Genomic DNA, 207,245 nt, shown 5'->3' on the forward strand with positions numbered 1-207,245 from the left:
CATTGTAAGATGTAACGAGGTTCGTTTCAAAGATCCTTTGGTTCTGGGCTCCCATCTCTAGCCTGGGCTCTGCTCAGGCCTCCTTTCTTCGACTGCCGAGGCCCTTCCTCGTTCTCTGTACCCCATCCTTCCCGCTTAGCCCTTCAGGGCGTGGAGTTCTGGTCCAATCTCAAGTGCAGCTACATTTTTGAAGGATTCCCCTGACTCTCCATACATCAGGACCCTCTCATTACACGCCCATTATTGCCTCTTTCTCTTTTACCAACTGTTCTTGGGTGTCTACTCGGAGGCCTATAGCCTCATTTTCGTTCTTGTGCAGCATGGCTAAGAGTCGTTAAATGTTTCCTTCTCACCTGTTAGCTCTAAATGAGGAGGATGTCAATACTTTGCAATATGTGCATCCTGTCCAAGACATATCAGAGAAGTGACACGTATTGCCATGATAAGTAGAGTGAGCAGAGAGACTCTTTCATATCCTAAGGATTCATGGAGAGGAAGTGATCTCATTTCTGGGCTATTAAGTAACATGCTCTCCTGGGCTAAGGGGTCCCTTTCCACTTCCTCAAATATTATCTGCAGAGGATGAGGACCTTCGGGGTACGGAGTTAGGTGGACGGATGGTGATTTTAACATCTGATGTTCTGGGTCAAAGAGAATAAATTAGAGTAAGAGCTGGAGGGTGGGATGTGCAGTTACCCACACGCTCCTGCGGAGGGCACTGGGGTCGGGGAAGTGGGGGCACCCCCCCCCCCCCCCCCCAGAGTTCCACATGCCCGAACTGGAAGTTGATTCCTTCAAAGTTTGGTTTCCATTCTGGGTAGAGCAACTGTAATTGAGGAGGGGGAAGAGGAAGCCTCCTTCTGTCTCTCAGCCCGACCTCCCCACAAATGTCTCATTTATACACAGGCCTCAAGTCAAGGTTGAGAGTGGAAATCCACAGCTGTCAAATACTAATTTTGCCTAAAACTATAATGGCCCCGTGGGGACCATCGGAAGAGCTGCCTGCTCCCTCATGCCCTCCTCCTGCGGGCGGTTCTCTATTCAATCCAGGAGCATGAAGGCATATGGAAGAGGGAATGGGCTTCGAGCTCACACAAGCCTGGTTCAACCCTGGCTCTGCCTTTTGTTCTTTCTTCGATACTGCAATTGGTTGACTCAGGATTTTGAGGCTGTTTCCCTATAAAATGGAGACCCAGAGGGTTTTTTGTGGCGACTAGATGAGGTGGTTTAGGTGCCAGTGCCTGGTGTGGGCCCTCCATCCCCTTCCAATGAGTTCCTCCTCAGTTGGATTGTCTTCTAGTGATTCCGTCCCCATCTCTCGTTACCTTTTATTTCTGTGGGCAGGAAGTGCTTGAACCCCGCGCACCCCGAACCCCTCTATCCCACCCAAAGGAAGAGAGAGCTCCAAAGCTGAGCTGAGGGGAGGGTTTTGCCCAGCTCCCAGGGGGCACGTTTGGACGGTGGGAGAGCTGCTGGAAACATGCAAGCTGGATCTCCTTGTAGTAGACCTTTTAGCAAGCAGTTTTGTTACTTGAATTTGTACTATTTTAAGTCCCTAGAACACCAGATGCTCCCATGTTCAAAGGCTTCCAGAAGTACGCAGGCTTTTGCCAACAGAAATTGGCCTTGAAGGAGTAGAGCGGGTGGGGCCACCCATGAATAATAGAGAAGCTAGCAGCCTCAGAGCTTGGCTACCAGAACTGAAAACACTTCAGCCTGTCCACTGGGAACCTGGAGACGTACCTCCCGGAAAGGGCTGCAGCTTCCGCCAGCCCTTTAGTCTTCGTTCCCCTTGCCACCCACTTTTTCTCCTTTTGGCCAGTCAATATGGTTACATGTCTACACTGGCAGTTTGTTTGATAAAATACTAGCGCTGTGCGTGTGCGTGTGCGTGTGCGTGTGTGTGTGTGTGTGTGTGTGTGTTTGGGAGGGGTCTTGCTGCCCCTGACTTAGTTACTCAGAGCCAAAGAACCTTAGGTTGCAAGTTTTGTCCCCACACAGACCAGTTATCCTCTTACTAAGCATAAACACAGTTTCTAAGGACTACTGACCTTTTGTCTTAGCCAGCTGGTTTGCAAATGTGGTCTGTCTTCCTCAAGGGAGATGAGGCGGTCCATCACCACTTCTGTAAAACTCAACTCCCAAACGTACCTTCTTTCTCAAAAAATAAGGGAACTCAGAGTTTTCTCAGAGAGCAGAGACCTTTCCTATTTTGTAGATGGTGCAAACAACAGAGATTTGCCTCTCCCAGGACTTTCAGATCATGTGTTCATGGCCTCCTGAGTTTGGGTGCCATCTTGTCCACCCATCCATGCCTCTCATTTTCTTTTCATGATGGAGCCCTCTGCTCCATATACCTTTGTCTTTCTTGCTTCTGAGCCTTTGCTCTGGGTGTTTCCCTGCCTGGAACTCCCTTTCCCTTTCTGCCTGCCCAAATCAACGTTCTTTCAAGGCCCTGCTTCAGTCCTGCCAGAGTGGATTATTTCTCCCATCTTCCCAGATGTCTCTACACTTACCAGATTTTATCTCCTCATGTTCTCTGTTTGTTTTATGAGTGTGAGGCTTTATTTTCTCCAAGAGATCTTAAGCTTTTAGAGATCCTGCTTTGTGTGTCTTTTCTTTACATCTCTTCTGCGACCACGTGGGTCCATCCCTTGTTAAATAGGATTCCCGGAAATGGCGTGGAACAGCATGTACCGGGAGGCCTCCAGTTCGGGTCCTACCATGCCTTGGCCGCATAAGTTCTGGCTGACGGAGTTTCTGCCCTTTCCCCAGATGTAGACATTTATTCTCATGTGCTCAGGGACCAGTAGAGGCTTAGCTCAAACTCTAAATAAGACCCAGTCCCTGTCCTTAAAGAGCTGTAGTTTAGTTGGGGGGGTAAGATGTGTAAACAAAAGGTGACAATATTTTCTGACACCCAGGCAATACCAGGCGTGCCTTTGTTCCTGTGCCCCCTGGAGAGGGGCGCTTATACCTTTGTCTCCCTATCTAGAACGTGAGCTCTCCGAGGGTGAGCTGTATCTCATTCATGTCGGAGTCTCTAGCTTCTAGTCCTAGTACATGGGGGACACTGAATAGATATTTGAGTTTGCTGAGCGAGAGAGTTGACAAACAAACGAGTGAATGTACCCCGCGTCACAGGCGTCCACGTCTCTACGTCTCTACGTCTCTGCGTAGAGAGAAGAGGTACGAAGAAGACAAAGAGCGGGTGAGTTGGTAGCCGCTTTTTGAAGAAAGACTAGGAGGTGGCTGAACAGACCAGAGAGGAAGGGCATTCTGGGAAGAGGAGACAGCGAAGGCAAGGACACCAAGGTGTGAAGTCCTGGGTCAGAGAAACCACCTGGTGTGCAATGGCTGCAGAAGGGCACGGGGCGGAGAAGAGAGGTGAGTAACGATGAGTCCCTTCCTTGGTGGTTTCTCATCGGGCAGCTGGGTGCTCTGCAGATCCTGAGACCAGCATTTCCTCCTAAGCTTGTCCCTGCTTACCAATCCCTTCTCCCCAACCCCCGAACCTGGCTTCTCACCGCCCATGGCTCACGGGATGCCAGCCTTTTAATACGAGTTGAAGTCAGGACTTCAATGTGCTCAAGAATCACCCGGAGATCTTATTAAAAATGCAGATTGTGGTTTCTTGGGTGTGAGGTGCGGCCTGGGAGTCTGCATTTCTAAGGAGCTCCCATGTGATGCTGAGGGTGCCGGTTCAAGGACCAACCACACTTCGAGAAGTCAGGCTTTCAGGCGAACTACCTAGGGAGGCTCTCTGTAGCCTCAGTGAGGCATTCCAAGGGCGAAAGGAAACCACCTTCCTTTGGGTTATTTAGAACACTGCTTCTCCCAGCAGGGTAGGTGATTGGGTGTTGTCCAGCAAAAAGTTAGGGGTAAATGGCACCGGGTAGAAATGCCAAAAGCAGGGCTTCACTCCTCAAATAGCCCATCTTTGATACTGGTGTCTATACTCTGCAAAATACCTCTTTTGAGTTTCAGCTTCCCAGCCTTTTATTGGCTCCTGGGGAAGCTTTACGCTTTTGGAGCAAATGGGCATTGGGAGGCCCGAGTGAGCCACGAACGGTTGCCAGGTCTGTCTCCTCCCGCGGGACCCTGCCACAGGCCACTGCCCCCCTGATTGTTTGACCCTGAGTCCTGGAGGACTGAGTCGCTCAAAGGCCGTCCTGTTATAAATCACGCACCTGGTTTCTCTTAGCCACATTTTGGAGAGAAGCAGAGAGTCGTGTCTTATCTTATGTCCCCAGCCGGGATAGAAGTTTCTGGTCCCTGTGTGAGACCCAATGAGCCGAGTAAGCTGCTTCCCTGAGCCTCTGGGCTCCCTCGACTGCATTAAGGAAAAGGAGGAGGCCGGCTACGTCAAACCAAAACTCTCTGGCTGACATGTGCCTGCGGCAGCACGGGTGGCTGAGTGGCTGTTCCGCAGACACAGACCTGGACCGGCAGAGCGGAGGGCCCGGGCCGGTGGCAGGGCCCGGGCTGGTGGTGGCGAGGTCTCTCCCTCCTCTCCCTCCCGGCACACCTGGGAGCCTGGCCGCTGCGGCAAGGAGGCCCGGGGCCAGAGGGCAGCAGGGATGGGGACCGGCCGTGGCCACTGGAGGACAGTTTTCCCTAGGCCGCCCCTCCTCTCTCTCTACCCCTCTGCCTCCAGTGACTGGCACCCAACCCCGGCCACCTGGCCTCTCCCAGCCTAGCGGCTGCGGCTAGATTTTCCTGCCTTCACGATGATGTCTGCTTTTCCCCATTTCCTCTTCCAATCCATTCACTCGGTCGTTCGCTCTCTTGTTCCTTCATTCATTCGGTCGCTCGTTCATTCGTTCGGGCGGGCTTCTGGGCAGCTTTGCGTCACCCGTGTGTGGAGTGTCCGCTCATGAGCCAAGCGCTGCTCCGAGCTCCCATTCGGTTCCTCCACACCCTGCTTGGGGCACCTTCCTCTTGCATCCTATGCAAAGGTGCCTTGCTACGTCCCTTCCGGTCTTCGCTCTTCTCTTCCCTGCGCCTCTGAACAACCCGAGAGAAGGACTTGCGTCTCCGCCGTGGGCCGTGTAGAGTACCGGGAGAACCCAGTGTTTCACACAGGCCTCAGCTTGCGTCCTGCCTCTGCCTCTGCCCTTGACGGCCATACGTAAACTGGGGTGGGTTCGGTTCTGTCCGCCGCAGCGACGGGGCCTGGGACAGGTGGCAGTCCAGAGCTGATGGCCAAGAAAGAATTCTCGAGACGTCTTCGGTGCCAGAAAATGTGACTCCGTTAAAGCACGGGGACGGGACCCTGGGCAGAAAGAGCTGCCCCGGGACCGTGAGGAGAGACTGATTATAGACTTGGGAGCCAGGGGAGGCAAAGGCAAGGGGGAGTTTCCAAAGTTTATATACTAAAGAAGACTCACAGGAGAGGGGAGGCCTAGCTATTGTTAAGCTCAGGCCGTTTTTCCCTCTAGCAAAGCATGAACCTTAAGACAGAAGGGAGTTCCTGGAGGCATGTTCTACTCCGCCTGCCTCAAGTATTTATCAATGGGCTGCAGGTTATAAGGGAATTTAATTTTTTTAATGTATTTATTCTGAGAGACAGAGCGCTAGCAGGGGAGGGGCAGAGAGAGAGGGAGAGAGAGAATCCCGAGCAGGCTCCGTGCTGTCAGTGTGCAGCCCTGTGTGGGGCTGGATCCCGTGAACTGTGACATCATGACCTAAATCAAGAGTCGGATGCTCAACCGACTGAGCCACCCCGGCACCCCCAGGACATTTCATTTTATCTGCCATTTCCTTCTGCCTCTGTTTCCCACATCATCAGTTTCCTAATTTACGGTGAAAAAAAGAGAAGAAGAAATCACCTGGCCCAGAGTTACAGTTCAGTTGAGACGTCACATGTAAAGTTCTTGGCACAGAATTAGTGCATAAGGATTTAAATTGCTTCCTCTTGCCCATGGCCCAATGGCCCATCACAAGTGTGAGGGACTGCCACACAGGAGTCTTTGTTCTACTTAAATGTCTCCCAGAAGAGCTGGGGCCACCTGCTGTGTTCAGGGCCATCTTGGGACTTCACCCCAAGTTCTCCTCCTTGTTGATTTTTGCCTTCCTTTTCCAAAAGTTTTCAAACAGACACATCAGAAGAGAGACCTGTACAATGAGCCCTTTGCAACGGTCACCGGTTTCAATAATCAACAGCGATGTCCTGTCTTGTGTCACCTCCCCCACGTTTTTTCCCCTGGTGTATCTTAAAGCAAATTCCAGTCACCGTATCATTTCACCTATAAACACTCCAGTATGTATAACAGATAAAGATGTGCAAGAACAAAACCACAATATTGTTAACATGTTCAACAAAATTAAGAATTATTATTATTTAAAAAAAATTTTTTAATGTTTATTTATTCTTAAGACAGAGACAGAGCGTGAACAGGGGAGGGGCAGAGAGAGAGGGAGACACAGAACCCGAAACAGGCTCCAGGCTCTGAGCTGTCAGCACAGAGCCCGACGCGGGGCTCGAACCCACGAACTGTGAGATCATGACCTGAGCCGAAGTCGGACGCCCAACCGACTGAGCCACGCAGGAGCTCCAAGAATTATTATTAATATAATTTAATACCCAGTCCCTATTTATTTTTTCCCAGTTGTGTCAAAAAATGTCTTTTCACTGTTGATTTGATTGGATATCAGGATTCCCAAAGGTTTGTATTACATTGGATTTTAAAGTCTCAGGTGGTTTTGCATCAGCCTGTTTTGACATGTTCTGTTTTCAGTGGAAATGATAGAAAAATGAGGAAGCCCTTACTTCCTGAAAGTCTCTCCAACTCACTTCCCTGAACCCTTTCCAAATAACACAAAACAAACATGTCCTTTTTTGGGTGTCTTTAAATGACAAAAAGAGTTCCCCCCTTTACAGCAGTTTTGAAATGAATGAGCTCCTCTAACAGCTTTCAAAACCCAACAATCATTCAGGAGGAGAAGAAGAAGAAGAAGAAAAGCAGGATTTGCTTTAGTTCTTGTTTTTGAGGGGAAAAATTCCTGGGAACTTTGTCCTTTTCAGAAAGACTTTTTTTTATGCCCTCCCACCTGCTTTTCAAAATCCACCAACCACAAAATTTACTCCATCCCCCTTTTTTCTCTCTCCCTTACACACTCCCTCTCTCTTTTTAGCAGCAACATATAAGCCGGCCATATTAGAGAGATGGAAATAAAGCTTCCTTAATGTTGTATGTGTCTTTGAAGTACATCTGTGCATTTTTTTTTTAGCATCTAACCATTCCTCCCTTGTAGCCCTCGGCCCCTCAAACCACCCTCTCCCATATCCCACCTGACTAACATCTCAGTCTCTGAAAATGCACAGAGATGCCTGGCTACCTCGCCCTGCCTTCAGTCTCACGGGGCTCAGTCTCTTTTTCTCTTTGGGTAAGTTAGACGACACATTTGCATGCTCCTGAGGGTCCAGAAGTGTAGCCGCAGCTGGAAGAGGGTGGGGGGGTTGGGGGGCAGAAAAGAAGACATTGCTTGAGTTTCCCTTCTTGTCCTTGGGAAGGGAGGTACCGGGGGACCGGGGGAGACATTGCTGAGGACTGCATAACACGGGTGTGACTTGGCCACAGAAATGTTGGGTCGGGGGATCTGAGTGTTCCTTGGGGGTGACAGTTATCACAGGGGGTGGTTTTTCTTTGGATTTCCCTAAAACGGACTTATGTGGGGGTGGGGGCAAAAGATAGGTTGATCTGCCAAGTCTCCTCGTGGATTTTTTTTCAGCTGCTGCAAATGTGGGGTCCTGGGCCTTAATGCTCCCTTAAGGGGCTTCTTTTGTGGACCTTGATCTTTGGAAGCTGGTGGATTTAGGATATTAGGAAAGAATGCTTGGGGGAGCCGGGGGTAGAAAGTTGAGTCTGGGTCTTGTTTCCTGGAAATCTGTACCATTGATTTGTTGAAATGTGTGGGGGTGCAGGTGGCAAGTTGGCTCGGGGTATGGTCTCTGTATTGGGAAGACACTTTCTGAAGCTGATGGTGGCTTCTGACTTGGGCCAGATGGAGTGGGGGAGGGGTCAGGTGAAGGAATCAGGAAAAAAAGAAAAAGAAGAAGAAGAAGAAAAAAAAAAAGGAACTCATGGGCTGAGTGTGGCTTCAAGACCAGCCCAGCCTTGGAGACTGCCCTGTCAAGTGATCCAAATGTTAATTTCTTACTTGACCCCTCATGACTTCCTGGTGAGGAGGTGGGCTCCAAAGTTATTTGCAAGCCTGCTTTGTGGGTAGTTTCATTCTTGGTCCTAAACTTACTCATTGCTGGTGTAGCAGTTGGTCAAGTCCAAGGATTGTCAGTGGGGATATTCCCAATCGCAAAATCCCTCTTCTTCCCTCCCTCCCTCCCTCCCTCCCTCCCTCCCTCCCTCCCTCCCTTCTTCCTTCCCTCCCTCCTTCCCTCCCTCTCTGTTTCTCTGTTTCTTGGTTTGCTGTGTTGGATATTGGGCAAGAGTGCTAGACAGAGACAACACAGAGCCCCTGGCAGCTTGTATGATATGGCCTATTGGCTTTGCTGAGTTACTGGACATATTAACAACAGAGCAGGAATGTTATGGAAGCTCGGGCAGTACAAAGAGGGCGAGCCTGGCAATCAGATCTGGATTTAAAGCCATCTTGGCCATTTACTTCATGAGCATAGGCAAGTGACTAGACCCTCCTGAGCTTCAGTTCTTTCATGGGTAAACTGGAGAGTGCCTGGGTGTGTTTTGTGAGTCTGGCACAAAGCAGGTGCTCAATAATAGCTGAACTTTGTGAATGTTTTCAAGCACCCGCGCGCTGTGTATCTTATTTAGTCTTCGCGATAATCGGTAATCGTGCGAGGTAGACACTGTTATGATCCTCCTGTGACAGATGACGAAACAGGCACAGAGAAATTAACCAAATGACTGAAATTAAATAACTTGAAGTCACACGACTAGAATAAGACGAGCTGAGATTTGAACCTTTTGTCTGACTGCGGGTACTTAGTTGTTGAATTCTACTGCCCCCAACGTTCAAGAAGCGGTACTGCTATATTAACAATAATTGATCAAAGAATCTCAATCAAGTGCAGGCAAAAAGATGAGGAATTGGGTGGATGGCCTGTGTGTAAGGAGCCAGGGATGGTGGACAGGTGACTCCTTTTGGAGTTAAGGAGAGCTTCCTGCAGGCGGGGGCAGTCTTGTGAGAGTGAAGAAAGGAAGGCGGCTCTGGGACCAGGACCAGGGTGTGTCTCAGGGGAGGATGGGGTCTGGAGGGAAGAGGTCAGGGAGTGGGGGTTGTGAGGTGGTGGTGGGAGGAAGCTAGAGCCTTGGCGAACCTGGGTGGTAGAGAATGCAAGAATGGGGATCTTGAACTCGAACTTGACTGATGCCAAGATGGGGTATGCTCTGGCATTCCAAGGCTAAGGGGTTCAGGTGGAAGATGGAACTTTGGCGGTTGTAATGGCATCGGTCTCCAAGATGGAGGAACAAATGACAAGGGAGGGGCCGCATCAGGGGCAGGGTTTGTGAGAATGACTATACAGCTGGTCACGGGGAAGGGGACCAGCTGGGCAACCTGCTGCACACACAACAGAAACAGGTGGGACTAGTTTTTAGCTAGAAGCAATCCACATGACTGGACTTCCCAGAGTTTTTCTTAAGACCATTGGCTCTGCAGCCCTGCTGCACTTTGCTGCTGGGGGCAGGGATCCAGACACAGAGGGGAGAGTGCCTTTCCTTCCTTCTGCAGACTTTTATGGAGTGCCCATCTGTGTGTCACACACTGTTCTGGGTCCAGGGACACCAAGATGACTAAAAATCAGCCCTGGAGCCTCCTGAGAGACACAGGCACATAAACAATAACAACGCCACATCATAGGTGCTGTCATAATAATAACAATCATAACAACGATAACAATAACAGCAGCTAAACTTTGTCAAGCGCTGACTACGTCCCAGGCAGCTGTGAGCTTTACATGTTAGTAAGCCACTTACTCCTCACAGCAGCCCGAGGAGTTAGGTTCTATTATTGCCCGCCCCCCCCCCTTTTAACAGATGAGAAAACTGAGGTCTGGAAGGTTAACCACCTTGCCTGAGATCAGACCACTTGGCCACTATGCCGTTCTGCCTCCCGGTCATGTACATGCAGAAGCGGTAGGGACGGGCCGCTGCCGCGGAGGTATGCCTTATAAGCCGGGAAGTGTAGGCTATACAAGGGGTGTAGAAGGGTGAACGAGTTTCCCGAACGGAATTAAAAACGAATGTAAGAGGCCTGGAGGGGTGAGAGAAGGTGGAGTTGCTGGGAAAAGTAAGAAGTCAGGGATCACTGAAGTGGAGGAAGCATGGAATCAGGAGCTGGTGGGAGAGGAGGCCAGGACCTAGGTTGGCCCCAGATGGCAAAGGGCTTGGAAGCTGTGCCCAGGAGCCTGCGCGTGATCCCGAAAGCAACAGGGAGCCAGCGGAGGGGTGATGAGGACAGCTTGCTCATGCTGCGTGGGGTGGGGGTGGGGGGGGGTGGCTAGACTGGGCTTGGAGGAGGAGATCCTGGCACGGGGGGAGGGTCTGAATGGAGGAGGCAGGATCTGGGTGCCACACTCTCCTGGGATGCAGGGGTTGCCCCAGGAGTCAGTGTGCTCAGAAGGTTGGGGGGACACATTCTCTACTTAGACACATTCTCTTTCCTTTAAGCAAGAAGAAAATAAACCTACCTCATAGGGGGCTGTAGGGTTGGAAAGAGGAGTGGGAGAATTCACTTCTGTCCTTGCAGGAGACAGGGCTCAGCCGGAGGTGAGCAAATTTTTGTGATCTCTGAGAGATGGGTCAGTTAGAACAGTCGATAACAGGGGGCCTGGGGTGCCCAGATGCGCCCTGGAGAAAATGGGGAGGGCTGGGCACCGGTGATGTTTTGGAAGTAAGACCAGAAGCCACATCCTTACCGCACCTCTGTTGATCCCCATTTCCTTTCTGTGAGTTGGTAATCACGAGACCCAGACCTGGTCCCAAGTGGGGCAACCAGGAGCACTGGGCTTCCTTGTATGGAGGTTCCTTTAAATAGGCCCATTCTCCTCTGGCCAGCCTGCCCCGAGCTGGGGGCTGGCAGTTTGGGGCGGGGTCTGCCATGGAGGCGGCAGGAGGCCTGGTCCCTGGCTTTGTCACACCCTCACCCAGCCCCAACCCCTCACCCCTGTCTGGAACCTTGGGTTCAAATTGAGCTTTGCCACTTACTAGCTATATACTTGGGCTATTCACGTAACTTCTCTCTGCTCAATTGCATATTCTGGAAAGTGGGGTGGTATTAGGGTTATTGTACGTATCTAATGAGGCCTGCGTGCATCTAATGAGGAATGCATAAAACAGCATCTGGCCTGCGGTAAATAAGCACTTTGTTATTGTGAAATCCTTTCTGTGGCCCTCGTTGTGGACTCGGCTACTTTCCGGAAGCAGCAGAATTTATCAGGATTTTGCTCACAGCTCTGACCTTGTTGCACGACGGCTCCCTCGTCTTTAATGGGAGCCTGGATCCGTGAAAGGCCTAAAGCCCCGGTGGGGACTCAGGCTGAGGTGGGCGCCTTGGAGTCAGGAACCACCTTCTGGCCTGGGCTTGTCCCTGGCTTTCACTGATTTGGGGATCCCATCCCTCGCTCTGCCGTTGGGACTTGCTAGATTTCTCTGACCACTAGAGGGCACGCGTGTTCCTCCCGGCGCCTGCTGCAGGGGTGCGGGAGAGGGACCCTGCATTGCACCTCTGCTCCCCTCCTGCCAGCCAGAAAAGGCCTCCCCACAGCTCTGTCCTTCCATGCGGCAGGGTGCTGGCTCCTTCCCCATGGAGGGAGCTTCCCTGTGGCGTTCAAGTTCTAATCTGAGTGATGTGGGCTGGGGTTGGGAAAGGGGCCAGGGATAGGTCAGCCCGATTCATAGCACCTGGTTTCCGGGGTCACCTGGAGGCTTTTTGGGGGTAGGGGGCCCTGGGAAGGTAGCAGAACTTGGAAGGGGCTAGAGAAGCAGGGCCGTCCTCGGATAAGAGGTAAGCTCAGGACAAGGCCCTGCCAGGTTCCTTCCCTGCAGATCTCTCTGCCTCTGCAGAGTGGGGGCGGCAATGGCATTTTCTGCACACCTCCTCCTTGCCCGGTGCTGTGCTAGGTGCTTTCATAATGGTGATGAAAGCGGGGATGGGGGAACTGGGCTTTGTTCTTCTCAGCCGGCCCACCCGGCGTCCCCAGCTCGTATTCCCCTGGTGAGTATTCAGCCCACACCCCGAAGCCTTGGCCTTGCAGGGGGGTCCGCACGCCTAACCCCTCCACCGAAGGCTCAGTCGTGACCTCTACGACCAGCATTTTATTGCATTTCCTGCTCGTCAGTGTCCTGCCCACGAGCCTCGGCCACTGCATCCTAAGGGATGGGCTGAACAGGAGGCTTCCAGGCTGCGGTGCGGCTGCTTGTGTGGTGGGGCCTGGCAGGTCTGTGCTATACAGCAGCGTGAAAAACAAGGGCCCTGCAGGGCCTCCGCTGCCGGGCCTGGGCTGTGTGCCAGACCTGGGGGAACTCCAAGGGGCTGCCCTCTGCCGGGAGGAGACTGTCCTGGAAGGCCTTCCTGTTTAGGGGGCAGAATTTGAGAATGTAGGATGACAGACTGTCCATCAATGCATTTACATGCAATTTACATTGCATAATTTGAAAAATTATTGTGGCAACCCCAGGAGGTGGGTGTGGTCAGCCGTGTTTTGCAGAGCCGGGGACCGAGGCTTGGAAGGTGAAGGGGCTTGTCCACATTCTGCGAGCCGACTGCAGGCAGCATGGGACCCCGTGTCTCACGGGGTCTCCTGGTCTATGCTACTCCTGTATCAGTAGCCGCCTAGCCACCCCTCTGCCCACGACTCCCTGCCCCCAGGCCCCTGGTGGCTTTGTATGTCACCCAAAGAAAATCCTAACTCTGAGTTCTGGCCCCCAAGGTTAAAGTCACATTATTATTTTTTTTTCTTTGTTAATGTCTGTTGCCTTCCCTAGGACACAAGCTTCATGTCGCAGCAGTGACGCTGCCTGTCACAGCAATGTCCCCAGGGCCTAGGCTAAGTGCAGGGGCGGGCGTGGTGGGTGGCTTATAAATATCGGGTAAATGAGTGAATGAATGGCTGATGCTGAACGTCACTGTTTATCCCCTATGAAGAAGAGGAATCTTGGGGGTGACATTTTGACGATATTGGTAGAAAATCCAAGCCTTAAGGTCAGGACTAGGGTGAGGCCAGAGAGGTGCCCACGATGTACGGTTTAAGGAGGTCTTTGCCTGATCCCGAGGGGGGGTGCCCCCTTATATTTTGTGTCCCAGGCTTTCTGCCCTCTGAGGGTCCCTGCAGCTTCGGCTGGAAGGGCCTGGGTTCGCTCACCTCCCCCTAGACTCTGCTCTGCTTAGGAGGTCTCAGTGGGACAGAGATTTCTCAGCCCCAGCACCCAGCTCCTCTGGACCAGGTCTGGTGCTGCTTATCGGATGTGACAGAAACCTGCTGTTCCCACCCGGCCACCCCCTCAGCCTGTATCAGCTCCCTGCTGTGGCGTTTCCAGGCCTGACATCTCCCACAGGGACTCCTGTCCTTGGAGACCCATCAGTTGGTCCCTTGGAATCGTACCTACTTTTCTGGGATGGCTCTAGCCTTCCGCTGCTTGTCTGCCTTCTTTCCTGTTTGCTAGGGGCCGGTGGGGGCCGGGGAGGATAAGCGGGGGTGGGGGGGAGGCTGGGCTGGGCACACTGCTTACCTTTGACCTTGGGGTATAGAGAGCAAGGCCTTCTGAGTCTCCATCCATCCTCAAGGCTTTCCACCCCGTGGGGGACACTGGAGGGGCTTCGGCTCAGCAGAGACATCTGGAAGCGGTGGGAAAGGAGGTGAAAGCCGGGGTGGGCACAACGGAGCCCCTCGCCCGAGGTCTTCAGCCAGCAGGTGGCAGTGGTAGGACCGCAGGACAGCCGGATGGAACGGCTGCAAGACAGGGTCCTGGGAAAGTCTTAGGGCCACTTGTCTGCCCCAGCCTCAACAGACGGGTTGGTTTCTCTCCACCCCAGCCTTGCTCTGCCCAAGGGCCACATCCGGTGCCCCTTATGAGCTTGGCGCACCTGACCCCACTCCCTAGTTTCAGCCAGAAGGGCCCCCATCCACTGCCAGAGCTCTCTCCACGCCCACCTGGTGCAGAAGGCTTGCGCCCTGTCCCCAGCCCTGCCGGCCAGACTCCTCACCAGCTTGCGGCTTCATCCGCAGTGCCACCAGCGCGGAGCATGGAGATCACAGTACCTACCACCCTCAATGTCCTCAATGGCTCTGACGCCCGCCTGCCCTGCACCTTCAACTCCTGCTACACGGTGAACCACAAACAGTTTTCCCTGAACTGGACCTACCAGGAGTGCAGCAACTGCTCTGAGGAGATGGTGAGTCCTGGGAAGGAGGTGGCTGGGGGTGAAAGAGGAGGCGGAGCCCTTGCGAGTGAAGCCCCCGTGTCCCACCACCTGTCCCTGCACTGGATGAGGACCCTGGTGGTCCCGGGGACGGGGTGGGGGGGCTCTGTCTGCTCCAGAGGGCTTTGGCAGAAGGCGTGTCGTGCCGCCCGGGGGTGGGGGGCCCGGGAGGGTGACAGAGACCTGGAGGTAACCGCCTCTCTTCCGGAAAGACAGGCGCATGGGGGTGGACCCCCCCCCCCCACTCTTCTCACACCTCCTCATGCATCCAGCTCCCCTCCTGCCCCTTGTCCTAGTTCCTCCAGTTCCGCATGAAGATCATCAACCTGAAGCTGGAGCGTTTCCGAGACCGCGTGGAGTTCTCGGGGAACCCCAGCAAGTACGATGTGTCGGTGACGCTGAGGAGCGTGCAGCTCGAGGACGAGGGCATCTACAACTGCTATATCATGAACCCGCCCGACCGCCACCGGGGCCACGGCAGGATCTACCTGCAGGTCCTCATGGAAGGTGAGGGGCGAGTGGGCAGAGCGGGGAGCCCGACCCAGCCGGCCGCCCTCGGGGCGCCCTTGGAGAGCCCGTGCCCTCCTGGGGCTTGTGCCGGCTGGGAGGCCTCCGCTTTTCTTCCGCTGCTCCCTGGGGACTGGGGCCGCGTCTCGGAGTGTCCTTACCACGACCTCGGTCGCGATCGTCATCCGAAAATAGCGGCTTTTTGTGCGTGGGGCCCTCGCTATGTCTCCGTGGGAGGGCTGACCTCGACGTGGGCGCTATCCCAGGTCATCCTCAAAAATGCCTCAGTGGGGGAGGCATCGTTACTGTCCCCATTTTATAGACGAGGAGACAGGCTGAGAGAAGATCGGTCAGTTACCTAAGGTCACACCATAAACGAAGGGTGCAGTTAGGACTCAGGTTTGGGTCTATTCGATCTCAAAATCCATGGTCTTAAATCCTGCGTTTCACTGTCATCCCCTGGGGCTTTTAGGTGCCCCGGGGATTTGGGGGCGGGCCCGTGGAGGTCAAGGGCCTGGGTCGATTTTGGTTTTGACCAACGTCCTTTCCATGGGGAGCCATGGGGCTCTTTCCATGGGGACCAGCCCGCACATACTGTGGGGAGCAGGGGGCGGCGGGGGAGGCCCCCTTTTCCAGCCCCGGGGCTCAGTGGGTCCGTTTCTTGTCCTCCAGAGCCCCCTGAGCGGGACTCCACGGTGGCCGTGATCGTGGGCGCCTCCGTGGGCGGCTTCCTGGCGGTGGTCATCTTGGTGCTGATGGTGGTAAAGTGCGTGAGGAGGAAAAAAGAGCAGAAACTGAGCACGGATGACCTGAAGACAGAGGAGGAGGGCAAGACAGACGGAGAGGGCAATGCGGACGACGGCACCAAGTAACGCGGCGGTCCGGCCGCCCCTCCCTCGCGTCCTGTCTTCTTCCCCCTGCCCCGCACCGTGTGCCCTGCCTGCCCTCTCTTGGTGTGCTTCTCTTGAACCAGGCTCCCAGTGCCGACCCGGGGCCCCCCGAGCCCCTCACTTCGCGTCCCCCACCCCGCACCAAGAGTGACCCACCTCTCTTTCATTCGGGGGAAACCTGCCATGGGGTGTGGGACACGTGGGCCCTGGGGGAGGGGGAAGTGGGCTCCGGACTGCCGGTCCCGGAGGGGAGGCAGGAGGCCTGTGTGAGGGTCCTGGAAAGAGAGGCGGGGAGGGTGGGCAGTGGCGGAGGGGGAGGTCAGCTGTCCAGCCTGCCCGGTTTGTGGACTGGTCCGGTGGGGCCTCGGGGAGGATCGGCGGGTGGCAGAGGGGCTTTCCTGTGCTGCCTCGAGAAAGCCTGGGCGGTGGCATCGCCGTGCTCCCCGGCTGCTCCAGGCCGGGCGGCCCGGTCAGGCTGGGGTGCCGACGGGTCCTGTCACTTGGGCGGAGGCCACGTTGAAGGGAGGACCGTGCGTTTCCCGGGCACTGAAGGCAAGCAGGGGCTGGGGGCAGGTGGAGACGAGCCCCGGCCCAGGAAACTCTGCTCTTACCCCCTCTCCGTCCAGAGCTGCTACCAGGGAAGCCTCGGGGGTTTTCTGGCAGCTGCCAATCCCTTGGGAGTTTTGGTGGGCATTGTACGGAGAGTCACTGAGCTGGGCCATGGGCGGGTTGTAGCGTCCCAGGTGGCGGTCATTTCCCACCATAGTTACCCACTAACAGGAGACAAATTTCGAAGCCGGCTAAGGTCTGAAGGGGCAGGGGCTCCATTGTGAAGTGGAGTTGGCCGCAGGCTGCCTTCTCCCACAGGCTGACCACCCTCACTCCTCCCAGGCCGGGAGCGGCCAAGGTGTGGGGCTAAGGAGGGGTGGGAGCCATGATGGGGGAGCCGATGTGCAGAGCGGGGGCTTCATTCAGGCCTTCCATTCAAACTTTCCCAGTTAGCAGGGTTTGGGCTGGCTTTTGGTAGAAAACAGGGAAGGAAATGCCCTGAGGGAAGTGTGAGGGGGCTCCTGGAGCCTCTGAGATCCTGTGGTCGCTCCCTCCCTTCCCAGCCCCAGGGACTCCCTCTGTGGGGAAGCAAGTAGCGTTTATGGAGAGCCAACTTTCACTGCCATTATACTCACATCAGGAAGGGACTGATTATTTAAGCCTCAGGAGAGGGAGCGAGACAGAGAGAAGCTGCCGACGTGGACACTACCTTGGAAGACCCTCAGAGACCAACCAGGCAAGCCACTCACAACAAATGGGGAAACTGAGGTTCAAACTGGCAGAGACCGAGGGTCCCGCCGTCTCCTCCTCTGGCTCCTCAGTCTCCAGTCTGACCCAATAGAGCCATAGTTTTCTGAGTGGGAAGAGCCTCTGTGGGCTGGTCCACGAGGGAGGTGAGGTGAGGGAGACGGGCTGTCCAGGCCTGCTGCTGTCCCAGGGCGGCAGCTTCAGGCTGTGATTGAGGCCGGCTGGAGGGGTGGCGGGATGGAGGGGTGGAGTGGGAGGGCAGAGCTGCTGGCAAGGCCCCACTCCTGCCCCCCTCCCCCCGACCCCAGGCTGACCTTCTTCAGCACTTCCCAGCCTTTCCAGGAGCTCAGAGGCCACCGAGGCGCAGGAAGTCAGTGCCCAGGGCAGGAATGAGTCTGAGGAAAGGAGGCGAGGACAGGACTGGGACAGTGTCGGGGACCATCCTCTGCCTCTCCCCATCAGATAGCCGATTTGGGGCGAGAACGATACGGGAGGTTCCGTTTAATTCATTCCAATTCAGCATCCGTTCATTGAGCATCTCCCGTGGGCCTGGCACTGTGCCGGGCCCCAGGGAGGCACACGAAGCCATAGACGAGTTGGGAACTGCAGGTCAGCCCCGTGGGGACCAAGACTAGTTTTTTGTTTTGTCTTGTTTTGTTTTTGGGGTTTCTTTGGTGCATCTAATTCCACCTGTGCAGCCACTGCTCCCAGGGCTGAAGTTGGAGAAGAAGCAAGAAAGTCCTGAATCCGGGCCCTGGGAAGGAAAGGAAGGATGGAAAGGGGGGAAAAGATACCGCAGGGAACAGGGTGGTAGACCGGGAAGAGTGGGCACAGCGTGGGGGACAGACAGCCTGAGTCAGGTGAGTCCAGCTCAGTACCTAACTGCCAATCAACACACTGCCAATGGGGGTGGGCTAAGCCACCAGGATGCCTGGGGCAGGCGGACACAGCCCATCCTTGGAGCCAACCAGCGAAGAGGGGAGCGACGGGTGGTGGGCACCCCATGCCAGCTGAGACCAAGGTGGCAACGCACTTCTGCAGCTTGCAGATTTCACTTTTCGGCAACCCCTCAAGGGCTCTCCTCTCCCAGGACCAGTGAAAGTCTGTGCCGAGGATCGGAAAAGTGGGGCAGCTTTCTTTTTCCAGGACTCCTAACATTTAGGGGAGTTTTTGCACGATTCCCTAGGTTTCCTCTAAGAAGTCCTAACTCTCCGTAAAGAAGCCCCAGACTTCCGGGTTCCTTCCTTGCAGTGCCCTGACCTAGTGGGGCCTCCGAGGCCCGAGCGGATGGAGGTGGGCCAGGAGCCACCTCTGCCCCAGGTGCCCACCCCCATGCGCCCTTTCTCCTGCAGCCGCTTAGAATCTCTTCCAGGGGCCTCCTCGAGCTGCCTCCCCCAGGGCGATGAGGTTGGGAACCAAATGGGGCTTCTGCGCGAGTAGAGGTGGGAAACCGGTGACATGTTTCCACGGCTGCTATTTCTCTCTCCTGCTTTCTAGTTTCTACCAGCAAGCTGGTCCTCTCCCTGCAAAGCCCACTTCTGGCTGCGTGTTTCCGTCACTGCGCTCTCGGCTGGGTCCAGTCTCCTGTTTTTCTCAACCGCCCCTGCCTCTCCTGTTGTCTTGGAACTCCTTGTCTGTCTCTTCCTCCTAATTAAGGGCCCCTGTAAAGAGCTGGGCTGGCCGACCCATGGGATTTAGCTTATAAGAACAAAGTACAATTTTTTCAGGACTGAAATGCCTTGAGGTGCCTTGAAACTGGCTTTGAAAATAGCTATCCGCCCCTTCGCTGGGGACTAATCACAGTGATTCCCAATTTATAAAAAGGAAAAGCTGATTAATTGGATTCGTAAGTCCCCTTGGGGAAGCCGGGCTGGGAAGTATTTACAAGGTCAGGTTAAGCAGATGGACAATTGAGAATACTGGCCAGGTCACCAAAGACAGTCCCAGGCCATGGGAATGGCGTGGTGCAGTTAGACGGAGGGATGAATCCAGAAATTTCCCTTGCTACTTGTCTTAAGGATCGACAGCCTGTGTCTCCTGCTGTGCCTCATGCTGATGTCTTCCTTTATTGAAGCTTGCTGATGCATTTGTACATAGTCTATATATAGGTATAGATATATTATATATACACAAATATACAACATCTCACTGCATCCACCCCACAAGTTATACTGGGTGTGGGGGGAGGGGAACAATCATTTCTCAATGTTTTGCGTTGATTCACCAAAGGCAAACTACAGAATGTTCTTCTTGCTCTTTGTGCACTTGGAGGAGAAAACCCAACTACTTAGGCACCTTCTAGGTTTTACGTGCCACCGGGTGGTGGGGAGGAAAACTTCAACGGTCCTCGGGGGCCCAGCTGCCGCATTTCTTTTGCAGTTTGTCTCATTGCTTGGATCTATTGGCTACAATAAACAGATCGTCTCCCTGAACATCCCTTGAGTGTGGCTTTTTTGGGGGGGTGCAGAGCAGGAGAGGCTTTGCCAGGATCCTGACGGGGCCCCCTGATGCTCCTTCCCTGGTAACCCCACTGACATCGCCGGGTCCCCAGCAAGGATGAGGTCCTTCTGCTCTGCCCATGTTGACAAATGCCTTATCTCTTTCCCCGTTTGCCTTGTCTCGGAAACCTGGGGGACTCCATCCACCCTGAAAGCACCCTGAGGACAGGGTGGCTGAACACCCACTTCTTGGGGGTGGCGCCTGGTTATTTCTGGGATGCTGACAACCATTTAAGTCCCCACCACTGTTAACACTGATGTTATTTTTTCCGTGGGTGGAGGGGCCATCCTTCCTGCCCCCTTTCTCTAACCTGTGTCTGATTAGGCAGACATTTCTTTTGCCTGCTCTGGGTTCAGGGAAAATAGATGACAGCTGGTCAGAGACTCCCCTGATGCACCTTCACGGGTGAGGATCGCTGTGGGGAAGGGTCAGGCTGTCCATGTCCCGTCTGAGTGCCGCCCTATCCTATTTACATGCAGTCGAATCTCCCTAAGTTCAGGACCAAAGACGACCCCCTGGCCCAGGAGCTCTACTGTTCCAGACACACTCAGTCTTTTTCTCTCTTGCTTCCTGTTTTTATGCCTCTGCATCTCTCTCTCTCTCTCTCTCTCTTTCACACACACACACACACACACACACACACACACACACACACATGCCCAGGGGCTTACCAGATAAGAAAAGCCTAAACTTTCTGAATGGCAAAGAAATGCTGACGTGGCTGGTTCCTACTTTTCTTCTGGTTTCTTTGTCATTTCTGTCTACTCCCTGCTGACCCGGAGGCCTTTGCCAGCGGTTAGTGGTCAGCTGCATTTTAGAATATTCCAGAAGGATCCTGATATTGGTAGTTGTAACTTTGGCAAGGATTACAGCTGCTACCTGAGAGAGAAGCCAGAAGGGAGGTGCCCGGTGTTTAACAGAACCAAAGACACCTTGCTTTAAAAGGATGTCTGTCTTCCAGAGCGCCTGGGTCCTTCCAAGGATGGGATGTCAGAGAGGGTGCTTCTCTAGTTAACAAATAGGGAAACTGAGGCAGGGGATGTGGCCCGAGGAGCAGCAGAAGGCACTGGGGATTCTGGCAGGTTCTTTCTGAGGTGGAGTCAGCATCTTCCTCATTTGGGGGCTTTTCTCCCAGAGCACTTTGGAGCTGGGCCTGCTTCCTGGGAGGGTTGGATTTGGCTCAGGCATCTCCCTTAAATTGATGTTCTTTAGCCCAGGGTGCTTGGGGCCTGGGGGCAGGTAGCTGTGATGTTGCAGAATGAGCTGCCTCGTGGGGGAAGGGCTGGCTCCCATTCTGGTGCTCAGAATTGGCCACCAGCTTCCTGGTTCCTCCCTGCACCACCCCCCCCCCCCCCCCCACTGAGATAGAGGTGCCCGTGCAAGAGTCTCTCAATTCCCAAGGCTCCTTCACTTCCTGCTGGCGCCCCCTGCAGGGCTTAGGCACCCCATCCTCCTGCCCACGGCCTGCTGCCATGGAATAGGAGACTACGTGGTGGCGGGAGGGCTTTCAGAGTCTCTAGGGCAAGTCCTGAAGGCCAAAAGGACCGGGAAGGGAGAGTAGATCTTTACAACATCAGAGACAGGCGGGGTCTTGGGAACCGTCTGGCCAAGCCTCCTGACTGTCCTGAAGCGGAAGCTGAGGACCACAAGGCGGTGATTGGCGTAAGGCCACAGGGTGGGTCAAGGACAAGACAGGATCTCTTCTCAGGCTCTAGGTCTAGGCCTGCCATTCTTCCCACAGTCTGGGCACAGCTGGGCACATCGGCCCAGGAGCCTGCTGCCCCTCCCCCGCTGGGCCTGGTTGAGCTAGAAGAGGCCCCCACGCTTTCTGTAAGGGCTGTTTACAAAACTGAGATTCAGAGAGGAAAAGTGTTCCTCCCAGAGTCACACAGTTGGCTAGCGACAGAGCCTGGGCGGGAAACCAAGTCTCTCCTCCCCAGGTAAGGCCTTCCCCCAGGATGACCCATCATCAGATGCGAAGATTCACGTCCCCTGGCTCCAGTTCCCAGGGTCGCGTTCCTCACCCCCATAGCGTGACTGGCCTCATGTCGGTTTGTATGTGGGCCCCTCTTAGGTGACTTGTCTCCCTCTCATATTGCGGGGGTGGGGGTGGTATCTAAAAGCCATCCGTGAGAGGGGGCTGGGCAATGCCCGGGGGCCTGGGGCCGGGGCGGCTTGAAACACAGGCGCACCAACCCCCACTAGGTCCCTGGCCCTCCTCTGTGGCATCTGGAGGGCTCAGAGGGTCCGTGCTGGCAGGGCGCTGCGGGAGCTCTTCTCAGATGGCCCAGGTGGCCTTGCCTACGAGCCCCCTCCCCTGTAGGGCTGAGGAGGCCTCTGGCTAGAAAAGGGAGAAAGACTGGGAAAGTAACTTCTTCCTTTTCTCTGGCAGTAATGACCTTTGAGCGTCCAGGAAGTGCTAGGGAAGGGGGCACGTGGGCACTGGGTGCTCAGCTGGGCTACTTGGGATTCCACGGGAGGGGCTTTCCCTCGCAGCCCTGACAGAGTCACCTTTATCCCAACCACAGCTGCTTCTGCTTCTCAACCGGGACAACTGGCCCATAAAACAGGTGGCACGGGACCAGGAGCTGTTTGCCTCAACAGACTGTGAGCCCCTCCTGTGGGCACGTGGGCAGCCGAAGAGGGTTCATCCCACCAGGAGGGGAAGCGTGTGTCACAGCTCTTGGCCGATACAGTGGCCGGGTCTGTGGCCACGGGGTGAGGGATTAGACTTGTGCCGTGGTGCCCCAAGGCGACACATTAGGGCTGGTGGGCAGAGACAGACAGAGATCCAATGGAAGTCAGAGCTGTGCAGAGGGTTGAGTTTCTCGGAGGTAATGAGATCCCCATCCCGGAAGGTATTCAAGCATAGCTTGAGGGTGTTGTCGAAAGATTCATACATCAGGGCATACTTCTGGATGCCTCCTAAGTACAATGGCCCTCTTCAGGCCTCATTTTCAGATTCAAGTGCTAGAAGGAGGATTAACTCTTGCTTGCCTGAAGATTAACATGACATGCACGGGCCAGCTCCCGTCCCTCTGCCTCTTACTCAGTCCCAGCCTTCCCCAGCTTGCCTCTGTACCCTGTGCCCCTTCACCCTATTCATCTTTATTTGATTCATCCATGGTGGGGAGAGGGGAGGTGGCGAGCGCCTATTGGCGGTGAGAAACAGTCTGGGAGAAGGTGGAGATTTGGGGTCAAGCATCCTCGGGGACTTCTTTCCAAAGACCAGGCCAAGCGCAAATTGTGTCCTTGGCCCTCCGGCCAGGGCAAAGCTTCCCCTGTCCTTCCAGCCAAGACTGTTAGATAGAAGGTGCCAGTCTTCACCGCCTTCTCCTCCGTGGGCCCTCCCAGCTTCACCAAAGGCTTCAGCCTCCCCATCCCTGCCCTGTGGCCCACTCACACCGTGTGGACACCCCGCTGCAGTGGAAGGGTTGTGGGGCTGGGTTTGAGTCCAGCCTGAGAGAGCTGGGGAGGTGGGGTGGCGGGGAACCGATGAGAGAGCCGGCTAGACTAGTAAGAATAACCACCATTTACTGAATACCTACCCTGTGTCTGGCCCCGAGCTAAGCATTCCAGGGGTGTCAGCTGACTGAATCTTCAGGACAACTCCCCAAATATGCATCCTTTTCTCACTTTTACAGATGGGGAGGCCAAGGTTCTGCTATACTTAGTACGTCTACACGCAAGGTGACATGGCTAGAACATAGCAGAGGACTCAAACCCAGGGCAGAGCGACGCCAAAGGCATCACATCGCACTGCGAGGAAGGACAGAAAGGGGCAGAGGACCGGCCTCTCGCAGCCCAGAGATCGAGGAGCGAGTGGGGGAAGGGTGCCTCAGAGCCAACCTCGAAATGACCATGGACGAGGTGAGGGCAAAAGTGTTTGGAAGCAGAGGCAAAGCCTTCTCGGTGGACTCCTAACATCCCCCCCTCCGCCCTCCGTGGCCTGGCCCTTGACCGCACAGCTCTGTGCCAACAGCCCTGGTCTCTGGTCTCTGGTCTCTGGCCACCTTCTCCTCTCTAGGCTTCTGGAAACACGTAAAACCCCTTCTTCGCTCTCAGGGCAGCTGTCTCCTGGTTCCTACCCCTCCTCCTGGGCCTGGGTCACACTCCAACTTCTCCAAGTTACCCTTCACTCCAAGGAGCCGACTCTCCATCTCCCCCACCTTCTTCCCCTGCCATTTCTCCCCTCCTACCCACATCCTCCCGGCCCTCCCCTTGCGAAATCCCGAAAGCTGCTGCTCCTGCACTACCGTGTTCAAACGGGACCGCATCAGAACACTCAGGGAGTCCCGTCTGGGGCTCCACACCTCTTTACATTTCTGTTTCGGTCTGTCTGTCTCAGCGCCCCGTTCAGGGCAGAACCGGGTCTCGGGTCCGGGAGGACACCTGGCCGTCCAGCTGACAAGGTAGTCCCAGGGGCAACCAGGCTGCAGTGAATAAGAAGCCTTCCCAATGCCCCCAGCCCCCAGCCCTCCTGAGTCCCCAGGCTCCCTGGACGGGAGGGCAGGGGTCATGGCAAGCCTCGAAGCAGTGAGTAAACAACCTCTGGGGTGCTGGGCGGGGTAGCTGAGACCCTGCCCTGGGGCTTCGCACCCCACCCCCACGTGGCCCGGAATAAAGAGATGCCGGGGACTCACCCCATCTCTGAGCTGCTGCAGGGAAGCGGATGCCTGCTCCTGGAAGTGGACACACACGCCCCTCTCCAGCTTGGGACTGCCCGGTGAGCACCTCCCTGGTCAGGACGGTTCAGCTCCCTCCTCCCTCTGCCCTCCTCCTCCCAATGAGCTCATCTGTCTGGGGCTCCCCACCCCCTTTGCCCGAAAGGATGTTTGGATAGAACCTGGAAGAAAACAGAAAAAGAGGATGATGGGTGGCATGGAGGCGGTGGCTGCCTTGCCTGCCTGTGCCCAGAGCCCTTAGAAAGTGGAGGTGGGTGAGGAGGGTTCAGGAAGAGCTGATCTTTACTCCAACTCCACAAGGCGAGGTGGGCTTGGGGAGCAGGGGCAAGGTGGCCAGGACCGGCTCCTGGCCGGCCCGCTAAACCACGTGCCTGCGGGCTGGTGTGGTGCGTGCTGTCCTGTTAACCCCCTCGGCACCTGCCAAACTTCAGTGGGTGCCGAGCCAGCGGCTGGGGGCGGCTGAGCGGGCACTGGGAGCTGCAGGGAACGAGCGAGTGGCGGGGAGGGACGGGCAGGGAACAGACCCAGGTGCACTAGGAAGGAGGCTCCCAAAAGTTTGTGCGGATGGCGTGCACCCAGCCCCAACCCGAGAGGCGGAAAGGTTTGAGGGCATTTAACTTTAAATTAATGCAGGCAGAGGATCTCGGCGCCTGCAGTTCCGCCGTCCTGAGGTTGGGGCTCCGTTTATAAGCGAGGGGTCGGGGGCGGCTCAGGGAAGCTGGTGGGAGAAGCAGCCTCTGGGGGTAGATCCCAGGCTTGTGGGAGAGGAGCTGAGAGGTGGGAGCGCGGGGGCTCCCCGCAGAGCCCCGTGGTCTCTGAGTCTCCGAGTCTACACCACTGCCAGTGAGCTCAGTTATCTGCAAGGCCAGGCCAGGGCCAGGGCTAGGAGCCGCTTGCGGGGGCTGTGGGGGAGGAGAGGGAGAGGGGCCTTGGGGCAAGGGCATGGGGGAGCCAGCGCAGGGGCTGGGGGGTGGGGGGAGGAGTGGGGGGGAGTGGGGGGAGGCTCCCTGCCAGGCTCCAGTTACTTAGGAGGAACTCCTCTTAAAATAGCTCCCGAGACCTCATAGGAGTGTCCCTTTCCACCTCCTCCCCTGCCGGGGTCTTGGCCACCTTTCCGAGAACTAGCAGGGGCCTGAGCCTCCCATCTGCCTGCCCTGCTAGAAGCTGGGACCGCCCCTGGAGTGAGCTCCTTCCCTTGGGAGAGCATTTCCCGGTCACTGGGGGGGCTGGGGTTCTGCTGGGGGCTCCCCCTTTCCCCGGCCACACACCGACCCTCCCTCCCTCCTATGCTCTCCCTCCTGGCTCCGCTCCAGCTCCCGGAGGGCAGCAACCGATAGGGCACCTGAACTAACTGTTTCAAAGAACCTACGTGACCCCTTCCCAGGAGACAACCTCCTTCCCCCTGAATCGAGGCCCCATCTCCCCCACTCCCTCTCTGCAACCCCTGAAAACTTGCTCTTCAGGGTATTTCTGAGCAGGCTGCCCAGGACCTGAGTGTGCATTAGCTACCAGCAAGGATCAAGCAAGGATCAGGGTGCCGCTGGGGGCTTATGTCCAAGACACCATCCTGGCCCTCCAGGGATTTCCAGCAGAAGGAGGGAAAAGAGCCAAGTGCCGAAATCGCGCCCCCCACCCAGGGACTGGGGGCTCTTGAGCGGGGCGAAGGGGGCTAAATCAGGGAGGGTTCCTCAAGGAGACGTTTTTCAAAGGGTCATTCTCTCCCCAGCACACTCAGGAGGACCCTCCAAGCTGGATCAATGGTCTAGGGTTTTGAGAATTGTTCGGGAAAGTGCTCTATAAATGTAGAAATCTCCTAGCCACTAATGCATTTCTCAAGCACTTCTTCTGCCCAAGTGTGGAACCCTCCTGATGTTCTTTAAAGGAAAGCTGCGGGGGGGGGGGGGGGGGGGGCGTGGACAGAGGGAATCACATAGTGGGGGAGGTTCTAATCCTGGCTCTAAGACTCGCTTTGTCTGTGACCTTGGGCTCCACACCCTACCTCTCTGGGCCCGTTTCTTCATCTGTGAAATGTGTGTGTCTCCTTAGAATTCTCTGGGCTGTGAAGAATGATGAGCAGCGAGCCAGCAGGGACGCGGAGGGCACTGGGGACACTGGCCCCTTTTCTGGTCGCCAGGATCTAAAGATATCCAGAGAGCTCTGTCCCCTCTCCTCCCCCTTCTCTGGGCAGGGGTCACTTTCCTTCCCTTTGGCTCACCTCCTCCCTCACCTCAGCCTCCTGTTCTGAGAAACATGACCCCTGCTGTAAAAATAAAGTGGGCAGCTTTGATGCCCGCCCTGCTGGTCTAGTGTCCAGGATCTCCGGTGGGGAGGAGAGGGTGAGGTGAGCCTGGAGATGGGAAGAGACAGCATTTTTGGGTCACAGACCCCTTTGAGAATAATATGAGCGCAAAGGTACTGTGTGCTCACCCTCTGTCGAGCGCTGCGCTAAGCACTTTTTGCATAAAAGAATATCTCATTCGGTCTTCATCGTCAGGTCCACTTCTGACGTTTGTAAGGCCCGGAGCAAGTGGACGAATGGAAATTACGTCTATGCCTAACTAGAAGTTAGAAGTCAAGATGCCAAAGTGTTAAAGTTTATCTGTTATCCTCCGAATGGATTAATTTTCCTTGGCCTTAATTCGAGGACCAGGTCCAGAAAGGATTCCCTGGGCTGCTTCTCGGCTCCTGCAGGGGTGGGGGCTCTCGCGTCTGTCTGGCAACGTTCCACCCTGCATGTCAGGTTCTGCCCACTCCCCAGCCCCTGCAAACAGCTGACCCTTGCCCACTCTCCGGGCCTACGGGTGCATCTGGCACGGTCAGCTCCTGAGGGGATGCGCCTGGGGACGAGGCTGGCTCCGGGTTGAGTCATCTGAGCAGGGAATTCTAGGATCCCGGATACCCGGAGCACGGTCTAGAAGAGGAGGTGCGTGGACCACCCTCCTTTCTGACATGCGAACTCCTTTTCCAGTGAGGAGATTGGGGCCACAGGAGGGCCAGAGCGAGGCCCTGAGGCCCCTCCCGGTGGCTCCGTCTCAGTAGCACTGCTCTTAACCATCCCACGAGGTAACTATCACAAAGTACAGATGAGGCTTCTGCAGGAGATTGCATAACTTGCTCAAGGTCGCGCAGCAGTGCGTGCTGGAGCTGGGATTGGACTCCCCAGCGCCTAACCCCAGGGCCACCACAACACTGTCACAGCGACACGGAGGAAAGGCAGTGGGCCTCTCTCCTGGAAACACAGAGCATCTTCCCGACAACCTCAAGGAGCCCAGGATCTCTTTAAAGCCCGGCCGGGGACCCCCAGGTTAAGAAAGTGGGGGCACTGATGGGGCTGTTGCAGGGCTCAGGCCGTGACATGGGAGCAGGCTTCCAAATCTGAACCGGTGTCCAGACCTGCAAGGACTGGAGGGTCAGGGAGGCCGACAGGATCTGTGGAGGGAGGGGGTCTGGGTGGCCGGCAAATAGCCCTACTCGCTTGTCCCTCCAGGTTGGATAAGGCTCCCTCCTCTGCCCTGGCACCTCAGCCCTCTGACCTGGCTGTAACCCCAAGCAGGGAGGCCTGCCCTGGGCTCCTTTACTCCCCACCCCCAAAAGGGAGACTCAGGGAATCCCTTGGAGGAGGGTGACAGCAGGTTCCGGGGGGACAGCCTGGGTGGGCAAAATGAGAAGTAGGGTGCAGCGGGCGCACATAGGGAGTGTCTGGCCTGATTCCCCAGCCAGGAGCATCACGATTTCGGGAGAGGTCTGGGGGCGGGGGGGGGGGGGGGGGGGGGCGTTTGCAACTGGAGGCTCTGTTCTCCGGGCCCTGAGCCGCGGGGGCGCGGGCGGCGGGCGGCGGGCCGCAGGTGCAGGGGGTCCGCAGTGGGCCAGCCCGCGCGCGCACTCACCCGCTGCGGCAGTGCCGGCCGCGGACGTTCGAGTGGTCCTTTTGCGGCCCCGGGAGAGGGAGCCGCCGCCCGACTCGCGTTCCCCAAAGCAGAGCAACACAGCCTTCCAACACCCGAAAGGCTCCACATCTACCCCCACCCCCGACTATCCTCCTAATTGGCAGCTCGGCGCACGGGATGATGCGGGCGGCTGCGGGTGGCCCTGCAGTGCTGAGCCGCAGCCGCCCAGCCCGCGCTGGGGAGGAAGCGGGGTGCCCGGCCCGCTCCCGGGGCTCCCGGCCCGCGAGGCGGGGCAGGGTGCGCAGCGGGCGGGGGCGCCCGGGGTTCCGCGGCGGCCGCCGCCCCTCCTGCGGCTGGAGCGCGTCCAGAGCCGAGGCGCAGCGCCGCTCCCCTCTGCGCCCGGTCGGCGATCCTCCTGCCCGTCCTCCTCCTCCTCCTCCTCCTCCTCTTGCTCCTCCTTCTCCTCCCGGTGCCCTCAGCAGCGGCTCCAGCAGCCGGCCCCTCCTCTCCCTCCCTCCCCCTGCTCTTGCGCTCTCCCCGCTAACTTTCCCGAGCCCCGACCGGCGGCGCAGAGCTCGCGGCGGCTCGGCGGCCCACTGCAGACCGCGGGGCCGCGAGCGGCTGTGCCCTGTAGCCCGTCCCCGCGCCCCTGGCGCGCTCCGGAGACCACAGAACGATGCCCGGGGCCAGGGACCGAGGCGCGGCCCCGGCGACATGGCTGGGCACTGGGCTTTTGGGTAAGGCAGCCCCAGCTTGATCTCTTCTCCTCTTTCTCCACCCTGTTCCCCCAGGGGAGGGGACACTTAGAAGAGAAGTGCGGTGGACCGGGTGGGCTTTGGAGTGCGGCACGGAAGGAGCAGCGCCGCCACCAGTTTCGTGCCGGCCGCCCGGCTCGCGCGGCTGGGCTCTCTGGGGACGGTGCGTGTCCCCCGCCCCAACGGCCGCCAGCCCCGTGATTAGTTCTTTGCTGTCCCTGGCGCCTTCAGCTCCGGGCTTCTGGAGCTGCATCTTGGCGCTGCAGCACGGGTCTCTCGAGTCCTGAGGTTTAGGCTTGCTGGGGGAGGGTGTCTGTGCCCCGGGCGTAGGGGGGATGCCAGGCGGGCTGCACCTGTGACTGTCGGGATGGTGGTTTCTCCCCCTACCCAGAGCTGTTTGCAACTTGGAGGCTTGATGCCCAGGCATCGGGATGCACCAGTTGGAGGGGGTGGAGGGGGCCTCCCCTTCCTCCTGGCCCTTTTCCCGCTTGTCTCTGCCCTCTCTCTCCTCAGTGCCCACTGTCTTTCCCGCAGCCCCACACTAGGGACTGGGGAGGGTTGGGAGGACTTGGAGAACCGTTCAAGCCCCCTTTTAGGAAAGATCTTTTCCTTCTCTTTACAAAGAGATACCACAGGGAGGACCTGTTTAACCTGCTCCCGGGCTCTTCGTTTTGGGATGAGTATGAAGACGGAGGAGACAGATCCAGAGGACCCCGAAGGAAGACAGTATTAATAGCTATTAATATACACGTGACAGTTTTGAGTGGCGAACTCCAAGAGATTAGAGAATGGTATCAGTCCAGAATCAAATCCCCTCGTAAATCATAGCTGGATTTCAATGTAAGCTGACCCCATCTCTGGCACCTGCCCTTCTTCCTGTTTATATTTGTCAGATTTGGCTTTTGGCGGCTCCCCTCGTCAGGCTAGGTACATGATGTAGGCGTTTGTGCCGGCAACAGGGAGACCGAAGCTTTTAAGGGCGGCCGCTGCTGTGCGTGCAAATGTAAATAAACTGTATGCGGACCTGTGTGGCCACGTGTATGCACGTGGTGCGGCGGAGGGTAGAGTATTTCTTTCACTCAGGAGCCACTGATTTACTTACATCCCTACAGCTGGCGAGAAGACACGGGTGTTGTCTCTCGTCCCTTGGGTGCAGGTGTGTGCTGCTTTCGCAGTGACCCTGATGAGGTTGGCGTCTGCGAGGCCTGAGGCTCCGTCTTCATCGGGTGGGCGCAGGGCCGCTGTGTGCCAGCTCTCCCCACCCCCATCTTGCCTCTGATCAGCCCAGGTGCCCACGGTGGCCACGGCAGGGGTAAGGGGTCCCTGGGGAAGTCAAACTCCTACAGTCATTAAACCAGCCCACTTATCAACACCTCTGCCCTGCCTTCTGCCTGCGGTGGGCAGAGTCTTGGTACTTTGCTCCAGGTGGAAAACGTCCCCTCCCCCCTTCCCCCAAGGACTGTTCAGCTGGGTAGACTTAGGACCACCAGGGTCCCTCCTTGGACCCGGCCCAGGCGGCCGCTACTGAGCCCTCACAGAGGGCATTGCTTTGAGCTTGGGACACAGCCGCTATCTTTGCTCCCAGTCCAGCGGGGGAGATACAGGGGCAATTGGACAGCCAACTTGAGAAGCTCCCTGGCAGCATCTGAGCTGGCAGGAAGTTTGAAAACCGTATCACAGAGCTCCCTTAAGGATGAGGAAGCCAGGGTCCAGAGAGGGAAGGTGACTCACCCAGCGTGGCCAATTGATGGTCAAGTGGGACAGAATCCAGTTCTCTTGGGCTCTGTCAGCCCAACTTGCCTCCCAGTTGACTAAAGTCTGGTGAGAGGGAAGGTCAGCAGGATTGTGCTCTTGAGCTGAAGAAGGGGTGAGGCCTGTAGGGATAGAGGCTTGGGGGCCCAGACACCTGCAGAGACTGGGCACAAAGCAGTAAGCTCCCCGGGGTCCCTCCCCCCCCCACCCCATGTCAAACTCAGTTTCACTTATTGAGACTACAGATTTCTCCTAACCCCACAACATATCCCTCTCTTAAACAGAGAAGCAGTTTCCAAGGTCGTACTGTTGCGGCTGGGGTTTACGTGGGTGCCAGTCCCTTCCTGAGCTTGTAACTGGTAATATGTCTGTCCTGCCCGCCCCTTCCTTGTTCCCCGATTGGCTTAATTGCTGTGATCTGTGTTTAATTATCACTTGTGAGGGTGCTATGTTGCACAACCCTCTTTCCCTTGGTATGTATTTATTAAGGGCTTGTTTAACGAGAAGACAATTAAGGAGAAGGTGCTCAGACCGGCTCAGAGAAAAGGAAAGGAAAGGGCGAGGTAAGGAGTTCACGGAGAAGAGGGCGGGAACGAGGAGGAGTGGAGAGATGCCCTTGGTTTTGAGCTGGACTGGGTGACGGGCTGGTTTTCTGGAGATGCGGGCCGTGGGGGTATCCCAAAGCCCTCCCTCCCCTCCCCCCCTAGTGCTAGGATCAGTGCGAAAGGTAGGCCCTGGGCACAGGTGCTGCCACGTCTTGCTGAGAGTGCAGGGATCTCTGCATAAGCCGCCGGCTGGTTGTGCCCACACACCCATTCCGTGGCTGCAAGGGGGGGGGGGGGCGGGCTCGCTGTTTGGACTTGTTGGCAAAGCTGGTTTTGCTGAGCATCCAGTACTCTCTCGGGGGCACACTTCTGTCTCAGCAAAGCTCCTGGGGGTGGGCAGGAAGTAGGCAGGTTGCCTAGGGAGAGGGAGCTGAAATCTTTCCTTTGTCTCTGGGCCCAGGGGCCTTGGTTGGCCCAGCCCTGCCTCCCACGGCCCCCAGGGCCCTGCTCCCCAGGAGGGGTCTTGTCCTGCTGCCTCGGCCCACTTTCTGCTACTCAGCTCTAACTTTGAGCCTGTCTCTGTCTGACTCCCCCCGGGGCCAGGGACCAGAGCGTATCAGCTTCCCTGTTACAGTCAGCCCGCTTCGGCCTCCCATGCTGCCAGGCCAGCCCTTGGAGCTAAACTTAGAGCCCATGCCACCTTGCCCCTCTTTGCTCCCTCCCCTCTGGCGGTGTGTGTGTGTGTGTGTGTGTGCGTGATTGATCCTTGGATTTGGGGAGAGGTGGCAGACCATTTCCTGCCTTGGCATTTGCCTTGGAATGTTTGATGGTGACCGTAAGATTCCCGCTGGTGTGAATATTTAATGATTACATCTGCATGCGCCAAGGACTTAAAAATTTTTTTTTAATGTTTATTTATTTTTGAGAGAGAGAGAGAGAGACAGACAGACAGACAGAGCATCAACAGGGGAGGAGCAGAGAGAGAGGGAGACACAGAATCGGAAGCAGGCTCCAGGCTCTGAGCCATCAGCCCAGAGCCCGACGCGGGGCTCGAACTCACGGACCGCGAGATCGTGACCTGAGCCGAAGTCGGACGCTCAACCGACTGAGCCACCCAGGCGCCCCTAGGGCTTTTTTTACTTTACTAAAACTTGGGCAGCTCGAGTGACTCCTCAGACAATACCCGCAGCACCCAGATGAGAGTGGAGGGGCCGAAGGCTTCCCAGAAGGGCAAAGAAAGTGGAGGCTCCGAGAGTCGCTGGGTAGTCAGGGCCTTTCAGGGAGCAAAGGCAAAGATTTGGGGCTCAGGGTGGTATTCCACAGGGTGAGACCTTGTTCATCGACCCCTGAGGCTAGAAAGAGGCCCCCAGTCCCAAATACAGGCACACACTGAAATTCTAAACAGTTGAAATTCTAAGCAACGTCTTCACTCCGAGGAAATGGCCGCACAGACACAATCACCTCCACGTGGTGATATAGGGCACGAGTGTAAACTAGTGTGCGAACGGCCTGGGGGCATTTTCGGCTGACACTGGCCATTGACCTAGAGGTCCCCTGGTCATGTCCAGACCTGTGATGGGGGTGAGCCCTGTCCCCCTCCCTCCTTTCAAATATCATCCTCCTCTCCCTGCGAGGTGCCTAGGTCAGAGGGGTGGCCTCACTGAGGCCCTTCACGGGCTTTGTGAGCTCATGTTTTGTCTTTATACCAAGCTCAGGAGGTAGGAAAGACAGGCGTCCCTGGTCTGGGGTGTGCATGCGGGCTGTGGCGTCTCTGACTTTATCAAGGTCAGCAGGCAGTGTGGGGCCTGCTTGGCACCTGCTGACCAGTCCGCTCCTGGCTTGGTCATCCTACTGAAGCACTCTTCCGGGGGCCTCTGGTGGACCAACATCTGCCCTTGTTCCCTCCTGTCCCCCCAGTAGAGCATTGCCAATGCGAGAACACGGGAGACAGGCCCCTGGCTTTTCTGTGCACGAGCCTCCCAGGCATAGCGGCCAGGACTTCCAGACCGCTGGGAGGCTGTGCGGTGCAGAGCCCAGGCTTGCCCGCCGTCTCTGATGCCTGAACTTGGGCAGGGCTTTGGACTTTTCCGTGGAAGCCTCTCTGCCTTTCCTTTGTCCCCTCCAGGCTATGCTGGGAATGGCAATGTTTCACTGTGGGAATCCTGAGTGTATTAGAGTTAAGTCATCCACATAGGCACACACTAATCAGGCAGAAATATGCATTGTCATGAGCTAGACCTTAAAGAAATAGCCTGTCCTCCGTTTTGGACTCTTTTGCCCTTTTTGGCCTCTCCCTATTTAAAGCAGTCAGAAAGATTTTGCTTTCGATGTGTATTTTTGGTGTTCTTGGATATCCCATTCTGGCGAGGGTTGGGGAGGGGATGTGACCCTTGACTTGAGATCCCCCCCATCTGCCTCAGGATCCGGGTTCCTGGCCAGAGGTGCCAGCGAGCACTGGAGGCTGGAGCTATGGCTGTCCTTGGAGCTTGGGCACCGAGGGAGGCCTGTGGTTATTAGGAAGCTTCTCCTGAAGGCTTCCCCGTCATAGCTCCACACTCTGTTCCTTGGTTTGGGGGAGCGATGGGGGTCAGAAGGAGAGCTCGGGTTGCCTACGAAGGGCCATCTTCAAAAAAAAATTTTTTTTAAATGTTTATTTACATCTGAGAGAGAAAGAGAGAGAAAGAGTAGGAGAAGGGCAGAGAGAGAGACAGAATCGGAAGCAGGCTCCAGGCTCCGAGCTGTCAGCACAGAGCCCGGTGCGGGGCTCGAACTCACAAACCGTGAGATCGTCACCTGAGCCGAAGTCGGACGCTTGCTCCTGTCTGGCTGCTGTCCCCAGACCTCTAGGGGAGGTGTGTTGCAGGGCAGGGGCAGAGGGAAAAAGGAAACCAGGAGCAGTGAGCCGAGCTAGCCTTGAGAGTGTGAATGCTGGTTATTCCACTCACCGGGTGTGTGGCCTTGAGCAAGTGATTTTCTCTGAGCCTGTTCCTTTCATTTTGTATATTAAGGATAAAAATAACTACCTCGTAGGATTATTATGAGGATTAAATGAGACAGGGCATATAACATGCCCTGGGCTCAGTCCCAGATTCACCAGTTACTATGTGGCCCTGGGCAAGTTATGTAAGCTCTCTGAGCCTCAGTTTCACCATCTGTAAAATGAGAAAAATTATACCTACCTTTTGGTGTTCTAATAAACACTGGTGTTAATGTGGATAAATCCTCTAGGACAGTGGTTTTCAAAGTGTTGTTGCTGACCAGAGTATTCCCTGAGAACATGAAGAAATGCAAATTTCTTTTTTTTTAAGTGTTTATTTATTTTGAGAGAGAGAGACAGAGAGAGAGAGAGAGAGAGACTCCCCAGCAGGCTCTGCACTGTCAGCACCGAGTCCAATGCGGGGCTCGAACCCAGGAACCATGAGATCGTGACCTGAGCCGAAATCAAGCATCAGAAGCTTAACCCACCGAGCCCCCCAGGCGCCCCTAGAAATGCAAATTTCTAATTTCCAGTAGGCTCTCTGGACTGAATCAGAAACTCCAGAGGTGGGGCCAAGCCATCTGTAAGTGTCCTCCAGGTGATCCCGATGCTGTCTCAAGTTGGAAAGCCACATTCTAGAACAATTCCTGGCACGTAAGAGCCGATCGAAGAATGAGGGCTAACTTCTCAACACTCAAGGGAACCTTGGCGGGCAAACCCTTCTCTACTAGGATGTGAGAAAGGAGTTTCTTGCTCTGGGGCTTTGGAATGCTGGAAATGTTTCTTGTTGACCGAAAGGCGAGCCACTTAACCTCTCTGTGCTAGTTGTCTCATCTATAATATGGACTTATCATAGCACGTCGCTCACAGGATGGGTATAGATCCGATGTGCCTGGCACATAGTACATGCTCAGTAAGTATCGGCTGTGATCGACACTGGCAGGGGCCACGATGGGTTCCTGGACCATTGCGTGTTCCTTCTGACCTTCGAGGTGAGAGCCCTCCACGTTGCCTTCTGCAGCTGAGGGGACGTGAAGAAGCTGAGTGGAGCCCTGAGTGCAGGAAGCGGGGCCCTTGGCTCTCCTTGGAGCCCTTGGCTGTCATTTAAAAAGCACTGCTTAGGTGCATCATTACCTCCGGTGAGCAAAGCAAGGGGAAACTGATTAGGGACCATGAAGGAATCACGGTAGACAAAAGAGGTCCTTGCGAGTCAGGATGGGACAAAGAGAGAGGTTGGTGACCCCTAAGACAAGGACTGACCCTGGCTGTCTTGGGAACAACACCCATCTACGGACTGTCTGCAGAGCGGATCTGGGCTGAGGGGGCGGGGGGTCTCAGGCGGCCCAGCCATCACGCCCGGTCAGTGCAGCCAAGTCACTTCCCATGTGGGGCCTTGCTGTCCCGTCTCTAAGATGGGCAGTGAGAGTAACGGATCAGCCTGGGGCCTCTAGCTTGGGCACTCTGGGAACGTCAGGCCGGAGGTCCAAGCAGCTGGGAGGAGCTGCAGTCTGGGAAGAAAAATCAGGGAAACTTCGGGACGGGAGTCAGTGCAGCCACAAGGCTGCTCCCTCCTGCCCGCTAGCTCTTGTGTCAGACCTGGGTTCACGTTTCCAGAACCCCACGAGTTGTACAACTTTGGGCAACACGCTTTGCTTTTCGGAGTCTCACTTTTCCCGTCTGTAAAGTGTAGGATTGCGAATACCCACCTTTTTATTTGTAATGCTTATTTTTATTTTTGAGAGGGTGAGACAGAGCGAGAGCGGGGGAGGGGCAGAGCGAGAGGGAGACCCAGAACCGGAAGCAGGCTCCAGGTTCCGAGCCCTCAGCCCGGCCTGGAGGCAGGGGTGGAACCCACAGTGAGATCCTGACCTGAGCCGGAAGTCCGGGCGCCTGAGTGGCTCGGTCTTACAGAAATACCCATCTTCCAGGTGTGAGTTGGGAATGAAATGGGATCACCCACGTGCGGCCTGTAGCAGAGCTCTGGGCCCGGGAAAGGGTCGTTATTCCGGGGATGGCTGGCAACCTGAGTAGGACCCTCTCTGAGACCTCGCTCAGGGCGACCCCAGGTGCCCCTTTCACTTAGGGGCAAGGACAGCTAGGCATACTTATTCTGACGCCCCTCCTCCCCACGCCCCCTATCGCGGGGGTCTCCTCAAAGGGCTCTGTAGGACAGGAGGAGGGCCAGGGCCATGAGGTGGGTCCCAGAGGCGAGCGGAGACTGGTGGTTCTCAGGCCCAATGATGTCCTGAGTAGTGGGTGCGAGGTTGGGAGAAAGAGACCGGCGGCGGGGGTGGGGGGGGGGGGGGGTGGGGGGGGGGGGTGTGTGCTCGAGGAACGTTCCCGGAAGGAGGGCCGAGAGGGGCCCCGGGGTGTGGGGAACAGTCCGGGCTACTCCGGGCCGGGAGGGGACAGCGGTCCGGCACCCTCCACACCGCCCGTATCCCGTGCATCCCTGTCGTCTGGAGTCTGCCTCCAGCGGGGTCTGCCCGCTCCCTTTCTCTCCTACATTCGCCTGACCCGAGCCTCCGAGCCACCCCACCCCCTCTCCCGGTCCCCCGGTCACCCCCGTCGGTCCTGGCCCGGGGGGGGGGGGGGGGGTCGCCTTCCTCCTGTTCTCAGGATCCGGCAGGTGTCCAGGGGCCGTGGGACCCGGCCCGGCAGGCACGGTCCGGCGGGAGGTGGCCCTCAGCCTCTCAGCCCCTGGGGGCCGGTGCGAGTGTCCAGGGCTCAGGACGAAGAGGCCGCTGCGCGGTGTCGGGGACTGGGTTTGCCCATTTTCCCATCTTCCCCGCGTGGGACCTCGCCTCGTCCCCACCCCCCAATCCGGGAAATGTAACGAGGGGGCCATTCCCACCGCCAATAGGCCGAGCCCGTCCGGCACCTGCGGGGTGCCGGAATGGCACTTTCAGGGACTGCCCCGCGGGTTAGGGGGCGCCGACTCGCGGCGAGGGCCCCTTTTTCTTGGGTTGGGGTGACCCCTGGTGGTCATTCCGTGCGCCGCAAGGGCGGCTCACCGGCCCGGGCCAGGCGGGAGAAATGAATGAGGGCGGGTGGCTCAGGCAGTGTGAGCTGCAGTGAAGAGGACCGTCCTCCCCAAGTTGATACCGAGGGTGACAGAGACCTCCCTGCCCGGCCAAGCCACTCCTCCCTGCCCGAGTGTCCTCTTCCAGAGCTCCAGGCTGGGGATTCCCGTGGGGTTTTATTAAGGGGGGTGGTGTCTCTCACACAGGTCTCTTCCTGCTCCCCATGTCCCTGTCGCTGGAGGTGTCCGTGGGAAAAGCCACCACCATCTACGCCGTCAACGGCACGGAGATCTTGCTGCCCTGCACGTTCTCCAGCTGCTTTGGCTTCCAGGACCTCTACTTCTGGTGGTCGTACAACAGCAGTGACACATTCAGGATTGTAAGTCGTGGGGGGGAGGGGAGGGGACAGCTCAGCTCCCTGTGCCTTACCCCTGCCTCCCGTTCCCCTGGTCTGGTCCCTTCTGGACTGACATCGCTGCAATGGTCCCCAGAATCCACCTTCTGTCACCCTTGCTCCTAGCATTCTTCCCAGAGCTGTCCAGAAAGATCCAAGTGGGAGGAATGCTTAGACTGTGTTTCCAGAATTGGGGGATTTGTTGGAATTCTTGGCTAGAGTCCTTGTCTGGTCTGAAGGAATACCTGAAACTTGGATTGCTTGTGTGAAAATAAGTTAAAAAACGGGAGAGAGAAAAGACCTCTGGAAGGGCTGGGGAGCTGTACCTGAAGGGAGGGAAGAGGAAGCTCTCCAGGAGTATCTGGCAGGGCTGTGGGCTGGGGGCGGGGTGGATCAGTCAACAGGGGCTTAGGGAGGAGTCACCGCACGGTCCGGTAGGGGTCCCAAGGTGTAAGTAAGGAAGCCACAAGAGACCAACTCTGGATGTAATTAAACGCCGAACTCAGAGGCTGTTGATGAACGGTGCCGTAGGATTGGGACTGATCCAGGTCTTGACGGAGGGCCAGAATTCAGATGGACAGGGGACAAGGTGTCAGCAAAGGCCGGGGTGGGGGGTGTTGACAGAGGGAAATGAGTGTGGGATTCGCCGGAGTCATTATGTGAAAGGCTTTTAAGAAGAAAGCAGTAAAAGCTGTGCTGCGTTCCAGGGAGACCTTAATGACAGAAAATGGGTTTAGTGTGAAGCAAGCAAAATTCAGGTTAGACAGGCAGAGTCATCGATATTGGGAGGAAACCAAGTGGGGGGGAGCGTCTCTGGCGGCAGGCTCTTTCTGGACCTGGGCAGGGAGGCACCTAAGGGATGGGCTTGAAGTGATGCCATGACTTCTGAGGACTCTGATTCTTTCTCGGCCATCTCTTCCCCACCTCCTTCCCCCTATAGATCATAGATGGGACAGTGAAGAATGAGAAGTCTGACCCCAAGGTGAAGTCAAAAGACGATGACCGCATCACTCTGGAGGGCTCCACTAAGGAGAAGATGAACAACATTTCCATTCTGCTGAGGAACCTAGAATTCAGCGACACGGGCAAATACACCTGTCATGTGAGGAACCCCAAGGAGAAAAATATTCATCACCAGGCCACCATCACCCTCCAAGTCGTTGATAAACGTAAGCAGTGGGGGCTGGGACAAGGGATAGCCCACTCAGTGTTACGGTGAAATGGCAAAATGGACCCCACTGGTGTTTTCTTTTGTTTTATGCTCTCGAGAGTTACTGGAGTCACATCTGGAAGCTCAAATAACTGAGCAGGAAGACTGAATTCTGCTGCTGAATAGCCCGTGATATACATTTCGCTCCTCTGAGCCGCTTTCCCTCATCTGTAGAATCTGCATTCTCCTAGGGTACCCGTGAGAAGTAGAGACGCGAGCTAGGAGTGTTTTGTGGCGGGGAAGTTCTTGGGGTGTGCCGATTATTACTGCTCTTGTGGATTCCCTTAGCAACTGTTGGTCGCATGCCAGGTATCCAACCAAAAGGGCTACGACTGATCCACAGTGTTCTTCCTTGAGGAATTTGGAGTTCAGGGTAGGACAGAAGACAGGTGAGCAGAGAACTGAAGTAGGGGTGGAGCGTGGAGAGGCACAGGCAACTGAGATTGATAAGAACGGTTGCTCCCCTCTGGAGCTTAAACCCCAGTTGGGGGTTGCCGTCTGGCACGGATGGAAGGATTGGGGGTGAAGAAGCCGGTGATGAGGAGCCAGGTGGTCACATGACTCCAGGCGCTAGAAGTGGTTAGAGAAGGGGCTGGAGGTGTTAGGCTGGGCTTCGTGGATGGGGCGTCTGCCAGGCTAAGGAGGCACAGAAGCAGAGAAAAAAAGGGAGGGAAGCTGATCAAGGATCCTGCTTGTGCTGCATTTCTTGTGTTCCTGGGGGTTCACTGCCCTCCTGGATGATGTGGGGCCTGGAGAGAGAGAGGCCCATGGGTTCACTGTTGGCCGTGTCAGGGGCAGAGCCAGCGGCCATCCAGGCAGCTCGCCATGAGCCTGGAGCCATCTGGGTCAACGCTGTGTAGAGCATCACCTCTTCTACTATGTTTGGATGTTATCCCACTTTGTGCGCAGCCTTTCCATGAGGGAAGAGGAGAGGCAGGGAAGCCACATTTATGGAGCATTTCTGGGTGCCAGACCCTGAGTTAGGCGCTGTGTCTTACCTTCGCGCCTTTGATCCTCACACGTCCCTTTGAAGGGATTTTTTCTCCATTTTTATAGACTCCTTCATTCATCTATTCAGCGATAGTTATCGAGTACCTAGCGTGTGGTAGACGTTGTTCTGGGTGCCGAAGATACAGCATGAACAAGGTAGACAAAGTTCCGCCCTTCTGGAGATGTCCTTCCAGTCGGGGGAGACATATAGTAAACAAAACAAAGAAGAAAATGATGTCGTCGAAGAGAACATAGCTGGTGTTGTGAAGAAAAAGCAAAATGGGGAAGGAAAGAGGGGAAGGCCGCACCAAAAAGGCAACAGAGAAGAAGGACATTTGAGGAAGCAATGGGGATATCTTTGGGAAGATAGTCTAGGCGGAGGGAACAGCAAGGGCAAAGGCCCTGAGGCAGATACCTGAACATCAAAGAGAGCACTGTGGCTGGGAAGAAAAACAAAAAAAAGAGAGAGAGGCCACTGTGGCTGGAGCGGAGCAAATAGAAATGAGTCGGATTAAGCCATATTGTGTGGGGCCTTGCACGCCTGAGGGAGACGGAGCCACTAAAGAGCTCTGAGCAGAAGAGTTAACCTGGAACAAGCTCTCTGCAGGGCCAAGAATAGACGATGAAGTAAGGAGTCTGGTTAAGAGGCTCCTGCAAACATCCAGGCCAGGATGTCTTGGGCCAGTGTGGCACTGAGAGGTCAGATTCTGGGATTTTTAAGTTAGGGCCATCAGGATTCTCAGGTGAATGGGATGGGGGGTTTGGAGAAGGGAGGGGTCAAGGATGACTGCGAGCATTTTGGCCAAAACGACCGGAAGGGTGGAATTTTCTCGACGGAGGTCGGGGTGCAGGGAGTGGAGGGGGTTCCGGACGTCAGGAGTTCAGATGAGGCAACCGAGGTAGAAGGGTTAGTGACCAGCTCCAGTTACCAGCTCGTTAGTGACTGTTGAAATCCTGTAGTTCAAATCCGGACGACCTGACCCTGAAGACTTCCTGCCACATAGAAGTCGTTAGAGGGAGATGCTTCATTTTTCCTGCACGGACAAAAGAGGCCCAGAGAGAAGCAATGACATTCGATGTGGCAATTTGGGGGTCAAAAGCCGCTGTGGCCCCGCGTCTGGATTATTCCAGAACGGTGTGTGTGTCTGTGAGAGGGTGTGTGCACGGAGGGGGCCGGGGGAGGGCCCCCTTCATGTTGTGCCTTAGCCCGGTGGACGCCATGTTCCAGCTTCTACTTCCCGCCGCAAGGCCTGGGGAGGGCCGCGGACCCGAGGTTGGAGGGCTGTAGCCGCCGGGCTGCCGTAATGCCAGGCTCCAGGTGACTCCCGCTCCCCTCACCCACCCCCTCCTCTCCCTGCTCTGGCCGTGCAGTGGAAGAAGTGGACAACACAGTGACCCTCATCATCTTGAGCGTCGTGGGCGGGGTCATCGGACTCCTCATCTGCATTTTGTTGCTCAAGAAATTCATCGCCTTCGTCATCAAGAAGACTCAGGAGAAAAAGTGAGTTGGCTCCTGTCCCCGCCACGGGCCCGCCACCCCGTCCCGTCTCCTCCCGTGGGGGTGTGCCCGGCGTTGTCTCATCCCACTGCCATCTGCCCCCGTCCGCCTGCATCCTTCCACGTGTCCCCTCACCCCGTCCTCGCTTCCCACTCCTACCCCTCCTTCCCATCCCTGCGCCTCTCCTCCCGCCTCGCAGCCCCTCTTCCTCTCCCTCCTGGAGGAGTTTATTGAGTTCCCGGAGTACACGGATGCAACCTGCCTGCTCTTTCTCCTCTAGCTGTCTTCCTGTCCGTCCTGTTAGCTCCTCTCCTTCCATGTGCACCTCCCCAGCCTAAGTCTTACCAGAGGACTGACGACGCCTGCTTTGTCGAATCACAGAAAATGAGAGATTCCGTGTACAGAAACTCTAAAATGGGAAGACCCTTATTCTGAAAGTTCACACGGGGGAGACTAAAATCTAAGAAGGCCGATAGGGCCTTGCCGGAAACCCCAGGGCGAGCTCAGGTTTAAGACGGATGGGGAGGGAGAGAGAGCAGGGGCCCAGCCCCGGGGCCCGGAATTGCCAGAACTGTGTCGGGCTCCTGAACAGGAGAATGTGAAAAGGCATTTGGAATGTGGGGCTCGAACCCATGAACCGAGAGGTCATGACCTGAGCTCAAGTTGGATGCTTAACGGTCTGAGCCACCCAGGCGCCCCAGAGCTGCTCTGCTTCTCTTCCCGACATTCCGCTTTTTTTTTTTTTTTTAATTTTTTTTTCAACGTTTTATTTATTTTTGGGACAGAGAGAGACAGAGCATGAACGGGGGAGGGGCAGAGAGAGAGAGGGAGACACAGAATCGGAAACAGGCTCCAGGCTCCGAGCCATCAGCCCAGAGCCCGACGCGGGGCTCGAACTCACGGACCGCGAGATCGTGACCTGGCTGAAGTCGGACGCTTAACCGACTGCGCCACCCAGGCGCCCCTCGACATTCCGCTTTGTTGAGAAGAGGGAGTTAGGTTGGAAAGGGCAGAAACTGTACTGGTAAGAAGGGAGGGGTAGAGAGCGGGAGGCTCGGGGTATCACCTCCCGCACTGGCGGGGATGAAGAAATCTTGGATTGTCTCCCTGCATCATGACCAGGGTTTTGGAGCGTTTGGAGAGGGACCAGGAGCATGGAGTTGGACCACAGTTTGTTTTTAATAACCAGTTTTGCTGTTGACGGTTAGCAAAATTGGAGAACGGACTGTTCAGCATATGGTTTCAGAGCACTTAGAAAAGAAAACAGTGGTTCTCGGGGACCACCATGGGTTCCTCAAGGACAAGGCAGACCAAATGTTTTCTTGCTAGGGTGCTGATAAATCAAGAGGTTGCTGCAGATGATAACACTGCACCCAGAGGTGCAGTAGAATGCTCCAGGGGTTCAGGAGAGGGTGGAACACCAGGGAAGGATTTCTGGCCAAAGGGACATTTGTGATAGGCCTTGCAAGATGGATATAATTTAAGCCCTGGGGAGGGTCCGGAGAAGGGTGTTCCAGAACTGCTGAGAGCAGAAGAGGACAGTCTGGGAGGAGGGATGTGTCTGAAGAACAAGGCATTTTGTTTGTTGGGAGAGCGGGGCGTGTGGTCGGGGCGGGGGGGGGGGGGGGGAAGGAGAGAAAAAGCCTGCAGAGGGGGCTGCGGGTAGACCCCTGGGGACCTGGGAGTCCGGGTTGAGATCGGTTTTCCTTCTGGCTGCATTGGAGCCTGTGAGAGCTCTCAGGGCCTGGCATGATCAGAGGGCTTTGGAAGAATGGGTCTGGCCTCGGTGAGCACAGGGACTGGGTGGGAGGGGAGGCTGGAGGTGGGATTCAGACCCCGGGGAAGCCTGCAAAGGGTACTGTGAGTGCAGGAAAGCCTGCATTAACAGCAGAGATGGGGTGGCTTCCGGAGGAGAAGGGAGACGCGGGACAGCATCTTGGGATCAATTCTGGGCTTCTCCTCAAAGGCGCTGTTCCTTTTGCCTGGAATGTCTCCTCCCTTTTTCCTGCTCATCTTTGTTGGACTCAACTTCTGCGACATGTCCAAAGAGCCCTCCCCGATCCCTAGGAGGAGGCTTCCCTGAGGAGAAGGCTTCCCTCCTTGGCACACCCTTCACCCTATCATTGTGTTGGGGTCATGTGTTTAATGTCACATTCTCTGGAAGACTGCAAATTTCCTGAGAGCAAGCGCTCAGCGCCTGCTAGTCTGACACAGCGCTGGGTACCGAGTAGATTTTCAGTAAAGAAATCTGGAGTGCTTGGGAGTACAATTAGATAGATTGTGGTTGTCTGGGTTGGCCATAGGTATAGGGATAGGTAGGCAGGCAGGTAGACAGACAGACAGATAGACAGACAGGTAGACAGCTAGATTCATCTGCACAGGGGTCTTTAGTGGTATGCCACCGGGCCCTGCTTATTCATTGTTACTAGGATTTGAGTGACACCAAGAATATCAAATTTCCGGGAACCGAGTGACTATTAGAGAACAGAATTGGGATCTAGGAGGAGCTCGAGAGGCTGCAGCTCTGGAGTAAATTTTGCAAGACGAAACCGATGAGGACAAAATAGCAAGTCCTTCCCGAAGGCCTCGAAGCTGGCCGCACAAGTCCGGGGTGAGGCGAAGATAGTCTGTGGCCACAGCAGCCATGAAAAAGCCTCGGAAGCTTTCACAAGCAGAGAGCTCGGAGTGATGTAGCGGTCAGGGCTTCTCTGGAGAGCCGTAGGCAGCCTGGGTACGGGCATTGAGGTGGGGCATTCTTTTTTTTTTTTTTTTTAATGTTTGTTTCTTTTTGAGAAAGAGAGAGAGACAGAGCACGAGCAGGGGAGGGGCAGAGAGAGAGAGGGAGACACGGAATCCGAAGCAGGCTCCGGGCGCTGAGCTGTCAGCACGGAGCCCGACACGGGGCTCGAACTCACGAACCGTGCGATCGTGACCTGAGCCGAAGTCGGACGCTTAACTGACTGAGCCATCCAGGCCCCCCCCCCCCCATCCCTTTTATTTTTTAATTGTTTTGAGGTGGGACATTCTTACCCTGGAACATGGCCAGTTCTGGGCAGGCAGGGTGGTGGCACTCCTGGGGGATGTCTTCCCCTGTAACCATCTCTCCTTCCTCCTGCCGTCTCCCCATCCCGCCATACTCTGTCCACACCTGCCGCCCTCGATGCCCTGCTCTGTCTCTCCCCCTCTTCCGTGAGTGTTCCTCCACCTCTGCTCACAGCCGGCTCAGGGAGCCTTGAAGGGCCTGCCGGGGGCCTGGGGAGGAGCTCTTTGTCCTTGACGTACTGCCCGCTGGCCTGGACCCTTCCCCTGGGCTGGCCCAGCCTGGGAATTAACCTGGCTTGGCTTCCCCGGAGCCCTGGCCCCTGGGAACAGCGCCTGGTACTCTTTCTTGCCTTTTGCCACGTTGGGGGCGACTAGGTGACGGTGAGCCTTACCGGGTCCTGTCCACGTGGCAGGCACTGTTCCAGGTGCTCGCTGATGCCTTGTGGCACCCCCACGAAGAAGGTGTCATCGTTACGTCCATTTTATAGATGAGGAAACTGAGGCCCAGAGAGGTTAGATGACTTGACCTCTCGCCACCTTTGCCCTCCAGAAGGCCAGAGAGAGGGCCTGGGGCGGGTTGTGGGGCCCACCGCTTCTCTCCGGAGCTGACCCCTTACTCTTGCTCCTGTCCTCACCACCTCACCAGTGCCCTCTCCTGCTCTCTCCCTCTCCAGGAAAGAGTGCCTCATGAGTTCCTCAGGGAATGATAACACAGAGAATGGGTTACCTGGCTCTAAGGCAGAAGAGAAAGCACCAACCAAAGTGTGAGCCCTTGCTGGGGGCCGAGCAGCCGCCGGGGGCCTCACTTTCTGATGATGGAACTGATGCTTGAGCCGTATCCGTGAACCCACGTGCCTGAGACACCTGCTGCTTGGCTCCAGCTGTAGTCTTTCTGGGGAGAAACCGGGGTCCTGGCCAGCCTGCCTGCCCCCTCCCAGCCGGGGCTCCCCAGGGATGAGGGCCGGCCAGGGGAGGGGGCCTGTGGAAAGTTCAGGAAAGGAAAGGAGGGCTCGGCGGTGTGGAAGGTGGGTCCCCCGACACCTGGATACATGCGGTCTTCTTCAGTCTCCCCACCCTGTATGAGCAACACCTTGGTTTTCCTCCAGATTTCTCTTTAAGAGAGGCTTGGGGGGGTGATCAGTGAGGGCTGCCCCGGTAGCTGGACCCAAGTGAACAATAACGTGGAGATCTAGCCCTTTCTGCGGTGGCTGTGGCCTACAGGCCTCTGTTCAGGGTCGGGGGTGGGAGCCTGCTGGCGGGGGGGGGGGGGGTGGCTACCGTGAGTGGCTTTGATGGACACCTGACCCGCCAGGTCCCTCTGGGGAGGCGCTGCCTCCCCTCCACAGGGTGTCCCACAGCCCCTGCCCCATCTCCACCCCCCCAGACCCCCCGTCCCCCACTGCTGCTTGGAGTCTGTGAACCTTCCCAACTGGGGCTGACCATCTTGGTCTTGGAGGGGGGGGGTCCCGGCCTTCCTGGAGCACTGGGGGTGCTACTGAAGCCTTTCCTAGCACTTCTTCTCGGGGAACCAGCACTGCGGACGTGGGCGAGCCGGTGTCCAGGGCCCCTCGGCCACACTGGGATGCCCACCCCGGCCCCACCAGTGCTGGCTGCCCCTTCTCCTCGGCATGGCGGGACCATGGCCGCCCCTGGGAACTCCCGAGCTTGGCTCCCCTCTGCTCCTCTTTCCCTGATGCGGCAGGTGGCGTCATCTTGCTTGAGGTGTTGCACTCTCAGACCCTCCCTTCCCGTGGGCTCGCTCCCCCACCCGTGCCCCCGTGCCGTCCATCACACCTTCTCCCCTGGCCCCGGGTTGTTCACCTCCAACCTGGGGTCAAGGCTTGCTTTCACCTCAGGGATCCTCTCGCTTTGGAAGAGAGGGCCCTTGGGTTTCCCGGCTGCTTCCCGTTCAGCTGTGCCACCCTCCCCCCTCGCCCCCCCCCCGAGGGTGGGGGAGGGGCAGGGAGAGAGTTCTCGCAGTCTTCCCTGCTTCTCTAAGAACTGGTTTGCACGTCCCTGTGTGTGGGGCTGGACTGTGCCTTAGCTCCTCATGTCCTGGCTCATCCCCTCTGTCCCCTCTCCGGCCTGGACGTGATGGTCACCTCTGGTGTAGTGCTGCTTCCTCCCAAGACCGTGCTGGGGACCAGGGAGCTGAGGGGGCCCACCAGTGGCCCCTTGGACAGTGATGGGATCATGGAACTGTCGGGGTCCCTGACAGGGAATTCAGCGGTGGTGTCCCCATGCGGCGGGAGGAGGGGTGAAGAGAGCCGTGTGCGGTTAGGGGAGGCCTCCACAATCTGTTCCCGCTCGCCCCCTCTCTGGCGCTCTGTCCTCTGGGCCTGGGAGGGATAGGATGAGAGTAGCCCCCTTCCCCAGGGGTTAGGGGGCTGCCACCGGATTCTCCCTATCCAAAAGCGGCCGCGGGCTGCCCCCAGGGTGGAGGTGGGGGCGCTGAATAACAGGTGCCTGGCTGTGACCCGTGGGCCTCACCCCACCTGACGGGTTTACAGGGTCCCACTCTGATCTGCCTCTAGGGCTCCCATCCTTGGCCCCCCAGAACTCTAGGCTTGGGCTCAGATTTTTGCGGCTTTGCGAACACACAGACTGCCAGCCTTTTGGAAAACTTCTTGTGGCCACCTTCGTGAAAGCTGCTTGCTTCTCCTTCCCGGTTTCAACATTTGAACGAGCTGAATCCGAATCGGTTGGGATTCCTCTTACTCTCTTCAGAGGAGGCCAGGGTTTCCAGAGCAGGGGGGTGGTGGGGGGAGAGCATCATCCTGTCCGCTCCGGGGTCTACTGCTGACTGATAGGTGGTCACGCATCTGCTCTGGGCTCCGCTTTTCCCGTCTATAAAGTGGGTGTAATAATACTTACCTACCTCCCAGGACTGTTGTGAGGCTTGACGGGTTTTTGTTTAAAAAAATCTCTTTGGCTTGGAAAGGGATCTAGGAGGCCAGGCCTTATCATTGGAGGAGTCGTTCCAAGCCTGTCGTGTCCTCACCTCTGTGTCCCTTCCCCACGAGACAGACACAGACCCACATCGATGCACACGCACGCATGCACTTTCTCTTTCTCACCCACTCTCGCTCTCTTCCCACTCCTCCCCCTTGGAATTATTTTAGTCTCTGCAATATTAGAAACCTTGGCTCTGATGCTTGAAGCTTCTTATCCACGGCTTCTGTTTGGGAGTTTTCAATAGAGGGGGTAGAATGGGGACCCGAGGGGGACACTCTGGGTTGCCCCGGTGCCTGGGGGCACTACGGGCATTGAGCGAATGGGGACTAAGAGTGCTCAACTTTGTCCCCGCAACAGAGAATGTTCTGCCCCAGCGCTGGGAGGGCACCCGGGAGGCACACTGGCATGGGTTTGCCATAGAATGTAGACGGGCAAAGCCATGTTCCCAGGCCGTCCGTCAGTGCGCGCAGATCTCAGAGGGTGATGCGCAGGGGCTGGTGAGGGTGTCTCCAGGGCTCTTGGGCTAGAGAGAGCCATTCACAGAGTTAGGGTTGGGAGCCCTGGAGGCACGCAGCTGTGCCCACAGTAAAGTCCGCGAGACCCAACACGAGAGTCTCTTCCAATTCCCCATCCTTGGCCTCAAACGAGGACCTCAGCATTCTAGGCCTTGCGTCTCTCCCTGGGCCGGAATTGAGCAAAAGGCCGCCAGAATGAACCTGTAAGGCTAGAGTGGTCTGGGAGAGGGGCCGACGGAGCGCAGGCTTTTCCCTCCTGGCTGGCTGACCAGAGCTGGGGTGTGAAGGGAGGGGTGTGAAAGCGTGCTCCTGAGATGGTGGCAGGTGAGGATGTGCCCGTCGAGTTGGGGGGGGGGAGGGGCTGTGCACGGAAGCGCGGTTGTGTAGGAGGCCTGTGTGAAGGCTGAGTGTGCCTGAGATGGGGGGAGACTCGGCACATTTGGGGAGTCATCTTTCCTGGCCTGGGCTATAGCTGTCGGGCCACCTGGAGGCTGAGAGGATAAGAGACAGAGGGGAAGAGCAGCCATGCTTCTGGGCCCCATTACCCCCTGACTCCCTCCCACGGTCGCAGGCAGCTGCCATGAGTGTTGGGAGTGGGGGGATGGGGTGGGTGGGGAGGGCAAGGAGGGGAACTTCTCGAGAAAATCCTACAGCTTGCTTCACCTTACTCTGTCCCGGGTTGGAGTCCCTCCCCTCCCACCTGATATTCAGAGCTTTTGACACTCTTATGCATCGTTTATTCCTCTGGCTTGGATGACAATACCCATAGTCAACTCTTTAAATATAACTATAGATCAAAACAGTGCCGCGATGGGTCCGGGAGGCCTCTGGTCCGTGGGTGCCTCTGGGAGGCACGGATATGCACACCCCCAGCCATGACTTGTGTTCAAGCACAGAATGATGGATGCAATCAACTCTCTTGCCTTTATACCACGTTTGGCATTGTAGAACTTTATTTAGCTTTGCCTTGGATGAAATAAAAATTATGTTTAATAGAAACGGCTTGGGGCTTCCATTCTTGGCTTTTGGGGAGTTGGGTTCCGGTTTTATTACCTGCCAGCTGTAATGGGGACAGGTTCCTTTACCTCCCGAGCCCCGGTCTCCTGGTCTGAAATGTTACCTGCCCTGGTATGATCATACGTGGAAAATGTCTAAGAACGTGGGGCACGTTCATTCATAGGGAAGTTGGAAAGCTGGCCCTTTAACACTGGAATCACTGCCAGGGCCCTCCCTGGACTGATGACCTTGGTGATGATTCTGGTCGGGCTTTGCTTGGCTGGTCCCTCCAGCTGGCTGTTCCAGGGGACAGGCTCTCTAGCGGTGGAGAGGAAGGGAGCTGTGGCTTGTACCTCTGCCCATGCACATTCCATATTGTTGATCTTGAACTATCCTGAACATGGATGGATTACCCAGGCGTTCCTGACTTCAGAAGTTTCTGCTGGGCATAAGGCCAGGCTGGGAAGGAATTGGGGGTCGTGTGTGTGTGTTTGGACCCAACAGAGTCGAGTCTACTATGACTCCGTACTTTTTTTTTCTCACACCTGAAACCCTTTTATCAGCAGATCGCATCAGCTCTATGTTCAGAACACATCCTGAACTCAATTGCCTGTCACCACAGCCATCCGTGCAATCCGGGACCAGGCCACCGTTGCCTCTCACCTGCATCACTACAGTACCTTTCTCACCGCTCTTCCTCCTTCCGTCCTTGTTTGTCCTTGATCTGCCCTCTCGAGTGGTCCTTTCGGCACAAATTGAGATAATGTCATCTGTGCTTCCAGACAAGATAGAGACTTGGGGACCCTGTACCTTTGGACCTCAAACGGCTGCAACACTGGAAAGAGTTTATGATATGGTGGTTTTCAGAGGTAGGACAACAGGGATTGGAAGACGGTGACTCCCGAGAGGGACAAACAGGCGAGGTGGCCCTACTATTTATTGGCCAAGCTTACAGCCTGGAGAGGATTTCCAGGCTGCAGTGCAGGGAGGGGAATTTCGGCCAAGCCCGGTGTTTCTCTGAGTTGATGAGAGGCGCTGAGAAACTGGAAGGTGAAGGCAATTAGGATTCACAGGGCCGGGTACCCGCCCTCGGTCCTCTTGAGTCCTCAGCTGATACTCATGGTGGGGTGTGGGAGCAGACCACGTGAAGCCAGGGCAAGAACCACCAGAAAGGCAGGGGGGTGAGGACCCTGGGGCTGACGGGGCAGCCTTTCATCTCGGGGTGATCTCGCCCCACTACTGAGGCAGTACCCTTTCAATACCCTTCCCATCTCCCATGAATTACAAAGTTTTCCCATGCCAGTTGGTGGCCATGTTTCTATTCTGGGCCGGTGTGAGCTCCAGATCATTCTCGCCACCCCTCTCCGGTGGGTCTTTCTCAGTCCCAGGTGATATCCTCACACACGCGGCCCCCATTAGAAGCCAAAGACCCCCAGGGGACCCTCTGTGGGTCTCCAGAGTTCTCGCCGTGAAGCTCTCTCTGCTCCAGGACTTTCCGAGGTGAGCCCTACCTGCTTCCTACCCCCATCTCCTTGACTCCTGGAGGTTGCCAGGCTGTGCCCGGGCCCCCCTCCTGTACCGTAGGGTGCACCTCTCTCAGGGCTCACTGTCCTGTGTTGCCTCGTGTCCCACGTCTGAAAGCCGTTCTGTGTATCACTTCCCCAGCTTTTGAGTCGTTTCAGAGGGGAGAGTGAATTTACTCCCTGTCTTTGTCAGAAGAAATTTGTGAAAGGCTATGGGCGTGTAAACACCTGTACGCAAATGTTTGTAGAAGCTTTATTTGTGATCGCCCAAAATGGGAACAACGTCAATGTTCCTCAGCTGGTGAACGGGTGGACAAACCATCGTACGTCCGTACGTGGCGTGCTCGTCAGCAATAAAGAGTTCCGTGTGCCAGTGTGGATGAATCTCTAATGAGTTATGCTAAGTGAAAGACTTCAGCCTCAAGAAAGCGCCTACTATATTGTTCCATTTCTACGCCTTCCTGGGAGAAGCAAAACTGTGGGGACAGAAACAGATTAGGTGGGTGTGGGGAAGGCTGTTAATAGCAAGAGAGTCTTTTGGGGGGTGATGGGGCTATGATCGCTTGTTGGTACACAGTTGTCAAAATTGGCAGGCCTCTAGACTAACAAGGATGAATTCTATCGTACGTAAAGGACGTCTTAAAAAAAAACACACAAAAAATTAGATCTTCTTTTGCTCAGAACTTTCTGGTATATTTTACCCCTCACAACTGCCTAGAAGGCTTTATTCTGCCCCTGTTGCCTCTTTGATATCTTTTTCCAATACTCGCCTTCTGCTGACTCATAGCCTCATCGTTCTCGTTGCTGTGCCTCAAACATCAGGTCCTCTTGTCTCGGGGCCTTTGCACATGCTGTTCCTCTGCTGGAATGCTCTTCCCCCACAGGAGTCATTCTCTTGTTTCAATCAGGTCTCTGCTCAAATGTCCTGTCCTTAGAGATTTCTCTGGCCATCGTATCTACAATCATACCTCCCACCAGCTCAGACACTTGCTCCTTAACCCGTTTGATTTTATTTCAAAGCATTTATCTCTAGGAGGCCTATGTTTGTTTACTTGTTTATTATGTATCTTCTCTAACTAGGATGTGAATTCCATGGGAGCAAGAGCTATGTCTATTCTCTAGATAGATCTAGATTCCTCCCCCTGCCCTTCCCTTGAAGGGATGGGATCTGCAGAGAGGCTTGCGGTCTCTAATGACGTGTCTTATCTGCTCAGAGGAAAGGCAGCCCTTTGAGGCCAGAATGGACTGTGAGGTCCGTTGTTCGAGCCCTTGACATTGCAAGGCAGAGCATCTGGACATGGCTTTCAGGTGGGCCATGGGAGGGGCAGGGGTCCTGGGCCCTGGCTTCTTAAAGTACGGTCTGGGGACCCGCAGCATGAGCATCACCAGTCCGCTTGTTAGAAAGGATTTCAGGCCCCACCTCAAATCCACTGAAGCAGAATTTGCTTCGTAACAAGTTTCCCAGGTGACTTGTGTGCACATTTGAGAAGTACTAGTTGAAACTACAGGTGTGGGTCCCTGGCCCAAACCTGTCTCTCACCCTGGGCACTGCCTTTCCAGAGGCTTAGAAAAGTGGGGGAGGGGGGGGAGCGCCTGGGTGGCTCAGTCGGTTAAGCATCCGACTTCGGCTCAGGTCATGATCTCGCGGTTGGTGAGTTCGAGCCCCGCGTCGGGCTCTGTGCTGACAGCTCAGAGCCTGGAGCCTGTTTCCGATTCTGTGTCTCTCTCTCTCTCTACCCCTCCCCTGTTCATGCTCTGTCTCAAAAATAAATAAACGTTAAAAAAAAAAAGAAAAGAAAAGCGGGGGGTTTGTCCTGCCCAGTGTTCTCTTCTCCTTTGGCCCTAAACGGTAAGCGCAGAGGCCTCTGGGAGCAAGCTGGAGAGACTCGACCCTGTGTGGTAATGACGAAGGCAAATATGGATCGAATCCCTAGGGTCCCAAGTGCCCTTCCTACAGCATATTGAAGTGTCCTTGTATTCCTGGAAGGCAAGTATAATTATCCCCATTTTACCCGTGATAGAAGCCAAGCACTGAGACGTTAAAAAGAAAAACAAAAACAAAAAAACAGACACCCTTCCCGAAGATGTAACTCTTGTGTAGCAGAACTGGAATTTAAAGCCAGTGCATTTTGTAGAACAAGCAGACAGCCATTTACAGAAATCTGTAAATAATAACGACATGATCGTCACTGACCTACACTGAGCCCCTGCTGGACCAGGGGCTTCTCTGAGTACCTTACACGGATCTGGTTATTCAACTCTGATGGCAAAACCCTACGAGGGGAGCACCAGTGTTATTGGCCCCATTTTACAGATGAGGAAATGGAAACCCAGAGAGGCTCAGTGTTTGTAAAGAGTCCGGAAAGATACGCATCCAACTGAGGTCAGAGGCTGCCTCTGAGGAGGGAGGTCGGGGATTGAAGGGGGGAACTTTTTCTCTTTACTTGAACCCTTCAGCTTTATTTAGAACTGGGTAATCCATTCACAACACGCACACACTCACGGAGTTTTGAGTGGCGGTGTGCCTGCCTCTAAAGCCCAGATTCTTTTCGCTGCGAAGCCATCTTAGGGCTCTTTTCACCTTCCCGTTCTGTCCTCTCTCACCCTGTCCTCGGAGCACAGGGCTTCTCCCTTCCCTGCTTTTGTTCCTGCTGTTCCCTGTAACTGGAATCGCCTTATTCGGCCATTAGCTCTACTTCAGATGCTGCCTTCTGTGGCATTTACACACACCTGGATTACAGAGCTCGCCACATCAGGTCTCCCCTTAGCTCCCCCACCGCACTGATGGGCTGCACCCCCCTCTCCCTGTCAGGGTCACACTCGGGCCTCTATCCTGCTGTCTCTGATAGCTGGCTTTCAGGTGAATTACTGGTTTTAGCCTAGGTTTCTTAGAAAACTTGTCTAAATTTACAACTTAACGCTTTATTGTGGGGTTCCGTCCCGGGGAGGCAGGAGTTAGAGGGAAAGGGCTGGGAGGCAGGGAGGGAGAGAGAGCAAACACAAGGTGAGGTGTTCCGGAGCTGACCACAGCTCCATAAGCTGACTCACAGGACCATCCCTGGGGAGCTAGGCTTCTCTGAATAGTTCCATCCTGGGAAGAAGGAGGAGTAATTTATCTGCTGGCTCCATCCTGTCTCATCTTCCATTATTCAACGTTTGTCCTGTAGATGATAATTTCCGTGTTTCGTTACTCAGCCTTTCCGGGCAGGCCTGGGGAAGCCAGTGCTCTGTGTGGACACAGTCTGCTGGCTCTGGGTGCTAAAGCTGCCCGTGGCTCCCACCATGGTGGGCGCCATGAAGACCGACCAAGCCAAAGCCCGGCCCTGGCCCCAGCGAGGGGGTGGGGAGACTGGTGCGGTGTTAGAAATGAGGGCAGCGCCCAGGTATCCAGAGCCATGGACACGAAAGAGCCGGGTCCACGCGAGGCAGGAAGGTGGGGCCTAGAGGTGGGAGGGTGGGGGACGCAGGCAAGGCTGGGTGGGGATTGATGGCACAAAACGGGGTGTGGGGGTGCCCATACTACTTCTGAAATGCGTCGAGACTTTGTGGCCTAGGACATAGTTCACTTTGTGCAAATGCGCTTGAGAAGGATGTTTATTCTCTAAGGGTTGAGTGGTAAGTGGTAGGTTCTACACTTGTCTGTGAAGCCTGCTAATCGGATTATTTCATCATCTATGCTAATACTGTGCCCGCCTGACCCATCAGTAATTGAGAGAAGTATACTGCAGGCTTCCTCTGCGATGGTGCATTTATCGACCTCTCTTTGGAGTTGTATCGCTTGTGGGGCTATTTTTATTCTGTTTATATAACTAAAAAAAAAATCTATTTGCTGAGAAACATTTCAAACGTACAGAAAAGTAGAATAGTAAGTATCCCTTCGATTTCACTCGATGACGTTTTGTCATAACTGTGTCAACTGTTACTTTTCCCCCAAAGTAAATGACAACTTCATGTTATTTTATCTTCTGCATGCGTGTCTACACATGAAGAATGTTTTTATAAAGTATAATGTCATTGTCACACACAACGAACAATCCCTTCCTGTCCTCTAATCCCCGGATCCTATTCACGTTGCCCCAGTTACCCCTTTGCACAAATGTCCTTTGCTGCTGGTTGTTAGGCCTCTTAAGAGCCTTTCGTGACATTGTCTTATTGAAGAGATTGGGCCACCTATGTGGTAGAATGTCCCTCCTGCTGGGTTTGTCTGCGAGCTTGCAAGTGGTATCATTTGTTCTTCCAACTTTTATATTTCCTAGAAGCTGGAAATTAGATGTGAAGGTGTAGCTTAAGCATTTTTGATAAGGTGCCTTTAGGTGATGTCACCTGCATAATTCATGCTCCTATTGGGAGGTGCATAATATCTGGTTATTCCGCTGGGTGGTGTGATGGCAGCCTGATTCCTTGATTTAAAAAAATTTTTTGTTCATTTATTTTTGAGAGAGAGAGAATGTGAGCGGGGGGAGGGACAGAGAGTGAGGGAGATACAGAATCTAAAACACACTCTAGGCTGTGAGCTGTCAGCACAGAGCCTGACGTGGGGCTTGAACTCCTGGACCGCGAGATCATGACCTGACCCCAAGTTGGATGTTTAACCGACTGAGCCACCCAGGAGCCCCTCCTTAATTTTTAAAGTTAGGTTTTCCTCTTGAGATCAGCAAGGCATCTGTCGGGTGACACTTGGGCGTTAAGCAAATATCCAGGTCTCCATAAACCTTTCATTTAATGGGTTTCGTGTCTACTGAGGATTTTTGCCTGAGTCCATTATTTCATTAGAAGTTGCAAATTTTTGGGGCGCCTGGGTGGCGCAGTCGGTTAAGCGTCTGACTTCAGCCAGGTCACGATCTCGCGGTCCGTGAGTTCGAGCCCCGCGTCGGGCTCTGGGCTGATGGCTCAGAGCCTGGAGCCTGTTTCCGATTCTGTGTCTCCCTCTCTCTCTGCCCCTCCCCTGTTCATGCTCTGTCTCTCTCTGTCCCAAAAAAAAATGTTGAAAAAAAAATTAAAAAAAAAAAGTTGCAAATTTTCTATCATTCACTTATATTGATAAGCTACATTTTTCTGTAAAGAGCTTCCCCTCGCCACCTTGAGCCACCATGTTACCTGAAGGTAGATTTCTTCTTGCTAAAGTACATACTTGAATTTACCCAAAGGATGCAAAAACACGAATTCAAAGGGATACATGCATCCCAATGTTTATAGCAATGTTGTTTACAATAGCCAAATTATGGCGACAGCCCATGGCTCCATCTACTGATGAATGGGTAAAGAAGGAGTGTGTGTGTGTGTGTGTGTGTGTGTGTGTGTGTGTGTGTATACACAATAGGATATTATTCAGCCATCAAAACGAGTGGAACCTTGTTATTTGCAATGATGTGGAGCTAGAGAGTATTATGCTAAGGGAAATAAATGACAGAAAGACAAATATGATTTCACTTCTAATGTGGGAAACAAAATTTTTTTAAGAGCGTGAGCACGAGCAGGAGGGGGCGGTGGGAGAGAGAGGGGATCTTAAGCAGGCTCCACACTATGGGCACAGAGGCTGATATGGGGCTGACCGTGGGATCCTGACCTGAGCCGAAATGAAAAGTTGAATGCTCAACCACCCAGGCGCCCCTCGTATGTACTAAGAAACAAAACAAATGAGCGGGGCGGGGGGAGAGGGAGAGACAAACCAAGAAACAGTCTCTTAACCATATAGAACAAAACCGATGGTTACGGGGCGGGGGGGGGGGGGGGTGCTGGGTGCAGCAGGTGGTGGGGGTTAAGGAGGGCACTTGCGATGAGCGCCAGGTGTTGTATGGAAGTGTTGAATCGCTACATTGCACACCTGAAACTAATACACAAGGGATGTTAACTAACTCGAATTTAAATCAAAACTTAAAGTACATACTTGAGATTTTCCTTCAGAGAAGGCCTGTCGGGGGCAAACTCGCGGTTGTCATTTTCCTGAACATGTCTTTATCCTTTTTTTATTTTTATTTAAAAAAATTTTTTTCCAACGTTTTTTATTTATTTTTGGGACAGAGAGAGACAGAGCATGAACGGGGGAGGGGCAGAGAGAGAGGGAGACACAGAATCGGAAACAGGCTCCAGGCTCCGAGCCATCAGCCCAGAGCCTGACGCGGGGCTCGAACTCACGGACCGTGAGATCGTGACCTGGCTGAAGTCGGACGCTTAACCGACTGTGCCACCCAGGCGCCCCGAGATATTATTTCTCTTTAATACTTACATTCTCTGCCTCTGAGGGTTTAGCTGGATACGTTAGACCTTATTATTCTAGCCTCCACTGTCCCTAGCCTTGTTTTTGTATACATGTATATTTTATCTCATCTCTTTCTGCAACAACCTTAGTGACTTCAATCTACCTTCCAGTCTCTTTGTCTCCATCTTAAACGCTATTTACCCCCAACATTCTGTTTTTCATTTTAATAATCATAGTTCTTCTTTCTAAGGGCTCCATTTGGTTCTTCTTCAAATCTGCTTGTCACATTTGCTTGATTATTAAAATACCTACTTTCTTTTTTTTTTAACAGGAAGTAAGTGTTGGTGAGGATGTGGAGAAATTGGAACCTTGTGCACGGTGGGTGGGAACGTAAAATGGTGTGATCCTTAGGGAAAGCAATGAATAATTAAAAACCGATACCATATGATCCAGCAATTCTGCTTCTGGGTATACACCCAAAGAATCGAAAGCAGGGTCTTGAGACATGTATACACCCATGTTTAGCCCAGCTTATTCACAATAGCCAAGAGGTAGATGCAACCCAGATGTTCGTCAATAAATGGATGGAGAAACAAAATGTGGTATAAATAATGGCATATTATTGACCCTTAAAAAGGAAGGAAAATCTGGGGCGTCTGGGTGGCTCAGTCGGTTGAGCGTCTGACTTCGGCTCAGGTCATGATCTTGCGGCTCATGGGTTGGAGCCCTGCATCTGGCTCTGCGCTGACAGCTCAAGAGCCTGGAGCCTGCTTCAGATGATTTGTCTCCTCTTCTCTCTGCCCCTCCCCTGCTCATGCTCTCTCTCTCTCTGTCTCTCAATAAACAAACATTAAAATTTTTTTTAAATAAAAAAAATTTTTTAAAAAAGAAGGAAAATCTGATACATGGCTATAACCATGGGTAAACCTCAAAGACCGTGTGCTAGCTGAAATGAGCCAGGTTCAAAAAGGCAAATACTATGTAATTCCACTTACATGAGGGACCTAGAGTCGCCAAATTTATAGAGACAGAAGGTAGGAGGTGGCTTCCGGTATCTGGCGGGAGGAAAAGACTGGGAGTTATGGTTGAAGGGGATATGGAGTTCTGGAAGGGAAAAACAGTTCTGGAGATGGACGGGATTGATGGCCACACAACAGTGCGAATGGACTTAAAATCATTGAACCATATCCTTAAAACGTGGTTAAGATGGTAAATTTTATGTATGTTTTAAAAGTGTTTAAAAAATATTTTAAAATGTGGAAAAGTGCCCTTTTTTTAAAAAATTTTTTTCAACGTTTATTCATTTATTTATTTATTTTCAATTTTTTTTTTCAACGTTTATTTATTTTGGGGACAGAGACAGAGCATGAACGGGGGAGGGGCAGAGAGAGAGGGAGACACAGAATCGGAAACAGGCTCCAGGCTCTGAGCCATCCGCCCAGAGCCCGACGCGGGGCTCGAACTCACGGACCGTGAGATTGTGACCTGGCTGAAGTCGGACGCTTAACCGACTGTGCCACCCAGGCGCCCCGAAAAGTGCCCATTTTTAATGAAAGATTTATAAGCTCTTGTATTAGAAGCCCTACAGTGTGACGGTTCATAGCACCCAGGAGTCTGAATGCTCTTATTCAACTTATCCGTGAGATCGTGACCTGAGCTGAAGTCGGATGCTCCACTGCCTGAGCCACCCAGGTACCCTATGGGTTTTTTATTATAATCTGATAGTGACCTGAGCTGAAGTCGGATGCTCCACTGCCTGAGCCACCCAGGTACCCTATGGGTTTTTTATTATAATCTGATAATGCGAACATGTAAAGTGCTTGGTTTTCTGATGATTTGCTGTTTTTGATGATTCCCACCGCGGGGTTAAAAATTTTTTTTTTTTTAATGTGTATTTTTGAGAGAGAGAGACAGAGCACGAGTCGGGGAGGTGCTCTGAGCTGTCAGCACACAGCCCGACGCAGGGCTCGACCTTGAGGAATGGTGAGATCTTGACCTAGGCTGCAGACCGATTGAGCCACTCGGGCGTCCCTCATGGGGTTTTCTTTTTGATAAATCTTGGCTGATCTTTGATTGTGAGCACTGGCTCTGGGTTTTGAGTTCTCGTCTCAACTTTCATATAGGTCTTGGTCTCCAGGACAACCCAAGATTTTAGTTGGCTCTTGCTCCCAATCTCTACCTTCGTTTCAGCTCGTGATTCTGATACTTTGGTTTATTTATGTATTTATTTGCCTTTGAAGATTTTTATTATTCCTGAGAGCCTAGTAAAGGATCAGCAAGTGTATTTCTCTACGATCCGACCGAGAGGGTCCTCAGAACGCCTGGGCCTCCACACAGTGGCCCGAGAAGTCCATGGGGCTTAGTTCTGTGACCATTTGAGTGCTTATGGTCATGCTTATGTCCCCAGAAACCCACTCGGGCACCATCTCAGACTTTGCAGGTGATAAATGTCTTTTCTTTAAAGGAAGCAAGCAACCACGCCCTGGGCTCTCCAGGCAGGACTCAGAGGTGCAGTACCTCTTTGCAGCCACTGGGGGAGCCATGATTGACTTCAGCCTTGAATGCCTAAATTACCTCCCTCCCAAATCCTAGGTGTTATCTCTGGCCCATGGCTGGTAGGGCAGGCAGGAGAAACGGGAGGAGGGCAGTGGGAGACGGCCTTGTGTGGGAAGGAGCCGTGCTCACCCTGGCTTCCCCAGTCCGCAAGTTCACTGTTGCCCTCACTCAGCAGCTCCAGCCTTGTGTCTCCTTTCTCCTTCTTCGAGAATCATTGGGCTCTCCAGGACCTTTCCCTGCCCAGGCCCAAGGATGATGCAGTAGGGGTGCAGTAGTCCTCGCTCAGTTCTTACCACGCAGCCCAGTCAGCCTGTGTCAAAGGCTTCGCAGGCCTTTTGAATAGCAGCAGCCACGGGGCTAACAATGACAACAGTAACATTAGTTGTGTCAACAGCAGGACAGTGCATCCTATGTTACGTTTGGTTTCTTGCTCTGAGTGTGCTTGGGGATGGGTGGAGGAGGGGAGGGCTGGCTCAGACCTCTCCTCCTTCCGCTGCAGCCCTTGGTGATCTGGGTTCTCACCAGCGAGCCTACTTCCGTTCAGTAGAGGAGGAAAATTTCTTGGCCTAGCAATGCCTTCTGAGACCTTGGTGGGAAGGCTGGCCTGTTCAGTCTTTCTCCTTGGGATGCCTGGAGCCCCAGGGGTGGCCGGGCTGGGGCTGCTGACTTTCTTCTGGGGGCCTGTGGCCTGTGAGGTCTTTGACAGGAATGGAGGCCCTTTGCTGCACCAAGAAATGCTGAGGCTGTGGGCAGAGAGGTGCGCCCGAGGGGGCTCTTGCTCCGTCTGACTTCTGGGGGATCCCCAGGGAGGCAGGACAGGGGGGAAGGAGCTCCCAGCAGTACGGAGGGGCGGAAGCATCATAGTGTAGACTACAACAAAAGACCAACAGAGAGGCAGGTGATTTGAAACTGGACAAGGTGGTGACGTGTGCAAAAATAGCCTGCCTTTTCTGAAACGCTTTGCTCCTCTATTTTCGAGGAAAGTTTCTTAAGCCTTTGCACCCTCCTTCTCAACAGAATCTGTTCTCTGGAAACTCACTGATAGTCGCATTCTGCCAGGGAATAGAGAGTGAAAAAGCTGGGTGTGTTCCGTACCCTAAGCCATTTGCATTTAAGGGGAATCTCTGATCCTAGAGACTTTCAGTTCTTCATGGTGGAATCTCAGGCTGTCACTGGTAGGGAAAATTACTTAGGATGCAAGGCGTTATCTCGGAGCCATTTGAATCAAACCTGAGGATGGTTTGATACCTTGAGGGTAGAGGAAGGGAAGGAGGACACGACAGGGAGGCTCACCTTCCGGACACTGTAGATCCAGTTGAGATAGCTTGTGACCTTGGTGTATACTCCCGGGGTACTTGGACCCCCACAGCCATGGCCCCAGCTCACGATGCCCACCACTTGCCACAGGTCAGAGTGATACATCAGGGGCCCACCGCTGTCACCCTGTGAGACACCAGAACAGGGGCTGCTGGAGAGGGCAGGCAGGGGTGGGGTGGAAGGGTGGGCTTCTCTTTCCGGCTCCCCACCTCCACCCCCCGGCCTTGACCCATCTATTCTCTGCTTCCCAGTGCTCTGTGCTGTTCTGCCCTCACTGACTTTGCTCATGCTGTTCCTGCAGCCTGGAATGGCCTTCCAGTTGGGGCAAAAGGGTCTGTTTGTGGTCCAGTAAGTTGTCGGCTGCTGTTAGCCTTCTCGCAGGCATTCACAACACACACTAGCAAACTGAAGGCTCTAAGGGGTTCTGCGGTGAGAAGCCTGATTATCTTTGCTTAACCTAGCGTTTCCCAAATTTATTTAGCTACTCTTGGAGTGCCTGCTGTGTGGCACCTACTGTTCTAGACAACTGGGATTCGATCAATGAAAAGAACAAAGATCCCTGTCCTTGGGGAGCTTAGAGTCAAGCGGAGAAGAGAGAGAGAGAGAAAACACAACAAAACAGATTATGAACATGGCAGTGAAAAGTGTGCTTATTTGGGTGTCTGTCCCAGCTCCTAGAGCCCCCGAGACTTCCTCCCCCCCAATAACACCATAGCCTGACTGCTCCTAACCCCACCACTGTGAGCTCCCTGAGGAAAGAAGACACTGTCCCCCAAACCTATTTACCTGGCATTCAAGAGATGACCAAGAGATCCCTCTTGAGTGGAGGAATTGAATGACCGAGAATGGGGGCGGGAATAGGGCGAGGGGCTTTAATGCAAATGGATCGGGAGATCCTCTGGGAACATGTATTCAGGGACCCATTGGTGGGGTCGGTGGGGGGAGTTGCGCCAGGGCTTATCCAGCATCAGATGGTTTTCTCTAGGGTAGTTCGGCATCTTGACGGTTCTAGAGAACATAGACCCGGTGTTCCTGCCCTCGAGTGACAGGAAGTAAGATGAAGGGAAGGAAGAGCAGATGAGGCGGGTAACGCCATCTTTGTATGCGAAATACACATTGGAAATCTTTCTGCTTGTTTCCATTCTCCCATCCTTGCCTTCTCTCTGTCCCCCTTCCTCGCACGTTGAGTGCCCACCGCACGCAAGGCCTCAGGCGGGGCAGTCCGCCTCTGGACTTTGTCTCTCCAAGACTAACATCCCATCCGAGGAACTCCCTCGGGATCCCACCTGGCAGGTGTCCACGCCGCCCTCCAGGATGCCCGCGCACAGCATCTTCTCGGTCACCTCCCCCTGGTAGGCGTCCTCTGCGTTGCACCGAGCGTGGTCAATTACCTGCACTGACGCCTGCAGCAACGTGTCAGACATCTTTCCTAGGAAGTTGAAAACACACTCACGTTCCCATTTTTGCCTTCTACCCCCAGCCCGGGACAATTCTCTGGGTTGCCTGGCACCTTGGTGCCTGGGCTTCCAGGATGATTTTTCTGAAGCACGGAGCTCCTTCCCATCACTTCCAAGAGCTGCTCCCTCAGCCCTGTGGTCCCGAGCCCAGGACTCACCTCCATCCTGCTCCGTAAAGCCCCATCCAATGACCCAGAGTGGGGTGGCTGGAGGGAGCTCCTCATCAAAGAAGGGCAGGCAGATGGGCCTGACTGTGCCTGCCAGGAGCAGAGAAAGAGGGGGAGAGCCTGGTGGCTAAGCCCTCTGAAAAGGTTGACAGCAGGGTTTCTAGGACATATGTTCCAGAGGACGTTAACAAAAATGGCACGAGAAAAAAAGTTCTGTGGTCAAATAAGTTGAGGAGATAGGGGTTAGACATAATAAAGCAAATTAAATATTAAAAAAAAAAAACAGATCTTTAATACACTAGTATGGCCCAAGACGAGAGCTCTACTGTAAAAATGTTTCCCAAACTTACTTGGGGCATAGAGCCCTCTTTTCTCCCAAGGGACGAGTGTCCTGTGGGAATGACATTTAGAAGTGCTGATATAAATACTATGAAGCATGAGTCATCTACCAAGCTGTTCAAAGATTCCACGGGCTGCCCTAAAGGTAATGAGCTCCCCATCCCTGGGGGAGACCAGATGGGCACAACCCCTTGGCAGAGATATCGTGCGGGCTCTTGGCATTGGTTGGGGTGGCGGATGGACTAGATGATCTGTTAGGTCCCTCACGACTCCAAGGTCGGATGAATCTACGGCTCCCACTTGAGGCGCTGCACATGGAGAAAACAGACCCCAAAAGAACCCAGCAGGAGCTGACGGCTTGAGGGGGCCTCAGGGCATCACTGACATTAGGCTGGTATATTCACGGGAAACAAATGCGCAGCTGAGGGCTTGAGAGGACAAGTGAGGTGCCGAGGCCACTTGGTGAACGAGTGATGGGAGAATAACCTGCCCTACGGGGGTCTGTCTGTTCCCAGATGCCGCCTCTCACCGGAGAACGTGAGCGGGAATTGCAGCTTCACGAGGGCAACGTCCTTCTCTTTGGGGTACGTGGTGTTGAGCTCAATGACGAAGATGTCGGCCACAGGCAGGGATGGGAAGTTGCCCAGTTTGTCCGAGCCAGCCCTCACCTTCCAGTTGGGTACATCGAGATGCTTCCTAGGGGCAGAGACGGCAGGGTTCAGGCCTGTGCTGCACAGCCTCTGGCAAAAGCTGGGCCCTCAGGGCCCTGGAGACTGGGGTGCTGCGTGTCCCTGCTTTAAGAGACAATGATGGTGTCGGCAGGGGTGGCAGAGAAGGAGCGGGTCTGAGGAATCGCCTACCGCAGGCTCAATTCTAAAAGGGGATTTGATCCTTTCCCCTCGTGAAATCTCTCCAAGGAAGCTTCTCACTGGAGGCCTGGGGAAGAACTGCTCCCTGTGCCTGAGCTCTGGCGTCCTGGCGCTCTCTCCCACGATGCTCTCTACGGTCTGTGTTACTCATGCGGTACTTGTCAGTTGCGTTTCGTACTTGGCTTTCTTCTTCCTGACTCCGGACACTCCTGCCCGCTGAGTGTGTAGGGGCGGGTTGCGGGGGGGGGGGGGGGGATGGTTTGCAAGCAAGAACTTGGAGTTCATCAGATCCCAGAAAAGGTTAAGAATCACCGGCCTACCCTGTGAGTTCCTCTAAGGCACTGATGGGATGTAACACACATGGGCACATAATATAGTACTCATCATTTGATGTTGAGTGGAAGGAAGGAAGGAAAGGAAATAAGTGAAGAGGGCCTGGGAGTAGTCCTTCCCCAGGACTCTATGGGGTCCTGTATGGGCAGGGCTCTGCTAACCTATAAGGGAAGGTGAGGGCATTGAAACACAGGCTGGGAGACGGGGGACCCAAGCACTCCGGCCCCTCCAAGCCTTTGATCCCCCAAGGCCTCCTTGCAGTGTGGGCCTCACCTGAAGCAGTGGGCTGCGGTGAGGATCCAGTGGGGGTCCAGGATGCTCCCTCCACAGATGTGTTGTTTGTTGTACTGGATGCTGACCTGCCAAGGCCAAGAATCCACAGAGGCCGCCTCCCCGCCCACCACCCGAGGGGACTTCAGGCTCTCCCCGCAGGCTGGAGGCAGGAGGAAGGAGGGAGAGATCAGAAGTCAGGCTCTGGAGGGGATGGCCTCCCCCTTGGAGCCCAGAGTCTGTCCCCTTAGAACAGGGCCCTGATGACGGGGGCCTGGAGGGGTGGGGAGGACCAGGCCAGTTTTGAGCTATTCGTAGGAAGGCTGTGAGAATCTCCAGACTATAGGCTCCCCCCACCATCCCCCCCCCCTTTGTTCAGCTTTGGGTGTGTTGAAGAGTTTCTATCGTGGGTGTGTCCATTGTGCTGGGAATTCACGACCTTCAAACCAAACAGGGATGCAGAATTAGGAAAGTCCTGCCCAGGTGGAGTGTCCCCAGCCGTTGCTGCTGAGTGTAGGCAAACAGATGCCCACAAACCGTCCTGGGAGAGTGGGAAGGAAGTTCCACACACTGGATCTTCCTATCTTAAACTCCCCGCTCCCGAAGTCCCTTCCCCCCCCCCCCCCACGCTGTGTGAGTCTCCCAGTTTGACACCTTTCTTTCCCATGCTACCCTCCTTGGCTTTTCCATCGTGCCCCTCAAGCTCTTGTAAAAGCCTCCGTTCCCGCCTCCCTGACCTGCTCTCCGCCTCTCCAGTCCTGGAGGTCACTGCCACAGCCGTGCTTCTCAGAGGAAAAGAAAAAGCCTGCTATACTTTCGGGGCCTGGGCTAGCCAGGGGCTTTACGGACACCTCTTATTCCAAACTCTGCTTTCTCTCTGAGTCACCTCACCTCCTCAGAGCCCCGAGGTATCTCTCTTTTGAGGGTAGAGTTTAAAGTCCCTCCTCCGGCAGCTGCCTGCTGTCCTTCTATCAGGTTTCTGTCTAGCCGAATTGATCTGCTTATAGCTCCCTAGAGAGTCATTCTGTTTTTGCTCAAGGAAGCCCCTGTCCCTGAGAAGCTGTCCTCTTTGCTGTTTATCTAAACCATTGATTCATTCGGCAAATTTGTATTGAGTGCCTACTGTGTTCAAGGATGCAGGGAAGAGAGCAGAGGACCAGACAGACCAACAGATGTGGTCTCTCCCTTCTGGGAGCCCACAGCTCAAGGTTCGGCCTGGGCACCACCTCCAGGCCACCCAACCCCTGGGGATTTTTCTTGGCTTGGAATTTCCACAGCCTGTCTTGGGTGTCGGCCAGACGTTCATTTTGGCTGTGCTTCAGTCTTCCCAGTGAGACTCAAGGGAGGGTCTGTGACTTAAACCTCTTTGTGACTTCAGTGCCATTCAGCGCAGACATCAGATGACGTGACGGTTCGGTCATTGGCTAGCCACCACGCGTCAGCCCACCCGCGCCAGGCATCGTGGGTGTCACATAACAACAAAAAGTCTTAACACCCAATGGGAAAGCATGTATACTGCCCGACTGCAAAAGCAGTGGTGATGACCTCGTTCTACTCAGCCCGTCCAGTTTCTGGCCATCCTTCCAGGCTCTGCTTGGGTCTACCATGAGGCTGATAGGGTGAGCTGGACCACAGGGCTTGTTTTCTCTTCTGATCTCTTAAGAGCAGGGAGTCTCCCAGGATCCCCTTGGGCCGTTGGACGAAAGGCCTTCTTGGGAGGTGGGACCTCACAGAGGTCAAGTGCATTACTCAAGGTCACGCTGGAAGCCAGTGGGTCTCCTGGCCTCCGCGAAGCGCTCTCTGTGGCATGTCGGCTGTGGCCACTACTCAGCTGGGGGCCACACGTGTAGCCTTGCCTCTCGCTCTCTGCTCAGACATAAGCTCCTGAGGAGAGTGGCCATTTCTTTTACTTGTGGGGTATTTTCTATTGCTCAGCAGCATCTGACCGTGCTAGACATAGTCTAACTGTTCGGTGTATTTTTGCTAGACTGGATGCGGATAATTTGATCTTGGATAACGGGGCAGACTGTGACCCAGTGACTGGGGAGGGAGCCTGGGGCGGCCCCGTTCCGTCCTTTCCAGTTTTCTGTTCCCTGCTGGCTCTCTGCTTAGGTTGTGGGGATGTGTGTGGATGGTGTGGAAGAGTTCTTAATGTCACCCACTTGAAGGAGCGTTGACCTACAAGCCCAAGGCCCAAAGAAGGAAGTTTGGGACGAAACGGAGAGAAACTTAGTCTGGGAGATCTAAGAGTGAGGCTGAATGTCTCCCTGCTCATTGCTGGCCCAGGGCCCAAACCCTCAAAGATGGGGCGTACTCACCAAGACAGTGCAAGGAGACCAGGGAGCCTGAGAGACAGGGCCTGGAAGGGACAGACAGGGCCTTGTGGTTTCTGTTGCTCCCTTGGATGGGAGGCGAGGACTCGGGTCCCCTGACACTGTTGACCCCAGCCCCCTCCCGACACTGGGGAAATCTGGAACCCACATACTGGGGGACTGCATGGAGGTGGCTTGACCACTTAGTACAGTTCTGCCTGTGTCCGAGCCCATCCTGAGCTCTCGGCAGCCTGGAGTGGAAGAGGAGAGCCTGGGACAGTGTCTGTTGTACTGTGGGCTTTCCCAATGGACCAAAAAAAAAAGGGGGGGGGGAGGGGATTTCAATGGAATTAGAGGCAAAGGATCATTCTGCCACCATCTTGGTCCTTTTTAAGATTCACTCTTTGATGAATAAGCAGCCCTCAGCAGCATCCTTGAACGCTAAGAAGCTAGCGTCCTCTCTGAGGCTCTCTGCTGCATTGTGACAATTTTTATCTAGCTGCTGGGCTCTAATGCAGGGCAGTGAAGCATGGGAACAGGCCACTGCCGAAGGCCATGCAGTCTTTTCTCTGGAGAGCTGGGAGTATGGAGAGGTCTTCCCCTGGCCTGGGTGAGTGGCTGGGAAGGACAAAGTGGCCTTTGGAGTCTTGCCTATTGGGTTTAATTGGGAATATAAAGCAGTAGGAAAAATTTTGGTTTTAGCCACCGACATGTGGACTGCACTCTTTGTCCTGCTCTCTATTATATATATAAAATAGGGAGTCAACCCAGAAAACCTCTCAGAAATCTGGTAATCTGATTCCCTAGCCCTTTCTGTCTAACCATCTGCACGGCCTGGAGTTCGTCCCGTTGTCTGGCTTACATCCCCCTTTGCTGCACCTGCTCAGGGGAGTCTGGCTGCCTCCCTGATGGCAGCCTCCATTACCAGAGCCTCTTGTGGGCCAGAAGGCGTTTTCTCACTTACCCACTTAGGTTTCGCACCTGAAGCTCCTGGCTGTTCTCTGTGATTCCAACAACATCCAGATCTTGGTCTGGGCCAATCCCCACAGCTTTGAAGGAGGGTTTGCTGTTCGTGTCGGGAGGGAGGGAGAGAGATGTGAGGTGGGGTGGGAGATTAGAAGGTGCTGGGAGCGGCCCCCACTCCCAGGAGACGGGGGTGGTAAAGAACACGTCCCAGGACACTGCTCTGGGCACAGCGTGGATGTGGTCTTGCTTCTCCAGTAGCAAGGCAAGTGGGGGAGGGGCAGAGGGAGAGGGAGAGAGAGAGACAATATGAATATCCCAAGCAGGTTCTGCACTGTCAGGGCAGAGCCTGATGCGGGGCTTAAAACTCATGAACCGTGAGATCATGACCTAAGCCGAAATCAAGAGTTGGACGTGTTTAACTGACTGAGCCACCCAGGCGCCCTGGTGCTGGGTTTAAGAGCCCTGGAGATGGAGGTTCTTGTCCTGGCTCTGAGACTGGCTTGATGGGTCACCTGGACAGGTCACACACACCCTTCTCCGGGTTTCCTTAAGCCTCAGTTTCTCCCTCTGTAAAATGATAGGTGGACCTGATGATCTCCAGAGCCCCTCCCACTTTGAACCATCTAGGGTCTTATGGTCCTGAGATGAGAAGGGCTTCCTGTCTAGGCGGAGGAAGGAAAGTAGAGAGATCTAGACCCAGAAGGAGGGACGGGGGTGGAAATGGACAGTCCCAGGACAGTTGACCTCTGTTCACCACTTACATCCTAACGAATAACCGACCAGCTTTGATTTTGTAGAACTCAAGAGCCGGCTGGTTTGGTGCATTCGTGAACTCTGGAAGGACAGAAACTCCAGGAACCTATTACCTTAAGGAGCCCCGGAGACACCTTGGTTGCATAACCCAGCCGCAGCAGCCTGCAGGGCTGGGCGCTCCTGCTGCTGACGCCGCAGTGGGCTGGGCTGCAGGGGGGAGGAGGGGCTGGCTGCCGGGGAGGCTGGGCTGGGTGGCTGCTGGAGGAGCCCAGGGAAGAGCAGGGGCAGGGCGTGCCTTCCCAGCTCGCCTCAGAACTGAAGGAGGCAGAGGTGTCCCGTCCGTCCGGGGTTGTGCACTGTGGCCAGCGGGGAGCAGCAAAAACCTGGTAACTAGGAAGCAGAGGGGGCGAAACGATCTGATGGATCAGTGACGCTGCCTGGAGCATTTATTGTAAGAAGGACCTTGAGGCTGCTTTAAGGGTCGACAGGAGAGGGTTCTGTGATTGATTGATGATGTCTGCCTGGCATTTCTCATTTTTGCTTCCACTCTGGGTCCAGTTTCTTAGAATCCTTGGGGCTTGCCAGGGAGCAGGTGCCCCACTCTGCAGCCGAGTAAACGGGTTCTTTTCCCTCCTCTCTGTTAGGCTCTCTGATCAGTGGCCTCCCCTCTCCTCCCTTTACAGGTAAAACCTTGGGAGAGGAGAGAATGACCCAAGCTAGAAACAGAGATGCTGCTAGAACTCGGGATGCCCAGGAGTTCAGGGGTCTTGGGCACAAATTCCAGGCCTCTCCTACCCAAGCAAGTTACTGATTTTCGCCAAACCTATTTCTAAAATAGATACAATAAAAACGACCTTTTTGCTTTTGCCAGGATCAAACGAATATAAACTCATCATGCAGATACCCTTGTTATGATTACGTAACTCTTCATCCACCGAAGGTTTGAAATTGCTTTTGAGATTTGCTGAGAGAGCTGGGGTTGCTGATGGGGCTCAATGAAATCAGGATCATTTAAACGAGATTTTAATTGATGGGACATTGAATAAGTAAATTATATTCTGGGACAGGGTGGCCTCCTGCAGAGCCAAGAAGGAGCGAAGCTGGCAAGGAGCCAGAACTGTGCGTTGGGGGTCATGGTGAGGCTTACTTTCTCTCGCTGCACCTCACAGGCATCCTATGAAGTTGCTGGTACTTTCTCCAATTGACTCTTGGGGAAACTGAGGCTTATGAGATTGAACTTCGTGTTGTTGTATGTGAAAGTGCTCAGGTTCAAGACTGGCTCTGTTTGACTCCAGTATCTATATTTTTGGCAAAGGAGGAGGCAGGGAGGAGGTCCTAAGGGTGAGGGGACAGCCTCTGGAGGCTTGGGTTGGGTACCTGTCATAGCCCATCTGCCCACAGGCTATCTTGGCCAGAGCTTCTGTGAAGTTGTCGAAACAGGCAGAGACCCAGCTTCTTGTGGCCGGGTCTAGCACCTGCAGAGTGGATCGGTCCCTGGAGAGGCGGACTGGGAAGGCAAGAAATTGGGTCAGCTGCATGTGGCAGGGGCCCGTCTGGCCCATCTCCCTCAGAAGTCATCATGAGACCAGCACACCCTCCCTACACCCAGACCCTGGAGCATCATAGAACACCGACCCTTTCAGCCCCAAGGGAACTTCTTCCATTTGGCTTTGCCCAATTGAGCCTCGTTTTGATGGTAGCTAGGGTGACCCGATGTCCTGGGAACAACCTCCATGGTGACCTATTGTCCTGGGACAATTGCTAATAACTTTTCCTTTTGCTCTTATAGGTATCAGTTTTGGTGATAGGTTGTGGCTCTCCTCGTGGTTACACACCGCTTGCCCAGCCTAGGGAACTTCTCAGTGAGGAACCTAGCTCCTTTTTCCACGTGAGGTCAGAGGGAGGGGTTGAGAGGGAAGTACTATTGGCAGTAGAATGGCAGGTGCCCATATGCATTTGACCTTCTGGTTAAAAAATAAAAATAAAAAAGGATATATGCAAGAAGTCCCTTTGTCCTGCCCCTCAAAAGCCCCAACACCCATCTCCTGGGCTATCCTTTCTCTCCAGAGCCCAAGTACTAGATGGATGATGCCGGGCTGGCCCCATCCAAGAAAGAATAGGCGTTTTTGTTTGAAACCTCCCCTATTCCTTTGAAGGACCTCTGTCCTTGTTGCATAGCATCCTTGTTGCTCAGTCTCGTTGCGTAGCATGTTACAGCGAGCACTTACCTAACGGATAGAGGAATCAATAGCTAGTCAATGGCTATGGCTATTGACCTTACTTTCCTAGTCCCCTTTCTGGTCTCCTGTAGAGAGGAGGAAACTCCCCAGGGTCATCCAATCCAGCCCCCTGCCTCAGTTCCACCCCGGTGCAGCAGAATGGGACAGACTGTGTTGCCATTTCCTGTCCCCTCTGGTCCCCCACTTGTTATCAGGTATTCACTGAGTATTTGCTGCATGATAAGTACTAGGATCTAGTTGGCGAGACCTGGTCCTGTTCTTGAGAACCTTACAATAAGGATGGGAACTGACCAGTTGGCAGATGCTATGCTGTGGACCAAGGGGACCTGAGCTGCTTTCCTGCTGTGCCCGCGCCCCTGGACTCACCTGTCACCGGGGACCCATCGGGGAAGTTCTTGACACAGAGCTGCTCATCCTCCCCTGAGGCACAGTCCTGCTGGCCGTCACACACCTGCTTCCTCGGGATGAAGTGGAGAGGCTGCCCGCACAGGAAGTAGTATTTGTCCAGAATCACTTTGACTGGAAGGCAGGGGCAGAGAGGGGGCTGTGAGGGCTGACAGTCAAGCAGGCAGCCGGGGGGGAGGGGGGGCGGGCAGGAGAGGCTGTGTGTCCCCTAAAAATATGGTGGGCTCTAAGGCAGATGAGGGTTCCAGACCCAGTTATTCCACTAGGTAGTCCGTGTACTTGGTCCTGAGCCTCAGTTTCCTTAGATGTCAAGTAACATCTGTCCTGTACCTGTGAGATGGGTGAGGAGTTCAGCGAGAGAATGTGTGGGAGAAATTTAGAAACAGCCCCCACTGGCCTCCTGCTCCCCGGTGCTGGTAATGAAAAGACAGCACTGGGCCTGCCCCCTCCTGTGTGACCTTAGACCCATCAATTCCCCTCCTGGGGCCTCGTAGCCTCATCTGAGCTGAGGTTGTTGACGACATTTGGCAAGCTGGTGGTTGTGAGTGTCTTGTAACTGTTAAGTGCAGTTCTAGAACTGGGTGTTTTTATCTGGGACTGAAGGACCCAGGAAGAGGCTGGTGTTTTGTTGGGTCTTCTGCCCGCTGCTTTCGAATTCGGTGGCTCCTTTGCTGTCTCGGGCTGATGGGAATGAGTCTCGCGTTTGTAACTCTTCAGGGAACAGATACCTCAACACATTTCTAAGGTCTCCTGGTAGGAAGAGAGCCTGTCGCCTAGCTGAACCCTCCCCTGGCCCGAAGCTCCCCCCTGCAGTCCACCATCACTCCTGGCGGGCCCCACAAGTGGTGGTCATCGGTCTGACCGTGGCCTTGCTTGTCACTGCTGAGAGCTTTCCCTGCACTGCCTCATGTAATCCTGACAAGTTCGGAGGCAGGTGCCGTGAGGAACTCACGTTGTAAGGGAAGACCCTGATCCATCAGCTGATGAATAGATAAAGGAGATGAGGTTTATATATACAATGGAATACTACTCGGCGATGAGAAAGAATGAAATCCTGCCATTTGCAACCACGTGGATGGAACTGGAGGGTATTATGCTAAGTGGAAAGAGTCAGTCAGAGAAAGACAGGTATCTTATGATTTCACTCATATGTGGAACTTGAGAAACTTAACAGAAGATCATGGGGGAAGGGAAGGGGGAAAAAATAGAGGGAGGGAGGCAACCCTTAAGAGACTCCTGAATGCAGAGAACAAACTGAGGGCGGAGGCGGGGTAATGGGTGATGGGCATTGAGGAGGGCACTTGTTGGGATGAGCACTGGGTGTTGTATGTAAGCGATGAATCACGGGAATCTACCCCCCTCCCCCCAAACCAAGAGCTCACTGTATACACTATGTTAGCTAACTTGACGATAAACTTAACAAAATAAGTGAGGACGCTGAGGTGTGGAGTGTTAGGGTTGATTTCCCAAGGCCACACAGCACTTAGGTGAGAGCTGGGATCCCAGCCAGGGTCTAACTCCAAAGCTCGCTCTCTCTCTGCCTCTCCACACCTTTCCTGAGGGGTTTCACGATGAGATCCACTGGCCTTGATGGCTCTGGTGCGAGTGAGCAAGGGAGGAGCAGGCTGAGTATTTCCTAGACCTTCAGACCTTCGGACTTGGGTTTATGGTCCGGAGCCAGGGTAAGGCAGGATCACTCCAGCCTCCTGGGACAAAGCCAGGACACCATGTCGCCAGTCGAGACCCCAGAAACCAAGACGTTGAGGGAGCCTAGCCTGGGACGGAGGCTCAGGTTACCTCCTCTGGTTGCAGAACCTGGGGGCCCAGGGCATGGAAGCCCCACAGGGCTTTGTGGGATGGGGAGATCCCCGTTCTTACTCTGGCACCACTGCCTGCCTGGCGTCCCCTGGAGGAGTTTGGCTCCTTTGTCCCTCTCCAGTGTGGCAGGACGTGTGTGCAGAGAAAGCAAGCTTTCCTTCTTACTAGTCTCCGTAGAACAGACCTAGGACCACAGCAAGTCTGCTGCTGCTGCTGCTGCTGAAAACCCATTGCAAAGGCTCCCCGTGCCCTGCTCCCCACCCTGAGTGTGAGTATGGGGAGGTGAAGGCAAAGGCAGTCACAGGAGTGGGAGCTGCGAGGAGGGACTGCGGGCATCACAGGTCATTCGGGTCACTCTGTCACAGAGTGCCTGGGGGAGATCACACGGGGTCTAGACACTGGCCAAGAGGAAGATAGCGCTAAAGGCAGGGATGGTGTGCTGTCTGCCCCGGGGGGCGGGCTGGGGGGGTGGCTTCCCCAGGGTCTTTTTGGGGCTCTCTGCTGCTCTAGCCAGTAGGGCTGCTCAGGGGTCTGCAGACCGCCCCCTCCCCCACCGGCCGGGCCAGTGGCCTGCGTGGGTTTGTAACATGTGCTGCTGTGTTTTCCCCGTGGCAGAGATCATCTGGGGGTAGGTGGGGGCTGAGCTCACCTCCCTCTCTCACTCCCTTCAGCGCAGGGGTGGATGCAAAGCACACAAGCTTTATGCAGATCACCTGCCTGTGACTGCTGGCTGGAAGGGTGGAGGGTAGGACTGTGCTCAGAGAGGCGGGTGGGGGCGGCCACTTACTGAGGACAGCCGTGATGATGATGGTCGCCAGGCTCAGCAGTGCTGCGATGATGGGGACTCCCACCTTTTTGAAGGTCTCCAGGGGAGTGCGGGGTTTGCGCAGAGGGGTGACATCTGTGAGACGGAAAGAGCCTACAGTCAGCACTTGAAGACTGCCCCTGCCAAGGCCCACAGCCTCCCTGCCCTGTGGCCCTGGTGCTGAGCCCCAGGATGCTTTGGGGACGGTTTTGCTTCGCACTGGGGGTTTCTTCCTGCAGACTGGGCTTAGCTTCAGTGGCACAGGGTCACTCCACCTCCTTCACTTACCCAGGCTTAGCCATCTTTCACCTGCGCCCTTCAAATGAGCCTCCAGACCATGAGGTCCTTCCCTTGTCTTTTTTTTTTTCAACGTTTATTTATTTTTGGGACAGAGAGAGACAGAGCATGAACGGGGGAGGGGCAGAGAGAGAGGGAGACACAGAATCGGAAACAGGCTCCGGGCTCTGAGCCATCAGCCCAGAGCCCGACGCGGGGCTCGAACTCACGGACCGCGAGATCGTGGCCTGGCTGAAGTCGGACGCTTAACCGACTGCGCCACCCAGGCGCCCCTCCCTTGTCTTGACTTAGTCTCTTCTGGGGTGTTTTACCCTGTCCCGTCTGCCCCGTGCCTGCCCCAGGAGAGGCAAGTACTCACTTTCCTATCCTTGATCCTCTTTTCTGACTTCTCTTTTGATGAAACTAGAAGCTTGCGGAGGGCAGGGACCTGAAGCTCTTAATAAATACTTGTGAATGAATGTGTCCTCGTGGCCTCCATCTCCAGCTCAACAAACCAGTGAGTCCCTAGAACGGTCCTTGTCTTTAAGGCGATGGAGGTTTGGGAGAAGAAGCAAACAAGGACGTAGTTGCCGCTAACCCCAGCTATCATCAGAGCTCTTAAATGGGTCTCTGTAGGTGGAGATGGGTGGGTGGGGGGCTAGACCAGCTGGGCAAAGGCCCGGGGGTGGGCCTCCGTGAGCTCCCCATGTGCCTGGGATGTGACGGGGGCAAACGCATGTTGTGGAGGCAGGACTGGCCTCGTCACTTTGTAGAGCGTCTTGAATACCATGCCAGGAGTTTGGATTTTATCCTGAAGGGAGGGTGGAGCTAGGGGAAGCTTTTGAGCAGCAGAGAAACACGATCCCATTAACGCTTAGAAAGATGAACAAGAGTTTGGAGTTAGGAGTTACAGGTAGGAGCCTGGAGATGCCTAAAACGGAAGTCATGATGACTGTCCATTTCATATCATTATCCAAGGAGGTGGTGCGGGGGCAAAGATTTGAAAAAGTTAAATTCTCAGGAAGTTTCCCAGAGTGATTGGTTCTCTGACACCCCCTCATCTTGCAGGCAATAAGCTGGAGGAGGTGCCTCGGGACTTCTCCTCCGGGGTGAGCTAGGGCAGGAAGTGTGGCAACCCTGAGAATCCCTGGAAAACAATAGGTCAGCTCTCTGCCCCTCACCTCCCATGGCTTGTTCTCTCATCTTCTTCCAGTTATCCTTCAAGTGTCACCTTCCACGTGAGACCTTCTTGACCTCCCATTTTCAAAGGTAATTCTCCAATTGCCTGTCCTCCTCCCCTATTTTTTTTAAACGCCTATCAGCTCTAACACACTCTATAACTCTACAACTCTAACACACTCTGAAGTGAAGGCTCCACGAAGAGAGGGGTCTTTGTCTTTTTTGTTCACTGCTGAGTCCCTGGTGCCTCAACAGATATCTGGCTTGATCAATATCTTGGCTTGATCAATATCTGGCTAGCCAATATCTTGGCTATCTTGATTAAGCCAAGAATTGTTCTTGGCTTGATCTTGTAAGTATATCCTTTCTGTCTTTCTTAACGGGTCTTGTTTTCTGGCTTAAACGATGGCTAGTTCTAGGTCTGTCTTGCTCTCTTTCCTCAGCTTTTCATAAGCAGAGAATGGCGCCCAGCCAGAGACTGGGAGCCCAGTAAGTGCTGATATCATTGAATCTGTTGAAAGGGAAAGCACAGAAAACTTTGTGTTTCCTCCAAAGGGAGAGTTTAAACCTTAGACACAGGGCTCAGGCCCTGGGGGGTGTGGGCTGGTATTGCCTGTTATCCCCAGGAGCTCGCATGAAGGAGGCTATCAATCTCTCTCTCTCTTTTTTTTTTTTAATGTTTATTTATTTGAGAGAGACAGATGAGTGGGGAAGGGGCAGAAAGAGAGGGAGACACAGGATCCGAAGCCGGCTCCAGGTTCCGAGCTGTCAGCATAGAGCCCGACGCGGGGCTCGAACTCACTGACTGTGAGATCATGACCTGAGCCAAAGTCAGTTGCTCAACTGACTGAGCCACCCGGGCGCCCCAAGGGGAGGAGGCTATCAATCTTAGCAGATATTGTTTTAGAGTCCCAGTGGTCAGTGTGCAGAACTGTCCTCTTTCCTGTGGCTGTGGATATGGTGACATTTTGCTCATCCATTCATGCATGATTTCTTTACTGAGCACCTACCACTGGGGACATGAGGTGGGCTTGTTTTCTCAGAGGTGAATCATCTATGGGGAGCCCTTCAATGAGTTCCCGTGTCCAGGTCCTGCTGTCTCTGCCTCCCTGAGGTTCTCGGAGAGCATCACCAGGACGGGTAGAGTTTTCCTGGTTTGTGTTTCATACTTAAGGTTAACAAAGCCACCGTGAGCTATGAAGAGTCTCCCCACCTGCCACTGTTCCTTCCTCCAGCCTGCACACTGCTGCCAGATAGAGCCCCCCCAAATATCGTTGCCCTGTCATTTCCCTGCTTGAGAACCCTCCATGGCTTCTGTCTCTAGACCACACTCTTTGCCGGACTTTGAAAGCCAGTGTGATTTGGCCTCCCTCTCTTCATCACGTGGACTCCGCACTGCCCATCCTCGCCAGCCCCCGGCGCCACACAGGCGACTCATGCCCTGGTCATTCTTCCCTCTGAACTTTTGCACCTGTTCTTTCCTCCGCCCCTGAAACCCCCATCATTTCCTGCTGATCCTTTACTCCCGTGGGGACTTCGTCAAAGCTCGCCCGACCCACGACGCTATGGTCTCTGATCACTTGGCGCTAATCTCTCGCTCTCGAGCTCCCTTCACACGGACGTTGGTGGCAAATTTAACTTGTTTTCTGGTTTGGCAGTTCTCGGGCTTTCTCAGCTGGCGGAGCGCTTGGATGTCTGGTGTTCTCTGGGGACACTGTGGTCTTTTGCTATATCTGGTTCCAAAGTAGGTACCATCTTACTTGTGGGAGATTGTGTGGTTTCCGATCATTATTAACTTGGGACCCCGAAATTGTTGAAGGAAGTGGGATCGGTTAATTCCTTGTTGATCTGCTGTATTAATTTGTTCTTTGCTCCCCTGTTTCGCTGATACAGCGGGCTATCAGGAGTAGCTATCAATGGTTTAAGAAAATGGAATGGGAGGGGAAAAAAAACCCTTAAATTTGGGAACACTTCATCTCTTAAATTATTCAGGCAAACACTATACTTTTCTAGTCTAGCAGGGAAAATAGCTTTGTCCAGCTTGTTCCGTGGCAGCATGGTCAGACTGTAAACTTCACGAGGGCAGGGACTTGGCTGTCTTATCTCCTGCTTTAGTCTAGCACCTAGCCCAGAGCCTGGCACATGGCAGGCACCCACGGTGTCATTGAATGAATAAGAAAAGCAGAAACTGAACCAATGAGTTGGAGAAGAACTGCTTTTGGGGGTTTAGGTTTGTCGGTCCTATTTCTCCTATTTGCTTCCTACTTCTAGAATTATCCTGGACCTTAGAGTTGCTTCATACTTTTTGGTTGAATGATGAATGGGTGGGTGGATGGATATCTTCCATGCCATTTAGCCGCTGGTGGTGGCAGTGAGGGCCATGCAAGAGGGGTTTAGTACCTATCTGGTAACTGATTGAAACTTGGAGGCTGAGGTGGTCAAGGGAAAGCCGGACCTGAGCTTACCAAAGCTGTTCAGGGGTTGATCGCTGCCAGGATCCTGTAATTGAAGGAAAAACAGTCAGTGAGTTGAGTGAGGGAACCTGTCAAGCTGGGGCTAAGAGCCCAGGGGAGGCTCTTGGTTCTTATCTCCATCCCCTTTTTCCTGCTGAATCTAAGTGGGGAGGGCTCTGTGGGCTCTGTGATACCTAATTGGTTCAAAAAATAAAATTCAGTTAGGCATCTATATTACCTGGTACAACTCGCTTACTAATTGTAGCAACTAGTCGGCAACTGTAGAAATGACTGGCCGTTGGGTTGTGGTATTGCTGAGTCTCTGAGGACGATTCTCTGCTCTGCTGTTTTGGTCAACCATTTGTCTACTTCAGTCGATGTTGTAGTTCTGTAAATACTTGGACACGTCACAAAAGGGGATACTTCAATGGCCAGTCGGTGCCAAAAGGCGCTCAGTATCCTTACTCGCCCAGGCAAATGCAAATTCACACTGCAATGAGATAGCTCTCCACGGACACCAGAATGGCTAACATTAAAAAGACTGACAGGGCTAAGTGTTGACGAAGATGTGGAACAGTTGGAGCTCTTACACTTTGTCGTTGGGAGTATCAGCACGGATACTTTGGGAAATGGTTTGGCTGAATCTGCTAATGCTGTATGACTGTTCTATGGTTCTGTGACCCAGGAATTAGCCAAGAGAAATGAGTGGGTGTGTGTCTAGCAAAATATCTGTACGTGAATGGGTGTAGTGACTGCACTCGTAATGGCTAAAAACTGGCAAAACCCAGCGTCCATCATTGGTGGAATAGATACATAAATTGTGGTATCTTCATATCATGGAATGTGTTTCAACAATAGACAAGCATAACCTAGTGCTAAGTGTAATGAATCTCATAGACCTAATGATGAAGGAAAGAAATGCGACACAGGAGAATATATTCACTATTTCATATATATGAATTTCACAAGGTAAAGTTAATCTATGGTGACACAAGTCAGAATAGGGATTACCACTGGGGGGTGGGGCAGTTATTGGAAGCAGCATGATGGAACCTTCCGGAATATTAGAAAACACATAGATCTTGATTGAAGTGTTGGTTACACGGGGGTACATATGTTGAACATTCACGGAGGGGGGATACTTTAGATCTGAGTACTTGACTGAATGCGTGTCATGACATCATGACATCAGTTATTTACAAGCACACAAAAAGCCATACGAGAGCACTACGGCATTTCTGCAAGTGTCGCCTTAGGTCACCATTGACACACATCCCCAAATACACACAAGCCTCTGTTCTTCCACTTATACCACTTCACGTGTGCACTCGGCACACACACAGCCACACAGGGTCACACACAGGAGCCGCGCACGCAGGGCTCACATACGAAGTCCATACACCCCCTTTCCTGCAAAGCGAAGGTTTAGGGGAAGCAGTGGGTGCGGGGGGACTGCCAAGGCTCATGCCTCACTCTTGTTCCTCCCAGAAATCTCTCCTCTCTGCTCCGTCTCCAGCTGGTACAGGATCTGGAGTCCTTGGGCTGGGGGAGCGGCGGGCCTGCGTGAGGTCTGGGTCTCCATCCTGGGACCGGTCTGCCCATTGTGCTGAGGTCATGACGGTTCCACTGGCCGGTGGAAGAGTTGCAGGACCCCGAACACTTCTGCCTGGGAGTTTTTCTAGTCCTGTTTGGGAGTGACCGGGCTGCTTCTAACCCCTGTGTGGGGGTCCCAGATTAGGTCTGGTGGGGGTGTGTGCGTGTCCCTGGTGTTTGCCGTGGCTGAGCGTGGCAGACATGGTCTTTGGGAGAGGGAGCCCCTTCCTTATCTCCCGGACTCTCTAACCTGCTGGAGGGACGTGCCTGGCTTGGCCCTTCGGTGACGTGGGGCCTTGGGCTGCTGGGGGACATAGCAGAGACAGCAGGCTGTGGAGTTCGCAGGGGCTGAGTTGGAATATAGGTCCTGCATCTTATTACGTGTGAGCCTTGGGTGTAGGATGGTTAACCTCTCCGAGCTTCACGTTCACCCTCCTCAAAGTGGGGGAAATGACACCTACTCGGAAATGCTACCATGAGACGTGAAAGTGAGACGTGGAGCGGAAAGGGGCTGGCTCACGCGTGGGAGCTCCCTTCCCTCCTGGGCCCCCTGGCATTTGCTGCAGCACTTTCCCACTGGGCACCCACTTATTGCCTTTGTGCCCTCAGAATTTTGCACCGGGCTCGTCCCCAGCAAAAGACCGGATAAATGGTTGTTCGAGGGAACTGGACTCTGGGCTCTGTCCTGTGGATGACTCCCAGCCACCTCCCCTCCACTGTCTCCAGGGCCTGGGTGGGGACTATTTCCAGGATACAGATGAGCACAAATCCTGCACCACTGCATTGCTGTGGCTGCAGAGTTGGGTAACAACAACATCAACGGTACTTAATCTACATCTTGGCGTGTAACGCTTCACCAGATTCTTTTGTCTGACTCAGTTCAAGTTCAGGGGTGCAAAGGATACCAGCTGTCTGATAACCAGTATGGGTAGTTAAGTGTTCAATTAAATATTTGACCAGGCCCTGCTCTAGGGGCTGTGGATTCAAAGACAAATAAATAAGTACAATAGGACAGGAGAGGTGCCCAGACAGGCCGGGCCGGGCCTGTCCTGCCCTCACCTCTGGGGAATGGGGAGTAGAGGGTGTTGGGAGGCAGGGGGAGGGCAGGTGTGAACAGATGAAGCCCGAGTGGCAGGTGCCATGCAGAGTGAAGTGGGCCATGGGAGAGCACGCCTGGTGGGTGCTTAGGGCCGGAGGCCTAGGGAAGGGGCCAGGGTGGTTAGGGACAGCCTCCGGGCTGAGATCTGAATGACAGGGAGGAGCAAGGTTGACACGGGAGGGACAGAAGATCAGCAAGGGCAAGAGGAGGGAGAACCAGGGTGGTGGTGGGGAAAGTCACCGTGTGTTTGGAAGAGAAAAAGCGGCAGCCGTGGCCAGTGGGTTGGACGCTCTTCGGTCTTGAGTGAGCAGGTAGGAAGGTATTTGCTGAGATACAAGGGCTGCGGGGGGGGGGGGGGCAGGTTAGAGGGGTCAAGAACACCCATTTAGTGGCCCTTCCCTGTCCGCTCATTCTTTTTCACTCAGTCTTCCTGTGCTTACATGCCTGCGTTAGTTGAGGTAGGTAGGGCGAGTCTCTTTTGTTTATTATTAATTCAGCAAATATTGACTGTTTGCCTTTGACGGGCCCTGAACTGTGCTGGGGGCTGAGACACAGAGGGAACAAAAGAGGCTTACAGTCTGCGCTCTCTTGGTTCCTCGTCTGTGAGTGGAAGTGACCTCAGTGCCCCTTTAGCTGATACGTGTTCGACGGTGGCCCACGGAACAGTGTGTTTGCACAGAAAACATCCCACACCTTTTTGAAAACAGAAAATAAACTAAATCAAAACCACAAGCTTGAATTACAGACTGTGACTAATCGGTAATTATGGCATCCCAGGTGTCTCCTACGATGCCCAGCATAGAGTGGGTGTTTAATCAATATTTGTTGAGCGAAAGACTTAAGGAAAGTATCCTGGTTTCAGGGCTCAGTCCCAGGCCAGCCTTGAAGAAGCTGACGGTGGCATATGCATACAATGGAATATTATACTGCCGTCAAAATGAACCATGGGGCCACAGAATAGTATGGACGGCATTAGTAATTTAACGTTAGAGGAAAAAGCAAATCCCAAAAGATGACATGTAACACAGAATCTTTTTCATAAGGGAGCAAGGAAATGATCAACATGGGGTTGGGGATGGTGCTTACTTTCAAGGGGGCTCCTAGCACATTTCCTGGCCTCACAAAGGTACATAATCAGTATTTGCTGAATTATTAAACATCAGACTTGCCCACCCACCTGAGCAGGGGAGGGAATGTGTGTGTTGGGGTGGGGGGGGGCGCAGGGGAATCTCATGGTTAGATGCAGCTTTTGTCTGGGGAGGTGGATTTATGGAGGCTTACATTGTTAGAGCCATCTAATGAGCTGGAGAGTTACAAGGGGGCCCTGCAGGGACCGACAGTGGAAAAAGAAAATGGCATGAATCCAGGAGTAGGATTTGTCCTGTGGTGTGCACCTGAGGTTCAAAGAGAAAATAAAAAAGCAGTTGCCTGGCTGTGCTGAGGGGTTAAGGAGACAAACTCCTATCTTCCCATCCTCCTGAGCTCTACTCTGACTCTCATGCTGCCCAAGTTCTTCTGTCAAGTGGCCTGCTCTTTGGCTTTCTGGAAGCTTCTCTGGCACACATCTCGGACACAGTGAGATCAGAGATGCTGGGTTGCTAAACTTCTGGGAAGGGGAGCTGCTGAAGGTCACAAGCATCCGGGGTCATGGGCAGGGAGGTGGGCACACTTAGGTCTAAGAGTGGCAACTGGGGAATGTCCATGTCAATGACCTTCCTGAGGAGGGTGGAGATGGGAGGGGACGCATGGTAGCTGTGTTGCCTTTCAGTCCAGAATCCATCCCGAGCTGGGGCTGAGAGACGAGGGCACCAGGTAAGATTCAGGAGCCTGGCCATCCCCCATCACTGGGTGAGTCTATGCCGTGATCAGAGGGCACAGAGCTGAAAGGGGTTCTGAGGACCATCCCAGGCAACTCCCTCATTTCCAATAACAGGCCAGATGGGGGAGATGCCTAGCCCTGGAGTTGACAGAGGGAAGGAGATTGAGAGGCCACCCAAGACCAACTGTGCTGCCTTCTGCCTTGTGCGAGGTGTCTCAGTTTATCTCCAACTTGAACTCAGCCTCAGACCACAACTGCCACAGTCCAAGCCCAGCCCAACCCTAGGAAAGGCACCGGCCTTTCCCGTGTTGTTGGGGCTGCTGGAGGGGCAGGCCTGTCTGCTGTGTTGATTCAGTCTGCTACAGAGCCCTGACTCATGGGTCCAGCCCAACCGGTGTCCGACTTAGGGGTTCATCTGGGAAGGAAGCTCCTGCTGTCTGGATTACAATGGAAGGGCAGGAATGCCTGGGCCCCCAGAGCCCAGGAGTGCTGGACTGGACAAGGTGGGGGTGGGGAGGGGGGAAGGAGAAGTTAGCAGGTGGTTGTTAGAAGGCAGAAAATCACCTACTGATTGCCTCATTGCTCAGAGAATCACCTTTCCCTGTTTTTCAGTTGGTCACTGGTCACAAAAAGACGTTAATCCAAAACCCAAAGGTTGAGGCAGAACAATTAACTACTGCATTTGGGGATTATTACAGAGCTTACGGTATCTTTCGTAAATGCTGTCCCTTTTTAAAAAAATATTAAAAAAAAATTTTTTTTAAGTTTATTTACTCTTGAGAGGGAGAGAGAGACAGAGACAGAGCATGAGCAGGGGAGGGGCAGAGAGAGAGGAGGAGACACAGAATCTGAGGCAGGCTCCAGGCTCTGAGCTGTCAGCACAGAGCCCGACGCGGGGCTCAAACTCACGAACCGCGAGATCATGACACGAGCCGAAGCCGGAGGCTTAACCGACTGAGCCACCCAGGCGCCCCTAAAAAATACTTATTTTGAGAGAGAGCACCCCAAGCAGGCTCTGTGCTGTCAGTGCAGAGCCCAATGCAGGGCTCAGTCCCACATACCGGGAGATCGTGACCTGAGCTGAAATGAAAAGTCGGATACGTAACCAACTGAGTCACCCAGGTACCCCAGTGCTGTCCCTTTTAATCTTCAAAACAACTCTGAGAAACTGTCCCCATTTTCCAGAAGAGAAAACCAAGCCCCATGTAGATTAAGTGGCTGCTATAGCCTCAGAGCAAGTAAGTAACTGATCCAGCTCTTGGGGCCAGGGTTTTGGACTCGGTGGACTATTGTTTTCACCCCCACCTCCCCTATCCAGTTGCAGAAACCTATTTCGGGAAGTGACATTAGCTGGCACTGGGTCCTTTCGGTTCTCTACTCCCTGGCACCAAGTCCGGTTGCATATAGTTAGCGTACGGTTGCCGTGCAGAGGTCACCCCGGCATCTCCTCCGCCCTTCATCGGTTTGAAGGCAAACCCCTGTCTGCTTGGTTCCTGGCTCTGCCGAGTCTTCCAAGAACGAGGGTCAGAAGTCCCCTTATCTGGGGTAGGCGCTGCCTTGCTTGGTGCCAATAGCAGGGACTTCACTGTCCTCAGCGTCCCTTCCTCCCTCTCTTCCGTTAGGTTTGCACATTTCTCCGCTCCTCCTCCTCCCCTCGCTTCCCCTCAGCCCCTGGTGTTGCAGATCTTGGAGAATCCTGATCGGGTTTAGCTCGGCTTTAACCTTCCAGCTCAGAGGTGATGAACCCGGACACCAGGCAGCTCTTGTTTTTAAGTGTGCTGCAGAGACGACCCAGAAGACCGGCCCGGGGAGTAGAAGTTCTCTTCCTGCCTTGTCTTGTGACTCCCTGTGTGGCCTTGGGAACACCCCTCAACCTCTCTGGACCGCAGGGTGATTGGAAACTCTCTTTGAGGGATGGTAAAGTGGGTAAGAGGGTTAATAATCACACACCGAAACAGGCAGGCGCTCCACCAGCCTAATAATGAGGGGAAGCGGAGGTGACCGCTTGTAGAGGCCGAGGGAACAGAAGGCCTGGCCAGCTCTTTTGTCTGCTCTCCTTGCCAGGCAGCCTGCCCCCTGGGCCTTATTTCTCTGTTCCTCTCTGCAGTGCTGACTCTGAGCTTCTTTGTTCTGGAAAGAAGTCCACAGGGACAGAGCTTGGATGACCGGGGGTGTAGAGGAAGGGAGAGAAGCAGAGGCCCGCGGTGAGGGGCTTTCTGGCCCACCTCTGGTGTGTGACAATCTCAGGCTCCCATGGGGGCTCCAGCCCCAGCTTCCCACGGTCTCCTGGGGAACACCTAGAGGCTAGAGGCAGGGATGCTGCTGTTGCTAGGTGATGAGATAAACAGGCCTTCTGGTGGCTCTAGCAGGTGGCGGCTGTGTTGCTGAGGTCAGGGACACGGCAGCAGGGGCGACCCAGGGGACCAGGTGGGGAGAGTTCTCGGGTGTGCCAGGAGATCCAGAGGTTGCTCTTTGTCGCAGAGAAGGGCTCGGCCACTGGCTGGCTCAGGGGCTGCTCCGAGGGTGCCTTGCACGGTTCCCTGACCCCGAAAACACATCCCGCTCCCGACCTGGCAGCAGGTGGCTGTGAGCTCTCCACCTACAGCAGAGATAGGGCTGTTTGATGCCTTGACCGGGGCTGAGCAAGTACCCTCTGTCTTGGGTGCTTCAGCCATGACAGGTAAGGCGGGGAGCGGGGCCATGAGGGCTGGGCGGTTGTGAGTCACAAGAGGGGGGTATGAGTTTCTGGAGATGGGCCTGGCTGTGACACGGCAGCCCTGAGTGTACGGAAAGTTCTCAGAGATGGAAAATCAGGCCGGCTCTCCAGGACCTTCGGAACTATCCAGACAGGTCCCCCACCCCCCCCCCCCCATCCGGGGCCACACACAGGTGGGTAACCAAGCTCTCCCTTGCAGGGGTCTCTGCGAACGTTCTCACTCGCTCTGCCTTGTGCCAGGTGCCCACGGCGGCGCGTTTTCCTTCAGGGCTAACCTCCGCCTCGGCTGCTACATGAGAAACCGCTGGGCCTTGTTCTAAGCCACATAGGTGCTGACCTGTTGGCAATCGGAGCCGAGCACCTCGACCCCCACGGCGGCACATAATGGCTCCAGGGCGGGGCCTGGGGCAGCCGGGAGGTGTCGGGTGACCTGCCATTATTCTGCTGCCAGCCTGCTGCTCAGCTGCCCTCCTCTGCGGATCAGACCTTGTGTTTAGGCGTAGCTCTTGATTCCAGCTGGGGTTACGGGCGAGGTTGAAGGTATAGCAGCTATTCTTGTTTCACAAATGGGGAAACCGAGGCACGGACTCGTCCTGTTGTCTCTCCCCGGGTCACGTGGCAAGACAATGTGACGTGCCAGAGTGAGGTATTAGCACATGCCCGTTGGGTTGAGTTGACCTTGCCTCCAGGTGATGCTATTGTTACCTCTAACAGGTACCAATCCCTCCAAGGTCCTTCTCGTGGTGCAGGGGTGGGGAAGTAGCCCCGTTCTCTGCAGCCTGAGTTCTCCACCATTCTATTTCATTCTACTTACTTTCTGCCCTAGGGTGGCGGGCCAATCCTGCCCCGCCTTCCCTCCCAGGAAGGTCTGTTGGAAAGGAGGACCTTTGCACACCCGAGGGCGCTGCCTGGGCAGTGGCTGAGGGGCCATGAGGGAGCCGTCAGGAGTCAGGCCGCTCAGATCGAAGACGACCCCAGGGGTTTGCCTGATGGGGACTCTTGGAGGTTTGCCTTTAGGTGGTGCTGATGGAGCCTAAAGTTTGGGGGAGGGTTGTTTCCAAACACTGCAATTTACCTGAACTAAAGAGCTGCCATCCCAGGTAGAGTCTGGCGTTTATAAAAGAATCCCGTGAATTTTATACTGCATTTGAAAAATCATGCTCTCTTCTGCTTATTCCAAATTGCCCTTTAAGTAGTGGGGTGAGAAGAGGGGCTCTGGGGTCACAAAGTCGAACTCTACAATTTACCCGCTCAGCAACCTTGGGCAAATCACTTAACATCTCCCGGACCCCGTTTCTGCTTTTGGAAGTGGGTGTGATAAACCTGTGATGATAAGACCAGAGAGAGCGAGAGAGAGAGAGGTTGTGGGAAGGGTTCTACCTGCCAGTGATGACGCGCGTTTTCAAGGTCATAGGAACCCTGTCTGGTCCTCTCGTGATTTCACAGACTTCCTCATGGTCACCCTCGGTTGGTCTTTGCAGTTCGAGGGGTCTCAGCTGCTCTGGGCAGATGGAGGGTTGACCCTGTGTCTGCTCTTCCGAGCTCTGTGTCGGGGGCTCTGGCCTGAGTCCAGCTCTGGCCCTGACCACTCATGTGCTTCTGACACGTTCGTTTCCTCATCTGTAAAGTGGGTAGAGTGTGATCTGCCTCCTGATGTTGTGGGTGAGGATCAACAAGGTAGTGACCCTGGTGAGATGCTCAGCATAGAGACAAATTTAAATTTAGTGCTTGGGCATTGCCCTCAGCTCCAATTACCTTGGAGGCTTGGGGAGCAGACCTCCACATGGCGTTCAAGGAGGGTGTGCATGGCGATGCTGTTCAAGGGCAGGACTGAGTGTTCTCACTTGTTCTGGATGCTCCCGGGGAAGCAGCCCCAGGGGGCTGGCTTGGCTGCTGCAGCAAAGAGCCGCCGTCTCCTGGCCAACGTCTGCAGTGACTCCTGGGCCTCTCCTGTGAACTCCGAACTCGTGATCCCATAAAGAGTGCTGCCGTGGTGTTCCAGTGACTTCTCTGCAGCTAGTGCTTGGTGATTACATAACCGAAGCTCCCTTTTACCACTTTGACCACCTTTCCTGCCCACTCGGTAACTCAGTGAGGCTTCGTAAGATTTTCCTCTCCCGTCTGCCGTTGGCTACGCAAGTTATTTAGGCACTGGGAGCCACATGTGTGCGTGCGTGCGACAGAGAGATTGATTCTAAGTCGTCTTAATGAGACCCAAATATGCGTAGCCTATAGCGCATTGCCTGGTATACAGTAAGAATGCGATAAATGTCAGTAACAATAAAAATAACAACAGGGGCGCCTGGGTGGCTCGGTCAGTTGGGCATCTGACTTCAGCCCAGGTCATGATCTCGCGGTCCGTGGGTTCAAGCCCCGCGTCAGGCTCTGTGCTGACTGCTCAGAGCCTGGAGCCTGTTTCAGATTCTGTGTCTCCCTCTCTCTCTGTCCCTCCCCTGCTCATGCTCTGTCTCTCTCTGTCTCAAAAATAAATAAACGTTAAAAAAAAATAATAACAACAATAAGACTATTTTATCCATCCAGTGAAGCACTGTTCTGGGGGCTGGTTATACAGCAGTGAATAAAAAAGGCAAAGTCCTTGTGCCCATGAAGCATATGTTCTGTTACTTCTTATAAGTAATTAATAACTATCACCATAGAACTATTACTATAGAAGCTAGTAAGGGCTTGGCATGCCCATGCTAAAAAATCATTAGTTATTAGTGGGAAGAGCCTGGCAGGGGGCCTCACACGTAACAGGTGCTGGGCAGATGGTGGCCATTTCTGTGATTTCACTGGGCCCAGAGGCCTGCCTTCAGGAGGGAATCAATGAATGCAGTGGAGCGCACTGGGTGGAGAGGCGCCAGGGCAGTTAGGTGTCCTGAGATGTCACCTGACCTCTCTCTGAACAAAGGGAGGAGGCTTCAGGCCAGAGAAGCAAAGACCTTTGGTAGCACAAACGTGGTCCTTGACCATGTGGAGGGCTGTGTCAAGGAAGTGGCCAAAGGGATGCCCAGGATGAATGAGGGACTTACAGAAAGGAAAGATCTCTCTCTCTGTCTCTGTCTCTGTCTCCCCCCTCCCTCTCTGTCTCTCCCCTCCTTCTCTGTCTCCCCCCTCCTTCTCTGTCTCCCCCCTCCTTCTCTGTCTCCCCCCTCCTTCTCTGTCTCCCCCTCCCTCTCTGTCTCCCCCCTCCCTCTCTGTCTCCCCCCTCCCTCTCTGTCTCCCCCCTCCCTCTCTGTCTCCCCCCTCCCTCTCTGTCTCCCCCCTCCCTCTCTGTCTCCCCCCTCCCTCTCTCTCTCCCCCCTCCCTCCCTCTCTCTCTCCCCCCTCCCTCTCTCTCTCCCCCCTCCCTCTCTCTCCCCCCTCCCTCTCTCTCTCCCCCCTCCTCTCTCTCTCCCCCCTCCCTCCCTCTCTCCCCCTCCTCTCTCTCTCCCTCTCCTCACTCTCTCTCTCAGTGAAGGGCAGATCATCTAAGCAACAGAAGGTGTGTGAGTAGAAGCTCATGTAGATGTCCACAGTAGACAGGGCAAGGCCAGATGAGAGCTCTATGGCACCCCTGGGGACTTGATGGAGACCCATGAGGTTGTTGCAAGAGGAGGGAGGCAGGGCAGGAGTGGGTGGGGGTCTGTTTTCCATGTGGGGGTTCTAGGTTAGATTTTGCTGGGCAACAGGCTCTGAGGCTGAAACAAATTTGGGGAAAACGTTGACCAAGAAGACCTCTAAGGTCCTTTCCTGAGGGCCTGTGACTCCAAAGAGCTCGCTTGATGTTAGCCTGCAGCTTCTGTTGCCTCCTCCCACAGAGAAGACTAGTCCAAAGCCTGATTTACTTATAATTTCCTCTCTCTCACTTAGTTTTCTATCCTCAGTAATCTCATGGTAACTTGCGTGTTTTTTTCCCAAGTGGCTTTGGGTATGCAGCTTTTCCCTGGTATTCTTGAAAGTCTAAGTTAATTCTGTCCATTGGTTTCCTTTGCCGTGTGTTCTTTTCCTCCTAGTGACCTTTGGCAGGGTAGTGAGGGATGAAGGTCTCTGGACAGAAAGGACATTGTCTTTCCTCCACTTGGTCACGCCAGCTGATACGGTCTTCACTCAATGCACACTTTATATTACAAAGTTGATCAGCTTCTAGGTAGGGAGATACGGGGCTCCCTGGCTCTGCAGTTTCCACTGCAAGTTCAAGTTCGAGGTCTAGTCTCAAGTTCAGGTCTATGGGTTCACATCTGGGAGGAGAAGGAGGGCATTATGAAAAAATCTGAGCCCTTGATATTGAAGTCCCAGAACTTAGAGATCTTGGCGGAGTGACCCTTTCAAGTCATGAGCCTCCCGAGTCTTGGCATTTCTCATCTCTAGAACGAGGATCATGATGTCTCGGCTGGTGTAAGATGCGGGGAGATTCGGGAGGTGAATGTGTTTCTCAGGCTGCACTTGCTGCGTTCAGGTAGGGGTGACACATTCAGCGAGTCCTACTCACCGGGAGAGGTGCTCCCGATGGCCTGGCAGGGTACCCTCCTCCCTGGGGATCAGAGACGTGATCATGAGAGAAGGCCCCGGTGTCAGGGGGAGAGTAGGCTGGGGTGGGGTGACCTCAGCTGCATCATCGTCTTTGTGTTGAGGTCTGTGGGTGAATAAGTGGCCTGTTCTGCCTGGGGTGGGGTCAGCACTCGGCTCTGCCTCTGTTCCATCTGTACGGAACCGAGGGCTTCGCTTGTGTGTGCTCTTCTCTGAACCTTCCGGAGTCTTGCCAGTGCCTGGCACGCAGTTGATGCTTGAGGAACACGCGACGAACGAACGAGTGAATACGTATTGTAAAGGAGAAATTGAGATCCCAGGAAGTGCCTAACCCTGTGGCGAGCTCAGCCACACCAGCAGGCAGAGGCCAGCCTGACCGACGTGCGGGACACGGCACAACGGGAGACCGCTGCCGCCCCGGACAGGTGCCGTCTCAGCCTCTCGCCCCCCTCCCTCAAGCGTTCCATTCATCCGCTACCCCGTGCGTGCGCGTCCCTGCTTGTGCATGGATTATGCCGGGGAGCTGGAAGCTGCTTTGGGAAGGAGTGGTAGGGGAGGGGTGTTGCGGTTTTGAGGCTTGTTTACAGATTTCTCTGCTGTAATCAAGACAGAGCCGCAGGCTGTGAGGTGGAGTCGAGCACGTCGCAGAGGGATTGCCACATTGGTTCTGCTCAGACTCTCTTTCCAGTCCCTGGGGTTTCCAGACAGGCTTGGGCTTGTCTCTCTCCACCTCCGCCCCCCCCCGCCCCCCACGTCTCCCCCCCCCCCGCCCCCCCGCCCCCCCCCGCCCTGATTGGGATGAAAGCACTTTGGTGACACCCCTGGTAGGTTCTGGCATCTTTTCCAGTCAAACTTGACTGACTTTGTTATCAGTGTCCGATACATCAGCAGGTTCTGGGAATTCAGTCTTTTGTCACTTACTTGTTATTCACTCACAAGCATTCATCACATGGCTATTGTGTGTCAGGCCCTGTGTCAGGTTTGGGGCTAAAAGTGGGAAAAACCCAGTCCTCAAGAAGCTCCCAGTCTGGCGGCCACACGTTTACATGAAAACGTGGCAGCCGAATGCATTTTAGGTTGTGAGGAATTCACCATCTTGGGGATGGTTGCTTGGGCATTTGAGGGGTGTTATTGGGTAGATGTTTTTAGGTGAGCAAGAAGTAAGCCCCGGGGGGAGCTGCTGGGAAATGTGAAATGCAGATTCTCAGGCCTGAGAGCCTCTGTCTCATGCCATCTCCTGCCATCTCCTGCCAAGTTTGTCCAGAGTTCCTGACACCCGTTTTTATGTCCCCCCCCCCCCATTTTCCCCCTTACTCTCCCCCACCCGCCGCTTCCCACCCTATCTGCCTGGAGAGAGCCTGTTCATCCTTCAAGTTCCAGTGCAAATACTGTTTCTTCTGGGACAACTTCACAACCACCCTGGAGAGGATTCACTGCCTTCTCTGCTCTAGGAGTCCCTTGTCATCACCTCTGGTATTGGACTTGCCACAGTCTCTTTGGATCCTTGGCTTAAGGAGCTCTCCTTCCTCCGGATTTGGGGAAGCTCCAGGGCAGAACCAGGGCATTTTACCCTTGTGTCCCCCTTGCTGCCTTCGGGAGGCTGGCCAGTTGTAGGGACTGATTAAATGGCTACATGGAGGGAGCTACTTCGGGGGTCACAGCAGCAGCAAGCCCCCCACCCAGGTAGGGAGGGCACTGGGGGAGCAGGCAGGGGCCTTAGCCCTTCTTTGCCGAGCTTACCCTCTAGGGTCTTTCCGGAGCCCAGGATGGCATCACCAGGGCTGAGTGGTGGGCCTGCCCGAGCTCCTAGACCCCCAACTGCCGCAGGCTGGCCCACTGACCTGGCACATTCCTGAGTCCCGGCCAAGCCTAGCAAACTCCTTGCTCTGAACCAGCTGGAAAAGGGGAGAGGGAAGGAAGAACCTGCTTCCTCTAGAGCAGCCAGAGGGCTGGGACTGACCTCGGGTGTTTAATACTCCACTCTGGTGGCTCGTGGTCTGTCTGGGGCCTCGTGGGCAGTAAGGAGTCAAGACCAGGATGGCCAGTCCCAGGGACCCAGGCTTCCCTCCAGGCCTCAGCCGCAGCTGAAATATCAAGGGAAACATTCCCCTCGGGGACAGAGATGGGGCTCAGACCTCTGCCCACTGCTATGAGGTAGTAACTGCAGGACTTGTCTGTCCAGGGCGGGGCTGGCAGGGGTGAGAAGAGGCGGGGAGGGGGAAGGAAGGGCTGGGCCCCAGCATGAATTGTTTCATCTTTCCCCAGGGCTGGGCGCTATGGCCCTCCCAGCCTCATTAGAGGGAAATGACTGGGTTATTAGGCACAGGTGGTTTCACGGCTGGCTCAGGGGCCAGAAGCTCTCTGCTCCTACCCGGGACCCCGGCAATGCCACTGCCAGCAACGCCCAGCTCCTTGCCTGGCTGGTGAAGTTCAGTGGGGCCATGCCGCCCACCTGTCACTTCCTGGAGGGGATTCCTCTTTGGCCCCACATCCTTAGGCTTACTAGCCCAATCGTTCCACTGGCCTTCGGCATACATAGGCGTGGCATGGATAAGATTCCCATTTTACAGAGGAAGAAAATGAGTCTCAGGAAGAGCAAAGTCTCAAGAATAATACGCTAAGAAGGGAGCTGGCCGTTCGACCTTTTGATTTTACAGTTTGTGCTCTGGTTAAGTGCCTTAGAAACTGCCCCCTCCCACGTCACTCCCTCGAGAGGCACTCAGACCGCCTCGGTGTCACCAACGAGCAGCTCACAGCCGCTCAGGCAGGCAGTGCCTCCTTTCTCTCCTGAGAGCCCAGCAGGATGCAGCTTCTAGGCACACAGGCTTGGCTTCTAGGTGCTTCCTTGGATGGGGCTGTGGGAAGCTGGTGCTTCCATCCTGGCTGGATCACAGAGGAAAGCAGGCAAGCCCTTCCCCTCTCTGATCCTCAGCTACCCCAGCCCTGGGTCTAGAGTTTTGCCAGGAGAATGCCACTTGGGGGGCCCCAGCAGGTCACCTCTGTTCCCCTTGGACGGAAAGCTTCCCCTTCCTCCCCTTTCGTTTTCGTGTTGGTTTTTGGGCAACTGCAGCATCTTTGCCAAGAATTAGAGATGGAAAGATTCCCTGAGTTCCACCTCAGACTCGGATATGATCTCTTCCCCTCCCTGTCCTCAGATGTCCTTGAGAGATGGGACTGATTCTCTTTGTCCCAAGATAGTGCAGGTGCTCTGGGCGTTCGGAGGAGGAGGAGAGAGGGCAGGGTCTAAAAAGAGGCCAAGTGGATCTCCACAAACACCTTAGATTGTTTTGAGGCAACTGTCCCTTGTTTTCTGTAGGAAGAAAGGGAGTCCATTTCCCCACGGAGGCGGCAGAGGGCCAGCAAAACAGCCCCTTGCCCTTGGAAAAACAGTGCCAACCTCCAGCCAACAGACCAGGAGACCTTGGACAAAAGAGCATGAAGGATTTAGGAGGAGGATCAGGGAGGGGAAGCCTGGCCTCTGTGTCCCTGCATCCTCGGTGCTGGTGCAGGGGCTGCTGGCAGGGAAGGGAGAGGAGGGCAGACGGGCACTGAGACTGGCAAGGGCTGGCATGTGGGGGTGATTCACTGTCCCCTCTTTTTTTTTTTTAACCGGGAAGGTGTTATAAAACTCTCAGGCTGCTTGAAGGGCCCTTTCTGGGGAGACCTGCCCTCCCGCAGGACTCGGAGCAGGGGACCCCCACACTCACCATGCCGGTTCTGCGATCTTCCATATTTCTCTACAGGCCGGAGCTGAGGTCGGCAGCCTGTCGGGAGGAGGACCTCCTTGGATCAGGCCCTGGCTGGTCCGCGGGTCAGAGCCGCCCTGGGCAGCACTGGCCGGAAGAGGCCTTAAGTGCAGGGCAGGCGTTGGTCCCGCGTGTCAGGCATCCCTCTCCCCTCAGCACCCCACTGCCTCCACCGCTGCATTCCAGGAGTGATTTGGGGACTGCTGGCCAGTTGATTAAAACAACCCTACAGGTGAAGTTGCCAAACTGGAATGATTAAGTGTCTTGTAACCTCACACCCATTGTAGGGGCTGGGACACACCTGGAGTCATTCGTGGCCTTTGGCCCCTGAGCAGGTGACACACCTAAGATGTTGCAAAAAGCCTTCCCGCCTGAATGACATCCCCCCCCCCCCCCCCAGCCCGGTGCTGGCTGGCGGAGATGTCCGGAGGCGTGCGCGCTCGCTCGCTCGCGCTCTCTCTCTCCAGGTTGCGTGACTTCTCCATGCGTGGGTGCTTTTGACCCACCATGCGGGGAGGTGGAGGAGAGTGGGGCGCTCAGCGGAACTGGCTCGTTGCCACGTGTGGAGCAACAGGATCGGAAAGCACATGGGGCTGTTTCTACCCCGTCCCTTGTCCCCCCCCACCCCCGGCGCGGACCTGGCCCGCGCGGGACTCATGCCCAACGTCCCTGCCAGCATCCCTCCCAAGGGTTTCTCGCCCCGCCTCACCGGTTATTACCTATTTGAATATCTTGGCCTGAGTTGGCCCCTGGCCAGGGGATATACAAGGTGAAGCCTTGACCCACAGAGCCAGGGAGCTAGAAGGAACCTGGGTGACTGTCTTCTCCCATCTCTCCATTTTGTGGGCGAGGAAATGAAATTCCAGAGAGGCGAAGCCACATAGCTCAGATCCCACAGTAAATTAGCGCCAGATTCCGAACAAATCCAGACGCTCAATGCCTCCTGGAGACCAGTCCAGGGTGGACATGTGCCTCGTCCCTTCCAGCGATGGCACGCTTGCCGTCCACGTGCAACCGTGTGAGGGACGTTCTGTGTCGCCAGTCGAGGAAATCCGAGCTCGTGCACAGGAAGTGACCGGCCCCCAAATCACACCGAGGTTTTGGCAGAGTTGGGACTTGAATCTGGTTCCCCGTGTGGACGGGCTGATGGTAGTTCAAGTGTCTCTAGCGCCCTAAGTCCACGGTCTGGGGAAATATGGCGCCTGGATGACTGTAGTGACGTCTGAGCGGGAGGATAGTTTTAACTGATTGTTGGCTCCACTACTGCTGCTCAGTGTGGTATGGCCTTGGACTTGTCTCTGAGCAGCAGAGACCCAAGGCTGGTCTGGAGGGTCTCTTGGGCCAGTATGGCACCAGCCCTTTTCCCATCTAGGGCAATGGGCCATTCATTCATTCATTCATTTATTATGAGTGTTTTATGCTTTATTTATTTATTTTAAAGGGGTTTTTTAATATTTATTTTTGAGAGAATGAGACAGAGAGAGAGACAGCGAGTGGGGGAGGCGCAGAAAGAGACTGGGAGACACAGAATCCCAAGCAGGCTCCAGACTCTGAGCTGTCAGCACAGAGCCCGACGTGGGGCTCAAACCCACGAACCGCAAGATTGTGACCTGAGCTGAAGTTGGACGCTTAACCGACTGAGCCACCCAGGTGCCCCGCTTTATTTATTTATTTTTTTAAAATTTAACAAGTCAGTTAACATACAGTGTATAATAATTTCAGGAATAGAATTTAGCGATTGATCACTTACACGTAACACCCAGTACTTGTCCCACCAAGTGTTCCCCTTAATGCCCCATCCCCCCTTTAGTTCTTCCCCCCCATCCCACACCCCGCCAGCAACCCTCAGTTTGTTCTCTGTGTTTAAGTTTCTTATGTTTTGTTCTTATGTTTTTATATTACTTTGGCTTCCCTTACGTTCATCTGTTTTGTATCTTAAATTCCACACGTGAGTGAAATCACATGATATTGTCTTTGACTGATGGATTTTACTGAGCATAATACCCTCTAGTTCCATCCATGTTGTTGCAAATGGCAAGATTTCATTCTTCTTGATCGCCAAGTAATATTCCATTGTGTACGTGTACCACATCTTTTTATTCATTGATCAGTCGATGGACATTTGGGTTCTTTCCATACTTTGGCTGTTGTCATTAGTGCTGCTTTAAACATGGGGGTGCATGTTAGGGCAGCGGGCTTTAGAATTGGAAGTTTGGAGTGAAGTGGCTATGACCTTAGAACAGGTGGCTTCAAGGGACAGGCTGCAAAGACCTAGGCAGGTGCTTCCCTTTTCAAAAGAACTTCCACAGTCAGATTATGAGGGGCCGATGGGCCATCCTGCACAGGCTTTCCCTGGGCTGGAATCCCCTATATGCCAGTCTAAACATCTGGCCCCAGGTTTTGAATCACCTTGCCGGGCACTCAGGTGATGAACAGGAAAGAGTGCTGCACAAGAGTGCTGCTGGGTGTGACGTGTTGGAGGGAGGATTATCCAACCCTGCTGGCTCAGCTCTGGGACCAGCTTCCAGGTGGGTCTGGGAGCCCGAGGAGAGACGGGGATGTTGTGATACCTGGGGAAGAGGCTTGCAGAATCTACAGGGGGAGGCACAGAGGCTGGAGTGAGCAGGGAGCCCACACCTCCCAGGGCCCAGGCAGGGGGCTACCCCTGGACCCCCCCCATTTGTCCAGGGGCAGCCTTAGCTCCCCACTCGACCTCTTCTTCCTCCCTCTTTCTTCCTTCCTTCCTTCCCTCCCCTCCCTCCCTCCCTCCCTCCCTCCCTCCCTCCCTCCCTCCCTTCCCTCTTTCCCTCTTTCTCTCCTGCCTTCCTTCCCTCTTCCTTCATTTTCCCCCAGGACATTTTTACTTGGATATGCAATTTTTAGGACAGTGTATTAATTTGCTAGTTGTTCTGATGGCACATTCGACCTTCGTATCGGCAACCATCCACTCATCCATCCAACAATTATTTTCTGTGGTGGTAAACAGCACTGTGGTTCGATCCGTAGTTGGAAAAAATACACAGCTTGTGCCTTGGGAAGCTCAGTCTGCCCACGCCCTGCACGCCTGCTATGCAAGCAGGAGCTTCTGAGGGCAGCAGGCCTTCCAGATCCTTCCTGCTCCAGGTGTGTCTGTGGAGCCACCAGCATCCGTGCATCACCTGGGAGATTGTTAGAGAGGCAGAACCCCCACCCCCCCCCCCCCTTGCCCCGACAGACCTATGGACTCAGGATCTGTATGACAAGATCCCTGGGAGATTCGTATGTACCTTGAAGTTTCAGAAATGCTGTTCCCGAACTCTTCCCACGCTTGGGAGTGGGTAGAGGCTGTTATTTCTGGAGTGAGCTGAATTTAGAGACTGGAGCTTGCCATCGATGAACCTCTGGGGTTCCTTCCAGCCAGCAGAGCCTATGGTTCTTTCCTCTGAGCCCAAGTAATTTGAGCTCGGTTTCAGCGACAGACCCTCTGTTGGGACCTCTCCCGGGAAGTTCTGTGGACAAGGACGCAGACGGTGGGTATGTGCCAGCAACGGCCCATAGCATCCAAGCCAAGTGGCTCTGAAATGAGGCGGATGGGGGAGGCAGTGTGTGTCTGTGGGGACAGAAGGGACGCCTTGGCTCACCGTGAGATGTGCAAGTGTGGCTCTCTGTGGATTCGCTAACTTTTGGGAGAGGATTTTCACGGCTAACCAACCCTTCTCCCAGACATGGTTTAGGCCCCAACGCTGTGGAATGAAGCCTCACATGTCTGCACCAAAGAGGAACCGGGGACATCGAGAATCCCTAACTGTGGCTGATCTGTTCGGGTGGGAGCTGCCTTGTCTTGGGGTCCTTGCTGGGATCAATCCCCGTCAGGCTTGAGGGTAGGGAGTGGGGGCAGACAGGAGTATCTGACAGAACAACAGGTCACGTTTGGTTCAATAAAGCTGCGGAAGTAAAACATCGCTAACATGTAACGTGTTCCTGTGTGCCAGGCTTTTATGTCCGTGTAAAGAAATTGCATTACCTTATTCAGACCTTGGAGCCACCCTAGGATGTGGGTGCTTCCGTTACCTCCGTTTTATAAAGAGGGAGGGGTGCCTGGGTGGCTCAGTCAGAAGTGTCCAACTTCGGCCCAGGTCATGATCTCACAGTTCACAGGTTCAAGCCCCGCATCAGGCCCTGTGCTACAGCTCAGAGCCTGGACCTGCTTCAGGTTCTGTGTCTTCCTCGCTCTCTGCCCTTCCTGCGCTTGTGCTCTGTTTTGCTCTCAAACATTAAAAAATCTTTACAAAGGGGGAAACTGAGGCCCAGAGAGGGCTGTGCCCCAGGCTTGTGTCACCTAGGACACCTGGGCCTTTTCCACTTTTTCATGCATGGTTGGGTCCTGCATGGGCCGTGGAGAGAGTCTGCAAGGGCCTCGGCAGTTCTCCAGGGCCCTTGAAAAGCCACTCACGCCCCCGTTGCCCCAGAACTCTGGGCCGTCCCTGGGGACAGTTTCCACATTGCCCATGTATTTGAAATTGGTCTCAGAAAAATACCTTGCCATTCGGCCTTCTCCCCACAAATTAGGCAAAGACTGAATTTCCCATTATTGCCGAGTCCAGCCTTTCTTTTCAGGTGTCTCTAGAAGATGCTCTGAACTTTACCCTGGAGTTGCTTGTGGTTGAAAGAAATAGGGAGGCTGATGGGGTGGGCGACATTGCCTTTCGTCCTAACTGCTATGCGTCTGAGACCATGAACATATAGAACTTGCATGATTTTTTTTTTTTTAAGAGCATGGTTAGAAATTAAATTGTATAGATGAAAACTTTACTACATTTGTATTCCCAGCTTGTACACGGAATAATCACCATGCATGGTGTTACATCTTTTTAAAATCTTTTCTTTGTTGAATGTTTGTTTATTTTTGAAGGAGAGAGAGAGAGAGAGAGACAGCGAGTGAGCAGGGGAGGAGCAGAGAGAAAGGGAGACACAGAATCCAAGGAGGGCTCCAAGCTCCTAGCTGTCAGCACAGAGCCCGACCTGGGGCTTGAACCCCCAAACCGGGACATCATGACCTGAGCCGAAGCTGGAAGCTTAACCGACTGAGCCACCCAGGAGCCCCTTGTGGGCGTTACATCTTAACTTTAATGGCTCTGTCACTTTCCAGCTATGTCACCTTCGGCACGTTATTTAACCCCTCTCTGTCTCACTTTCCAAATCTCTGAAGTGGGTGGCAATAAATAAGCCCCACCTTCTGGGGCGGCTGTGAGGGTTAAGTGACTTAACGTCGAGAAAGTGCTTACGGGAGGACGCGGCACACAGTAGGTGCCATGGAAATACTGCCGGTGAAGGAAAATGAGGATGATTTCAGTTGTGGGTTGATGAATCGTCACTCTTAGAATGTGTTTTTTTGATTACCGTGGGCCCTGTATTCTGTGCACGTCGTTCATTCTTTAAAGCTTCATGAACAGTACGTGTTGGTAACTCACGTTCCAGCCGCATCTTCTGCCAGTTGTGTGGGTGAGGGAGGGACCCTTACCCCTTTTGAGTCTCTTCACGGTCTGCCCCGCAAGGTGGCTGGGAACACGGGGGAGCAACGCGGGTGGGGAACTTGGGGGAACAACGTGGGTCGGGAGGCTCCGCCCACCCCTGAGCGCAGGCAGGCGAGGTAAGTGACTAGCTTGAGTAAAGGCCTTGTGAATTTCAAGGACCCGGATGTAGATCCCTCCGCCCGCTGGGGGAAGGGCTGGACTGTCCCGCAGCTGCGCCCCCTCTCGGTTCTGAGAGCTTCGCCGGGCTTTGTTCACGCTGTGCTGGGCTCCTTCTCTGGGCTCGTTCTGCACCTCACTGCCTCTGTGAACCAGGCGGAGGCTTCACAGGACAACACCCCCGATTCCCTGTGGCCCAGCTGCTTAAGGGTGCCGTCTAGAAGCCCTGAATCACAACATGATCCAGCTTTGACTTTGTGCAGAGGTACGTTGGCCAATGCGCGTTCGTGTGATCAGGGCAGGCGCTCCCAGTTCACCCAGGGAGCCGGCTCGTGGCTCATGCGAGATTGGTCCCACAGTTGCAGAGGGTATTCTGGAATGTAGGAACCGTGGACCTAGAAAGGAGGCAGGCAGAGTATCGGTGGTGTCTTACCTGGCATTGTTGAGGGAAACATCACCCGTGTTTCCCGGTACAGAGCTTTGCAGTAACCAAGCTTTTTCTTATGTGACCTTCAAAACGACCTTGTGCAGTTGACCAGAGAACTGAGGCTCAGAGAAGCGGAGTGACTTGGCCGGGGCCACTAGGACGTCCACCTGGAACTGACCCGTCCCAAACCCCTTCACATGGTACTTTCTTCTTCTGCCTTTTGTTGACAACCGGGCAGGATAGCTTTTTGCTGGGTGGGATAGTGTCCTTTAGCAATTCATGTTCACCCGCATGCTCAGAATGCGACCTTATTGGGAAGCAGGGTCCACGTAGGTAGATGTTGTTAGTTAAGATTAGGTCCTGTTGGAGAAGGATGGGCCTTGAATCCAACACGATTCATTAGAAGAGACAGGGATGGACATGCACGGAGGATAGAAGATGTGAAGACGGAGGGATTGGGGGAAGACTGATATGGGGGGGTGGGCAGAGATGGGGAGGTGCAGCCACAAGTGGAGGAACACCTGGGGCCACCGGAAGCTGGAGGAGTCAAGGAAGGATCCTCCCCTAGAGGCTTCAGAGGGAGCCTGGCCCTGCCAGCATCTTAATTTCAGACCTCCAGCCTCCAGAACTATGTAACCCTAGGTCTCTATCGATTAGGCCACCTCATTTGTCACTGTCGCGCCAGGAAAGGAACACAGCGGCAGCTCCCAGGTCTTTTTCTTCTCTGTGTTCTTCCTCTTTCCTCTAGAGTTGCCCTGTGTCCTTGAGGATTATACACACAGAACAGCTAAGTCCTGGCAGCTCGTGTCCTCTGTGGACAGGAGTTTTGATCCCTGACCTAGATTACATTTATTGCAGCAAATTCACTTGTCTGCTCCTATTTGGCTCTGGCTTTTTTTTGCCCCAACGTAACTTGTACCACGTCAGCTACACCAAGCGTCCTGCATCCGGGTGAGATGATGTCTGGGGGAGGGGGTAGGCAATGTGGCCATCGCGCATTGGGAGTGGGCTTTTTTTTCTCGCAGCTTGGGACTGGTGGGCTCAGGCCGGAGGCTTGGGGCTGTGCTGGCTCTTGCTTTTGGCCTTCAAGTCTAGGCTGGACCAGTACTGGCTGGCTGTTTGTCTGGGGTTCTGGGCTGGTTTCTCCTGAGGTAGGCCTGCTGGGGGAGGAGGCCCTCCTGGGCAGGGGGGAGGCCCTCCTGGGCAGGGGGGAGGCCCTCCTGGGCAGGGGGAGGCTCTGAGCTTGCTCACACTGCCACCTAAAGGGAAATATTGAGCAGGGAAGTGACCCTCCTGCCCTATCAAAAGGCACTTCCTCCCCCAAAGCCATTGAGCCGGATGGTTGGAGATGTTTGAGTCCTATCCTCTGCCTGTTTCTGTCATCGCCCCTGGACAGCCTTTTTTATGCCGGGACTTCTGCTGCTAGTCCTTGTGCTGAAGGTGGGCTGGGAGGGAAGGGGGGGCAAGCGAGGGGCGATGGAGTTGGGGTGGTGACCAGTTCGAGTCCCAGCTTAGTGACCTTGTACAACAGCCTTAAGTACTTAGGGACCCTGCGCAGCACTTCCTAGGAGGGGCCGCATGTATCTTTATACCTGCAGCCCCAGTTTGGCACGTGCACGCGAAAGGCGCTTAAACGCTGCTCGGGTAAAAGTAGCTGAAAACACAACTCCTGCCACAGGGGAAGGTGATTCTGGCAGCGGCACAGGGCAGAGGAGGGAGGTGGGGAAGAATTGGTCGTAGTAGTTGAGGTGAAAGATGGAGAAAGCCTCAATCACTGCTTGGTCCACAGGGCCAGGGAGGATGGAGAGAAGGAGGAGACGTGTTCTCTCTGGCTTTGCACTTCGCGTTTTGCCTTGTGCTACCTGCAGTGGGTACCGCGGTCGCTGTCGTCCTAAGAGCCTTGCAGGCTCCGTCTTCCGGTTCCCATGATGGCTGCAGAACGGAGGTGACTGGCCTATCAGCCCACAGCCCATACCGGGCGGGCTGGCCTGGGACCCAAGCTGGTGCAGGATGCTGGCGCAGAACCAGAAGGGCCCCCTGGGGGAGGGGTTGGGGGTGGCTGAGGCTTCTTTGTGGCTGCCGGTGTTGATGGGGGTCCATTAACAAGTGAGTTCGTTGGGTTGGCCCAGTTGGAAGCAGGAAATGCTTTTAGATTGCCTTTGTCCGGGCTTTGGCAGGTCCCCCACGCCATCATTTAATGATGGTGCTGGTGCCTCTCCCGCGACTGAGTGCTTTTGGCCGCAGAGCGATGCTTGGGGGAGAGGTTGCTTGGCTCCTTGAGGCTCCCTGGCCTCCGTGGGGTTGCAGGTGCCGCCACGGTGCCTCCAGTGCTCACTCCCTCGCCCGGGGTCCCTACTTCTCCAAGTAGGCTTCGTGTCTCGCATGGAATGCCATCAGTGAGCAGACTTCATGAGGTTCACCATGCAGACATGGTCCTGGATGTTCCCCACGCCATTTCCCTTGGCCCTCATCTTCTCCCTGCCTGTTGCCCTGAACCAAAGTTCTTGAGTCTGGAAGTCTCTGGCCTGGACCATCCCTTGACCTCATTCCTGGCTCTGTGAATCTCTGATTCATCAGACATTGACTGAGAACCTACAGTGTGCTGGGCACTGGGGACACTCAGATGAAGTGCCTTCCCTGCCTCCACATCTCTTGACCAGGGTAGAGGGGGGTGGAGAGGTGGGTGGCGAGTGATTGGGTGGGTGGGGGTGACCTGGTCCAGACCTCGCCCTCTGATCTGCAGGAAGATACTGTACTGAAAGAACAAACAGAGCCCGAGGTCTGGGCAGCCTCCCCAGAGGAGGTAACATTTGAGTTGAGCTTATGAGGCTGAACAAGGACTTGCTAAGTGAAAGAGTCCGGGCTCTAAGGGGGAAAAGAACATTCACAGCCCAGAGAGGAGGCTGTATGTGTTTGGGGAACCAGCTATTAATTCCACAAATATTTACTGAACACCTGCTCCACGCCAGCCTCGTGCTGGGAACATAAATCCTCCATAGCCCCGATTATGAGAAAGTTACAAGACATCTTCTTTGGCGGGACCTTTACACAAAATGAGGAATTTGGACGCAGACCTTTTGTATACACTAGAAGTTCTCAAACTAGGGTTTTTGAGCCCTGGGATTATGCAAGATGATCCACTGGGAGAGGAGGAAAAAAATCGAAGCCTCTATTTATAAGCGTTTTTTTAAAAAAAAAAAAAAAAAGAATTTGAGCTTCTCGAATATTTACTGTATGGGTTGACCCTGGTGCCTGCCCTTAGCCCCTATGCCGTGCATGTTGCCTCCGTCAGGGAGGGTCGGAGGTAAATGGGGTGAGGGGTTCCATGAAATCGACAGGGTCTCCTTGCCTCCTCCCTGTTAGCACATTGTAACATATTTACATCTGTTCCTGCAGTGGATTTATGGGTGCTCTTATCTGACTTTAGCTGACCCTCACACAATGGACAAGGGCTCAACAAGTTTCCTGGAAAGACACTGGGGGCTGGAGAGAGGGTGGGTCACCCAAGCGCAAGCCAGACAGCAAGAACTTGGCAAGGCTGTTGCTCCCTCCCCCACCCCAGCCTGCTCTCAAAGGGCCCCTTGTCCTCTTTCCATCCTGAGTTAAAAGTGGTAACAATCCAATTGTAACCAGTGGAAGCCAGACCAGAAATAGTCAAAATTACCTAGGTAATTGGCAACATAGATTCAAATCTCCTGATGTCAGTAATATTCTTTCCCTAAAGGTTTGTGGTCTTTTAGATACTGGCGGGGATGATGGCACATGTAAGTGCACAGACACAAATAAAAATATACACCTTAGGGATGGATACCAGCATCTGTTTGATTAGACACAGCAGTCAAAGTAGTTTGGACATCATGGCTCTAGGCAGTAAGGAGCCAGTGGAAGCTGTTGAAGCAGGACAATGACTTGTTTGGTTCATTTCGGAAGCCCTTACCTGGCAGTGGTGGAATGAGAGACTGGGGAAGAGAGGATAAGAAGGGCTTTTGCAGAAGTCCAGGTGAGCGAAGATGAGGTCCTGAACCCAGGTGAAGGGGACAGGAGAGGAGAGGGAAATTTTACACGTGAACTGGACTCGGTGACCAATAAGTTTGGAAAACACGGCAGGGGGAGGATCCAGGGTGAGCCCCGGCTCTCTGAGTGACTGTGGGCGGATAGTGGTACCGTTGACCGAGGTGGCAGATGGCGGTGAGGGGTGAGTGTGGGGAGGGAGATAAAGAGTCTGGATTCAAGCAGGTTGAGTCAGAGATGCCCGTGAGAGCGGTGGGTGGAGCTATCCTGCTTGGTCAGGCTTCTGGGGGTCTTGGGCTGCGGGCACCCCTCGCCCAGGCAGGGCCCAGGTGAATGAGTGCTTGAAGGAAATGCAGTGAGTTCAAACGTGATGAGTTCATAAGGCAGTACTGGTGTCTCCTGTCCAGTCTCTGGCCTTCCCAGGGGTCAGACCTCTTCCATATCGTATTTCTGGGAACCACCCAAAGTGTAGGTTCCCCTTGTTTTCTTCCTCTTCTGAGCCGTCTTAGGCTGTGGGCAGGCTCCTACTCATGGGGCTTCAGGCAAAAGTAATTGGGAAAGCCTGATGAGGCTGGGTGTGCCCTTGCTCTCATCTTCTGGTGCGAAGATAAGCAAAGTGAAGGGCAGGGGAGGAGCCTGGTGGGGCAGGAGGGGGCGTGGGTGCCAAGCAGGTGCCAAGGCTGGGATAGGTGTTGGGTCACTGAGGCTCCGCGGGGGGCCGTCATTTCTGAGTCCGGTCATTTCTGAGTTGCAATTTCTGGGCTGTCCCCGGTCAGGATGTGCTTGTCTGAGGGTCCACCCGGGGCTTGACACGGAGAAGGCTAGTGGTTTTGTCGGTGACGCCTCTGAGGACGGCATGTGGAACTACCAGCTTGCCCGTCTGGTGGGATCCCGGGCTCTGTGTGTTTGGGGGGCAGGGTGTGTGACATGGACGGGAGGCTTTTGGTTGTCTTCTTCCGTTTTAGTATTTTCCTTTGGCAGGGAAAAGAAGAGAAGAACAGATGGGGGGGTGGGAAGCAAGAGAATGAAGCAGAGTTAGGAATGAAGGAAGAAAAATGAAGAGGAGAGAGGAAGAGAAACAGAAACAGGAAGGAGAGAGGAAAGGTATCTAGGAAATTCCTTCCCCGCTGAAAGAAACGGAAAGATCATTATTGAGACGGGAAGTGAGGGCCATGGACAGGAAAACAGAAGGCGGTGAGAAGGCAGAAGCGCAGAGACGTGGACGAGACAGAGGGCGAGGGGTGGGGGGGGGGCGGTGCGGAGGGAGGGATGGAGAGAGGCCTGCTTGGATAAAGCGCTTGGCTCTGCCTTCCTTCTCCCCCCACCACCTGCCCGTTTCTCAGTTGCAGAATCAAAGGGGCCAGAGCCCCAGCCAGCTGCCGGGTCTCCATTCCCGACACCCAGCTGGGCCGCGGGAAGGGGTCAGAGGCAGTGTCACCATTGCTTCTGCTGGGCAGGGGGCCCTCAGGCAGGGTCTGGAGAGGAGCCAGGCTGACCCGTGGTCCCGGCCCCTGTGAACCAAAGGGGTGTCTGCCTTCATGCAGTAGTCCTTCCTGGCTGCTTCTCTCGACTTGCTTTTCCCTGCAATGGAACAGAACCATGAGCCCGCGTGCCGGATGGTCTGCACTTACAGTGCAGAGCGGGAAGACTGGGTCATAATAAACCGGGGCCGAGGCAGTGCGTGGGGTGAAGCCCTTCGTAACCGTCACACCCTGTGCGTGGCAAGCGGCACACGCCTGCACCCCGACAGCCGGGCCGTGGGCTGCAAAAGCGGTGAAGCTTCTGAATACTGAGGGCTGGTTTTCTGAAGCCAACTCATAATGGGAAGAGAAACGGCATCTCAGAGGCCCAGGGAGCAGGGGCCTACTCTGGCTTTAGTCGGTGACACGCGTCTAGACAGAGAAGGCGTCGTCACAAGGGGGATCCCGGGTGCACAGGAAATAAGCTGCGTGGCTCTGAACAAACCCAGGTCAGAGGACAGGGCCTGGGAGTGGGGGATGCTGGTAGGTTCCTGATGGAGAGGAACTGTGGTGGAGCCCTAGTGGAGGCTGCGGGGCCTTTTCAGAGAGAAAATTTCCCTCACACGCCCCCCCCACCCCTTCCCTTGATCTGTTTGTGTGTTCATTTGGTGCCCAGTTACTGATTTGGCTTCCATGGGACCCTGATGCCAGGAAGGAGGTCACCTGAGGTGGGGACTCATCCTGCTGGTCCCTGGAGTAACTATTTTAAAAAATCAATACGTTGGCATAACCACAGCAAGAAATGCTGCTTGTCGAGTGAGAACTCACCAGACTCTGCTGAACGCGTCGCGTGAATATGGCACCCAGTGTTGCCAGCGGTCTCGCCAGGCGGGCGTTCCTTCCTCCGCTTTGTAGATGGGAAGCCGCGCTCGGGTCCGGGGTTTGCGGCAAGGCTCTGGAGGCCAAGAGCCTGGTCTCTTCACCCTTCTCTTCTCAGAGGGGGTGGGGGCGATGCTGGGCTCGGAGCCCGGGCCCAAGTACAGCCTGAGTCACCCCCCCTGGACGTGGGCGGTGTGCGTCTGCCCCTGAGAAGGCGGTGTGAGGAGCCCCGGGTCTGGACAAGCGGGGCTCGGGCCACGTGCTGGCACCGGCCAGTGCCTCGGGGGCGGGGGGGCGGCATCTCTGGGGGGCTCTGCTGGCCCAGGGGCCTCCCCGCTGGACTCCCCCAAACCTGTAGCCAGGACCGCTGCATCTGCAGGACACGGGGCTGGATTTGTAGCGTGGAGGTGGTCGCTCCGTCCCTCGTTCTGGGATCAGTAAGGGAAGGTGAAGGGCCGGCGGGAGTGTCAGCCTAGGGATCCAAAGAATGAGGGCAGCCGAGCAGGAGGGGAGGTGATGTGAGGGCCGGTGTCTGGCTGAAAGGAGATTTGGAAGCCAGATTGGAACCAGCATTCCAGGGGACCGGGAGCTGGCAGGGAACCAGAGGAAGAGAGGGGAGAAGGTGATTTGCTAGAGGTGAAGAAAAGAGGGACCCTCTGTAGGCCCGGGGCTGGGGCTCCAGCCAGCCAATGGCAGCTGCTTTTGCCCCACCTGGGACGCAGGGGCACAGAGGACCCTAAGCTTGGGAGGGAAGTGAGGCAGCCACCTCTGCGTCTCCACCACGAATGCTTCCTGGGGCTGCCGGCTCCCTGTCCAGAGTCCGCCGGCAGCTGGGGAAGGGAGACTGGTGGCAGCTTTGGCTGCTGCCCAACCCTGACTCATGCCTTCCAGAGCCACCACATCTTATTTTAACATTTCCCAGGGCTGTCATCAGCACCAGGAGTCAATTGCAAGAGGGCTGTGGGGGAAGTGGGAGAGGGTGTTCGCACTCGGAGCACGGAAAGGGGCTGGGACTCCTGTTGCTGGAGGAGAGCCTCAGCCTCCCTCCGCCTCCCGGCTCTGCAGGGCGGTCAGGAGAGGAGATGTCTGGGCTCTGGGCGCAGACTCGAGGCAGGCTCCCCGGGGAGAGGCGCCGGAGTGGACACACAAGGTCCTGGCTGCGTTTGCCCCTCGTCCCACAGAGGCGGGCATGCAGACACGGCTCCCAGGCTCGGGGTGCAGAGATAAAACGCTAATCGCATTTTTCTCCACCTTCTGGGCCTGCAGGGTTTTCGCTTGCTTCATGGGGCCGGTATTCCCCTTCCGCTTTCCCTGCCAGACAGGGAGTGGGGCGGGAGGGGGGCGGACACTGATCATCTTACCCAGCAGGGCCTGAGCACCTCCCCTTGGGCCCCCAAATCCAGAGGCTCCCAACGACACTCCAAGGTTTCATCTGGGCCCGAAGTGAGTGGGGCCATCCAGACTGCTTTTCCAGGCAGAGCAGCAAAGGAATAGAGCTAGAACTACATCTAGAAGGCCCGGGGACTGGGGCATCCCGATGGTGCCCCGGTGCACCCAAAGGCCCATCATTTTGCTTGTCCTGGGAATGGAACTCCTATTTTTATATTTCCTTCCTTCCTTCCTTTCTTCCTCCCTTCCTCCTCCCTCCCTCCCTCCCTCCCTCCCTTCCTTCCTTCCTTCCTTCCATGTATGTTTATTTTTGAGAGAGACAGAGCATGAGCTGGGGAGCAGCAGAGAGAGGGTGACGCAGAATCTGAAGCAGGCTCCCAGCTGTCAGCACAGAGCCCGACGCGGGGCTCGAACTCACGAACCAAGAGATCATGACCTGAGCTGAAGTCAGACACTTCACCGACGGAGCCACCCAGATGCCCCTTTTATATTTTCATCACTGGGGGCAAACGTTTGTGCAGTGCTTGGCAGCTGGCAAAATTCTTCGACAGGTTTTCTGATTTAAGCCTTAAAGTGCTCCGTGAGGTGGGCCTTCTAAGGCCACTCGTTGACCCAGATGAGGGAGGTGACGCCCCAGTAAGTACCAGAGCCAGGACCCAAACCAGTCTGAGGGCTTGGCGCTGGGAGGGCCCTGCCTCTGAGATAAGGACCTGGCCCCGTGAGAGCAGCCTCACCCCAACGATGCCTGGGCCTCTGGCGACATGTCTGTTCAAATTGTAAAGTGCCCTATTTTGACCTCTCCTGCTTCCCTAGAGTTACCAGCGAAACCTCAGAAGCACAGTTCTCTGCTCTATGTTCAGGGAAGTTGGGGGGGGGGGATACTCTGAAGTCATTAGTACCTCTTCTGCAGAAGGGCGTCCACACCCCGTTTCTTCCCCAAGTCCCTAAGTCTGGGCTCGTGGTCAGATTCCAGAACCTTCTTGCCCAGAGGCAGAACACACACTGTACTCCTGTCCTGGAGTCTGAGGTGGACCCAGCCCTACCCCTACCCCAGCTCTTGGCTCCCCAACTCTCTCTCTCTCTCTCTGTTTTTAAAAGTTTTATTTATTTATTTTGAGAGAGAGCAGGGGAGGGGCAGGAAGAGGGAGAGAGAGAGAGAGAATCCCCACTCTTGGCTCCTCAACTCTGTCCCTTTTTTCCCCCCAAGTTTTATTTATCTATTTCTTTAGAGAGCAGGGGAGAGGCAGATGGAGGGGGAGACAGAATCCCAAGCAGGCTCCGCACTGTCAGCACAGAGTCCGACACGGGGCTCGAACCCACGAACCAAGAGATCATGCCCTGAGCTGAGATTGAGTCAGATGCTTAACTGACTGAGCCACCCAGGCATCCCTCCCTGACTCTCTTTAATAGACATGCCTATACCCGAGTTTCCTCAATGTGTGTTTTCTTGCGTTCTTGCAAGTGGGTTTCTGGTTTGGTCCCTATTTCAAGCTCTTCTTCCAGGATTCTGCACTCACGCCACTTTGGTCCCTGACCCTTGCCTCTCACCCACACATTGGGCACCCCTTCCTGAGGTCTGTCGTTTCTCCTTGTGCCCATGTCATGGCTGCCAGACCCTGCCCACAGGTGCCCAGGCCTGCGTCACCTCCTCCATGGGTTCCTTTCCAGCCCTGGCCCTGGGGTGAACACTAAACCCGAGATTGGGCTAGGAAGAGAGAGACCTGAATGGAAGGAGGGGAAGACCTAGGAAAGGGGGCAGTGGACCACCACCCTGGGGGCTACAGGGAAGCCCTGAGAGGGACCTGGCAGAAGGGAGCCCAGGAGGGTGGCCCCTCTGCTTCTGGGGCCCTCCTCTCTTGGCCTCCAGTGTAACAGCCCCCATAACAGAGTGGCTGGCCCCCCAGGGCACGGGTGCCTGAGATATTTTTAAAAACCATTACAACAGTTCTAACTGGGGAGAACCAGCCTCCAGCTAGGCCATAGGGTCAATAGCGTTTAATCTCCTGCCTGTGATCTCTCCGCTCTTGTGGCCAGCTGTCAAACGATCAGCTTGGATCAGCTGAAGATGGAAATGTCATTATTTATTTTGAAGCCGTTCGCATTTAATTCCACAAAAATTGCGCCACAGAGCAGAGGTTATGGGGGATTACTGGAAAAAGGGAGATCGGAGTGACTTCGGGCCTGATTCACATCTGCCTCCCTTCCAACAGGTTGGCCCCTTGCAAGGGACCATTGGTTTTGATGGATGGCTGCGTGTGTAGGCCTTGCCTTTAAGACATAGATGCTTCAGGTCTCTGTGCCTTGAGCAGTGGGAAGTCGGGCAGGAGGCCTGAGCCCTGTGCTTTGCCAGGGTGAGTGCTCATCTTCTTTTCTGTTCTTAATCATCCTAGTGACGGCATGCCCTCAGACTGCCGGGAGGGCAAGGTGGGGGGGGGGGAAGTTGGTGCCAAGTTGATTGACTGGAGCGTGTGCGCGCGTGTGCACGCACGTGTGTGTGTGTGTGTGTGTGTGTGTGTGTGAGGTTGGATGGGGAGGAGAGGGGTGGAGCAAATCAAGGTTCCATGCAACCCGGATGTGGTTGGGGAGTGATGGGGAGGCCGTTCCCTTGGATGGACAAGACAACAGCAGCTCTTTCTGGAGAGGCATGGGTGGCCCCAGGAACGTGGTCTGCTGCTCCTTTGGAGTTCTAGGCACGGGGGGCTGGAGCCTGGCTGGTCCTGAGACCTGTGACTGGGATTTCTTGGGGGAGGTGGGGGCCGTAACCTCTCCCCGGCGCGTTCAGTTTAGAAACCCATGGGAAGGGTGTGCCGTCCGGCAGGTATTCCCAGGCCTCTGTCCTCAGGGGCCTCAGTCTGTTCTGAAGTTAGAGTTCTGGCCAGTTGTCCCCTGGCCTTCTGTCCCCGTCATCCAAATTTAAGTGCTAGGTGCAGGCTGACCGCAGCTCTCTTCTCTCCATGCTGCTCTGAGTTCCTCCTCCCCTTCCTCCTCCTCCCCATTCTGGGAGAAAGACCCTGTGTTCTCAACATTTCTCTGAAAGACCCCTTGCCTTTCCCAAACTCAAACCTGAGGACCCTTGGCTGCTTTTTGTCCACAGCCAGTGGTTAGTCTTCCGCTCGTCGTGTTCGAGGAGGCAGGAGGGAAGACGAGGGGGCAGTATTCTTCCAGCTCACTGTTGTCACTGCCTGAACGTTTCTACCTCCCAAGGCCACGTGAAATAAAACCCTTTCGCGTCTGGGACTTCGAGCCTTTGGGCAGAACCATCCGTGACCCCTCCTGTCGTGTCTCCCAGTGCTGACCCCGTCACTCTTTCAAGGAAGAGTCTGACGTCTCTAAGTCCAGCCCCCCTCCCCGGGTGACGTGAACGGATGCTTCCTTGACTGGCACCTTAGCGCTCCCCCCCCCCCCCCAATTCTTGAGAAACCTTCACCTAGGCCTCAGCCCCGCTGCCCGCCATGTTGCCCACGGCTCGGTGTCTTCTTGGCCTGGTGAAACTCAGGCGCCAGCTGTCCGTCCTCCCGCCTTGCTCTCTTGTCCTCCCCCCTCCCACTCCCTCGTCCTCATCACGCCTGCTCCTCAGTGTCCTAAAGATCCAGCTCCCGGACCGTCCAGTCTCTCTCAACCCGGCAGCCCCTTCTTGCCTTTGCCCTCTATCCTCCCCCACCCAGCCCCCAAGGCCAGTGCCCTCAGCACACCTCTCTCCTGCCAACACCTGGCCAGCCAAATGCCGGCCCTCCACCTGCTCACACCTGCACGTGGGATGCTGGAAAACTTCAGCCTTGGGGACGTGACCACAGCAACAGCATCGTCTCCCACCTCCCGGCTGACCTGTCCCCGCCCCCGACGACCCCTCTCCATATCCATGACCGGCACTCTCCCCATGGTGGCTCTGTCGAACTTTCAGGGCTCTCAGGTTCCCCAGCATGCTGCCCGCTCCCCCAGTCCTCTCAACCAGTGTTGGGACCGCACAGGGGCAGTAGAGACCTTCGGTTCCTTGCCTCTCTTCACCCCTCGCACAACCACAGACGGATCTGTGTCCAAAACCCTCTGTAACTTTCCTTCGGTTGCAGCAGAAAGTTCTTCATCCTTTCAAAGCCTTCTGAACCCCCCTCTCCAAGCATTAATTAGCCATCCAGGTCTCCAGCACCCCTTTCTACGGCGTGTAGCATCATCCAGGCCTCCTCCTGTCAACTCCCTGGACTCTATGTCCAGCTCTAACCGCTGCCAGGTGGCTTCCCTTCCCCTCACTGCTCAGCCAGGGGGAGAGAGGTCAGCCCCCTCTTCTCGTGGAAACACGTGGTCTTTCTGTGGTGCCCCGCTCTCGGGCACCCCTTCTGCCCACGTTCGCTGCCACCCACGTGGTCTGGCCCCGCTCCCTTCCTTCCTTCTGCCGGGACTGCTCCCGCTGAGGCCTGACGTCCTTGGTGTTGTGACCACTGCCAAGTGCATGATGGCCTCGCCGCACTTCTCTGCAGAGATTGCCTGCCGCCCTGGAGACTTTCTGCTACCGTGATCCCTGTCGCCTCCTGGTTGGATGATCTTTTCTGTCTCCTTCACCTGGTGGTTGGCATTCCTTCGGGCTCCCACTGTGGCCCTGCCTTTCTTTTTTTTTTAATTTTTTTTTTTTCAACGTTTATTTATTTTTGGGACAGAGAGAGACAGAGCATGAACGGGGGAGGGGCAGAGAGAGAGGGAGACACAGAGTCGGAAACAGGCTCCAGGCTCTGAGCCATCAGCCCAGAGCCTGACGCGGGGCTCGAACTCACGGACCGCGAGATCGTGACCTGGCTGAAGTCGGACGCTTAACCGACTGCGCCACCCAGGCGCCCCGGCCCTGCCTTTCTTGCTTGTATCCTCTCCCTGGGGACTTCATCCACTTCCAAGGTTGCATCTGTCACCTGGGTGCTGCTCTCTCCCGAATTAAGTTGTCTAGTCCAGAGAATTGTCCTAAGCGATAAATCCGTATTTCCGTTGCCCGGGAGACCTCTCTTGAAGGTCCAAAGGTACCTGGAATCCAACAGGGCAGAACGAAATTGCCTTCTGCTGTGAGCGGACTGCCGTCCCCTGTTGCCCACATCAGCATCTCAGGGTTGTCCCCCCTTCCTTACTTGCATGGAGCTGATTGCCAGACTGGGCTGCCTCCCCACCTGGCCTGCCCTGGACCGGGCTCCCAGCATCTCTCTCAGCAGCAAGGCCCCTGGTGACCTGCCCTTGGCCACGACTTGACCCTCAAAGCCTCTGACCACACTGAACCTTCAGTGTCCGTCTCTCCTGCCTCTCGTTTCCTTGAGCTTAGAGCGCCTTCTTTCATCACCTCCTCTGCATGGCAGCTGGTGACTTAGTCGTCCTTTCCAACTCTGCACATGTCACCTCATCCGGGAACACTTCTGTGACACCACCCTCGGATCGGGTCTGTGCAGCCCTCAGTGCCCTTAGAGCCCCCCTGCTCACCTCTTAAAACATCAGCTGCCCTGTAATAACCACTGTAATATCACCTCTGCCCCTCTGTCTCCCCCACCAAGGTCTGGGGCTCTCTTATTCCTGTGCATCAAAACAGTGCCATATGATTATTGAGTAATCAAGGAGGACTTCCTGGGAGAGGTGATTGTTAAGTGGCATTTTGTAGGCAGTCATAAAATGGTGCGAAAAGGAGGATATAAGTGAACTGGGTAGAGTGTGTGGGTGGGTGGTTAGTCTCAGACTCTGACTTCTTCAGGAGTAGGGAAGATAGAGAAATGACTATATTTAATTGGCGGGACGGAGGGTGGGGGACACCGGCAGAAAGCACGCCTCAGTGACTGGCATCACAGTCTGGAGAAAGCACAGGGGTTTGCTGTTGCTGGTTTCAGGTGGCAGGGCTGGGGTGGGGGGTGGCACCGTGTGGTACAGATGGAGGGAGGCAGTTGGGATAGAGCCGCTGGTGGGCTCCTTTAGAGACCAGCAGGTGGGGTGTGACTTTGCCCACCCTCCCTGGCACGACTTCCAGGTGTCTTGGAGGCGCTAGGCCTGGAGGTGCTCATTCGCAGGCTGCCGGGCCGGCCCCGGAAGCCACAGGTGGGCATGTTGGACCAGAGACACAGGAAGCAGGGACGCCCTTCCCTTTTCTTCTCTGAGCCCTCCTGAATGGATGGAGCCCACCGTCCCTGTCGGGGGAACCGGGTCCAAGGCGGACGGGGTGTTTGAGACCACAGGTGAGATGAGTCCTATTGTAGTCCCTTCCAGGCCAAGGAATTACAGACTTGAGCCTCCGTGTGAATAAGACGCAGGTAAACACAGCACGCTGGGTGGGGATCGGGCATCTGTGTAGATGCTGGTAGAGGAGGTGCTGGTTGCCGTTTCGGCCACAAGAGGGCGCACAGGCTCCAGGAACGGTTTCTCAGGGCTGGCCAATAAGGTGTCCAGGAGGGGTGGCTAGATGTGAGAGCATTGGCTGCAGATGGGACACCGGGACTCAACTCTCACCTTTCAGAATCACTCTGTCATTGTCCCTAGCACGAGGGCCATTCGTGGGTTCATTGATGTAAGAAGCATTTGCCGAGAACCTGGGGTGGAGGTGGGGCCAGCTCTGAGCCAGCAGGCTCTGGGGAGGTAGAGTCAGACAAGCCCACGTGGATGTTGTGGGGGAGCACACAGTCTGGGCAGGGAGTCTGACCGTCAAAACTGCAGTCTCCGTGTGGCGTGTCTGTGCTGTGACAGAGGGACATGCCGAGTGCAGTGGGGGCGAGTGTTGATTCTGCTTGCGACTTGGGGAAAGGCTTCCCGCTGTGGGTAGTATTTGCTGTGGGTCTTGAAGAGTGAGTAGGAGTTCATCAGGCCAAAAAGTTAGGGAAAAGGCAGTCCCGGCAGGGTAATGTCCTGAGCTGGGGCCTGGAGGCAGGAACCCAAGCTGGCTAGGCAGGTGAATGTCCGCTGGGAGGAGGCTGGCTGGCAGAGGGTGTTGGCTATTGGGTTGGGGGCGAGATGGGGAGGGAGGAGTCTGGGCAGATCCAGGTTGTGTGGGGCCGGAAGCTTCTAAGGTTTTGGAGGCTTCTTGGAACACGAACACCAAACTGGGCAGAGGGGCTTGGAAGGGTGCACGTAAGCGAGAGATCTGAGGCTTAAGCTTATTAGCTGCATGGAAAATCCCCCTGTGCGTGGGAGACACATCTGTGACATCTTCCCTGCTTCCTTTTAGATTTCCTGCCTGCCCTCAGCAGCTGGCTTCCCTCGGGCAGCAAAGAGTTTCTGCTTTCTCCCTCCCTTCGCGGGTGCCCCGGAGCCTCCGGCAGTGGTTCGGGACCAGATTCAGGAAACCAGAGTCCGGGGCTCTCCTGGAGGCAGGGAGGCCGTGCTGCTCTGCTGGGGGAGGGGGCTGGGGATGGCTTTTCATACCCAGTCTATGCAAATAGTGGCCCACAATTTTTCCATGGGGCGTCTGTAACTCTGTCCAGGTTAACGCCTTAAATAATTCACAGGTGTGGAGCATTTTCTGTGGCCCAAGCACTTTTCACACCTCGCCGCACCCGGGTGAAGGGCAGGTAAACCGTTCCCGCCGCAGAAGGTTCATGATTGGCCCAAGGATACCTGGCGTGCTGTACCCTGGCGGGTGGACCTCACGCTCGGCGCCCTCGCTGCTTCACCCTGTTGCCTCTGGCTCGCTGTCAGCTCGACAGATACTTAACCCCGAGATCGTTCTTCTTGGGCACCTGCACAGGGCAATGATTCACCATGGAAGTGAAACCACAAATGATGTGGCTGGCTTTGATACTCTCCTGTCTTGCTGTGTTTTGATGGTAAAGGCATACGCACAGGTAGGGTGGAGCTTGACCGCCTTTCTGACCCCGTCTGTGTCGACATGGTGGTGAGAGCACGTTCTCACCTTTACCCCCTTCCTGGGCTGATGGGAGCGCTCACACCTGGGTGACCTCTCCATCTCAGGCTGTCACCCGTGCAACAGATCTCTGAGACTCAGCACTGATTTGCAAGATTTCCTAGGTGGCTTGAAGCCTGTATTTAATTTGGGCGTCTCAGCCAGGGCAGGGCGAGGAGAGGGGTGGCTGCTAATTCCAGCGGCTTTCATCAAGCAAGCAGTACTAAGCATCTGCTGTGTTAGACACTGTGCGAGCCCCGTAAGGATAGAGCTGAATCAGCCGCACCTTGTCCTCGCGGCTCGCTTCGGCATCTGCCTGTTCCGGGTACGGAACTGGGCGGGGAGACGGGAACATGGACGAGCAGCCAGCCATGTGTCTGTGCATGAGAAGCTCACGGAACATTTCAGGGTGTCAGCAGAGAAGAGGAAAAGGCCTGACATCATCTTTACAAAACTGGGAAGGACAGTTTCTCTGCTTCTGGTGCCATCAGCTTTAGTGAAAAGCAGTGGCTTTGACCTGCCCTGATTCTTGGCCCCAGACACAGGCAGAGATGAACCTCTGACCATCTTCACAAAAATGTAGAGTAGAGCCTTCTCTCTCTGTCTCTCTCCTGCTTCTCCTAATGGCAAGGATCAGAAATGGTGGAGTATATGGAGTCCAAGCGTATTTCTGCTCCTGGACAAGTTCTTTGGCAGGGACTTAAGGAAATAGGATGGGAATGGGTCAGGGGAGGTCAGTGGAGACATTTTCTCCAAAGGCTGCACAAAGGTTTGGGAGCCTCTGGTGTGGGGTTTAGTACACATCAGGGTGAGTAGGGCTACAAGAGAGAGAAAAGGGGGGGGGGATCACCCAAGGATTCAAGTGTTTCTAGATGCTTCAAGGCCAGATGCAGAAAACCCCAAAGCCTCCGAACCTGCAACCATACAAAACAGCCCGAGTTTAGTGTATTGTCTGCAACATGCACGACTCAGCCTGTGCTGTGGCCAGGAAGCAAGAGGCTTGGGTGATAAGGATCACCTCTGAGGCTAGAGGACCCCTGGGGTGCTCAGAATGAGTACCTGCCTCTGTGTGTGTGTCAGCTGTCTCCCCTCCTCCCTTCTCCCCCTAAACATCTGGCAGACATCAACAAGAAGAGTCAAAGAGTGAAAGCCTCCTTGCCCTTGAACTTTCCCAGAAGCTGCGGGAGCCTGGAGACAGCAGAGGTGGCTGATGGTCGGTATGAGTGGCTGAGAGCCAGCGCTCTAGCTCGCCTGGGCTGTGCATGACTTCTGGTCCACTCGAGCAGGGGCCTGGCTTTGGGCAGGGGCCTCAGCGCAGGTACCCCTGGCTGGCCCTGCAGCACCTGCTCTTTGCAGGCTTTGGAGCTTTGGGACCTCTGGGGCCACCCCATGCCTAGGATAATACCTGGGAGAAAGAAAATGCTGTGTGATTTCCCAAAGCCCTTTTGTCTTCCCTCGTATGAGTCTCTCAACAGTGCCACAAGGCATATACATATCAGTTATTAGCTCTTCATTTGACGGAAGATGAGCTTGAAGTTCCCAGTGGCTCACCCAGGATTGCACACTAGTGTGTGCTGGGGCTCCAGGGCACGTCCCTCGGAAGGTAAGCTCTGTGCTCCGTCTGGGACTCTGAATGGACTTTACAGAGCCTCCCTAAACCCTTTGCTCCTGAGAAGCCTGGGTCCTCCAGTCCCTAGAGACCCTGATGCAGCAGAAGGTAGTGTGAACTCAGTGGGACGGGTGCCCCCAACAACTCCTCAAACCCTCCCTCCCTCCCTCCCTCCCTCCCTCCCTCCCTCAGCATCTGGTTGGGGAGATACAGTTTACGCAGAGGAAGTGTTGATGGCAATCCGGGCAGGTGGAGTCAGATCCTGCCCGCTTTTTGATCCCACCTCCCACCCGTAAGCCATTTTGAGTATACACTTGGGTATTTATGTATTTATAAATTATATTTGTATTATGCTCTAGTATAAATGGCCATTAATCACACACACACACACACACGCACACACGCACGCACACACGGGAGAAAGATGGGACAAACATGCAAGAATACAGGATTACAGCTTCCTTTGAAACGCTCCCAGAGGGCGAGGGCGGTTTACCTTCACTCTTTGTGGACTGCCCTCTCGGCCACCTCCTGCTGCCCCTCCCCCCCCCCCCCCCCCCCCCCCCCCCCGCCCGAGCTGTTCCCTTCTCTGGCTCACCGTGGCGTTGTCCCCGTTGCAGCTCATGCCGGGGCAGTGGCCACACTCCTGCCCTTGAGGTAGGGCTCTCATGTCCAGAGCCTGCTAACAGCATCAGGGAGACACTTGTCTCCTGTTGCCCCCAGGGCTGCTGCTTGCAATGTCCCGTGGAAAGTTGAGTGAAACGGCACTGTTGTTTTTTTTTTTTTTTTAAAGCTAAAATAATACTTGTTACAAAAGTAGCACGTTATGATTATTGACCAAACTGCTGTGGTTTTTACTTGTTCTTTTTTGCAGCTCTTCAGCTTGGAGGCAGGCATGAGTTGTGGGCGGAAGGAAATGTGAGGGGTGGTTTCCCCTCCCTAACCTTACCCAGGGCCTGTGGCATATTGTTCCTTGAGGACATTTTCCTTCCCAGCGGGCATCTCTCTGTCTTCTGGGCTGGCCTGGTGTTCGGCCGTTACTCATAAGCTTAATCCAGAGCTGTGGTTTTCCAGCCACTTTGTCACCTGTGCCTTACCCCCAAGCCACTTGTACTGTTGCTTATTTTTTTTCTTAAACCTGGCTCACTTGCAAGAATTGAATCTCTTGTTTCTTGAAACTTGTCCTAACTCACGAAATCCACAAAATCCAGACCTGCTGTGCTAATTTCTCTTCTTAAACACATTAAGATACATGCACGACTATTAAAAACATGGCACCAGGCACCGGCATAATCTCCTCCTGATCACCCGTGGGTGCACCCACGCTCTGGGGAAGACCGATGTGGAGGGGCGGTGGGGGAATCCTTGGCCAGGTTCCGTCTGAACCCGAAAGCCACCTCCTAAAACACCGTTGACAAGTCTTGAAATACTCAGGGATGCTGTCTCCATTCCATACGTCCCAAGACACAGACCCTGTCCAACAAACCTTAGGCACTAAAACTGGTGCCCCGGGATGGGGGTGGAGGGCTACAGTGATCCTCAGCTCACGGCAGTCATTTACTTAAGCTGATGTAATGGCACCTTGGCCTTGAGTCCCCTAAGGTGAGTGACCACAGCTTATACCTCAAACTGGCTGAGACTGGCTGCAGATGTATGTCGTATGCCTCCCCCTAGATGATGTTTTGGCTCTAGTGAGACACCGTCAAGGCTCTGTTCGGACCACAAGAGCTTCTGGTGTCATTTGTCACGAAGGCCCTAGAATGTCAACCTTACCACCCTAGCTCAGGGCCAGGGCTCCGTCTGTGTTTTCTCTGTCTCTGTCATCAGATACCCATTGGATCCCTTCTCTCAAGATCGCCACGTGAGGAAGTGGAGGCTAGCTCTCAGTAGTCCGCGTGCTCCTAACGTTCACTTATTAGAAGTGGGGCTGGCTTCTAACTTTCTCATTGACTTTATCTTGCTCAGAGAAGTATTAAAACCAAGTATTCTTGGGACTAGAATCTATCAAGAAACCTAAATAGCTGTTTATCTTAAAGGCTCACTGAAAACAATACATTTACAAACCTAAACATCTTTGTGTCCAACCTTAAGTATATTCACTATGACTTTCTCACCTTCTTCATCTTCGGTGTGAAGTAACCAGAACGATTTTCTTTGGGAACCCCCTGTGCCCTCATATAATAGACTTTGGTGGACCCATTGCGCTGTCCTTCACACCCAAATGGTGGCAGTCTGCCTATAAGAGAGTTCCCTTGGGGGCTTATTGAAAACTACTGATTCCTGGGCTCCCACTCCGCAGAGTTCGAGTAGACAGGTTTGGAATGGGTTCCAGGTAGCTCCATTCTTGGAAGGATCCTTAGGGGACTCTGAAGCATTTGGGGGCACCTGCTCTCCACTTGCCCTGACTTGCCTAAATTTTGGAGAGAGCTTGACTCAAGCCTTAAGCTGGGGTCTGTGTTTCACAGGGGTGTATTGAGGCCCAGGGCTGAGTAGGCAGGGAACCAGCTGATAGCAAGATTGCATTTCTGCCTGGGCAGTTGGTTACCAGGACTAAGAAGCTGTTGAGGTTTCCTCCTCCATAAACCCTACCATTACCATAAAGGGTGATGGTTATCTTCCTGTGCGCTTTGGAAAGAGACTGTATCCATCTAATCTAAGACTGCCATCAAATCATGTGGCGTCACTTAAAGAGCAAGGGCCCCACCGCTCAGCCTTGTTGTAGGTCCTGCGAGATGGTGATCCGTCTGGAGACCGTTTCTGCCTACCCTCATTCTTATATTGGAATCAAAGGTAGGCTTTTGAACAATGTCGTCAGATGGTGATTGCTGTGTGGGCTCATGTGGCTTGGTGCCTAGCTGATTTCTGTCCTGGGGGTCAAATGCAAAGATAGATCAGTGCAAAGCTGCTCACTCTAATGCTGTTCTAGATTTGACCTTCCAAAGGAAAGTGACATACTGAATATTAGGTATCAGTACGTGTATGTATCCTACTACCCCGCCCCCCCCATTCTCCCACATACCTCCTTTCAATCTCCACAATAGCCATTGGAAGTTAATATTTTTATGTCCACTTTGATACAGGCAAGGATTGAAACTTGATCTTGTTCAAAGTAACATTGTTTCACTCTGCAGATGGCCTGGTGCTCTCACGCCATAATGTCATGTCACTAAAGCGAGTACTCTGGTGGCCAAGAATTAGGAAGAGCCGTCTGAAATCTGCTGTCTGCTCATTCTGGCCACTGGATCAAAAGAATGGAAGAAAGGTTAAAGTTTGAGGGGCAGTAAACGTATCATTGTGTTTTATTTTTTAATTAAATTTTAAGAACAGTTTTAGGTTCCCAGCAAAATTGAGAGGAAGATAACAGAGATTTCTCATAAACACCGGTGGGGACACTTGCAGAGCTTTCTGTAATATTAACATCCCAGAACGCTACATTTGTTACCACTGATGAAGCTGCACTGATGCATCATCATCCCACAAAGTCCATAGTTTATACTCCATAAGCATTTCTTTTGTAAAAAATAAAAATGGTATGAAATTGCTGATACCTGTTCTTGACTTACAAAAATGGCAATTGTATGTGGTTCACTTAATACAAAGGCAACGTTGAAAATCTCTCTTCACTCCTACCCCACTCCCACACAATTAGAGTGTCCTTTCTGTGTGTGCATGCGCACCAGTGTGTGTATAAATAGGATCATACTGTATCCTTTTGCAACTTGGATTGGTCTTTTAAAAATGGAATTGACTTTTTAATTTGGCTTTAATTTAGAGTAATTGAAGTAAAAAAGAAATACAGCTGACCCTTGACCAACACAGGTTTGACCTGCCTGTGTCCTCTTATATGCAGATTTTTTTTTCTCCTGCCAAAAGCTATACTGTTTCCATTTGGTTTATGGCTTGGGCAGGGCTAGAAAGCTGCCTAGGGGCTGCTGGTAGAGGCTCTGGCAAAGCCCCCATGTCAGGAGGTGCAGAAGGGCCCCTCAAAAGCCGTGGGCTCCGGAGGCTGCTAGGGGGCAGGAGGGTGAGTCTCTGGAAGAGGCGCTGCGCAGCCCGGCCCCCGGAGCTCAGGCAGGTGCACCCCATCTTCCTGGCGAAGTTCACCTGCTCCTCTAGGATCCGGTTTTCCGGCAAGACCCAGAGTGTGTGTGGGCGGGGCTTGCAGACCCAGAAGGGCCTGCTTCGGGGTTTTCTCCTGGGCTGGGGCGGCTTCCACTGAGTTCGGGGTTTGGCCCTGTCAGTCTTGGGAGGCTTCTGCTCGTCCTGGAAGAGGGCACAGCCGCGGTGCGGGGTTGGCATCGAGGGGCTCCCAGTGCCTTGGCGCTGGTCCTCCGCCCACTGGCGGAGGAAGTGCCCCAGCTGTCCAGAGCCACACCGTCACGGTGGAAATAGGAGCTGGGAGGGAGGTGTAGGGTAGGAGGCCCGCAGATGCAGGTTGACGGGGGCTGACCCTGGCTGGCACTTGGGTGGAATAATTCTGCAAATCTGGAAGCTCTTGTAGCAGGTGCAGATAAGGGGCAAAGCTCAAAATCTGGTGTTGGCTGGGCCCGGAGGCAGGGGGCAGTGAAGGTGGTGGGGAAGGTAGCTCCTATCGAGGAGGTTGGAGGGTGGTTGGAGGCTGGAAGAAGGGACATCCCTGGGTGGGTTCCGTCCAGATACTGTTGCAGCAAGAGACAGACCTGAGGGACCTAGGGTCACGCTGTCTGTATAGGTTTGTTTGTTTGTTTGTTGCTGCACCGTGCTGCAAACGTATTTTCCTTATGGTTTTCTTAACATTTTTCCTAAGCCGAGTTTATTGTAGGAATACAATCTGTACATGTTATATACAACGTGTGCATATATACGTATATACATATGTACGTATATAACACATGTACTAAACGTGTTAATTATGTTATCAGTAAAGCTTCTGGTCAACTATAGGCTATTAAGTTTTGGGGGGAGTCAAAAATGATACTTCACACCCTTAGCCCTGAGGTTGTTCAAGGGTCGGGTATAAATTTTAGGGTTCACAGTTCAGAATGAGTTTAAACAGATTGAGAGAAAAGAGCTGAAGTTTGCATCATTTTATAGCATTGTTTGATAACAGGAACAATGAAAAAAAGTAGGGGGCACTCTGGGTTCCAAATGCGAAGTGTAGGCGCCATAAAACTTGATGTATGGGGAAGCAAAGGGAACCAGATTTACCAGAAGTCCACGGACGTCTAAACATCTCGTTTTCTATTGCCAAAGCTGTACCCTGGCTGCCCTTTGTGGCTGCTTTCACCGTTAATCCGAGTACTGAAGCCTGGGTCTTGCCACTAGGGTTCATTATACCGAAATTTTGAATTTTAACTCTTCCGTCTGATTTTGTTTGATGCAATTGCTAATTTTACTGTTTGTTTTTAAGCCCCTGGCCGCAGGAAGCTAAAACCTAAAGAGACCCAACTACCTGTTAGAGCTTCCCTCTAACTGATCAAATTGGAATTTTTTTTTTTTTTTTTTTGGTCAAAATAAATTGGTAACTGGGAGTTGGAGGAGAATCTGGAGGGGAAAATCATGGTGTAGGTGGGTGGGCTAACCATTTGCAAACTTGGGTGGTTTTGGGTCGATTCATCTGCATGGTTTAGGGAGCACTGTGTTGCCTAAAGAGAGTCATAGCTGCGTCTCCCCAATCCTGCCAGATTGCCCAGTGACCGGCACACCTCTTTCTAGAACATGAGCAGGTGGGACCCTAACTGTAAGGATTTTGGCACCTCGGCCTTTTGCATGGGCTCTAAATGTTACGTGCCTGCACGATACCTGGATCATACAAAATCCATGTTAGTGCCTTTCTTTGAGTTTAAGGATTTAGGGACCTCTTCTTTCCAGCTGCGAGAGGGCATAATTAGAGATAAATGTAAGCTGGCATTTCATTTTTTAAAAACAGCTTTATTTAGATGTAATTTACATAACATACAAGTTGCTGTTTTGGAGTATGTAACTCGGTGATGTTTAGTGTATTCACACGTATCTGCCACTATAGTCACAGTCAATTTTAGAACGTTTTCATTGCTTCAAAAGACCCCCCCCCCCCCCACCAAATCCCATACCCTTTATCTATAAACCCCCTTACCTTCCCGTCCCTCCCACCTCGTACCCCTAAGCAACCAATGACTGGTTTCTGCCTCTGTGGATTTCCCTGTTCAAGACTTCTATATGAATGGAACTGTATAATATGGACTTTGGTGACTGACTCCTTTCCCTTGGTCCAGCCAAGTAGTTTATCACGCATCAGTACTTTATTCCTTTTTACGGCCAAATAGTACTCCATTGTACGGATATAACACATTATGTTTTTCCGTTTGTTGTTGATGAACATTTGGGTTGTTAATGTCTTTCAGCTATTAGAAACAGGGCTGCTGTAAACATTCATGTACATATTTTTGTGTGGGTATGTTATGTTTTCATTTTGGGCTTCTGCCTGGGATTGGAGTTGCTGGGTCGTGGTAACTCTGCTTTGAAGGACTGCCAGATTATTTTCCAAAGAGGCTGCACCATGTTATTTCTGTCAGCATTGTCTGAGCTTTCTAATTTCTCCACGTACTCACCAACGCTAACCTGACTTTGTGATTCTAGTGGATGTGAATCGGTATCTCTCTGTGATTTTGATGAGCATTTCCCTAGTGACTAATGATGTTGAGAAAATCTTTTCTTGTGCTTATTGGCCCTGAGTATATCTTCATTATAGAAGTATTTATTCAGATCGTTTGCTTATTTTTATGTTGATTTATTTGCCTTTTTATAGTTGAGTTGTAAGAGTTCTTTTTTTTTTTTTTTAACGTTGATTCATTTTTGAGAGAGAGAACATGAGCAGGGGAGGGGTAGGGAAAGGGGGGGGACAGAAGATCCGAAGAGGGCTCTGTGCTGACATCAGCAAACCTGATGCGTGGCCCAAACTCACTAACCGCGAGATCATGACCTGAGCCGAAGTCAGACACTCCACCAACTGAACCACCCAGGCGCCCCTGAGTTGTAAGAGTACTTTATATGTTTTGGATACAAATCCCTTATCAGATAGATGATTTGCACATAATTTCTCCCAATTTGTGAGTAGTCTCACTTTATTGATGGTGTCCTTTGAAGCACAAAAGTTTTTCATTTTCATGAGGTCCAATTTTTTTCTTTCATTGTTCATGAAATGCTCACTCACACTTCGGGTGTCTTATTTAAGACTCCTTAACCAAATCCAGGGTTGTATTTACCCCTTCATTTTGGTCTAAAAATTGTGTAGTTTTAGCTCTGTTAGGTCTTTGACCCTTTTTTGAGTTAATTTTTGTATATGGTGTGAGGTAAGGGTCCAACTGTGTTCTTTTGCATGTGGCTATCCAGTTGTCCCAGCACAACTTGTTGAAAAGAGTTCTTTTCCCATTAAATTGTCTTGGCATCTCTGTAAAAAATGAGTTGATTATGGTTGCATGGATTTATTTCTGGATTCTCAGCTATATTCCATTGATCTATATATTTTTCATTGTGCAAGGCTGCATTGCTTTATAGTAAGTTTTGAGATCAGGAAGTATGGATCTTCTTTTTTCTTCTTTTTTCAGGACTGTTTTAGCTATTTTGGATCCCTTGTAATTCCGTGTGAATATTAAAATCCACTTGTCAATTTCTACAAAGAGGTCCATCTGGAATTCTGATAGGGTGTGTTGAATCTGTAGGTTAGTTTGGGGAGTATTGCCATGACATGCCGTTAACAATGAATTAAATCTTCTCGTCCTTGAACGTGAGATGTTTCCCATCTGTTTAGATTTTCTTTTTTTTTTTTTAACAGTGGTTTGGAATATTCAGAGTTTGGTTTTACGCTATTTTTATTAAGTTTACACTGTTTTTTTTATTTTTTATTTTTTTAATTTTTTTTTCCACGTTTTTATTTATTTTTGGGACAGAGAGAGACAGAGCATGAACGGGGGAGGGGCAGAGAGAGAGGGAGACACAGAATCGGAAACAGGCTCCAGGCTCCGAGCCATCAGCCCAGAGCCTGACGTGGGGCTCGAACTCACGGACCGTGAGATCGTGACCTGGCTGAAGTCGGACGCTTAACCGACTGCGCCACCCAGGCGCCCCAAGTTTACACTGTTTTATTAAGTTTATCCAAAGCACATTATTCTTTTTGATGCTATTGTGAATGATGGGTTTTGTAATTTTGTTTTTGTTTTTAAATTTTAATGTTTGTTTATTTTTTGAGAGAGAGAGCTGTGGGGAGGAGCAGAGAGAGAGGGAGACACAGAATCGGAAGCAGGCTCCAGGCTCTGAGCTGTCAGCACAGAGCCCCATGCAGGGCTCGAACTCATGAACCACGAGATGATGACCTAAGCTGAAGTCGGACGCTCAACCGACTGAGCCACCCAGCCACCCTGAGGATGCTTTATATTTCTTTTTCTTGCCTTTCCTGCCCTGGCTAGTACCTCCAGTACAGTTTTGAACAGAAGTGGTAAGAATGGACATCTTTGTGTTGTTCCTGATCTTGGGAGGAAAGCATTCATTGTTTTTACCATTAAATCTGATATTAGCTGTGGGTTTCTCATAAAGGCTTTTTCAAGTTGAGCAAGTTCCCATTTATTCCTAGTTTGTTGAGTGCTTTTATCATGGAATGGTGTTGGATTTTGTCAAATGCTTTTTCTGCATCTATTAGATAATCATGTAATTAAAAATTCTACTGATATTATGTGTTGTATTTATTTTCAGATATTGAACCAACTTTGCATTCATGGGATTAATTCCACTTGGATGTGGTATATAATCTTTTTTATATGTTGCTGGATTCAGTTTACTAGTATTTTGTTGAGGATTTTTGTGTCTATGTTTATAAGGAATATTTGTCTGTAATTTTCTTGTGATATCTTTGTCTGGTTTTGGTGTTAGGGTAATACTGGCTTTAAAAAATGAGTTGAGGGGCACCTGGGTGACTCAGTTAAGCGTCTGACTTAGCTCAGGTCATGATCTTGCAGTTGGTGGGTTCGAGCCCCACGTCTGGCTTTGTGTTGACAGCTCAGAGCCTGGAGCCTGCTTCGGATTTTGTGTCTCTCTCTCTGCTCCTCCCCCACTAATGTTCTCTTTCTCAAAAATAAATAAACATTAAAAAAATTTTAAAAATGAGTTGGGAGTGTTCCCTTCTGTTTTGGGGGAAGAGTTGGTAAAGAACTGGTATTAACTCAGAAGCGAAGATATTTGGGCTTGGTGGGCTTTTCTCTGTGGGTAGATTTCTGGTTACTAATTTTTTTTTTTTTTAACGTTTATTTATTTTTGAGACAGAGACACAGCATGAACGGGGGAGGGTCAGAGAGAGGTAGACACAGAATCGGAAACAGGCTCCAGGCTCTGAGCCGTCAGCACAGAGCCCGACGCGGGGCTCGAACTCACGGACCGTGAGATCATGACCTGAGCCGAAGTCGGCCGCTCAACCGACTGAGCCACCCAGGCGCCCCTCTGGTTACTAATTTTAATCTCTTCACTTGTCATGTCTACGTAGGTAGTCTACGTCTGTCTACTCAGGTAATCTATTTTTTCTCGAGTCAGTTTTAGAAGTTTGTGCCTTTCTAGGAATTTGTCCATTCCACCTACGTTATCTAATGTGTTGGTGTACCCTTGTTCGTAGCATTCCTGTTAAGCCTTTTTATTTCTGTAATGTCAGCAGTAATGTCCCTTTGTTCATTTCTGATTTTAGTCATTTGCGTTTAGTAATTGACTAATTTTTTTTCCTTGGTTGATCTAGCTAAAGGTTTATCAGTTTTGTTGGACTTTTCGAAGAACCAACTTCTGGTTTCCTTTATAACGTCTGTTTTTCTATTTTCTATTTCATGAATTTCCTCCCTCCTGCTTGATCTAGGTTTAGCTTGTCCTTCATTTCCACTGTCTTAAAGTGGAAGATTAAGCTATTAATTTGAGATCTTTTTTCTTTCTTAAAGTATGCATTTACAACTGCAAAATTCCCTCTAATCACTGGTTCCACTGCCCCCCGTAAGTTTTGGTATGTTGTGTCTTTATTTTCATAAATAATTGTTCTATCCAGTATTGAAAGTAGGACGTTGAAGTGTTCAACTATTACTGTTTAGTGGTCCATTTCTCCCTTCGTTTCTTCCAGTTTTTTACTTTATGTATCTTGGTGCTCTGTTATAATTATTATACCTTCCTGATAGATTGACCCTTGGATCATTATGCAATGTCCCTCTTTATCTCTAGTAATGTTTTTAAGTCTATTTTATCTGATATGAGTATAGCTATTTCAGCTTTCTTTCTGTTGCTCTTGGTATGATCTTTTTCCATCCTTCTGTATTCCACTATTTCTTTAAATCGAAATGCTATCTCCTGTAGACAACGTTTAGTTGAACCATGTTGTATTTTTAACCCAGTCTGACAATTTCTGCCTTTTCCTTTGATTGTTTCATCCACTCCTCTTTAATGCTGTTATTGATACAGTCGGATTTATGTCAGCCCTTGTACTTTTTGCTTTCTGTGTGGTTTGTGTCTCTTTGCTTATCTAGTCCTCCTTTACTGCTTCCTTTTGCACGAAATGGATATTTTCTAATGTAGCGTTTTCGTTTCTTTAATGTTTTTTCACTATTTAAAATTCTTTTTAATGTTTATTTTTGATAGAGGCGCGAGTGACGAAGGGGCAGAGAGAACGGGAGACACAGAATCCCAAGCAGGCTCCGGGCTCTGAGCTGTCAGCACAGTGCCTGACACGGGGCTTGAACTCATGAGCTGTAAGATGACCCCAGCCGAAGTCAGATGCTTACCTGAGCCACCCAGGCGCCCCTGTTTTTTCAGTTTTTTAAAGTCGTTGCTCTAGGGTTTACCATTCACAGTTTAGCTCACCAGAATCAGTTTCAGATTTACCCTAGCTTAATTGTAGTGACCTAACTACATTTCTACATACTACATAGAAACATTATTTCTATATAGATCTGTTCCGTTTTCCCTACTTTTGTGTATTGTTATACCCATCACATCTATTAACGTTACAAACCCAAGTATATGTTGTCATGTTACTTTACTAATTGCGGTCATTTCCTTAGCCCAATATAGCTTTGCTCCCACCCATCTCCTTTGTGTTGTTATTGACAAATATCACATTTCTGTATGTTACAGGCCCAACATGTTAACTCCTACAGTTGCTTTTCAATTAGTTAAAAGAAGGAAGGAGAGAAATGTGCACTTACACTTTAAACATAATTACCTTTATTCGTGCATAATTACCTTTGTTTTCTTTGTGTGGAGTCACATAATCATGTAGGATCATTTCCTTGCAGCCTGAAGAACATCTTTTAATAGTTCTTGTAAGGTGGGTTTGCTAATGACAGATTGTCTTAGCTTTTGTTTATCTGGGAAAATCCTTACTTGGCTTTCATTTTTGAAAGATAGATTTACCAAATATAGGATTCTTGGCCGATGCTTTTTTTGCTTTGAACAATTTGAATATTGTTATTTCACTGCTTCTGGCCTTCATTGCTTCTACTGAGAAGCTAGCCGCTAATCTTTTTGGGAGTCCTTTGTAGGTGACGAGTCATTTTTCTCTTGATGCTTTCAAGATTTTCTCCTTGTTTTTGACTTATAGCCTTTTTTTTTTAATCATAGCATATTTGTGGATCCCTTGGTGTTTATCATATTGGGGTTTATTGAGTTTCTTGGATGTATAGATTATTTTTTTTTTTTAATTTTTTTTAACGTTTATTTATTTTTGAGACAGAGACAGAGCATGAACAGAGGAGGAGCAGAGAGAGGGAGACACAGAATCTGAAACAGGCTCCAGGCTCTGAGCTGTGAGCACAGAGCCCGATGCGGGGCTCGAACTCACGGACCGTGAGATCATGACCTGAGCCGAAGTCGGACGCTTAACCGACCAAGCCACCCAGGCGCCCCGTATAGATTATTTTTCAATAAACTTGGGAAGTTTTTCTGCCATTATGAAAAAAAATGTTTTCTTTGCTTTTTCTCCCCTCTCATCCTTGTACTTCTATTACATGTATGTTGATGCACTTTTTGGTGTCTTCTATTTCTCTGGGAGTATTTCATACTTCTTCATTCTTTTTCTTTCCTGTTTTTCAGCTTGTGTAATCTCTACCAGTCTAGCGATTCATGTTCTTTAATTCTTCTGCTGGTTTAAGTCTGCTGAGCCCTTCTCATGAACTTCTGATTTCAGTTTTTGTACTTTTCACCTCCACAATTTCAGTTGGACTCTTTTTTATATAGTTTCTGTTGCCCTGTTAGTATTCTCTATATTGTGTGGCATTGTTATCGTATCTTCCTTTACTTTTTATTTTAAAGTTTTATTTATTTAGAGAGAGAGATTGGGTGAAGTGCAGAGGGACAGAGAGAGAGAATCCCAAGCAGGCACCTCGCCATCAGCAAGGATCCCCACGCAGGGCTCGAACTCAGGAACCGTGAGATCGTGGCCTGAGCTGAAACCAAGAGTTGGACGCTTAACCTACAGGAGTCCCTATTTCTTTCTTTATTTCTTAGTGATTGGCTGGATTATTTGAGTGAAGCCTGTTTTTCCCTGCTAGCGTCCAGCCTCTGATGCCATTTGCTCCTCAGGGAGACGCAGCTTCGAGTACAACCACAGTTACTCTGGGATGACTGGTGTTTATAACGCTCTCTTCCTCGATTTTCTTGACCACGCCCAGCTGTTCAGCTCCACTCATGGCTGGTTGATGGCTCTATTGTTTTCAACACACTCAGAGGTGTAAATTGCCCTACAAATGAATCCAATCAAATTGTGGCTCCTTGGAAGGAATAGTTTCTGAGGTCTGTGTTTGAAATATGTTTGGGCCCCCGCAAAGGTTTCTCCCAGCTGTCAGTCCTGCAGGCTAGCTAGCCTGCAGTCGAGCTGTATTATCTTCAGTAAGTCCCTGAATCTCTCTCCACTTGCTTTTCTCTGCAGACTCCATTTGTGTAGAGAGCAGATCTTAGGTTTGAACTCCGTCAGGTTCTGCTGCAAAGGAAGTCTGCTCCCGTGGGCAGAATACTATGAGCTGTTTTATGCCCCCGCCCCCCTGGGGAGAATCTGAGCCAAGGCTATGGAGTTGGGGATGGGGACGATGGCGAATCCCTCTCTGAGCGCCACCTTGCCTCTGGGAGCCAAGCACCAGCAGCCTGAGGTCCTCTTGGTTTGCCTCTCCTGGTGTGGAAGCTCTCCCTCAAAAGCTGAGCCAAGAGTAATCGGGGGGATGAGGTTTGAGGGTGACGGTGGGGTTCATGGGGTTCAGCGCTGACGGCCAAGAAAGAATTCTTGAAGATGTCTTTGGTGCAAAAAGGTGATTTCATTAAAGCACCGGGATAGGACCCGTGGGCAGGAAGAGCTGCCCTGGCGTTGTGTAGAATGGCTGGTTACCTACTGTGGACTTTGGGGGAAGTAAAGTCAAAAGAGAAGTTTCCAAAGAGTCTTTCATAGGCTACGGACTTACAGATGATTGGAGGCCTAGCTGTTGTCAAGCTCAGGTGGTTTTTTCCCTCTAGCAAAGCATTAACAACATTAAGACAGTAGGGAGTCCTTGGAGAACCGTTCCACTCCATACTGGCTTCAAGTATTTGTCAACGGGGCTGCAGGTTATAAGAAACTTGAATTTTACCTGCTGGTTTCCTTCTTGCCTTTGTTCCCCCTGTCACTGTGGAGGGGTGATGTTGGGGCCCCAGGAAATTGAGTCTGTAGGTTTCTGGAGATTAGGCTATTGATAAGATTGCTGTTTTCTCGTAATTTGCCGAGGTATTTGTAAACTGGTGGAGACTGGAGTTTAACCGTTTGTTTTCGGTCCTTTCCTTTATGCTTGGGCAGCCAGGAGCACCTGAGGGATGTCACACATATCCCGCCTGGGGGGTAGGGGTGATGCCAGCTTGTGCTTGGCCCTCAGCTTGCCTTATTGTTCCTCATCAGGGCGCCCCCCCCCCCCCCCCCCCATATTCTCAGCATGCCGTGGCCGTCCACTTCTCAACTGCACTCACCCGGAACTTAGCCTCAGCAACAGTGGTGAGGGACAGGGTGAGAAGTGCTGAGGTCCTGTTCCTCCTGGGAGGAAAGCCCTCTAACTGGGCTCGATGGGAGAGGGAGCCCTATGTTCCTGGATGCAGCAGTCGGGTCTGGAGTGTCTGCTGAGCCGAGAGAGAGGGGAGGGAGGCAGTGGTCTTCATTCAAATAGCACATATCGCTGCCTTTCTTATCAAATTTTCATAGATTTTCTTGCGTAGATGTTTCGTCCTTGGCTATTTGCCCTTAGAACCATCTCCAGAGCTTTACATGTTTTTGTTTGTTGTTGTTGTTTTAGTTTTTCATCAGTTTCATTGGAGAAGGATCAGTGGATCTTCTCATGCTGTCAGGCTAGAATTTCCTGTCTCTAACTTCTTTATTCTGGAACAACCTTAAAGAGGCTGCTAGAGAGCTCCTGGACCAAGGCAATCAAATACTGTTTTGGCCCAATCTAGTTTCCTAATTAACTGAACATAAGCCTTAATACGGTACCTCTTCCAGCAAAGCTACCTGTTCGACTGCTGGGTGTTCGGATTCCTGATTCCGTGTACTCCATAGCTGAGATGATAATTACTCAAGCCCCTCTCTCTCTGGTCTCCCTGCCTGTCTGTTTGCTCTCCCCTAATTTATTCTGCACACATCAGTCAGAGTGGTTTTTAGAAAGAACAGATTTGGTTACGACCTTACACCGCTTAAATGTTTGATTGGTTTCCCATCTTACACTAAAGTTCAAAATCCTTACCGTGTACTACAAGACCCCATTTATTTCTTCCATTTCCTCCTGTGCCCCTTTCTCTCTGTGCCCCACTTCCTGCTGCTTTTCTCCCCCCATCCCACACCAGCACATACTCTAGTCTCACAACTAGCTTTTCCACTTTCTCTTGCGCCCTTCCCTTGCTGTGTTCTATTTCAGGCCCTTTGCACCCAGAGTTCTCTTTGCCTTAAGCTTCTCTTAACTTCTGATTCAGTCTTGCTTGAATGTCACCTCCTCTGAGGAGGCTTCCCTCACCTCCCAGAATAGCTCAGGTTCTCCTGCTCTGATGGCATTCTGACACACCATATTTCCTAGAATGTGTGTTTTTGATCAACTGATTACTAGGATGGTTATTTAGCCTACGTCTTCCCTGTAGAACACGAACTCGTGAAAGCAGGGATCCTGTCTGTCTTGACCACTCTATGCCCAGTGCCCCTGGCACAGGGTAGGGACTCCATAAATACTGTTGAGTGTGGGAATGAATGCTGTATGGGGGCGGAGGATGCCAGGTATGGGAGGGTGGTCCTGGGGCTTGACGTAGAGCTTGATAGGGGACCAGGAGAAAAGTTCAGAAGAACGCTCCTTGACTGCAACCTGGTCTTATCCAGGGTCTTCTACCCTTGACACTGTGGTCCCTGAGCCTGCTTTAACTCAGATTTGGAATCGTGAGGTGGGGAATATAGATTGAGACAGTAATGATTTTTATTAAAAAAAAAAGTAAACAACAACTATAATTGCTACTTTTAAGTGTGCTCTTTGTGACAGACATAAATTATTTCAAAGCAATCTGTATTAATTTCAGGCAGTAGGCACTTTTATTTCCATTGGGTAAATAAACTAAACTTTGGAGACATTAAGTGCCTGGCTCAAAGACACATGATGAGTAGAGATTCAAACGCGTGTCTGTTAGGCACCAGCAGTCAAATTCTTAACCTCTGTTCTGTATTGCCAAGGGATTCTAGAGTTCTGTAAGTGATTTCTTGCTGTCTGACGGTCTCCTGAAACTTATGTGAACTTTCATCTGAAGTGCCTTTTGAAACTTCTACCTGTAAGTGCCTCATGAGAGGGAGGTTTTCTTTTCATCTCTTATCATGAGATCATTGAAAACTGAAATCTCTTCGAAGCTTTCTGTGTTTGAGTAGCCTTTCTTACTCTAGACTTTCTTGATTTTACACGGACGTTATCAGGAAGCCAAACACAACAAAAACAGTAGGAAAAGCCCCTTGACTGTGCTAATAAGGCAGCACGTAAACAAAGGTGGAAGAGAACACTCAGGGGTTTTGTCTCCTCTAAGCCCTATTTAAACTTACTACCTCTAAAACCTTTTAAGTTGGGAAAATGCTTCTCAGAGGTCTTAGAACCCAAAGGAGGGTAGGTTTGAAACCCTATCTACAGGATGAGGTTTTGGGGAGATAATCAGTGAAAGCACAGACTTAAATTAATAAATGAGAGGGTTGGGGCACCTGGGTGGCTCTCAGTTGGTTAAGCGTCCGACGTCGGCTCAGGTCATGATCTCGTGGTTCATGGGTTCCAGCCCCGCGTCGGGCTCTGTGCCGACAGCTCGGAGCCTGGAGCCTCCTTCGGATTCTGTGTCTCCCTCTCTCTCTGGCTTGCCATGCTCGCGGGCTCTGTCTTTCTCAAAAATAAATTAAAAAAAAGAGGCTTCTTTTCTTAGCAACGTGGTAAGTGCCTTGAAGTCCTCACATTCTAGAATCCTTGCTAACTGGTCACTGAGAGAAATTCCTCGGATAGATCTTTAAATTAAAAAGCCAAAATTAAAACACCGGGTAAAGTCTTTCTGCCGCCAAAAGTGTTCAAAACTTGACTTAGTTGAAGATGTCTGATCCTTGTTTAAACTTCACCCTAATTACAGACACTTTTAAAGTGTATGCGTGCCAGTGCTTAACATATTTATTCATTCATTTGTATGCATAAAAATAGAAACAAAAATGGCGCATCATCTCACTTTCCAGAAGACTTCTGTTGTTGTTTTTTTTCTAAATTAGACTAATATACATACCTGGTAATAAAACGTAAACCATCCAGGAAGATATAAAAAATAAAAGCATCTTCCCACCATCACCCAGTCTCTCCACCAGGTCACCCCATTATTTTTCTTCTGCATCTCTCCAGAAAAACTGTGTGTACCTGTGTAACAAAATATATTCTTGCGAAAAATAGACCAAAAATATATAAACGTATATGTGCAAATGTATGTACAAAGTATACACACGTAAGAAAAAATATATTCCTTTGAAAATCAAAATATATAAATATATTTGTACAAATATATGTGTGAGACATATACATAGACATGCCACATTCTTTTAAATTTTGCTTTTTCATTTTTAAAATGCCTTGGCGATCGTATAAACCAGTAAATAGAGGCCAACTGTGTTTTTAAAATTTTTAACTATTTTTCGACATGATTACAAGCTTATAGGAAAGTTGAAACTAATATACCGACATATGAAGCAAATCACAACTTTTTCCCTGAATGGTTTGAGAATAAGTTACTGACCTGATGCCTCCGTCACAACTGAATACTCTAGAGTATGTTTTCCTGCAAAGATGCTTCCCTACATAACCATGATACAGTGAGTGATCAAAATCAGAAAAGTAGTATCAGCATTAATTACTTTTGTCAGATGATTCCGGTTTTGTCTGTTGCTCAACCATGGCTTTAATAGCAGGAGGACCCAGTTCAGAATCACAGGGTGCGGTTAGCTGTCGTGTCTCTGTAATCTGCTTCAGTCCGGAGCATGCCTCTTGCATTTTGTGACTGTTACACTTGACAATTGCAGGCCAGCTCTTGGGTAAAATGCCCTCCATGTGGGTTTGTGTGTGATGTCTCTTTGTGATTAGACTCTGGCTCCGCATCTTTGGCAGGAAGGATGCACCGTGTGTGTGTGTGTGTGTGTGTGTGTGTGTGTGTGTGTGTGTGTGTGTGTGTGTGATTGCTGATGATGTTTGCTTTATCGCTTGATTAGAGTGGTGTTTGCCAGGCTTCCCCTCTTTGAAGTTACTCCTCTTTCTCTTTGTAATTAATAAGTATTTGTGAGGAGGGACTCTGAAACCGTGTACATATCCCGTTATGCGCTAAACTTTTAATTAATTAATATCTATATGGATGTAGGTTTCTGTGTTTTTCAAGGGGTTGTTACTGCTATTATTTCTTTTGATGCTCAAGTTTTCACGATTTGGCCAGTAGCAGCTGGCTTATGTGTCCCCTCCCCTTTTTAAAAATAAGCTCTACATTCAAGGGGGGGCTTGAACTCACGACCCTGACAACAAGAGTTGCAAGTGCTCCTGCTGAGTCAGTCAGGTACCCCTGGCCAGGTCCTTTTGACACGTCCCAATTATTCTTTAGGCCCTTTTCTTTTGTGGGGAAGCAGGAGACCAGAAGATTTACAAGTTCGTCCTGTGCTTTGCATGCCAGCCCTGGAACCAGCCTTTCATCCAAAGAGCCCTGCTTTCCTAGAGCACAGACTGGTATTTAGAAACCAAGATTTTGGTGATAGATGTGTTCATTGATACCGGGGCACTGCTGTTCGCAAGTCCTCTTAGAGGACAGAGCTACATACGTACGCATTTCCATTTATTTCTGTATCTTTTCGTATGTAAAAAATCTGAATTTGTATCAATAGCTCCAGTTCAGCACAGCACCAGAGGGTGCTGAGAGATTTTACATCTCTCCCTTTTTGTGTGTGTACCTCCTTTATCCAAGAGTGAGAAATCCGGCCTCGATTGTTAATATGTTTATTTATTTGGTTAATTCCCCGGTGTATTCACTTGCTCATGCTGCTGCCCACCCGCTCTCTGTCCCCATCCTCTTATCACCCTGCTTGGGATCTGACGCCTCCTGTTGGGCTGCCCCATCGTGACTTTTCAACTCACTCTGTGTGGGCTCTGACCCTGTGCCAGGCCACTTCTCCAGGGGTGGGGGTGGGAGGGGCTTGACTCCCCTTGCTGGGCCATCCCCTTCAACCCCACCACGGGTGTCTTCCTCGTTCTGCTCAGGCTCTGATTGCATGCGCCAGGTCACCCCTTCAGGAATACCCTCCTTACTTTGTTTGGGCTCTGATGTCTCATGTCAGGCCGCCCTCGCCTCCCGCGCGGTCTCCCTCCTCTCTCCACCTGACCCCGACTCCTCACACCAGGCACCCCCTCCTCATGGCTACCCTCCTCACCGCACATGGAATCTGACACTTTGCACTGAGCAGCTCTCCTCCACAGACACCCTCTTCACCCCGCTTGGGGCCACCATGGTACCACTCCTCCCACCAAACTGCTGTTAGGACCAAAAAGAACGTGGGGGTAATTCTATTTCTCCAGTTCTTTCATATTTGAGAGTGTCTGCCTGCTGTTTTCATATTTCAGCAACATCTTGGCTGGATAAAATATTTTTGGGGTTTCGCTTTTCCCCCTTTAGAACTTTCTAGACATTGCTCCATTGTCTCCTGGCGTTAGGTTTCTGTGAAGAGGTCTGAGGTCAGCCTAAACGATGTTCTATCCTCTTGCTCTTCCCCCAAGAGATTTTTATATTTCTGCCCGTCGGGGGGGGGGGGGTTCAGTAAGGAAACAGAAATCCCACCAAGTATCGTAACAGAGTTTATCCCAGAGGATTGCGAAGTCCTCTGTCATCTGAAGTGGCATCTCTACCTGAAGCGGCAGGTAGAGAACACGAAGATGTCACGGAGGTAACAATCACAAGAGGCAGCCACTACCCTCTGGACTGACTGGGAGACCAAAGGGAAGAACTTGGCAGTGTTAAAACAGAGCTTTGAGGGGAACCTCAGACCTCGGGGGGAGGGGGCTTTGGCAGTCTGGTGCTCATGTTTCTGGAGTGGCGGGTGGGGAGAAATGAGGCTGGTTTTATGAATTTGAAAAATTGCAAAGCAGACCCGGTGGCTTGTGGAAGAAACAGCTGGGATGTAGCAGCGGTGGGTGGTGCTGACAGGAGGAAGCACTCCAGGAGAAGACGGTGAGAAGCAGACAGCACAGTGCAGCAGGAAGTGGACAGGTGGGAAGTAGTTACCCCCTAGCCTTTCAGTCTCCTCACATCATTCCCTATTGGCAGAACCTGCCCCAGCTGGCAAAGGAGAAATGTGGTTTGCAGGGTCCCAACTGCATCATCACAGCGCTGAATATGGGGACTGGCCTTGAGGTTGAGACACGATAGCTTAATAACTGGAACAGCACTTTAATTAGAATATTCATTGATCTTGAGTGCTTCCAATCAATTTTTTCCCTGGAGCCTAGTATACTCTTAGTCTTCATATGCTACCCAGCCTTTTCAGGGAAATTCTCTTGTGTCCTTTAAAAAAATTTTTTTTCTACTGTTTGTTTATTTTTGAGAGAGAGAGAGAGAGCAAGAGGGCAAGAGGGCAAGGGGCAGAGAGAGACAGAGGCAGAGAGCAGGCTCCAGGCTCTGAGCAGAGCCTGATGCGGAGCTTGAACCCACGAATCGTGAGATCGTGACCTGAGCCGAAGTTGGATACTTAACCAACTGAGCCACCCAGGCACCCCTCTTGTGTCCTCTATTTTTGCAAATATTTTCTATTTAATTTATTGGGTGCTCAACCTCAGAATTACCAATTTTCCTTTGATTGGGTTATCTTTGTCTTCCATAACTGTTAGCTTTTTCTCTAATTGCTTTAATCTCTGAGTTTTTCTTCCCCATCCTCCATGCTTTTCTTTCTTTTTTTCTTTTTCTTTAATATTTTTTTCAATTTGTTTAAATTCAAGTTAGTTATCCTAAGTTTAGTATTGATTTCAGGAGCAGAACCCTGTGATTCATCACTTACATATGACACCCAGTGCTCATCCTAACAAGTATCCTCCTTAATGCCCATCCCCCTTCTGGCTGATCCCCCCCCCCCCCATCCTCCCTTCCAGCAACTCTCAGTTTGTTCTCTGTATTTAAGCGTCTCTTATAAAAAAAAGTCTCTTATGGTTTGCCTCCCTTTCTGTTTTTGTCTTATTTTTCCTTCCCTTTCCCTGTATTCATCTGTTGTGTTTCTTAAGCTCCACAAATGAGTGAAATCATATATTTCTTTCTCTGACTTATTTCACTTAGCATGATACACTATAGTTCCATCTACGTTGTTGCAAATGGCAAGATTTCATTTTTTTAATTGCTGAGTAATATTCCATTATATATATGTACCACATCTTCTTTATCCATTCATCAGTTGATGGACATTGAGCTCTTTCCATCCTTTGGCTATTGTCGATAGTGCTGCTATAAACACTGGGGTGCATGTGCTCCTTTGAATCAGCATTTTTGTATCCTTTGGTTAAATACCTAGTAGTGCGATTGCTGGGCTGTAGGGTAGTCCTATTAAACTTTTTGAGGAAACTCCCTACTGTTTTCCAGAGTGGCTGCTCCAGTTTGTATTTCCACCAACAGTGCAAAAGTATTCCCCTTTTTTCCACATCCTTGCTAACATTTGTTGTTTCCTGAGTTGTTAATTTTAGCCATTCTGACAGGTGTGAGGTGGTATCTCATTTTGGTTTTGGTTTGTATTTCCTGGATAATGAGTGATGTTGAGCATCTTATGTGTCTGTTAGCCATCTGGATGTCATCTTTGGAAAAGTGTCTATTCATGTGTTCTGCCCATTTCTTCACTAGATTATTGTTTTTTTGGGTGTTGAGTTTGCAAATGACATATCAGATAAAGGGTCAGTGTCCAAAAACCTCCATACTTTTCTTAGGCGTTGTCTCTATGTCAGTAATGTAGTGTTTTTTTTTTTTAAATTTTTTTAACGTTTATTTATTTTTGAGACAGAGAGAGACCGAGCATGAACGGGGGAGGGGCAGAGAGAGAGGGAGACAGAGAATCGGAAGCAGGCTCCAGGCTCTGAGCCATCAGCCCAGAGCCCGTCGCGGGGCTCGAACTCACGGACCGCGAGATCGTGACCTGAGCCGAAGTCGGACGCTTAACCGACTGAGTCAGCCAGGCGCCCCAGTGTACTTTTTAATAATAGCGATTCTATTCCTTGCTGTTTCTGTTGAATATATCATCTCCACTGTGATCTTATATGGTCCTCAATTTGTTTCCTTAATCTTTCTTCCCCTGTAACCTTCCTTTATTTTAATGCATGCTTTTAGTAAGTGCTTCTAAAGAGTGAAACTGTTTTGAGGAGTTTCATCCTACTTTTTGAGTAATGTTCTGTTCTAGGTTGGGGTTTTGGTCCCTTCTTTGCATTTGGTTTCATTTATATACCTATGCTACACTTTGCATGTGTGGTTGCTATGCCGTTGATTTGGGTGGCTAAGTCCCGACATTATATTTGTCCGACATGATGGCAGCTGACTGTATTCTTCATCATGATTCTGTTTTCAAAAAGGGAAATTACGATTTTCATCCCAAACTATATATATTCACTCATTTCTTCATCTCTTAATTCTCTTTTGTCTCTCTCCATCCCTACCTCCTTAATACCTCTCACTCTTCTTTGTTCCCAGATTCTGTTTTCCTCTCTCACTTTTTCCTCTTTCTTCCTCACCTTTCCAAGTATATTTTCTGCCAGTTTTCTTCCTTACCAAAAACCTAAGTTTCCTAGGTCAATAATTTATATAAGGACAAGCATAGGCTTGTTTGTGAAGTCAGCGTGTACAGGTTTTTTTAAAAGGCGTTGTAAGGAATTGATGACTTTTTGGCCATATCCAGAGATACAGAAGCCCTACCACAGATGACACAAAATCTCCAAGATGTCCATAAAGAAACGGGAGGCACATGTTAAAGTAAGATAAAGTAATATCATATTAGAGGTTTTGTGTCTTAAGTCCCCACCGGTCTAACTTGCAAACTTGGCAGGAACTTGGCTGAAGATGCTTGGGGCATTTTTTCCCCCCTCCTCCTTATCCAAATCCAAATGCAAATCCAAATCCAGAATCTTACCATGCTCTGGCCTGTAAGGACAGGGAACTGTTGTAAGGAGAGTGCCTGAGCCTAAATGAGGGACGCATGATGGATAGACTGGGTCCTTACTGCTCCAGACACATGGAAGGAGGAAGTGGAGCAGGACAGCCATCACCATGGTCTTTTGGTACTCACTGACCCAGCCCGGTAGGGAACTTGGGTCAGTCAGTCTGACTCAGGGGAGAAGTAAAGTAGGTTGGAAAAGAAGATGTCAAGGGTAGTCTTGAATGCATCTCTTTCCTTAGAGCCCCACGGTCCTTGTGTGATCAGACTAATAAAATACTGTAATATGGACTCCTTATTAGCCTTTGACTATATGGCCACTGAGCCACACACAAATCTGCCTCTTATCGATAAGAGTGGGGAGTTGAGAGAAATGGCCTCCATTTTTATTATGAAGCCGTAGTAATTAAGATAAGGTAGGGGTGTTAACGTGATAGACCTTCAGGCCAATAGAAGGCAACAGAAAGCCCAGGAAAAGAAACATACGTGTACGGAAAACTTCATACACGAAAGTGACAACAGCGAAGACCATTAGGGAAAAGTGCGGAAAACTAATTTTCCATATACCACTTAGATCCTTACCTTACACTGGATCCAAAAAAAATGAAGTCCAGGTAGATTACTGCTCTGTGAAAAACGTAACTTTAAAACTTGTAGTAGAAAAACTAAGGAGTGGGGGTCTTGGAGTAGAGATGGATTTCTTCTAAATAAGAGTTGGAAAACCACAACTCTATGCCCTAAGCAAATTTGTTTTTTATGTTTTTAAAAATGTTTATTTCTTAGAGACAGAATCTGCAGCAGCCTCTACACTGACGGCAGAGAGCTCGATGTGGGGCTCGAAATCATGAACCGTGAGATCATGACCTGAGCCAAAGTCGGTCACGCAACTCACTGAGCCACCCAGGCGCCCCCCCACCCCCACCCCCCCAAGCAAGTTTAAAGGACAAATCACAGCCAGAGACACCAGGGGACCCCTTTGCAGACTTCTGGAAATCTCTCTGTGCAGCCAGCCTTCTTCTCTGGTGTTCTTGTCCCATAAATTTGAACTGTGGTGGTCTCCTGGATGCCAGCTTTTTTTTTTTTTTTTTCCCTCAGCCTGGACTATTGGACTCTCTTTGGGTCTCACCTCCCTGTATTTGGAGTTGGGATCCGACCCCAGGCAGTAAGCTGGGCAGTCAGAGTATATCCCAGTTCATCTCTGCCTCTTGGGAATCATCCTCTTGCGTGACCTTTTCTTCATTATTTTACCTACTTTTGTCTGGTGTTCTAGTGATTTAAGCGGGGAGGGGAGTAAATCCGGTCTCTCTCCTTCTGCCACGGCCAGAAGTGGAAGTAACCCTCCTGTCATTTTTGTAAAGTTTGAAAAGCAGAACAGTGATACAGATAGATACACAGACACAAACACATTTAATGGGAAAAAAAATGAAACCGCATAAAAAATGCCTAGGGCAGCTAAACATCAAATTTGAGAGAACAGTGTCTTAGAGGGAGAGGTGGGAGAAGGCTACTCTGAAATTAAGGTGACAGACAATAACGGCAGAACTTTAGGATTCTTTGAAGCTTCCTAGGAGGTCCGTGGAAGTCCACCATGTAATTCTGTGTAGTTTCTGTGCGCGTGAAGTCTAAGAAAAATGGAAAGGTATACCAAAGGGAGACTAAGTACAGAATGTTAGTTCCAGAGCATTCCAGAGAGATGAAGAAGTGAAAGAGAGTAGTAACTGTGTCTGGAAGCTACCTAAGCCAGAAGGCGCCGTTGGTGGGGACAAAATCGCAGCCACGGAGCTGGTGCATCTCTTTTCCTCACCAGCCGGGTCTCCGGAAGGCCTGTGATTTCCCTGCTGGTGCTTTCCTCCTGGTACTTTTCTGTGATGAAACCCTTCAAAATCTCAGCTTCCACGAACACCACGTTGCTGAGTCACCCATCCACTCACCTCTGGGTCGCTCCCCCTCGCTCCCGAAGACTTGAGCTCTTGGGTCGTCGTCACGTTCTCTGTTATCCATCCCCCCGGATGGCCTCTCTCCGACTTTGGCCTCTGGGTTTCTCGCACCACTTTCCTCCAGTGAGCGTCTCCTGCTTGGAGCTTCGCGGTGGCCTCTTGACTGGTTTCCCTGCGTCATCATCATCATCACACCCCTCACCCCGCTCCAGTCTGTTCTTCGCACGGTAGCCGGCAGAGTGCCCTTTTATTTATTTTTTTTTTTAATTTTTTTTTTCAACGTTTATTTATTTTTGGGACAGAGAGAGACAGAGCATGAACAGGGGAGGGGCAGAGAGGGAAACATAGAATCGGAAACAGGCTCCAGGCTCTGAGCCATCAGCCCAGAGCCTGACGCGGGGCTCGAACTCACGGACCGCGAGATCGTGACCTGGCTGAAGCCGGATGCTTAACTGACTGCGCCACCCAGGCGCCCCAGAGTGCCCTTTTAATACAAGGTCGTGTCCTTTCTCTGCTCCAGATCCTCTGGTGACTCCTGTCCCTGCCCGCCACTTGGGCCTCCTCGACCCCCCTGGAACCTGCTTGGCGTGCCCCTGCCTCGGTTGTATCCACTGCCCCCTCTGCCTCGAGTGTTTCTCCTGCAGCTACCCACGTGGCGAGTTCCTTTCCTCAGCTTCTGTGGCACCTTCTCCTCAACTGTCCCCTTCTTCACGAGCCTACCCCTGACTGCTTTATTTAAAACTGTACTCACATCCCCACAGATCTTTCCGTCTCTTCCTCTGCTTTCTTTCCTTCTCTCTGCCACCTATCGGTATGCTATAATTTATGTATTTACTTTGTTTATTGTCTGTCTCTCTCCACGGGAATATAAGGTCCTTGAGGACAGGGATTTTTATGTTTTACTTATTGCCGTAATACAAGTGTCTACAGGTGCCTGGGTGGCTCAGTCGGTTAAGCATCTGACTTCGGCCCAGGTCGTGATCTCGCGGCTCGCGTGTTCGAACTGACGGCTCAGAGCCCGGAGCCTGCTTCGGATTCTGTGTTTCCCTGTCTCTCTGCCCTTACCCTGCTCGCACGCGCTCGCTTTCTCTCTTTCTCTCTCAAAAATAAACATTAAAAAGAATATAAGTGTCTAGAACAAGGGCCTGGCACAGAGAAGGTGCCGTTAGTGGCTTTGGGGATCCCTGTTGCCCCCGTTTTGGGCTTTGAGTATCAGCTTTGTGGGGTCCTGAGATCCCAGCTGTGTGACTCCTTCCATTCTCAAGGGTCTCTCCGTGACCCCTCTGCTTCTCCTGGGGATGCACAAACCATTTGGTTGCTCCCGTGCCACGAGGGGACACAGCAACACTTCAAGGCTGTCTGAGGCTCCATCTGCTGAGGTGCTCCACGAAACTCTCCTTGCTGGGCTCTTGTCTTTTCTGGGGCACAGTTGTGGCTCTCAGATCCCACAGCTCTGCCTGGACGTTCTATTGCCTTTGGCTCAGGGAACAAGGACTTTCTCTCTGGGACCCTGTTGACATCTTTTCAACATTTTCCCGTGCTTTTCTCCCCCCCTTTCTGGATCTCGCTTTTTCCCTTCCCTCCCCCGGGCTGGAGACTTTTTTCCCTGGTGTGGCGAGGAGGGCCGTCTTGCTTTGGCTCATCTCTCCTGTCCAAGTTGTGAATCCGTCCCATTTTTCTAAGGGCCTGGGCTTTTGAAATCTAAAACTAGGAGGACGGGCCCTTTCTTTCTGCACTGGGCTCTCCCCTTCTCTTTGCTGAGTAGATGCTCACTGGTAATAACCGGGATGCTTTTCTGGAAAGAAGGGGCGTGGGAGAAAGGAAAGGCTAGGGCAGGGGAAATTGTCAAGTATTTAAAAAAATACAGTCCCGCCATGTGACGATAATACCGACAACAATAATGTCATTAACGTTGTTCACCGGAGTCGTCCGAGTGCTGTCTGTATGACGCCTCCATTAACCATCACAACGACTCCATGGGTATATGTTCTCATGCCCCCCCCCCCTTTTTTTTTTCCCCCGTAAAGGCAAGTTGAAGTCTAGTGAGGGAAAGGGATTTGCTCAGGTCCCACATTTGGCAAATAACGGACCTGGGCTTCGGAAGCAAGCCTGCTGTGCAGAAGGCTGTGCTTAGCCACTAACCTCCTGGCCCCTTGGCACCCCGCCCCTCTCCCCCCACCGGAGCCTCGGGACGCTGGGCCATGGAGATGGGGGGTCGGTTGATTCTTCCACGCTCCTGGCACTCATCCAGCAAGAATGGCGCTGGCCTTTCTCTTCCCTCCCTGGCCGGGCAGACGGGTCTCTCCGTGGTGCTCCTGTTGTCAGCCTCTTCCTGGAAAGCTGGCGTCCCTCTCTGCTTCAGGCCCACGTCATTTCCCGGGAGGTGTCCAGTCCTTCTTCCCTCCTCCCCCCTCCCGCCCCCGCTCCCTGCTTCCCCTTCCCCCCCTCCCTCCACCTTCCCTCCTTCTTCCCTTTCTCCCTTGGGTTTGGCCTTACAAATAAAACATAAATTTAGCTCGTACCACAAAAAGGGAAGAAGAAGCGATAAGTATAAGCAGCACACAGTTTAAAAGTAAACACCCTCCCATTGGGGCCACAGGCTTTGCAGGGAGGGTACCGAAGGTCTTGAGGTCTCTGGGCTCTCCTTCTCCACCACCCAGTGAGGCTGAACAGAGACCTCCTGGCCTCTACCCGCAAACAGCAGTGCCTTTTCCAACAAGCAGAAGGCCTGGGGCTTCAAGAGGCCCTCCCAGCTCCATACTATCTCTGTTGTCAAGGGCTGGTCCTTTGGGTAAACAGGCTGACTCTCAAAATCTCCAGTATCAGACTCTGTATCAGTCTCCAGTATCAGTATGACTTGGCTCATCTAGCTAGCTCAGGTCAAGACTCCTAGGGGGCAGTGGGGAGGGAGGGGAGGAGACTTGGGACATGGGGTGGGGGACTGTGAGAGGGCTCTGGGCAGCCGACCAAGGGTGCCGTGTGTGTCTCTGCAGGTGAGGACTCCATCAGCACCCTGGGCCTGATCCTTGGCGTGGGGCTCTCGCTGCTGCTCGTGTCCGTCCTGGGCTACAGCCTGGCCAAGTGGTACCAGCGTGGGTACTGCTGGGAGGGTGAGTGAGCGCCGGACCCTGCCATCCCAGCCCCTCCTCTCCTGTCGCAGTGGGCAACCTCGGGTGCGGCTGCACACCCTTCAGCGTGGCATCATGCAAAGATATTTCCTGTGGTGGCTGCAGTAGTTGAAGACTTGAGTGGGAGTGGCTGAGTGCTTGAGGAGTGGGGTGTGGGGTACTGGGCTTTTATTGAGGGAGTGAGGGCTCCTCCTACCCAGCTGGTAGCTGCCTTTCTTTTCCCTCAGAGCCCACAGGAGTCCATCCCCAAGGCCCGTGTGGGGCCCGAGGCCAGGGGCCCCACTCGGGCTCCTTGTGTCTCTTTTCCCCTGCCCGTGGGTCCTGGGCACCCCCCTCCCAAGTTTGCTTCAGCTTCCTTGGGAGTCTCCTGGAATTTGCTGCGGGACTCCCAGCTCTGAGCCACACCTGTGCCTCCCACAGGACCAGGGAGAGTTGGCAGGGCATGCGGGAATCCCCAGAGGGAGAGAACATTTCTCAGGTCTGCAGTGGATGCCCACAGCATCCAAAAATGTTTGTTGGGCACCTGCTATGTGCCAACGCGCTTTCGCCCAATACGACTTTCTTTAAAATTCCATGTAAGGATGGGATTCTTAGTCTCTGGTTTTTATAGACGAGGCTGGAGGGCCGAAGTCACAGGGTTAGAGACAGGCGTAGTCCAGGTTCAAGCCCAGCTCTCCTCCTTTTGGACTCTAAGCTAGGACTGTCTCTTTCCCAGGGTAATCAGTACCGGTAATGGAGGGGGGGGATGCCTAGCGGCAGGATCTGCCCCCCAAAACTGGTGGTTCTGTCTGGGCAGATGGGGTGCACCAGTGGGCGTGGGGCAGGCAGTAGACAGTGAAGCAGCGTGGGGCCTTCCCACAGCATCCTGAGGTCCAGCCCAGCCGCCCCCCTCCTCCCAGATGGGGTGAGGGAGCACCAGATGTTCTCAGACAGCTGATGGGCAGGTCTCCCTGGAGGTACTAACTCTCTCTTTTCTGACTGTCTTCCTAGGGCCTAATTTTGTCTTCAACTTGTATCAGATCTGGTAAGTAGATCCACGGCAGGGGTGGGGTTAGGTACGGAGCCAAAACTTATGGTTTCTCTTCCTTGTCCCTTCCCCATCCCCCTAAGCACACCAGGGAAAAGGAAGGAGCCAGGGTCTGTTTACAAAGTGTCACGAATGAAAACTTGAACTTGGACCGGATTATGTAAGACCATGCTGATGGTGACCCTCTTAGTATTTACCCCTCCCCCCCCCCCGGCAGGGACCAGTCATCCATTCCTTCATTCACTCATCATTTATTCAGGAAGGATCTATTGTCACAGGGGCTGTGGAGTTAGTGTCTAGGGGTACAGTGAGTGTGGTCTCTTGTCTTCAGCCATTTCACTGCTGGTGGTGGACACAGGCCTGACTACAAATCAGATAACCTCGGGCACAGTGTGACGTCAAAGGAAAGGAACAAATGAAGACCACCAGGGATTTAGGGAGTGGGGGTCAGAAAGTCCTCCCGAGCCGTCTTGTCCACTCTCTGCCACAGGGCAGGCCTCCTCCTCCTCTGGCCCCAAGTAATGGTCCTACTCCTGTTCTGGAACACAAGTCAGTCTGGGAGTCACTGCCAGAAAGTTCTTCCCATGCGCTGGTCTAGGGAGTTGTGGTCCCAAGGAGAGATCAGCTTCTCAGCCCCCCAAACCCGATGGGATCATCTTTCTTAGGAACCTGAAGGAGCCGGAGGCGGGTCCACCCTTCACCATCAGTGGCCACGTCAGCAGTTCAGATGGCGGCTACGTGAAGTTCTCCGACAGGCTAGTCTGATGGGGGAGTGTCAGCCTCTGGAGCCCTGGAGAGGCGAGTGGAAGGTTGGCGAGCTCCTGGGTGAATCTCCTGTCCTGGTCAGGTCCACAGATGGTCGAGACACCCAAGCACTGCTCGGAAATCAAGAGGTGATTCTCTTCATCCCTCCCCACTTCTTGAGGGGTGGGGTCTCTGGGAGGTGACCTCAGGAACCGAGGCCTAGCGTCACACTGTCCCCACCACCTGCCAACACCAGACAACTCCTTTCCACCTGTGCATTCAACCCGTGTCCTGCCTTCCCTTCCTGGGGAGGTTCTGTTTCTAATCAGATGGCAGCTTCTAGAGTAGGCTTTCTATCTCAACTCTTTGCTCTGAGCCAGAGGTTCTAGATGGTCACTCTTTCCAAGAAGCATCGCTCCAGAGTGTCATTTCTGAACTGAATGCCTAGGAGCCATCTCTGCTTCGTAGCTGGCTGGCCCTTGGGTCACATCTTCCCTCCGCCTGCCTTCAAGCCCCTCCCCCTCCACATCGCAGTTGCTTTTTCCCATCCACCTTCTCCCTCGAGTAGTTCCTCATGGACCCTCCCCCACTTTTTCTCTCAGCTTCTCTTCCTGCCTGGGAAAAACCTCGCCTGATGCAGTGGTTTAGAGGAATTGTTTCCAAGCCTCATCTCTTTGTTGCTCTCCCTTTGCTTTTTCTGCAGGAGGAGGCTCCTGGCTCAGCACCTGCTCCTCCGGGGTCCCCGGGCTACTTTCACCCTCCTAGGTCTTCAGGGTCCGCCCTGGTCCCTTGCTGTGGACAGTGAGGAGTCACTCTGGGTGCACCTGGGAGAACCCCCAAGAGGGGTCTGGGCTCTGGAGACAGTCTGGTAGAGTAGCAGTGGCTTTCTCATATAAACCAAAATGGCAGCCATTGCCTAAGAGTAAAGACTCCTTCCTAGGTGTCCCTGGGGTTCCTGAGCCTGTGGAGGGGTTCCAGGTGTCCTGGAGAACAAAGGCCTCCCAGTTCAGCCCTGTGTGACCAGGGCCTGCAGACCCAGAAGGGTGCTGTGCATGGGGCGTCCCCAGTCACTTCCCCTTAAAGGGCTGACTCCAGAGGCCGGAAAACCAGTCAGATCTTCAATAGGCAAAGTCATGTGGGAGTGGAGGTGATTCCAGATACTGTTTTTAACCTTCCTACCATAAACCAACTTCCTCTAAGAGCTGAAGGCTGAGCTTGGCCTTTGCCCTGCCCTTCCCCGCTCTGTGCTCGGTTCTGGTGCTTTTCAACCCTCCCATGCCCCTGTCCGCCACCTGGGTCTGTTTTCCCTGCTGCTGACCAGCCGCCGTGCCTCCCAAATAATTTGGAGGTCGCTACTTAAAATAGTCTAGAAACATGATCTTACTTGATTTTCTAGGCTCCTGCAATGGGTGGGCATGCGTTGGCGGTGGAGAACTCTCCCTGTGTTCTGCATTTCCTGTGCAAGGCTTGACCTGTGATGGGGAGGGCAGACCAGAAATGGTAGGAGTCGGGGAGGAAACCAGGCGAGGCTAAAAAAAAAACAAACAAACAAAAAACCCAGCTAATGCGCGAGGGAAGTCACGAACCAAGTGTAGGCTGATGGACGGTAGAGCTGTCTGCCTTGGGAGTCGTTACTTGTTCCTCTGGTCTGTGCCCTGCTCGACCTGAGGTGGAGGCTGCCCTGGGGTGTCTTCTTAGTAGGCCTTTAATGCAGAGTCGTTCAATCCAGAGAGACTGAGCTCCTGGGGCAGCTGTGGACAGAGCAGAGCCTGAGAGAGGCCCTGCCAGTGCTGAAACCTGAGTGAAAACAACCTGCCGACGTCCCAGGACCAAGGCCAATACGATGCCGGAGCCCAGGACAGTGATAGGCGAGGAGGAGAGAAGTCATATTATTCGTCTTCCTGTGCTTGCTTCCTCAGGGCATGGTTTCTTTCTTGCTTTGGGTTCTAGCCGATTGAGAAAGAAGGAAGGAAGGAGAGGAGGCATTACCAGCCCCTGTGCCCTCCCTCCTTGCTGGGATCCGAGGGCCATTCTCTCAGCGTAGCCAAGCTCTGACTTCGTAAACCAAATCTCTAGATTTGGAGGTCTTCATCTGGGCCCCAACTCTCTTATCCCTGAGTTGGTGAGAGTCGGGCAGAGCCTTCACAGGCTTTCTATCCCTCTCTCCCTTGAGGGCTTTATTGGGAGAGCGGTGGGAGAGCGGTGGGAGAGCGGTGAGGAGGTTTGGATGGGCTGACTTTGACATCCTTCTTGGGTTTCAGTTCTGAGGCTGGGCCCCATTCCTGAACTCCTGGGGCGTCCAGCCTCAAAAACACTCTCGACAATGCCCTGCTCGGCATGGATCCTGGGTCTGCAGCCCGTACAGGTCCCTGAATGTGCTCAGGGCCTCAGCAACTTCAGCAACTTTGGGGAAACATGAAAGGTTGGGGCCCGGGGCCCAGGCGGTCCTGCCCCAGGTTTGGTGGCTTCAGGTAGGGAGGCAGGAGCAGCTGCTGAGGGCTGGGAGAACGGAGGGTATTTCCCATCCTTGGGAGCGGAACTGAGACTGGGCCACTTCCTCTTTTAGGGTCCTCTGACGTGCTCCCTGTCCCCTCTGCCTCCTTCTTGTTTTCCTGACTTCCGCAGTCCTCTGGGCTAACACAGCTTTAGCCTTGACCCCGGGCCTCACCCAAGGATTTGACCTGAATTTTTTGAGAGCCCTGAAGTGGCGGCTTCCAGCATATTCAGGAACGATTAGGGAACAGATGCCTGGAAACCTGGCTACTGGTCCGGGTGGGCTGGGCACTCAGACCCATGGGCCTGCCGGGGCCTCCCCCACAGCCTCCTCTTCCTCTTGACGATCCTTTCTGCTAGCCCCAAGAGCCAGGATGCAGTCAGGAGAGCCAGCAGTTCTATGGGCTGGCCATTCCCGGTCCCTCTGCCACCCTGTTCCTCTTTAGTGCCTTTGCCAGGGCTTCCGGAAATGTCTTCTCCCTCCCTGCGACCCCCTCCTAGCCACAGCTAGTCTCCAGGGTTGCCTCAAGTGTCCTCTTCCCTGTGGCTTCCTTCAGGATTCCCGGCTCATTGTCACCCGTTAGATCCTGATGGGAGGTGGCCATGTGTCCTCCATTTGTGCTGTTCCCCAACCAGGGTGAGCCCTTTGTGGGCAGGGTTATTGTCCCATAGGTCTTTAGTAACTGCCAGAAACAGGCCACGTAGGAAGTGCTCCAGAATACAGTAGGCACCCCCCAGCGTGGCTCCGGAGGGCTGCCTTGTCCTAGAGAAAGACGCCCAGTGACCGGAAGAGCCACACCGCTTGCACAGCACAATGTGCAGACAACAAATTATCTTCACGCGCGTCGCTGCGACTTAAACCCTGTGGCATCCTTGTGACGTGGGGAGTCTAGTAGTGGCCGCATGTTGCCTCTGGTGACACTGAGGCTCAGAGAGCTAGCCTGCCTTACCTGAGGCTGCACAGCTGCTGACTGTCCGGGAGCCTGAGTAGAGTTTGAGGCCTCACAGATGGAGCCTGACCCACAGGCTTAGTGGGCTGACGAATGAACACTGTCGAACAGGGTCCAGCCCTGGCCTGCCCTGCCGTGCTGGGTGGGGCCCCGGGCTCGTCACTTCACCATGGATCTGTGTCTCTGCATCTGGAAATCAAGGGATCGGACTATTTCTCTAAGGCTCTGCTCTCTTACCTGAAGGAGCAAAAGGATCGTCTGTTTTTGTTGTTGCTTTTCTCTCTGTGTTGTGTCTAGCGTGAGACCTGGCACATAGTAGGTGTTCAATAAACAAAAGATGCAAATACAGAGTATATAGTTCTGATTTTCTAACTTAGGAGGTGGGCGGTAAAACATGACTCATGTAGCCCCTTTAGACTCCAGTGGTCTAGGATCCAAAATATTACTCAGCCTCTGACCAGCATCTAAGACTGGACCATTCCTAACCGAAACTTCTTTATCAGCAAACTAACATTTGCTGAGCACCTGTGAGGGCGGGCAGGGGCTCTGTACGCACAATCTCCCTTCATCCTCACAGGGGAGGGAACAGAGGATCAGGGTCTGGTGAAAGGATTTGCTTAAGGCCAGGCAAGAATGTATTTTCTTTATAATCCTTTGTCAGCCACCTTGAGCCTCCGTCCAAGCTGGCAGCTTCCCTGAGTCCCTGGTCCCCCAGGAAGCAGGCCCCTCCCACTAGCTTCTGATCTCTTTCCCGGGTCCTCTGGTGTGGTGAGAAAGGGCCCTGTCCTCAGCTCTGAGCTTCTCATTGACCCATTCCTTAGTTTTCCTTTTATTTTTTCTTACACCCCACCCCCCCCCCCCCAGCCTCCAAATCATCAAATTCTGCCCCTTCTTTATGCCAGCTCTGTTTTCACTTCCCCACTGGTGGGTCTTGTTGTCTTCTCAAATTTAATTACAAATACTCTCTGGCTTCCTTAACTGAATCATTGACTATTCCCTTCTATTCATTCATTCACACAGCTTCTCTAATAGGCCAGGAACTGTGTGCCAGGCACCGTGGGGGTCTCCCAGTCTCTCTTGAGACTAACTGAGCTCCCCTCCTGTTTGATGGGTACTTTGCCGCAGGCAAAATTCAGGCCTGACACCTTTTCTGAATTTTCTGTGGCAGCTTGCATGGCTCTGGCCATAGCCAGGAATGTCTCAGGAAATCGTAGGGAATGTTGCTCAATCTTTTCGGGGAACCTTGGGCTTTGCTTGATTCCCCAGTCCAGCTTTGGGTGCTCTAAAAACCAAGGCTTTTGATTTTCTTTGCTCGTCCTCAGTCACGTGCAACCCTGTGGCCGTGATCAGGTCCAGATCTGGACCCAGAGCACACACGAATGGTGACTTCGTCTGTTTAAGGGCTACCTTAAGGAAGGGTCGAAACCAGGAAGAGGTGGGCAGGTGAGGAGGGGTCTCGACTCCCCTCTAGGTTCTCTCTCAGTCGTACTGATCTTGCCTCCATGCCAGTGGCCACGCGGGGCCAGCTTCTGTGGTGCTCTCTCTCTGCCCCAGTGGTACGAGAACCTCAAAGTGGGGGCACACAGGAGTATCATTACCATATTTAAAAAACTGCTTAGTGATCAAAAGCTGTCTAGAAGCAGTGGTATTTAAGCAGATCTGGTACAAAACAGGAAGCCAGTGGCCTGGTGAATTCTCACATTTGGGGACCAGAAGTGAAAATGTTCTGTCTGCCCAGAGTAGCAAACAGGCCAACAAAACAACAGGTGGGGCGGCGCTGGATGTCAAGGCCTTGGTGGGCTCTCTGTCTCCTGGATTTTTCCCTGCAGAGCCGTGTGTGTGTGTGGTGGGGGGGGGGGTATCTCCCTACTCCCCAAAGCCTAGGATAAGGCTTTTCATATATAAGCTGGGAGCCTTTGGGAGGGAGATGGGTGGAAAATGTAAGAAGCCTCCAGTTTCATTGTAGCCCCAGTAGCTGGTGGGCCCCAGGTGCCATCGGACCTGAGGACGGTGAGTTCCTTCCAGCTGTGAGGCTCTTGCAGAGCGTGGGTGACTTCAGTGCCACGGTGCTGGGGGAGGGGAGCAGGGGAGGAGGTAGGTGGAGACACCTGTGCGTGTGCGTGCGTGCATGCTGCAGAGATGACTTAGCCAAGGAGGAGAAGGATCTCCATTATCGCCCGCTGTATTCCCAGAGGGCCAGCCCGTGGCAGGTGCTCAGTGAGTGTTAGCTGAAGGAGTGAATGACTGCATGCTGAATATCGTCACGGTCCTTTGCCTTGCCTCCTGACCACATCCCCTTGCATTAGGCTTCCTGTTGGGTCTGTAGCCCCGAGTTCCTACAGTACCTGAGGGCCATAGGGTGCAAATTGCAGGGAAGGGCATAATCATGGTATGATGTGACTAAGCTAAGGGGACAACAGGCCTGAAAACAAAATTTAAATCACATTTATGTGTATCGCCTGCTTTTTCTTGGGCTCAGTCTAGTGTGTCCCAAGGAACCACACAGCTTTAGGTTACGTTCCCAGCATTGCCATGATAGGTTTGGACATCAGACATCTTCACCGTCTGTCATGTGCTTTTCCTTGTGAGGAAATCCGTGCGTTTGTGCATTTGTTATTCATCAAATTGACTGAGCACCTAGGCATCGGCGGGGTGTGAAGGATACAGAGATGTTTCTGCTCTCTAGAGCTCTTAGTGAAACGTGTGCTAAATGTAGTGGTATATTATGCCCGGGGCACAAAAGAGAGACGTCAGAGCGAAGCATACTCTCTGCATTTGGCTGGGGAGACTGAGGGCCCCGCGTTGATACGACGTGACCTAGCTGGGTGATCCGAGAACCCAGGTCTCCTGAGTTCCGGGCCAGCCCAGTGTTCTTTCCACTTGGTGGCTCTGTGGCCTGTTCCTCTTTGTGGGCCATCTCCAGACTGACAGCCTTGCCATGGAAACTTGGCTGTGGTCCTGTCCATTAGTCTGAGGGACTGGTGGACGCTCCCTCCGTGTGAGGGTCCTATTTCCTTCGCTCCAGTGCATTGTGCCCTCAGCACCTGTTAGACGACATGTGTCGTCTCTTGGCCCCAGGTTTGAACTGTGGGCTCGGATCTTATAATCTCAAGTTTTGGGAGAGTCTCCCAACCTCATTTTGCAAAATTTAATAAATCTCATTTTACTGCTTTTAATTCAGTCCAAAAAATGTGCGTTGAACACACTAGCTGGGCCAAACACCCCCCTCTGTGACCCCCATGAACGTCTCCATCACAGGTCAGGCAGCAGGTGCCTCTGTGCTGTGCCTCCCATCCTTGGATACACCTCTGATTCCAGCCGGTTGTCAATGGGCTACAACTTTGTGCCGACACGTCTCGTCTCCAGTGTCCGTTACACGTCACTTGCTCTCTGCCCTGGCTCCTCGTGTTCTGGGGGAGCCCAGACAGCCCCACGCACCAGCAGCTTGAGAGCGCAGCACCTCTGGCGGAAGCCTCGACCAGTGCAGGAGCTCAGGACTTCTGTCAATGCTCAGGGGACAACTGGAAGACGCTTCTACACTCTTTAAGGAACATTCCAGTGGGATCAAGGCCAGGACAGCCAGTTTGGTGGCATGTCCTTGTTTTGGCTTTTTCTTCTCCTGGTTTCTCGGTCTCTTGTTCCCTGTGATCACCTTCCAAAGAAACTACGTGCCCACAGTCGTTGAATCAAGGTTCTGCTTCTGGAGGGACAGTCTAGGCTAAGACCATACTTACCACCTTCCATTGTACGTTTGCCCTTAATCATTTACTTGCTCATTCATTCTGCAAATATGGATGTCTGCTGTGTGCTCTTAGTTGTGGGACTGTGGGAGTGAGCAAAAGAGAGGAGGTCTCTGTCTTCATAGATCTTTCTCAGGAGAGACAGGCTGTGAGCAAATAAACACATAAATAGGTCATATAATTTCAGGTTATAAGTGTTCTGGAGGAAAAAAGCTAGGGGTAGGGAGGGGTGGAAGGGAGATGGGGAGGAAACTTGGATAGGGGTTCAGCAGAGACCTCCCCAAGGAGGCTGTGTTTGAGAAGACACTCGAATAAATGACCTGAGATGGAGATTAGCTAAAAGCAGGATGGGCAAGAGAGAGAGTGCAGGAGGTGGTGTCGGGGAGCTGGCAGATACCAACTCATTTGGACTTTGCCTCTCCTTTGGCCCAAGAGCAAAGGGGAGGGCTTTTAACAGGGCAGTTGTATTTTATAAGGATCATGCTGGCTGCCGTACTAGACTACGCATGTGGTACGAATCCCACCATTGGAGGCTAAGGCAGCAGGCGTGGAAGCAGAGGGACGGTAAGGGAATGAACTGTGGTCCCGGTGAGACGTGGTAATGGATTTGACCAGGAAGGTAGTGTGGGGTTGGGGACCAGCGATTAGACTGACCACATATCTGGAAGGTAGGGCTGCTCAGACCTAACTGATGGATTAGATACGGAGTGTGAAGGAATGACTCCTGGTTTTTGTCCTGAACAACTGGGTGAGTGGTGGCATCGTTACTCAGGAGGGGAAGATGGGAAAGATTGAGCGTGTGAGGGAATCCGACCTTCTTTTGTGGACATTACAATTTTGAGGTGCATGCCAGACATCTCCATGGAGCTGCTGAGGAGGTGGGGTTCAGGAGAGAAGTCCTGCTGGGACATTTGGAAGTCCTCGGCCTCCAGGTGGCATTTGAAGGCATGGTCTGGGTGACACCATCTAGGGGCAGTGGGGGGAAGGGTAGAGTTTAACAGAATAGACATCCAATCATCAAATTCTTTAAAGCAGTGGCCTTTACATTTTAGTGTGCATGGGGGGGGGGGTCACCTGCACCTCCAACACCTGTCACCTGTTTACTAAGCCGGACCCTGGGAATTCACATCCATAAATCCTGGGCCTTGGGGAGAAGCTTAGGAAAACCACCCTTGGGTGATTCTGATGTGGGTGATACTTTGGAAAACTGCCCTTGGGTACAGGTAGATGGGCGTGTTAGGCGGTGGAGGGCAAGAAATACCGCCAGGGTCACGGTGACTGGGATCCTGAAGAATGCTTTTCTTCTCTCCAGAGCCATCATGAGGCCTTGACCTCCACCAACCCTTCCTTCCCTGTGTAGGTAGAGGTATATGGGTGCACCCTCTACCCAGGCTTTTGGCAGTCCTGTACCAGTGTGCTCCGGGCACCCCCCCCCCCCCCCCCCCCCGCCCCACGTCCGCTCCAGAGCTTATCAGCTCTACCGACCCGCTGATTTACTAAAAACTCTCAGCTGCACCTTTGTCTAAGCAATGATGAGGCGTTGATGAGGCTCCCCTGGGGTCTACGAGATGGGTGCCGAGCACACACACGGCTCCTGTCACTCTAAGGGCAAAGGGCTGGTAGCCTGCTTTTCCTCTAGGCGGGGGGGGGGTCAATAGGTGAGTGTTTCAGCTGCAGGTTGGCTGCGGGGTTGGGGGGGAGTGTGTGGCCATCACCATATCTGTGTCCTCAGTTCCACACCCAGGTGTGGGCTCTCCCATCCAGTGGGGGCAGCGTGAGCACAAAGGCCATCACATCTGAATCCCCAGCTCTGAGCCCTCACCGACTGCCAGGCCTGCCTTGCCAACTGCCGGAGGACTTCTTCTTTGGGTGACTTGTCCTAGGACGCCAGAACTCATCCCCCACCGCCCCCCCCCCCCCCATGTCTCCTTCCCATGTGCGTATTTCGCTTTTCTCATCCATGTTTGATTGGGATCAGTGCCTCTTTCACTGCAGCCTGCCACTGAGTCTTGCCAGTTCTTTCTGCAGAATGCCTTTTGAATCGGTCACCTGCTCTCCATTCCTGCTGTCCCTGTTCAGTATTGTCATTGGATCGGATTGTCATTGAACCCTGTGGCGGACTGAATGTGTCCCTTCGAATTTCACGTGTTGAAGCCCTAACTCCTAATGTGATGGTATTAGGAGGTGGGGCCTCTGGGAGGCTTTTAGGGTTAGATGAGGTCATGAGGGGGCGGACCCCATGGTGGGATAAGTGTCTTTGCGAGAGGAGGAAGAGAGACCAGAGAGCTCGCCTAATGGGAGCACGCACTCACTCTCTACTCCCTCTCCTCCCCCTCTCTTCCCCCTCCCCTCCCCCTCCCCCTCCCCTCCCCCCCCCCCTCCCCGAAGACAGCTGCCTCTTCCCTCCCCTCCTCTTGGTTCCACCATCCCTTCTGTTTCCATCTCTGTTCCTCTCAGGGCGCCCGTCACTGATTGTAATGATGTATCTGTCAGTCTGTTAGCTTGATATTCATCTTCGTAACCGGATGGCTTCCTCCATGAAGCTTGCACCTCTTTTGTTCACTGTGGGCCAGTGCTGAGCACCCGATCCGGCACATAGTAGGTGCTTAAAAATGCTTCTTGAAGAAATGAAATGCTGACTATAAGTGCTTCTGGCCAGGTCTCAGTACATCCTGCCTTGTCCCTTCTGACTCATGCCATGTGCTTTGGCCAGGGTTATCTTTTTGAAACACTGACCCAACCCTTCCTTGTCAGAGTGTTTATCGGGTCCCCCCCACCCTTGTCGAATATTTATGGGAGCCATGCGGACCTGAGATGCAGCGGCTAGTGAGGAAAGGTGCTGTGAATCGTTAATAAAAATGCATTTAATTTTAAATTGTGGATTTGCTTTAAAAGAAACCCTGAAACCCAGAAGCACTACAGGAAATGGATGAGTCATGCCTCCTACTACCTGGTGTCCTCTAGGCTGGGGCTTCAGAAAATCTGCCCGAGCGGCCCAAAACACTCCCTCTCTCAGTCGCAAGTGCTCTGTCCCGGTTGGGCATGGCCCATGGCATCCCTCTCTTCCGCCGTTCCCATGTGGGGTTCCTACAGTTTCCACCCAGCGGGGCAGTGTGGGCTCTGCGGCCATGACCACCCTCGCAACCCTGTGACCGTGTGTGTTCTGTGATAGTGTGTGCCTTGCAGGTGGGGTGAGGAGGGGTAGAGATCTTCGGGGAAGACAAGGCAGATTCTTTGACATAGCTATTTAGAAAGTTGGGAAAACAGTTCAATAGAATTTCCTGTTCGGTCAACGTGGGTCCATTCCCCCCCCCCCCCCCCCCAGTCTCCTGGGTAAGAGGAAGTCCCGTTAGCTCATAGAAACGCAGAATCACACATTCCTCAGCCTGGAAAAGCCCTTGAGGGACATTACTCAGTTTAAGAACAAATGTGGCCTTCTGATGGGGACTTGAATCCAAATGGCCGAGAAGCCTGTGAGCACCTCGGCACCGACTGTTGGAAGATCACTGTTTGCCCCACGAGCCCTGGCTGTCTGGGCTGGGCAGGCAGAGAGGGGCTTCAAAGCAGAGGGGACCCAGCACAAGCTCCCACTCATGCGTCACAAGGGAAGCAGGCGAGCCCACATCCTGGGACTCCGTTCTTCAAGCTGCTCTGGGTTTGGTCTCTCCCAGCCGAACTGTACGCGGTTGCTGGTTCCTCTTACTCTCTCAATCTGTGTATTCACCTCTCTGCTGCTCTCCACCCAGCCTGCCTCGGGGGCCTTTTCCTTGGGGCTGAAGCCATCTGCAGCATTCGTTTCCAGGAGTAAGTGGCCAAATCCACACTTCTTAGGAATAGGACAGGGAGGCCTCCGGGGCAGAAGTCTGAGCAGGTCCCAAATGGCATGGTATTAGTCAAGTTCTCTGAAGACGATAGGATCAGCACTTCCCCAGAACGGCTGCTTTTCTCAGAGTGGAATGGGGAGAAGCGTCATTGGAGATAACCCAGGGGAAAGGAGATGAGGTGTCCCCATTCACCTCCTCGAGGATCCAGGCTGTGACAAAGGGCAAAGTGCACCAGAGACCCTGGCCCCGACCCTGAGTTTGCTACATCTGCCGGGCTGAGCCTGGGGAGAGATTCAAACCCACGTGTGGCTTTTCGTAGAAAGAGAAGGTTGCTTTCAGAATCAAATGCAGATGGCTTCCGCACTTATGAGAAGCACCCGTGGGTCACACCTCCAGGTCGAGGGGGTCAGGTGGCAGGGCTCCAGGAAGGTCTGCTCTCTTTTCAAAGCGGTCAGAATCCACACTCAAAACATTGTCTTGGGGGCACCAGGGTGGCTCAGTCGGTTGAGCGTCTGACTTCAGCTCAGGTCATGATCTCATGGTTTTTGAGTTCGAGCCCTCGCGTCCGGCTCTCTGCTATGGATCCCCTGACCCCTCTCTCTGCCCCTGCCCCCACCCCCATGCTCTCTCAAAAAAACAAAAACAAACAAAAAACCTTTGTCTTCTACATTTCCTTTTCAGCTTTCCAAAGGAATGTTTCTTTGACTTACAGTGTCATGATCTCTTTCATTACATTACATACCCATTTCGTCATGTTAGCACGAGGGCTCAGACCTGTGTCCCATTTGAGCCTAAGTCTTCATCCCTGCTAAAGTGACATCACACGTTTTATTCCTTATCAACCTCCATGAGCAACAACTTGAGTCCCACCAGCCACCGTGTCATCAGAAATTCGACTGGTTTCACAAGATTCCTGTGGTCCTGACAATTTATTGAAATAAAAAAACATACACCACTGACGTACAGAGCTTTTAAGACCCGTTCATACCCACCCCCTCGGTGGAAACTCACGTCCCTGTGAATGAAACGCGTCAGGCATGGTTTTCTAGATTTGCAGATGAGGACACCGAGGCTCTTCAGTTTACAGATGAGGAAATGCTACGCACAGTGGGGTCAGAACTGGAACCAGGGGGGTCAGAACCGGGTTCTTGAAATACCCAGAATTCTTTCATGGTATGGTGCTCTCTCTTCAATAAATAAGGGAACAAGATAAATAAATAAACCTTCCGAGGGAACCCTGAGGAACTCCTCAAGCTTCAGTGTGCAGAGGGAGTCATCAGATACCTGAGAACCTCTTGGTAGAGTGTGGTGGGGGAGCAGGGGCGGTTCTGGCTGGATTCTCTGAGCTGCTGTGTCTATTCTTGGAATGCCACAGAAAGATGTAGGGCCGAGTGGTGACTCTTCGGGGGTGGCTGTCAGGCCTGTCACACTTCCCAGCTTCCTTGCCCATAGACTGTAAACTGGCTTTGAAGACAGAATCTTAACCCCGAGTGTGGGGAAGCAGGGCCCACAGCCGTCCCCTTTCTGGGCCCAGGGTCTGATGGTTCTCTCAGCGCGACACCGTGGACTTTTGCTAAATCTGTTAGTCCTCAGCATGAGAAGGAAGCTGGTTCTCTGCAGACGTGGGTTCTACGGTCTGCTTCTTCCCAGCCCAGGCTCACACCAGGCCGGAGTCGCCCCCGAGGCCAGCTTGGTTAACGTCCAGCGGGGAGGGGCCCCCTGGAGACTGAGTCCTTATTCCAACTGTGGCTGGCCCCAGCGCACACAGCTGAACCCTGAGAGAGCAGTGACATGTCCTGTGGGTCTGGAGCTGGATGTTAGCAGTAAACCCAAGTGCAGGTCCCAACCCGGACCCTCTGGGGCAGGCGAGCTGGTGCCCAAGTCCACAGACAACCTGGAGGGCTGAGTTTTGACCAGTGACCGGTACAAATAGCCACGGCTTCTCCAGTGCTGTCAGCAAGATGGTGGAGGCCACAGGGAGGGGTAGTGAGTGGCTTGGACACGGGGGTTTCGTCCCCTTGCGGCTCCATAATGGTGGTTGGTAGACTGGCTGACCAGGGCAGATTCATCTGAAGATCTTCTGTGACAAGCTCCCTGCCTGGGAGGACTGCCAGTCTGGAAGATTCTCCGTGTGACCATCCTAGAGACCACACCTGATCTCCGGGTCCTCCTGTTTCCTCCTAGAAATGACCCTGCAGGGAGGCTCTGAAGCCCCCACCCTCCCAGCCCTGCATCCTGCTGGAGGCCCTGGCACATGGTTAGCCTGAGACGGAGGGCTGGGTCTGAACCGACTTCAGCTTGGTGCCCTCACCACAATAGCTGGCCTCACTGCATTTCCAGAAAACCCTATGATTCCCCCGAGCAAAGACTCTTTTACAGTATAGGAAGAGCCCCTAGAAGGGAGGAGATCTCCGCCCTGCCCTTCCTGGTCCTGCCAGAGTCTCTGGGGCCCTGTCTGCATAACCGGCCAGTGCCATCTGGATACCCTGCAATAGTATAACAAGATAGCCTCTTTCTGCCCTGGGCACCTCAGGCAGCCCTGCTGGGCCTGGCGAGGGCTGGACCTCCGGAACTTGCAGAAGAGTGCTCACACTGGCCTCATGAGTCACTTCTGACCCCTGCGGCCCCTCCTCCTGGTCCAGGAAGGGCATGGCTGACATCAAAAGCAGCCCCTTAGCCTGAGTCACTCATTCGAGTGCAGGCTGGAGATCAGAGGCAGAGTGACCAGGTTTGAGTCAAAGCGGTCCAGGAGACCACCTGGGGCTGCCATACAGTCCAGAGGGGCCAGGTCATGGGCCAAGTTGCAGTCAGATGCTCCTAGGTCCCTGGAGCTGGTCAAACCCAGAAGTGACCACTCCTCAGTTGGCCGACTCCACTGTCCGGTTGGGGTCCCTGATGCAGGGTGAGTTGTTCCTGGGTCCTGTTTCAAATAGCCCTTGGCCAGGGCCAGCGGGGGCCAGCCTGCCTCGGCATCCAGGCATGCCCTGAACTTGGGGCCGAGGCCATCTGTCGAGGCGGGCTCTTCCTCCAGGCAGCCTGCCGTGGTTGCTCTCTCCTGTGTGCACCTGGTCTGCTTTAGGTAGCCCCGGAATGCCACTGAGGCTGGGTCTTCCTCCCCAGGCACCTCAGGCCCTGGGGCATTGACACGGCCCAAGTCTGAGACCCCCTGCACATCCCCAGGCTGCCCTTCTGAGTTTTGGGCTAGACCGAGGCCGCTGTCGTCCTGGCCCTGGCTGCTCTTCCTCACCCGCTGCTCCCAGTGGGGTCCAGTGCCAGGACTCGGGCTGGGCTCCTGCAAGCATATCCCGCTGTCTGTGCTGTTGCTGCTGCCCCCGCTGCGGCTGCTCTCCGGCTCCCGGGGCGCCCCCTTTCCCACAGTCCCCGCCGCCTGGGGGTGGGGGACCGGCAGGAGGAACTGGGACCCCTCATTCTGCAGGGATGACTTCGCACTGCCAAAGCCGCTGTCTGTGCTGCCGTGCAGTTCCGAGTTCTTCAGCTCCGGGGACACTTTGGGGAAGGCCCCCTCGTCAAGGGGATGGATGGTGTCCTGGGGCTCTGGGCAGGGGATCTGGAGGACCAAGTTGAACGGATGGGGCTTCCCGAAGACCTGGAGGGGAGAGGGCAGAGTGAGAAAAACAAGGGTCACCTGCAGCAACCCACTCCAGTGTTGCAGGTGAGGCCCCGGGTCCGGGAGGTGAGCCCAGGGAGGCTCCGCTCTAACCGAGGGGCCCCTGTGCTTTTTGTTGTCATTTCAGAACCGACCTTTCCTCTTAATGCAATTCTCAGTTTGGCTCAGGCCTGTGTGCTCACAGCCCGGATGGAAAAGGCAGGCGGGATGGGAGCCTGCAGGGAGCGGAGAATGTTCTCGGCTCCCTGGGCACTGCTTTCCACACCTGAGAGCAGGCTGGATTCCTTTAGATACATCTAGAAGTGAGTGCCAAGCTTTTTTTTGAGGATGGCCCGAAATAGGGAATGTGTTACATAGTAACCCACCTACAAATAGCCCGTAAGTCTGTAACTCACGTTTAAATAACTGTCACTTAACCCCTCTCCCCCTTGCTGTTCTGTCTTGGTCACACTGGGGTTCTTTCTGCCCTGGAACGCATCAGCTCAGTGCTCTCAGGGCCTTTGCACATGCTATGCCCTGTGGTCGGAACACTCTTCTCTCCGCGCTTTCTATGGCTGTGTCCTCCTTAACACTCAGGTCTCAGCTCAGCTCAGCTCTCCCCAGAGAGGCCTTCCCGATCATCTTGGCTAGAGCAGTGCTCCACACAGTCTCTGCATTAACCTAGTTTTTTTTTTTTTTTTTTTTTTTTTTTTTTTAACGTTTATTTATTTTTTTGGGACAGAGAGAGACAGAGCATGAACGGGGGAGGGGCAGAGAGAAAGGGAGACACAGAATCAGAAACAGGCTCCAGGCTCTGAGCCATCAGCCCAGAGCCCGACGCGGGGCTCGAACTCACGGACCGCGAGATCGTGACCTGGCTGAAGTCGGACGCCCAACCGACTGCGCCACCCAGGCGCCCCAGCATTAACCTAGTTTTTAAAAAAATTTTAAGTTTATTCATTTTGAGAGTGAGAGGGGGAGGGGCAGAGAGAGAGAGAGAGGGAGAGAGAGAATCCCTAGCAAGCTCTACACTGATAGTATGGAGCCTGATGCAGGGTTCGAACTCATGAAATGTGAGATCATGACCTGAGTCGAAACCAAGAGTCAGACTCTTGACCGACTGAGCCACCCAGGCGCCCCAGCATTAACCTAGTTTACTTCTTTCTAGTACTCGGTTCCTGGAATTATTTTTTAGTTTATTTTCCGCCCCCTACCAAGACCCACGATACATACTACCCACACCCAGCAGAATACAAACACCTTGAGGGCAGGACCTGCCTAGTTTTGTTTGCCACAATGTTCCTGGCGCTTAAGCTGAGCTGGCACATACTGGGCACTCATAAGGTTTGCTGACTGACGGACTCACTGTTGCATATCTGCCCTAATTCCCTTTGTAAGTTTTGACTCCAGCGCAACTCTTACTGGTTGAGTTCCTATTGCTATCCTGTAGGTTGGCGATTAAGGACAGCTGTTTCTAGAACCAGACTCCATGGCCCAAATCCCAGCTCTGCCTTTGCCAGCCGTGTCACCTTGGCTCAATTATTTGTCCTCTCTGTGCCTTCGTGTCTTGCCTGTAAAATGGCAATAAGGACAGTACCTGTCTGGTCATGTTGCAGTTAATGCACGGAGAACGCTTTGAACTGTGCCTGGTACATAGAAGGCACTCGGTGAATGTTTGGTGAATCGAATTTTATGCTCCCATCTCTAAGGAAGTGTTGTTTCTCCATTTCCTAGAGGAGGAAATGGAACCTCAGAGAAGTTAAATGACACGCCCAAAGTCACAGCAGCAAAGAACAAACCTGGGATTTGTACTCTGCTGGCCTGATTTGAAATCCCCATTTGTCCAAAGATCAGATCAAAACAGCTAATGAGTGGGCTAAGCGAGTGACTGTGAAGGTGCTAGAAGGTGCCAGAAGTTATTGGTAGAGTTCGTAATGGCCACGATCATTTGATGAAGGGAACTGGGTTGCCTTTATCTTGAGGAGGCAAAAATTCTCAAGGAGAGCTCAATTCTGTGATCCAGATGTCACAGAGGAGCAAAACCCCAGAGGTTGCTTGTCCTCTCCTTTGGCATTTTGGATCTGTGTCGATTTCACTGGGTCGCATTAGAGTTAAAAGAATACATATACGTCAGCTGTCCCAACAGGCTGTGATCAAGCCCCTTGGGACCAGGGGCCACTGCCGGTTTGTTCATCTCTTCCTGGACGCTCATCCTGATGCCCAGCTAGGAATCCCCGCTGCAGTTACCAGGACCACTCCTCCCCCACCCCTCTGCTTTCCGGTTATCCAGCCCGAAGGGCAGCCGCCAGGAGGCACTCACCTCTAAACCTCCCCCATCCCAGCCCCAGGCCCTGCGTATCGGATATGCTCCAAGTACTTGTTAAACAGGCCAGTGTATACACGTTTATAGAACTGAATCTCCCCAGAGTACAGAGAAGGAACCGTGAGTTACATACTTCAGTTAGACACAAGGGAGAACTTTTTAGTCTCCTAAGGTACCCAGGGCACAGGAACACCGTCCTCTGCTTCCTGGACAAGGCTCTAAGTAGGGCAGGCAGTCGCTTCTCTCCCTGCCTCCCCACTTCCTGGAGTTCTTACTCAAAATAATTCCAGAGGACCTGTGTCTCTCTTCTTCTTTTTCCCAGAAATCCTGGGATCCCTCTGAGTGGGGGGATACCCTTCCAGTGGTGGCCTTTCCTAGGGCCCCTGGCTCCCTGATGGGGCCGGTCCTCCCCAGCACAGCCCACGGCTATCACAGTGATGGCGGCCGGGGGGATGTGGCCGCAAGCTCTGGAGAAGCCTGAATCCCAGGCGGGACAGGCGGGACAGTTTGGAAATGCTGGCTTCCTAGCACAGGTGCAGCTGTTGCTGGCACTGTAGCAAGACGAGACGCTCTGGAAGGGGGTCAGAGACCCTGGCCATGACCTCCTCGGAATTACCACCCGCTCTGCTCTCTGCCACTCTGCTGGCAGCACTAGGTGGGTGCTTCTAGGCCTGAGTTCTTCCTCTTCCGGACACTCGTCATCACCAGCCGGTAGGTGGGGGCAAAGACTGGGCTTCGGCCTGACTCTTCCTGGCCCTGTGACCCCTGTGCGTGGAACAGTCACTCTATGCCTCCCCACAGGGGAAGATAAAATGAGGAGAATACCTGCCTCAGAGGTACTAATAGTAAATAGTAACAAAAACACCTTGGGGGTTGGGACTACTCAGTATGTATCTTATCGGGGCTATTAGAAGATAATGTTCTCAGCACCGGGCTCTGCTTGTAAGCCCTGCCTCTGTCCCCGTGGTCCCTGAGGAAGGTGCCTGCTGATAACGTCAGGGCTGAGGGAACGGACCGTCTGGGGGGAGCCCGCTGCCTCCTGGAGCCCTGGTGCGGCTAAGGAGGATGGGATAGTGGCCCCTCCTGGAGACTCACCAGGACAGTAGGCAGCTTCCTCTGGCGTCGCACGTACAGCTGGAGGACCAGGCAGTAGGCCAGGGCTCCACAGAGCAGCAGGACGAAGGCGAAGAAGATGATGAGGTTGGTCATGGTGAAATCTGTAGGCCCAGAGAGATGTGTTTGTGGCCCGGCAGTTGTGGGACGTTGGAGGGGTGGCTCCCGGGGGCCACCGAGTGCGGGCCCAGGTGATCCCCCAGGCTTCCTCTAGGCTATACAGCTAGATGTTTCTGGATTCTTGAGAATCCCTGCCTGGCCTTCCAACCTCTGTCCTGAAGGATTCCCTCACTAGGCACACTGACTCGGCTTCCGGCTTTGTGCTCGATTCACGCTACGGCACGTGGAACGGTGGGGCAGGGTGGTACAGCGGGTGGGAATGGAGGCTTTGGGAGCAGCCAGACCTGGGCTAAGTCCCAGCTCCAGCACTCACCAGCCGTGAGGGTATGGACAAATTACACAGCCTCTCTGAGCCTCCGTTTCCCCACATAAGATGACTGTGAAGGACACAGCACCTGCGGAGAGCCTGGCTTCAGCAGCTGTGGCAGGGGGCAGCTCAGTTCGGCTTCCTCGGAGGGGGAGGCAGGGTTAGAAGGCCCTCTGTGCCCAGCTCCAAGGAAGGACGGCTGAGGAATGTAACAAACGGGAAAGACCATAGGTGGCGGAGGTAGGCTGGGGTGGGGGTGGTGGGTTCTTGGGAAGCACGGCTGTGCTCACGTGGAAGCACCAGCAGAAGCAAGAGGCCTGGCTTTGCCACCATGTCCTAGAAAGTTGTTTATACCCACAGAGCCTCAGTTCCCGCGTCTCTAAAATGGGGACAATAGGAGTTCAGCCACAGGGCTGTGGGGAGGAGCGCCCATGGCATCGGCAGCCCTCAGCCGATGCTTTTCGGGTTGTGTGAGGCCCTTCCTGCCTCCCTCCCCACCCGGACAGCAGCCCTGGCCGCAGACTCACACCGTGGGGTAAGCACAATGCACTCTTCCTTGGACCACAGCCCCCTGTTCACTCGGGAGGCCACAGATGGCTTCACCTTGACACAGAATTCTCCCAGTTCTCCAGGAGGTGAGAGGCTGAAGGTTTCATGGTTTATCTTCTGCTTTATGAACTGAAACGAAAACAACACAGCCATAAACAAAATATCCCTGGCTCATGGGCTGCGGGAGCCGAGAGCTGGGGAGCCGTCAGAGGTGCTCCAGGCCGACCTTTCTTCAGTGCCCTTTCTCAAACATCACAAACCCGCTATCATCAGTGCAGCCCAAGATCTCTGTGATTAACATGATTTATCTCGTACTAAAAGAGAAGTGGAACATTTTACGGGACACTGAGGACCTTTCTAGAAGGGGCTGGAATCAAATGGTGGAAAGAGCATCCTCTTTCCTGGCAGATTCCAGATATCCCACATACGGGGTGTCCATGGGCAATCACATAGCCTCTCGGAGCCTCATTTCCCCACTTTCAAAGGGAGTAAAATATCTACCTGCAAGGGTGTCAGAACTAACAGCTATCAGATGTGTGGCATGGTGCCTGGTGCTAGCAGGCAGGGTCCTCCCTGACACCTGGCAGGTGCATCTTAACCGAGGGCTTCTCAACTCCCTTCCCCACTCCATGACCGCCCTCCACTCTGCCAGCAAAGTCCCCCACAGGTGCACAAAAGGTGCTGCCGGCCCGGGGTGACAGGGAGGCCCAGGGAGCCCAGGGGCTGCGGCCCTGGGGAAGTCCATACCGTAGAGTTCCCTGGCACCTTGCGCAACTTAATGTCATACTCTCGGAAGTGTTGGAAGATGCTTTCGTAAGTGTCGCCTGTAGGGGCGATCCTGGGCCTGGGGAGCTGGATCCGCCCGAGGATGATGCCGTTGTCCACCTCTAGCTTCACGCTGACCATCAGAGTCACTGAGTGGGGAGGCAAAATCATGAGGCCGGCGGGCTGGGGAGGGCCTGGGTGCCCCACCCGTGCTTGGCCTCTAGAGTCCAGCTTTACCCACCCTAAAACCTGGGCCACTGGTTTGCAACCCAGCAGAATATCAGGACTTCCTGGGGGCTACATTAAAAATATAGATGCCCCAGGCCCACTCAAGACACAGTGAATCTGAAGTTTTGAAAGGGCCCTGGAAACATTTATTTTAAACACACTGCCCGGGTAATATTTCTGCAGCCAGCTGAACACTGGCCTGCGGGCCGGTGTTTGGGAGCCAGTGACCTCAACGACCGTTGGTTCTGGCTCTGAATTTTGGAGAGTGGGCTCACCACACACATAGAGTATATGGTCAGTTCCAATTTGCAGAATAGAAGAATCCCATCAAGTTTGGGGCTTACCCTTTTATCTCTAGAAAGAGAGACCCCCCAACTCTTCATCAGCATCTCCCTGCCTCAGAGCCTCACACCCTGACCCCTGGGAATTCAGCCTGAAGCAGGTGAGGACTAGATCTAAGTCTGCCTACTGTTTGCTGCCCCATGCTGAGAACTTATGGATTCACTTCCTCTTCCAGAACTCTATAAGTACACAGGTCTGGCCCTTGTGACTCAGCTGCTCCAACTCGCCCCAAGACTTCTCTTCTGTAGGATAAACAACTCCAGTTCCCTTTTAAATCTTGAACAACTTGGCTATTTTCATCTAAATCTTCCCAGAAAGTCCTGACTAGTTGTTTGGGCAACACGGTGGCCGGCCAGGAAGCCTGGCTGGATGGCAAGCTATGGGAGCAGAGTAGAGTTCTAGACTAGAGTTTCTGGCAGGAAGGGACCCCCAAAGCCATATTCCAGGTCCAGGGGAGTTTCGAAAAGCACCTTCATCCAGGGAGAAGCGGGTGTTGGTGTTGGTCCAGTTGGAGTACTGGTTTCCAGCCATTGCCCGGACCCTGGCTTTGTAGCTATTGTCGTGGTACAGGTCCAGGGTCATAATAGTGAGATCACAGGACAGCACCAGGGTCTGGTTACAGCTGGGGGTGGACTCCCAGGAGTCTCTTCCATACCTGGGGAGATATCCGGATCAGAGCATCAGTAGGGACATTTGTGCTCAAACCTACCTCCTTTAAGAGGAAAGCAAGGGGCCCGGGGAGAGAGCTCAACGATGGTCCAGCCCTCAGGGCATTTTCTCTGGCCCAGGGCATCTAACTGCAAGAATCTCTCTCTTGGTTCTGGAACCGCATACCAATTTCTCTTAGATTGGAACATCTAACGGACATCCCCTTCCTCCAGGAAGCCTTGCTACCTGCTGCCACACGGCCTCATTTCTCCTTTCTCCCGACTACATTTGCAGTCCTTTGGGCTTTTACTTGTTTTCCGACCATATTATGGATGCACTTCCTGCTTTTCCAGTAAGATGGAAAAAACCTTGAGGGTAAAGGCAACACCTTGGCCTTTTCACCCCAGAGCTCCCAGCGCACTGCTCAACGCACGAGACTCGAATCAGTACTCGTCAACTGATGGATATGCACCAGGGTCCTTCCTGGAGTCACTTCAAGGACAAGACCGATTTATCTTCCGGTGCCGGGAAAGTGCAAGGGGATGGGTCCACCCCCTCCCGCACCCACCTCTCTCCTTTCTCCATCTCCCCTTTCCATACCTCAGAAGCTCCACTTCATAGTAGGTGCTTTCTGACTGATTCGGGATGGGAGTCCAGTGGAGGATATGGGAGAAAAATTCTGCTTCAAACCACACAGATGGAGGGCTGGGAAGTTCTGTTCCTGGGGCAAAGAGTGTGGATATCAGAGCTGGCGGAGCCCGCCTCCCGGGGATAATGATGCTGACGGTGGCCATCCGTCTAACAGCCTCCATTTATTGAGTCCTTTGAGCTGAGCACTCTGCTAAGTACTTTTTCTATGTTGTGTCAGTTAATTATCCCAGCAGCCCTCCAGGGTAGGCATCTATTACTCCAGTTTTACGGAAAGGTTAGGTGACTTGCCCGAGGCCCATGGAGTGAGTGCCGGTCAGGGTGAACCCAGATGGGTCTGATTCCAGAGCTAGTGTTGTGTCCTTAAATTGCTGTCCTGTGCTGTCCGTGATTGGAAGCAGGAGCGGAGGCTGAGAAGCGTCAAGCTGAGTCGGATGTTATCTCAGCAGGGAAGGCACAGCCTGAGGGCTAAGGTATGTGTGTCTGCAATGGGCTCTCAGATGAGCTAGTCCCTGGCTCTGCCCGATCCTTGTCCCTCCCTGTTCCGGCCTCATCCCCAGGCCTGCTCCCATCCCCATAGCTGGTCCCCATCCTGGCTCCAGCCCCAGCCCTCCTCTCTGCAGTTCTTGGGGGTACACAGATGTCCTGCTTGTTGGCATCTGTTTCTCTTCACAGCTCTCCTGGGCAGTCCCAAGCTGTGTGCTTGCCCCATTCCCCCGCTTCTAGAAGGGCTTTAGGCTGGCTGACAGACAGAACGAAGCAGTTTTGGTTCTACACAGGGCTGACGACATTTCCACCCAGAGCCAGCACCCTTGGCTCCACGGCGAGATACTCAACACCACAGCCGAACTCCCATCTTCCACCCTTGCTCCTCCCATTCACCAGGGGGAAACTCCAACTTCAGGAGGCCTCAAATGAACTTGCCAGTGTGACTTGGGCAAATTACTTAACTTCACCAGACCTCTTATTTGTAAGAATGTAATAAATACACCTATGCTGAGAGTCTGGCCAGTCAAGGGCAATGAGGTAGGTCAAGGCCAATACCTAGTCAATCCCTCTTCTCTCCTCCTTGATCCCTTAATGTCTCTCAGTCTGCCAGCCACTCTCCCAGGCTTCCTTTGTTCTCTAATTTCTCACCATCTCTAGTAATACTTCTTGTAGAGTTGACATTCGCACTGAGTATATTTCCCCTGTCCCTTTCTTTCTTTCCTACAATGTCTTTGATCCTCAAGGCGGTGTTTCGATTTCAGAACATTGGATGGAAAGTGAAAAATGCAGCGGGTCTCTGTGGTGTTTGGGCTGCACGTCCCCGACTCAGCTCTCGATCATGTGAACGGCTGACTGCATATTTTACTTTGTGTTTTGGTGTAGACGCGGTTTCAGTCCCTGCTCTCCCTGCCGCCACCTCGCTGCCCTTTCAGTCTCTCTCCAGGCTTGCCTCGGCTTCCCTGCAGAAACTTTCCAGGATAGCTGGCTGGGTGAGAAGACTGAGCTAAGGGGTAGGAGGAGGTAGGGGGAGGCGGGTGGCAGTGGGAGCACGTTAGGGGCTAAAGAAGAAGCAGGGGATGATCAGATGGAGCCACAGGTGACAGTGAGGGGAAAGAGCTGGGATGAGCCAGGGCATGGCACGGGGAAGAAACAGGTTAAGTGGACCTCTAAGGGAAGGTGGAGTCGGATGGGGAATCAAAGTCATTCCCCAGGGTGGGGAAGCAGTCTTAGCTGGCCGAGAACAACAACAAAAAAGGCCAAGGCTAAATTTCTGATCGGCCTGGAAGTGGATGGACAATAAGCCGGGCGCGGGGGTGTTATCTGACTTCTCTATCCACCCCCTTACCCCCCATCAATTTAATGCTCTTACACTTCCACAACGGGGAGCCTAAGACTCAGGCTTGCCGGAATGAGGGAGCTTCGGGGGGGGGGGGGGTGTTGGACAATGGACTCCCCTCTCCCCAGAGGGACAGCCAGACGGGATTCCCCGTGGAGCGCACAACTTTAACGCAGGGGCGACGAAAGGCGGGGGTCGCGTGTGGACACGCACACAGCCCAGCCGGGCGAGCGCGGAGGGGGCAGGGGAGGGCCGGGCTGCGATCCTTACCGTGCGCGCCGGAGCAGAAGCGCAGGCTGAGGAGCACCGCCAGCGGCACTACCAGGCGCGGCAGCATCCTGGGCGCGCCGCATCCTCCGGGGGCCGGAGCCGTGCTGCGCGCGTCCAGCCGCGACTGCGCGGCTCTGCCTCTGAGAGCTCGGGCTGGCGGGCTGCCCCGCCCGCACTCCGCCAGGCTGCGTCAGAGGGGCGGGGCCCCGAGACGCCCCGCCCCCTCCCCCCGAGGCCGCGCCTCCGGATGCTCGCGCGGGCAGCTGCCCACGGCCCTGAGCCCGCAGCTCTGCGCTCCCCGCCCACTCGGGTGGGGAGGATGCGGGGGTGGGGGAGTGGGCGGGCACAGGGCTGTCCCGGGGAGGGGACGCGGTTCCGGCGTCCCTTCCCTGCTTCCCAGCCCTCCGCTCCCGGTTTCCAAGGCCGCCCAGTGCGATCGCGTTAAAGCAAGCCCGGGCAGTCTGGGCAGGGGTGCGGAAGGTGGGGTGAGGGTGTCAGAGCTGATTTTGCAGGATGGACAAACAGGGTTGGGATTGGAGCTGTGGCCAAGGCCAAGCGCTCACTCGGAGCTGGGGAAGGGAGGAGAGTGCCCCAGGCGCTCAGGCAGCATTGTTAGGACACGTGTGTGACTCTCGATGTGGCCCTAGTGCGTGGGTGTAGGGTTATAAGCCAAGCCAGCGGTAAAATAGTTTGGGAGGGGTGTCCGAGGCCTCCTTCAGCTGCTTTTGGCTTCTGTCGCTTGCCTGAAATCTCACATTTAGAGCCTTTCTTCTTTTCTTTTCTTTTTTCTTTTCTTTTCTTTTCTTTTCTTTCCTTTCCTTTCCTTTCCTTTCCTTTCCTTTCCTTTTCCTTTTCTCTTTTCTCTTTTTTCTCTTTTCTCTTTTCTTTTCTCCTCTTCTCCTTCTTTCTTTCTCTCTCTCTCTTCCTTCCTTCCTGACTTCCTGCCTTCCTATAAAACTCCTGGGGGACTGGGTAGCATATTGTCCGTTACTCATGCTTCCGTATCACTTGACTCAAACGAGACTTCACTCCAGGTGCACTGAAGATGTGAGAGCATGGGAGACAAACTTGTCCACTTCACTTTGGTTGTGCGCTGACACCTGCTTAAGAGCATGTGGGTGTCTTGGGGAGGGAGTCCTCTTCTGGGCTGAGGGTCTACTGTAGGGCTAGTAAGACCTCACTTTTTGATGATGATTAGTGAAGGTCAGGGATGCCCCACCTACGTGGATAGTGGAGAGTGGTATAGGGAGGCAGGACACGGCGTCAGTCAGAGAGCCACCCTAAGGGGACAGCTCTTGTTGCCACACCCTCAGATCAGCTGGGAGAAAGAGTTCCAGGGTTTGTAATGTGTGAGAATGTTTTCTGCACTCTCTGTTGCCCAACTGGAAGATTAAGTGGCCAAAAGTATCCAGGCATGACCCAAGGGGTGTGGCTGCCTTCTGAAATGACTTTTCAGTTCCCACTGACCTTTTGAAGGAGGAGTACACGACAGTTTCTTGTTGAGCTTGTCTTTACTTACTTTTTTTTTTTTTTTTTTTCGGTTATAAGAGTTTAAAAGTCTTAACCCCATTGCCATTGTGAGGGAGGGTCAGGATTCTTAATTCATTCACATGACAATTTTATTCTGTACACTCAGTTTGGGCCAGATCCTGTATTAAAGCTGAGGATAAAATAGTGATCAGAACAAGGTCCCTTCCCCCCAAGAACCTTACAATTTAGCTAGAGACGGAAAGTAAACAGAGATTTTAATATGCCATGGGAAGTGTTCTGGGAAGGAAGTATAGGCCAAAGTGGGTACACAGGAAACGGGCTCTCAACCATAACTTGGTGTAGAGGATAGGGAACGCTTCCTGGAGGAGGTGACATCTAAGCTGATACTTGAGGGATTTGTAGGAGGTAGCTAGCTGGGTTGAAGGGCAGATATGGAGGATGTTCCAGACAGAGGGCAGTGTCCACTTAGAGATGGGGGAACATGGCGCTTTTGAAGAACCTTGTAAAATGTGTAAGTCAGCTTACCTGTTTTAAGATGAGAGTCACCATGGCTGACATAGATTAATGTTTTGCTCAGGCAGAGCCTGCATTTGAATACAGGCTATCCCCATGTGTCCTGTTGCCTCATAGCACTGAGAACAGGAATTAGGTCAGACATATGATTACCATATCTTTTCTTTTTTTAATGTTTATTTATTTTTGAGGGAGAGAGAGAGAGAGAGATACAGAATCCAAAGGAGGCTCTAGGCTCTGGGCTGTCAGCACAGAGCCCGTCGTGGGACTCGAACTCATGAGCTGAGAGATCACGACCTGAGCTGAAGTCAGACGCTCAACCGACTGAGCCACCCAGGCGCCCCACCATACCTTTTTTTTTTTTAAAAAAGAAATTCATGTGTTTGTTTTGGTTTGTATGCAGTTATGTATTCTCGGTGTTCTGCTCTAAGGTTCTGCTATTCGTAGCAACTAGATTTCCTGCTTCCCTTGCAGTTAGGTGGAATATGGGACTGGGTTTTAACCAATGTAAAGTTGAATTGATGGGTGCCACTTCCTGGCCTGGCCTGTAACTTTCCCTTTGTTATTCTGTCAGCTCGCCGGAAGGGGTCCGGTGGAGGATTCCAAGGGGGGTGGAAGGAGCCTGGGTCCCTGAATCACATCTCAGAGGAGAACGATTCGGTAAAAGACGCCCAAACTGTGTGAGCCTGTGACTGGAGCGAGGAGTGAATTCTTGTCGTATCTAGTTACTGAGATTTGGGGATTTTTGTTACACCGTCTGGCGTTGGCTATCCTGGTTCACGCACAGACGTTGTCTCGTTGAATCCTGACTGCCACTCTACGAGATTGGCTTCGTTACCGGTGTTTTAGAGACAGAGTGGTGAGGTCCGAGACTAAGTCGCTTGTCTGTATCACTCAGCCGGTGAGTGGCAGGCTACAGCCCAGGTCTCTCCAGAACTCATGCTTCCAACACTGTGTAAACAACGCCATTTCCTATCTTGGAAGAGCTGTTGGGGAAGACAAATGTGTGGTGAGTTGAGAGGGAGAGAGAGAGAGAGAGAGAGAGGGTGGGGGGAGGAGGAACAGCTCAGGGCTGAGGGTTGTGGGTGGAGGGAGCGTGGTGAAGCCCCAGAAAAGCTGTGGGTGGAGCTGGGTAGGGATCGTGTCCCCATGGCCACACTGGGAAAGTTTTAGGGCAAATTTTGAGCTCTGGATGGTTCCATTGTCTCATTTTCGCTTTACTTCATCTTGGTCTTTGGGATGACGCTTCTCAACGGGCATCCCTGGGGGGGAGGGTGGACATCTGGGAGGGTAGGAAGCCCATGTTCAGTTGTGGTTATAGGCAGGACTTGCAGTTTCTGTCCCTGACTAGTGACTAGGGAAGTTCCAGGCCTTGTGATTGCTGTGTCAGAGCCACCCATAACAGAGAGCGCCCTAGAGGGAACAGACCCCGAGAAGCAGACAGAGGGAAGGAGACTGCCTGAGGACCCTTGGTAGTCATTGGGTCGAGGACAGCCACAGAGGTGAGGTGAAGGGGCCACCGAAGAAGAGGAAACTCAGAGCACGGAGGTGACCCCCTGAGGGATTTGCTAGTTAATGGCAGAATCAAAACCCTGGTCTTCAGATTGAGGTTCAAGTCTCTTTCCCTGACATTCCACAGCAGCTAAGCTTGTGGAACACTAGGAAGGCTACAGCAGAGTGTCTTGCCCATCAGCCTAGAGGAAAGAGGAAGATATATATGTGTATATATATATATGCGTACACGTATATATGTGTATGTATATACATTTAAGCTTACGTATTTATTTTTGAGAGGGGGGAGGGACAGAGAGAGAGAGTGAGAACATCCCAAGCGGGCTCCTTGCTGTCGTCACAGAGCCCAACGTGGGGCCTGAGCCCATGATCCATGAGATCGTGACCTGTGCCGAAATCAAGAGTCGGACTCTTAACGGATTGAGCCACCCAGGCGCCCCAAGAGGAAGAAATATTGATTTACCAGTTGAGGAACCTCTCCTGCTAATTCCCTTGAATCAGCAGAGTTGGAGCAAAGAGCTTTCTCACGCCTGCAACCTCACGCCGGGACATTGTGCTTGGTCAGTGCCCAAGGTTCACAAGGCTCCTGGGAGAAGACTGTGGGTCTTGGAAACTGGAGACCCAGTTCTAGCCCCGGCTCGGCCATGGCCGGCCGTGTACTTTTGGGGCAGTGCTTTCACCTCTGTTAGCCACTGACAAGACTGGAATCATTGTAACCCTTCCTGGGCTGTTGTAAGGCCGGATGCAAAGTGTGCTGACAATTGTCGGAGGTTCCCCAGATGACAGGGGGTGTGGTTGTTAGAAATATTCAGCAGAAAGGCCTCATACTGGCCAGAGGGAGCCAGTCCTTTTTCTGTGTCTGCCTGCACTTGATTTTCCTCCAGGCTGTATATGGTGCTGAGTCCCACCCCACTCTAGGGACTGGGGCCTTTGATTGTACTTGGGACCTCTCCCCTGCAAGTGACTTTTAAGGCAATCCTCTTATCAGGGAGGGAGAGGTCCTAGTCCACTGTCATTGCTTTGTGAACTTGGGCTGCAGCAGGTTAAGAACAGAACATTGACAAAAATACCCCATGTCATTTCAAGAGGCAGCTGGGTATTCGTTCCGTGGCCCAGATGACCTTGATTTCTCCAGTTGTCAGGGGTGTCATTTCCCTTTAATTCTACAATTAACAGCAGCCTGAGCCCCCATCCCACGAATGTAGGAAGTCTACCTGCTCTTGGATTCTCATTCCTGGATCACTTGTGGAGTTCTCCAGGGAAGCCTCACATGCCCAGAGCCATCGGGGGACCTCACAGCTCAGCTCTCAGCGCCTCACAGTGGTGGCCTCTGGGCTGAGGCTTCTCACTTCATGCGTGGACATAGTGCCCATAGCATTCTTCTTTTAAAAAAAATTTGTTTTAAACATTTATTCATTTTTGAGAGACAGAGACAGAACGTGAGTGGGGGAGGGGCAGAGAGCTAGGGAGGCAGACTCTGAAGCAGGCTCCAGGCTCCGAGCTGTCAGCACAGAGCCCGACACAGGGCTCAAACTCACAAACCGAGAGATCGCGACCTGAGCTGAAGTCGGACACTTAACCGACTGAGCCATCCAGACGCCCCTTGCATATTTCTTTACATCTGTCTTAGTCTTAAATAACAGTACAGGTGGGACAGTAGCTGTGTGGCCTCAGGTGGTGGTGGCATGTCAGGCCCAGTCCAGGGCCTTGCCACAGTCATTCCTCCTTGGGTGGGGGTGGGGGTGGGGTCGGGGTGAAGACCAGATCTGCCTGCTTCTCCTGCCCTTGTCTGGGCTCCCGGTCCTCTGTAAGTAATACCGGGAGAAAGAACAATGATTTTACAGGTATTGGACAGGACAGCCCAGACTCAGACTTGGGGAGAACCATTTCTCTAACTGTGCAGGGCCATGGTTCTGCGAAGGAGATACTCAGTTGACATTGCCCAAAAATACCTAGAACACTTCGCCTGAGACACCCGCCTTGGACCCACGGCTGATGTCCAGGGCTTTGCCCAAAGTGAGGGACGTGCACTTACTTTACATTGACGTGACCCAGGAGGTTCACCCAGGACAGAGGGAGGCTCCCACCTAAAGACAATCTTAATGCCTACTTTGCGGTATAGAAACTGCCTGTATCTCCTTGCGTTACGGTATTTAGTTTCAAGTATTTTAGTTTTTTCTCCAAGGTTTTATTTATATAACAGTTAGTTAACATACAGTGTAATCGTTTCAGGTGGAGAATCAAGCGATTCATCACTTCCATTCGTCACCCAGTGCTCATCCCAACCAGTGCCCTCCTTAATACCCATCACCCATTTAGCCCACCCCCTTGCCCACCTCCCTTCCAGCAGCCCTAGGTTTGTAATTTCAAGTATTTAAAGGTTTGTGTCCCACTACATCTCTGCTGGCAGCAATTGCTTGATGGGAAGACCTAAGACAGGGGTTCACAGATCCAGTCGTTAGCTGTCATCTGTGACTGGGTCTCAGGTCTCAGATTTCTTAGCTGTAGAATGAGGATGATACCTCTTCATTGAGATGCTGACAGGAATAATGTAAGCAAACATTTTTAGGTGCCCTCCACTAGGCACCATGGGGTACAAAAATTAGTCAAACACTGTCCTTATCAGGTGTTTGGACTTTCAGGGATTTAAACCTGTAATAAATAACTCTGATATATTATCAGAAGGACCAGCTTAGATAGATAGCGTTTTGTCAAATCCAAGGTGTAATACGCATGTAGGATATTGGTATTGTTTTTATCTATCTATCTATCTATCTATCTATCTATCTATCTATCTATCGGATCAGGTCATCTATCTATCTATCTATCTATCTATCTATCTATCTATCTATCATCTATCTATTGGATCAGGTTATCTATCTATATCTATCTATCTATCTATCTATCGATCTATCGATCTATCTATCTATTGGATCAGGTCTCCTGTCTCTCTTTCTCTCTATCAGATCAGGTCTCCTATCTATCTATCTATCTATCTATCTATCTATCTATCTATCTATCTATCGGATCAGGTCATCTATCTATCTATCTATCTATCTATCTATCATCTATCTATTGGATCAGGTTATCTATCTATATCTATCTATCTATCTATCTATCTATCGATCTATCTATCTATTGGATCAGGTCTCCTGTCTCTCTTTCTCTCTATTAGATCAGGTCTCCTATCTATCATCCATCTATCTATCTATCTATCTATCGATCGATCGATCGATCTATCTATCTATCTATCTATCTGATCAAGTCTCCTTTTTGTTCACTGCCAGTCCAAGCATACCTTGATCAGCTCACAACCCCAAACCGTCTCCTCCCAGTCCCTCATATCTTGAGATTCCGATGTCCCCATAGAACCCTGAAATCCTTGTATGGAGGTCAATTTAATCTGCCCATAGCTTCTGTCCCAGGTCATATTAGAAACACAGTCTTTCCTCTTTCACAGAATTGACAACGAGTACAAGAAATGGTAACTAGAGGCCGGCCGGGGATACTGAGTGGTGAGCGTGCACACATGTCCGGCAGATGGGTGTGTGGGAGGGGGTCACGGAAGAGAGAAGCTACGGTCCTAGGGAAGTTCTTATAATTTATAAGAAAATGAAAGTCAGAGAGGAAGAGCTCGTTTAGACAATGGCAGATTCACACCTCACCCTCAGATTCATTTTGTGGCCATCTGACCTTTTGGGACATAAAAACGAGTGAGTTAATGCTCTTTGCACCTTCTTCCAGCTCTTTTTCATAAGCCAACTGTGGGTGACTAATGCAGAGGGATCCTGCTGGCCTCTCTCATGTCCAGTAGCCAACATCCTTCCTGCCTGCACTACCCTGCCCTTCCCTCCTGCCCCCAGCCCCTGCTCCCAGGACACCGAAGAACCCCACGTGGAAAATTCTCAGGACCTGTGAGAGGAAAATTAGCACTTCTTCTGCAGCTTTTTTTTAGCATTCTTGGGTATGGCACGCTTGTTTTCACATTTCTTAAAGCGTTGGTTTGGTAAATAAATTTCTAACGCACAAAAATCCCTTGATTGAGTGATAGATGTTCAGAAATATATACCATTTTTATTGTAACTTTGATGCACGGTATGAATTCCACATAGGCGACTCATGCTTCATGGTACAAATTTGTAGAAATTCCAGTTTTATTTTTTTTATTTTTATTAAAAAAAATTTTTTTTTTCAACGTTTATTTATTTTTGGGACAGAGAAAGACAGAGCATGAACGGGGGAGGGGCAGAGAGAGAGGGAGACACAGAATCGGAAACAGGCTCCAGGCTCTGAGCCATCAGCCCAGAGCCCTACGCGGGGCTCGAACTCACGGACCGCGAGATCGTGACCTGGCTGAAGTCGGACGCTTAACCGACTGCGCCACCCAGGCGCCCCTAGAAATTCCAGTTTTAGAAGGCTGGAGGAAACAAATGCTCTGAGGTTCATGAAATTCTCATCAGCGGTCACTACTTGCTTTGTAAATTATCAGAAGGGTTTCCACGTAAGTCCTGGGTGTTTGTGCACCCACTGGTCCCAGGAGAGGCTCCCTATTCAACCACATAATGAGTTACTTCTGGCTCTCAGTCCAGTAGCCTCTTTCTGTTACACTGTGTTCTTGAGCTCAGGACTTTATTCTTTCCCCTTGTCCATTTAATTTTCCTTCCCCAGTCCAACTGTGGTCACCACATATTAAGGCCTAAGTCAGTAACTCAGCTCTTCTGATATCCCACTTGATGACAAATCCATAATTGCCACACCTTCCTCACGGCCCTTGTCCCTCGTGGGTCAGTAGCTCAAATCTGCTAACATCCATTGAGTACTTGCTTTGTGTCAGCCACTGTGCTAAGCACTGGGGTACAAAAATGGAAAAGGTATGGTGTTTGCCTTGGAAGCTGTTTAGCTGGAGAGAGAGGAGGTAAGGACACCTGGCACTCATTACTGTGCCAAGCTAGTGTGCTGCCATTACTTCCCCTGATCCTAGACGATGCAGTCTTTCCCCTTTGACACGGGGGGAAACCGAGTCTCAGGTTATATGGTTTTCCCAAGGTTATGCAGCCAATGGTACAGCCCGGGTCTGTGTGACTCCTCCACCATGTTCCTCCTCCTCTCCCCGCCTACCCCTGCCAGCCACAGACAAAAAGCAGCAGATGGGACGATTCCAGCTACAGGCCCAGCTGGGGGCCGCCAGGCAAGGAGCCAGGTTGGAGCCTGCTGGCAGGAGTCCGGGGCCCTTGTGGCTCCACACATCCCCGTGAGAGACTTGGAACCAGAAGCAGCCAGGGTGGGGTCTGTAATGACTCTGCGGTGCCCCTTGGACCCCCTGGGTATGACAATGACTAGGAATGGTAAGAAAGGCTCTGATTTGTGGCGAGGGGTGGGGAGGTGCCTGGGTGGCTCAGTCGGTTAAGTGTCCCAACTTTGGCTCAGGTCATGATCTCACGGTTCCTGGGTTTGAGCCCTGCGTGGGGCTCTGTGCTGACAGCTGGGAGCCTGGAACCTGTTTCAGATTCTGTGTCTCCCTGTCTCTCTCTGCCTCTCCCCTGCCCTTGCTCACTCTCTCTCTCCCTCCCTCTCTCTCTCAAAAATAAATAAACATTAAAAACAAAGAAAGGCTCCGATGGGGTCTGTGTTTGGCACTGAGAGGTGGCTGGGCGGACGGCTTCCAAAGCAAAGGCTTTCTTACCCTGCACCCTGCTAGCTGTTCCCACCTGCACCTCTCCATTTGCCCCATAGAAAGGCCCTCTGAGAATGTTTATTCATTCGGCAAATAGTTATTGACCACCTACCATGTACCAGGCCTACTTTTAGGCAAAGTAGACTGAACTCCTGCCGCATAGAGTATTCATGCCGGGGGGGGGGGGGGGGGGGGGGGGGGGGGCGGGGGAGGAGACTTGTAAATAACTAATAAGTTAGATACATATGTAGTATGTCAGACGGTGGTCGGTGCTACAGGGAACAATTAAATAAGGAAGGGGTAGAGGGAATGGGGTGAGGGATCGCAGTTTAAATAGGGTGATCAGGGAAGGCCTCATCTGGTAGGTGACATGTGAACAAGGACCTAAAGCAGGTGGGGAATGAGACGCGTGGATATGCGGATGAAGAGCATTTCAGGCAGAGGGACAACAAGTGCAAAGACCCTGGGGTGGGGGTGTAAATGGCAGTGTTTGGGCAAGGCCAGTGTGGGGCTGGAGGCCAGGGAGTGAGGCTCGCCTGGCTGTAGGTTGACTCTTCTATGGGGATCATGGCCAGGGGGTGGGGTGAGGGGCATGAAGCCGAGGAAGGACTTGAGAACTCTCAGCCTCTCCCACTTCCGCTTGAGAATATTTATTGGGGAAGGGGAGGGGAGGCATGAACACGGGGCTCCTCTTCGGCAGTTGTGGCCCTGGCTCCAGCATCTGAGTAAAATCCACTCCCCCTACCCACTCACACTCCAGCCTTTTGTGCTAGCCTCTCCTCTCCTTCTTCTTGATTACCCCCTTTCTTTTTTCATCTCCCTCCCCCCAATCTGAATTGTCTGCTCATGGAGGGGGTTAGTGGAGGAGGGCCGGGGAGGTCACAGTGAAGAGGCAGGTCAAGCTTGGGAGGTGTATCAGTTTCTGGGGGCCGCTGTAACACATTAGCCCACACGTGGTGGCTGACAACAACAGAAATGTGTTCTCTGACGGTTCTGGAGGCCAGGAGTCCGAAATCAGCTTCCCCAGGTTGAGATCAAGGTGCTGGGCAGGGCCTTCCTCCCTCCTGGGGCTCTAGGGTAGAATCCTTCCTATCATAAAAATTTCTTTTTTTTTTTTTTTAAAGTTAATTGATTTGTGACAGAGAGAGACAGAGCATGAGCGGGGGAGGGGCAGAGAGAGAGGGAGACACAGGATCTGAAGCAGGCTCCAGGCTCCGAGCTGTTAGCACAGAGCGTGATGCGGGGCTCGAACTCCCAGACTGTGAGATCGTGATCTGAGCCCAAGTCAGACACTCAACCGACTGAGCCACTCAGGTGCCCCATCACAAAAATTTCTTAAGAACTTCAATGTGATGACATTTAGGTCCCTCCTTGATAATCCAGGATAATCTCCTTGCCTCAAGAGCCTTTGTTTGTTTGTTTATTTATTTATTATTTTTATATTTTTTAATTTACATCCAAGTTAGTTAGCATATAGTGCAACTGTGATTTCAGGAGTAGATTCCTTAATGCCCTTCCCCATTTACCCCATCCCCCTCCCACAGCCCCTCCAGTAACCCTCAGTTTGTTCTCCATATTTATGAGTCTGTTCTGTTTTGTCCCCTTTCCTGTTTTTGTATTATTTTTGTTTCCCTTCCCTTATGTTCATCTGTTTTGTGTCTTAAGGTCTTCGTATGAGTGAAGTCATATGATATTTATCTTTCTCTGATTAATTTCACTTTGAGTAATACCCTCTAGTTCCATCCACGTAGTTGCATATGGCAAGATTTCATTTTTTTTGATTGCTGAGAAATGCTCTGTTGTATGTATGTGTGTATATATATACACATACATGTATATACATATATGTATACATACATATATGTATGTATATATGTATATATATATACCACATCTTGGATCAAGAGCATTTATTTAATCACAGCTGCAAAGATCCTGTTTCCACAGAAGGTAACATTCACAGGTTCCGGGGGTTAGGACCTGGCTGCCTTCTGGGGAGCCATTTTCCATCCTAATCACAGAGGGTGATTAGTTTCTATGTTAATTCAGTCATTCCTGTATCCAACATATGATTATTGAGCATTCACGCAATACCATACACTGCAGGATGCAAGGAATGTACGATAAGCAGAGGGGAGCCCTTCTGGAGTTTGTGGATTAGAAGGGGACATGGATGTTAATCCAATAATCACCCAAATAAGATGGAAGCTTGCCACTGTGGTAAGTGCTAGGAGGGTCTGTGATTGACCCTTGACTTGGTGAGAAAGACCCAAGAAAGCTTCCATGAGGAGGTGCTGCTTGAGTTGGGAATCTGAGGGGCAAGTTGGGGTAACTGATAAACAGGGGAGGGAAGAGTGTTCTAGCAGAAGAGACATGGCAGATGTTGGGTGCCACCAGCACTGGTGGGATGTGCTGGGCTTGGGGCGGAGCCCGTGGGAAGAGGGATATGGGTTTCAGGGGCTGTGTGGCAGTCAGTATTCTATGTCACCTCCCCACACTTTACCCCAATCCTAGCCCATGGCCACTACTCGGTATCCAGGGGCCCTGCCTCACTGCTCTGCCTTCACGCCCCATCTTTCCATTTCCTGCCCAATATGGCGTGTGGTTTAGCAAGGAAACCCCCTGAGTGAGTGATGGGCAGACCTCTGAGCTTTGGTCAAGCCTACCGTGTGGCAGCCATCGTGTCAGAAGTTACGGGGAATAGGATGAGAAAAATGACATTATTCTGGTCCTCGAGGCAAGATAGTGGAGGGTGGAGGGGCAGGCACACTGGGGCTTATGTGCTGAGTAGTCTGTTGACCTGGGTTGAATCTCACTTCCGCCACTTACAGGCTTGTGTGGTCTTGGGAGAATGACACCCCTCCGTGCCTCCGTCCCTTTCAGGAGCACCTAACTCAAGTCAAAAAACATTTAGTGTGGCTCCACTCTGTGCTTAGGCGGTAGGCCCAGAGCTGGCAAGCCTTGGAGGTCTGTCTGCCTAGAAGCAGAACCCTAAGGTTTCTAGTTTCCTCTCCCGGGACTCCGGCTCCAGTCCTCCTGTCCGGAGTGCTTGGTCCAAATGGATTCTCAAGGCACGTGACACCAAGGGGTTCTTACACCGGACCCCACACCAGGCACGGAGCTCCAGGCGATGGCAGTTAGAAGAGATGCGTGTTCTGGGAGTGTGGACCCATCTGGCCTTGTTTCTGCCGTCTCCTCCCTCCTGCAGAGCATCCAACAGTGTCTGCAGAGAACCTTGTCTGACGACACTAGCCTTTCTCATCTTCTGAATGACCCCCAACTTTGCGGAGCACTGTTGTAACCAACAATTCTCACCTGCCTCTTTATCAGCCACTGTTGCCAGCTGCCTCTACGTGTTTGTTTGTTTGTTTCTGTTTTCTTCCTTTCTTTTTTCCTGCTTTTGTGATGGCAGTGGCCCAGGTCTCTTCCATCAAATCACTTGTGCGAAAAGCCCAAGGCGGGGGTCGCACAACCTGCCAACTGGCTGTACTGTTTGGCAAATGACTTTACATCTCTAAGCCTCCATTTCTTTTTTTTTTAAATTTTTTTTTTCAACGTTTATTTATTTTTGGGACAGAGAGAGACAGAGCATGAACGGGCGAGGGGCAGAGAGAGAGGGAGACACAGAATCGGAAACAGGCTCCAGGCTCTGAGCCATCAGCCCAGAGCCCGACGCGGGGCTCGAACTCACGGACCGTGAGATCGTGACCTGGTTGAAGTCGGACGCTTAACCGACTGCGCCACCCAGGCGCCCCTCTAAGCCTCCATTTCTACGGTCAAGTGAGAATCTAAATCCCTACCTTGTCATCCTTTGAGGGCTTTTGTCCAAATTGGATGCGATTCTGCCCCCGAGTCCTGTCTTTACCCACATTGTGGTGCCCGATATGAGACCTAGGGGTAAGGGTGAGGGGGAAAAAAACCTTGAGCATTGAGGGATCGAACTCTCCAGAACTGGCCGGGTCTTTTATTCAGTGATACCCTCCTCCAGGGGCCGTTGTGGGGGCAGGTGGCTTAACTGCCCAGAAATTATCTTGTCTGGTTTCTTTTCCAACCATAGTGGCTTTTATGTCTTCAACTCCCTCCTTGCTCTCTCGCCTTTTAACATCTGGGTGGGGGATTTTGTTCAGAGTGTGAAACAGGCTTCTGACGCTCTCAGGTCTTCTTGGGTGTGAGGTGTTCTTTTTGTCCTTTGGCAGGGGGGGATCTTGCTGTGTGAGCAGCGGTGACCCCCTCGGTCCCTGGGGCTGCTCTCATGGTCAGGATCTTGCCATCTGTGATCCAGCACTCAGGCAACCAGCGGGGAATCGTGTGGGACTTGATTCTGGGGTGGGCTCTGGGGCAAGTTGACATGAGCGCCCACTGACTACACAACCAGGTCCAGCAGGGGAGAGAGGACAGGGAACCTCAGAGAAAGGCTGGGAAACGTGTGAATGAGAAGATTCGGAACAGGGCTCACCCAGCAGAACAGGATCTGGATGAGCCAAGAGTGTCTGGAGAATGCACTCCATTTTTACCGTGTGGCGTGAAAAGCACGCAGAAGAATACGATGGGGTTCTCGAGTAGAGGAACTCTCTGAGTCTCAGTTTCTCTGGCCATAAAATGGATCTGATAGTATTCACTGCATGAGGTTACTGTAGGGATGAAGCGAAATAAGATACACAAAAGATGCCCAGCTTAGTGCAACATACGTAGTAAGTGTCCAACAAATGTTAGAATTGGGAAGATCTAGTTCAGGTTGGAATGGTGCTCTGGCTGATAGCAACGACAGACTGCATAAAGTGTGAGCAATCCCAACCGGGAGAAGAGATGTATCTCCTATGTGGAAGAATTCAAAATCATTTAGGTAGACACTTCAGCCTCACTTGAGGGGTGAGCATCTACTCCCCACTCCCCAAGTGTGGGCTGCACATACCGACTTCCTTCCAAAAGGGACAGTATGGATGGGGGGTGGGTGGGGTGGGGGGGGGGGAGAGTAGCTCTTCAGAGGAGAAACCTGACAAACACTATCTCAGCCAGGTGATCAAGGTCAATATCAGCAGAGGTCACACCTGCCCCTGATATCAGATGATGAGACTAGCACTTAACCTCTGTGATCTTCCTCCCCCAAACGTATAATTCCAGCACAGTCATGAGAAAAGCATCAAATTCCATTGGTGGGGGGTGTGGTGCTCCGGGCTGAGAACAGATGGGTAGGATTACTGGTCTGGGTCCCTGCCCATGGGAGGCTGTAGGATGGGTTGTGTGGTTGTCTGGGGTTCTCTAGCTTCCTAGCCGGGTGGTACTGGGTACCTTACTCGGTAGGTGGGGCTACAAGTGAGTTACCCTGTCCTGGCCACGTGGCAGAAGGGACCCAAGACCTGCGTGGCTTTTTTGGGAATCCAAATCAGGCAAGACTGTGCACTGAGTTATCTGGCCAGATGGGGTCACTGGTTTTGCTCTGCAGATGGAAAGAGCCACTGGCCAGTTCTCCATTCAAGTGCCACTCTAATCGGGGCCACAGGGCAGACTACGGAGATTCCCAGGAACTCTGAATGGGTTTCCTGCCCAGCAGGGTTGCAGGCTGTGTTCGGCAGTGGGCAGAACTTTGAGTTAGCTCTCCTGCCCAGGTGCAGGGGCAGACTAGGTTCCAAGGCCAACAAGGCTCTTTGAGGTTCCAGATCAGGCTGACTTATCCCCTGCCGAGTTTCCTGGTCAGACTGTGCAGCAAAGCTCGTGGTTGGGACTACTGCTTGGGTATTACTAGTAGGAGCTCATTCTGCCCAAATCCAGGTGCTGGTTGCTGCAAACTCCTCCCTCTTCTCCATTGCAATCTGATTCCCAGCGGTCAGACTCTGCAGATTCCCCCGTGATCCCCTGTGATCTTCCCTGTGACCCCCACAAAGTGACCCACGATGCTGGGGGAGGGGCTGGGCGTCCATCCTGGGCTTTCTTCTCACTCTGGGGGAACCATAGGCTCAGAGAGGAACGCTCACTGGCCTGTGGGAATTGGAGGTGAGGTCGGAGCATAGCGGCTTCCCTTACCCTTCCAGTGCCTTCTGTCTCAGTCTCTGTACTGCAGAGGGGCCTCAGCCTCATTTCTGTGTTCTAGGATTCTCTCAGTGATGTCTTGCCCATGGATAGTTATTAGTTGTTCTTCTCGTGAGGGGGAGAGAAGTCAGGAAAGCTTACATTGCCGTCTTTGTGGGGTCACTCCATCCCTGCCTCTGTTTGATGCATAGGTTAAACATTAAAAAAAAAATACATATGGTTTTATTTGTACCATAAGTATAATCTGTATTTGGCTTTTTTTTTTTTTTAGTTTATTTATTTATTTTGAGAGAGAGAATCCCAAGCAGTCTCCATGCCAAGTTCAGAGCCCAGCACAGGGCTTGATGTCTTGAACAGCGAGATCATGACCTGAGCCGACATCTTGTCCATCAAGAGTTGGACACTTAACCCACTGAGCCGGCCAGGTGCCCCTGTATTTGGCCTTTATAATTCATCTATGTATATTTGTTTTTTTTTTAATTTTTTTTTTCAACGTTTATTTATTTTGGGGATAGAGAGAGACAGAGCATGAACGGGGGAGGGGCAGAGAGAGAGGGAGACACAGAATCGGAAACAGGCTCCAGGCTCTGAGCCATCAGCCCAGAGCCCGACGCGGGGCTCGAACTCACGGAGCGCGAGATCGTGACCTGGCTGAAGTCAGACGCTTAACCGACTGCGCCACCCAGGCGCCCCAGTGTATATTTGTATACATATGATATGTGTGTGTATATATATATATATATATATATATATATATATGGTTGCATGTATATGCATCTATGTATACATACATGTATATGAGATACATAAGATACATCTGTATGTGATTACATGTGTCTGTGATACATATGTATATCATATGTGATGTGATATATATTATATATATTTTTCCATATTGTCAAATGATAGCTAACATTAATAGCTAACACTAAATGTTGAGCATTGTGTTAATGTTTTTTCATTAATTATCCTTCTTAATTTCACAACAATACTCTGATGTGAAAACTATCATCATCCTTGCTTTACGGGCAGGAAGTTGAGGCTTAGAAAGGTTAAATAACTTGCCTGGGAATTAGTGGTGCTGGCATTTCTATTTGAGTTCAGAATACAGGCTTTTAGCCACTAAGCCATACCACAATAATTTTTTTTTTAATTTTTTTTTTTAACGTTTATTTATTTTTGAGACAGAGAGAGACAAAGCATGAACGGGGGAGGGTCAGAGAGAGAGGGAGACACAGAATCTGAAACAGGCTCCAGGCTCTGAGCTGTCAGCACAGAGCCCGACGCAGGGCTCGAACTCACGGACCGTGAGATCGTGACCTGAGCAGAAGTCGGCCGCTTAACCGACTGAGCCACCCAGGCGCCCCATACCACAATAATTTAAAAAATTGTGACATAATTGCATACAGTAAAATCCACAGGTCTTAAGTGTATAATTGGGTGAATCTCAACAAACGTATATACGTATGTCTTGATCATTTTTCATGACTGTGTATTTCTCCTCTGAGTCCTATTTGAATTTTGAGCTCTGTAAATAAGAGGTAACTATCTGTACCATACTCAATCTGTCTTCTACTCCAGGCTGCCTGGGACATCCCTCCTGAGCCTTTTCATAATCTGGCAGCTGAGAGGTTAACCCCAGGTATGGCACACCCTTCAGAGCCCTCATTGACTGGTTGTTCAATGTTTGAATATTATTTCTGAAAACACCAGAGTCTACCTTGCCAATTCCTCTCTTGTTTGATGTTAGAATAAAGAATTTTCTTGCTTAAAACACTGTAATGAACGTCCTTATACAACATAACCTTTGCATGGTTCTCTGCTTATTTTCTTAGGATAGATTTCCAGAAGTGAAATTACTGGGTTAAAGGGCATGTCATTTAAAAAAAAATCGCTTTTGATGTATCATTTTCACGTGTAAGTTTCTCCTCTTTTTAAGATCATTTCCTTAGAGGAAATTTCAAGAACTGGGATTACTAAGTGCAAAAACATTCTAAAGGTCTTTGATGTGCCTTAAGGCAAGAGTTTTGCGCCCTGACCAGGCTCTCATCCCCTGGCTCATTTAGCAGATTTGAGTTTTGCCGTAAACTAGTCTTACTTGGGACAGCTGACTGAGGATTGTGCCCATGTCCCTTCCGTGGCCAACCCCGGAGAGGGGACAACTGGGTCTCAGTGGACCACTCCCCAACTTCTGGATTCGTAGCAAGTTACCTGGAGGAAAAGAAGGATATTCGTATTTGTGGGAAGCGCCCCCCCCCCCGCACTCCGCCAACCTCTTTGGTTTTTCTTCTAGCTCGTGGTGGAGCCAATGCCTGCCTCCTCCAGAACTTGGAAGACACCTTGCAGAAGGGCATCTCCTCCAAGTCATCTTTGCGCCTCCAAAGCTAGCACGCGCCTGGCACATATCGGCACCCCATAAACAGTTGTCGAATATACAAATGGGCATGTGCTATGCAGGAGGTACTGCTCTAAGTTTGTTCACATACATCATCTAAGTTAAAGGCATAGCCATCCTGAGAGATAATGGCGTTGCTGTGTCCGTTTTGTAGATGAGAAAACTGAGACTCAAAGAGGGAACATTTGACATTTTGCCTGAAGTCTCACGGCTAATACGTTGCAAAGTCAAGATCTGACTCCAGATGTGATACTTTCTTTTCATTACCATTGGGATGTGTTAGTCACACCATTTTAAAAACCGTGAACGGTGCCGTCTGTGCTGGGGTTGAAGGCAGACATTGAGCCTCAGAGGAGGGGACTGTGGGTGATGCACTCAGGGAGGGGGATGGGGCTCTGTCCCTGTGGCTGCCACTTTCACGGTATGTGGCTCCGTCTTTGTGTCTGTAGATGCCCGGGGACTACAAAGAGAATTATCGTCCTTCCATTACGGGATTTCTCAGAGTGGGCTGGCTGCATCAGGACCCTCCCTGCAGCAGGTATAAAAATGCAGATTCCTGGGCATCCCAGAGCTACTAAATCACACTTTCAGAGAGTCAACCCGGTCAAATCTCCATCGCAGCTTTACCAGGCGATTCTCAGAAGCACAGCCTCGCGTGTGAGAACCTCTGCCTTCCAAGGGAGAGCCCATGGTGGGAGCCGCAGGCCCAGCAGGAGGGGTTGTAATCAGGGACACACGTTCTGCGTTTGTGTTTGGGTCACCAAGGTGCACCGGGACTGTCCAGCGTGGTGAGAAGGCCCTGGGCCTGTCACATGTGGTGGTGTCACATCTCTGACACACGGAGCTGCTGTGCTGTGATAGGACCCAATCAAAAGTACCATCTCAGCTGACATTCGGTGGAAGCAAGCTGCCATGCCAGTTATCCAGAAGACTCTGCCGCCAGACCACAGACCAGGGAAGCGGTGCCTTGAAGCATTAAGTCTGTTTCCTTCCTTTTTCCTTCGTGTTTGTGGGAGTGTCCTTTGCTCTTCGCATGGCTTCTGGGGTCAGAGATGTCAAGGGCAGAAAAGGAGGGTCCAGAGGGGAGTACTGCACTTTATAACTTCCCAAGAGAGGAACCGGGTGGGGCCCCGTGCTTTATAGAGAAACAGCTGGAGAAAAATGTCAACTGTGGTTGTTTGGGTGGAAGAGACTCTCTGAATTTTTCCTCCAACTTCTCTGTCTCCTCGGGTTTTCTTTAACAGACACAGAGCCATCACACCTACTGTTATGTTGTGTGACAGACAGCGTCGTAAGCATTTATTTACCTCACCCCATCCTCACAACCACCCTGTGATGGGAGTACTGTTCTTTAAAAAAAATTTTTTTTAATGTTTATTTATTTGGGGGAGCGAGCGAGAGAGTGCAAGGGGGGAGGTGCAGGGAGTGGGGGAGACACAGAATCCGAAGAAGGCTCCTAGTGGTCAGCACAGAGCCGGACGCGGGACTTGAACTCACGGACGGCGAGATCACGACCCGAGCCGGAGTCGGACGCTTAACCCGCTGAGCCACCCAGGTGTCCCCTGGGAGTCCTATTCTAACCTCTCTTACAGAGGAGCAAGCTGAGGCACAGAGATGTTAAGTCATTTGCCCGAGGCTGCACAGCTGGTAAGTGGCAGAGGCAGGATCCAACCCGGGCAGTTGGACTTAGGGGCTGTGTGCTAGCTTCTGCACCACACCGCATGCGATGCCCACGTGTGTGCCCACATAATGTGAAAAAGAATATGAAAAAGGTACTCGGCCACAGTTATTCAAGTGCCACCCCTGTGTTACCCATTTCAAGTAAAGTGATAACACCAACCTTCGTGTACTTACTTGGGACCAACAGATTTATCTCCGTGGACTCATTTAATTTTTACAGCAGCCTAGGGCTACACTGTCCGGGGTGGCAGCAGCTTCCCCAGCGTGCCTACTGCGCGCCTGCAATCTCGCCAGTCTGCACTGAAAATACGCGCTGGACTTCCAAGACGGCATGGAAAGGAAAGACTGTCCGGGCGCCTGGGTGACTCGGTGGGTCAAGCGTCTGACTCTGGATTTCGGCTCAGGTCATGATCTTACGGTGCGTGGGTTCAAGCCCTGTGTCTGGCTCTGCCCTAATGGCATGGACCCCACTTGGGATTCTCTCCCTGTCTGCCCCTCTTCCTCACGTGTGCCCACGCGTTCTCCCCTCTCTCTCTCTCTCTCTCTCTCTCTCTCAAATACACTGAAACGAAAATTTAAAGAAAGAATATAAACTGTCCCCTTCATTTTTAAAATTGATGATCCACTGAAATGATAAGCTTTGGGATACCTTGGGTTCAATAAAAGATACTAGGATCGACTGCCTCTGTTTCCTCACTTGTCAGAGGAAGAAGCCCGCAGGTTAGGTAGCCTGCTGGGGTCGCGCAGCTGGGAGGCGGCAGAGGCTGGGTGAACACCAGGACCCTCAGGCTCCCCCTGGCCACCCTGCTTTCCCTTCTGCCCTCCTGTCTCAAATCTACACTGGTTAGACAAGCATGTGTACTTGAAACGAGTCGTGGACAAGGGGCTCCGTGCCGATTCCCCGAGTCAGAAACACGTGCTGGGCACGTACGGTGTGGGCAGCGTGATGTCAGGGGCCAGCTACCCCCGCTGGGCCCCCTTCCGAGTGGCGGCCATTCGGTAGCTAACATTTATTCACCATCCGCCAGGCCCTGTGCTAGGCGCTCGATATGAACTACCTCATAGGATCGTCACCACCCCCCAGGACTGTTCTTGGCCGCCCTGATTACCCACGAGGGAACCGAGGCCCGGTGAAGTTTAAATCTGCTGCCCGGGGTTACGCAGACGGCGTATGGCCGGGACTCCACCTCGACTTTGCCCAGCGTGAGAGTTTGTGCTGTGAGACCTGCCTTGTCACTAACCCTAGACTCAGGGGCAACGTCAACGTGCACACTCCAGGAACTCGTAGAGTCTCGGAAGGGACATGTGACTGGGCACGGGGCCAGAGCCCAGAGGCACGCCCATGAACTACCGCTGGTGAGCAAAGCAAAGGAGAGGGGCTTCCGAGGGCTAAACCAGAAAATCGGCACGTCTTAGGGCAAATAAGGAGACCTGTTGGCTTCAGGCTGCAGGAAGGTCGATGTGCCAATGGCAGGAGGAACGAGTCAGTGAGGAGGGCGTTGACAGTGTGGAATTCAGGTCTCCCCGGGACTGTGAAGCAGGGAGCCTATATTCAGTACTAGAATCTTTCTAGAAGGGTCTGGCTTGATCAGTCCTGGGATGAGGAAGGCACTTTACAAAAGCAAGAAACAAGGTTCATTTGTTCTAGAGAGAGAGAGCGCGCACAAGTGGGGGAAAGGCAGAGAGAGAGGGGGCGGAGGACTCGAAGCGGGCTCTGCACAGACAGCAGAGAGCCCGATGCGGGGCTTGAACTCATGAACTGTGAGCTCATGACCTGAGCCAAAGTCAGATGCTCAACCGACTGAGCCACCCAGGCTCCCCGAGGAAGGTACTTTTAAGGGCAGAAGAGCCTATTAAGTTCATTCTCCTGTGAGGATTCCCTTCAACTGAACGAGCAGTTAGTTTTTTGAGGGTTTGCTTGTGGGGAGAGAACTCATCTCTACGCCAATGAGAAAATTCTAGACTGGGTGACCCCCGGGTTTCTCTGCGACAAGTTAACGAGCGCAGCTTCGGAGAATTCAGCCTGATGGTATCTGGCTTCCTTCCTGGGTTCTTTCCCTTTGGTTTTATCCCTGTGACTCAGACTGTCTCCAGGTCTGGATGTTTCTAGAAGGGCTGCTTCAAGTGTCTGTCCCTGGGTGCCACCACAGCAGCCCTAGACGGCTGGTGCTGATGCCAATCATTTCTTTAGGACCTTATCATCTCAGAGAATTCACAAAAGCTCGTTTCTAGTTCCACGAGCTGAGAAACTGACCCCCGACGGAGGCTGAACCATCAAGATAATATGCTGGCCAGTTAGCTCCTTTGCTGGACGACACGTCCCATACAAGAGTTTCTCAGCCTCGGCACTCGTGATATTTTGGCCTGGACAAGTCTTTGTTGGGGAGCCTGTCCTGGGCACCGTAGGATGTTGAGCGGCACCCTGGTCTCTACCCATTAGATGGTAGTGGCATCTCACCACCACCAGTTGTGACAACCGAAAATGTCTCCAGACATTGTCGTGTATGCCCTGGGTGAGAACCACAGCTCTGGTGGGTTTCTTTCTTTCTTTTTTTTTTTTTTCAACGTTTATTTATTTTTGGGACAGAGAGAGAGCACGAATGGGGGAGGGGCAGAGAGAGAGGGAGACACAGAATTGGAGACAGGCTCCAGGCTCTGAGCCATCAGCCCAGAGCCTGACGCGGGGCTCGAACTCCCGGACCGCAAGATCGTGACCTGGCTGAAGTCGGACGCTTAACTGACTGCGCCACCCAGGCGCCCCTCTGGTGGGTTTCTTTCACATTTCACCAGACCAACTGTTTCGGTGGATTCCAAGGAGTGAGGAGTTTCTTGTGTCTGATGTGTTAGGACGTATCTGGATGTTGGGGCGAGCGGGCGTATCTGGATGTTGGGGCGAGGGGGAACACTCATGTAACAAAAAAAAGCTTATTTATTTTTGAGAGGCAGAGAGAGAGAAGCTGATAGCGTGGAGCCTGAGGCGGGGCTCGATCTCACAAACCGCCAGATCATGACCTGAGCTGAAATCAAGAGTCAGATCCTTGGGGTGCCTGGGTGGCTCAGTTGGTTAAGCATCTGACTTCATCTCCGGTCACAATCTTGAGTTTCATGAGTTCAAGCCCAGCGTCGGGCTCTGTGCTGACCGCTCAGAGCCTGGAGCCTGCCTCGGATCCTGTGTCTGCCCCTCCCCTGCTTGTGCTCTCTCTCTGTCTCTCAAAAAATGAATACGTGTTAAAAAAAAATTTTTTTTAAAGAGTCAGATCCTCAACCAACTGCGCCACCCAGGCGCCCCGGAACATCCCTTTTTAAACTCCTTCATGTATGCCATACATAGAGCGTAGTTTGGGGCACAGGGTTAGAGTCAGACCTGAATTCCAATCCGCCTTCTCCCACTTAGCGTTTACGTGAGCTTTGGCAGGTTACGTAGCCTCTGTTAGCTTTGGCTTCCTCATCTGTCACGCGGAACTAACAGTGCAAAGATGAAATGCAACGTGGGGAGTGAAGTGCTTGTAAAATGCACGTTAAACGTGGGAATTACATCCTAAGGATCAGCCGCGCCTCCTTGTTCCCCGGGACCTGGCTAAGGTGGGCTAGGGTCCGAAGCCCTGCTCCAGAGGGCCTGCCGGGGCGGGGGCCGGGGGTGCTGTGAGCTCCCCGCCCCCCCCCCCCCCCATCGCCTGCCTTCAGCTCTCAGCTTCTTTTCGGACGTGTGTTTTCTGTTCTGCTCCACGGGTGACCACCTCAGTTCTTCCCTTGATTTCTAGCAAAACCAGGAGGGAAACAAAAGGAAAAAGGAAAAACGCCCCTCGCCAAAAAAACATTCGTGCGATCGACTTGCTGAGAATGAGGGGTCACGCTGTACCCCTCGTCGCACACCCAGCTGAGCTTGTACGTTGATGTTCCCGTCCTTTAGAGTTACCTTGGTTACCTGGCGTTTGGGGTCTCTTCCCGACCGTTTCCCTGAGTCCTCCTCTCCCCGCTCTTCCTCACCGTCCACTCTCCTCCCTGTCTCTCTCTGTCTTCTTCTCACTCTTAGGGCCTTGGCTCGCCTTCTTGGAGAAGCCATCCCTGACATCATTTTGTACAGTGTCTCCCCTCTCCCGCCAGCCGCTTCCTATGGCTTTATCTTCTTTCTAACATTTACAGCCACAGAAGCCAGCTGTTTATTGCCCATCTGCTTCTGCTAGAATGTAAACATCATGGGGACAGGACGCCCTGTCCTCGCGGACCTCTTGTCCAGATCTGACCCGAGCTGTCCTGGCACCCGTCTTGCCGTGACAGAGTTAAGTCTGCGTATGGCATCATGTTGACCTTTGCCTTCCCTTGCTGGCTCCGTGTTGACTTATTTGCCAGTGTAACTTCCTGCTTGATTCCCCCCTTGCTGTCTCTAAACCTTCTGTAAAGTGTGCTACATGCACAGCCTTTGGTAGATGGCACTGGTACAGAACGGGAGCAACATGTAAAACCCAGAGCAGTGAGCAGGAGTTGCGACGCCAGCAGAAGAAAGAGTGCAGATCTGGAGGTAATACTGGGAAACCTAAGTCCTCCTCCAGAATCCCTGGAGGTGTGGTGAGTGTCCCTGGATCCCCCCACCCGCCCCCGATACCTGGCCTAGGAAGCATAGGGGAACCCCAGCCAGTTGGATGCTTTAGGGACATCTAAGAAGCTGGCTACAGGTGTCATTTTTCCCTTAAGAAGGTGTTCAGGGGGGCGCCTGGGTGGCTCAGTTGGTTAAGCGTCTGACTTCGGCTCGGGCCACGATCTCACGGTCTGTGGGTTCGAGCCCCGCGTCGGGCTCTGTGCTGACAGCTCGGAGCCTGGAGCCTGCTTCAGATTCTGGGTCTCTCTTCGCACGCTCTGCCCCTCTCCCACTTGCTCTCGCTCTCTCTCTCAAAAGTGAATAAACATTAAAAAGAAAAATGTTCAGGGCCAAGGCCACATAGCAGGAAGACAGGAGGGAGAGGTGGAAGATGGTTGATTCTGCTGTTTTGCAGAACTGGGACCTTGGGGTCCTGGTTTCTGGTGATTCTCAGCCTGGAAGATTCAGAGGCTGGCCAGCCTGGGGAAGGAGGTCGAGTGAGCAGGAGCGCTTTACCTCGGGGTGTCACCAGGTGGCGCCCTAAGCCAAGTGCTGGAAGGCTCAGCGAGCAAAGGGGAGGTCACCCTCCAGGCTACTTCCCAGGAAATGACTCACCACGATGACGTCATCCATTGGGTGTTCTTCCCTAGTTCAGTGGGGCGACACCCAGGGAGACTGTATGATCTCATTATATCTGCGGTGGTGGGTGCAGTTGGGGTAGTCTGCTTGACTCATTCGCTTATTCTACACTCATCAACGTTCTAACAAGTGTCCGTGAGGCCCAAGACATTGTGTCTGGTCCAGAGGGACCTTGCAAGCATTTCCTCAAAGACACCCCTGTCCTGTTCCTTTGAGTTGCCCAGTGTAGTGGGGGATGGGAGTGAGGGCCAGGGATGGGTGTCTGAGCATGGAAAACGGGGGCGCTGGGGGTCGCAGTGGAGAATACCCCAGCCTAGCCCATAGTTCTAGCTTATATTCTCCCTCCTCCGGAATGGGGTACCGCTTGTCTCAGGAGAATCCGGCCCCTCCAGCACCCCACTGAGGCAGGAAGCCGGCATGGAAACATGTCTGGGCGGAGCTAGACTATACCACGTCTCTGGCATTTCTTACAAACCACCCCACTGTCTGATAAGCTTTTTCTAAGTCCGTATCTTATCTCTCCAACCAGCAGAATGGTAAAACATGCTAGGTCAGGAATTACCCCTCTTGCATCGCTGTTATCTCAACAGCCCCCACCCCAGCCACTGCCTCCCCAGCTTCCAGTACCGTGACTAGAACACGGGCACGTTCAAGATCGGCTGTTGCTGATAAACCCGTGTGCCATCTGCAGTGAGGCACTAGGAATGTGGCAGAGACCCGGCCTGGCAAGCCCTGAATGTCACAGCTATTAATAAAGATGTCAGAGTTCACTGAGTCAGGGAGGTGCCTGGGCCGAATATGGATTGAGCAGAAGCGATCGTGTCTCCGGAAGCAGGTAGCAAAGAGAGGCCTCTCCACGAGGCCATCACCACCCCCATTACCATTCCTGTATCTCTATGGTTCGGATGAATATGGATTCGTTTATCCTAACAGTGTGGGCCCCACTGGGCGAGGACTTAACACGAAGCTCCTCCTGGTTTGAAACCTCCTGGTGGTGTAAAGGTACAAGTCAGTGTTGTTCCTTGGGCATGGTGATAGGTAAGGATATTCATTATTCATTCGTGCCCGCGTGCGTGCATTCACCCATTTGTTGAGCACCTACTGCGTGCCGGATACTGCGCTGTGAGATGCGATAGTGAGCTGAAACAGACACTCCCCGTCCTCCCTAAGCTTAAAATCTTAACAGACATCAGTCAGGTCATCACACAAAAGTGAGCTTACTATTGTGTTAAGTGCTGCAGAGCAGAGGTCCATGGTGATGTGAAAGCTTGTCTTAGGAGAATTCAGCCCCTCTGGCGCCCCACCGAGGCAGGAAGCCGGCATGGAAACAAGTCTGGGAGAAGCTAGGTGGGGCCTCCGCTGAGACCACCTGCTTCCACACCGACTTCCGGCCCCTCGGAGGCTAATTGACTGACTGCTTGGATTTGAGTGGGGGAGATGTCGTGTCCTGAGGCACAGCTAGAGACAAAAGCTCTACCACATGATGCGTTTGATCAAATAGCAAGATGCCTAGTTGGTTGCCCAGGATTCACTGATTACCAATTCTATCATCTTAAGTGGAAAGAGCTACTGAAAATAGGGAGCCGAACATTTTAGGTAGAATGGCCAACTCAGCCCGGGTTACCCAGGACTTTCCTGGTTTTGGCACCAAAAGTCCCCTGTGCTGGGACTCTTCTCGCTTTAGAACTGAAAAATCCTGCATCCGGGGAACCCCCTGAGTCCCAGGAATTCCTGTCCTAGCCTCTGCGCAACTCTGCTTCTCAACTTCCTCCTCTATAAGATGAAGTTGGACTAGAATGGGGGATCTCAGTTAAAAATGACCAGGGGTGCCTGGCTGGCTCAGTCGGGTAAGCGTCCAATTTCGGCTCAGATCTCACGGTTAGTGAGTTTGAGGCCCGCATCAGGCTCCGTGCTGACAGTGTGGAGTCTGCTCGGGATTCTCTCTCTCTCCTTCTCTCTCTCTCTCTCAAAAATGAAATAAAATAAAAAGACTTAAAAATTTACCAAGGGAGCACTCTGCAATTAGCAATGCCCAGGCTTCACTTCCAGAGATTTGTTTGGGTGAGGCTTACATATCAGTGATGCTGCTATGAGACCAAGATTGAGAACCTTTGCTGTAGATAATCTAAAGTCTTTTCTGTGCTCTGATTCTCATCTATGGTGAGTTGCTCATACCAGGACCCATTTGTTAATTATCCCCAAGCTCCAAGCTCTGGCCTGTGTTGCTATCATTGTTCCTATCAATGACAGAAGGGCACCTTTCTCTTCTCTCTCCCTCTTTCTGTCCTTTACTACTCTCTTGGTCTTTCTACCTCTGATTGCCTGGCCTCCTAATTGATGCCTTCCAGACATACCCACTAGGCCTGGATTCAATCAATGGTATCCCTTCCTCTGTCTTGCCTCTGTCTTGGCCATTCCCTTCCCCAGCCTCTCTCACTTTTCACCAGAGAAGCTGAAAGAGACCTCTACGTCCAGATGGTTAATTGAGTTTTTAGCAAAGCTGTTAAGGTAATTCAAGGGGTAAAGATAATCTTTTCAACAAAGGAACAATTGGATATCCACCATGAAAAAAAAATGGACCTTGAGCCTTACCTCACACCATACACAAACATTAACCTGGCATGGGTCATAGATCTAAATGTAAAAGTTAAAAATATAAAAATTCTAGAGGCAAATAGGAGAAAAATCTCTGGGGTCAGGCAAAGACTTTTGATAAGTAATGCAAAACACAAACCATAGAGGAACAATTGATATATTGGATCTCATAAAAATAAAGCTGCTCTTTAAAAGACACTGTTAAGGAAATTAAAAAACAAGCCACAGATTGGAGGAAATACTTGAACACATATATCCAGAGTGTGAAAAATGTATTCAGACTATACAGAGAACTCTTACAGCTCAGTAATGAGGAAATGAACAACTCGATAAAAATAAGAGTGGGGAACAAAAAGATTCAAACACACACTTCACCGGAGAACACATGGACATGCCATTCAGCGCATGAGAAGATGCTCAACATCGTTAGATGTTAGAGAGAAATGCAAATTGAAACCACATTGAAATACTACTGCACAGCCACTATTAAAAGAAGGTTGACAACACCAAGTGTCGAGAAGGATGCAGAAAAACCGGAATTCTCATGCATTCCTGGTGGGAATGCAAAGTGGCAACATCCCTTGGGAAAACAGTGGGGCGTGTGTTGTAAATTTAAACTAAACTTCCCATGTGACCCCGCGATTCCACTCCTAGATACTTACTCAAGAGAAATGAAAACACGTCCATACAATGATGTTCGTGAATAGTCAGAGATGCTTTATTCCTAAGAACCCCTAAAAACAATCCAAATGTCAGTCGACTGGTAGAGGGACAAATCGTAGTATAGCCATATAACGGAATACCACTAGCAATAAAAAAGGAATAAACTCTTGCCATATGCCGACATGGAGTAATCTCAGAAACATCATGCCAAGTGAAAGAAGCCACAGCTAAGTAGTGCATATGTAGGATTACATTTATATGACGTTTGGGAGAAGCACAAAACAATGGATCTGTGGCTGCCAGGGGCACGGATGTGGACAGAGGATTGATTGAAAAAAGCATTAGAGAAACTTGCGGGGAGATGGAAATACTATTTTGATTGCGATAGCAGCTACACAACTACAATATGTAGCAAAGCTCATCAAACTTTATACTCTAGAAAAGTGAAGTTTACTGTAAATAAATTATAATCCACTAAATCGGGGTTTTAAAATAGGTGTTTATGCTTTCTTTTTTTTAAGTTTATTTATTTTGAGAGAGGCAGAGACAGCGCAAGTGGGGGAAGGGCAGAGAGAGAGAGAGAGAATCCCAAGAAGGCTCTGCACTGTCAGAGCAGAGCCCGATGCAGGGCTTGAACCTACGAAGCCGCGAGATCATGACCTGAGCTGAAACTAAGAGCCAGATGCTTAAACGTCTGAGCCACCTAGGTGCCCCTAAATCTGATTTTTTTTTTTTTTTTAAAGTGGGGCACCTGGCTGGCTCAGTCAGTAGAGCTTGAGATTCTTGATCTCGGAGTTGTGAGTTCGAGCCGCATGTTGGGTGTAGAGTTTACTTCAAAAAATAAAAATGAAAAGAATCAGATCATGCCACTACCCCGCCCCCCCCCCCGACTTCCTTAAAAGGACACAATGGCTCTTCACTGCACGTAGAATGAAATTCAGATCCCTGCCTGTAATCCCTACATTCTGTCCTGTTTCATTGGTTTTCTTTCCATTGCTGTGGGGGATGATTCTGTTTCCTTACTTTTGCTTGCTTGCTGCCTGTCTTCCTTATTAGGATTTGAGCTCCATGGGGACGGGAATCACATCTGTTTTGTTCACTAGAACTTGATCAGATATTGTCACCAGATATGTTCAGAATACCCAGCACCCAGGGGCGCCTGGCTGGCTTAGTCGGTGAAGCGCCTGACTTCAGCTCAGGTCATGATCTCGCGGTTCGTGAGTTTGAGCCCTGCGACTTCCAATTCTGTGTCTTCCTCTCTCTCTGCCCCTCCCCTGCTCACGCTCTGTCTGTCTGTCTCTCTCTCTCAAAAATAAATAAACATTAAAAAGAAGAAGAAGAAGAATGCCCAGCACCCAGCCTGGGCCTGGCACAGAGGAAGCCTTCAGAATTTTTTGTGGAAAAGTTTCAAAAAAGGTTAAATATGGAGTTATCGTATGCTCCAGCATTTCCACTCCTGGGTATATGCCCAAGAGAACTGAAAGTGTGTGTCCACACAAACACGTATATACAGATGTTCATGGCAGCATTATTCGTAACAGCCAAAAAGTGGTTATTTCCAAATAACCTAAGTGCCCACCAACTGCAACATAAATCAGTTAAGTGTGGTATAATCCTCCAAAGGAGTATTATTCCGCGATGACAAGGAATGAAGTTTTTTTTTTAAGATTTTTTAAAAAGTTTATTTACTGAGAGGGGGAGGGGAGAGAGAGGGAGTGGGGGAGGGGCAGAGACAGAGGGAGAGGGAGAGAACCCCAAGCAGGCTCCTGTCTGGCAGAGCAGAGTCTGATGCAGGGCTCGATCCCATGAGCTGTGAAATCCTGACCTGAGCCGAAATCAAGAGTCAGACGCTTAATTGACGGAGCCACCCAGGCGTCCCTAAAGATTTTATTTTTCAGTAATCGCTACACCCCACGTGGGGCTCAAACTCACAACCCCAGGTTCAAGAGTTGCAGGCTCTACCCACGGAGCCAGCCAGGTGCCCCAGGAATGACGCATTGATACATGCTACAGCCTGAATGAATTTTGAAAACTATTATGAGTGAGAGAAGCCGGTTACAAAAGACCACATATTGTGTGATTCCATTTAAGGAAATGCCCAGAATAGACAAATCTATTGAGACAGAAAGATTAGTGGCTGCCTGTGGCTGAGGGAGGTAAGTTAGGGAGAAATGAAGAGTGCCACTAATGAGTCGGGTGTTTCTTTTGGGGGTGAGAAAAATGTCCTAAAATTGATTGTGGTAATGGTTGCATAACTGTGAATATACCAAATGGCATTAAACTGTGCACTTCAAGTGGGTGAATTGTATGGAATGTGAATCTTAGCTCAACAAAGTGGTTACGTGGTGTGTGTGTAGATATGTCGGTGTGTGTATAATGAATGAATGAATTTGCTCCTTCTTACCACGTGCCGGCCCTCAGGGGAGACAAATCAGGTAAGACCATGATGGGGTCTGTGAGCCCGCGTGTCTGGACTGAACTCTGTTCTGTTTTGGAAACGCACAATTGCTGCAGGCAGCTCAGACCGTCTGTGCCCGTGTCCTGTCCACCTTGGGGATGCTAGTCCCATGGAGGCCACAGGGGTGTTGTACGAGACCTCATGGGAATGGTGTCCTGGAGGGCCAGACAGGATCCAGGCCCGGAAGGGGCTCTCCAGCTCTCTGCAGCTAGAGCAAAGCATTCTCTTAGTCACCTGGGCTCTGTCGCCCCACCCGGGGTAATTACCCCTCGTGAGCCCCTCTGAATGTGTCATCTGCACATGTGGATAATTAAACCGAACTTGGGGCTGATGACTGGGGCAGCATTGCATCACATTGGCCTTGGCCCCAGTGCAGACTGGGAAAACTAGATCTTCTGGACGCCTGGGGTGAGTGGAAAGCCAGGGCACCCGGTACTGGGAGGAGGGGGGTGGTGGCTGCCCAGGAGGGCTCTCTGGTCTTCCTCAGTCCTCACTCTGAAACTGGAACTCAGAGCAGGTGGGGCCATCGTGGTTCCAGCCAGGGCCGAGGGCAGCTGGCTGGTTAACCCTGTGGTTTGTCTCGAAGCTTTCGTCTTTGTGTAGCAAACCAAAGGTGCCTGGGGCAGCCTTTAGACCCCAGGGTGCGGGCTGAGGCTTGGGAGGGAAGGCCGAATGCAGGAAGCAGGTCTCTCGACTCCCGGCTTCTCCAAGTCGCTGATGCCTCATGGCGGTGTGGGTTACCCCAGACTCAGAAACTTAAATGAATGATTCAGAAAAGAGGCTTTCTGAGGTTCCTTCTAGGTCTGACACTCGGTAAGTCAGATCGTGAGTACCTGCTGAGCACTTAGACCGTGCAGTGGCCCTGCGCACATCATCTTGGTTCATACTCGTGTGGCCCTAATGAGGTGGATCCTCTCCACAGTAATATTTAAAAAAAATTTTTTTTAACGTTTATTTATTTTTGAGAGGCAGAGAGAGACAGAGCACGAGCAGGGGAGGAGCAGAGAGAGAGGGAGGCACAGAATCCAAAGCAGGCTCCAGGCTCCGGGCTGTCAGCACAGAGCCCGATGCGGGGCTCGAACTCACGGACCGTGAGATCATGACCTGAGCTGAAGTCAGTTGCTTAACTGACTGAGCCAGCCAGGCGCCCCCACAGTAATATTTTTTTGTGATGGGGATATCAGTGGAAGCAATTTAGGCATTAAGTAATTCCTGATTTGCACATAGTAGAGATTCAATAAAGACTTGTTGACTGACTAACTGATTGCTTAGATATGTGCTCGGTGTGAGAGGGATGCAAAAGAGTCCTATCAATCAATCAGTGCGTACTTATCGAGTGCACGTTATGGACAAAGTATAGGCCAGTCTTGGAAGGGAGACCAGACTTGCTTGGATTTCTAGATGTTGGCAATTAGCTCAGATCAAAATAATACCATCCAAAGTGAATGAAATACACTGGGAAATAATGAGAAATCTGTATCTTGAGTTTCTGACATAGGGCTCACTGAAACCCTTGTAAATAGGGGTGCTAGGAGGATCTCTTATTCCAGTCTTTAGTCTTTGACCCTGGTTCCTAACACAGGGCTCCTAAAACCCTTGGAATTTCCTAGATGATAGGAGTACCTTTTGTTCTAATGAGGCAACTCCGGATGGGCTCCTGGATGGCTCCTGGATGGGCGCTGGAAAGACCAAGCCGTGATTAGAAGCTTGGAACTTTTAGCCCTGTCCCCCATCCTCTGGAGAGGGGAGAGGGGCTGGAAATGGAGGTAATAGTTGATCATGACTATGTGAGGAAGCATCCGTAAAAGTCCCAAGAGCATGTGGGACATCCAGCCGGTGTCACAGAAGTGCTTGGGGGAGAACGGGGACCCTCACACCCCTGGTGTCAGCATGTTATGAGTGTGGCAACAAGGAAGAAATACCAGAGCAACACGGGTATTCCCAACACAATCGTCTTAATCCAGCTAGAGAGCAGCCAGTTTTCAATGCTTGATGTGGACGTTGTAAATATATGGAAAAGCTCCAATATCCAAGATGACTGAAAAAAATTGGGATGAAGAGAAAAGTTGTATATCACGGCACACACTACCCTTTTATTGAGCACTATCTCTAATCCTTGTAATTCCATGGGACAAAGAAGGGATATTATACCCATGGCATGGGTATTCTTCTCTCTCTTTTACAGATGAAGAAACAGATTCTGATAGTAAATTTGTAAGTCATAGCAGAATTCCAAACTGGGCTGTTATTTTATGTTATGTTTTTAACCGTAGTCTACTCTGCATTCCTAACATGATGTTCTTTTGCCGTTTAGATGAGGAGCCAGCTTAGAACAGAGCACCAACCACAGAGAAAGTTGGAAACTTATCTGTACCAAGAACTGTCAGGTAACACTCTCCAGGATGCTCTGAGGGAACAGACCTTATTTCAAGCCTCGTGCATTTTCTGGAAGACCGAATGACCACGAGTATTTCTATGGCTGAAGTTGACATTGAATGGGGACACTGTCGCCTGAAAAGCAGTTTCAGAAGGTCAGACAGATTTGGATTCAAACCTCATTTCCAGCACGTCTTGGGCATTTGGAGACTTGATTGCTTCCTCCTTTGTAAAATGGGAGTAAAAATATCTATTTATAAGGTTGGGGTGGCAGTGAACGGTGCACATAAAGAGGGTTCAATAGACATCAGCTTTCTTTTCTAGTAGCCAAGTCCTAAGGTGAGAAGGGCAAGGATAGAAGGTTAAGGTCCGTGAGGACAGGCACAATGTTGAGCTTCTCCCGCTCTGTTTTAGTGGCCTGAGCAGTACTTGGAACATGGTAAGTACCCAGTAAATAATTGTTTACAGATGTATACGCATTAAGCATGATCTTAGGGGCTGAGTGAGTGGGCTTTGATTCACTAAATGGAAGGGAACCCATCTCAGCAAGATGATCCATGCACTAACCATAGAGTCACGGGCCTGAGTCTTCTGTTTTTACGCAAGAAAGGGATGTAGGAGTTACTCCAGTTTTGTGAATTGTTTAAAAAGATTTTTTTAAATGTGTATTTATTTTTGAGAGAGTTGGGGTGGGGGGAGGTGCAGAGAGAGAGGGAGACACAGAATCTGAAACAGACTCCAGGCTCCCAGCACAGAGCCCGACACGGGGCTCGAACTCACAAACTGCAAGACCATGACCTGAGCTGAAGTCAGACGCGTAGCCGACTGAGCCACCCAGGCGCCTTGGAGTCATTCCAGTTTTGAATGCAGCCTTCTAGCAAGTGGTCCAAAGAGCAGTCATAGCCCAAAGGCTAGTGGAATCTGGGTATTTTCTGGGATGATTTTGGGCATTTTCTGGAAATCTTGTCTTGCACCCCCCCCCCCCCCCCCAGAGCCTTCATGATTGGGGGCATTATCAGGAACTACCAGGGACACCAGGACGCCTCAGTGGGGGAAAACTAAGGCTGAGAAGAAAAAAACAATATAAACCTATAACTCCTGGAAGGTTGGACTTGAATTCTGATGTGTTACAAAAGGGCACAGAGTAGAGATCAGAAATGTTGAATGGAGACCTGTTTGCATAGTTTTAAAGCTTACAGTAATAATGTCTGATGTTCTTAGAGCACTTCAGAGTTTTCTAGACGTCATCTCACGGTACCATTTGGTGTCTAAGGAGCAGGCAGAGCCCACGTTATCTTTACTGGATCCCATTTGAGAGGATTTAAGTAAAGTAACTGGCCAAGGTTCCACTTCTGGGAAGTGGCCAAGCCGGGGCTGGACCTGGGTCAAGACGCATTGTCCCTAAGAAGAGCTATATGTTGGCCATAGGGGCAGGTTCAAGGGAAGTATTCATATCTTCCTGGATTTTATGTTGCTCACAGTTATTGAGGGACTTTGAAGCTGTTTGGGATGTATTAATTTGTTCTAAACTGAGAATCGTTTGAGAGCCAATAAACCAGAATGTTTTCTCTCCCAACTCTGCGTAACCTATAGGAGAAATGGAATAATGCGGAGGCACGCTCTGATACGTAACGTTTACTCATGTTAACTAGATTTAAAGTCTGGATAATTCTGTAACTTTGGAAATGATTCACCTTTGAAAAGCAAAAAATTCAAAACGCATAACATTTCCCTTTCACTGAGCAGACAATATAAATGTCTGTCTCTTGGTGACAGTTGGCAAAACACAACACGATTAATCTGAGGACCTGTGGGGGTTCACCTGCAGTGAGTTCACACTTATCATCTGCTCTGATAAAAACACACCTGGGGCAGCCGAAAAAAAATGAACTAGGAGAAGGCTTGCACCGAAATAAGGTATTTCCTTTAAAAGACTCTTGGTGGTAAAGAATATAAAGGTTCTAACAAGGATGCGCAGACTTGACACGTTCAACTTCATCATGAAAAGAGCATATTGATATTCAAGAACATTTAAAAGTAGAGTGACCCATTATACCTGTTACAACTGACACTTCTTGGTACCAGCAGCGATGTGGGGGCTGCAAATGTGGATTTGAGCCTTAGTTCTATCCTTATAAGCTGTTGACAGTGGGGAGTTTCTTTCTTTGAGTCTTTGCTTCTTTGTTGCACAAAGAGAGGGTGATATTAACTGCTGTGCCCTTGTGTTCTGAGGACAAAGTGAAATAACTCATGGATGCAGAAGTGCTTTGCAAGTGTGAGTTTTTATTTCCTGGTGCCTTTGTTATTTTTAACCATGAATATATGTGTATCGTTTCTACTCAAAAATTTTATTTATTGCCCGTTGCACCTGTTTTTGCTTTCTGTCTGGTTTCTGATCGTTCTTCTGTTCCTGTGTCTCTGGACAGTATTTGGGGGTATTTTCTTCCTCCTCAAACTGTGACTCGGTTCCTGTCAGATTCTCTGGTTCTCAGCTCTTTGGCAAAGAGCTCCACGCCAACTGATTACCTTCGTTGGCTTTCTTCTCTGGTGCCAGATCTCTCTACTTAGAGATTACCAGGCTCTCTGGGCTTGAAGGACACCTCACTTTGGAAAGAGGAACTATCTGAGCTCTGGGGGCCCTGGGAAGAAGTTGCTAGAAGTTGTAGCTCTCTTAGCTATAACAGTAACTCAGTCCTGAGTCTCAGCCTGGGGCTTTCTCTGCGGAACTACCAGCTAAGGACCTTTCTGTTTGGGCTTCCGATTCAAAGCACACGTCTCAATGTTCTCCACACCTGCTCAGGGCACTGCTGTTGTTCAACCAAACTTAGACATTATAACCTATCATAATGGCTACTCCTTATTGGTGGATGCTGTGTACCAAGTCCTGTGCCGACTGTCATTGAATGGATAGAAGTACTTTTTCTGAGAGGAACAATTATCCCCCTTTTATAAATGAGGAAACTGAGGTTCTAAGATAGTAAGGAACTTGCCCAAAGATGTAGAGGTAGTGCCTGGAAGAGCTGGGATTCCAGAATTATCTGCTCTCCGAGTCCCTTCTACAAACTGCTCAACACTCACTGCTCTGAATGTTCCTTTCCTTCCAGGCCCATCAAGCTCCCCGTGACAGCCCCAGAATGCCAGGCTGTGGTACCGCCTGTCTTTCTAGAACCTTCTGGAATCTTACCCCCTCCTCCAGAAAGCCTTCTCAGACGGATCAGAGGGAAGTAAAGGCATTCCTGTCTGAGTGTGGGAGTCTCGTGCTCACAGTTGCATGCTTCCGGTTCATCCCCACTTAGGCTGTGAATGTTTGGCTCCAGCTGTGTGCACGTGGGCTCACGTTCGCCTCTGCTGGGCTCAAGCCCCACATGCCTGTCGGCATTGGCAGTCTGTCTGTAGCTGCTTCAGTTCTGTGGAAATAGCAGCAGCCCAACGGGCAGTTGGCTGGTGTTGTCTGAAGGAGGGGCCCGTGGAAAAATGGCTCTGGGGCCCTGGCTCTGGGCCCGCCCTTCAGGAGGGCCACAGTGTCTGTGGGGTTTGTTTTGGAGAAATCCACGGAGGTGAGGGGACTTGGAGTAAGTGAAGGACGTGGGTGCGTTCCCGTGGCAGAGTGCAGACTCCCCAGGCTCCCCACGCTGTCGCCCTCAAGGGAGAGAGGAGAGTCACGAAGAAGTGGGATTTGACTTTTGCAGAATGTCCCTGTGGAGGGGAACTGGGAACTCCAGAGAAACGGGTGTGGGCGAATCACGAGGAAGAACAGCTGGGTCCAGTCCTTCTTTGGAAACAGGTGGCGCCTAAGTAATACCAGATGGTGGCCGTTCCCTCCCCTGGGAGCCATCTGGGACAGCTGGGTGGCCACCAGAGGGTTCACCTGGGAGGCCTCGGCTGCGCTGGCTCCAGGGGCCCCTTGGGGGGCAGGGCCGGTCTCCCATCATCCAGTGCCCGCTGGCTGCCTGCTGTTCAACAGGGTGGGGACCAGCGTGTGCCGAGGGAGCCGGGGATTCTGCGAGGGGCTTCTGACCTAGTTTGTCCCATCCGAGTCTGGAGTTTTGATGTCACCACGAGCCCAATGACGATTACAGGGAGAAGCATGGGGCTTTGTTCCTCTTTGTCCTGGGCTGGTCCTGAATGAGACACAAAGGGGCGGCCGAGCCCATGACTAAGAGAAACACTGGATCCGTGGTTCACGATTCGAGACTCTCCGAGGTGCAGACCTGCTGTGGGGTCATCAGGTGGTCCTTTGGCCAACCTTACGCTTTCTGCCCGTGTTTATTTTCTGGCTTCCCCTCCTGGGTGTGCCTGTCCTTCCTCCCTCTCCTGTCCCCATCACCCAGAGGAGAAGCCCCAAATCTGCTGGAAATAGGGAGCCTCAGAGTTGCCCCACCAGCAGAAACCCCTGTAAGCCTTCCTTCGGGTGGCTGAGAGGCCAGCTGGGGACCAGGAACTTGGTTTGTCTTCTGGCCTGTTTTGTCTCGGCTTGAAAAAACAAACAAACAAACCCATCCTACCTGGCCTCCCTTTACAAAATCCAGGAGCACCGTTGACAGAGTGCCTGGTGTGGGTCCGGGGCAGTGACCCAGCTGCTCTGTGCTCAGAGACAGCCACCAGGCCTAGGGACAGGGGCGTATAGGCTCTGGCTCAGGGGGTTTCTCCCAGCGACATCCCCTTGAGGGTGGGCTCGGTGTCTCCTCTCTGCCTTGTCTGGCCTCTGAGTATGCTGTCTGTGCCCGGCCCCCTCAGGCCCCGAGGGAAGCCCCTCTGTTGTGCTCTGAGTGATGGAGAAGCTCCAAAGTGGGGTGCAGAGGGGGGAAGGGTGCTCAGGGCTTCCACGGAGAGAGCTCAGGAGGTGATCCGGAGTAAAGCTGATGAAGGAGGACTCAGGAAAGAGAAGCATCAATAACAAGGAAAGAATATAAAGGCCAAGAGCCCTATTTCCATCCGTAGCCCCAGGAAGGGGCTCCCAAGGCCTCCGTGGTGGCAGCTGGGGCAGCCGTGAAAGCAGGGAGCCGGGACTTTAGTCTCAGAATAGGGAGTGTGGTGTCTCCCTCTGGCTGCCTTGAGGCCCATGCTTGTTTGCATGGCTGATGTTTTGTTTTGTTTTGTTTTGTTTTGTTTTGTATTGTTTTGTTTTTTAATGTAAAACTCCACCTCAGATGGAAATGACCAGGAGGTGGGAAATGACCGGGAATGAATGAGCCTGGTGGCTGGCAGGGATCCTGTAGGGGTCGGTGGCTCAGTCAGCAAGGACCCCGGGACAGGCCAACTTGTGTCTCTGATAAAACAGCAAGAAAGGGCCTACTGGGTGCCAGACACATGCTCTGGTCTGATGTGTGATCGCCTCTTCCCAGACGTTCGGTCTGAAGACCTCCAAGTTCATGTAACTGGCCTTCACCTCCAAGTCAGGGTTTTCACCTGCTCCACTTGGCCCAGAACCCCAAGTCTGAGCCCTTTCTTCCCAGAGGCTGGTGGGGCCTTTGGGGGAAAAGGTGGAGGGTGACGCGAGGAGGCCGGTGGTCCGGAGTGGGGGAGGGGGGCATGGAGTGATGGACATCATGGCCCAGCAGCAGTAGC

General features: G+C 52.5%; 5 protein-coding genes and 3 long non-coding RNA genes across 17 annotated transcripts; 4 read left to right on the top strand and 4 right to left on the bottom strand.

The window, feature by feature from the left end:
• The first annotated feature begins 7,093 nt into the window (after positions 1 to 7,093).
• On the top strand, positions 7,094 to 19,525 carry SCN2B (sodium voltage-gated channel beta subunit 2). Of its 3 annotated transcripts, none has more exons than XM_086679001.1 (4): positions 7,094 to 7,393; positions 14,141 to 14,373; positions 14,697 to 14,907; positions 15,580 to 19,525. In XM_086679001.1, exons 1-4 carry the CDS (start codon positions 7,330 to 7,332, stop codon positions 15,777 to 15,779), a joined length of 708 nt encoding a protein of 235 aa, XP_086535127.1. In that variant the 5' UTR covers positions 7,094 to 7,329; the 3' UTR covers positions 15,780 to 19,525. The 3 variants fall into 3 exon arrangements, with proteins under 3 accessions (XP_086535127.1, XP_025784458.1, XP_086535126.1); XM_025928673.2 differs by having other exon boundaries at positions 7,099 to 7,389; positions 14,207 to 14,373; XM_086679000.1 differs by lacking the exon at positions 7,094 to 7,393 and adding an exon at positions 7,475 to 7,566 and having other exon boundaries at positions 14,207 to 14,373.
• LOC147576940 (uncharacterized) lies at positions 12,269 to 26,485 on the bottom strand. Of its 2 annotated transcripts, XR_015241321.1 has the most exons (4): positions 26,277 to 26,485; positions 24,236 to 24,438; positions 13,710 to 16,072; positions 12,269 to 12,552 (listed from the first exon to the last, which is right to left on the bottom strand). It is a non-coding gene; the product is annotated as an uncharacterized LOC147576940 (long non-coding RNA). The 2 variants fall into 2 exon arrangements; XR_015241320.1 differs by lacking the exon at positions 26,277 to 26,485 and having other exon boundaries at positions 24,236 to 24,907.
• SCN4B (sodium voltage-gated channel beta subunit 4) lies at positions 23,879 to 48,819 on the top strand. 2 transcript variants are annotated; one of them, XM_086678999.1, is made up of 5 exons: positions 23,879 to 24,004; positions 37,423 to 37,595; positions 38,551 to 38,779; positions 41,182 to 41,311; positions 45,025 to 48,819. In XM_086678999.1, the coding sequence occupies exons 2-5, from the start codon at positions 37,440 to 37,442 to the stop codon at positions 45,116 to 45,118; spliced, it is 609 nt and encodes a 202-aa protein (XP_086535125.1). In that variant the 5' UTR covers positions 23,879 to 24,004; positions 37,423 to 37,439; the 3' UTR covers positions 45,119 to 48,819. The 2 variants fall into 2 exon arrangements, with proteins under 2 accessions (XP_086535125.1, XP_025784909.1); XM_025929124.2 differs by lacking the exon at positions 23,879 to 24,004 and adding an exon at positions 28,527 to 28,901.
• A 9,926-nt stretch (positions 48,820 to 58,745) lies between these two features.
• TMPRSS4 (transmembrane serine protease 4) lies at positions 58,746 to 92,795 on the bottom strand. 4 transcript variants are annotated; one of them, XM_086679008.1, is made up of 15 exons: positions 92,496 to 92,792; positions 77,292 to 77,441; positions 77,066 to 77,099; positions 73,128 to 73,241; positions 71,475 to 71,618; positions 70,484 to 70,636; positions 69,255 to 69,384; positions 67,123 to 67,224; positions 66,165 to 66,205; positions 63,850 to 64,009; positions 62,904 to 63,070; positions 62,027 to 62,125; positions 61,698 to 61,840; positions 60,388 to 60,537; positions 58,746 to 59,964 (listed from the first exon to the last, which is right to left on the bottom strand). In XM_086679008.1, the coding sequence occupies exons 5-15, from the start codon at positions 71,497 to 71,499 to the stop codon at positions 59,953 to 59,955; spliced, it is 1,182 nt and encodes a 393-aa protein (XP_086535134.1). In that variant the 5' UTR covers positions 71,500 to 71,618; positions 73,128 to 73,241; positions 77,066 to 77,099; positions 77,292 to 77,441; positions 92,496 to 92,792; the 3' UTR covers positions 58,746 to 59,952. The 4 variants fall into 4 exon arrangements, with proteins under 4 accessions (XP_086535134.1, XP_086535133.1, XP_086535131.1 ...); XM_086679007.1 differs by having other exon boundaries at positions 77,292 to 77,450; XM_086679005.1 differs by lacking the exons at positions 71,475 to 71,618; positions 77,292 to 77,441 and having other exon boundaries at positions 92,496 to 92,790.
• On the top strand, positions 68,100 to 68,780 carry LOC147576941 (uncharacterized). The gene is made up of 2 exons (XR_015241324.1): positions 68,100 to 68,263; positions 68,561 to 68,780. It is a non-coding gene; the product is annotated as an uncharacterized LOC147576941 (long non-coding RNA).
• On the bottom strand, positions 73,311 to 169,235 carry IL10RA (interleukin 10 receptor subunit alpha). Of its 3 annotated transcripts, XR_015241323.1 has the most exons (8): positions 169,079 to 169,235; positions 166,936 to 167,056; positions 166,158 to 166,342; positions 165,100 to 165,266; positions 164,331 to 164,481; positions 163,359 to 163,480; positions 157,260 to 159,940; positions 73,311 to 73,325 (listed from the first exon to the last, which is right to left on the bottom strand). XR_015241323.1 is itself a non-coding variant. In XM_086679002.1 (7 exons), the coding sequence occupies exons 1-7, from the start codon at positions 169,143 to 169,145 to the stop codon at positions 159,017 to 159,019; spliced, it is 1,737 nt and encodes a 578-aa protein (XP_086535128.1). In that variant the 5' UTR covers positions 169,146 to 169,235; the 3' UTR covers positions 155,356 to 159,016. The 3 variants fall into 3 exon arrangements, 2 of the variants coding, with proteins under 2 accessions (XP_086535128.1, XP_086535129.1); XM_086679002.1 differs by lacking the exon at positions 73,311 to 73,325 and having other exon boundaries at positions 155,356 to 159,940; XM_086679003.1 differs by lacking the exon at positions 73,311 to 73,325 and having other exon boundaries at positions 155,356 to 159,940; positions 166,936 to 167,050; positions 169,079 to 169,231.
• On the bottom strand, positions 94,404 to 105,287 carry LOC147576942 (uncharacterized). Its single transcript, XR_015241322.1, has 3 exons — positions 104,930 to 105,287; positions 95,801 to 96,022; positions 94,404 to 95,126 (listed from the first exon to the last, which is right to left on the bottom strand). It is a non-coding gene; the product is annotated as an uncharacterized LOC147576942 (long non-coding RNA).
• SMIM35 (small integral membrane protein 35) lies at positions 143,356 to 149,117 on the top strand. The gene is given in 4 exon segments (XM_025928900.2): positions 143,356 to 143,397; positions 143,399 to 143,537; positions 144,546 to 144,579; positions 145,248 to 149,117. Coding segments are annotated over 4 exon segments (315 nt in total). The 3' UTR covers positions 145,348 to 149,117.
• Positions 169,236 to 207,245: the final 38,010 nt, after the last annotated feature.

Source organism: Puma concolor, chromosome D1 (assembly GCF_028749965.1).
Source record: "Puma concolor isolate L17-30 chromosome D1, mPumCon1.1.hap2, whole genome shotgun sequence".
Taxonomy (NCBI): Eukaryota; Metazoa; Chordata; class Mammalia; order Carnivora; family Felidae; genus Puma; species Puma concolor.

What these genes read in the sequence shown, in the direction of transcription:
- SCN4B (XM_025929124.2), top strand. Translation starts at nt 28,841, where the DNA reads ATGCCCGGGGCCAGGGACCGAGGCGCGGCCCCGGCGACATGGCTGGGC. An exon ending in GCTGGGCACTGGGCTTTTGG is followed by an intron (nt 28,902 to 37,422) that starts GTAAGGCAGCCC and finishes TCTCTCACACAG; the next exon opens with GTCTCTTCCTGCTCCCCATG. An exon ending in CCTCCAAGTCGTTGATAAAC is followed by an intron (nt 38,780 to 41,181) that starts GTAAGCAGTGGG and finishes CTGGCCGTGCAG; the next exon opens with TGGAAGAAGTGGACAACACA.
- SCN2B (XM_086679001.1), top strand. Translation starts at nt 7,330, where the DNA reads ATGCCTGGCTACCTCGCCCTGCCTTCAGTCTCACGGGGCTCAGTCTCT. An exon ending in CTCTTTTTCTCTTTGGGTAA is followed by an intron (nt 7,394 to 14,140) that starts GTTAGACGACAC and finishes CACCTGGTGCAG; the next exon opens with AAGGCTTGCGCCCTGTCCCC. An exon ending in CCTGCAGGTCCTCATGGAAG is followed by an intron (nt 14,908 to 15,579) that starts GTGAGGGGCGAG and finishes CTTGTCCTCCAG; the next exon opens with AGCCCCCTGAGCGGGACTCC.
- IL10RA (XM_086679002.1), bottom strand. Translation starts at nt 169,145, where the DNA reads ATGCTGCCGCGCCTGGTAGTGCCGCTGGCGGTGCTCCTCAGCCTGCGC. An exon ending in CCGCTTCTCCCTGGATGAAG is followed by an intron (nt 165,267 to 166,157) that starts GTGCTTTTCGAA and finishes CTCCCCACTCAG; the next exon opens with TGACTCTGATGGTCAGCGTG. An exon ending in AGGTGCCAGGGAACTCTACG is followed by an intron (nt 164,482 to 165,099) that starts GTATGGACTTCC and finishes TTTTCGTTTCAG; the next exon opens with TTCATAAAGCAGAAGATAAA.
- TMPRSS4 (XM_086679005.1), bottom strand. Translation starts at nt 92,519, where the DNA reads ATGGAAGATCGCAGAACCGGCATG. An exon ending in GGGCAGATGGGCTATGACAG is followed by an intron (nt 67,225 to 69,254) that starts GTACCCAACCCA and finishes CGACACGAACAG; the next exon opens with CAAACCCTCCTTCAAAGCTG. An exon ending in CAGGTGCGAAACCTAAGTGG is followed by an intron (nt 66,206 to 67,122) that starts GTAAGTGAGAAA and finishes TGTCCCTTCCAG; the next exon opens with GCCCTGTCTCTCAGGCTCCC.